Source organism: Leucopleurus acutus, assembly GCF_964270905.1.
Source record: "Leucopleurus acutus genome assembly, chromosome: 14".
NCBI lineage: Eukaryota > Metazoa > Chordata > Mammalia > Artiodactyla > Delphinidae > Leucopleurus > Leucopleurus acutus.
This window is the reverse complement of record NC_139156.1, coordinates 26,878,314-27,166,671: the sequence shown is the minus strand read 5'-3', so window position 1 is coordinate 27,166,671 and position 288,358 is coordinate 26,878,314. Positions and strand designations below refer to the sequence as shown.

General features: G+C 42.6%; 3 protein-coding genes across 8 annotated transcripts; 2 read left to right on the top strand and 1 right to left on the bottom strand.

Annotated features, from left to right (window-relative positions):
- Nucleotides 1–1,931: 1,931 nt before the first annotated feature.
- Nucleotides 1,932–3,472, bottom strand: LBX1 (ladybird homeobox 1; the record flags this gene model as incomplete). Its single annotated transcript, XM_082854086.1, has 2 exons — nucleotides 1,932–2,452; nucleotides 3,148–3,472. The coding sequence occupies 2 exons, from the start codon at nucleotides 3,470–3,472 to the stop codon at nucleotides 1,932–1,934; spliced, it is 846 nt and encodes a 281-aa protein (XP_082710212.1).
- Nucleotides 3,473–106,305: 102,833 nt separating this feature from the next.
- On the top strand, nucleotides 106,306–287,872 carry BTRC (beta-transducin repeat containing E3 ubiquitin protein ligase). Of its 6 annotated transcripts, none has more exons than XM_082854901.1 (16): nucleotides 106,308–106,383; nucleotides 162,344–162,451; nucleotides 186,554–186,640; nucleotides 204,685–204,762; nucleotides 221,591–221,680; nucleotides 261,510–261,741; nucleotides 265,026–265,212; nucleotides 270,169–270,265; nucleotides 270,917–271,054; nucleotides 271,526–271,644; nucleotides 273,474–273,723; nucleotides 274,220–274,338; nucleotides 275,546–275,656; nucleotides 277,311–277,389; nucleotides 283,393–283,585; nucleotides 285,544–287,872. In XM_082854901.1, the coding sequence occupies exons 1-15, from the start codon at nucleotides 106,336–106,338 to the stop codon at nucleotides 283,552–283,554; spliced, it is 1,905 nt and encodes a 634-aa protein (XP_082711027.1). In that variant the 5' UTR covers nucleotides 106,308–106,335; the 3' UTR covers nucleotides 283,555–283,585; nucleotides 285,544–287,872. The 6 variants fall into 6 exon arrangements, with proteins under 6 accessions (XP_082711032.1, XP_082711027.1, XP_082711030.1 ...); XM_082854902.1 differs by lacking the exon at nucleotides 106,308–106,383 and adding an exon at nucleotides 106,625–106,779; XM_082854903.1 differs by lacking the exon at nucleotides 106,308–106,383 and adding an exon at nucleotides 106,791–106,798.
- LOC309971638 (BTB/POZ domain-containing adapter for CUL3-mediated RhoA degradation protein 3-like) lies at nucleotides 130,021–132,623 on the top strand (the record flags this gene model as incomplete). The annotated part of the gene is made up of 1 exon (XM_082854910.1): nucleotides 130,021–132,623. The coding sequence occupies exon 1, from the start codon at nucleotides 131,622–131,624 to the stop codon at nucleotides 132,621–132,623; it is 1,002 nt and encodes a 333-aa protein (XP_082711036.1). The 5' UTR covers nucleotides 130,021–131,621.
- Nucleotides 287,873–288,358: the final 486 nt, after the last annotated feature.

Here is a 288,358-nt window from a genome sequence, read left to right as displayed (position 1 = left end):
AGAAAGAGAGCCCAGTGGCCTGGAGGCGGGACCCTCCTCTAGTGACAGCGGCCACTCGCCAGCCCAGCGACAACAAAAGCCCAGAAAGAAACCCGCTCCGTTCGGAAAAGTAAAAGCTGCCTGTGTTCCTGCCCCAGCCGCCCTCGGGGTGCGGGGACTCCCCCAGAGTCCTTGGGAGATTGATGTCTCTGTCCCCAGCCGGGTTCGGGGCCCAGAATTTGTGAACGTTACCAGAAATCCACCCCAACTCTCAGATGCTTCGGGCTCGCATCTTCCAGTGCCCGTGTGAGTAATTCAGCCTGCCCTTGGTACCTTTGGCCTCATTTTCCTCCCTCACCCAAGGGTGAGGCCCTCTGGCGAACCGAAGCTTGGGGAGCTCTCAGGCTCCAGTCCGCTGCCCGACTGAGCTATATACCACACCCAAGGCTTAGCCGGTGTCCCGGGGAGCGCAGGAAGAATGCCCTTGGGTCCCGGCTGGGATGCACGAACCCCACGGCAAGTCCCCCCCCCCACCTAGCCTTTGCCCCATACAAATTAATTTTGCACCCGTGGCGCCCTCAAAGTACGCACACGTTTTCTCCCAGCATTGTACGCCTCTCTTTTTACCCGGACCTGGCGAAGCCCGCTTCTCTCGCCCCCGCACCATTTGGTAGCTGCCACGTGTTTGTGGGCAAGAAGCGCCTCCTCCCTCTCACTAATTCCCCCTCACCCCTCATTCTCACGCCTGCCCTGAAACTCCTCCAAATCTCCAAGGCCTGGGCAGCCGGCGACCAGCAGCGGCGAGACACCGAGCCTGACGCGGCTTCACTGAATAAGGTCCACTCGTTCAGACACGGTCACCGCCGGTTCTAGTAAAATGGCAAAGACTTTATTTATCGGAGAAAGAGGCCTTGGGTACAGTCCGGGGAGGAGAGGGCAGGGCAGGAGCAGGGGAGTGGCACGCGGGACCCACCCTCATCCAGGCACCCTCGTCTGGCCAAGTCGAGCTAGGAGCAGGGCGTTGGATACCGCAAGACAGACCCAGAGCTGTGGAAGAGGTGGCGCGAGGGCTTAGGTCGGCCTCGTCTCAGTCTCTGTCACATGCAAAAAAATTCTAAAAAGAGTAAAAAATAATTCTTGGACTTTGGGTTCTGTTTTCGTTGGTTGGTTGGTTGTTGGATTTCCCCCTGCTTTGTCCCTAAGACCCGGACCCCAATAGTCAGTCCCAGGCAACCGGGAGAGGGTGGGGAGGAATCTTAAAAATAGCATTACTGGGCATTAGGAGGCAGAAATGGCATCGAAAACAGACTTCTCTCGCTGGGGGGGGAGGGGGAAACATCGATTTGAAACTCGCAAGTCAAGACCCGGTTGCCCCCCTCAGCCCCTTCCCAGGTGTGTGTGGGGGAATAAAGGCAGAAGGAAATAAAAGAAATCAACTGCAATAGGCCTAGGGAGGTGAGGAGGGAGAGGGCCGGTGCATTCGCCACATGCAGAGAAAAATCAAAAAGTCGGGGCGGCCCCTCCTCCAGACCTCGAGGTTAAGTGTTCATTACCCTCGATTCTATCTCGCCCTCAGCAAACCCGGCAGCCTGAGCTTTGAAAACATGGAAACTCCGAGATTTTAAAAAATAAAAGAAAGAAAGAAAAAAGTCAGGCTGCGGTGGGAAGAACCCAGTATATAGGTTTAAATATTTATACAGAAGCCATACAGAATTGCACGGCGAGGGCTCCCGGGGCAGCGGAGGCCACGCGCGGCGGCCGGCTTGGCCGACCATCCCAGGTTTATTGCTTCGAGAGGAAAGAGGCGGCTGCTGGGAGCCGAGTCCAGGCCAGGGACAGGGGAGAAGGCGGGAGTTGCAGAGGAGGTCCCAGCTCCCCTTGGCTGTCCTGTCCGGGAGGTGGCGGGCAAAGAGCGCTAGGAGCCCGGGGCTGCGGAAGATGCTGGGCGCCACTCAATCGTCCACGTCGATCTCTTCGTCTTCCTCGTCCTCCGAGCAGTCCTGGCTGCTGGCCGGCTGGTCCGTGAGCGGGGAGGCGGGCGAGAGCTGCAGGGGCCCGGCGCCCGGGGCCTGCGGGGCGCCTGGGGGGAGTGCCGGAGAGCCAGGCCTTGACTTAGCCCTGCCGCAGCCGCCGCCGCCGCCGCCCGCAGCCTCCGAGTTCTGCTCGAGTTCGGCCAGCGCCACGATGTCCATCTGCCCGCTGGGGCCCAGTTTCTTGGCGGACTCCACGTCGGCCTTCATCTCCTCCAGGTCCCGTTTGAGCTTGGCACGCCGATTCTGGAACCAGGTGATGACCTGAGCATTGGTGAGGCCCAGCTGCTGCGCAATTTGGTCGCGATCGGCGGGGGACAGGTACTTCTGGTAGAGGAAGCGCTTCTCCAGCTCGTAAATCTGGTGGTTGGTGAAGGCCGTGCGCGACTTTCGCCGCTTCTTGGGGGTCTGCCGCTGCCCAAAGATGGTCATCCCGTCGCGGCCTGAGAGGAAACCAAAGTATAGGCTTGCGCCAGAGGAGAGGAGACCCCACCCCGGTCCTTACTCACTCCACCTAGACCCATCCGGCCTGCAGTCTGCCGCTGTTCCCTTCTAGGATTAGATTCAGCCACCCGGACTAGGCCAAGCCTAGGCTATGGCAAGCCCCCTTCCCCCATCTCTCATCTACCGGAAGTCCCTAGGAAAAATTGTTTTGGTCTCTGCCGCTTCACCTGAGAGTTGGTTTGAAAGACCCGAGGTCGCTAGAACATGAGAGCCAGAGAGGGACGCCCTGCCTGGGAGTGAATGTTGGCTCTCCACCTCGTCGCAATCAGCCCTGCTCTACCCCTACCCAAAAGGTCCCAGCAAAGGCTCTCCATTCCCCACCCCAGGAACAGGGCTAGCAGTACCCAGGCCACCGAGAACGGGAGGGAGTTAAGCAGAGCAGGCAGACTGCAGAGAGATCTTGGGTTCCTGCCTCCCCTCCGCGGTCACTCGACTCTAGCCTATCCAGAGGCCCTTGGAAATAGGGTTTGGGTCCTGTCCCACGCATCTCCACTCCCAGCGGCAGCGGCTTGGGCTGGAGGGCCCAGACAGCCGGCGCGGGAGGGGGCGGCCAGAGGCAGAGAGCACTAAGCGTGGGACACATTGAGCCGGGAGCCTGGTGCTGGGCGCCGGGGAACCCAGTGGCGGCGCCTACCTTCGGCTGCCTGCAGGACGCTGACCTCCAGCCCCTTAAAAGTCTTGCTGGCGAGCTCCTCCAGCGCGCACAGCGGCGAGGTCTGCGAGAGCAGCGCGCGGCCCGCCAGGGGCAAGCCGCCCGGAGCGTGCTTGTCCGCGGCCGCCAGCAGGTGCGCCGCCCCGCACAGCGAGTAACTTCTCCGCACAGACGGCTTGTTGAGGATGTCCTCGATGCTGAACGGCGTCAGCGGTTTGTTGGAGTTGGCGGGAGGCGGCAGGTGGTCCAGCGGGCTGCGCCGCCTCTCCTCCCCCGGCGCCGCCTTGCTGTCCTCCTTGGAAGTCATCTCGGTCTCGTTTGGGGGCCCGGCCGGGGCGGCTCGGGCCTCGGGGACCCAGCCCGCGGGCAGCTCGGGCGCCGGGAGGCGCGGGCGGGCGGCAGGCGGGAAGGAGGCCGCGCCCGGCAGCGCGCGGGCCGGGCTCGGGGCCGATTAGCGCAGCGGCAGAGGCGAGCACAGCCGCACGGGGCCCCAGGAGGAGGGCGCTGACGCGGGCGCTACCGCCGCCGGGGCTTCCAGCAATCCGGGGCGCGAGCCGGGGCGCGCCGCGCGGGGCTCCAGTTTCGCCAGCCCCGGTGCTATTTAAAGGTGTCAGGTGGCTCCGCGGCGGCTCCTGGCCCCGGGTCCTGGCGGCGGCAGTTGGAAGAGCCGAGGCGAGGGCGCCGATCCCGTACTGCGAGGGGAGGCGGAGAGATGGGGCAATTGACTATTGCTAACAAGTTAGCCTTGATCGAGGAGTAATCAATTATCTGCAGCGGCACTTCTCTCTCTCTTTCTCTCTTTCTCTCTGTCTTTCTCCTCTCTTCTTTCTCTCTGTTCTCTCTCCTCTTCTCTCTCTCCCTCTCTCTTCCTCTCTCCCTCCCTCTCTCCCTCTCTCTCCCTCTCTCTCTCCCTCTCTCTCTCCCTCCCTCTCTCTTCTCTGCTCCCCCCGTCTCTCTCCTTCTCTCCCTCTCCCTCGTCCTCTCTTTCACTCTCTGTCTGTCCAATGCAGGCAGCTCTAAGTTGGGAAGCTCATTAATTAGCGGGCCTGGGGTAGGAGGAGCCGGCTGGAATTAGCCTGCCTAATGCGCCTGTCAGTCCCGGCGCTGCGCCGCGCTCGGCCCGAGCTGTTTGTAAATTACATTAGCGGCTCCTTTATTGCACCCGAACCACCGGCGACTGAAAAGCCGCCGCCCCCACCCCAAACTGTGAGTCGCGCTCCCGGCGTACCCGCCTCCCGCCGGCCTGGCTGTGATGGCAGCGCTGGCCCGGAGGTCTCAGGCTCTCCAACCCGGGATTTGACGCCGGAGAAGCGCGGCAGGAGCCCATCCGGGGAGGTATGCAGCCGCCGCGCGGGCCAGGTAAGACCAGGAGCCTGGGTGGGCCCCGTCGCCGCCCAGAGCGGACTTTGCCGGGCTGAGATCAAGGACCCAGCGCCCCTACCCCTAGATCCACTTGCCCCTCACCCACGGCCTTGGGCAACGCGCCTGGGGAGAAGGAATCTGCAGCCCTCGGGTTGGCCCGCGGGAGGTCCAAGGAGGCTCTGCAGCCCTGGGTGAGGCGACACAGGACACAGGGGTGGGGGATCCCAGGGGTTGGGAGAGGAGGCCAGTCAGAGGACACAGCCTTCCCCAACCGAGAGGTGGAGGGGGGGAGTTGCTGGTGGCCCTAGGCACCTCTTCCCCCGCCTGAGCCTGAAGCGACAGCCTTACCTCCTCCGGCAATCTTGCACACTCTTCTCAGGCCGCGGCTCTCCGGGCCAGCTGGGGCCACGGCCCGCCTGGTGACCGGCGTCCGACCGTGGTAGCCGGACCGGGTGCCGGGGCTAACGGGGCAGGCTCAGGGCCTCCCCGCTGAGCTCTGCCCGGCCCCGGCCGGGGCCCCGCTGCCGGCCCCGCCCAGCCCAGCGCCCGGCTTGAGTGCACCGCCAGGCCGACTCCAGCTGTTCCGGATGCGTGGCGGGGGCCCGGAGGGGGCCGGGCCACGGATGGGGCTGCGATCTCAGGAACCCGCAGGGAGAGGCATTCGAGTCCGACTGGGCACTGGGAACCCTACGGCCCGAACTCTGTGCATATCAGGCGAGCATTTATGTGTGTATTTGAATGTGTTTATGTTTTTGAATATGTATATTTGTGTGTGGTTCTCCATGTGTTTATTTGTGTAAACGTATGTGAACCTGTGGGTATTTTGGTGGCTTGAACCCCTACCTATGTCTTTCATTCCCCTGAGGCACCCAAGGGGGCTATGTCCCCAGTTTTTGATGTTTTTTTTCTCTTGAGTCCCTCCTTTGGTTTGTGTGGGGCCACCTGCCCTGCCACCCTAATTTTCCATTTCCACCCCTGTAGGAAGGAGGGGAGGAGGAGGGAGGTTGTAGCCAAGGGAGGAAGAGCTGTTCCCTCCCCACATACAGCCCCAGCCCTTTCCCTTGCTTTGTTTGTAAACTCCTGGGCAGGCAGTGCAGTCTGGCAGCCCTGCTTGGTCTAGAGAAGACCCTAGAGAGGCCAGTGCAGAGGACTGTGGCCCAGCGCAGAGGTTGGGGTGGGAAGAATAGGACCTCTTGGACTTCTTGCCCCTTCATACCTGCTCCAGAGAGCAAACCAAGCTGGGCTGTGGGGCAGGGGACAAGTTCTCTTCCTTGATGCCTCTAGCATAGGGTCCTCTGAGCATCAGAGATCAGTTTCTTTATCTCCTGGTTAGTTATTCATTTGGAACAAGGCTTGCAGCTCTCCAGAGTAAAAGGGGACAGTGTAGGGAGAGAGGATTCTTATTTGGGACCTCAGTGCCTGCCCCAGGCCTGCTTGGCAGTGTTGGGAAGATCTACTTATCCTCTTCCGCATCTTTGTCCTGCATTTTGGGGGGGAGGACAGGTGCTTTAGAAGCAGGAACGGTGAGAATGTTCCCCCAGAGCTGCAGAACTATCCCCAAGGCAGGCTTGTCTCTGATGCATCAGTGCTGCTCTGGAAGCCATGAGGTGAGACTGGGCCTGGAGTCGGAGTCCAGAGATGGTGGAGAGGGATCTGAAGAAGAGGGCTCCAGGGAGCTGAACCCTGCTAGGTTGGAAGCTCTGGGACCAAAAGGGGTCTGCTCTCTCCTCTCACTTCCTGCTCTCAGGATCTCACCTCAGCCTCTGGCCCACAGCCCTTTCCTGCCATAACCCCCAAAGCCCTGACCCAGAACCTCAGGCAAGCCATATCCCCCATGCTAGCAGAGGAGGCCCTTCCAGATCAGGAAATAGGGACTCTTTGGTCCCCATCCTCCTGAGGAGCTCCCATAATACCCCTCCTCCCCCATTTTTCCAGTCTGTTCCTGTCTCCACACCTGATATTGGTCGGCAAGACAGGATCTTAAGGACAACCCTGCTGTTACCCATCTCCCAGTCCCTCAGGAACAGCAGAGCTCAGGATTATTGTGAGGCTGCCAGGAAGGTGAGGAAAGTGAATTGGGGAGCAGAGGGGTGGTAGCATAGAATTCCTCCACTGGAGCCCTGTTTCCCTGGACCTTTAGTCTCTGGCCACATTGTGTCAAAGTGGACAGGACAGTCCACAATCATCTGCTACATTACCCCTTCCACCCATCATTGTCAAATCTCTCCTTCTCTTCCTAGCAGGCACCTGCCGCCCAATCCCAAGGTTTTGGGTATTTTGGTCTATTTGGTTGTGCTCTCCGCTGGCCAAACAGCTCTGGCCAGCATAGTTGGGGAATCAGGGGGCACATGGTGTCACCTGCCTGTTTTGTTGTTTAGGACCCCCTACCTCCATCACCCCATCCAGATTATCTTTAAAAACCAGACCAGCTGCCACACTGATTTTTTTCCCCCAACCCTGTGGTTTTCCCCCAACTCCAGACCTCAGTGTGTGGGAGGTTGGCTGGGATCCCTCCTAGTGTGGGGGAGGTTCTGGGATCCTGGGAGCCCAAACCCACCGCCTCCTTCTGCAGAGCTAGGAGCTGTGTTTTGGGTTTGCCCTTAGCCTCACTCCCTCTCCTGCCATAATGGGAGATGCTTAAGGGCAGGGTCCTTGATATGGGGATTCCATCCACTTCAGACATTCACAGGCCAGGCAAGAACCTGGGTACTCTCAATTATTGGTTGAATGAGTTTTTGTCAAGCAAATAGAGGATAAACAATTATGTATTGTGGAGGGGCAAGGCTTGGGCTTTGGTGGTCCCACGTCAGAGGATTTTTGGAGATAGTAAGATTTTTGAAAGGGGAGTAACTCAGAGGCAGGTGGGGTGAGTGTTGGTGGGAAGGAACTCTGCCATTGCTCCAGGATCTCACCTTCTACTCAGCCCCCTTCTTGGGATTCAGTGCTGGTTCAGGAAGACTTTCTGGGGTCTCCCAACCCTGGTCAACTGGGCCAGTGTCTTCTCCCCTGGAGGTGGAAGCAGCTGGTCCCTGGAGTCTGCTCCATAGAGGGAATGCCTGTCTTCAAAGCCTGGTCTATACTGTATCCTGACTCCCGAATTCCTGCTTGCTGCCTATACCACCAGGGCCCAGCCTTCTTCGGTCTCCAGTGGAAGGGGAAGGGATTATTCTGCCCCAAATCTGCTTTCCCCCTAGTTCAGTGAATATTCCGGACAAAGAGGAGGGAAAGAAAATTGCATGAATTGTGAGGGTAAGAGGACCCTGTAGACTCAGACAAAATGAGTTATTCCTTAGCATGAGAGAATATTCAAGTAAACCCTCAAAGGCTCCATCGGCTTTAATCCAGATTGTTTTGGTAGCCCCATTCATGTCCCGATTATTTGTGTAAGCACCAGCATTGGCCTTCACGCCAGCGCTTCCTTCAGAAAAAACGTTCTGACATTGCTTGAAATTAGTTAACTTGACCACAAATCAGGATCATTTTTGTCCCCCAGGGACCTGCTACTGTGACACTCCTTGTGGAATTCAGAGAGTGTTTCTTCTGCTGTAGAAGTAGACTCCGATAGATGGCTTCCTGCCACCCTGGCTGAACCAGGACTGCCTGCTTGGTTTTTATATTCTGCCCTGGGCCACCTTCTGTAGTAACAACAACGGTAACCATGACAATAAACACCATAAGCTCTTACCATGTGCTTGGCTACCATGTGCTTGGCTTCCGGCTAAGAGTTTTTATTGATTTTATTTATTACTCACAACCCTGTGAGGTAGCTACTGCTATTACCCCGATTTTACATACAAGGAAAATGAGGCCCAGAGAAGTTAAGTAACACTTCCAAAGTCACACAGCCTGTTTGGGAGTAATTAGGATTTGAAGAATGTTTTTTCTGACTCAGGTCTTAATCCTGGAACCACAAAGTATCTAACCAGAGCCCAAAGTTTCCTTGAATGGGCTTTAGGGGCTCTGCAGATCCCAGAAATTGTATGTAAAATTATGTATGTGAGCCCAAGTGTGCACGTTTTTTCAGGGGCAATATTACATAACACATTGGATTCTCAAAAGGGATTGGAGACCCAGAAAAGGTTAAAGCCAGAAGCAGGCCAATAGGGGAAGGGGGAGGGAAGTTGCCTCTCTGCAGGCCTGGGGAACAGGGAGCCAGCTGCTCCAAAATTCAGACCAGGCTCCAAGCCTGCTTCTGGACCTGCCCTGCTGTCTCTGGCCAGGCCCAGCTCTCAGGACCTCTTCTGGCAAAGAGAGATGGGGGCAGGGTCTATGACCAGGGCACTTTTTAGGAGAGCGCCCTTCCCTGCTTCTCTCCACCCACCTCCCCAACTTCTTTTGTGAACTGAACTTCAGAGCCCAGCCTCTTCCTGGCCCTTCAGCCCTGCATGGGGGAATTGACTGCCCTTTGGAAGTGTGAGGGGCATAGACAGACCACTGAGTGATAGATATGGACAGGTAGAGATGGGGAGAGATGCTCAAGGCCCAGGTGATCATATTCTGCAGCCTCCAGGGCAGCCCTCTTTTTGGTCCCAAGCCTTTGCTTCCGCAGGAAAGGTCTCTGTTGCTTCCTTTCCTGGCACCTCTCTCTCTCTCTATTTATTTATTTTTTGGCTGCACTGCACGGCTTATGGGATTTTAGTTCCCTGACCAGAACTCAAATCCGGGACCCGGTAGTAGGTAGTGAGGGCACTGAGTCCTAACCACTACACAGTCAGGGAATTCCCGCCTGGCACCTCTTGCTGTTTTTAGTGCTCACCTTATCTTGGGGTGCCCAAGATGAATGACTGAATGCCCTATTCAGTCCTCTGTGCTCCTTAGCATACCCCCCTTGGAGTCAGTGTCAGATTGCCAGGAACTGCTGGTTTGTCATCTGCCCTTCTGCCTCCCTCTCCGCCTGGCTGTGAACTTGGGGAACTGAAATTCCTCTCCATGACCTATGCGAGCCTGGCATATACCAAGAGCTCTCCATGCCTTTGTCAAATGAATACGAATAATAAGAGACAAAAGGGAGAGCCAGGTAGGGGCCTCTGCCTGTGCCCCAGGGAGAGGAAGAGAGGTGTAAGGGAAGGGTAGTATCGTTTTGCCAGGTTTGTGCAGATGTGTGACGCACTCTTGCTGCTCATACCTCCAACATACAAAAGGGGCCGAGAGACCTCATTCTTTCATGCTTTTTGGCTATGGAGAGGGGGGTCCTTGGTTCTCGACCCAGCTGTGGTATGGCCTGACTCAGGAATGGAGTTTGTTCACCCTCTCCCTCTTTTTTTAAAAAAACAGGATTGAGTCCCCATTGTATTTTGGGCTCAGAAGCAGAGAGGAAGATCAGACAGAAGAAGGAGAGAGATGGGCAGGCAGGAGTGGCAGGAAACACACCCCTACCCCGGTAGCCCAGGGGACTATGAGGAGGGTAAATGATAGTGGGGGGAGTCTGGTTCTGTCCCAATGGAGGTGGCATTTGACATGAGCCTCAAAAATCCAGGAGCATTGGGGTAGGTGCAGAAATGAGGACCACTTTCTTGGCAAGGGGAACAGCTAAGCAGGAGGCCAGAAATGCCAGCCCAGAGCAGGAGACAGGGCGCCCCATACTTCTTCCCTCCCTGGCCTGGGCATCGAGCTGCTGAGGTTGGGATGAAATCCCTGGTCCCTTGTGCAGCCCCATCAGGTTCTGCAGCCTGAGGCAAGGGCTGGTGGGCTCCTGGGATGGCTGTTTGGGGCTGAAGGTCGGGGAAGTTGGGGAGAGGCTGCACCCCAGCCCTTGCTGCTCCTGGGTCCACGGTGCGGGTGGGGGGGCGGGTTCCATTCTCTTTGCCATCTAGGGAAGCTCCAAGAACTGACCTCTCTCTTACTAAACAAACTCCTGGGTCTGAGCAAAACCACTAACGGTGGTCAGGCTACCCATTCCACAGCCTCTGCCTGTGGGAGGGTGCCAGGCTGCAGGCCAGGCAGAGGAGCCTGGGCTAGACGAGGTGGATAGGCCAAGGAACCTAGGCGGGGAGAGGTGAGGAGACCTAGGAGCTGGCCAGCGTGGCTAGGCGGTCGTGGGAAAGGCCTGAGTCAGGCTTCTCGTAATAAACTGCACGTAAATAATTCAGCAGCCGCGCGGGGGCTCATTGCATTAGCGCCGCCGCCTGTGCCTCCCCTCGAGTTCCAGCTGAGGGGAGGGCGGGTCACTATCGCGCTTGAGGAGGGGAGCCAGATAGAAGACTCCTGCCTGCTCGCATCCTGGATTCCGCCCGGCCCAATCCCAGGAGACCCTCTGGTCCCCGATCCCCTCGGGCCCCACCGGTCAGAGGGCCGCCTACTGTGCAGGGCTGTCCCAGCTTAGCCGCTCTTAAGACCCCGGGCAAGAGAAAACGGGCGGTGGGACCTGGGCCAAAATAGGTAACGAGGGGGCCCTACCTGCGGGAAACCGAGCTGTGGAAGTGCCCAACCGCACAGAGAACGCGGGAGGCATGGCTCTGAGCAAAGTGGGGAAGGCAGGCTCCTGTGCTCAGAGCTCAGTGCCCAGGAGCTGCTTTGTCCGGGCCGGGATTTTCCTTGTGGTCAGAGTGTATGTCCAGGGAAGGCACGGAACTTTTCACCCACTGTGATCCCCAGGTTCTGCCTCTGCCCCCCGCCTCTCCCGTACCCATATATCCAGTTCCCGCCGCGCCAGCCAACGGTGTCGGCTGGGGTCCCCAAGCTTGCCCTGGGTGGAAGGGAGCCCCAGGCTGCTGGGCCTGAGAGGCTAAGTGCATACTGCCCACAGCCTTATTTCGTTTGAGTGGAACCAGGCTCCTCTGGCTTTTCCACTCCTCACAAGTCCCTGGGTTCCTGATCTTGAGGGATCACACTCATTCCATCAAACATCCACCAACGCTTAATTCCTCCAGCTCTTTCCCAGGCCCCTTCAGTTCCATTAGGTGGACCACGCCCTCTCTTCAGCAGCCTCCCTACTCCTACGTAGTGAACCTCGGGCCGAGACCCTCCCACTGGCCCCGATGACCCTCCCGGGGCCGGCGCGAACAAGACCCCCGGCCTGGTCTCCACCAGTGTTGCGGGCAGCCAGACCCGGGGGAAGGCAGCTTGCGTCCCCCCCTTCCCTACTCCGCTCTCCCCCCATCAGAATCTTCATTGTTTGCCGCTGCCTCCTCCTCTTCCTCTTCTCTCAGCCTCTACGCATTTGTTTTTCTTCGTTTGGTGCCGTGCCGTCGGCCTGTGGAGGCCTGGACATACTCTGCCCGTCTTGAGGCCTCAGCCGGGCCGCTGGGTACGAGGCCAAATTTCAAACGGCTTCTGCAGCAGACCGGCTCGGGTGTCTTTGCAGAGGCAGGTGAGATGGACTGACGGCACCTTGACCTCAGACGGCTCCACCGCCGGCCGGCTGTGTGATATTGGGTAAGTCTCTTAACTTCTCTGAGCCTTGACGAGGCAAAGGTCAAGAGATTTAAGGAGAGTGATGGAAGACTAAGTCTTTTGATTCGTTTGGGAGAAGGGGTTGCCTGCTTTGGGGCCTGAGGAGGAAATGAGGTTCGGGAGAACACTAGGTCTGAAATGACCATTTATTTTAACGAATATTTCGAGAGCAGCTGGTAGCTGCTTTTTATTTTATTATTACTATTTTTTTTTTTACAGCTGATGGGTTGCCAGGCGTTAGAAACTTCTCCATTCCTCACCACATCTTGGTTTTACCGAAGAGGAAACTGAGTTTAAGATTGCCTCCCGCTGGTCAACAGCACAGGTGGGATTCGAACCTATATCCGGTTCCGAGTCGCTCGTGTGAGTTTACGTCACGCAGCTTCGCTTGGACTGGCGATTCGAGCCCTCGCAGGGCCGGCCACCACCTGAGCGGAGAGGGGTTGGGCTGAATCGCCAAACGTTCCCTTTTTTCCGTGCCGGGAAAGCTTTGAAATTCTTATTTTCAGGTAAACGATTTTGACGGCTCCCGGAGAAGGACGGAAGCCAGACCCAGTGTGGGACTTCCGGCTTGTTACGGGAGAGCCCCTGGGGCGGGACGGGGAGGGCAACTTTTCCCCCCGAGCCCGGGGAGGCGGCGGTGGCAGAGCCGAGGCAGAAGCCGTCGCTCTTCGATTTTTCCTCTTTGGAGTTTATTCATCTGCTCAGTCTGTCCTGTGGGGCCCACGTCTTCGGAAGTCCTGGTCGGAGTGGGAGGAGCGCCGGGGAGAAGACACACGGCCCTGCCCAGGGAAGAGGTATGGCCACATATCCCCCCAACTCTTTCACCCTCTCTAGGGGCGCCTCTCTGAGGTAGGGTCCTCTTAGCGGCTTGGGGGGAGCGGAGTGAGGCAGGCTGGAAGCTGGGGCCTGGGGACCCCTGGCTGGGCAGGGAAGGGCTGGCATCTCCCTGGCGACCCCGTCCCGAGCTCCCGCCGCAAGGTCACCCTGTGGAAGCCCCGACAGGCCACTAGCCCCTCGACACAGGTCCCATTACATTGTATCTATGTTTCATTTTTCCCTCTCTCTTATTATTGTCTCGCTCTGGGGGAGGCAAAGGATATAATATATTCATCTTTATTATACCAAATCTGTGTGAAGCATTTAATAAGACGCTGTTTCCACACAGCCAGGGATTAGTGTGAGCTATTCTTAAATTAATGCTCGGGAAGGGAGGGCGCCTCCGCCACAGCGCCTGCTGCTGGCGGCCCGGGGGAAGCGCAGGCCCTGGCCGGCGCGCCCGCGCCCACCCCCAGCACACGATGCCCTCCTCAGCCCGCGCGCCCGTCCTAGCGTCTCTCAGTGGCCCTTAGGGCCCCAGCCTGGGGGGAGGGGCTCGGAAGAGCCGAGTTCAAGCTCCCTCCTGCGTTTCTAACCTGCTGCGGGCCTTGGTTTGTGCTTATGAAAATGGGAAGAGCAATCCTATAGCCGCTTGCGTCTCAGGGCTCTTTCTCGGGAGGCTGAAGAAGCCGCGGGTGTAAACAGGACTTTATAAACCGCAAAGGAAAAAGCGAGGATTTGTTGGGACCGAGTTGGTGGGGGCCAGAGAGAAACAAGGAGGCCACAAAAGTGGTTCTAGGAGAAAGAGACCCCCAGTCTGGATCCCAGTCCCGGCTGCGGAGCAGAGTGCAACTCCACTTTGAGCGGAGCCCAACGGTTTCGGCATGCCTGGACCTCACCCCCAGCCTGATGAACGTGACCGAACCGAGTAAGGATCTTGGCCTGTCACAGTAGGTGACATGGTCCTCCCTGTGGGTAGGCAACAGTCTTTGTAGTTCAATTTACAGCTAGCAAATTGTGACTCAGAAGTTCAAGTGGCTTGTTTGAGGTGACCCAGCTGAAAAGTAGCACAGCAGATCATCCTGTCTTTAGATTCCACTCTTCTCCTTCCCCCAGCCCTCCTGCTCTCTATTTCTCCCCTCACTACTCCCCAATCCCAATCCTCCATAAGCCTTACATTCTGCTTTCTACACACACACACACCCTACCTGGGGATGCCCATGAGAAGGAGAAACAGTCACATGACTTTCCATATCCAGGCCCACTGCTCAATGTCCTTTAGAACCCACTTGCCTGTGTTCGTTTTCAGGCCCAGATTTGGGCACACCAGCCTTACTTAGTCCCTTGTTCCAGTGCTGTGGGGAAGGGTTGGGGGCCACTAAGCCAGGCCAGAAGGAGGTGTTGTGCAGGAAGGGATTGGAGTGGGCAGGTAAGTCCCCCTAGTTAGAACTAAAACCCTCCCATAATTCTCAGTCTGCTTCTGTCCCCATCTCCCCATCCTTGGGGCCATACCAGGTAACCCCACGTCTTGTAGGCTGCTGGTAGGAGCGTCTTTGGAGGCTAAGGGGACTTGAGAAATCTGACAGCTCCCACCTGGGGCTGGCTAGGGATGGGTACAGACTCACTGTGTGGTAGGGCTGGGACTAGGTGAGGAAAATAAGGTGCCTAGGGCACAAAATTTAAGGAGGTACTTGTTCTCAGTGTTGTGTACGACCCCTGAAATTTTGTGCTTGGGCATCTCACTTGCCTCACCCTAGTCCCAGCCTGCTGTGTGGTCCCAGAGGTGGAATTACCACAGTTGCCAAGTGGGGACAGAGAGGATGATTTCACCTTACTATTGTGAATGAATAGCTTTCCGAAAGGTAGAAGTGTAAACAATGGAATGAGCTGCCTTGTGTGGGAGTGAGCGGTCCCAACAGGTGGAGTATGCTTTGAACCAGCTGGGAAGGCTAATAATCAATCTTATTGCCATCATCATCATCTTCATCATTTTACTATCGCTTATTTTGTGCCAAGTAAGAGCTTTACCCACATTGTCTCAGGCAATGTATATAAATGTCTTTTGGCTGAGGATGGATATTAAAGTCTCTGATCTTCTGGGTCCTTTCCAGCTCTGAGAGTCTATTGTTGGGTAAGACAAAGGACACTTCTGTTGATTTTGGTTAGTTCATTGCATTATAGTTATTATTTGAACTTGTCTTGTGGCCTTTACTAATGGATAAGCTCTTTGAGGTCAGGGACTGTGTCTAATCTCTTTTTTTTTTTTTTTTTTTTTTACCGTTCCTTCTCTTCCATGCTCCACACAGGACTAAGCACATAGCACGTGTTTAATAAATATGTACTAAACAAACACATGAGTAATCAAAAGCTGTCTGTCTACCTGGCCATCTGCTTTCTATGCTGTGACCATCAGAGCTTTGAGGGTGGCCCCTGGGAGAGCCAGTACCACCTCTGCAGTCATTATGCCCCTTCCCCAACAGCTGAGCTGAGTTCAGGCCAACACTTATAAAGCGTCCTTCTTCCTCATGCTCCCAGCTCTATTCTAGTCTGTGGGCAAGATAAAGTCCAGCCCAGGTTCCACCTGTGCAGAGGCGCTCCAGTCTCATACTGGACAAGCCTCATAAGAAACCATTCAGGTGGGGGAGGGGGCCTGTGGGAGATCAGAGCAGGCAGGAGCCCTGTAGCCGGAGAAGTCTGCCTGGCAGAGCTGGAACTAGAGCTAGGACTCGAAAGATGGGAAGGATTGAGAGGCTGGAGGGAAGAAATAGAGAATTCCAGGTTGGAGAGAGAGGGGGCAGCAAGAGTAAAAGGACAGAGGCAGGCAGAACTGCTCACAACAGTTTTGGGAGAGAGCAGACTGGCCTGGCTAGAGCAACAGAGGACTATAAATGGGAAAAGATGGTTGTGGAGTGCCTTGAGTGTCCAGGCCCAAAGCCAGAGACCAGAAATTGGGGTTCAGAAATCAGGGTCCACATCCCAGAGCCCAGAAATCAGAGTCTAGAAATCCAAGCCCAAGGCCTTATCCAAAACTGTCCTCTGGGTTGGTGTAAGATGCCACCATGGGGCTCTAAACTCAAGGGGCATGAGCTTACTGGGTAACAAGATGGACCCTTCTGATTGGCTTGGCCTAGGAAACCCAAGGCCTGGTGTGAGCCCAGAGTCAGCCTGGGCCTACCTGAAGCCACGTTGCCTAGGACTGGCATGAGCAACTGTACTGGGTTCCCCCAAATCGGAACTAAAGTCTAGCCCCATCTGCAGCCCAGGAGACCTGAGCTGGAGCAAGAGTTGCCCACCAGTATACACCCTCCCACCCATCCTCTTTCCTTCCTTCCACCCTCTGATACAGGTGGAATCTAGGGCTTCTAGGCTGGACCCAGCTGGGCTAGGCCGCTAGGGGGTGGAGCCGTAGTGCCAATGAGTGTGTAGGCCTTGCTGTGCCGGCCTGTCACGGAGCGCGAGCCTGCCAAGGAGCCGGAGCGCTGTGCCGTGTGGAGGGTGTCAGGGGTGGTATTGTCGGCGCACAAATGCTCAACTTTATGTACTTTTAACTAGAGGTGTAACAGATGGCCCCGTTTCTGTCCAAGCCAGGGAGACTGGTGCCCATTCCGGCTGCAGCCAATCAATCCCGCCACTCTGGGGGGAGCTACAAGCTGGGCTGGGAGGCCTGGAGCCAGCAATCGCGCAAGGCTGTCTGCTTGGGCTGGCCCAGTACTGCCTCTGCCAGCCACTCAGCCGTGGGCCCGGGAAGGTAGGAGGGTAGGCAAGTGGCAGCCATGCCCGGCAGCCCAGTCAGAGGCCTGTCTGGAAGAGAGAGCCTGGACCCACCCATCGGGACCCAAATGGCCAGTGAAGACATTCAAGTCCCCAACCTGCACCACTTTGTCCTCATTCTCTTGTGGTCCCTGCTTCGTACCTAAGCCCCAAATATCTAGCCTCAAAACTCTCTAGACCCATAACCCTGCAGTGTCCTGCATTGTAGACACCAGATGTCGCTTGGGACTGGGGGTGGATAGTAGTGCCTTTGGGAGAAATAGTTCATGGGACTGCAGAAGACTTCAAGAAATGCCCAAGACAGCCAGGGAAGAAGAGAAAACAAGAGGATCCAGGGATCCTGGAGCTGGAAGAAACTGTTAATCTGTTCATACATTCATTCATTCAGTCCACAAACACTCAGTGAAAGCCTACTATGTGCTAGATCCTTTGCTAGGTGCTGGGGACACAGTGATGAATAGGACAGAATTCCTGTCCTTGAGACCTTCTCAGGGAAAGACAGACAAGTACACTGGTAATTGGAGTGATGAGCTTTGGCTCATAAAAATCTCCACAAGGACCATAGAAGCACAGAGCAGGAGCATTTAACCCTATCTGGGAGATCCAGGGAAGATTCCAGCAGGAGGCCAGCTCTGAATTGAGTTTTAAAAGACCAGAAGTTTTCTTTGGAGGTGAAGGTAGGGAAGGGCATCTGAGGGGGAAGGAATAGCACATACAATGACATAGTAAGAAAGGGCACGGTGAAGGTAAGGGCCGGAAAAGATGTGAGTGTGGTTGGAGTTGAGTACGGGGTTGGGAGGAGGGGAGGAGATGAGGCAGCTAGGCGATGCCTTGGCCCTGTTTCAGCAGACTGGCAACCTGACCCAGCAGCTCTCTTCCTTCAGTTGCCCCTCCTGTGACCCTACAGCCCCTCCTCCTGGGGCCAGAGGGAGTGAGGAAAGAAAGAGGCAAGGCCTAGCAGCATGTGGGCAAGGCCAGAACTCAGGGGACCCCGCAGCATCAGTCCTCCAGAGTGGTCCTGGCCCTGGCCTGCCTTCTTCCCTAATTTGAGGGATGAGGCCATGAACCAGGGGGCTGATTCTCCCCCAGACATGTACCCCTGGCATTTCTGAGTCCCCTAAAAATGGCCTTTCTGTAGGCTCCTCAGAGACGACCTGGAAACTTATTCATTTGTTCACCAAGCATTAAACATGAGCTATGTTCAAGGCCCAGGCAGGAGACAGAGTATCATCCAGGACCGTGAGGGGCTCAAGTCCAGACCCAAGAGGAAGACAGGAGTCTGGGCAGGGGTCCTTCTGCTTACAAGAAACAGAGGTTCCCTTGAGTAACCACAAGAAAAAGGAGAGCCTTTATATGGAAGCACATGGACCCAGGCAGCTCTGGGCACTAACTTCTCTCTCATGGTAAGGTGAAAAGGCACCCTACAGGGTCTTCTTTTCTCTGTGTGTCTCTCCTCATTAATATTAATGAAACTGTTGTTGTTGTTGTTATAGGGGGAGAAGGAATGATAGCTAACAAGTTCTGAGCACTTAATGAAAGCCAGACAGTTTGGTTTCCGTGCTTGCTTCAGTTAATCCTCTTAAGAACACTGTGAGTTAGCTAATCTCATTATCCCCATTTTACATGTGAGAACACTGAGGCTCGAGGAGGTTAGGTACTCTGCCCCAGGTTCAAGCCAGGAAGTGGAGGAGTCAGAATTCTCACTCAGGTTGGCCTCCAGGGCCCCAACTCATAACTGCTTCTGACCCCCGTGCAGCTTCAAGAGCTTCCTGGATTTCCTCATAATTTCTCATAACTGTGACTTACATTTGACCAGCCGGCCTCTCTGAGTCTCTCTCTACATCACCTCCGCTAACTGCTCTAGTCTCTCTGTATTTCATAGTTCAAATTCCCAGGAGAGGAAATCAGATGGCCCAGCTCATCTTTTAATGCCAGGCCACACTGTAAGCAGCTGCCCAGCAAAAGAGCTGGTTGGGAGTGGAGCTGTGTACAGCCACTGATCAGCATTTCTGATAGAGCCAAGAGTAGAAATAATATTCTACTAAGGAGGAAATGCAAAGTGCTACAAGAGAGGTGCAAGAAAAGGATGAGGGGAGACTTCATGTAGGGTCATTTGTGGTCCCACTCTTGAAACAAGAATAGGATTTGGAGGCCAGAGTTGAAGACAAGGATTTCCAGAAGAAAGGAAGAACATGAACACAGGCGTGGGACTGGTATAGCGTGAGTCATGTTCAAGGGCCAGTGAGTAGTTCTTATTAGGAGAGTGGGGTGCATGAGACAGAGGCTGGAAAAGTAGGACTTTTGAATGCTAGCCTGAATCTAAACTTACTTCGATGGGAGTTATGGAAGGTCTTTGAGCAAGAAAGGAATGTGATCAGATGGGTGCTTTAAGTAAGATGACCATATGCTCAGGGCAGTTCCAGTTTACGCCTGTTGTCCCGCTATAACTATTATTATTTTTATTCTTAAGTTTCATTGTTGTTGCCATTATTATTATTATTATTTTACAGAGACCCCTTTGACTCTTAAAAGCATCCTAGTTTGGATAATACAGTCTATGGTTGCCCCAGCTTTAGGGACCGTGGGCTGTTGCTCTGCTAGGATTATGGTGAATGGGGCAGGATGAAAGTCAGGATGGTCCTGGATGAGGATATTGCCATAGTCCAGGTAAGGAAGGCCAGAACCAGATGAGGGCGGAGAAGACAGAACACAAAAGGCTGTGAGCAAGAGACAGGGCTAGCATAGAATTTTCCAGACCTGACCAGTGAATGGATTTGGAGGATAAGGAAAGGGGAGTGTAGAGTCCAGGTGACTCCTAGGTGTTCAGCTTGTTTGAAAGAATGGTGGAAATTTGAAGGCAAGGCTTGTGGGGGGTAGGGGATGGAGATAATGATTGTAGTTATAGTGAGTTTGAGGTGCTCTGGAACATCCACTCAGAGATGCTCAGCAGGAAGTTGGACATTCCAGATGGGAACACAGAAGCTGTTAGTTAGGGATTCTTCCAAAGAGATGGCTAGTGGAAGCCAGGGGAATGGTGAGCTTGCCTGCGATGGGGCAGGGGGTAGAGTAAAATGAGATGGAAACTAAATCCCGGGAGATTCCTGTACTTAGAAAGCTGGAGGAGAGGAAGGAGTCAGAAAAGACTAAAAAGGAGTAGTCGGAAAGTTAGGAGGAAAACAAAAGGAGTAAGTGGCCTGGAGATGATGGAAGTTTTTAGGGAGGAACTGGTATTGAATCCTGCAGCGTGATCAGTGAGGCAGACAGAGTCAATGGCCACTGGATTTGGTTATTCTCAGGTCACAGTAAACCGCAAGTGACTGTAGGGTGGTGGGTATATTGCAGGGAGAATGAATGACAAAGAACTAGAGGTGATGAGAGTGATTTCTCATTCATAAAGTTTATCCAGGAGAAAGAGGAAAGAGGGAGAGCTGAAATGGACAAGACATAGAAGATGCTCCATGGAGAAAATTCTGGGAAGAGGCAGGAGCAGTTGGGTCCTTGGCAAGTAGAAGGAACTCTTCTTCCTCAGAGACAGGAGGGAAGGAAAAGGGTGAGTGATGATCCAGGGAACTTCTGGGGTGGACAGGTGGGTTTAGGGACAGGTGGAGAGGGGAATATTATTTGAGGAATGGGCTTCATATTCTTGATCAAGTTAGAGTGGAAGGCTTGCAGAGAAAGTTTGTAATGGTTGTGGAATTGTAATGAGTTAATTATAGATGAAGAGAAAGTTTTTGTTTTGCTTTGTTTTGTTTTGAATATACTGGTGTAGGATGAGTTGAGGCTGCATGAATGGGCCAGTTTTTTTCACCTGCTCCAGGGTGTCCAGGAGTAGGAGCCAGAAAAGTGGATGGCAGTGTTGCTTAAGGCTGGAGATTGGTAAGCAGGATGGCAGGAAGCACGTCATTGAAATAACTGATACGGAGCCAGGGTAGGAAAGGAGGAAGAAAAGCCAGACTGGGAGTGATGGAGTGGGAGAAGATGGAGGGTTTAAGGGACCAGAGAACGAGCCAGTAGGAATGAGGGAATGAGTCAGGTTAAAGGATAGGAGATTGGGATCAAAGAAGAGAATTTCAGATCCTGAAATTCTGGAGTTTCCAGGGGTGAGGGGTGGTCATGCCAATTAGAATTAGAAGTAAAAGAAACTGTCCATAATGGCTGGGTTCAAGACCTTCAAGGGACTAAGGAGGCTGGGTGGGGTGACTGGGAATTAAGCTGCTCTCAGCATCCCCAGTGACATTTCAGGTTTGTTTTTTTTTTTTTTTTTTTTTTTTGATTTCACAAGTTGGTGCATGTTCCTTTATTTAAAAAAAAAAAAAGATCTGGGGATCTAATGCATAGCATGGTGATTATATTGGGTTGGCCCAAAAGTTCGTTCAGGTCTCTCCACATTACATCTTATGGAAAAACTCGAACGAACTTTTTGGCCAACGCCAATCATTAACAGTATATTGTATACTTGAAAATTGCTAAGAGAGTAGATCTTAAATGTGAGAACAAAAAGGAAATGGTAATTATGTGATGTGATGGAGGTGAATTTGCATTATATGCATGTGTCAAATCAATGCATTGCACACCTTATATGATGTTATATGTCAATATAACCTCAATAAAGCTGAAAAAAAGAACATTCAAATGATCAAAATTAAATTAAAAGTGCTCATAATCCCACCCCTCAGATATTACTAAAGTTAACATGTTGATGCTTATTCTCCTAGACTTTGATGTATATAGTATGTTTTTATTGGAGTGTAGTTGATTTACAATATTGTGTTAGTTTCAGATGTACAGCAAAGTGATTGTTATATATTTTTTCAGATTATTTTCTATTATAGGTTATTACATAACCTATAATATTGAAGATATTGAATATAGCTTCCTGTGCTTTACAGTAAATCCTTGTTGCTTATCTATTTTATTGATGTATATTTTTTTTATGTATATGTTTTTAAAAAATGAAATAGGGGATCACAGTATATATACCTGATGGTTTCTTAAATAAGCTTTTAATTTTGCAATAATTTTAGATTTACAGAAAACTTGCAAAGATAGTACAGAGAGTTTGAATATGCCCCTTACCCAGTTTCCCCTAATGCTAACATCTCACATTACCATGGTACATTTGTCAGAACTAGGAAACCAGCTCTGGTCTGTTATTATTAACTAAACTCCAGACTTTATTTGGCTTTTACTAGTTTTCCCACTAATGTCTTTTTCTTACTGCAGGATCCCATCCAGGCTCCCACATCGCATTTAGTTCACATACTGTTTTGCAACCTGCTTGTTTTACTCAACATTATGTGTGAATACCTTTCAATGATGCTAAACGTTCTTCTACACCATCATTTTAATGGCTGCGTGGTTTTCTGTTGATGGCTGTGCTTTTGCCAATCCCTACTGTGGGATGTTTAGGTTGTTTCCAATTTTTTACTCTTATAAACAAGGCTGGGATAAGCCCCTTGAAGCTAAAGTGTCTGGACTATCCCACATTTCCTTATGATACATTCATAAACATGCCATTGCTGTGGCAAAAAGGATACACTCTGTAGAGGCCGTGGATACATCATACCCAACTGGCCTCCTGAATGGTTGTACCAGTTTACCCTCACACCAGCATCACTCAGCCTTTTTTTTTTTAAGTTTATGACGGGGAGGGGGGCAGATGCAGAAGACCTTTAAGAAGGGGTGTCCCTCAATGCCATATCCCTCTCTATGCCCAACTCTTCTCTAGACCACAGGGTCTACACTGGCCCTGAAGGCAGCTAGCAGCTGGGATGGGGGTGGGGTGTGGCCAGACTATGGCCCCTGGGCTCTAGGGACACCTCCCGTGTAGGGAGCTGGGGAGGGGGCCTGGGCGGCCGCCTGGGCTTTGTTCTTTTGCCAAGAGCTGAGCTGGCGGGAAGGGAAAGGATGAGGAGAGGCTGTAAGGGGAGAGGGAGCCCTCCCCCACTCCCATGAAAGCTGAGAGGCAGGAGGGCAGCTCCCTGAGCCAGCCAGGGGGGCAGCAGACGGATTGGGAAAACGTAACCTCCTCGAGACGCATGCTCCAGTTCAAGCAGGAGGCATTAAGGATGAAATATCTCCTGAGCAACAATTCATCTCTAACTGGGAGGAGAGGGACTCGCTGACATTTAGCTGTGATCAGGGGCTGCACACGCCTGTCTCCAGAAGCCTAACAGGAGCGTGGCCGCCTGTGTGTGCGAGAGAGAGAGTGTGTGTGCGAGAGAGGGCGGGTGGTGAGGGACCATGTGCAACTATAGTAAACCAGTGGGTGTATGGATGACGGTGTGAGAGAAACCGTGTGTGTAATAGGATGTGAACGTTGATGTGTGACTGTAGTGAGACTGTGTCTGCACATGTGACAGTTCATGTGTGAGAATCTGTGTGTGATTGTGAGGACTCTTTAAGTGTCAAAGTCAAGTCTGTAATGAGGTGTTCAGCCAGTGTGAGCCTGTGTGTGATGGTGCAAGTGTATGCTAGGGTATTGTGCACTCTGCGTATGTGACATTGAGATTGACCCTGAAATTGGCCTTGAGGCATCATGAGATTGGAAATGAGATAGTTGATGTGAAGCTGACCCCAAGATTAAGCTAGATCTCAGGCCACTGCCAACCCCTGAGGTGTCTTTGTGAGAATTAGAAGAAGGTACTTCCTCCTCCACGAAGACGCAGCCCCCGGCCGTGCTGCTGTGCAGCTCTCCTGAGCAGGGCACAGTCTGCAGAACTCCAAGTGGTGGCCCTGGGTGGGCACCCTACTCTCTTTTCTTATAGTCCAATGGAATTTTCTCTTATTTCACTTATTACGATTTAATGTCTTTACCACCTTTGTGTAAGTGTGCCTCTACTATCTGTCTCCCCTGCTAGGCTGTAAGCTCTGTGCAGGTGAGGACCACTTGTCTAGGTCTGTCTTGTTTGTTGTCGTAATGCCAGCTCCTGGCCCAGTGCCTGGGGCAGAGGAGTTGCTCCATAAATGTTTGCTGGATGATTAAAGGAATGACCAGGACAGGGGTGTGTGTGTGTGTGTTCACACGTGTGTATCTGTCTGCAGAAGTGTGGGCCTGAGCCAGGTGTTGGTGTACATCTGCTGGGTGAGTGTCATTGTCATCCCCAGAAGGCTCTTCTCTCCTGTCTCCTAAATCCTCACTCCCAAATAGGCCAAGGACAGGAGTGGCCTGGAGACAGGAGGACAGTTGAGGAGGAGGAGGCCAGCTTCACCTCTGCACTGTGCTTGGCCAGGGTGGAGGGAGCAGCGGGACTGGGCTCATTGTCTAGAGGGACAGCAAGGGGCCAAACCTATCCCACCCACCTGCATGCTCCCCTGCCTCATCTACAAGGCCCGTTTGAGGCTCTGGGAAGATTTCTGTGAGTCGGACCACAGGTACCCAGGACTCGCCGGGCCCTGGCAGCCCTTCTCAGAGCTGGACTCAGGAGAAACTCCTACCCAGGCTGTGCAGGCCCCAGTCCCCAGTCAGCCCGTGACACACCATACAGCCCACCCTCGGGTTCAGACCACCAATGCTGCTTTGGTTCCCACGTGACTTACTCAGGCAGACATAGGATTCCTCTGCCTTCCTGAAAGCAACAGAGTTGCCAGTGTCACATTAGCCCCATTCCCGAGGCCCATGGCTCCGGATTTTGAGGGAGGTACGCATGGGAGTGGGTAGAGAGATGAAAAGGGCCCAAGGGGATGGATTTGGGGCAGCTGGAAGAAGAACAGACAGAAAATGAGCTCAGAAGGCATGAAGGGGAGAGAAACGTGAAAGTTCTAGTGGGCTGAACAGGTTGGGGCTGAGAGGAGGTAAATGGCTCAGGACAGAGGTCCAGCTGTGCCCTTGAGGGGGGCCAAGGGGCAGAGGATGGGAGGAGTCTAGAGTTCACCAGAGTCCAAGTGGCCATCAACACAGCTAGCCCCACCCCTGCCCCTAAAATCTGAAATGGTCCCCAAGATCCACTCACACTGGTACCCTAGGGACTGAGGAGGGAGCTTGCTTAGCTGGGGACTTGTGCTCAGAGAGTCCCTTGGAGGAGAGGTGCTCTGTGTCAGAGTACAGAAGAGACCCGAGCTGGTGGTCGTCCTTATGTGACCAGAGCCTTAAATTTCCCCTCTAAATTAGGGAGTAAGACCATATGCTCCGCCAGGTTTCCTCCACCTCAGACTGTGCTAATGGGACTCTCACTGTGAAGCCAGACCTGAGGGCTGTACTCACTTGGTGGCTGCCTCTGACCTCAACTTTCCCAACAAAGCCTAAGACACAGTGTCCCAGGGTGCCCCTCAGGCCCTGGAGGCCCATCCTCTAGCCCATGAGGACCCTAACTTTTTACTCTCCTTTCCTGCCCCATGTCCAACCTTTCAGAGTCTAGAAAGGCAGGTACCTTGCTGTTTGCTCTGGAATTGGACCTCAGGAGCAGGCCATCCCCTGCCTCTGGCCTCTGCCCTCTCTCCTAGGACCCTCAGTGCTTCTTCCACTGGGAGTGGTTTCCAACCTGTGCAGAGACCAGGCTAGCCAGGAGAAGAGGTAAAAAATATTTTCTCTGCTCTGGCCCTAGGAGACCATACCCTGCTTCTCCTCGGAGTGGGATCAGAACAGATTAGGGATGGAAGGGTGGGGCCTGCTCTCCCCTGACACCATCCTCTCCCAATTTTCAAAGCTGCTCCAGGCTCCATGGATGACTGGAACCAATTGCAGGTAATATCCCTGTCAGGGCATAGCTACACTCATCCATTACCTGCCGGAATCTCACCCACTGCCCTCTCAAGGGGACTGGCTCAGGCATGTGTTTGACCCTTGACAAGCTGGAAAGGCCAGGGGCATTTTTTGCTTCCTCTCTTTTCAGTGATGACTGTGGGTTCCTTAAGGTTAAGAACCAAGTCTTATTCATTTTTGTGTCTGCAAGGCCCCACTCAGTGTTCAGCACACAGTAATTGGTCAATAAAAAGGTAGAACAAATGAATGAATGAGAGAGTGGGGAAGGAATTACCCCTTTTCCCTGTCGATGGAAATGGAGAGGAGGTTGTGTTTATTATTTGGTGATGTCTATCACCAAAGGGTGTACTTGTCATGGCAAAGGGTGACCGCTTCTTTCCCTCCCACTTGGCCACCTCCCTGAGTCACTTCACAATCCATTTCCCCAGTATCTGGGGAGGGAGGATGTCACTTTAATGAGCATTTAGACTGTCCTCAAAGTGTAGGTGGCCTTGCTCACATGTCTTGGAGCCACCGACCCATCCTCTTTGCAGACAGGCAGTAAATCAATCCATTTTGCCTTGGGCAGAGCCCTATGCCAGGCAATGGGGAAGGGTCTGGCCTCAAAATATACAAAACAAGGATCTAGTTCCCTTCTTCCTACCTCAAACCCTCTGGTAAATGTCATTCAGATCTAGAGATTGGAGTTCCATTCCTTTTGGATATATGATCAGATCAAGAGTTGCACTTTGGGGGCTTCTCTCAACAGTGGTTGAGAGTCCACCTGCCAATGCAGGGGACACGGGTTCGTGCCCCGGTCCAGGAAGGTCCCACTTGCCATGGAGCGGCTGGACCCGTGAGCCATGGCCGCTGAGCCTGTGTGTCCGGAGCTTGTGCCCCGCAATGGGAGAGGCCACAACAGTGAGAGGCCCGCGTACCGCAAAAAAAAAAAAAAAAGAAAGAAAAGAGTTGCACTTTGGGATCAGAACTCAATCCAGATGCACATCCTTTCTATCCGCATGAATCCCATGTGACTGGAGGGGTTGTCTACTTGCAGAAAACCTGGGTACCTGTGGATCCCTGGGAGGGTAAGAGGGTAACTGGAGTGACTGTAGCCAGAGTGCACAGGTGGGGAGAGGTGAGAGCTCCTGCTGCCTCTGACATGGCCACTGCCATTACTAATACCAGAGGAGACCCCTCTCCCAAAATGCTTCAGACCCAAGATCTCTGTGTCCATGGAATAGGTGTGGGATGTCCAGGGTCTTTATCTACAGCAAGTTTTTTATAGAAGAGCAGTGTTCCTGTTATTTCTGGGGTCAACCAGAGAAATATATGAGGACAATGGTCTTATTGTGCTCTCCATTGGACAAACCAGGGAGAGCAAAGAGCTTGTCCCCCCCCCCCCAATGTTTTCTCTTTCCTCTGACTTTTTCTATATACCAGGTTTCTCTGTTGGTACATCCTGCCAGGAAATACCTTTTCTCAGCTTCCTGTGGGCTTGGGAGTCACCAAACCAGCCTTGGGGGACCAACTCTACAAATCCAGCCTGTTTTCACTCAGCAAAAATCCAAGAAAATGTATTGGCAAGATGTGGGTCCCCTGAGAGCATGGCAATGCCAAACTCCCCAGGCCTAGCCAGAAGACCTCTGTAACTGATGGCAGAATGCCCAGGGTTAAGTGGCCATGAGTTAGAGATAAACCAAGGGACCAAAAGTCAGAGAATCCAAGCAGGCAGAAAGGGATATCAGGTTTCAATGGACAGGGCAGGGCAGGCAAGAGTCCAGAATCCGAAAAATCAAATAGAGCAATGAAAACTTGACCCTGAGGCAAGAATGGTTGAGTGAGGGGGATGCTGGGGCACAATGGGTACAAGAGGTTATTTTGACCATGTAGAAATTTGGGGTACACTCTGAGGATTTCTAGGTAGGAAAAGGAGAGCCTGGGGGTGACCTTACAAGAAGAGGTGAAGGAGATGCTGGAGGTTCTCATACTTATTGTGGTGATGGTGGCAGTGGTTGTCAGTGAGGATGAGGATTATAGTGGTTGTATGATTATGGTAATAGCAGGAATGTGGTGATGAATGGTCATAATGTTATTATGATTTGTTAATGATCACTGCTATGGTGATAAAGGGAGTAAGTGGTGTTAATTGTCATGGTGAAGGAAGTGGTGATATTGAAGCTCACAGTAACAGGAGCAATCATTTGGGGGGTGATGGTAGTTATCAGTGGTGATGGTGACAATAATTATGGTCACAAGTGAAGAAGGCTGCGACAACACTAAGGATGTTGAATTGTTGTCCAGACGAGAGAGTTGGTAGCAAGGATTACATTGGTAAATATGGACTCTTCATGTGGTATTGTTCTTTCCTTAATTGCTGTAAGTGTATGAGGTAAGCCTGACCCTGTAGGCAAGCTCAGGAGGGACACGTCATGGCCCAGGGTCTCCTTGAGCCAGGAGGGAGAACCCCCTTCTCCTAATGCCTCTGTAATCAGACCTGCACTGTCTTTCCTGTTCCACTGTGTTCTGATTACAAAGTAGAGGTTGGAGGGTAACCCATATTCCACCTTTCCCTTCCCTTTCTTATCTTCCTAGGGGTCTACTTGTTTCCTAAGATAGCCCTTCTCCAGGGTCCAATATAGAAAACTAAGGCATAGAGGTTTTTCCTTGTGGGCTGGAGCCAAAGCGTGATGGGTGTGCCAGACATCTGGCTGGAAATGGGATAACTGCCAAAAGGCGCTCCTTGCAGCAGTAGGAGCAGTGGTTACTGCAACTGCTGTATTTGACTCAGGGCTGGTCCTCAGTCCCTGACTGGTTCGGCCTCTGGCAGCTCCCTTGGACCTGTACTGGTCAATCCTGTCGCTGCTACCGCATGCGGCTGTTGAGCACTTGACAAGCAGCTAGTCAGATTGAGATGGGAGTGTAAATACACATTGGATTTTGAAAACTTAGCATGAGAAAAAGAATGGAAACTATCTCTTTAATAATTGTTTATATTGATCACAAGTTGAAATAACGTTTTGGAAATACTGGGTTAAATAAAAGATAATATTAATTTCACCCGTTTCTTTTAATTTTTTACATGTGTCTACTAGAAATTTTTAAATAACATATATGGTTCACATTGTGTTGGACAGTGCTGCCTTAGATCCTTTGCTTTTCCTTTGTTCAGGGAAGCAAAAGGAAAGAAACGAAGCAAATTACAAGATAACAGTGGGTTAGGCACATAATGAGTTTGTCTCTCTCTCTCCCATAAAGTCTAAGCAGAAGCACTCCAGAGCAGATATGGCAACTCCATCCCAAGTGTCAAGGCCCCAGTCTCCTCCTTTATTATTGCTTCACCGTCCTCAACACATAGCTTCCATCTTGAGCTCTAAGATGAATGCTCTAGTTCCCATGTCCATTTCACACCCAGTGAAATGGGGAGAAGGGGATGTGGAGGGTCAGCTCCTTCTTTTTAAGGGCAGAGCCCAGAAGGTATAACATTACTTCTGCTTGCCTCTCATTGGCCAGAATCAAGTTAACGGGACACACCTAGCTGCAAGGGAGTCTGAGGAATGTAGTCCTAAACTGGGTGGCTAGGTTCCAGCTAAAACTTGAGGGTTTTATTATTTTTTAAGTGGAGAGTGGATATTGGAGGACCACCAGCAGTCTCTGCTACACCCATAGTAGGGTCATACTCCCAGGTTCACACATTCTACAGGTCTGAGGAGTGGCTAGTACCACTGAACTAGAGCCTTGGGCAGCAGGAGAGTGGAGCAGATAACTTCCAAGAAAAACCTGCTCCTTTTAAAGAAATGCTTTTAATAAAGGCAGCCCAAGTCCCAGCATATTGCCAGACATTCCTTGGTCAGAAAGGTTTTAAGAGAGGGAAGAAAGAGGACAGTTTGACAAGAATGAGAAAGAGGGAGAGGGCGTACTCTGTGTGGCTGACAATGATTATTTGAATTCTAAGCTCTCTTGCCTGGGACGGTGACTGTGATTCCAATAATTTGCATATTTATACTCAAGGTCTTCACTGGTCATACGACATAGGAACAATGGTTGCAAACATTTGTTAAGGTGGTTCTGTTTATTCAAAGCCTGCTCGTCTTCCTTCTTTCCTTTCACGTATGACCATTTCCACCTCTATCAGGTGCAGGGCTGGCAGGGAGGTAGACACAGGAGATACACAAGACCTGTGTTTAAGGGAGGTCTGAATGGGGAGTCAGAGAACCACCAAGGACCACCGTCCAAACAACCAAGGAGTGAGCAAAGGCTAGGATGGGACACTGGGCATGGCTTTGACTTTCCCTTTTATCCAAGTCTTCTCAGTAAAAAGATACTCAAGAAGAGTAAACTAGGTCTCCAGGAAGGTAGGATCTAGGTCTCTCCTGGCAGCTGATGTAGTCCTGTTGCTTGGCACGTAGTAAGGTTTTGATGAGCATGGTGTTACATGGATGAACGCTGGGGTTGAGTTTAGCCTGGAGTCAGGTTCAGAGTTGAGCTGTGAGGAGAGCCTGGGAGGATATTTGGGTTTTGAGGTTGGGGACTCCACAGCTGCCCCCTACCCTGGACACATACCTGTCTTTCTCAGTGGCCCTGTCTCTGGCCCTGCAATGCCATCCTTCCCAGGATCTTCCCTTTGTGACTATTGAACTGATGGCTGAAGCTCAGCGTAGGCTGCTCACTGGGAACTGGACGTGTTGGGCAGAGAGACGGGGCTGGTGTGGGAAGTTCCTAGGACGCCTGCTCTGCTTCAGAACCCACCTCGCTGGCAGACCTACCTTTGTTCTTGGCCTTAGACAGGGCTTCCATGACTGCTGCTTCCTCTGTGCAGCTACCTTCTCACTCACCAAGGGTCAGATAAGGAGACCACAGTCAGCTCTAGGAGAAGGCCTGGCTGGATGGAGGGGCCCATACTCTGGACTTCCCCCTCCTCCCATACATCTTGGTGTCAAATACATTTTATTTCCTCACGTCTGGGGACTCAGGGGCTTCCCCTCCAGGATTACTTCCTCCTCTGGTTTGTTTTCCAGCTGGAGACTCTAGGAGCCCCACGGCAGGGGGGCGGCTTCTCTGCTGTGGCCCAGGAGGCTTCAAAGGGCCCAGAGTGGAATGCCAGCTGGGGAGACTGCTGGCCTGGGAGGAGGGGCCCAAGGTAAGGGGCTCTGGATGGGGCCCCCCACTCATTTTCAAATCCCCCTACCACTGAGGGGCTGTATCTATGGGCAGAAGGTAACTTCAAAGGTTGGGGATGGAGGACTCCTGCCACCCCCTCCCCTGGGGCTCAGAGAGGGGCAGGAAACACCCCTCCCCCCATGATGGATTAGGTGCCTAAGAGCCATGGCGAGCTTATGGCTGGGGAGACCTTCTCCCTTTTCATGGGGCTCAGATTTCACGATTTTGGGAGGGAGAAGGGGGTGAAATAATTAGTAATTTGTGATTAAGTCTTTTCATGGATATTTTGTTTCTTTGTTCTGTGATGTCGCCCGGAGCCATTTAAAAAATGACTTAATGACAAAAAAAAATAATTGCTCTTTGTAACTAATGACTGTGTCAGAACTTAGAAGTCACCAAAGCCTCAGAAAGTAGAAACCGAGACAGAGACAGGGCTGGGGGTGCCGTCCTCCAGGGAATCCGATCAGTATCGTAAAGCGGCCAAGGATCTGTTTGGAGCTGGGCGTCCCCCTTCTCTCAAGCTGGCCAGCACCCCACGCTCACCCTCAGCTCAAGGGCTTCAGGCCTAGGATTCCCCAGGAGCCTCTGCTCCTGGGTCCAGAGGAACAAGCAGAATGCCTGACGTCAGCTTAGACTGTCCCAGCTGGCCTAGCCTTGGAGTCACTCCCTCCTCCATAAAACCCTCTAGGAGGGACCCCCACTGGGTGGGAGATGGAGAGGTAGTCATGCCCTCTCCGCTCCACCCCAGCAGCCCAAATGGAGCCCCACCATGGCCCTGGGATTCTGGACTCAGGTCTTGTCTTTGGGATGGATATATGCTAACCGACAGCTCTTCCTTGGGCTGGGGCCCTGCAGAGCTCCGGCCACCTGAGCAGGGATGTGCCAGGGCCTAAGCCCCGAGGACTCAGCTCAGCTTCCGTCTGCCGCCCCCAGCCGCCTCCCGCGGCCTCTGGGGAGTGGGCTGGAGACGGGGAATTGCTCACGCAGCAGATTCCGCTCCTGTTCCCTTCCCGGCCCTCGCTCCAATCTCTCCCAGGGGAAATGCTGGGGGGGAGAAACCCGTTAACTTGTGCCTTCTATTTGGTTTTCCTCTGGTTATTGTTTAAAATGCAGAGATTATGAGGTCAAACTCTCCCAGCCAATATTTTTCTAATGAAAAATGTAGTAAGGCACGACTGAGTAATCTAATCTATAAGTTAAGCGTTCCACACAGCAGCGATTTTCACCGACAGAACTTCAATAAATCTTGTTTTGAGAAAAATGATATGAGGCTGATGTTCTATTTTTGTCAATTTGAATGGACTCCCCTGAGCCCCACCCCCAGTCCCCAGAAACACTGCATTGCACCCAGCCAATCTCCTTCCCTCCCTCAGAGCTGGCTGGATGAAAAGGGGGACAAGAATGCTCGGGTGAGAGGCTTGAGTTCTGGTCCAGCCCGGCTCCGGGGGTCTGGGGCCAGAAGCATCTGCTTCAGCCCACCTGGCCTCTGTGGCTCTCCTCCTGGTCAGCGGGTTGGTGAAGGGGCTGGGGGTCTTGAAGGAAGAGGTAGCCCACAGTCTAGGAGACTGTGTCTTCCCTAGCCACAGGGTCAGGTTCACCCAGGTAAGCCTGTCTCCCCCAGCTGCCTCAAAGCTGAGCAAAGAGCAAACAGCAGGCCTCACACCTTTCCTCAACCCCCAACAAGCCATTGATAGATTGGGCAAGAAAGGCCTCACGTCAGGCAGAATTCTTTAGATCCATCCTTGAAGCTGCTGCTCCGCCATAGTCTGACTTGAACAGAGTGGGTGAAGCAGAATGTGGTGAACACCCCCCCAGTGTGTGTGTGTGCACCTGTGTGCACCTGTGTACATGCTCCGGGAGGCAGGCTCTCCTGATGGACGTGTGAGTCATAAGCATGTCATGGATGATGGCTGCCAAGAAAAAAATCGAGAGAGGTATTTCGAGCCCAGGGAATATGTGGGAGGCCAGGAGAACGGGTACGGAGAGGCTGTTTCAAGAAACTGGAGAAGCAGTAAGGGCAGCCAGAAAGGATTACGGCACCTCATCAGAGAGAAATCAATTAGGAGAGGTTTCAAAATGAGGAGCTCCTCCCTCCTTCCTCCCAACAACAATCAACTGAGGGGAATGTACTGAGAAAAACAAATGCCGGGACAGAGAAATTGTTTCTGAGTGAAGACCCGGCAGCATTTAGGTTTGAAAGAGCCAGAGGCTGCCTCCGTCTGAAATCTGCAGGCATGGAAAGCCAAAACAGAGGAACTTGATCTCTCAGTGTCCCGGGGAGCTGAGTATCCAAGAAGGAGGCCGGGGGGTGGGGGGGCTCCACAGATCAGAGGGCCTAAGTTGTGATATTCCCAACAGTCTGACCTCAGGCCTCAGTTTTTTCATCTGTAAACGAGGAAAATAAGACCAGTCCTACTTACCTGATAGCAGTGTAAGCAGATCAAATGAGAAGATGTATTTGAACGTGCACTGTTTAAAGTACTGTACAAAGTGAGCTATTGATAGAATTGTTACTGCACTGGGCCGGGGGAGAAGACCGGGGACAACTCTCAAAGCCTCGTTATTTCCCTGAGCCAGGTTAGATTAAACATGAGGCTGGGTATCTGTCACTGGACCTGCCTCTAGAGTTTGGGCTTAGCGATTTCCTCATGGGGTGGGAAAGTTCTCATTGGTTCATCACTGCCGAGTGTGCCAAGGCTCTAAAACATGGAGATGATCCTGGGAGAGACTTTGGGCTGGTGCGGATGCAATCAGGATGGGGACCTGGGAGGCTGGGAGGAGGGCCTGGGAGAGGAGTCGTCGCTGAGGAGGAGGGGAAGGGCAGGGACCCCTTGTCTCTGCTGGATCAAGTTCAGGCACCAAGAGCGGGCCCCTTTCTCCCAGGGCCTTACCCATCCTTGTGCCCCCTGGTGTCATTCTGAGGCTCCCGGACACTTTCCAGGTAGGGAGGTGTGGGGGGCAGGTAACTCCAAACGTCAAATGTTGGCTCCAGGTCCTCTTTTGTCTTCTGACCCCGCCGCCGGTTGTTCTCAGGAAAAGGGAGCCCAAGCCCAGGGCCGCCTGAACCAAGGGGAGCTGGGGAGGCGCTTTGGGATGGCTGAGGCTGCTCAGAGTGGCCAGGAGCTGCCTGCAGCCTCAGAAACCGTGGACACCCATTTCTAAGGAACATGGGAGGGGAGGGGAGACAGAATACTGACTTCATGCATGACTAGGGTGGGGACAGCCCACCCTAGGAAAGCAAAATTTCCTCTCCAGTTTCTCTGTGCCTAAGGGGGGGGGGGGGTGGGAACGGCAGGGTCCAGAGCTGAAGGGATCTGCCCCCAGAATGGGTCTGGGAGTCCCCGTGGCAGAGCCTAGTCTCCTCTTGCCCTCTGAGAGGTCCCAAGCCCCTGACTGGAAAAGTTACCACAGTTACAGCTCCACAGACCATGTATTAGGACCTCTTGAAAACTGGGGGATGGAGGGGGGCATTGTGTTTGGGGGAGAGGGGAGCTTGTGGACTTTATGCTAACTTATACCCACTAAAACTCAGATTTTCAAGGAACTTGTAATCACACAGAGAACATTCTCTGGAGATGATGATAAGCAAAAAAAATAGGATACAAAGCATTAGGTATAGAATGATCTCATTTATGAAGCAAAAATGAATTTATAGATTAAACAAAAGACTAGACTAAAACCAGTAAAAGTATAGACAGTGATGGCTTCTAGATGGTAAGAATATGTGTGATTTTATTTTCTTTATATTTCTCTATAGTTCCCAAATTTCTACCATCAACATATACATTTATAACTTAGAAGTTATGAAAAAGATTAAGATGACGACTCTGGAGTCAAGCTGGCACCCCAAAGTCATACCCAGAACTTTCACAGACCCCAGGCCCTCTGCCTACTCCCCAGGTCTGCTTTGGTGATCCTGGGCCGGCTTCCTTTAGTGCAGCCCATGGGGGAGGGGCTGAGGCCCAGCAGCTGTGAGTCAGCTGTGCCCGGAGACAATCCCGTGTCCAATGGGAGGCGGGGGGCTCATTTCCGAGCTGGACAGGGGCCAGGTTTTAGGGACCAAGTCTGCCAAGCAGCTACCTGAGGCACCAGTATTCATAACTCCTTTTCAGCCTCTGCCCAAGGGTCTCCATCCCCTACCCCAGTGACTGGTTCTGGCTTTCAGATACAGGAGAAGGGTGAAGGCGGCCTCATCCCTAGTTCTGAGGTTCAGTGAGAACCCGGATTTATGGAGATACATTCAGGCCTATATTCACCCCTTTCCCTTGCTTCAGATCCCTCCTGCCCCTGGACTCACAAGGCCATGGACTCTGTCAGGGGAAGAGAATGGCTGGTTAAATCTGGGAGGGGGCCCCACAGAATCTGGTCAAGGGGTTTTGGACCAAGGAGTCTCAGTTAATCCAAGCCCAGGGAATTAGTAAAAATATGGCTAAGAAATTCTAGCCCACCTTCCTTCAAGTATTCAGTTGTGTTAAAGAAAAAAACCCCAACACATTAAAAAAGGCTTTTTAGACCATTTATTTACGAGCATGTGTCAAAGTTTTACTTCAGTCTTGCTGCAAGTGAAGAGCCCTCTAAGAGGCCAATTTAAGGATTACCTCTTGGTGGACACATCTAGAGGAAGAAGAGTGGTTAGAATCATTGTTAAACTGGACATACAAAAATAATGTCTGGATAAAATGCATCCCACTCTCACAGCTGCAGAGGTAGATGGAAAACTGAGAAGAAGATTGAATCCACTTAAAAGTTTATCAGCAAATTGCTTAAGTGTTTTTATTAAGAATGCTGTTTTCTTCCCCCAAAATGGATTATATTGAGCAAAAAGGCTCTCTTTCAGAAAGGTTTGGGATTCTTTTGTCTTACAGTTGGAAACATTGGCTTGGCTCCTTCTCCAAGGCTGGAGGCTTAAGCATGAAGCAACTGATATGAAAACTCTGGGTTCCTATGTGCCCAAGCCTGTGCCAGGCACCAAGGCAAGAACAAGACAGTGGGCAGGATTGCAGGGAGGATGAGTTCTCTCCATGCCAGGGAATATTTCCTGACAAAAGGATCTGTCCAGGTAAGTATCTCCAGAAGTCCATGAAGTTCCCTCATGTGGGAGGTAAGCAAAATGGCGGAGGAAGCAGGCAGCCTCATGACAGAGATATTTTAGAGCTGTTTCCCCAAGTGTAGAAATTGGACCTCTGGCAGAATGCCAGATGATTTTTGATGGTACGTTGACAAGACATTAAATCACACTGAATCCCATAGTGAGAAAGTTATTTTCTTGTCCACTTCTTTTCTTTTTTCCATTGGGTTCACAGAACTGGATTAATCATATTCCTCTGTTCATGACACAATCTCATCTTGGTCCTTGTATGGACCACTTTATATATATAGTTAGTTAGTTTTTTAAATTAGTCGCTTTTAAATAATACTATAAGCACCCCATGAATTTATCACCGAAAACAAAATCTCAGACCTTGACAATATTAACAACTAACCAAATGGTCCCTGTGTTCCCTTCCATGCTTCTGATTGAGGCAGTTAACATCCTAAATCCCATATTCATCATTCTCTTGCTTTCCTTTTAATATAGTTCATATAGTTTAATATATTTGTACCTAAATGTATTCCTAAAAAGTATATTTAAAATTTTAACTTTTTAATTTTATTTAAAAATGGTATCAGGCTGTATATAATTTTCTTGGACTGTTTCACATATTATATTGAGTCATCCATATTGTTTCATGTCACTTAAGTTCCTTTGTTTTTTTTTTTGCGGTATGTGGGCCTCTCACTGTTGTGGCCTCTCCCGTTGCGGAGCACAGGCTCCGGACGCGCAGGCTCAGTAGCCATGGCTCATGGGCCCAGCCGCTCCGCGGCATGTGGGATCTTCCCGGACTGGGACACGAACCCGTGTCCCCTGCATTGGCAGGCAGACTCTCAACCACTGCGCCACCAGGGAAGCCCAAGTTCCTTTGTTTTGACTACAGTATAATATTCCACATGTGAGGGAATTCCCTGGCGGTCCAGGGGTTAAGAATCGGCACTTTCACTGCCGTGGGCCCGGGTTCGATCCCGGGGAACTAAGATCCCACAAGCCACACAGCACGGCCAAGAAAATAAAAAATAAAATAATAATATTCCACTGTGTGAGGATACCACAGACTGTTGTAAAAGATATCACTTTCCTTACACCCATATTCTTAGCAGCATTTTTCCCGAGAGCCAAAGTTGGAAGCAACCCTTTGGGTCTTGTGAATAACGCTGCTAAGAACTGTCCATCGACAGGTGAATAAACACAATGTGGTATATACATACAATGGAATATTATTCAGCTTTTAAAAGGAAGGAAATTCTGACACATACTATGACATGCATGAACTTTGAAGAAATGATGCCAAGTGAAATAAGCCAGGCACAAAATGACAAATACTGTATGATTATACTTACATGGGGCACCTAGAGTAGCCAACTTCATGGAGACAGAAAGTAGAATGGTGGTCAAATCGCTGGGGCAAGGAAGGGAATAGGGAGTTAGTGTTTAATGGGTACAGAATTTCAGTTTGAGAAGATAAAAATAATTTGGAAGACAATGGCAGCGATGATTGCACAATAATGTGAATGTAACACCACTGGACTGAACTATACACTTAAAAATGGTTAAAGTGGTAATGTTTTAAAATTTTATTTAATTAATTTTTTAATATATATATATATTTTGGCTGTGTTAGGTCTTCGTTGCTGCGTGTGGCCTTTCTCTAGTTGAGGGGAGCAGGGGCTACTCTTTGTTGTGGTGCGTGGGCTTCTCATTGCAGTGGCTTCTCTTTTTGCAGAGTGCTAGGTGTGTGGGCTTCAGTAGTTGTAGCACGTGGGCTCAGGAGTTGCAGCTCGCGGGCTCTAGAGCACAGGCTCAGTAGTTGTGGCGCATGGGCTTAGTTGCTCCACGGCATGTGGGATCTTCCTGGTGAAGGGCTCAAACCCATGTCCCCTGCATTGGCAGGCGGATTCTTAACCACTGCACCACCAGGGAAGTCCTAAAATGGTAACGTTTTACGTTTTGTATATTTTGCCCCCCCTACCCCCAACACACACACAAAGATATTACTTTTCCATTGACGGACATTTGGGTTATTTGATTTGTCCAGTTTTTTCAAAGAGAAAGTCTCAGTTTGGTGCTTGTGTATCTTCAACACCTCTGTGACACATGTTTCTCTTCTCTCCTTTTTTAACAAAGAGAGAGGAGACCTTAGGCTCAAGAGTTCTGGCAGGCAGTGGTATCCAGCTAGAATGGAATTTCATTGGTTTTTTTATTTTACTTTTTTATAATGACTTTCTATTTTTGGCAACTGATGGTTGGTTTTCCAGTTACTATAGTGCTGTAGGGTTTGTTCTTTTTTTAAATAATAAACATAGTCAAGTAAAAAATAGGAAGTTGATTTGAAGAAAAATATCAAATAAGTAACATTATTGGTGGTATATGGATATGGCATGAATTATGAAGCTGGTACTTGAATGCTGAAGCTTGGAAAATATGATTTTAGAGGTTGATCAGACTTTGGTTGAACCTGTGGTCTCTGTGGTCCTTCCAAGGTTGACAGTCTCTGATATTCTGGGTGTACGGAGAGTACAGGCCATGGGAGCTCAGTGAGTGCTGGAATGGTCAGGGAAGGCTTTGTGTAAGAACTGGGATGTGATCTTGGCCTTAAAGGATGAGTAAGATTTAAGTGAAGATAAAGAAGAGAGTCCTTCCAAGCAGAGAGAATGGTGTGAATGAAGATATGAAGGTGAGACTAAACAAGGAATTTTTATGGGCTACTGAGTTTGCTTGGTGGAAGCAAAGAGTAGTGATAGAAAATAAATTTGGATTGAGTGGAGGAAGCTAGATTATCAAAGCCTGAAAAATCCAGGGAGGACTTTAGACTTAGTTTGTGAGGTAATAGGGAACCACAGAAAGTTCTTGAGAAGGTAAGTAACATGATGAAAGGACTCAAAGCAAGTACTATCTGATAACTATTTGAGGTATGAATGAATTAATCAGCAGTCTCAGGCTGGACAAAGAGAGAAGTTTCACCAAAAATCAAAGACCTCCCATGTACCAGATACTGCCCTGTGGATTCAATGATGCACAAAAACATACTCTTTATTCTCCAGAGCTCTAGTGGGTGAGTCAGACATTGAAGAAATAATCACATAAATAAATGTAAAATTATAAAAGTAGTTAGTCCAACCAAGCAGGTGTTCCTGATGCTATGAACACATGTAGTTTAGGAGGCAAGGCAAAGCAAGGCTGTTCTGAGGAAGTAACATCTGAGTTGATGTTGGAAGGATGATAAGGAGTTGAATAGGTGAAAAGAAAAGAGAAAAGCATTTCAGACAGAGCAAGCAATATGCCCGAAGCCCTGTGGCTTGCAGAGGAGGCCTGGAGAGTCCCAGGAGTAGAACGATCCTTAGGAAAGTCGTTGTGGCTGGGTCTCAGGGCGTGCAGAGAACGTAATAGGAGGATGGGAGGTCAACAGAGGCCAGGCTATGCCAGAGCCCACCAGGCTTTAGGAAGATTTGGGGCCTTTATCCTAGAAGAGTGGGGAGCCATTGACAGAGCTGTGACATGATCGGATCAGTGTTTTTTTTAAAAAAGAAAAAAGAAAATCAAGCATTCTGGTACATGTGAGGAGGACAGGCTGATTGTGAGTGGCTCTCTCTGAGGCAGACCCAGAACCCTCCAGAACCTAGGTGATTGGGAGGCTTATCTAAGGAGAGCTGCAGGAGGCTGAGGCAGGCCTGGGGTGGTGGTGGAGGAGCAGCAAGGGGGAGGCAGTGACCATAAGGATCAAACAGAGGATAAGTCCAGGAGGGGCCAAAGGACGCCTGCATGACTGGGGGCAGGGCGACATGGAGAGGACCCAGGAGCCGGGTCCTGCAGGTCAGTGAGGAGAGGAGAGAGGCCAGAGCTTGGCTGAAGTCACCCTCAGAGGCAGAAAGCTGCTGCAGTGACTAAGTTTGCCCAGCAGAGGGCTCCACCTTGGGAAAATGGCTGAGTCTCCATGACTCGGAGGTTCTCTGAGGTTCCCTAAAGAAAAGCCGTCCAAGGGCAGGGCCGTGCGGGACGCCTGCCACAGGTGAGGAAAGGGAGCCAGGGACGGTGGTTGGGAGCTGGCTAGCCGGATGGTGATAGTCAAGCAAAGACACCAGGTTAGAGTCAAGAAGGGGACCGGGAAGAGCACAGAGCCACAGAGGCCAGGATTCATGAGTGGAGACAGAGAGGTGGCCCCAGGCAGTGTGGGCGATCAGCAAGCCTGGGGGCCTCTGGGAGCCTCGGGCTTTCTAGTCCTCAGAGGGCAGAGGCTGTTGTGTTTGGGTTCTGCTTTCTCCTAGATGTGAATGGGGGCAGGAAGTGGTGGTAGAGGGCAGGTGGAAGCAGGGAGAACATTGACCAGGACCATAGGAGTAGAGCTGACCTGAAGTGAGACTTCCTCATCTTACCCACCCCCCCACCCCTCTTTCCTTCCGAAGGCTCCCTGGGCTGCAGAAAAACAGGGAAACTGAGGAGAAAATTTCTCTCTAAAAGGAGCCAGACTTTAGGTGGGGGGAGGAAGAAAAGGAAACCTGAACAAGAACCACATGATTCTTGTCAAGATTTTTAAGAAGATGCGGAGTAAGCTAAGTATGGGGAATCCAAAGCCTGGGTGCCCGTGCATGCATGTACACACATACATACGCTCGCTCAGACACTCGCACACTCATCACACATACTCACCCATGCTCAAATACACATTCCCTCCCCCTATTTCCCTGCCACACACACAGGAGGATCCCAGGCAGCTGAGGTGTGTGTCACGAGCACCCCCCTAGCACAAGTGAATGCCTCCATAGTGTGTGGTGTGTGTGTTGTTGTAAGTGAAAGATACAGTCAGACGGGTGATGGGGGGCAGGTAGGGATGGGGGATATCCCAAGATGTAATGTGTGTTTCTCAGGAGATGACTGTAGTGATGTGTGCATTCACTCATTTCTTCATTCATTCAGTCATTCACTCAACAAGGTTATGAGGGAGCCACCATGTTCCCCACGCAGTGTGCTTGCTTAATATTGAACCACAGCTGCTATTCCTGCTCATAGTCTAATGGGCTTCAGAGAAGACAGGCCTCAGGACACAGGCAGTAAATGCCATGATGAGGGTGTGCAGCGTGTTATGGGAACCAGGAAGAGGAGAGCTGACCCAGAACATTTCCAGAGAATGTACCTTAGTGGGGTGAATATAGACGCTGGTCAGGGGAGTGTCACCAGGATGTGAGCTGCATGTCCACAGGTCGGAATGTGTTTTGGTGGGTATGTGGATTGGGAGGTGTAGGGTATAATATGAGCATGTATATATGGCAATGTGTGTGTGTGGGAAGGTGTGAGGTGTGTATCATTATCAGAATTATCAGAGCAAACCAGCTCTTTATTACATATATAATTTCCCTACGTCCCATTGGGTCCCTCTGTGCAGGGGGAGGTGGAGTGGAACTAAACCAAACAGGGGATTTAGCAACTTCGAGGGGCTGCAGCAGAGCTTCAAGTGCTGCTGATGGATGGTGTTGGCAGGCAGGGGAGGGGAGTGGGTGTCCAGCGATGAAGAGAGAATGGAGGAGGGGGTGGAGGGGAGTTCTAGCGGAGAAGAGGGTGTTGGGGGACAGGGAGTCAGCCATCTAGGAGGGTGGGAGACTGAGGCAATGTTGACTGGATTGGGGACAGGGACCAGTGCCTGGTGCCTGCCTTTAGGGAGGAGGTCTGACAAGTCCAGGGACTGCTTGGGGAGGGGGGATCCCGGCCTTAGAGCCTGGCTGCCCAGCATCCTCCCTTTTAGAGGAATTTCCTGCACCTTATATGTGGAATATGGCCTGGAGAGTTAGTGGAAAGAAGAAGTCATTCAACACTGGGTTAAAAATCTCAGCTTTGTGGTAGGACCTTGGGTAAGTTATTTCTCAGAGTGGTGTAACAATTGGGGTAATAATATTTACCTTGTAGTGTAGTGGCAATGATTAGTATAATATATAAAAACTCTGGCACCTAGTAAGCACTCAATGAATGATGGCTTTTTAAAAAAATATTTCTTGTTTTATTCGGCTGTGCTGGGTCTTAGTTGCCACACACAAGATCTTTAGTTATGGAATGTGGGATCTAGTTCCCTGACCAGGGATCAAACCCAGGCCCCCTGAATTGCGAGCGTGGAGTCTTAGCCACTGGACCACCAGGGAAGTCCCAATGATGTTTTTTTATTAAAGATGTTGGGTTTGTAGAGCTGAGTCATCTACATGCCAATCAATGTAAACCTCTCTTACTCTTTAAGGTTCAAACACAAGCGCCTTCTGTACTCAAGCCTCTGAGCTGAGCCAGGCATATGGGGACAGCCCCTTCTCCCTGCTCTGGGGCTGAGTGCTTCTGAGTAAGAGTGTCCATTTCTCTGGCTGCCCCTTCAAGCATGTTTCTATCACCAGTTTTTTCTTCCCTCTTTTACTTAATTTTTTCCCTGCTTAGCCAAGTAATCCATGCTTATTGCAGAAAGTAAGTGTAAAGAAACAAGAGAAAGAAAACTTTTAATCCCACCATTGGAAGCAATTATACAAATCACTAATGTTTCTCCGGAGCTACTATATATCAGGCCTTATTCCAGTTGCTTTGGACGCTTTGTTTCATTTCATCTTCACAATAACTCTGGGAAACAGGCACTATTATTATCCCCACAGACCTAGAAGGAGTCAAGGCACAGAAAGTAACTTGCTCAAGATCACACAGCTGGTGAGTGATATATGCAAACTCAGGCAAACTACACTTTCCTTCTATTCTTTTCAGTTTTCTGAGGACTTTCCTGCTGTCTTAGTTGAGCCAGACTCAACTAAGACTTCACTTTACAAATGTTTCTTCCTCATCTTCTCCATCCCTGGCACAGTGCTGGGCTCTGCTGGAAGGCAGGAGACAGGCACAGAAGAGCACTTTTCCAGGCCCAGCTTCCAGTAGTCCCGCGGGGCAAAAACCAGAGCTCAGTGTTCTGGGCCCAGTGGTGAAGGAATGCAGAAGCAGCAGCAGCAGATGCCCCAATGGGGGCTTGGGGAGGAACCTGTCTCCCTGAGGACTCCACCCTCAGCTGAGCCATCTCCTCATGCCTGCTTCTCCTGACTCCCATCACTGCACCTTGGCTCCTCCTGGGGCATGGCCCTGCCACCCAAAGGGACTGGGGCCCAGGATCCCACAGCCCTTGGGTCTGCAGCAGGCCCACAGGCTGCCTCACAGGGACACCCTGCCTCTTTCCCCTCCATTCAGCCAATCCACTTGCGGCCAGATGAATCTTATTTAAGCACACTCCATTAAGCCCCTGTACCGCTCAAACACTCTGGCGCCCATTTAGGTACAAACTTCTCAGCTGGCACTCAGGGAGGGTCTCGCTGATCTAATCTCAAACTGCCTCTGCAGGCTTCTTCCTCCTCCCCACCCTTCACACAAGAGCATCCCAACTGGAAAATGCCTTTTTTGTCAACAGCTCTTTCCTTCTCTACCTACCAATGTTCCATCTTTTCTTCAAGTCCCATAATAAATGCCTCTTCTTACAAAACCTTTCCTGATCGCCTCCCTAAGCATGATGACCACCGGGTATACCTCTTCCTTTGAGTTCCATAGTCCTTTTTACTCCTCTCAAGACATCAATCTTAGGCTGCCTCATAGCATAATTATTTTTAATTGAAGTATAACTTATATACAGCCAAGTGTAGTAATCTTAAGTGAATTTTAAATGAATTTTTACATACACACGCCCAAGCAAATACACACACGCATAACCTCTAAGATCAAGATATAGCACATTTCTAGCACTCCACAGGGATCCTTTGTGCCCCATTCCCCAGTACCTCCTATTCTAACTTCTATCATCCTAGAATAATTTTCCTTGTTATGAAACCTTATTTAACTGAATCATACAGTATAAACTCTTTGTGTCCAGCTTATTTCGTGCAACATTATATCTGTGAGGTTCATCTACATCCGTGCATATTTCAGTAGTCTAATCTTTTTCCTTGCTTTGTAGTATTCCATTGTGTGACTATGTCAAATTTATTTACCTGTTCTCTTGTGGATGGACATTTGTGTTGTCCCCATTCAGGACTATTATAAAATCAGCTGCTGTGAACATTCTTGTACATGACTTTGGGTGGGCGTATTTATTTCTCATGGGCATATACCCAGGAGTAGATTTGCAGAGTTGTAGGCTATACGTAGTCTCAGTAGGTACTGCCAGACATTAATCCAAAGTGATTTTACCAACTTACACTCCCAACAATGTGTGAGTTCTAGTTGCTCCAGCATTGTCAACCTTTTTAATTATAGCCATTCAGGCAGGTGTTATAGTTCTTTATATTTCAAATAATAGTAATCATATTTACCATCTATTGATCAGATGTGACACTAGGAACAACTCTAGAAAGCTGGTATTATTATCTCCATTTTACAAGTGAGGCTCTGAGCTGCTTATAAGTTGAACAAAATGACATGGATGATATATAGTAGAACAAGAATACAAATGCAAAACTACCTGACACCAAAGTCCCTGTTTGTCCAAATGCATCACGTTGCTTCTCTCCTGCCACATAGTAGAGAGCAAGACTCTTGTCTTATTCCTCTTGAGATGTTCTATATTGCCTAAGTAAGAGCTTAATAAGGGATTGTTAAATAAAAGGAATTGATATCCAGGAAGAGGCTGAGCTTGGAAGCAGACATCACAAAGGAGGGAGCTCTTTCATCAGGGCAGACCCATCTAGGTGTTCTAAATTCCAATGACTGACTAGATTCTGTTGGAACCTGACAAGCTGCCCTTGGAGTCAGGAGACCTGGTTCTTTAATAAAAAAAGAAAGAGAGATGGGACTTCCCTGGTGGTCCAGTGGCTAAGACTCTGTGGTCCCAATGCAGGGGACCCAGCTTCGATCCCTGGTCAGGGAACTAGATCCTACATGCATGCTGCAACTGAGAGCCCGCATGCCACCACGAAGATCCCTGTGGCACGGCTGAGACCCAGCGCAGCCAAAATAAATGAATAAATAAATAAATATGTTAAAAAAGAAAGAGAGGGAGGAAGGAAGGAAGGAAGGGAGGAAGGGAAAACCACTACCTTTAATCAGCTTGGGCCACAGTTTCCTCATCTGTAAAATGGAGATAATAATACTGCTCTGGCCTAATGAGAGAACAAGAGGCAGTGCTTTGTCATTTGTAAATTGCAATGTTAAAAACTGATAGAATTTTTAAACCATAGCCAACATTTATGGGGCTTTATAAAATATATGGATTCCAGGGACCCAACCGTGGAGATACAGATTGACTTGATCCAGGGTGGAGCCTGGGCATGTACATTTTTTAAGAGCCCTTCTGTGTGACTCCAAGGCTTGACTAAGGATGAAAACTGCTAGGGTAAATATATGTATTATTATCATTATCGTTAAAGTATTATCCTCATTGTTATCTTTTGGGGGTGGAAATGGGGAGATGCCTTTCAGAGGAGTCTTCTGTAAAGCACGGAGATCCTTTGTAAGTCCTTAGATGAGGAACACTGCCAATGTCTTTATACCCTGGCCATCTCCAGCCTGGAGTCTTAGAGGCAGGTTTGTGAGTAGGTGTGTGTGTATATATAGTTGTGTGTGTGTTTTCAAGAATATGTGCCTGGAAAGGGCAGTGAGGAGAAAGTGAATCGTGGGGTTTCTATATTGAGAGGAGGGCACTGGGGGCAGGAAGAACAAGCAGTCGAGTTCTGGGGGGCTCAGGCCCATGGACTTTTATCCTTAAGAAACAAGCAAAAATGACCCCTGGCTTGGCTCCTGGAGGAGCATGGCTGTTCCTGTCACGCTGATTTGGCCACAGATGGGGTCTGAGTTCACCACAGTGTCAGCCCTGCCTGCCCCTGACTGCTGAGCTAGGGTGGCCTGGAATCTGGCCTGGAATACAGCAGCCATCCCTTTTCCTGTTAGACGTCTGCATATCCTGGGCACCCAGGATATTGTCCATCCCTGAGAGGTCAGGGAGGGTCAGAGCAGGGTGAAGACACCTCACCTATTCCCCTCCTGCCCAGGGCCCTTAGTCCCACTGAGCAGCTCCCTGTCCAAGGTCAGGAGTCCATGTTCTGGTTCTCTTCCACTATTTATACTCAGGAGAGGGACCCTGGGAACCCTATGGGCTCAAGTTACTGCCCCTGCTTGTCCTGGGGTGGGAGGGAGCAGAGGTCCTGCTAAAGCTCAGATAAGGATGTGGGAGAGAAAAGAGGAAATAAAACAGAGGGCAGGATTAATGAAGTGGCTTCAAGAACTAATAGTGCATTTACCAACATCTCCTCCTCTGACTCCCATCCAGAGGGAACCTGGCCACAGCCCTGAGGCAGGCTGTCCAGCTCCCAGCCACCTCTTAGGGATCCCAAGGCTGGAAAGAGGCAGGTGGTCTCTCAGATGATGGAGACAACCCCTCTTCTCTTACACCCCAATCTCTGGAAATGAAACCCCATATCTCAGCCCCTCCTGTGCAGTGCAGGCCCTTCCCCAGAGCTACCCAGCTTCCAAGTAGCAAGTGGGAGGTACAGTATTAGGCGGTGTTTTGGGATCCTGCCCCCACCCCGGCTTCCAGCCACGGGGACAGCCCTGGCCACCTTCAGTAGTTTCTTTCAGCCTGTCCCCATCCCATGCCCTCCTATCTCCCAGGCCTCCTCCCCAGAAGCTGACCTGGAGCTGGATTCCCAAATAAACAGTAACTAATTGGATTAGGAGCTGATAATATTGTTGAACTTTCTTAATGTCTGTTGGCTGTCTTTCCACCACACTGAGGCTTAATTGTATGGGGTGGGGGGAGGGGGAGGGACTTCCAGGAGTGAAATGTGACCCCTGTTAACCTCAGATAAAATGGGCTCAGTGTCTTCCCAACTGCCTGTCATCCCCCATGGAGCAGGAACACACATGCTCCCACTCTCATCAAATAATTACACAGATGATACACACATGCATAGGCATGCATGCAGAGATGCAAACACACCCAGAGCCACATAGGCATCTCACCCAAATACACACACGATTTTGAACATGGATCATACATGTACACAAGTCATACTCAACTGCTACACATGCAACATCACATATATGATAGACAAGTATATGCCCATACACAGATACACAGTCACAGAATGCAAGCACAGAGATACATCTAGGCAAATATAATTACATACCTGATGCAAATGCATAATAGATTAGTAGATGTACTCGTGAATGCACACAGATACACACGCATACACTGACGTGTACATATACACACGATGCTGAAATGAGCATGCACGATACATGACACGTGTCCACATATGTGCATACCGTGCACATACCTTGCCCTGGACAAGACAGCCCCTGCCCCGCTCCGCACAGGTAGTCTGGCGCACCCCACACACCCATCTCTTTCACAATCTCTGCTGCTTCCACTTTCTACTTGTTCCTGGCAGTGTTTCTGGGGCCCTGAGTTTATGCGTCTCTTGGAGCCCGGCCCCGCCTATCTGAGTGTCTCCATCTCTCCGTACCTCTGGGGCCCTGCCTCTACAGTGGATCTCTCATTCTGGGATGCTGAAGTTGAAAAGGGCCTGGCTGGCAGAGTGGCGGGGAGGGCATGAATAGAGAAGAGATTAGAAGAGGAGGGTAGGAGCTGGGGGTCAGAGACGGTGGAGAAGAGGGTCGGGGGAGAGGACCCAGAAAGAGGGGAGCGGCGAGGGAAGGGGGGCGAGAGGCGGGGGAGGGGCGCCTGCCTGCGCACAGCAGATGTTGCCGCTCCTCGGAAGGAGCTGTTAATGTAAGTGGAGTTTGTGCGATGGTAATTAGGAGGGCCCTCATTACCCTGGCGGAGACGGCTGAGAGCCGATAAAGCCGAGGGGGAGAGGGGCCGACATCAGGGTAATGGGGGAGCAGGGCCATTGAGGAGCTGGAGCCGAGCCGGGACCGCTCCGTGCGCAGCTGGAGCCCGGCAAGGCGGGGCGCGGCCCCGGCCTGCAGCCCCGGGAAGAGAAGGGGTGAGAGCGGCGAGGGGTGCGAGCGGGAGGCTCTGCGCCGGCCTTCGTGCCGCCGCGCGGGAGAGGGTGCCCCCGAGCGCGAGGTGCGAGGGCTGGAGCTGCCTGTCTGCAAGGGGAAGGTGGCGAGGAGGGTTCCAGGCCGGCGTGCCCGCCTCGAGTGCAGCCCTGGGTGGCAACATCCCCAGAGGCCTCTGCGCCTATATTCAGAGACCCCTGGTGGCCAGACAGCGGTGGGGCTCGAAAGTGGAGATATGAAAGGTCACCATCCTCCTCCTCTAGTGCCTCCCCTCCCCCTGCCCCAGTGCCTGGGGATTTAGGACACTAATCCAGAGTGCCCAAGACATGGACTCTAGAATAGAATAGCCAGGACGATAGTTAACGCCCATATGGAAGGTTCCAGAATGTTAGGTCACAGGCTGGAGGAGACCAGCACTCAGGAGTGGAGTATAAACCCTAACTCTTGCCTCCTTGGGGTAGGGGGAGGCCAGTCCCCCTTCTTCCCCTCAGAGATCCTCTTTCCCTCCCTCCCATCCTCCCGCAACCCTAGGGGAGGGACCCAAGCCGTGAGAATGCTGAAAGCCGAGTCCTAGCATCTCCGAGCACCTTGCTTCCCTTCCTGGCTTTGCAGGAAGGGGAAGGGAGACAGGGAGACCAGTGAAAGCCGGGCACCTGCAGCTCTGCTCCCCAGCCAGGAACCCAGGAGACCCTCCCAGACCTCCAGATTGGGGTCCAGGGTGGTGAGCCCATTTTGCTATTTACCCTCCTCATCCTGGGTTTCCAGGATGAGCCCCCAGTGCTTTTCAGACTAAGGAGTGAGCAAGCCAGTCTTCTCAGCTGACTGAGAGCCATCTCTACAGAACAGGCCAAGTCCCCCTCTCCTCCTGCTCCCCTGGCCCTAGGCCAGACAACCCTGGGAAGACGTCCAGGAGGCAAGGAATCTGCCGCCATGGTAGGGAGAAGGGACTTGTGGGGATCTTTGCAACCTCACTTCCTCCGTTGGAGGGCCCATCATCCCCTTTTTAAATCCCTTCTTCACACAGCCCCTACCTGCAGCTGCTTTCAGAAGCCCTAGGTCACTGACTCCTGCCATTCTGGTTTGCCGACTTCCCAAGGACTACATAAAGTCCGCCCCCGCCACGCGCCCCCATTATGGAAAGCGTGGAACAGAGAGGGGGCTTCATTTCCTTCAGGCTTTGAGGAAGGGAAAGGAAAGTCCTGCCACTACCGACCCCAGACGTAACCACATCTCCCAGAGAACTAACGGGGATGTGGTATCTCTGAATAGACCAGGGCTGAGGGGAGATTCCCCGGATGCTCCTCCCTTCTTCAGCAGCGTGGCAGAGCAGAGGTTAACAGGGAGAGGCTGCAAGGCTGGAGCAGGCGGTGGCTCCCGCCTCCCGCCCCCCCCCCCGCCCCGCCCCGCCCCGCCCCGCCTCGCCTCAGAGTTGCTGACTCTTCCTTTTTGTTCGTGCTGACAGCGAGCACCTGGTGTGCTCGCGCAACAATATTGTTCCTGCCTCCCTCCCCCCAGGCCCCAGGCTCCCCTCTCTCCCCTCCCCACCCGCAGGCAGCCTTCCCCTCCATCTCCTCTTCCCCCAGCCCCCTCCTGCCTGTGGCCTCCTAGGAGCCCCCCTCCCCACCACAAGCACGGACCCTGCGGTGTCAATAAACACAACATATGCTGCCATTAATGTGAAAATCGTGCCCTCTACTCCATTCACCCCCTCAGCCTGCCCGCCCGCTGGGGGCAAGTGTTGGGGGTGGGGGAGAAAGGTCAAGTGGGAAACATTAACTACCCTCTTTTTTGATCTGCTCAGCCCCCACCCCCCCTCCAGCCTTGGGAGAGGGAGAGGAATTGGAGGAGCACGGATGGGAAAGGGATAGGGGTGTTGTGAGACCCGGGTTCTCCCCAGAGCCTCCCAGATGGAAACAGGTGAGCACCCTCCTCCAGCCCACGCACCTCTTGAGCTTCAGGGGGACACGAGTAAGGCCCTGTCGGCCCTCCCACAGACGGCCATGTTGCTGACAGGTTTCTCCTGGGGGCAGGGGTAGTCATGGGGGTCCCAATCTATGGCAAGTCCAGCGATCATCTCAGCTCCTGGCAACTTTCTATCTGCCTGGATTAAAAAATACAAACCAGAAGGGTTCTCCAAGGGGACTGGGCTTCAGAAAGCCCTTGTGAAAGGAGCCAGGTACCTCAGATGGCTAAGGGAGTGGCCTGGCCTCAGTCTCCTCAACTAAATCACCAGTTCCAAGGCAGCAGGGAATAATAAAGATAAAAATAATATAATAACAACAGCTAACATGTATTGAGGGCTTATTTATGTACTAGACATTGTGCTAAGCACTTTACAGGCTTTATCTAATTTGTTCCCCATAAGACCCCTATGGGGAAGTTACAACCGATATCCCCATTTTACAGCTGAGGAAAACAGGCTTGCTAAGGATAGCTAGCAGGTACTGAGTGCTCACTGCACTCCAGGCCCTGGTTGGAGTTCTCTATGTATAATGTCAATGACCCTCTGAGGTTAGCAACACTATTGGTGCCATTTTACAGACGACGAAACTCAGGCTCAGAGAGGTTCAGTAACTTGCCAAAGTTGCACAGTCAGTAAGCAGAACTTGGCCTGTTATTCAGGTCTGTCTGACAACAAAGCTTATGATCTTAACCCCTACACTTTTCTGCCTCCTTTCTCTATTTTTCTGCATCTCCAGTAGCCCCACAGCACATAGACACACCCCCACCCAAGCCCACCCTCAAGATTAGACACATAGTAGGACAATGGGAAGAGGAAAGCCAGAGAGTGGACAGAGCATGAGACAGAGTTGAGACTCTCCTTCTCTGCCCAGGTCCTTGCTCGTTCCACTGTCACTCCCTGCAGCCGCTGAGCTGTACCCCGCCCAGCCTGTATGCTCACTGTCCCCCCACCCCCATGCCCAGCCTCATTCTGGGGAGTCACTGTGGACAGGCAAAGTGCCCCTTTAGGCTCAGAGCACAAAGACATTGTGCTTGGCTCTGCAGGTCCTCACTTCTGAGACTCCAGTTGTTTTATTGATATTAACTTAACACATCCTCCACTTCCCCACCCACCCAGGCCCAATCTGACGGGCAGAAATCTGCTGCCTGGGCACCACCCTGACCTCTCTTTTCCTCTTTCATTATCCACTCCGGGCACCAGGGAGCCAGCACCAAAATTAAAACAATAACTAAGCCCGAAGTGGACCCAGCAGCCCCCACTCGCACCCAAGGGAGGGAAAAAGGCCACAAAAACACCTGGAGAGGAGAATAATCAATGGAAGGGGAGGGGGTGACCCACTCCCACGCCAGCACCCCCCACGCGCCTTAACCCTTTCTCCCCTGCACAGTACCAGGACTCCCAGACCCCATCCTATAAAGAAGCGGCAGCTTCTGTCAGCTGTTCAGCCATTTAGTGCTTTGGGGTTTGAATAAACAAATCTGGTACAGTGAGGTTCCCCAGAAGCCCACCGTTAAGGGCTAAGACCCCTAAAGGAAGCCAGTGTTACCATAAGCAGGAAGTTCCTCCTTGGGCAAATTCCTGGAGAATGGGTTGATCACTTAGTGGTGTGTGCTAAACACTATATAAAGTGCACTACCTTATTTGATCCTCACAACAACCTAACCCGTAGGCATTCTTGTTCCCATTTTTCAGATGAGGAAACTGAGACTAAACAAATGAAATGACTTGCCCAAGTTCGTCTTAGCTAATAAGTGGCAGAATCAGACTTCAAACTTAGACTCAGGACTCTGTTTTCAGAGCCTACAACTTAACCATCTTGCTGAGCTTTCTGCCTGGACCTTTCCCCAGTGTTACTGGAGACTGGGTAGACAAGTAGGCTCAGTTCAGGGATCTTCCGGCCCTCAATCTCCCAGGCTATAGAATGGGCCTGCTGTGACATCTCATCTCAATTCCAAACTGTCTGGAAGGGAGATCAGCGGAGATCAGGTCTGGCCCTGCTGAGGCCAGCAGAGGGGGCTGCTGTAGCTGAGGTCAAGTGTGGGAAAGGGAAGCTGGATGGGCCTGTCCCAGGAAAGCAAAGGTGTTCGGCAAGGCTTCTCATGCACCTCGCCCCTGCAACGTCTATGGGCTAGCTGCTTCAGCAGGGGTGCCCTTCCAGGGGGAGGGGGCAGACTTAGCGCCGTTGAACTGTCCTAACTGTGGTGGGCTCTGCACAGAAGACCTCTCTCCCCTCCTCGTCTTTCTGCCCTAGGCCTCCTCTAGAAAGAGTGTCTCAGCTACGCCATCCACCCCACCCCAAGATCCCACGTACCCCAGCAGGCCCCATCACTGCCCCCAACCCAACACACTCCAGCCTCTCAGCGTATTCCAACTGCCCCATTACCTTGTCCTTTTTCACCTTAATTCTGCTGACACAAGAATGGGACTTTTCCAAAGGCACTATACCAGAAAACTGAAGGAAAGATGAGAAAAGCCAATGCTTATGTCCAGGCACTGTTCTAAGGGCTTTGCCTAAAATTTGCACAACAATCCTAAGAGGTAGGTACCCCTATTCTACAGACGGAGGAAAGGAGGGCCTGAGAACTCATAAACTGAAGCTGGGAAATGACACAGCTGGGGGTTTGAATCCAGGCAGTTTGCCCTTATGCAACACTACTTTTTTCCAGAAAGAAAGAAAGAGAGAGAGAGAGAGAAAGAAAGAAAATCTTGGGCTTCTCTGGTGGTGCAGTGGTTAAGAATCCGCCTGCCAATGCAGGGGATACGGGTTCGAGCCTTAGTCTGGGAAGATACCACATGCCATGGAACAACTAAGTCCGTGCGCTACAACTACTGAGCCTGCGCTCTAGAGCCTGGGCTCTAGAGCCTGCGCTCCGCAACAAGAGAAGCCACCGCAATGAGAAGCCAGTGCACCGCAGCAAAGAGTAGCCCCCGCTTGCCTCAACTAGAGAAAAGCCCGGGTGCAGCAACAAAGACCCAGTGCGGCCAAAAATAAAATAAAAATTTAAAAAAACCATTCACTTTATAGCAGTACACCACATATACTCAATAAATATTTGTTAATCAATAAATATTATTTATTTATTTTTTAACTCATTTATTTGATTTATTTTTGGTTGTGTTGGGTCTTCATTGCTGCGCACGGGCTTTCTCTAGTTGTGGGGAGCGGGGGCTACTCTTCGTTGCAGTATGTGGGCTTCTCATTGCAGTGGCTTCTCTTGTTGTGGAGCACAGGCTCTAGGCGCGCAGGCTCAGTAGTTGTGGCTCACGGGTTCTAGAGCGCAGGCTCAGTAGTTGTGGCCCATGGGCTTAGTGCTCCGCCGCATGTGGGATCTTCCCGGACCAGTAGTTGAACCCATGTTCCCTGCATTGGCAGATGGATTCTTAACCACTGTGCACCAGGGAAGTCCAATAAATATTATTTATTTAAAAAGAAAATCTTCAAATTCTTTATTCTGTATTAGACTGTAATCTCCCTAAGGGCATTCTTGCCCATCTTTGCATTCCTATAGGGTAAAACAAGAGTGAGACCTCCACAAAAGTGCACCAAAGGAATTCTAAGACAATGAAAGGCCACAGAGGACTGCTTGTCACACCCCACAGGGAGATGGCATGATGCTTCCCCTTGCCTCAACCTTGGCTCACTTGCGTGCTAGACCCAGCCACACTGACTCCCAGCCAGAGGTAAGCTCAGCCAGGCCTGATGAGGTCCTCAGGCCTTTCCATAACTCTTCCCATCATCTCATTGGTCTCCCTTGACCCTGTAGGTACCGACCTCGTCTTGGCTTCTAAGTCCTTACAGTCTCCCAAATTCCTGCCTCTACTTCCCTCTAAAGCCTAGTCATGAGGGCCCCTCATGGCCCTGCCCTTCAGAGGTCCCGGCTCCCCTAGCCCAATTCTGTCTCCTCTCTTATCCTGGAGCATATCTGTGGTTAGGGCTGGCCCTGCCCATCAGAAGCTCAGTTCCCTCACTCCACAGCCTGGTTTCAAGTTGTCTTGAGGAAAGATGCCCTGGTCCCAGGAGCCCATCCGCTGCACACCTGCCCCCTGCCCACAGCTGACCAAAGACTTTCCTTTGCCACCCCTCAACACAGCCATCTCTTGCTCTGTTCCTGACAAGAGAGTTTACTCCAAATCCCCACACTGCCTCCCATGACCCACTTAGAATCCTAACTCTCCAGACTTAAAATAGAAAACACTCAACACAAGCTTTTATACTTCCTGCTACCAGCTGAATGAAGATTGTGTCATTAGCAAAAACAATAACCACCTATTATGAATAATAGTTGCCCACCAATTCAGACCGGTGGCCATTCATTTGCTCAGCTCTCCCCAACAGGCACTTCCTACCTGTACTCAGACTGTGTAAGTGCCTGGGGGGTCTCTCTGGGTGTGGGACTTGTGTGTGGCAGTGTGTTGTGAACGACTGTTGTGTACTGTGTGTTTTCTTCTCCTTGGGAAAAACTCCGAAGTGGCTGCAGGCCCTGGGCTCATCTGTAATCTGGGGCATTGATCAGGGTTCATTGATAGCTGATTGTTTTCACACGTGACTCGGTCACATTCCTCTAATCTCCATCCTTCTGCTCAGTTTGCATGACAAGAAGCGGCCTCAGTGGGGAGAGGTCGCTCACCTCTGACCAGGATATAATTGGAAAAAGAAGGTCATTGCTGCCTTTGCTTCTGGGGCAGATCAGCTTCGTTCCATTTGTGTCATGAGCTCTTGCCAGCACACACTCTCAATGACATGGAGACAATGGCTGTGCCCCACAATGGAGCCCACAGAGATGTGCTCGACACAAACCACGAGACCTACACTTGCTCTCATCAGGACAGGCATGTACGACAATACACACACAATAGGTGCTCTCAACGCTGAGGATAATACCAGTGACACACAGGACAACATGTGTGACATCTACACAGAGGACGCACAAAGAGATGCATAAAAACAATGCTTACCCGATGACATAGGTACCCAGTGACATATATACACAGTGAAACACATATAGACATTTCCATGAGGGCAAAGAGCCCAGGCTAAGCTACCATACCCAACACGAAAAAATGTTCAATAGTCATACCTTTCTTCAGACAATGCCCATATGGGAATATATCAGAATTACCTGGGGAGCTTTGACAAAGTGCATGTTTCCAGGAATCCCTGCCAGCCCATACACACCCCTTACAATACGAGTGCATGTGGGTCGACACGTTTACATTGAAGAGCTCCCTCAAGTAATTCTGATATGCCCCCTGCTTGAGACCCATTGAACCAGGCTCCCCTCTACTGGGTGGCAGAATTTGCCAGCAGGGGTGTTGGGCTGTATTTTATTTTCTCTCTCAGTTTGGGAAGGGACAGGCAGGAGCTGAGAAAAGGATCCGCCTATAGCCAGAAGATTAGGGGCCAGATAATGGCCAGGAACCGAAAGAGTTAAAACTGGGCATTGATCCCAGCAACCTTGGCTGCCCTCCTTAGCGCCCGCACAGCACACGCAGAAGGACCCTTCGCGCGGGGACTGTCCCAGAGACTCGCCTGCGCTCCGCCGCCACGTTGCGAAGGCCCAAATCCCACACCGCCTCCGAAGCCGTGTCTGCTCAGCCTTGGATATCTTTGCTTTGGGGGGCACGGGTCAGCCCCAGGCCCGGTGATCCAGTCCCTGAGACACTTCCCCGCCCCAGGGTCCCAGGGTGCCATGCTGGGCACTACGAAAGCCAGAAGGTTCCCTCTATTCGCGGTGCGGGGAGGGGGCGAGCTGCCCTACCCCCAACCCTGCCACGCAGGGAGGCCCCCGGGAAAGGGCAGAGGGCACCGCGCGGGGACCGGGCGTTGGAGGCGGCGGGTCACTTAAGTCCCAGAGAGGTGGCGCGGAGATCCGTGGGAACAGCACAGGGTCGCGCCGCCCCCTGGCGGCTCAGTGGCAGAGTGGAGGCAGGGGGTGGGCGGCAGCGGGGTCTAGCAGCTCCCAGACAGGTTCCCTGTTTCCAGCGTTAAGCGGGAGAAGGATGTTGAAGAGACGCCCCCACAAAGACTGTCCTGTCCTGTCCCCTCCCTTCCGCTCTCCCTCTGTCCCTTTCTCCGTTTTTTCTCTCTTCCTCCTCCCCCCATCTCGCCCACTCTTCCTGCCCTTCCCCCTCCCCTGTCCTCACTCCCTCTCCTACCCCTCTTCCTTTCTCTCGTCCTTCGCCCGCCCCCTCCCGCCCCCGCGGGGCAACGCCTCGGTGCGCCCGCTTGGCAGTTAGCCCGTTAGATCTCGTACTATTGATCCGCTTCTGAGCTGGAGCTGACAGCCCCCCTTCCCGGTCTCTCCTCGTCCCCATTCCCGGCGCCCCCCACGCCGCCCTCCCCAGCTCCAGGCGGTCCAGGCCTGCGCCTTGCCCCCACCTAAAGCCCCACGCGGCCGCGCCGAAGTCCCCCTCACGAAGGGCAAGAACAAATGTAATTAAAGCGACCGGCGAGGGGGGTGCGCCCCTACCGGCACGGGCTAGAGCCGGAGTCCCAGCGGCCCGCCCTCTGCTCGCTGCCTCCCTCCAGCCCCCGCGCTCCCCGCCCCCCGGAGCGGGAGCATTTGGGTTGAGCTGCGCCTGTCCTATAAATCCACATATAATTCTCGCCTTTCCTGTTCAGCTAAGGAAAATAAACGTGTAAGGCTGTTTCTGGGAGCCCAGCTCAGGGACCGCTCTAAATTCTCCTCTTATTGAGTCCGGGCTGGAAATCACTCAGGTCGGCGGCGCGCTCCCCGCCCCCCGCCTCGTCCCCAGCCTGCGCCCGCCGCGCACACGCACGCGCGCACACGGAAGGCAGGAGCCGGATATATAAATATCTCCAGCTCTCCCCATAGCCGGGCAGATTTATTCCGCTGCCAAGCCTGCAGAAAATTGACTTGTTCATGGAGGCGGCTATTGACACATCACCGGGGGGAGGGTTAGGGGAGAAAGCAGTGGAGCCGGCGCCCCTCCATTATACGTTAATGTAATCAGCAGTGTGCGAAATGACTGCGCGGAAAATAGCATCACTGACATTTATATTAGAGGATATTGATGGCAGGAGCTGTGACCGCATCACTCTGCCTCCCGTTTCCACGGATTGACACAGGAGCCTCTTGTTGGCTTCATCCACGCTCGCCTCCCCTCCCCCTCTCCCCCTCCCGCGTCCTCTCTCCTTCTCTCAACCCACTGTCTCTCCTCGCCTCACCCCCACACTCCCAATTCACTCTTCCAGTCAATTATTTTCCAAATAATTCTTGAGCACCTACTGGGCGCCACGTGCAGGGTCTCTCCCGCGTGCCTCTCCCTAGGTTTCTCCCTCTCCTTCTCCCCCACCTTGTCCTTGCCCTCTCTCTCCCTTCTCCCTAGCTCTGCCTCCCGCTCCCCCTCCCCCTTCCTTGGCTCCGTGGCTGGACCGCTGCTGTCGCAGCAGATAGATAATTGAAAAATGGGCCTCACCTCTGTAGCCAGCAGGAGTGGTTCTGGCAGTTACGGCCGGGGTTACCTACTCCATCTCAGGCCGAGGCTCCAAAAGATATTCTGAGGAAATTGGATTTTACATGGATGTTTTATTCGGGCAGAGGCTTTAGTGTATATAAATACAGGCGAGGAGGCCTTGGCGGCAAGGATGAGTGAGGCGAGACAATCCCGCCCGGGGCCTGGAGGCTCAGGGGAGGCAGGCAGGCCATGTGCTCAGCTCTAAGTCCCAGACCTGGACATCAGTGCATTTCCTCCTCAGCATCTGAGACTAAAAGAGGTTAATGCCTATGAACAGCTCCTCAAAAGCTGCCTTGGGAATTTTAAAAGTGTGTGATTGTTGGCAGGACGATATACTGAGAAAAGAAGGAAATATACTGAAGAAGTTTGAGGACTGATTCTTTCAGTAAATATTTATTGAACCCTTAAATTGCGGGGTATTGTATTTGGGGCACAGGAGTAAGGTAGACATGCTGCTGCTTTCAGGGACAGTTTGGAGAATGACAACCTGGGGTTTCAGATTAGGGACAAGGAAGGGGAAAGGTGGGAAAGTGGGTACAGAGATCACTTCTCTGATCATCTGATCATCTAAGAAGGCTGGATGAAGAAGCAGAAGGGAAGTGTGTCAAGTTGGAGGATGGGGGGTCCTACCAACTCTCCAGTCTCTCTCCTGGGGCTGGTTAGCAGAGCTTCTAGGAACATTTTAGACAACTGTGGTCACCAAATCTATAGGCAAGTTCACATCCAAGATGTTCACAAGGAATCTGGTGAAAGTCTCTGGAGGGTTAACATGATAGATCGAGGACCAAGGTGAGGCCTTCCAGGTACAAGGTGTGAAGAGGGCCTGAGTGAGAAACCCTTTGGGAGAGGCCTAAATTGAAGGCACATGAGCAAGTGAGAGGCATCAGAAGACCAGGGAGGTGGCATGTGGGTGTAGGAAGGAGGGAGTAGATGCTTGGGGGCCTAGAATAAGGAATCCTCTGGTGTCTGAATGCCTGTCTTCACAGGAAGGCCTCCATTTCAGTCATGGGCAGGGTCTTTTCTGTGGCCTGTCTGATCTCTGATTAGAGTCTATGTGGTTGACAGCTATAGCCTGAATCATTTTTGTTTCTTGGAAGGAGAGCTCATGAGCCACCCATGATTGAAGGACTGGTATTAAGGTGAGTATAACCAAGCTGAGTGCTCACCGAAGGGGCTGGGCCTCCTTCTGGGCTCACAGCAGAGACGACAGCTGCCTTATCCCAGGCACATCACTGGGAACTGGACCAGTCCTCCCCCAGATTCCAAAGCCCCCCTTCTCCTCTGCCACATTGTTCTACTGTTACATCATAAGCCTGCAGGGGCAGGACAGGTGCTGGATAGATCATGGCCATCCCTCCAGCTGCCCCACACACATCCCAGGCACTTCCAGATGGCATCTGGGAGCTCCAATCCAGCTATAGGATGGGAGTACTCTGGGGTAACTGGACTTCCTGTCTGACCTCCATCAGCATCTTCCCTCTCTCCTACGGATTACATTCACTCTGACAGCCCAGTGGGGACAGACACCCTTCCCAGCTATCAGGGAGCCAGGCCACTCCCAGTCACCTTAGTTACCTCCTCCTCACTTCTGCCCTCAGAGAACCACAGGAACTCATGTCTCCACTCCCCCAGATCTGTTCCTGGATTTGTCTTCCTTTCCCTGTGACTCATTTGACATGAGATTCTGTGACCTGAGATTCTGGTCTCACTGTAATCTAGGAACCCTTGAACAGGTTGGTGATGAGAACATGAGTATATGTGTGTGTGTGCATGCACCTGTGCTCAGTTGGGTGTTGCATGCCCAGGACACAGGGGACATCATTCATGGAGCAGGACTTGGTCCCACTTTGCTTTCCAAATTAGGGAATTGACATCCAGAAGAAAAATGAAGCAGCAGCCAGGGAAGTAACTTCCCATAGCAGGAAGGATGGCTCTCAGTCCTCCATGCCTTATCAAACTGGGATTCTGGAAAGTCATTCCTCCAGGATCATCTGCTCAGTAAGCCTTCAGAGAGGACCCAGTGAAATGGGAGGCAGGGGATGAAGGTACTGGAAACAGCCATGTAAGGTTCAACCATTCATCGTGATTCAGAGCCTGTCCATTCCTTCTCCCTATGTGATAAATCAGCTGGAGATAGGGCTCAAAGGAGAATGGACGTTTGAAAGATAGAAAGCCTGTTTCTGGGGGGCAAAGGAAGCCATTAGGAGTTAGAAGAAGGAGGTCTGGCTGGAGAAGCCAGGTTTTACAGACGAGCACTTCCAGCCTTAGCAAGAAAGCCAGTGTTAGCTGTGTGACTATGGTGAGAGTCCCCTAACCCCTCCAGAATTCAGACCTCTCATTGGTTAAGAAAAAGGGGGGTGTCTTTTCCAGCTCTAATTTCTGTGATTCTAAACTGTTGAGTGGGGACTTCCCTGGTGGTCCAATGGGTAAGACTCTGCGCTTCCAATGCAGGGGCCCCAGGTTCATTCCCTGGTCGGGGAAGTAGATCCCAGATGCATGCCGCAACTATGAGCTGGCGTGCTGCAACTAAAAGATCCCGCGTGCCGCAATGAAGACCCGGCACAGCCAAAACTAACTAAATAAATAAAATATTTTAACATTAAATAAATAAATAAACTGGTGAGTGAATATGTTTGGAGAGCCCAATCTGGGATGAAAGAAGGAATTTCACAGTTTAAGATTCAGAGTCTTCCAAATGGGATGAAGAAAGGTAATTGTGGGCCAGTGGGGTCTGAAATTGTTCTGAGAGCTCTCTGGAGGCTGGGAACCTGCTGGGGCCAGGACAAGCACAGAGCTGGAAAGCAGACCAGGCTGAGGCAGAGGGAGGGCAGGGATAGATCCAGAAGGCAGTGCCCCCTAAATTATCTCAAGCTCAGACTCTCTGCTTAGAATCTGGCTGGTACAGCCCAGAGATGGTTTTTTTTTTTTTTTTTTTGGCTGTGTCGGGTTTTAGTGGTGGCAGGCATTGTTGGGCGCGGGGGCTCCAGAGAACACAGGCTCAGTAGCTGCTGCACGTGGGCTCAGTTGCCCCGCGGCATGTGGGATCTTAGTTTCCTGACCAGGGATGGAACCCGCATCCCCGGCATTGGAAGGCAGAATCTTAAACCTTGGGCCACCAGGGGAGTCCCCAGCCCAGAGACCTTGGGGAGAAAACCCAAGTGCCCTGGAAGCTATCAATCAATCCAAATGACAGGAATCTGTGCACTCTTATGTTCTGTACTTTGGAAGGGAATGGGTTACTTTGTTTCTCCGGAGTTTCTTATAAAGTTTCCTAGTTGAGAAATGTTAGCATCACCTGAGTTATTAGGATGGCGAAGGGATCGGGGCGCCCCTAGTGGCAGAGCCTGGTGGTTGGCAACAGCAGCACCTCTTCAAGATGCTGCAGAGTGTGAAGCAACGGGAGAGAAGCAGTGGGGGGCACTGTGAATAAAGGAGACACCACCACCCCCTCCCACCTTGACTGGGAAGAAACAAGACAGGTGACCCGGGAAGCTTTGCAGCAGAAAGCCGCCTTGGAGGATAATCCCCAGAGGTAAAAGACTAGAAGCCCAGACACAGGAAGCTAGAAGCCCGCGGGCAGGGGAGGAGAGAGGAGGAGAGCAGAGGGAAGATATCCCTTTCCACCGATGTGCCTTGGCCCCTGCCCAGGCAAAGAGGGGCAGATTTTCTGTCTTGTCCAAGCCCCTGCATCTGCCACCTTGTTTACTTCATGCCTATTTATAGTTGCAGGCTCCAAGCCTGGCATTGGACTCTGCGATTTATATGACTATAAACCTCCAAAGGGCACTGAAAGCTGACCGGGCATGCATAAAGACAGGGGCAGGTTTCCCAAGGTCAAAATGGTCACCCTCCCACCCCTGCTGACCTCACACCCCACTAAAGGGCAAGAGGTCATAAGGCCAGGCTCAGGCAAAGACATGGGCGGAAAGCCATAGTCACCTCTTTGACTCTTCCTACCCTGAGCTGGTTCAGTTTAGGACTGCAAGCAAGTTAGAGAGGACCTGTTTGGTTTGACTTGGTTTTCTCTTTGGGAGGGGGTAGGGAAGCTCACTGTGGGAGGGTGGATCTCATCAGGGGATGATTGAATTTGGAGAGAGTGGATGAATCTAGCCTTCTGTGGGAGGAGAGAAAGGAGCCCACCTGCCCATCCTCTTAACGGCAGAAAGGAAGAAAAACCTGTACCTGGAGCACTCCTGGCCCCTGGCTGCCTTCTGGGGTTGCCTTTGGAGGCCTGGGCCAGCCCGCCTCTCACTTAGGACAGGGTATGCTGGTGTACCCAGAGCCTGGGCCTCCGATCACCGTGGGATTCTGCTAGAGCAGCTCATTGCCCAAAGCCTTCCCTTGAGAGGCAACCCCTCCTTACCCTCTGGCTGACCCTCTACTTCTTGTCCCTTTCTATTGCCTCATACCCTCCAGCCCCCCATTCTCACCCCATTGCTTCCCCCCAAAGTACCCCACACTGTGCCTGCCAGCCCTGCTCCCTCTGCTGACTATCCCAGTCTCCTGCTGTGCCCTCCCCCTCAAACCCTTTGCACTAGTCCCTACCCCATGATTTATCACATGAGCGTTAGGGTAAGTGGACCGTCATAGATCACAGGCCAAATGGGTGTGAACATGAAGGAGAGGAGAAACTCAGAAACCTTCTCCTTGACTATTTTTCTCATCAACCTCTAGTCTGCTGGACTAAATCTGAGGGCTTTTAGAGGGGAAGTGCCTCTCTTAGAGCCCATGTGACCCATTGGCCACTTCTGGCCCTCCTTTGGCCTTCCCCGTGCCCCCCATCTTGGGTCTCAGCCCCCTCAGGACTGGAGTAAGCAGAGCTGGGGGCCAGGGGATGCCCAGCTGGGATCAATCTACCAGTGGTGGGAGGGGCACTGAAGGGCAATGAACCATCAGTTAACATGGATTCCCTCCTGCCTGGGCCTGGTCTTGGTTTTGGCCTCAGAGAAGGATTGGGCTCTGGGTTAAGTAATACTTCAGGGAAAAGAAGAGGTCTCAGGGGGATGGGCCAATCCTCAGGCCCACTCCTCCCTCACCCTTTCCCACTGCAGCCCACAGGGGATGCAAATGAGTGAGCCAGGTCAAAGCCCCTTCCTCCTCTGAGGAGGGGAGGCAGGGAATGGAAAAGATTCCAGATTCCAGAGTCCCTTTCTTCTCATCTATTAGTCCACTTTTTCTCTCATGCCTTCTGTGGGGTGAGGGCGGGGGATCTGGGGGATGGAGTTCGGGGGAGAGGACGGTGTCTGAGGCCCAAAGGAGAAACCAGGGACCTAGGTAGGGGTGGGGTTCAGTCAAGAGGAGTCGGGAGGAGGGGCTGGGAAGAGGACAGGGCTGGTCCTCTTGCCCTCCCCCAGAGGGAGGCAGCAGAGGACCATGGGAGTTACTCCATCCAGCGATCAGCAGTTCAGTTTCTTTTGTGTCTCCTGTCCATCATGGACCCTATTCCAAGGGACTCACTTGGATGGAGTTTGTACACCTCCAGCCCCTGCCCCTCTGCTGGAGAGTGACTTGGGGAAGTCAGCCTGTTCTTGATTTGGCCCCCACAAGCCCCTCGATTCATTCGTGAGCAGGGACTCCTCTCCTTCATGTCTAGAGCTTAGAAAACATACTTTTGTCTGTTCCTCCAACTCCTCAACCTCCCCAGTCCCTACCTCCCCTTGGAGGCCGTGATCCAGCCCTGAGCACCACCCTGAAGAGGCCCAGTCTATCTGAGGGAACTGCTCTGAGCCTCCTGGGCCATGACCAGCTGTTGGAGTCTGAGCCCATCTTCCCTAGGGAGTTTTGAATGAGGGTCAGGCCCACATACTCCTGAAGTCTCTTTTCTCCTACCCACATGTAGGTACTCACCAGGCCCACTTACCTGGGTATGAGGACCAAGTCTGGACCTGGAGATGCACAAGGGCAGCAGCTAGGTGGAGGAGATCTGAGGTGTGGCCTTGAGTGAGATGAAAGACCAAAGCCTCCTAGGCTGGAAACATTCCACTTCCTGCCAGCATGGCACCTTGTAGCCTGGTTGGAAGTGGGGGTGTGGGTGTGGGTAGGCAGAGCATAGGCAGGTGGGGAGGGTGCACAGTAGGGGCAAGGGGAGGGCGCTGATCAAGGAAACCAACATCTCATCTTTGAGTTGCTGGCAGCTCAAAGTTAGGAAACTAGAAGGAACCCAGAGGCCTCAAAGTTATACCCTGGGGCAGAGAGAACATCTCCTGAGGGGCCACCTAGGCATGCAGTAGAAGGAGCTAGAGAGAGAATGGCCTTGGTTTGAGGATGATCTTATCCAAAAGGAAGGTAAGACTGACCAGGTTTTCCAAGAAGAAAGAGGGCCAAAGAGTTCCCTTTGAACCCTTACTGAGGTATGAGTGGCTGAGAGAACTGAAGATCTGGACTCTGGGAAGCAGAGCTGGGATCCCAACAGAAAGGAGCCCACGTGCTTGTAAACTAGTACAGCTACAGAGAGGCAGGTAGTGGAATGGCAGGATGGCTCTTGTCTCTCTCACCTAGTTTCCTGTTGTTGGTTTTAAGAAACCTGGGGCTCAGATGTAAGGCAGCAGGCACCTTACAGATGATCTAACCTACGCCCATTTTACAGATAGGGAAAGAGAGACTCAGGGAAAAGGGAGGCCCTAGCTCTGACTGTACCGCCATCTTCAGTCCTGCTTGGCCATCTTCCAGCTTAGTTCTCAGACCCCAAATAAACTTATCCTATGGAACCCCAGGCTGTTCTGCCTCTCCATAGATTTGTTCCCAGATTAAGTGCCCCCTGCCCCACCCACCCTATTGCTGCTCTAGGTTTCGATCCCTCTGGGTCTGGCTGAGCAGGGAGCCCAGGTTGGGAAATCTCCCCTCTCTTTCCTATTCCAGACTGGGGTTTCTTCGGGGCTCCCTTTGCAACTTGACCTGTCACTGTCTTTCTATTAAAATCTCTTTCCCACTCTGCCTCTGCCTCTGCCTCTCCCTCTTTCTCTCTTCTCCAACCCTCCCCCACCCACCACCTGTCCCTCCTCTAGATAGAGCCCCTGAACTGCTGAGATGAATCTCTGAAGCTCGTGGTTCTGGCCTGTGTTCCTGGTAATTGAGTTGTGCTCCCTGGTCATGACAGGGGAGGGGGGGAGTGGCTGCCTGTGGTCCAGGCCTCCGCCCTGCCCGCCTGGCGGGCCATCTTAGCCCACCCCACTGTAATCCAGCGGAGAGGGTGAGCAGGAGAGAGGTGGTGATGCTTCCTCTTCCCTAGTCCGCCTTCTCCAGCTCTCTGTCTCCCCCTCTCCCCCTCCCTGCTTCATCTCCGGCACAAATCACATGGTGACAGCCCCATCCAACCTTTGGGGAAGGGTTTGTAAATGTGTCTTCCTTAGCTCTGATCTCCAAATTGTTCCTTTTATTGCATTTGTCACGGTGAAGATTAAAGTCCCTGGGTGGCCTGTACCACAAATCACAGAGTCTGCTCAGGGAGCAACCGGGAACCAATGGAGGGGTCTGAGCCCTGTTACCGTGTGTGTGTGTGTGTGTGTGTGTGTGTGTGTGTGTGTGTGTGTGTGTGTACACATGCACTCACAAGCACACACTCCTATCTGTGCTGTGGACTTGTACCCAGGAATAGGAAGATGTGCCCTTGTTATTGTCATTCTGAGCTGTTGGCCCCCTTTATAGCACAGTTTGTTACCTCTTCCTCCAGGCTGTCTTCCGGGATCACTCTGCCCATTCCATGGTGGGCATTGCTGTCTCCACTGATCTCTCCTTTATCTTCCATTAGGCAGGAGGAGAAGCTGTGTTCACATCACAGATATTTCAGAATATCGCTCTGGATCTCTGGCTGCATCAATCGCTAGATCCTCTCCTGGGAACACTCTGAATGGGTCACGGGCAGCTCTGCCCAAAGCCCTCAAACAACCCGCATCCAGGCCTCCGAAAAACAGCTGACCTTACCCTGCCCTAGCACCCCTAGACTCTGACTTTTTTCTCATCCTGGAACATAACTTGGTACAGAGGGGGCACAGCTGAGATGGAGGAGACACAGCTGAGGGACCCAGAGGACAAAAGCTCCCTTGTACACATGCACTGAAAAACAGTCCGTTTCCTTCCCCCTTACGAGGTAGGCTTCCTGCCTGTCCCTCATGCACATTCATAACATTCAAATTTATGCCGTAATCTCCGCCACTCCATATGTATGAGCCTTTGATGGGTGTTTGGGTTTATGGGATGCACCCAGCCCTCCGTTCCATCGCCCGCCCACCGCCTCCAACCACTGCAAAGACACTTGTACATAATTGACATCGGCAGATTCTTTCATTATACAAGATTTAGCATCTGCTTGGGGATTGCTCGCTCCTCACTCACTATAGATGACTTTTCCCTGCCTTTCCTATTATCAATTCAAATTAGCCCCATTTCCACACCAACCATTGCAGCGTTTACACTTGACAGTGAGGAAACAGGGAGGCTGTAATGGGCTCCTCAATTATTTAGGCCCAGTTAGGCCAGGACCCAGAAAGCCTCAATAAGGGGGTGTGTGGAGGTGTGGTCATCATAGCGGGGAGGATAGGGTTGCCACTACTTGGTCTTTGTTTGGCCTTTTTACAGCCCTGCACCCTCACTTTCCACCCTGGGGAACCCTTCCTCTCCCATCTGGGTTTCTAAGGGGTGGGGTAGTCCCTTCCTGCCCCTGCACTCAGCAGCAGCTTTTCGCCCTCCACCCCAACTTCCCCATCCCCCCACCCGCATCCTGTATTTGCTCCACATGTGTACCTAATGGGCTACCAGCATAAACCAAAGAAGAGGTCATTAGCAGCGGCCAAGCTGACCCCCTCCCCTTAGGATGTTTGTCTTCAACTGAATTTCTGGGAAGATTTGAGGTGATGGGCTAGGAGTTCAGAGATAGTGGCCGAAAAAAGAGACAGACATCAGGGAAAGACATTGAAATCCTGCTGTGGAGCCCTAAGAAGAGAGAGGAACACAGACCCAGAAATGGAGAGACGTGTGAGAGCCTAATGGAGCTGACAGAGATGCCGCTGGAGCTTGGAGAGAAGTCACAGGGAAGCAAAAGGCTTGGGCGAGGCCCTTTCTCAGATCACGCTGGCTGTGCAGAGCTGTAATTAGGTCAGTGCTGCCCCCGCACTGGCCTGACTAGTCCAGGCCCGGTCTCCTGTAATAACTCTTGGGCCATTCAGGTGGCTATTCAGGAATCATGGGCCCCCCTGAGCCCACTAAATGTCCCAAGTACAAGGCAGAATCTCCAAGTCAGCGTGGCGCTGGGCCTAGGTCCCGATTCCAGTCAACCCATCTCAAGGGGGGCCCTCCCTCACCCCTCTCCTTGGTCCCTCCCCTTTCCTCTCTAGCCCTCCAGCCCCTCCGCTTCCCCAGCCCAGATCGGTTTCCTAGTGCAGTCGTGGGGGGAGGTGGCAGGCAGGGTCTGAGAGGCTCTGGGATTAGAGGTGTCTTTTCCATGCTCGGCTTCTTCGGAATCAAAGAATTCCTCTGTCTGATTGGATTTACCCTAAGTCACGGGCGTGTGGGACCTTCTTTCCCTCAGCAACAGCTGGAAACAGCCCTAAATATGATTAATTAACGCTGTAAAAAGCTCTGGACACAATTAAGATTTATGTGTGTGTGTGTGTTGAGTGGGGACAGGAGTTGGGGGAGACGGGTGGATTACCAACTACCTCTAGGGCCCTCCAAGGAGAATAGAGTGACATTTCCTCAGAGACATTCCTTTGACATCCATTTCAGAGGTCATTTTATCCAGCCTCCAGCTTTTGAGCAGATTAGCCCTGTCCTCTGTCTCAGGGATACTGGGTGATTTCTGCTTTATTCCTTGATAAGGGGTGCAGTTTCTGGGGCAGGTGCCTCATCTCTCTTTCCTTTATCACAAGCAGAATGTTCTCTGCCAAACCTCAGTTCCTCTTGCTGGGTCATTCTAGGGATCAGGGACATATGCACAAATCCCAACATAGCTGCACAGACACAAGCCCAAAGGGATGTAAAATGGGAACCTCAGAGGAAGCTGAATAAATGAGCTGCCAACCAAGCTTCCTGCCCTTGGAGGTATCTTGCTTTCATCCTCAAAGACTCATGCCTCCAAGACAGGATAGAGGTCATCTCTTTGGACTTCCCCCTGCATCTCTAAGATGACAAAACCTTATTCGATGGGTCCTCTCCTGCCTCCTGTGTGATTTGGGTAATCATTCCCTAAGATGTGGACATCCCAGCTTTGATAAGATGCTGGTGATGATCAATGTTATTTATAATCCTGAAAGGGAAGGAGACAGGAGCACAGACAATTCCCAACAGTGAATCATGTGAAAATCAGTTCTCAAGAATCTTTGAAAGAGCCCTTGATTTTAATTTATTTTCTTTATTACAACTGATTGATCTTCTGTTTTTCTGAGATGACTGAGCCTAGGAAGAGGTAGCCTAGGTTCTAGCACTAATGGCCAAAGATGGAATGGACCAGAGGAGCTTGGAAAATTCTCAGGCTTCGCATCCCCTCTCAGGATCCTTCTAGAGTTAACGGCCTGAGCGCCTGAGGCCTCTGCTTTATGGCTTAGTCCCCAGGGGAGGGACCCAGGCAGGCTTAGGGCTGCTGAATGGTCCTTGGGAGAGGGCCATAACACATCCTGATGGAGTTTATGACAGGCAGGGACCTAAACCACTGGGACTGTAGTTTGACTTCCTGATACCAATGCCAAGGAGTATGTGGATACTGCTTGTCAATCCCCTACCCCAGTACAGGCTTGTTGTGAGGGTCAAAAGCAAGAGGGGCATTCCAGGGGCCCCAGATGCATGTGTGTTGGCTCTACCATATGGGTCAACTGTGTGGAATGCTCCCCTACCATTTCCATTTACACTCTTTGGGCTCTACCCTGGGTATCACCACCAGGGAGAGAGGGGAGTGGGTGTGACGACATGAGCAGCAGACTTGGGTCCCAGTGGGCAAACAAGGAAGAGGAGGCAGGGGGTGGGAGGTTGGTAAGAGGTGGGCAGGAAGGCAAGCTGGGGATGAGCAGCTCCTCTGTGGGTGTCCTATGCTCTGCTCCTTTGGGTCTGATATTGGTGTAGACACAGATTGCTCCATGCATCTTTGTAGGTCAGTGTGTCTTTGCACGTGTTATATCTCTACTCTGTGTCAGTACTTTGTGACCCTGTGGCTAGGGATAGGTGTGCCACCAGAAAGATCAAGAAACTAGGGAGTTACCCAGTAGACCCAAATCAGGCCCACCTGGGTCTTTGGTTTGCTGAGCACAGTATTTAAAATAAGCAAACAAACATGAAATTGAATGCCTTTAGGAGAAGCAGTGCTTTTGAGCCGCAGACCCCACCACTCCCTATTGCCTTTCACTGGTGGTGTCACATTTTTATAATCTGCCTGGTACTGCAGTCTTGAGTCTGTGACCTCTTGAAAAGAAGGAGATATGCTACTGTTTCCCCATGAATTGTCTCCTGAATAATTAGTTTCCTTCAGAGACAAAGGCTGGAGTCCAACCACCAGACTCCCTGGGAATGAGGGGTACTGGGAACCACTTTTTTTTTTTTTTTTGCAGATTCAGGAACACCTGTTTTGAGGGAAGGAAACAAGTCCCATCTTTCTATGAGAGAGAGGTTCAAGATCATACAGATGCAACTGGAACCCAGGCTGCCTCAGTGGGACTCTTTGCACACTGCCTCTTCCCTTTACTAAGTCAGTTCTGAGCTGAGGATGAGATATGAGAGAGGCAGAGGGAGAACAAACTCAGAGACACTGAGGGATTCACTGATTTCAAGCTGGTGTGTCCTGGACATGGGCCCCTGCCAGAGGATGGAGAGGGGTTTGGGCTGACACCCTGATGGGATGGCTATTGGGCAGACTGGTTGCTCAAACAGCCCATTCTGTAGCCACACAAGAAGGCAGAGCCCTTCCTGTCCAGTTTCATATCACTACCCTGCTCCGTCGTCCATCTTCCTGGGAGAAAGGGAAACTTGGGAGCCCAAAGGAAGGCAGACTCTATTTTGTTCTCAAAGCTTAGAAGAGGTACCTGGGAATATGTGAGGCTTGATTTGGGGCTTGGGTTAGGACTTGTTCTTTGTTCCTGCTCCACCTTTGCAATCAGCCTTTCAGAACTCTCAATGGATCCTGTAGGGTAAGGCCCCTGGGGGGACCATAGTAGGATCAGATCCTCCATTCAGCCAGCAGCTTCCAGAGTAGGAATCCTGATACAAGCCTTTAATTTGACTTCCAAGAAGCCTAGGATAGAGATGAGAAGGCACTAAAGGGTGCTTATGTAAGGGGGCTGGTATTTTGTAGCTATCATTTATTGAGTGTTTACTTTGTGCCAGACAGTGGACTGGATAGTATTTTACATACTATATCTCATGAATTTTACCTACTATATCTCAATCATCCTCTGAGGAAGGTACTACTTACTATATCCTAGTGCTCAGATAAAGGAAATTGAAGGTCTAGGAAGTTAAAAGCCACACAGTTTTTTAAAAAATTTATTATTTTTTTGTTTTTGGCTGTGTTGGGTTTTCGTTGCTGCACGTGAGCTTTCTCTAATTCCGGCGAGTGGGCGCTACTCTTCCTTGCGGCGCGCGGGTTTCTCATTGCAGTGGCGTCTCTTGTGGAGCGCGGGCTTCAGTAGTTGTGGCACGCGGGCTCAGTAGTTAAGGCTCGCAGGCTCTAGGGCGCAGGCTCAGTAGTTGTGGCACATGGGCTTTGTTGCTCCGCGTCATGTGAGATATTCCTGGACCAGGGCTCAAACCGCTGTCTCCTGCATTGGCGGCAGATTCTTAACCACTGCGCCACCAGGCTAGTCCCCACACAGCTATTACGTGGTGAATCTGATTAAATATGAATTTCAAAGAAACAATAGTTTATTTTAGCATAAGTATGTCCCAAATATCCCAAATACCCAAAAAAGCATGGGTATACTTATGCTAAATGTGTTGTGTACCTGAATTCAGATTTAACTGAGCATCCTGCATTTTCTCTGGCAGCTCTAGGGTGGGGCCCTGCTTTCTGTCCCAGAAAGCCCTGAGGGAAATAGGCCTCAAGTAATGTCTGTTGAGTCTGAGCTCAACAGACTGCTCAGGCTGCAGTGACATCCCTTTTCTCTCTTCCTGATCGTGGCTGAAGCCTCCCAGAGCAGTCGGGGCTTGGAGTCCGGGCTCACCTACCCCCTCCCCCCTCCCCCCGGCTCTGCGCTGGAGGAGTCACAGGTCCCACCCCTTCACCAATCAGTAGGGATGGGCTGCTCAATAGGCAGCGGCAGGCCACAGGTGGGGCGCAAGCACAGCAGGGATCCCTGAAAGAAATTTAAAATTAAAGAAAAAATTTTCAAGAAATGTGAGATGGCAACAAAGCGACTAAGCAGTCATCGTGGGAAAAATTAAAACTTCCTGACATTAGTTGTGCGGTTTAGCACTGCATTTGGTTTTTTTTTTTTTTCCGGTACACGGGCCTCTCACCGCTATGGCCTCTCCCGCTGCGGAGCACAGGCTCCGGACGCACAGGCCCAGCGGCCATGGCTCACGGGCCCAACCGCTCCGCGGCATGTGGGATCCTCCCGGACCGGGGCACGAACCCGCGTCCCATGCTTCGGCAGGCGGACTTCCAACCACTGCGCCACCAGGGAAGCCCAGCACTGAATTTTATACATTGGGGGTGGGGTGGGGTGGAGTCAGTTGGAGAATCCGTCAAGGTTTCCGGCCTCTGAAGGTCTAGCCCAGCCCGCCCTCCAGGGCGGGCCTAGCTCTGGGCCGGCCTGGAGGGTGGAAGATGGTGGGAACTACTCGTTGCCCCCATCCCCAGGTTCTCGCGCCCGCTCTCCCCCAGCCAAACGTCAGGCCTCGGTCTCGGCCCAGGCCTTGGTCCTGCTCGAGCTGCCACTCCCTCCTCTGCAGCTCCGCGCGGCTCCACCCCGGGCTCCATCGCCTGCTCCAGCGCTTGCTCAGGCGTCAGTTCGCTTTCGGGCTCGGTTCCCACTCCCGGCACAGCTTGCTCAGCTTGCTCGGGGCGTCTCCCTACTGAAGAATTATGTTGCATGGAGCAGCCGCCACCATCTTGAACTGGCAGTGAACTTTGCTTTCTACATATAAATACAGATAGCAATCACACCCCAATCAGCTCTGAGGCTTCAGGGCATCATCTCAGCAACTCTAACTTTCCCATTACGATAATGTGATTTTCACTCAGTCTATAATATCACCAGCCATGAATAAAGCAACTGGCTCTTTCTGTCTCTCTCCTCCCTCCCCTCTTTTACTGCCTCTCTCCCACCCTCCTCGGTCTCTTTTCTTTTCCTCCTTCACTCCCTCCTCTTCTGTCTCTCTCTGCAACCCCTCCTGGGGTCAGCCTCCATCTCTATCTCTGCATCTCTGAGCATCTCAGCCTTCCTCTCCCAGTCTCTCTCTCTCCCTCCCTCCTCCTCTGGGACTCACCTTCCCTAAATACTAAAGACAGGGATTTGCAGTGCCCCGAGGGCTCAGTTAAGTTCTGTTCCCCAGCTCTGCCCTCATCTGCCTTTGCCTGAAGGTGAGAAACTCTGTGGGGTTGGAGGTGGCAGGGCAGCCTGCAAGGTTTTGGGGAGGGTGAAGAGATGGGGAGGGGAGGCCAGGAGTTGGCTGTTTGCCTCCCCTCTTTCTCTTTCCTTAGGTAACAGGATGGCTCTCTGCAAGGATTCCCATCAGGAACTTAAGGATCCAGCAAGGAGAGCTGAAAACTGCCTTCTTAGGAGAGGTCCTGGAGGTTTTCTGGATATTGGAGGCCCCAAACCCAATCAGATTCCAAGTGCCAGACTATTGTGAGTAGATACAACTGGGGAGAGGGTGCTCTGGAGAGACCTGGGGAAAAGGAGGAGCTGGCCCAACCTTCTAGGGCTACTTCTGAGTACACTGGGTTGTGAACTTGGCAGAGCTATCCAGGCTGGAGCTGCCTTTGCCAAGACATGGCTTAAAAGTCCACTGACAGCCTTTATCAAGGTGTCAGCCCCCATGTCAGAGCTCCTTGAAAGGCCTTCTCTTGCCTTCGTGGGTATTCTCTAAGATGGTGGTGGTGCTGGTGGAGAGATTGTCTATGCTGGTTGTTCATTTATCCATCCCCCTGGGTTTGTATTCCAGTTCTTTCACCTACTAGCTTTGAGGCTGTGGACAATGCTCTTAACTTCTCTAAGCTTCAGGGACCTCATCTATAAAATGGGAATAATAATAGTACCTATCTAGTGAACAAAATAATGTATATAAAGTGCTTAACACCGTGTTTGGCACATTGTTCAATAAATGTTAGCCATTATTATTACTATCGGCAAATATTGAATAATCACCTGCCATATATATTAAGCAGTACACCATGGAGATTATGAGCCTGGGTTTTTGGAGTCAGATTGAGTTTGGGTCCTAGCTTAGCCACCTTTCCAAGGCTTAATGACCTTGGAAAAGTCACTTAGCCTCTCTGAGACTCAGTTTCCTCATCTGTAAGAGCAATAATAATTATCCTTACTTATAGTATTGTTGTGGGGGTTACTCAGGCTAAGATAGTGCTGGCACAGTGCTGACGTATGGCAAGGGCTCTAGAAATATTAGCAATTAAGGGTCGGGCATGGCAGATCCAGCCATGAACGAAGCACACAGTGCCCTGGGTGTCCTGGGGTTATTCCCTGGGCTCTGACTCTTTCTATTGTTCTGGACCACTGATGGCCTTGACCTTTCACTTCTGTCTAGGGTGGGGGCTTGCTTTAATTTCTCTGGCTGTAAAACGTGGGCTTGCACCTTTTCAGCTGCCCACCTAGCTGAAAAGGGGTGGGACTAGGATTCCTGCTTAGCCCCTTCCCTGGGTAAGAGTGGTGAGAGAAGCTGGCTTTTGAATGCGCTGTCTTAGGCAAAGGTGACAGTGTCCAGAAGGTGACTCTCGAATGTGCTCCCTAAGGCAGGGGTGACAAATTAGAATCAGACATCTGCATCCTGTCCATTGCTGTGTTTCTAAGCGCTTATGGGTTGGTCTGTTCGTTTGCTTGCTTGCTTTTAGTTTTCCTTGGTTTCTCTCTGAAGATTCCTTTGGAGGTATTTCCAACCTAATCTCAGATGAAAGAAGGGAAAGAAGACTCTACTAACCTCAGTTGGGCCATGAAGGCCAGACAATCAGAGCTTCCAGCTCTGGGGCCTGGAGAGGCAGACCCAGAGGAGGAACCTAGGGGCACGGTTTCTGGCCAGTGGTTTATTTGGGTCTCTTTGCTCATACCTAGCCTCTCTGCTTGGCTCCAGGAGAGAGGAAGCTACCCTTCAAAATCCAGAGCCATAAGCCAAAGCACTCTTAACTAAGTGCTTTAGCGCGTGGAACTTAGAGTCTGCTCTCCTCCCTCCTCACGCCTCTTCTCAAAGGCAAATAAGACATGGTCCGATTCTTCCAGATGCCACAGTCCAGTGGGGAAGTCAGGCATGAAAACAAAGAAGTAAAATAGAGTGAGAGACAACATAATAGAGACAATTACAGGGTGCAGTGAAGACAAAAAAAAAACAGTGGTCAGTTCAACCTGAGGTAACATTCAGGTAACACTTCCTAGAGGAACTGGTGCTTCAGCTAGTTTGTAAATGTGGGCAAAATGGGAGGGGGAAGAGAAGGAAGGGCATGTAAGGTGGGGGAACAGCATATGCAAAAGCCTTGAGGCATCAAACAGCCTGGCACATTTGGAGAACTGCTGTACAGAAGGTGAGGTAGAGAGGTCACTTTGGGGGAGGCCAGGGGAAGGGGACAGATAGTAAAGGGCCTATGCGAAGTTGTGCTTTTATCTGGAAGGGCATTAGCAGTGGAATGATTTGCATTTCAGAAAGATAGCTCTGAGGATGATGAAGAGAAGGGGAGAAGGATGCAGCCAAAAATGCTGGAGGCTGGGAGACCAGTGAGGAGGCCCTTACAATTGTGCAGTCAAGAGACAAAGAGGACCTGAGCTGTGACAGTCGTGGTGGGGGTCCTGAGGAGTGAGACTGGGGAGAGCCTAACAAGGCAATTGACAGGATTTTGTACCTGGTTGGATAAGGGAGGTGATGAGGGAGAGGATTCCTGGATAACCGCCTTGGGTGAATGGTTGGAAGTGACAGAGATGGGGAACAGAAGGAGTGGAATGGGTTTGGGGAGAGTGCAGAATACTGAGTTCTGATTGGGACTTGTACTTGGGAAACCTAGAGTACGTCTCAGTAAAGATACCCAGGAGGTTAAGAGACTATTAAGAACAATTTTACCTCCATACATTCGGAAACTAAGATGTCTAGTAGGGAGTTGGAAATATGTGCGTGTGAGAGAAGTCTTGTCAGGGTATATGGATTTGAGGGTCACCAGCATATGAATGGTAATTACAGCCATGGGAAGGAGGTCAATTACTTGGGAAAGACACATGAGGAGAGGGACTTCCCTGGTGGTCCAGTGGTTAAAAATCCACCTTCCACTGCAGGGGACGCGGGTTTGATCCCTGGCTAGGGAACTAAGATCCCACATGCCGCGGGGCAACTAAGCCCGTGCGCTGCAACTACTGAGCCCGCACGCTCTGCTGCAACTAGAGAGAAGCCTGTGCACCGCAACAAAGAGCCTGCACGCAGCAACTAAGACCCAGTGCAGCCAAATTAATTAATTAGTTAATTTTTTTAAAAAGCTGTGATGTTAAACAATTGCAGGTGATTATTAAAAAAAAGAAAGACACGTGAGGAGAGAAGAAGGCCAAGAATAGAGTCCTAGGGGGTATCAACACTTAGAGGAGTGGTTTTCAGCCTTGGCAGCACATTTCGATGAGCCAGGGAACTTGAAAAACACTAGTGTCTGAGCCCCACCCCAGACCAACTAGATCTGAATCTCTGGAAATGAGCTGTAAAAGTTCCTCAGGTGATTCTAAAATGAAGTTGGGGCTGAGAACCAATGACTCAGAGGGAGGGCAGAGGAACAGGGCTAGCAAAGAAGGCCGAGAAGGAATGTTCAGGAAGATAGGAAGAGTTTCAAGGAGGGAGAATTCCAAAGCATCAAATGATGCAGAATAGCAACGGTTGAACCCTACCCAGTACTTATGCTGTGTTGGGGACTTTACATGAGCTCACTGAATCCTCCCAGAGACTCGATGAGGCAGGTCCTATTATTATCATTGCCATTTTAAAGATAAGTAAACCGAGGCACAGGGATATTAAGTACTTGCCCAAAGTCACATAACTAGTAACCAGAAACCAGGATTCAAGCCCAGGCAGGTGACTACCTGAGTCTGTGCTCCTAACTGCTCTGCTAGACCACCTCTTTTGCAGAGGGCTGAGTGAGGTGAGCACTGCCCGTGACTTTAGCAGTTTGCTGGTCCGTACAGCCTTCAAAGGGGGCCAGCTGTTATCTTCTCTCTTCCCTTCTTTCTGTCTCTTTCCCTTTTTTCTCTCGTCCTTTGTTACTAAGGCAGCTGCCTCTCACCTCTCTGGCCTTCCTCTGGCTGATGGGCCAGGTGGAGCTGGTTCTCCTCCCTCTTGGTGAGACCACATGTTCTGCCCCTTACCGGGTGGCCACAACTGTGAGCACATGGCCGGTAGCCTCTTCATTCATCAGGCTGAATTGAGCATCCTTTTAAGTCTCCACAGTCCGGAAGGGAGTGGGGAGTTGGGGTGATGCAGAAGAAATAGAGGCTCTTATCATCCTGGGAAGTAAGTCTTCCTGGGAAGTTGATGCCAAGATAGACCCTGAGGAGGAAAGAGACTGGAATCCACGTTCACATGGAGGGGATGTGAGCCTAATTAGACACCTGGGACGCCCCTGTGCGCAGCCCCTGCCTGACTTCACCAGGCCCGGAAGCAGTGGTTCTCAACCAGTCTGCATGTTAGAATTTTAAAATATACCACAAGGACCACCTTCAGAACAACTGGATCAGAATCTCCGGGGGTAGGGCTCAGGCACTGATGGGTTTTAAAAGCTCCCCAGGGGATTTTAAAGTAGCCAGAGTTGAGAAACACAACCTCAAGAAAAGAGGTCTGGATAAGTATGAAAAGACTCTGTTTCTAACCTTCACTTTATCATTTCCTAGCTGGTGGGCTTGGGCAGCCCATCGAACCTCTTTGAGCCTCAGTTTTCTTATATCTGTAAAATGGGGATAGTAACCTTGACCCTGCCTACTTTATACAGGTAGACTGTTAAATGTGGTATATTTTGTTAATTATATAGGGCACTATATAAAAGTGAGGTGGAATTAACCTATACAGACACTAAAATACAAATAAGCAAACAAGGGACTTCCCTGGTGGCACAGTGGTTAAGAATCTGCCTGCCAACACAGGGGACATGGGTTCGAGCCCTGGTCCAGGAAGATCCCACATGCCGCAGAGCAACTAAGCCCGTGCGCCACAACCACTGAAGCCCACGCGCCTAGAGCCCATACTCCGCAACAAGAGAAGCCACCGCAATGAGAAGCCCGCACACCACAACGAAGACTAGCCCCCGCTCGCTGCAACTAGAGAAAGCCCACACACAGCAATGAAGACCCAATGCAGCCAAAAATAAATAAATAAATAAAAAACAAAAACAATGGGTATCCCTGGTGGCGCCTGCCAATGCAGGGGACATGGGTTCAAGCCCTGGTCCAGGAAGATACCACATGACGCAGAGCAACTAAGCCCATGCGCCACAACTACTGAGCTTGCGCTCTAGAGCCCACGAGCCACAACTACTGAAGCCCGCATGCCTAGAGCCCATGCTCCGCAACAAGAGAAGCCATCGCAATGAGAAGCCCACGCACTGCAACGAATAGACCCCACTCGCCACAACTAGAGCAAGCCTGCACGCAGCAACGAAGACCCAACGCAGCCAAAAATAATAAATAACTAAAAATAGTAAATTTATTTTAAAAAGACCCCGAAACAAATAAGCACATGTGTTCACTTGGCACAGTAGGTGCACTTGAGTGAGTACACACACACACACACACACAAGACCAGACAGCTGCTGGCTGGGTTCTGAAAGCAGAGCCTTGGTTCTCTAGACTTGGCCTTTTATGTTTTTAGCCTTCAGAATATGCTGTTAAAATATGGAGAGATGATCTCTGTGTGTGTGTGTGTGTGTGTGTGTGTGTGTGTGTGTGTGTGTGTATGAGTGTATGTGTTTAAATGATTGCTAAAGTGTGGCATCATTTGAGTCCGCCTGTCAGCCTATCAGAAACGTCATCTATAACCTTCACTGTTTGCAGTTTAATCTCCCCTGCCTCCCTGAGGGCCCTGTTCTGACATTTTAAACCCCATAAATGACAGTAGTGCTCTTAGCGATTTTGAAAAAAGCCAAGCATTTGGAAAAAACACACATAGACACATACCCCTAAATTCCCCTTCCCTGAACACATGCTCACTCACGCTCATAAGTGGAATCACAGACCTGCTCACACCCTTGTACTGGCCAATTTAGAAGTCACAGATATTGGCCAACATAAGTGCACACGCGTGATGGCAGGACACAGATGTATGAAGGCCCAGCCGTGCATCTGGTGCCTGTGTATATGCTCCAGTAGACACACAGCAGACACACCTTTCTGCTCTCATTCTCAAGTCCTATGTATTCCTCTGCTCCTTGGCCTTGAAAGAGAATGGAAGAATCCAAGGTCCTTGGAAGGCTGGTGCTGGGAGCAATGGGGTGACATGGGAGGCTGAGGGGCCCCAAATCTTGGTTTAGTGTTAGGCAAGGTTGTATATTAATAGGCTCAAAGTCTCCACTCTTGGAAAGCCCATGGGTAGAGGGGATAAAAAGCAAATTGTACCCCGCCCTACCAGCAACCAGAGAGCTCACCACATTTGGGGAACTGGAATGAAAAAAGAAAACCCAGAGATGCATATTAAAGGGTTGAGCATGTGAGTATAGCAGGACATGGTATAAGATGTTGACAGTGAGCTCCATAAGGCAGGGCCCTGTCAGCTCCTGACTGTATCCTTAGGGTTTACAATACACCAGCGGCTCATCAGTACTTGTTGAATGAATGATTGAAAGAATGTGTAAGCTCTAGGGTGAGTAAGTAGTAAGGGGAATGTGTGTGTCCATGTGTGTGTGTTGTGTGTGTGTGTGAGCGAGAGAGAGAGAGAGAGAGAGAGAGAGAGAGAGAGAGAGAGAGAGAGAGAGAGAGATGGAGATGGGGATGGGAGATTAGATAGTTAAGGACAGTTTCTTAGAAGAGATGACTTCTGATCTAAGACTGAAATAGAGGTGTTCACATCATATGTGATATCCATTTATTCCAGGGTAAGTGGCTGGTTTTTCTTGCTCTGGACTATCTCTGACTTTGCAGCAAGATCTCCCTACTCAAAGACAAGACAGACTTTTCTCCTTATATGTGAGGCAAATGTACCAGCAGAGGATAGGGACTCTGGGCAGCCCTGCTTGATTCTGAGGGGCTCTGTGGATTCTTCGTGGCAGAGCTTGCTCTTATGGCTCTCCCTGTCACCACCTCAAGTCATCATGCACTTTAATGAACTTGTTTCCATGGCAACCAATTAGTGTCAGAAAATGAGGTCTGTGACATCAGGATGAGAGTGGGGTGAGAAACCTCCATCTTCCATATTCCTGGCTCCCTGCGCAGTGTCTGCAACCTTGTGGGAGGACGCAGGGAAAGCTCCAGAAGAGAGATGCAGGACGTTGTACTCCTGAGGAGCACAGATTCGGGGTAAGGCAGGGCCCAGGAATAGGGACTGGGTTGGAGATCTGATTCACCTGGCAGTGTCCCTACCTGCCATTCCACTCCAAAACGCTGACAAGGCTGTGGGCCCAGTAGTGAGACAGTGTGGGAATACTTAGAAGGGTAACAATAATCTGGGACCATTGCCTGTTCCCTAAGAGAGAGGGATCCCAGGCTTTCTTTATTTGGGGGGCTGTAAACGTGGCCCAGAAGGAAGGAAATTTTAGCTCTAGGAGAGGAGACCCTCCCCTTAGGCCTCACTTAAGACCTGTTGCCACCCGCTAGGGATGGATGCTTTGGTCTACAGGAGGAAAGTACATGCTTTAAATAAATAGTGGGAAGCGCAGCTAGAAAGGCATCTGGAGATTGTAGGAGAGAGAATCCAATGGGCACTTAGCTCACTGATTCTTGGTGCAGAGAATGAGTTGTGGGTAACAGAACTGCACCAATCTGAACCCCTAGATCCTTAGGACCACAGCTGGCTTTCTGAGGGAGTCTGGCCAATTTGGGAAGGTCATTCTAATCAGAAGATAAAAGGAAGAATGCAAAGGACCTTGTCCTTAGGAGAAAAAAGAAGGCTGGGTGTTCATTTACTGGACTTCCAAAGTATGTGAACCTCATCACACCAGCTGGGCAGGCTCTGCTGTGAAGATGATGGAGAGGACAATGATGATGATGAAGGTAAACGGCAGCAGCTGTGTTTCTCATGGCACTTTACAAAACACTTTCATCCTTGTAGTAGCCCAGTCAGCAGGTAGACAGGAATTGAATTGCCTGCAGGTTGGGTCTGGAAGCAGACTCTGGGGTGGAGATTACTGTGCGGGAGCTTCACTGGGGAGTGCCCTTGGGATCGTCACAAGTGCAAGGGATGGAACTGGAAAGAAGCAGGACTGAACAGAATGAGAAGTTGAGCTGTGCTGCAGTCTCAAAGAAGGCCTTAGTGGACCACAGGGAGGGCTCTGAGGCTGGAATGGCCCTTCAGGACTGTCCCAGGTCGGGGAGAGGGGGCTGGGCCTTCATATGCTGGGGATGACCAGGCATTGGATGCAGGCTGCCCAGGGGAAGGGCATGACCTTAAGTGAGGCAGCTCCCTTTTGACAGAGACAGCTCCAAGGAAAGCTGCCAAGCCAGGGCAGCACCTGGAGACCATCCTTGAGTACTGAGGGAAGCAGGGCATTGCAGCGCGGCCTCCACAACAGCAGTTACCACTTTCCCTTTGAAGATGAGGAGACTGAAGTTCAGAGAGATGCAATGACCTGCCTCGTCATACAACTGTCGTACAGGTAGGGTTGGAGTTTAGTTTCAGCATCGAAGTCTTAAGCCTTGGCTTCATGGAGAAGGGATTTCAGTGTAAAATTCTTCAGTGTGACTGCATGAGTAATTCATTAAGGGAACCCTCTCGCTGGGCTCCATGGAGGACAGGCCACTGGAGCTGAGGGTGCCTGGGGTGGGAGGCCGCAGGGAAAGCTCCGTGCGCTGTACCCGGGCAGAAAGAGTCAGGGTGCAGCGACCCTGTGCCAGGCCTCCTGAGAGCCTGCTCAGCTCTGCCGAGGTCCAGGGAGCCTCCTCCCCCTCTGGAAAGGGGAGACTGTGGCTTTAATCCTTCCCAGCGCTGAGGTCACAGAGCTGGCTGGTCTGGGCCATAAGAGAAACTTTCAGGGGTCCGGCCAATGGTCAACCTCCCTGGCCAGCCCCAGGGGCCACCAGCTGCCTCAGGAAGGCCTGGCAGAAGACTTTTGTTTGCTGAGGGATTGACAGAGGTGAGGGAAGGAGTGGGCAAGGTGGCAGAAGGTGAGAGATACCAAGGCGGAGGCCAAGAGAACAGAGAGGGGGCTGATGCTCTCAGAACCGGCCACCCCACAGAAACAAGCTGAAGGAAGGCAGTCCCTCGGCTGGGCCATCTATGCCCTGTTGAGGATTCCGGAAGTCTCCGAAGAGTGTTATGAATACGTGTGGTAGGGTGGGGGTGGGGCTGTGACAGGATCAGGTGAGCGTGGGAAATGGAAGGCCACCTGCAAGTTGGAATTGCTGGGTCCGCAGGCTGGGAGTGACAACGGTTCTTGCTCTTGTTTCTTACAAGTGTCCCTGGCTAGGAGGTGGGAAAGAGCCCTGAGCCACTAAGGGGGAAAGACCCAGAGATGCAAGAGGCAAAGGGACAGGAACCTGATGGCAGCTTGGGAGGCTCTGCCAGGGAGACTCACAAGGATCTGCCAGCCTCTACCCAGTTGCCCTTTTGCCCTGAGGGCCATGGGCATGTGCCCCAGGGACCCGGTCCTTCTTGCTCTTTTCTGGGAGGCAAGAGTGAGTGGCTGGGGCTTCCTTGGTGGCGTAGTGGTTAAAGAATCCGCCTGCCAATGCAGGGCACATGGGTTCGAGCCCTGGTCCGGGAAGATCCCACGTGCCGGGGAGCAACTAAGCCCATGAGCCACAACTACTGAGCCTGAGTGCCACAACTACTGAAGCCCACGTGCCACAACTACTGAAGCCTATGCGCCTAGAGCCCGTGCTCCGCAACAAGAGAAGCCACCGCAATGAGAAGCCCGCATACCACAACGAAGACCCAACACAGCCAAAAATAAAATTTAAAAAAAAAAAAAAGAGTGAGTGGCCACAGCTTCTGTCCAGGAGACTCAGATCAGAAAAGGGATTGTTGATTTTTGTTTTTTTTAACTCTGTCACCTTGCCCTTCCCCCATACATTTCCCTTCATGACCTTGTGACTCCTCCATTAGGTCTCCTTTCTTCTTGCTTCAAGAAAAAGCCAAGCGCGAGGGCTGGGGGCCAGGGAGGGAGGCGAGGCGGCAGAGAGGCTGAGCCAATCGCGGGTCTGCAAGGTGCAAAGCAATCAGCGGAGCCGCTGGTGAGCGGGTCACTCAGTAGTGTGCACATCAGGGTGAAATCCTTTCAGCTCTTCGCCAAACCCCTAGTGAAAGACAATCAGGCTCGCTGTCACCGAGCTAATTCTGTCTATATAAAAGCAGTAATGAAATTCACGGCAGGATTACCCTCTCCATCCAATGGGCCAGCGTCACGGTGACATATCTCTCTTATTGCCCGAATGTAACACACCATCTAATTTACGTCGTGTAGCGAGCAGGAATGAAATGTTCATAAAGAATTGCTGCATCTCGTCACCTTAACTGCGGCCCGGGGCTCTGAGGCATCTGTCAGGGAGAGGAGCAGGAGGGAGGGCGGGCGGGGCTCAGGGAGCAGCAGCCGGGGGCAGGGGTTCTGGGGGTGGTTGTTTCTCAGTAGGGTGAAGTGGAGGCAGAGGGAAATGGGGGCTGGGTCGAGGTAGGGAGAAGAGTGGGAAAGGGGGCCACGGAGGGCTTTGGGGAGGCAGGGATAAATAAGGGTAGGATGGAGTGGTCTGTAGGGAGTGATTGGAAGTCTGTGTAAGTCTGGGGAGCCAGAGAGTTTGAGAGAGTGTGTGTGTTTGGGTGAGTTTGGGAGGATAAATGACTGCCTGGTTCATTGGGGAAATGACCCTCTAGGTGCCTCCCAAATACTGCGTGGCCCCTGGTAGTCTCTCTCATTCTCTGGAAGTGGAAATCCATCCACCTCTGAAGCCTATCAGAACCAAACTCGAGGGTTTGTGAGAAAGAAGGCCTTTAACAGAGGTGAGCAAGGAGCAGACAGACACTGGGAGCAAGTTTACAAACTAGGGGCCCCCTTGGCTCCTCTGGCTCCTCCTCCGCCCTTCAGGACCTGACCATCGGCTAGCCCTTTCACCTCCCCTCTCAAGTGTTTTACTCATCCAGCCTTTTTCTTCTGTCTCCACCACCGCAGTCCAAGGCCACTGCCATCTGTTGCCTACCTAACTCCACACCCCGCTGACTGGTCTCCCCCCTGCCCTCTTGCCCCCTCAACTCAGCCAGGTGGTGATCATCGGACTACCATCATCCCTCGACTTGAAACCCCGTTATGGTGTCCCTTGCTCTTCGGACAAAGGCGAGAACCCACACCTCCGACTTCTTTGCCCTACGCTCTCAGTCTCACGTTGTGCTCCAGCCATATTGGCCTTTTCCTGTTGCCTGAACGGGCCACGTTCTAACCAGCCACTGGGACTGTGCACAGGTTTCCTCTCCTTGGAAGATGCCTATCGGCGGAAGCAGCAACACCCCCGCGTGGCTTTAACACCCACTCTCACTTCTGATGTCAGCTGAAGTGTTGCGGCCTGGAGGAAGCCTCCTGTGAGTACCCACACTTTGTTACCTTGCTCTTTGATATGCTTTCCTGTCGTCATTTACTTCCTTTACAACAAAGACCACATATTGTAAGGAGATGTTTCCTTTTGTGACTATCTGATTACAGCCTGTATTTTCCCACTGGACTCCGAGCTCCATGAGGGCAGGGACCCTTGTGTCTCCAACACCTGGTACAGTATTCAGGGGCATTGTAGCCGCTTGATAAATATTTGTGGAATGAAGGAATGAGGAGCCTGCACAACAACTACAGGGCTAGAAACCCTGCTCCTTCCTTCTTCCATTCATTCAACAAACATCTACTGAGTGCCTTCTGTGTGCCAGGCACTGTCAGAGGCACTGTGGTCACAATGCTAAACAAGTGAAGACACAGTCCCTGCCCCTGAGGAGCTCACAGTCCAGGCAGGGGGACAGGCAAGCACCAAAAACAACCAGGGCACTAAACATGTCCTGTGCTGCTTTACTCCGGAGACGAGCCACATCCCACTGTCAGAGCCCCTATGAGGAGGGGCTGATCTTCTGGGGCTATACAAAATTCCCCTAGACGCTGGTCAGACACCTTTGGGGGGAAAAACTAGCAAAAGAAAGCAATTATATATATATATATATATATATATATATATATTTTTTTTTTTTTTTTTTCGGTACGTGGGCCTCTCACTGCCGTGGCCTCTCCCGTTACGGAGCACAGGCTCCAGACGCGCAGGCTCAGCGGCCATGGCTCACGGGCCCATCCGCTCCGCGGCATGTGGGATCTTCCTGGACCGGGGCACAAACCCGTGTCCCCTGCATCGGCAGGCGGACTCTCAACCACTGCGCCACCAGGGAAGCCCAAGAAAGCAACTATATTAAAGAGACATAATTGGGCTTCTCTTACTAGTGCTAACAACAGCGAGAAGCATTTACTGAGACTCAGCTATGGGCCAAGCACCTCACAACGACTGTGACGCCTATGGATTATTCTCCCTGGTTTATAGATGAGGAAACTGAAGCCAACTGAGTTATACAGCTTACCCCCAAAGGTCACACACCTGGCACATGCTTAATAAATATTTATTGAGTGAATGAATGAATGAGAAGCTGATAAGTAGTAGAAAGGGCAGGCATTAAACATAGGCTTCTGGCTCCAAAGCCCCTGGGCTTTCTGTTATTCATTTCAGGTAACTATTTTTGGACTCTCAGGGGCTTCAGTATTAGAGAAATAACCTGAGGTTGGACTCTGGATCTATGCTTCCTTCCAACCCAGACCCTAGTCTGAACATCCATAGCCTTCCCGCAGATACACATGATACCTCAGATACCAGAGAAGATCAGACCTTAATCCCTTTGGGGAAACACCTATCACGTGAACTCTTTCCAATCCTGTCCCGTCTTTGTCCAACACCCCAGGCTTAGGTTAGCTTATCAAGAAACCTAGGAAGGGGGCGTTCCCTGGTGGCCTAATGGTTAGGATTCAGGGCCCCAGGTTCAATCCCTGGTTGGGGAACTGAGATCCCATAAGCTGCCCAGCGCAGCCAAAAAAAAAAAAAAAGCCTAGGAAGGGATCTTTTTGGGAGATAGAACATCATTCTCATGTGTCTATAATCAACCACATCTTACACTATGTCTCTTGAGCCTAAGCTATGTGGTCTTTTCTTATTGATTCAGACGTATTACTCACCAGATGATCCATATCTATGTGGGATGTTGTGTGTGGACATGTGTTCATGTATGTATATATACACATGTATCAGTAAAGCCATCATTTCATTAGCTCTCTCGTATCCCAGTGGTATCTATTCTCTGTGTGTGGAGACACCTGAGTCTGTACCCTGAAGTTCCCTTCCCCACAGACGTCTGGGGATATGTGTCCCTGAAGCTGTCTTTCCCTCTTGCTTCTACCCTCCACTCCTAAAAACTATGCATGACCTTCCAGCTAATGCTGGCAGGACACAGAGTGGGATTATGTGCCATGTGTTTCCTCTTATTTTGAGGAAAGTTCTGCTCCCTGGCAGTGGGTAAATTTCTCTTTATCAAAGAGCTAATGCATGGATGTATCATCAAAGAGATAATATATGCCTGGCACACAGTAATCTCCCAATTCATGCTAGCTATTAACATTATTATAGCTCATTTGTCCTCCCTGACCAGAGGGCGTCCCTCCTTCTCCCCACAGCCCTCCTTGGGCTGGAAGTACAAGTAACCGTATCCATTCCTGCCAGGGAGCTGTGTGAGGCTTGGTGAACTTACAAGGATCTCCTGGGGTGAGAGGCTCCGGGCCATTGTCATCTATATCTCTCAGTAGGTTAAAAATCTCACACACCCTTGGCAGGCAGGACTCCCTCATATTTTTTTAAAGTTTCCATAAAATAAGTCTCAGGAGTATCCTTAGACATCGCATCCAAAACCTTAAACTTCTAAGACACAGATTGTTTCCTAAACCCATCCTCTTGCAGCTGATATCTTTCCTTCTAGACCAGTGGGCCCACTGGCCAACGCCCACCAGAGAAGAGCAGTTGCAGTCATGACACCTGATAATCCTAACTCTTTTCCTTTGGCCCAGGCAGCCTATCCTTCCAGCTAGTGATCTGTTTTGTGGCTCTGCCAGGAGCTGACATTCTAAACCAGACCCACTTCTTCAGGTGAAGCGAGATATCATTCAAGTTGGATACAGAGCATTCAGTAGCAGAAGCAGGGGAGGGTGGGAATGAGAGAGAGAACAGCTATTGAAAAGAATCAGGATTCTCTGGACAATATCAATCCTTAAATTGACATCAGGCATTCTTTTCAGGGTCTCTGGAAACCCAGGGGTCTGTACCTAGAGGTGTATTCAGATAAAGATTTGTTTGATTGTTTTTGGACAGGCAAAACAGGGGGAAGGAAGATTCTATGGAACAGATAATCTAGAGGAGGTTGGTGATGGATTGAAAATTGAAAGTCAACCCTGTCAATGTGTTTATTTGATTTCTACATTTTCCTCCCCCCTTTATTCCCACTCCTCCTCCCCTTCCCCCAGACTGACATAAATGAAACCCTGATGGCTATTTCAACTGCAACCTTTCATATCCAGGGAAGCCTAAGCTTCCCAGCTGCCGGCCAGCTCTGATCCTCTAAACCCAGAGAGACCAGTTGGTCAGAGTTCTCAGGGATGGCAGACCCCAAGTGCAAATTTGGCTTCTGCTACCAACAAACTCTGATCATGGCAGATCACTTAACTTCTCTGGGTATTGGCCTTAATATTAACTTCCTCCTCCCACCTCCACACACACCACCCCAGGTGAGAGTAAGAAGCATCCTGAATTTCACGAAAAATGATTCTAGAAATTCACCTTTCCATTTCCCAGTATAATCACCAGATCAGAATGTAATCCCCACGAGGATTAGCTTGGTCTTGTGTGGGCCAGTCCTCTTCACTGTTGGCCCGGGCAGCTGTTCAGTCATCAGCCAGCAGAGAGAGTGCGAGTGGGTGGGTGCCGCTTAGCCCTGCTGCTGAGTGCACGACCCATTGTGATAACAGCAAAGATAATTTTCCAGCTTCATTGCTTGTCTGAGGGCTTTGTGTGTACCTCCAGATACCACATGGTTTAAAACTGTGTCAGTCCAGGGAGTTCCCTGGTGGGCCAGTGCTTAGGACTCTGCACTTTCACTGCTGAGGCCCTGGGTTCAATCCCTGGTCAGGGAATCCCACAAGCCAAGTGGCACAGCCAAAAAATAAAAATAAAGCCGTGTCAGCCCAAAGGAACTGCATCCAACCTGCTTAGAGTTCAGTATGATGGCGAAGGGATGTCTAGCATGTAGATAAAACTCAAAGGCCCTCAAAGTGGAGACTAATTGATGACTTGAAGGAAAAGGCATAAATTCCTGTTAAGTATGGCTCAACTCCCTTGCTCTCCAGGTCCTCCCAAAGCCAGAAATTTGGTTTTGGTGGTCATTACCTGCTCAGTGTCATTAAATTCTCTGGTAATCTGCAGGGATATGTAATTATGCTATAGTTAGTGATTGTTCACTAAGTAAACCCTTGGTGTAGTTACCATGTAAGTCAAAGGTATTTACAGGGTATTTTTTCTGCCTGTAACTCAAAGCCTTACCGAAACAAATTGGAATTGCCTTCTGGAGGCCGTTGTTATAAATTACAGACCCAACATCTGTCCACATCTGCAATGTCTAGACAGCCTGTCTCAGCTACAAGAGAGGGGAGAGATGAACGAGGAAAAGCAAGGGAGACATGAGGAGTGGCAGAGGAAATCTCAGATTCGCACAATTTTTCTCTGCAGAGGTTTACCCAGGTGATTCCTGTGCTGGCTTCTGAAATGGGTCTGAATCTTCAGAAGCCTAACATCAAGCTCTGGAGGGTTCAGGACCTGACCATCACCCCTGAGTGGGTTGGCAATGCAGCCACTTCCTTTGGGCCACATCTCTGACCCGACAGGCTCTCAGGTCACAGTGGAGTCTGGAAGTTACAAACACAGGGACTGATGACGTTCAGGTCAGGAGAGTTGCCTGGTTCTCCAAATTCCCTCCATCCCCCCACCTGCTCCTCCCTGCCTCTCACCCCCACCTGGCTTAGCTTTTGGGGGGTGAGGCATTCATTTGCCTGCCTTTCCTGTGGTCCCTCTCCTGCACCCCCATAAGGAGCCTGCCCATCAGCTGAGTGATTGTATTTTTTTACAGTTCCTAGCACAAACCTTCTCATTTATATGTAAAGCAGCCATTAGTCATAGCTCCGTTCCCACACACTGCCTGATGTACAATCACATTTTGCAGCGGATGAATCTTTCCACACAGCTGCTCTGCTATGAATAATCCGTCTCCGGGCCCATAAATCAGAAAAAAATCATGCACCTCGTTCGCCTGATCCTTACACAAAGTCATATATTTTACATGAGGACGAGCTAAATATTCATGAGTCTTAAAGGCTTTTTTCATAGGCACTTGTTGGGGTTGTTTTCTACTATTGGGGGGATACCAAGGTTGTATTTAGGAGAACCAGGGGTTTTAGAGAAGAGAGAAGAAGAGGGGAAGGAGAGAGAGAATCTCTGTGTTTGAGTGTGTATATGTGTGTGTGTGTGTGTGTGTGTGTGTGTGTGTGAGAGAGAGAGAGAGAGAGAGAGGGAGAGAGAGGGGGGTAGAGAGAGAGAGAGAGAGAGAGAGAGAGAGATGAGAGAGAGAGAGGTTGAGATTCCAAGCTTATCTCTTAGTCTAGGAGTCATGCGGGACAAAGGATGCTCATGTGAGGTCTTAAAAACATGATATATACTTGTTCACCTGAGCTTCTATCCTGCTCAGAGCCATGAATATTGCCTCCCTGACCTTCAAGTTCATTTCATAACCTTTGCCCTCTGACCTGTGCAGCAGTGACTTTGGCCCTTCTAGGTGTAGGGAGGTGCCTGGGAGCCCCACCCTGATTTGATAAAAGCAGAATTCAGGGTGAGGGAGGAGAGACGTGGGAAATGAGCAGATACAAAGAAAACCATTCTGATGCTAACAAAGCCTCTGGACCCACACACAACTTCAGGCCTCCAGAAGCTTCCTGGGGTTTTTGTTTATACCCCATTCTGGTTCCAGAGAGCATTTAAGGTAGTTTTCTTCAGCCTCTGCTTTATCTCCATCCCCTGGTCTATTTCCCTCCACTCACCCTCTTAGCCCCCCAGGCCCTGATCCCTGCAGTCTGCTCAGAGGGCCCACGTGCTCTGCCAGGATTACTCTCCCTGCACAGCCCTTCAAACTCCCCCTCTTTTCTGAAATGCAAATTTTGACCCCTCCAAGAAGCCTCCTTCCACTATACAGAGGAGAAGGAGTTACTTGCCTTGCCATGCAAGACCCGCTTGCTTTCCCTAGCTAAACCACTTATCACACCAACTCGTCTGCTGGCAGGTACTTTTTCATTTTATTCTGGCATTCGCTCAACATTTGTCTGTGTGTTCAGTGACGCTGTCTGTCTGACTCATTAATGCTGTGGTCTGCAATGGAGATGATGATGTGTCCTCACTTCCCTTGAAAGGGTAGAAAATTCTTCATCCTGGATTTCACTGACTAGATGAAGAACATATTGCTATTTCTAGGTAGATTTCTTGGATTTAGCTTTAGATTTAGCAACATATATAAGCTTCTCAGACCCTTTCAGCCTTCAGCGGATGATGATGACTTGTGTTCCAGTAGCTGTCCTCAGATGAAGAACTGTCCCCAAACTGTAGTGGCACCTCTGTGGAGAAAATCACTTCTCTGTTTAATCACTTCCATGCCTCAGATGGGCAAACTGAGGCATAACCTTGGCAAACTACTTTCTCAAGACAAATCAAGAGGAGATGACAGGAAGTTGCAATTGCAGGCTAGTTAACTTGTATGATTTTGACTCAGGGCATCAAGTTTTTCCCACCAACCCCCAGGGTGAAAGGCCAGGCATCAAAGCCTTTTCCCATTTCTCCAAGTTCCACGGGTTTACCCTCTCTGCTACCCTTTGCTTCTCTGGCTCTCAACACACTTGCTAACGTTCAGAAAGAATTAAGTAAAAAACCTGCCAGAGAGGAGGAAAAAGTCCAAACTATCACAGATGGTCGGCTCGCAAATTTAATTTAAAATCATTCTTTATTATCCAAAATATTAAAATTAAAGCTATAATGCCCAAAGGAAAACACAGATTAAAACCCCCTATGTTTCACAGCCTCTTCCTCAGGGGGTCCCCAAAACACTGAGTAAGAATGCTTTGAAAAGAAAGCAGGCATGCAGGAGCAAAGAGCCAGCTGTAGATCATTGAGCCAAACTCTCAATGAGTGACCCAATCAGCTTCCCTTAAAGCCAAACACCAACTGTTTCATATGCAATTAATGATTGCCCTGGCAAATGAAAGTGCATCAAGTCATCACAGGCATCATTGAATGAGAAGACACACAGCAGTCACAGGTAGCTCATCCCTGGCATCTACATAATGATATTACCAGGCTAATCTAGGCTCAGAGATTTAATTCTGCAAAACACCATGCACTAAATATTTATATTCATAAAAGGGCTAAGGGGGGGAAAAAGCCCACGTGCTGCCTCTAGGCTCCCCATTTGTCTAGAATAGGCTGCTGGCTCATTTGCTGGGGTGTATGGTTGGGGTCAAGGGCATCAGTCATGTGTCAGTAGAATTCCAGTGTTTCTGGCCCCAACTTCACCCTTTGAAAAGGTTCATTGCTGGATTGGGTATTTAGAGGTACCCAAGAGAAGGCAAAGCAGAAAAGGAGGCCCCCTCATATATCAGCTGAAAAAGGGGCAGTAGAATGGATGAGAACGTCTGTTCTCCTTTCTCTGGTGCAAAAAAAAAAAAAAAATGTCCAGAGAAAGATCAGAGACTGTTAGACTCATTCCTTACAAATTTCAAAATTTCAATTGCAGATATAGTTCCAATTTTTGGTACTACCACACTTGAACTGTAAAACTGAAGAAGAGAGTCTTTCCAAATAGTCATAAATAAACCAATGCTGATGGAAAGAACAAGTGTTTTCTTTGGCTTTTTGGATTTGTCTCCGTTTCCTCTGCTGGAGCCTAATTCTGAACTATGGCCCTTATTCAAATGTTCTTTGCAGTGCGCTCCTGGGCCTGACACCTCCAGCATACAAGGCACAGGACCTAATGTGGCCTGGCGTCAGGGGTTGCCAGGATCATTTCTGGGTCCATCCTGGAGACTCCTCCTCTCCTCTCCCCACTCCCATCTCAAACCCAATTCTTTTTTTTTTTTAATTGAAATACAGTTGATTTACAATGTTGTGTTAATTACTGCTATACAGCAAAGTGACTCAGTTATACATATATATATTCTTTGCTATATTCTTTTCCATTATGGTTTATCACAGGTTATTGAATATAGTTCCTGACATTGTTGTTTTAGCCATTCTATATATACCAGTTTGCATCTGCTAATCCAAAACTCCCAATCCATCCCTCTCCCACCCCTCTTCCCCTTGGCAACCACCAGTCTATTCTCAATGTCCGTGATTAATTTCTGTTTCATAGATAGTTTCATTTCTGTCACGTTTTAGATTCCACATATAAGTGATATCATATGGTATTTGTCTTTTTCTGACTTACTTCACTTAGTGTGATAATCTCTAGTTGCATCCATATTGCTGCAAATGGCACTATTTTGTTCTTTTTTATGGCTGAGTAGTATTCCATGGTATATATGTACCACATCTTATTTATCCATTCATCTGTTGATGGACATTTAGGTTGTTTCCATGTCTTGGCTCTCGTGAATAGTGCTGCTATGAACATAGGGATGCATGTATCTTTTTGAATTATAGTTTTGTCTGGATGTATGCCCAGAATTGGGATTGCTGGATCATATGGTAATTTTATTTTTAGTTTTCTGAGGAAACGCCATACTGTTTTCCACAGTGGCTGCATCAACTTACATTCCCACCAAGAGTGTAGGAGGGTTCCTTTTTCTCCACACCCTCTTTAGCACTTGTTATTTGTAGACTTTTTAATGATGGCCATTCTGACCTGTGTGAGGTGGTACTTCATTGTAGTTTTGATTTGCATTTCTCTAATAATTAGCAACGTTGAGCATCTTTTCATGTGCCTATTGGCCATCTATATTTCTTCTTTGGAGAAATGTCTCTTTAGGTCTTCTGCCCATTTTTCAATTGTGTTGTTTGCTTTTTTGTTATTGAGTTCAAACCCAGTGCTTTTAATCCAGCCCCCTCTGCCCTTCTTTCTCCTTGGCAGAAAATGCAGATGATGGAGCCTGTCGGTTCCCTGTGCACACCATGACTTGGAGCCTTCAGCAACTTTTCCAGTGCTCTGCATATTATAATCGAGATGAGATCAGCTAATAAAAATGACTTTGGTTACAATCCAAAAAGATTAACCAGCCTTAAGGGTTTCAGGGCTATGCATTACACTTTTCAATTTTCCTACAGTTAAGCTAACGACAAATACTATTGACAAATAAACTGCCAGATCTGCTAGCTGAAGCCCTGCCATGGCAAGAGTGTGTTGTTCTGCTGCTGAGTGATTGTCTAGTCACTGCCTGCTTGTAAGGTCCAGCCTGTGAGTTCTAACACGCTGGGGCACTGGCACTCTGGCTGCCTGGCTGAAGGGGCTACGAGGAATGGTTGTTGGCTTTGCTTTTAAAAAATAATTTTAAAAAAGGTGATAGGGCTTCCCTGGTGGCGCAGTGGTTGAGAGTCCGCCTGCCGATGCAGGGGACACGGGTTCGTGTCCCGGGCCGGGAAGATCCCACTTGCCGCGGAGCGGCTGGGCCCGTGAGCCATGGCGGCTGAGCCTGTGCGTCCGGAGCCTGTGCTCCGCAACGGGAGAGGCCACGGCAGTGAGCGGCCTGTGTACCACAAAAAAAAAAAAAAAAAGGTGATAATTCTGACTCTTGCCCTCCTGCCACCTCTGAAGAATATTCCTGGTTTCCACTGATTTATTGACCTCCTGCTAGAGAAAATCCAAGGTGAGGAGACCTATATTTTCGTGAGGCACAACTACAACTCATTAACTAATTTGGAGTCACAAATCCAGGGCCCAATATAACTAGACCTAGCACTAATAAAATCTGGGGATGCACCCAAGTGTCTCAGTGAAAAACCCCTCCCACACAGATGCTGCTAGAGGTCTATGGAGGTCAGACTTCACCCTGCCTGACTGCCCTGGCATTGGGAAGAATAGAAGGCTGCAAGATGTTTTGGATCCTGTCTACAAAGCTAAGGTCCAATTACTTCTCCAGATATTTCTATTACGCAGTGTTGGAGAAGAAGACAGCAGGAGAAAGGGCTAGGAGAGGAGAACTACAAAGGGAATAAAGATCATTGTTACCATTTAATGAGAGTTTACCATGTGCCAAGCACTGTGGTAAGTGCTTTCACTCAGTAATTTACTTAATCCTCATAATAATCTTATGAAGTAGACCTGCATTTTACAGCTGAAGAAACCAAGGCTTGGAGAAGTTAAATAGCAGTTCCAAGAATTGCACGCAGGTTTTGGTTGCAGAGCCTGTGCTCTTTACCACAAAACCAATGAAAACTGCCAAATGATTATAAGTATAGAAAGTATCTTTCTATAACAGAATCTAAATTCTGATCTAGGGATTTCCCTAGTGGACCAGTGGTTAGGATTCTGTGCTTCCACTGCAGGGGGCATGGATTTGTCCCCTGGTTGAGGAAATAAGATCCCACATGCCACGCAGTGCGGCTAAAAAATAAAATAAAATAAAATGTAAAATAAATAAATAAATAAATTCTGATCTAGGTTAGAAACAGGACATCTAGCCTCAGTCATGCTCACTTTGATACAATGTTTGATCTTCATCAAAATCAAGAAATATCTGACAAGAACCCAGGCTCCTGGGCCAAATGGAAGAGTAAGAGAGTGCTGTTTCTCCAATTATGAGAAACAGAGGACAGTCTTTAAATCATTGGAGAAGCTTGTTAAAAATGCATTTAAAAATGTTAAATTCATGGGCCCCACGCAATCTTCTTGATCAAAATCTCTGAGTAGGAGGCTCATGAGTCTACTGTTTAACAAGCTCTCCAGATGACTGTGCATCCCCCAAAGGAAAACTGAAACCATGCACCTCAGATTGGGACTTGAATCCACGTGTCAGGACTTGAAACTGGCCAAAACCCACAGTCTTCCAACTGAGATCACACACCTGGTTTCAGGACTTAATGAAGCTCAGGTTCTTGATGTCTCACTGCAGAAAGAATTCAGTGAGAGACAAAGTGATAGGTAAGAAGTGGATTTATTTAGAGAGAAACACGCTCCACTGAGTGTGGGCCATCTCAGAAGGTGAGAAAGGCACCAGGGTATGGGGTTGTCAGTTTTTATACGAGTGGATAATTTCATAGGCTAATTAGTGGGAGGAGTATTCCAGCTATTTCAGGAAGGGGTGAGGATTTCCAGGAATTGGGCCACTTCCCAATTTTTGATCCTTCTGGTTGGTCTTGGAACTGTCAGGGTGCCTGTGGGTGTGTCATTTAGCTTGCTGATGTGAGTGTATACTGAGGTTCAAGGTCTAGTGGAAGTCGACTTGTCCACCATCTTGGACCCATATGGTTCTAATCAGTTTATGTCATGTACTCGGCTATGTCATTCTTTCAAAGGTTGTGCCCTGCCCCTTTCCCTCCTGTTTCAAAACCATTGACATGAACTATGAACACTGCCCTCAAATAGTTTCTAATCAAACCCAAGTCCCCTGCCCTGGCATCCAGGCCACTAATCTGACCCTAGGCAGCCCTCACCTCCTTCACTGTCCCCCTCCCTTCAGTCTTTCATATGTACCAACTGCATTTCTTCCTCCTGTCTGTCTTTGTTCTGTTTCACGCTGGTCCCCCACCTGTGCTCGCCCCTCAATCTGTGTTTGGGTTTTATACACCGTGGCCTGCTATGACCTCTTTTTCTCTCCTCTCTACCTTTTTAAAATGTAATTTTTGTTTAAGTATAACATACATACAGAAAAGTACACGGACTAATAAGGTTACAGCTCAATGAATTTTTTCAAAGTGTATATACCCATGTAGCCAGCATGAAGTCTCTCTCTTTTTTTAAAATACAAATTTGACTCTAAATAGCACTGAAGAGTAATTTAAGTCTTTAGTCTCTTAAAGGGGCAGCAAGAAAGGGAAATTCCACCGTACATCACTCTTTAAAGACCTCTCCTTATAGAAGCTTCTCCCCACCGAAATCTCTCTCCCTTCTTCCCTTCCTTTCTTTCCTCTCACGTATTTATTAGGCACCTACCATATTATGTGCTGGGTTGATAATGATGAACAAGATATACCTGGGTCCTGCTTTCATGACACTTACAGTCTCGTGAGGGAAACAAATGAAACACAGGAAGGAAACAATAATTATAAATAGTGACAGTTGCTCTGAAGGGATTAACCGGGTGCTCTGATGCCTGGAGGGTGAGGAGGTGAGGGGAGAGTCTGAATAGCAAGGGCAAAGGCCCTGAGGTGGGTGGGACACACCTTGGCTCAAAGCAGGAATTCTTTCCTTTCTCCTCTGACTTTGGTGGCCTCTCTTCAGCCCTCTCCTCCCATCTTCACAACCTCTTCTTTTCCACCAGAAGCTTTCTACCTTGTCTGCCTCTTTTTATAGGAACGATTCACCATTTTCTCTCTTACAGCATAATAAAGGTTCATCAACACAAACCCTGACTGTTTAGTGAGTCAGGGAAGGGGGAAGAATGTGAACTTGCACTTTCTTTTTTTTTTTTTGGTTGCATTGGGTCTTCGTTGCTGCACGCAGGCTTTCTCCAGTTGCAGCAAGTGGGGGCTACTCTTTGTTGCGGTGTGCAAGCTTCTCATTGTGGTGGCTTCTCTTGTTGTGGAACATGGGCTCCAGGCAAGCAGGCTTCAGTAGTTGCAGCACACAGCCTCAGTAGTTGCGGCACACGTGCCCTAGAGTTCACGGGCTTAGTTGCTCTGTGGCATGGGGGATCTTCCCGGACCAGGGATCCAAACCGTGTCCCTCCACTGACAGGCGGATTCTTAACCACTGCGCCACCAGGTAAGTCCCCGAACTTGCACTTTAATTTCTTCGTTTCTTCCTTTGTTTCTTTCCCCGCTTCCGTCCTTCCTTCTGAAACCGTGCACCTTAGATTGGGACTTGAACCCATGTGCCAGGACTTGAACCCAGCCAAAACTCAGACTGGGACTTGAACCCATGAGGCTGGGACTCGAACCTGGCCAAAACCCAGTCTTCCAACTGAGATCACACACCTGGTTTCAGGACTTAATGAAGCTCAGGTTCTTGATGTCTCATTACAGAAAGAACTCAGTGAGAGACAAAGTGATAGGTAAGAAGTGGATTTATTTAGAGAGAAACATGCTCCACTTAGTGTGGGCCATCTCAGAAGGTGAGTAAGGCACCAGGGTATGGGGTTGTCAGTTTTTATAGGAGTGGGTAATTTCATAGGCTAATGAGTGGGAAGAGTATTCCAGCTATTTCAGGAAGGGGTGGGGATTTCCAGGAATTGGGCCACTTCACACTTTTTGATCCTTCTGGTTGGTCTTGGAACTGTCATGGCGCCTGTGGGTGTGTCATTTAGCTTGCTGATGTGAGTGTATACTGAGGTTCAAGGTCTAGTGGAAGTCGACTTGTCCACCATGTTGGACCCATTTGGTTCTAATCAGTTTATGTCATGCCCTCAGGCTATGTCATTCTTTCAAAGTTTGTGCCCTGCCTCCTTCCCTCCTGTTTCACTTCCTCCCTCCCTCCCTCCTCTTTCATTTTTTCTTTCTTTCTTTTTCTTTCTTTCTTTCTTTCTTTCTTTTTTCCTTCCTTCCTTCCTTCCTTCCTTCCTTTCTCCCTTCCTCCCTTCCTCCCTCCCTCCCCCACCTTCTTTCTCTCTTTCTCCCTTTCTTCCTTTTTTATTTTTTCCCCAGAAATGTTTGAACAGGATTTATCTACCTACTCATTGGAATCAACACTCAGTCCATCCTCAATGGAGTTGTCCCTGATCTAAGTCTACAGGAAGCCTCTGAGTTGCCTCCTTTTTCTGGTTTCTCACAGTTGTCACTGAGACTTACAGAGGTGTTCTGTTCAGGAACTCAGAGGTTTAGAATCAAGAGGTCTCATCAGTGGATTTAGCAGCTCCACTGCTTTGTTCCCAAGCTAACACTGTTACCACCTGGCATTAAAGGGAGGGGACAGCACAGTCTGTGCCCAAAAGGGTTCGGCTGTGAGCCATTCAGATTCTCACCTACCAACAATGACTTGATTTGTTACAAGCACAAACAGAACTGAGCACTCAAGTGTGGCCCTCTGTCATCTGGCTTTCTTCCCCCCAACATCAGTGTGGGCCCTTTGTGCCCTCTGACCCTAGAGGGAGGCAGAGCAAGTCCTTCTACTAGTCTCTTCTCTCCCTTTCCACCTCCACCACACAGCATATCCTCAGATCCTGTTTCAATTCTGTCTGCCATGGTCTGGCCTCTTCTCTGAAGAACTGCCTCAGTCAGACTCCCTGACAGGTGACTGAAGTAGAGAGAATGTTGGGAGGTGAGCCCTAACAAAATAATTAGATCTTCCAAAAGCCCAGCTTTACAACCCTTTGCACTTTTCCAATATTATGTGATATAGCATCTAATTCTGTTAAATTCCATGTTCTAGAGAAGGTGAATAAAACAAATTGAAAAAAAAAAAACAAATAGGGCTTCCCTGGTGGCGCAGTGGTTGAGAGTCCGCCTGCCGATGCAGGGGACACGGGTTCGTGCCCCGGTCCGGGAAGATCCCACTTGCCGCGGAGCGGCTGGGCCCGTGAGCCATGGCCGCTGAGCCTGCGCGTCTGGAGCCTGTGCTCCGCAACGGGAGAGACCACAACAGTGAGAGGCCCGTGTACCGCAAAAAACCAAAAAACAAAACCCAAGAAACAAATAAACTACTCTTCCATACTGAGATTCAAGTTAAGGCCTCAAAGCCAAATCTTGGTATATGAATCTTTTTATGTCTTCTCTCTGTCCCAGTCCTTGACAAAATTCTGTCCAGTCCTTATCATCATCATCACCACCATCTAACATTTACTGAGTCCCTACCATGAGCTAGGGCCTGGGCAAAGTGCTTTATGTGCATCTTTTCATCCTGGTCCAGCTAAACCTGGACTGCTAAGCCTGATCCAGGACAGTGGTTCTGCAGGTCGATCTCCAGGGCTGTGCTATGAATGAGGCAGACCCTCAGGCCAGCACTGGAGCCAGCAGGGAGAACCCAGGGACTGGGGATAAAGTTTAGATACGTTGCTCTCTGACAGTTGGGACATGGTTGGGATAATTCTCTGACAGAGACTAGAGAGTAGAATTTGGTCATGTGTCCACTTAATAACTAGGAGAATGATACTAGCTTAGGATAGGGGAAGTCTGAGCTCAGGGAAACCTTTTTTTTTTTTTTCTGGTCTTGAAATCTTTTGCATGTTTAATTTTTATTTATTTTTATTTTTTGGCTGTGCTACGCATCATGCACAATCTCAGTTCCCCGACCAGGGATCGAACTCTCGCACCCTGCAGTGGAAGCGTGGAGTCTTAACCACTGGAGCGCCAGGGATGTCCCCTTATTGAAGTATAATTGATTTACAATGTCATGTTAGTTTCAGGTGTAGAGCACAGTGATTCAGTTATATATATATATATATATATATATATATATACACACACACACATATAGGTATACACACAAACACATATATATATATGTATATATATATTCTTTTTCAGATGGTTCCCTGTGCTATGAGGTAGGTTCAGGAAAGCTTTGAGATCAGAAGTCAGTAAGGAGCCTTATGACCTTATATACTGCAAGCTACCCACATATTCATAGCTGAAATTATATGAGATTTATATCAATATAATCCAAAGGATGGGGGAAAGAAGTTGGTGGTGGTACAAATGAAATATAAGTGGCCATAAGTCAATATTTTTGAAGCTGAGTAATTGTTACAGGAGAATGGGGAGCAAGAGAATGGTCATGTCCCAGGTCTCGGACTAGTTCCTGGGATGGGCCACTAAGTGAGGGTCCTTGGCATTGTGCAGGGAAGAACTCAAGAGTGAGCCATAGTAAAGTGAAAGCGAGTTTATTCAGAGTTTATAGTAAAGTTCATAGTAAAGTGAAAGTGAGTTTATTCAGAGACCACATTCCATGTGGTCCATCTTAGAAGGTGAGAGCAGGGACTTCCCTGGTGTCCCAGTGGTTAAGACTCTGTGCTTCCACTGCAGGGGGTATGGGTTCCCCCAAGCCACACAGAGCAGCCAAAAAAAAAAAGGTGAGAGCACCCCTGGGGTATGGGGTTAGTTTTTATGGGCTGGGTAATTTCGTATGCTGACCAAGTTGGAGGATTACTCCAACTATTTAGGAGAAGGGTTGGGGATTTCCAGGAATTGGGCCACCGCCCACTTTTGGGCCTTTTATGGTTAGCCTTGGAACTGCCATGGTGCCTGTAGATGTGTCAGTTAGCATGCTGATATATTACAATGAGCATATAACGAGGCTCAACATCTAATGGAAGTCTAATCTTCCAACATCATGGGCCCAGTTGGTTCTAACCAGTTTTTGTAGTATTCTGTTTTTCTTAATGGCTGTGTCATTCTTTTTTTTTTTTTTAAATTATTTATTTATTTATTTTTTGCTGTGTTGGGTCTTTGTTTCAGTGCGAGGGCTTTCTCTAGTTGCGGCAAGCGGGGGACACTCTTCATCGTGGTGCGCGGGCCCTCTCACTATCGCAGCCTCTCTTGTTGCGGAGCACAGGCTCCAGATGGGCAGGCTCAGTAGTTGTGGCTCATGGGCCTAGTTGCTCCACGGCATGTGGGATCTTCCCAGACCAGGGCTCGAACCCGTATCCCCTGCATTGGCAGGCAGATTCTCAACCACTGTGCCACCAGGGAAGCCCCTGTGTCATTCTTTTAATGGTTGTTCCCTGTCCCCTTCCCTCCTGTCTCCTAATGAGTAGAAGGAAGTTCACTATATTCTTCTCTTTATCTTTCTATGTGTTTGAAAGTTTACATAATCGAAAGTTACACACACACACACACACACACACACACACACAGTGCCCTTTCTTTGTGCGCATGTTTACTTCCAGGTGTTTTCTTTTCCTCCCTCCTTCCCTTCCTTTCTTCTCTTCTCTTCTCTTCTCTTTCTCTATTTCTTCCTTCTCTTATTGTTAGTTGTTTTGTTATTGTTTCTCAGGTAAGGTGCCTTTATTTATTTTTTAAATGGCAGCCTGTTTTGGCTGTGGTAAGGACAAACCAAGTCAAATGGGGCCACTGAGAAAACGGTTCCTTGGACCCTAGGGGCAGTAGTGGTAGAAGGGACAATCATCAGACAACCCCAAGAAGACAAATATTCTGGGATAGGGAGCTCAGACCTCTGTGAAATAGGAGAGAAGGGGGAAGGGCACAAACTTTAAAAGAATGACATAGCCCAAGGACATGACATAAACTGATTAGAACCAAATAGGTCCAAGATGGCGGATGAGTCGACTTCCACTAGACCTTGAACCTCAGTATATGCCATTGTAACACATCAGCAAGCTAAATGACACACCCACCAGCACCATGACGTTCTGAGACTGACCATCAAAGATTAAAAGGTGGGTGGTGACCCAGTTCCTGGAAATCTCTTCCCCAAAATAGCTAGAATACTCCTCCCACTCATTAGCCTATGAAATTACCCGCCTCTATAAAAACTGACAACCCCATACCCTGGTGCCCTTCTCACCTTCTGAGATGGCCCACACTCTGTCTGTGGAGTGTGTTTCTCTCTAAATAAATCTGCCTCTTACCACTTTGTCCCTCACTGAATTCTTTCTGCGATGAGACATCAAGAACCTGAGCTTCATTAAGTCCTGAAACCAGGTGTGTGATCTCAGTTGGAAGACTGTGGGTTTTGGCCGGTTTCAAGTCCTGGCACATAGGTTCAAGTCCCAATCTGAGGAACATAGTTTCATTTGTATAGCTGTCCTGGCGCCCTCCTCTAAACTGCTGCCCCTCAGAATTGTTCCCCTCAAAAATTGTCTCTTGGGACTTCCCTCATGGTGCAGTGGTTAAGAATCCACCTGCCAATGCAAGGGACATGGGTTCGAGCCCTAGTCCGGGAAGATCCCACATGCTGCGGAGCAACTAAGCCTGTGCGCCACAACTACTGAGCCTGCACGCCACAAATACTGAAGCCCCTGCACCTAGAGCCTGTGCTCTGCACCAAGAAAAGCCACCGCAATGAGAAGCCCATGCACCGCGATGAAGAGTAGCCCCCACTTGTCACAACTAGAGAAGGCCTGTGTGCAGCAACGAAGACCCAACACAGCCAAAAAAAAAAAAAAAAAAAAAATTATTAAAAAAAAAAGTTGTCTCTTGCTATATGGAGGAGATTGCATTTGATTTAAGGGGTTATTCTTCAACATCAAAGTTCTGACTCTACCTCCCCCACAGCCACCCCCCAGTCTGTTCCCAGACCTCTCTTGGGCTGACAGCCTGGCTGTCTGGATTACTCTCTGTTTATCTACTGATTAATGTGCCTCATATGGAAGCTTCTTCCAGCTGCAAGGCCCCAGGGATTTCCCCCTCCCTGAATGACCTGCCCTGCCCTGCAGGGCTGTCTACATTCCACATCTCATCTTCCCCCACACCCCCATACTGTTGCCAAGAGAGCCCTGAAGTTAGTATATATTTTATGTTTTGTTTCCCTTACAAATAGAAAGCTTCCTAAAGGCAGGTCCTATCTCTTGAGATTCATTTCTTTTTCTTTAATATTTTATTTTTGGCTGTGTTGGGTCTTCGTTGCTCTGCGTGGGCTTTCTCTAATTGCGGCAAGTGGGGGCTACTCTTCATTGCAGTGCACGGCTTCTCATTGCAGTGGCTTCTTTTGTGGAGCACGGGCTCTAGGGCACTTGGGCTTCAGTAGTTGCAGCACGTGGGCTAAGTAGTTGCAGCACGCAGGCTCAGTAGTTGCAGCATGCGGGCTCAGTAGTTGTGGCACATGGGCCCTAGAGCATGCGGGCTCAGTAGTTGCAGCACGTGGGCTCTAGGGCACGCAGGCTTCAATAGTTGTGGTGCGCAGGCTTAGTTGCTCCACGGCATGTGGGATCTTACCGGACCAGGGATCGAACCCATGTCCCCTGCAATGGCAGGCAGCTTCTTAACCACTGCACCACCAGAGAAGTCCCGATACTATTGTTAATAAATGCATTTAGGCTCTGGGGTTAGACTACTTACAAGAGAATCTGTATTAATTATCTATTGCCACATGACAAATAACCCTCCAACTTAACAGCTTAAAATAACAACAAACAGTTATTATCTCATATGGGTCAGGAATTCAGGAACAGTTTAGCTGAGTGTTCTACCCAGTGTCTCATGAGGTTGTGTTCAAGATGTTGGCTGGGTTTGTAGTCACCTGAAAGCTTAACTGTGGCTGTTGGATCTGCTCCAAGATGCTTCACTCATGTTATTGGCTATTTGGTGCTGACTATTGGCAGAAGGCTTCAGTTCCTTGCTCTGCGGACCTCTCCACAGGGCTGCTTGGGGTTCCTCATAACTAAGTACCTTGTTTCCCCCAGAGCAAGTACTCCAAGTTGGTAAGGCAGAAACCACAATACTTTTTATAACCTAGCCTTGGGAGTCACCCTCCATCATTTCTGCAGTATCTCATTGGTTAAACAAATCAGCCCTATTCAGTATAGGAGGGATGTGAATACCAGGAGGCAAGAATTATTGGGTGTCATCTTGGAGGTAGACACCACCACGTCTTTGTTCTTCTTACTGCATTATATCAGGGGCACACAATTTCAATTTGCCCCATTCCTGATGATGTCCACCTTACTTTTTTTTTTGGCCGCTCCGCGTGGCATGCAGGATCTTAGTTCCCCAACCAGGGATCAAAACTGTGCCCCCTGCAGTGAAAGTGTGGAGTCCCAACCACTGAACTGCCAGGGAATTCCTGATGGTGTTCACCTTGATTGCTTGTTTAAAGTTATATCTACCAGGCTTCCCCACTGTGAAGTTACTCTTTTCTTTTTCGAATCATTAAGTATTTTGGGAGACACATCTCCATTATTCTTTGAGTACTTCTTTGTGTTCTGGCACAAAATGTTCTAGGCTCATCTTGTATTTTCCTTGTCCTAGCTCTGGAATCAGTTATTTCCCCAAGGAACACTGATTTCTTTTAGTGGAGACTGGTACTTAGAAGCTAAGATCTGGACGCTAAGTGTACTTATTGTCACTGGGTATTGCTGCTCCAAGACCCTCACAGTGGGCAGAGCTAGAGAATGTATGTATGTAACCAATCTCCCATTGCTGCTGCTAGCTCCTTCCGCCACATGGATGCCCTTACCACACCAGTTGGGCTCCAACACCCCATGCCAGATCACCTCTCAGCATGGACACCAACTTTGTTCTGCCCTATGTAATAGTTTTAAGACTAAATTATTCAGGAAGGAGAAGGTCCAAACTGAGCCCATCTTGATTGTATATGCAAATTATACGAAATTTAGAGCTATTAATTGTTAACATTTATTGAGTAGTTACTGTGTGCCAGGTAATGGTCTAAGAATTTTCCATGAACCTTCACACCAGCCCAATGAGATAGGAACTATTGTGGTCCCTGTTTTGCTCATGAGGCATAAAGAGGTTAAGTAACTTGCCCAAGGTCACACAGTTACCAGTGAGACATAGCAGAACTGTTTTATTGGACTTTTAGAACATATCCTTCAAAAGGAGGAGGTATCCTGTGTCCTCCACAGCATTTTTCTGCCGTAGGCCTGGAACACAGATATTGCTAAATGTCCTCTAGGGACAAACTGCCCCCAGCTGAGAACCACTGGTCTAGAACAACATTAATCGAACCTAAGGAAAGTTACTTCTTGATTGTTTGTGCTAAGAATGAAAGAAAGGGGATAAACATAATACAGAAGGGCAGAACATGCAAAACTCTCATTTCTTTGTGCAGCAGAGATTGCTGTTTGCCTATTCCAACACCCATTAGAAGTGCATTTCTTTAACCTTTCTCCTCCAGCTCTATATCCCACCTGCCTTTGCACCCATACTCTCTCCCTCCATTTCTGTCACTGGAGGCTAATCCTTCCATCTGGATTTCATTCTGTTTTTTCTCAGGACCTGACTCCATCATTATGCCCTCCTCTTTCTTTTATCTTCAACCTTTCTCTAATGGATCCTTTCTATCACCATTTAAATATGCTCAAGTCTCTCACTTCTTTTTATTCCCCAAGTTTTAATTTTGGAAATTTTATTTAATTAATTTATTTTTAAATTTTTTATTTTTAATGTTTTTTGGCTGCACTGCATAGTTTGCAGGATCTTAGCTCCCTGACCAGGGATTGAACCGGGGCCCTCTGCAGTGAAAGCACAGAGTCCCAACCACTGGACTGCCAGGGAATTCCCCATATTTAGTATTTTATTTTATTATTATTAGCTGTGTTGGATCTTCGTTGCTGCACGTGGGCTTTCTCTAGTTGCAGTGAGCTGGGGCTACTCTTTGTTGCAGTGTGTGGGCTTCTCATTGCGGTGGCTTCTCTTGTGGAGCATGGGCTCTAGGTGTGCGGGCTTCAGTAGTGGTGGCTTGTGGGTTCTAGAGCACAGGTTCAGTAGTTGTGGTGCACGGGCTTAGTTGCTCCACGGCATGTGGGATCTTCCTGGACCAGGTCTCAAACCCGTCCTCTGCATTGGCAGGTGGATTCTTAACCACTGTGCCACCAGGGAAGTCCCCAGAGCAGAATTTTAGAGTTTAAAAGATCTTAACCTCCCACCCAAACTGAACCCTCCTAGACAATCCTGCCTCTATGTTTTCAGACAATATGGTCATCCTGCCTCTATGTTTCCTTTGTCAGGACAGCTCTGATTACTAGAAAACTCTGAGTCTATGTTATTACAGTGTGGTTCAGGGAAAATAGCACAGTCCTTGGAGTCAAGCAGAGTTGGGTTTCAATCCTGATGATGTAATTTGCTGCATGACTTGAGTAAGTTATCTCCTCTCAGTCTCACTTACTTCATCTGTAAATTAGGGATAATAGTACTTGTTTTTACAAAGTTACTCTATATTAGAGATTATGATTGTAAAATACCTAGTGTAGTGCCTGGCATAAAGAGCTGATAAAGTGACAGCTGTTATCATCATCATCATAATTATTATCCCACCCAGTGGTCCTAGTTTGCCCTATAGAGCTATATACATATGCATTTCAGTACTTTCAAATACTTGAATTTAGCTGCCATGTTATTCCTAAGCGCTCTTTTTTCAGAGTAAGCATCCATCAATATTTTTTCTTTCAGTTATCTTGTCCTTGGCTACGCTCCTGCATATGATGTTTATAGAACATGGTGCCCATAACTGAATAAAGTACTCCAGGTGTGAGGACTTCCCTGGTGGCGCAGTGGTTAAGAATCTGCCTGCCAATGCAGGGGACACAGGTTTGAGCCCTGGTCCAGGAAGATCCCACATGCCTCGGAGCAACTAAGTCTGTGCGCCACAGCTACTGAGCCTGTGCTTTAGAGCCCGCAAGCCACAACTACTGAGCCCACGTGCCACAACCACTGAACCTGTGTGGGTAGGGCCCATGCTCTGCAACAAGAGAAACCACCGCAATGAGAAGCCCGGGCACTGCAACAGAGTAGACCCCACTCGCCGCAAATAGAGAACGCCTGCACGCAGCAATGAAGACCCGATGCAGCCACAAATAAATTTATATAAAAAATTAAATTAAAACAAAGCAAAAACCCCACAAAGTACTCCAGGTATGGTCTTAGTGCTTTAAAACAGAGTAAAACCATAAAACTCTATTCCCCAGACACTAGTCTCTTCAAGCTGCCTAGGATTGCTTTAGCTTTTTTGGCAACCATGTCACATACTGCCTTAGTCCTATGAGAAGTTGCAGGTAGTTTTCATATGAATGAGTTTTGAGTCTTCATTTTGCAGTAGTGTAAAACTTTTTTTTTTAATTCAAGAGTAAAACTTTTTATTAACTTAAAGTCTATTATGTATTAGGTATTGTGCTGAGTTCTGAGGATGTAGGGATGAGTAGGACAAAGTATCAACATACTAGAAATGTAAGCTCCATAAGACTGGGTCTATTGCGTTCACTACTGAATCCCCCCCATCTCTTGGCACAATGTCTGCACACGGTTATATGCTGTTTGTTGAATGAAAGAATGAATAAAATAGTTTACAATGGAAAATTTCCTTATAACCGAAAAGGTATTTCCCTAATTCACTTATTTTATAAACTCAGATATTTTGTACAGCGTATCACTTTTAGCCCAACCCTAGTGTTTTTTCCACTTAGGTTAAACCCAATTTCCAAAATAAATTCGTACTGTCCCTTTTAAGGCCAAACTAAATACTTACATGCTTTATTTATTGGATGGCCATTATATTCCACCATTAAAGGCCTTTTGCAAGTACCCATTTAACCCTTAACGCAGGGCTTACATCTCAGGGTTAGCAGTAGAGGCCATGGTTTCTGAGTGCTAAACACCCGAGAATTTCCTGAGCCGAGTTCTATTCGGCCCTGATTTACTGTGGATTAGAATAAGGTGACAGGCAGAAATGTGCGGCGATGACTTAGGAGGACCTTGAAATTCTGCATTAGTCTATAAGGTGCTGCTAGGTGCCCATAGGCCAAACGCCTCTAGGTTGAAATCCGTCCCGCAGACGCCAGACATATGAATTTTGGGGGCGTCCAGTTTTCTACAACCACAGTTAGGGAGGCCCTAGGGCCTTTGTCCTCTCACAGTTTTTTCCAGTACTTGGGCTACAGGTGAGGCACTGGTCGCCATCTTGATATCAATTGCCAGGCAAGACGCCACTGGCGTCGCTCGGTAACCACGGAGACACCGATGCCCCTCCCATTTCCCAGCCCTAGAAGCTGTAAACTACGATTCCCATACGCTGATTCTCTACTTGACTGCCCGTTGTCTAGATGAGGCTTGTCAGCCACCGCGACCCTACCGCAGTGAACCGCGGGAGTTGCAGTTCGCGGTGTGGCCTCATTTTTTCCGGCGGGAAGTCCCAGAACTACAAATCCCGTGAGCCAGGGGGCTCACGCACGCGCACGGAACAGCTGATCCTCCCTGGCCCCCCTGCGGGTGCCTGAGAGGTAAGAGGGCGGGGAGAAGGAAGAGGAGGCGGGATCCGGGCTCTGCGTTGGTTGCGGCCTGGCACCAAGGGGGCGGCCCCGGCGGAGTGCGGACTCGGTGGCCGTTGACGAGCATGGACCCGGCCGAGGCGGTGCTGCAGGAAAAAGCGCTCAAGTTTATGGTGAGGAGAATGTGCAGGCCGGGGAACGGTGGAGGCGGTGGCGTTGGCGGCGTCGCTCAGGCTCGGGTCTGGGCCGCCATCCCGCTGGAGGAGGGGGCAGCGGGACCCTGGGCCGAGGCCGGGGCCGAGGGCGGAGGCGGCTGAAGGGACGGGACGGGAGTTCCTGGGAGGTAGGAGGGGTTGCGGAGAGGACCCGGAGGTGGGGGGCAGCAGCTCCGCCATCTTGTGGATGAGAGGCCAAGTTACAGCAGGAGCTTAATCGGGGAGGGGGCTCTGGGCGGCGCGCAGGGCCCTGGAGGGAAAGGGGCGTAGGGACAGTTACTGAAGAGCGGAGGAAGCCAGGAGGAGAGACGCCGTGAGGCCGCTGGCAGGGCCTTCCTTGTGTGAGGGTTACGGGTGAGGCCCGGGAGAAGAGGTGCATTCAGGAGTGGGGAAGGGGAGCGCGGGATAGTGGGAGGAGAGATATTGGGAGTGGGAGGTGGGTGGGAAACGGGCAGCGCTGGATGCAGCTGGATCCAAGGTTAGAGGAGAGAAAGACAGGGCTGGTGGGAGACAGATTTGTAGAGTTAGGTGGGAGAGATAGCCTTTGCCTTCAGGGTACAATTCCAGGTTGGCCAAACTAATGTTGACAAACTCTGGAAAGGACTAGGCCTTACTTAGGAAGAAAAGGACTGGGGATGGGGATCTAGCGCTATGATGACAGTCTCTGAGAATGGAAGGGGGTTGACTAGGAACCAGAATTACAAATATCAGGAAAGGGGCTACATCCTCTAGTTTGAAAGGAGAAGACAGGAGAGGTTCATTGGCTGGGGAAACCTAGGTACAGGAGATTAGGGGCAAAATTAATAACTAATAGGGTAAAACAAAACTTAGTGCTAAATTGTAGAGATAGTAAAATGAGGGGACCGGATGCTGTGCTACTTTCTGGGAAAGGAAAGGCCATGGAGAATCCAAAGACCCATAAGAAGTGATAAGATCAATGGAGAAATTCAGGAGATAAAAGGGGAATGCAGGTAGTGAGGAATGGCTGATGTCAGGATTGGTAGTTTTGAGTTTTAGGTTGAAGCACAATATGAACTTGGACTGGATTTTGTGGGTGTGTTTAAATCCTTTGGAATCTAGTTCTTTAACTTTGAATCATGCTTTTCTGTTTTTGATATGTGTATGTTTGGCAAATTTGTGGAGTCTGATATTTGATGCTTTTAATCTGATGCTTCATTTGTATATCCTAGTTGTAAAACCAGACTTTGTGGTTACAGAATGATGGGATGCATAGACTTACTTCTGTCTTAGCAGGTGGACATAGAGACGTTGATATTACTTGCAGTCTAGTTTTGCTTTTTCCAGAAGTAATTGTAACCTGTCACTCCAAATCTTATTTCTTTTGTCAGTTATTTTGTGTCTTTGCCTGAGATACCCAAATTTAAACAAACATGGACATTAACCTAATTGAATTTAGGCTTTAAACTGCCCCATTTACAAGAATACTGGTCAAATTTACTATGACTTTACTTACTTTGTATTAGTACTTTCAGAAACACCTAACTAAAGTTCAAGTGTATCTTTAATAAAATTCTGTTAGGCCTGAAGAAGGTTCTTGAGTTTCTACCAAATGTTGAAATTCTAAAATATTAAGAAGAGGCTTTGAAATTTTTTTGGACTATAGAAGTGAGAGGAAGTTGCTTTGTATCTACAGCCAGCTTCTAGATTTGAGTCAGAAAAGTGGCAGTTGCTTATTTTTGTTTTCCTGCTTAGAGATTGACTCAATCCTAATCTTGACATGTATCAGGTTTATGGAATAATGTGGTTTAAAGATCATAAAGAGACATTATGAGATCATCTTCTTTACTCCCCATTAGACGTCAGCCTAGGAACATTTTCAACCAATTGATCTCTGCTTGGCACCAGTGAGTTGTTTTGATAATGGTCTCCTGATTGAGTTAAAGTTGAGCTAGAGATGGCCATGTAGTAGTTTACAGCTTTTGGGACGCCACACATTATTAAATGTTGAGTCAGTTTCCATAGGGAGAAACCAATTCTTCTTCAGTTTTACAATAGTTACTTTCATTTTTGACCTTGCCTGCTATTGTGGCTGCTGTTTGAGCAAAGGCCAACTGGAAGAGGGTCACCAAGAATGACACCTTAGGGCTTCCCTGGTGGCACGGTGGTTGAGAGTACGCCTGCCGATGCAGGGGACACGGGTTCGTGCCCCGGTCCGGGAAGATCCCACATGCCGCAGAGCGGCTAGGCCCGTGAGCCATGGCCGCTGAGCCTGCACGTCCGGAGCCTGTGCTCCGCAACGGGAGAGGCCACAACAGTGAGAGGCCCGCGTACCGCAAAAAAAGAAAAAAAAAAAAGAATGACACCTTAATAACTGAAACAGAACAGAGAGTTAGAGATTTTGTATTCCTTTTTAGCTCAGTAACAGTCTTATTATGAATCTAAGTCACAACTTGCCTTTGGTCCCATTTACCCTGTTATAACATGTCTGTTTCCTTAGTCAGTTGAGATAGGAAGATATTTTATTTGTGTTTGCACCTAGTAATTAGTGCACAGTACACATGCAAGGATTATCCTTTTAATAAAATTGAAGTTGTTGATAGTATTTGGCTTTATTTTGTCCTTATCCCTTCCTTCAGTTGTGAGTTGTGAATGATAATTTTTATACCGATGCCTGATTTCCACTGTTTAAGAAAATGTAGGGCTTCCCTGGTGGCGCAGTGGTTGAGAGTCCACCTGCCAATGCAGGGTACACGGGTTCGTGCCCTGGTCCAGGAAGATCCCACATGCTGTGGAGCAACTGGGCCTGTGAGCCATGGCCGCTGAGCCTGCATGTACGGAGCCTGTGCTCCGCAACAGGAGAGGCCACAACAGTGAGAGGCCCGCGTACCGCTAAAAAAAAAAAAAAAGAAAATGTAAAATTTGTTTAAAAAAGCAACATGAAATGATATTCTCTTTCATGAATTTTGTTCATTATTATATTGACATAGTACTTTGATTAGAAATTTTATAATAAAATCTTATCAATGAGACTGGTAATTCAGATTTGACCATAATTCACACATGGTCTAGACTTAAAGTTTACCTTTGGATTTTTGAGATATATCTATCTGTCTATCCTTCTGTATCCTACCTGTCTATATGACAAGTTGAGGGATGAATTTGAAGATTTTTTGTTTGTTTTGTTTTTATTTTTGGCTGCATTGCGTCTTCGTTGCTGCACGCGGGCTTTCCCTAGTTGTGGCGAGTGGGGGCTACTCTTCGTTGTGGTGCATGGGCTTCTCATTGTGGTGGCTTCTCGTTGTGGAACATGGGCTCTGGGTACACGGGCTTCAGTAGTTGTGACACACAGGCTCAGTAGTTGTGGCTCGTGGGCTCTAGAGCACAGGCTTAGTAGTTGTGGCGCACGGGCGTAGTTGCTCCGCGGCATGTGGGATCTTCCCGGGGCAGGGCTCGAACCCGTGTCTCCTGCATTGGCAGGCAGATTCTTAACCACTGCACCACCAGGGAAGTCCTTGAAGTTTATTTTTAAATGGACAGGATAAACCAATCCCAGGATCTTAGAACTGGGAAAATTTGACGCATGCATGAAATAATTTTAGGACATATAAAATAGTTTTTTAAAGAATTGAAAGATAAGTGAAAGTGTAAAGGGTAACTTGCTGTGTAACAAAGATAAATCTGTGGTTGACTGATGCATTTTCTGTTTCACTTGGTGTTGGCTGGGGTGCCAGCGTTTCTGGAATGTTCAAAATGGCCACCTTCTGTCATGGCTGGCCACTGGATGAAAGTTCAGCTAGCAGTAATGCCTTCTGTCCTACTTTATGTGGGCCTCCTTTCTCTAAATGGCCTTTCAATTTCCTTAAAGCATGATGCCTGGTGTCTAAGAAGGAGCATTCCAGGAGATAGGAAATAGAAACCAGTCAGCCAATTCTCCTAAGTCCTAGGTTTGGGAGTCGAGAATGCTGCCATTGGTCAAAGACAGTCAAGGCCAGCCCAGAGTCAGAGGGAGGGAAAATAATCTCTACCTGTAGACAAGAAGAGAGGTATGCATAAACAGAGAGAAACTGCTGGGGGCCATGCCCTTTTGAGACTGGCTACCACAGATGCTATTCTAGTTGGATGCTCAGGATAAAAATACAAATGGGATCAGCCAGATTTGTGGGTAATAACGCTAGGAATGCTTTGGAGGCATCTCTTTTTTGAGGTTAACTTCTTAAGGAGCTAACATGATCTCCTGCATGACTTGTCTTAATAATGTTACTGTAGAGATAATACTGGATGAATTGATAGGATTCAGGAACTTTTCTTTTTTGCCTGAGAACCATATGTATCTAAAAGCAAGAAACTGCATTTTAAAATAAGTATTCAGATTTCTCACTATGTTGGGCTTTTCTTTAAAAAGTGAGATTGATTACCAGCTGGTTGGATGGACATTTGAAACTAGTTCTTAGTTTGTCAGAATTTCTATATATCTGTTACCTGTTCTCAATTTAAATTAGCCTTCAGTTTCTTTTCTGAATACTCATATAGGTATTGGGGTATGGAATTACAAATTAATGATAATTCTCTGCATTCATTTTCTTGATTCATGTTTGTAATGTACATAATAAATTATTGGAAGTGAATTATTAGATTGGAGTAAAAATTCTTCTACTTTGATTGCCAGAAATTTTTTTTTTTTTTTTTGCGCCACGTGGGCCTGTCACTGTTGTGGCCTCTCCCGTTGCGGAGCACAGGCTCCGGACGCGCAGGCTCAGCGGCCATGGCTCATGGGCCCAGCCGCTCCGCAGCATGTGGGATCCTCCCAGACCGGGGCATGAACCCGTGTCCCCTGCATCAGCAGGCGGACTCTCAACCACTGAACCACCAGGGAAGCCCTGCCAGAAATTTTTTATTGCTAAATTAGAAAATGAACTTTCAAAGGAGACTACTTGTTATTCTATATTTTTTGTGTATTGTTTAAATCCTAAAAGAAAATAACCGGTTAAGAATTTTTTTCCCTTTCTAAAGGGAGATGGTACATTATGCAAGATCTTGATCATGTATAGATAAAATTATTTGTGGTAAATGGCATTACAATTAAAAAACGAATGAGAATGAAGAAAGAAAAAAGGATCTTTGTGGTATTAAAATATTTTAAAATACCATGTGCTTTCTAGCAATATTTTAATACAGCATGAAGGTGCTTTCTAAATGTATATAATAAAAACTCACTGTGGATAAAGTAGAAAATATTTACCAATGTTTAACAACTTGGTCACTATAAAGAAAACTGCTTTCTTCCTTAATAAATCAATCCCAGCATCCTAACATTGGCAGTGGAGGAGGGGAAAATCTCTATGGGAAAGGTCCACCTGATCTTACCATTTCAACTAGTATTCCGTAAGATTCACCTTGTCCTGGGGAATCTCTGGATAATTCCCTTTAGATTTCTGAAGCCTGATTGAAAACAGAGCTAGAACATTTTACAGAAGACTCAGAGATAACAACAGAAGAATAGATACTGAGAGTAATTTTGAACTAAGAATATGATTTGTTCTCTGGGGCACTACAATCATAGTTCCTGGATTGCCTTTGTATGTGGCCAGGGTGAGGATGGGGAGCAGGGGAGCAAAAGCCACAGAGCTGGGAGAGAATTCCTGCCTGCTTAAGGTGAACGCTTTGAGTTGGAACTTCCTTCTGAGGTCTTGCTCCTTTCTGAGATTTGGCTCTCCCTTCAGGGTATACTTGCCTTCCTATTCCTAGGCTTGTGGCTGACCTGACCTGACTCTGTCTGTGTCAATAATAGGATAACCACAGTAGAAATGGGAGGGTTGTGTTTATTTATTTTTCTTTGTTTTTTTTAAAAATATGATCAGCCATGAATAGCTAATATGTATTTACTTAGTGTTTACTGTTTGCTATTCTAAATTCTTTACATATACTATTATTTCATTTAATCTTCCCAATAATCCTGTAAGATAGATTCAGTACTATTGTTACTCCCATTTTCAGATGAGGAAACTGATTCCAGGGAGGTTAAGTAACTTGCACAAAGTCTCTCTGCTTAGCAAGAAGCCTGAGATCAAACCCAGGCAGTCTGACTTGAAACCCTCATTTGCACTGTGTTTCATCCTTGAAGAGCAGAGAAACAATGGAATATGATGGCACATTTCTTTGCTGGTCCGATGGGCCAGAGTGGAGAGTTACCGTCCAGACTTATATATAGATTTATTTTATTTTATTTTACCTTTTTTTTTTTTTTTTTTTGCGGTACGCGGGCCTCTCACTGCTGTGGCCTCTCCCGTTGTGGCGCACAGGCTCCGGACGCACAGGCTCAGTGGCCATGGCTCATGGGTCCAGCCGCTCCGCGGCATCTGGGATCTTCCCGGACCGGGGCACGAACCCGTGTCCCCTGCATCGGCAGGCGGACTCTCAACCACTGCGTCACCAGGGAAGCCCTATATATAGATTTCTGATCATTTGAATTACTGAGGAAACGGAGTTGTCACGGTATCATTGTATCAATTGGCTATTGCTGAGTAATAAAGACCCACAAAATGTCATGGCAATACGATGATAGTTATTTATTCTCATGAATATGTGGATTTGCTGAATATTGGATGACATAGACTGAATTTTGTTGGGTCACTCTGGATTTGGCTGCTCACTCAGGACTGTTCCACATGTTATTCTGGGACTCAGACTGTAGAGGCAGTGACTTCCCAGGCAGAGCTGTCCTCATAGCTATAGTAGAGGCACAAAAGAGCAAGCCCAGTTGTTCAAGTGCCTTTCAATCATTGGTTGTATTATACCAGTTGATATTCCATTAACCAAAGTAAATCACATGGTCAAGTCAAGAGATGGGAAAGTATACTCTGCCCATAGAAGGAGTGGAAGAGAGAGCAACTTGCACAATAATTTACTATAGTAATAATAACCTAGTATACTTGATTTATAGAAGAATGATAAAATGCTTACTATTACAACTATTGTGCTTTCTTTCTGCTCTCCCTTGTTGGCACTATTCTGACTAGCACTTTCACATTTTGGTTACTGAACAACACCTATTGGTTGGATACTTCCAGAATCACAATTTAATACAGCAGGTGTCTTTGTATTATGTCATGTAGAAAAAAAAAAGTGTAAAGAAATAATCAGAATCTTGACTTTAATCCACAGTGATGCCCTGGAAAGTTCATCAGTATCACAATTCTTTTTTTCTGTACTTGGGAAGGGTAAGGTTGATGTCACTCGAGTAGCATTTGTAACAGAATTTGAACTGTAACAGAATTTGAATCAAGGTCATACATAATGCCCTTGGTATTACGTTCAGCACTCTTAAACTCCTTCTCTGAACGTAAACTTAAGGCTGCAACGATATTTTCTGATGTCTGGGGGACTTTCAGGCTTTCACTGAAAAGTCATGGAAACAGAATTGTAGCATGTGGATAATGTTTTTGCAGCATGGATATGTAAATCCTTGTACTTCTTAGCAAGTACTACACTAAACTGTTAATGTGCTTTTTGTGAAATGCTAGATTATGGGTAATATTTCAAAATATTTGGCATCTGAAGATGTATTAGGAAACACACAAAAAAAGCATCACTTAGGTGATTTTTCTTTTCTTTTTCTTTTCTTTTTTTTTTTTTTAAGAAGATGTTGGGGGTAGGAGTTTATTAATTAATTAATTTATTTTTGCTGTGTCGGGTCTTCGTTTCTGTGCGAGGGCTTTCTCTAGCTGCGGCAGGCGGAGGCCACTCTTCATCACGGTGCGTGGGCCTCTCACTATTCACGGCCTCTCTTGTTGCGGAGCGCAGGCTCCAGATGCGCGAGCTCAGTAGTTGTGGCTCACGGGCCTAGTTGCTCCGCGGCATGTGGGATCCTCCCAGACCAGGGCTCGAACCTGTGTCCCCTGCATTAACAGGCAGATTCTCAACCACTGCACCACCAGGGAAGCCCCGACTTTTCTATATATTCCTTAATGTTTTCTACATTTTTGATGGTGAATATGTATTGTTTTTAATCAGAAAAATTAAAGTTTAATATATTTAATGTATACTTTATAAAAGAAGTACCCCAAATGAAGACCTGCACTTGATCATGGACTACAGTGTAGCAAGTGTACTGGCCAGTGGACTGACAGTGGTGGCTTGAATAGACAACTGACTCTGAGCTCATTTTCTTAACTGAAAAGTCTTAATTGTTAGTCTTACCTAGTTAAGAAGGGTCTCTCTTTCTCTCTTTCTCCCCCCCCTCCATTTTAAATTGTAAATTGCCATGTATAATGTGTTAATTGATAAATTATGCTACTTAAACTCCTATATGTATCCAAGTTTTCATTGGAAATTTAGAACTCTATGGTCCTAAATTGTGCTGGAGCACTGCATTTTCCTGTTAAGTAGTACTTGACAAAACGAGTGAGTTGACAACTGAAAACGAGGCATGCCGTGTGATTTGATAAAAATATAAACATAAACCGAGTGCAAAACATTATGTTACACGTGGAGGGAACTGGTTATGGGGGCAGGAGGGGATGAAGACACAAAGTTAAGTATTATAAAACTGCTGTCTTCTCTAGAACTTCACAGTCTGTTGAGAAGATAGGCATTTATAAATATCTCTTAAGGCACACTTTGGTAAGTGCCAAAATAGAGGCACAAAGTGCTATAGAAGTTAAGGGAGGGGAAATTAGTTTTAACTGGAAAGATCTTTGGAAGGTTTGAAGAAGAGAGCTTCATATTGGACTTGTGGAATAGATAGATTTTGACAGACTTGTTTCTGAAGTGGGAAGTTCCAGGAAGAGGGCGTAGTTTAGGTAGAGGCCAGAAGATCAGGAGACGGCCAGCACAGTGTGAGTAGATGTGTATGATTTGAACATAAGGTGAATAGCAGACAAGAAGGAAAAGATAGATTGGGAGCCTAGGGAGTTTGGACTGAATCCAGTTTGTATTTAAGAATAATATTATAGTGTACTTGGTATGTGTCTATATAAGCTTTTATTGAAGTAAAATAAGTATACTTTTAAAAGAAATCATAAGTATACAGCTCATTGAATGTTTACCCAGTGGTCACTTCTGTGTAACTATTATCTTATATTTGTAGATTAGTTTTTGCCTTTACTGGTATTTAACTTCACATAAATGGAATCACTCCAGTATATATTCTCTAGTGTCTGGCATCTTTTGTCCCACATAAGAAGATTCATTCAGGTTGCTGTGTTAGGTGTAGTATGTTCATTTTTATTGCTATGCAGTATTCCACTGTGTGAATATACTTCAAATTTTTAGCCATTTTATTGTTGATGGATGTTTGGGTTATTTCCAGTTTTGGGTTACTGTGAATTGTGCTATTATGAATAATCTTGTACGTGTCTTTTCTTGTACGTATGTACATATTTCTGTTGGGTATATACCTAGGAGTGGAATTGCTGGGTCATAGGGTATGAAAAATGTTTAGCTTTAGTAGAGTCTATGAATTTTTTCCATTTCATACTTTCTACAGCACCATATGAGTTCCAGTTGCTGTACATTCTTGTAACATTTACTTGCTACTGTCTTTTTTCACTTCAGCCATACTAGTGGGTGAATGGTATTATTTGACTGTTTTAATTTGCATTTCCCTAATGACTGCTGTAATCAAGCACCTAAAAAGATTATTGAGGTTTTTGGCTTTTTTAGGTTTACTGGCTGTTTAGATATCCTCTTTTTTGAAGTGTCTGTTCATGCCTTGGTCATTTTTTTTTTTTAAATTGGATTGTCTGCCTTTTTCTTGTTGATCTATTCCCTATATTCTGAAAAATACAATACAAATCTTTCAACAAATATATGGTTCTTTTGTAGGAATGTGTGTTTGTTTTCAGATTTTTTTCATTTAAGAGATCAGTAAAAAAGTCACAAGATTTTGAGACTACAAAATACCTACACAGGATTTACAGGGTTAACGTTTTTTTTTCTTACACAACCAATACTTGAAGAAGAAGCACCACTGTCAGCACCATTTTATAAATGAACGAAGGAGATTTTTAATGCCACAGAAGTAGAAAACACATACTCTCAGAATAAAGGAAACTCTTTGAGGTAGGCAAAATAATGCCTTCCCCCCACCCCCCACCCAAGATAGACAGTCTAATCCCAAGAACCTGTGAATATGTTAAATTACAGGGCAAAGGGGAGTTAAGGTAACAGATGGAATTTGGTTGCTAATCAGCTGACTTTATTTTTAATTTTTTACCATACCACGCAGCGTGTGGGATCTTAGTTCCCTGACCAGGGATTGAACCCGTGCCCCCTGCAGTGGAAGTGTAGAGTCTTAACCACTGGACCGCCAGGGAAGTCCCTCAGCTGACTTTAAAATAGGGAGATTGTCCTGGATAATCCAGGTTGGGCTCATTGTAATCACAAGGGACCCTAAATGTGTAAGAGGGAGGCTGAAGAGGAGGTCATAGTGATGACGTGTGAGAACTCAATCCACTGTTGCTGATTTTGAAGATGCCGTAAGAGAGCCCTGAGCCAAGGAATGTGAGCAGCTTCTAGAAGCAGGAAAGGAAAAGCTAAGCCTCCAGAAAAGAACATATCCCCGCTGAGGCCTTGATTTTCGGCTCAGTGAGACCCATTTCAGACTTCAGAACTACAGGACTGTCAAATAATAAATTAATGTTGCTTTAAGCCACTAAGTATGTGGTACTTTTTTAAAGTAGCCATGGCAAATTAATAGTCTCTCTTAAGATAGTTAACCTAATTGGGGTGTCTGTTTGTGGATAAAATACACATACATATAACATCACTATATTTATTTTTAGTGTTTGGTAACTACCAGTGCAATTCTTTCTCTTTCTCTTAATATTTTATTTTGAATCAACTCAGAATTACAGAAAAGTTTCAAGTACAACACAAATGATACTTTTTCCTGAATCATTTGAGAGTAAGTTGTCACATCATCACCAAATGCTTTAGTGTATATTTTCTGCAAACAAGGACATTCTATATAAGACAACCATCAAAATTCAGAAATTAACATACAGTACAATTACAGATCTAACCCCTTAGACCCCATTCAAACTTTGCCAGTTGTTCTAATAATGTTCTTTTTTTAAAAAATATTTATTTATTTGCTTACACAGGGTCTTCGTTTCGGCAGGCGGGCTCCTTAGTTGCAGCTCTCCAGCTCCTTAGCTGCAGCACATGGGCTCCTTAGTTGTGGCAGAGGGCTCCTTAGTTGCAGTACACAGGCTCCTTAGTTGTGGCATGCAAACTCTTAGTTGTGGCATGCATATGGGATCTAGTTCCCTGACCAGGGATGGAACCTGGGCCCCCGGCATTGGGAGTGCGAAGTCTTATCCACTGCGCCACCAGGGAAGTCCCTCTAGTAATGTTCTTTATAACAAAAGAGTCTAATTCAGAATCACGTACTGAAATTAGTTGTCATGTCTCCTTAGTCTCCTTCAGTCTGGAACGGTTCCTGTCTTTAACTTTCATGACTATGGCACTTTTGAAGATTATAGGCTAGTTATTTTGTAGATGATTCCTCAATTTGGGTTTATCTGATGATGTTTCCTCATGATTAGATTTGGTCCTGTATTTTTGGCAGAAATACCACAGAAGTGTTGCTTTATTTTACTTATTGCCTCCTGTTGGGTGACACATAATTTTTGTTTGTCTTACAACTTTTTTTACTTGATTAAAGTGGCACCTGCCAGTTTCTTCTTTAAAGCTAATGTTTTTGTAGTAAGTATCTTGTGGGAAGGTACTTTGAAACCATGTAACTATCTTATTCTTCATTAGATTTTCAATCTATTTTTAACAGAATGAGTTTATGAATTCCTGTTTTATTTGATGGGTTATAATACTATCTTTTACTTATTGCCTACTACTCTTTTTTTTTAATTTCTTTTTTTTTTTGGCTGTGTTGGGTCTTCGTTGCTGCACGCGGGCTTTCTCTAGTTGCGGCAAGTGGGGGCTACTCTTCGTTTAGGTGCGTGGGCTTCTCATTGTGGCGGCTTCTCTTGTTGTGGAGCACGGGCTCTTGGCATGTGGGCTTCAGTAGTTGCAGCACGTGGGCTCAGTAGTTGTGGCTCGCGGGCTCTAGAGCGTAGGCTCAGTAGTTGTGGTGCACGGGCTTTGTTGCTCCGCAGCATGCGGGATCTTCCCGGACCAGGGCTTGAACCTGTGTCCATTGCATTGGCAGGCAGATTCTTAACCACTGTGCCACCAGGGAAGCCCAATCATTATTTCTTTTGACACTTAAATTGTTCCCTGTTTGGCCAGTGAGAGTGCTTTCAAACTGCTTTCTTTGTCTTTGTTATGTATTTCTGTCATTCTTTGAACATTGTACTTTTTTCCCCCAGCCCTGGAATCAGTGATTTCTCTTTTTTTTTCCGGTTTCTTTTAGTAGAGAATGATATATAGAAGTCAATATCTGGGTGTTAGGTATACACATTGCTATTGGGTGTCACTGCTCCCAAGTCCTCTCACTGGACAGAGATAGGGAATATATGTATGTGTAAATGTGCATACACACACGTGTGCACACACGTATTGCTATTTTAATTTTATCTACATATTTATTTGAAACCATGAGTTCACACAGGTATCTCCAATTCTAGTCTAACACAACAGGGTTTATCCAATAATTTGCTTTCCATAATTGTAACTCCCTTTTCTGTTAGTAAGTTGGCTCTCATTATCCTCAACATAATTTCTTTTTTTTTTCAACATAATTTCTTAATCAATCCCCCCTGTATGTGACCAGTCTCTCCTGTTGCTGCTGTTCCTGACACCCATCATGTGGATGCCATCCTCACCTTATCAGTCTCCAAAATCCCATATTAGGCTGCTGCCCCTAGCCCCCGTTAGAAGACCCTTCTCATTTCAGGCTCTGATACTGTGCACTAGGTTGCTCTCCTCACTCCATTTGGACTTGAGCACCTTGTGCAGGGCTACTAAGGCTGCCGTATTCCTGTATAGACATTCTCTTTATCCTGCTAGGGTTCTGACATCCTGCTGTAGGTCACTGCAGATCCCTCCATCCCATCTCATGTACACACTTGTTTTCCTTGACCCTCACTAAACTGAATACAGATTTTTCACTTTGTAAAACTGAAACTCTGTACCCATTAAACAGTCCCTGGCAATTGCCATTCAGTTGCCTTCAGTCCCTGGCAACTGCCATTCTACTTTGTTTCTATGAATGTGACTACTCTAGATACCTCATAAATGTGGCACCATACAGTATTTGTCTTTTTGTGACTGGCTTATTTTTCTTAGCATAATGTTCTCAAGGTTCATCCATGTTAAGGCATGTGTCAGAATTTCCTTCTTTTTTTTTTTTTTTTGCCGTACGCGGGCCTCTCACTGCCGTGGCCTCTCCCGTTGCGGAGCACAGGCTCCGGACGCACAGGCTCAGCAGCCATGGCTCACGGGCCTTTCCACTCCACAGCATGTGGGATCTTCCCGGACCAGGGCACAAACCTGTGTCCCCTGCGTCGGCAGGCGGACTCTCAACCACTGCGCCACCAGGGAAGCCCAGAATTTCCTTCTTTTTTAAGGCTGAATAATATTCCGTTGTATGTATACATCACATTTTGTTTGTCCATTCATCTCTTGCCAGACACTTGGGATACTTTTACCTTTTGGCTATCGTGAATAATGCTGCTATGAACATGGGTCTACAAGTATCTCTTCAAGACCCCAAAACGCTTAATTTTTTTTTATCTTGATCTTTTGTTAGCACTTTTATGAATTCATCAGTTTTCCATCAGAGTTCTGAAAATGCTTATTCATTCAGTTCAGCAGTATAGTCAGTTACCAGAAACCTGTACTTGTCAGAGTCTTTTCCATGAATATTTTACCTTTTACATTTAGATGTACAGTCTGTCTGGAATTTTTATGTTTGATGTGAGGTAGAGGACAGAATTCAGTTTTGTTTTGTTTTTCATCTGTTGCGTTGCATGGTCACTTTTGTCATATACCACCTGTCTATATATGTGTGTGGGCTTGTTTACAGGACTTTTCTGTTCCAGTGGTCTATTTATCCTTGTGCCAATATCATACTTTCTTAATTACTATATTTTTATACCAATTCTTGATATTGGATACTGAATGTCCCTCAGCTTTTGCATGTCCGTATATATTGGAATCAGCTTAATTTCCACAAAACATCCTCCTATAACTTTTATTGGAATTGCATTGAATCTATATATAAGTTTGGGGAGAACTGAGATCTTAACACTATTGAATTTTATAATCTATGAAAATGGTATATCTTTCCATTTTTGGGGTCTGTAATTTCTCTGTGTAGGGGCCTTTATATATCTTTTGTTAGATTTATTCCAGGTATTTGGTGTTTTTAGATGCTATTTTTAAAATTTAATTTTCTGTTGTTGAGTGTAAAGGTTTTTTAAACCCGAGCTCCATGACCTCCATTCAGTATAAACACATGGGAGTACTTTTTTCTGAAAGGTCTATAATTTATGTCTGAATCTGATTCCCACTGGGGGCAATAACAACAAAGAAGATTAGAATACCACTTTAGTTATTTGACTTTGAGTGGATTGGACTAGGGAAGGGGGGGGGAACAGACAGGCAGGGAGGCTGCTTAAAGACTATGTAATAGTCTAAGCAAGAAGCCACGTGGGCTTGAGCTAGGGCAGTTGGTATGGAAAGAAGGAAAGATATTCAAGGAATATTCTGGAGATACAGTGAGTAAGGTTTGCCTGGAGTAGGCTAGGAGAAAAGAAAAAGAGAAAGGAGAAGAGTAAAATATGGCTGGTGTCAGGCGTGTTCAGGGCGATTAGTTAAAGGGAAGGTTGCCATAGCAGTAGGTATGGCAAAACAAGTATTTGGTGGGTAAAGATATTGGAATAGTCCCTAACTTTAATAAGGAGACTAAATTTAAGATATACATATAGGGTTTCCCTGGTGGGGAACCAAGCAGATGAATATCCAAGCAGATTTGGGGACTCAGAGAAGTTTAGAAGGGCAGGATATAATTTCAGAGGGGAAAATAGTGACAAGGAGTCTGGGTGCAGATATTCTGGGGAGATTCAGTAGGCAGACAACATCAGTGAGTACTGAAAAGAGGCAGCAAATCTGTTTCAAGTTTGGGCTCAAAAACAGAACTGGAATACCCAGCAAGGAACTAAAGAATTCAGTCTACTCATTAGTGCCCACTGCAGTAGTACTATACTTTATTATTTGGAGAGCATGTTAACATGTAGTGCAGATTCTCAGCTCCTCTTCCCTCCACTTAATTTAGTAGACCTCAAGAATCTGCATGTTTAACAGGCATCTCAGTGTTTCTGATAGAGATATTTTTCAGATCACACTTTGACAAAATATCTAGACTGCTGTGTCCTGGCCAGTGTACCAACACAGAGGGAGTGGGGGAAATATTGTGGCTAGAGCCAGAGTAAAAGGTGAAGCCTTGTACATGGGGAACATAGCAGGAAGCAGCTGGATTCAAGAGTGGAGGCAGGTGGTAATCATTTTGTAGTATGTAAATATATTAAATCAACATGTTGTACACCTTACACTTGCACAGTGTTATGTCAGTTATATCTCAGTAAAGCTGGAAAAAAACAGTGAAGGCAGAATGAGACAAACTTCATGGCAGAGGCTTAGAATCGCTTTGAGTTCCAACCGATTAGTAATAAGTTGGTTTCTAAAAACAATTTACTTCTGGGTGCTGTTTGCAGCTGGAGGATTTGGTGAACCATAGGGGCAGAAAAATTAACACGATAATGCCATTTATAAGAGATATATCTAGTAGAAGAGCAATAGCAACACCCCCAAATGTGGCCACTCTAGGTATGTTAAAATCACGTCACAATAAACTGGTAGTCCCTGCTGGTGCTATGAAGAAGTTGTGGATAGTTCTAACATTACTTTTATTGTTAATATTCCATGACCCTATTACATACATGAAGATAAATGACAACAGACTACCTCAACAGTTGTTTCATAGTGCTCTTAAGGTAATGTCTTGAGGTAATGTCAAGGAATGAAGGGAGAAGTTTGAGGAATCATTGAAGTGTTGCTTAAAGCAATAGGCATAACTGAATGGTAAGGAAATTTATGATGAAAGATTCGTCTTTTGTACAATTACATAGACTAGAGTTGTTCTTTTGAGCAGGGTCCTCAAGCTGACCTCAAGTGAGAGGCACAAAGCCACAGGCTTTCTGGTGAGTGAGAAATTGTCTGAAAAGGTCTTTTTATCTTCATCCCTTAGATTAAAAGCAGCATCAGCCACAGCATCAGAGGGAGATGTAATTGATACAATTAAATGAGGTAAAGTGTGAAGCAGCTTTCTAGTCCATAAGGATATAGTGGTGGTAATACTTTTACAACAATACTCTAGTTCAGGGCTTCCCTGGTGGCGCAGTGGTTGGGAGTCCGCCTGCCAATGCAGGGGACACAGGTTCGTGCCCCAGTCCGGGAAGATCCCACATGCCACGGAGGGTGGGGCCTGTGAGCCATGGCCTCTGAGCCTGCGCGTCCACAGGCTCCACAGCAGGAGAGGCCACAACAGTGAGAGGCCCGCCTACCGCAAAAACAAAAACAAACAAACAAAAAAACTCTAGTTCAAAATAATTCACACAGATTTCCAAGGTTTATTGAATAGACATTCCACCCCTATTCCATTTTACTGTTTAAACGTGTATTTATTCATGTCTGCTGTGTGCATGTTTTTGGTCTTGGTTTTTTCTTTAAAAAATTAACGTTTAGTAAAATTGACTTTTTTTTAGTGTACAGGTCTCAGAATTCATGTAACCACCACCACTATCAGGATACACAACAGTTCCATCATCCCCCAAAAAACTACCTTGTACTATCTCCCCATCTTCCTAACTCCTGGGAGCTGTGATCTATTCTCCCTCACTTTAGTTTTATCTTTTTGAGAAAGTCATTTAATGGAATCATACAATATATAATCTTTTCGTACTGACTTCTTTCTCTCAGCATAATGCCTTTTAGATGATTCATCCAAGTTGTTGCATGTATCAATAGTTCATTCCTTTTTATTGCTTGGTAGTATTCCATTGTATGGAATACGGCCAGAGTGGCCGTAACATTTCGCATTACCACAGCAGTGTATGAGAGTTCTAGTTCTCCATCCTTGTCAGAACTTGGGATTGTTAGTATTTTTTATTTTAGCCATTCCAATAGGTATATAGTAGTATTTTATCGTGGTTTTAATTTGCATTTCCCTAGTGAATACCTCAGTTCTTGATGACTTTATCTGTTGGGCTCAAACACAAAAGCTAGTCATCCTAAGAAGAATCAGAAGAATGGTCATTAGAGTGATGTAACGTTCTGTGAAACATTCCATGAAAGACTTTTGTAACATTAGCATTCTATGAAAGACTTTTTGTAGATATTTTAGAAAGGAGTTTGTGCTAATGAATGTTGATGGCTTTTCAATGAAGTGAGGGGTACTTTGAAACCTAGTTACAAAGTTTCAAGTAAGCCCTGTGACAGAATGAGAGAGTGACTTAAGAGTGTTTTTTTCTGGTGGCATTTGGTCTTATGTAGAGCACTTGTGGCTTTTAAACTGAGGAGATAGGCAAATGAAAAAGAAAAATATCTGATTACCTGATAGTTTTGTTTTGTTGGCACCGCGTAGCATGCGGGATCTTAGTTCCCCAACCAGGGATTGAACCTGCGCCCCCTGCAGTGGAAGTGCGGAGTCTTAACCACTGGACTACCAGGGAAGTCCCTACTTACAGTTTTTAGAAACAAAGCAAAATAAGTGAGAAATACTCATGGTCATCATGATCATTATCAACATTTACTGATCTCCTATTCTTGGTATAATTTTGAAAAACTTACTTATTCAGGGAAATAATTTAGATAGAGGAAAGGAGGCATTCCCTTGAGTAATATGTTTGGCCCCCTTCTATTTCTTCCTTCTTCATAAATCATCCCAAGCAGAAGGCTGTATTATAAGAAGCAAACCAGATGATTGCTAACTAAATGTTTAGTGTTTTAGTTGGTTATTAGCTTAAGGTCAAATTTGTTTAATGAGTAAATGTGGAAGAGTTACTTTTTTTTTTAACACTTTCAACACACACTTAATGATCATTGGTATGTCATTCCCATTTTATGAAGGTGGAGTGTAATTTCTTTATTTTTAATAACGATAGAGGTTTATAATTATTGAATCTTTGTTTTGATGTTATTAGGCGTGTCAGTACTTTTCTTTGATACCAAGTCCTCAGTTAGGAAATAGCCTCCTGATTAGAACTTGTTTCCCTGGGAAAATATAGTCCACTTAAAGCAGTTTCCAGGAATATATTGGTGCAGAAATAGACAGTCAAGTAGTGACTCATGTGTAGCATTCAGTGTAATTTAGAAAAAATGACTTAAGTAGAGGAATATTGATGCATCTGTTTTTCAAATTGCAGTTAATTATAGTGACAGCTTATAAGATCTACTTCATTCTCTCTTGGAATCTTGCCTAACTTAACAAATTTAGGTTAGAAACGGACAATTTAAAAGTCAAATAGGGCTTCCCTGGTGGCGCTGTGGTAGAGAGTCCGCCTGCCGATGCAGGGGACCACGGGTTCGTGCCCCGGTCCGGGAAGATCCCACATGCTGCGGAGCGGCTGGGCCCGTGAGCCATGGCTGCTGAGCCCGCGCGCGTCCCGGAATGGGAGAGGCCACAACAGTGAGAGGCCCGTGAACCGCAAAAAAAAAAAAAAAAAAAAGTCAAATAAATTAATCGAAAAGAATCCTGCCTTATCAAATCATGCTTCCAAAGGTTTTTCACACCCTCCAGTCTTATCCAGGTGTGATGTTTTGAAAATAAGAATGATTATTTCAGTTTTTATCGGAGTTTGAGAATAGAAACTCCTTTTATGCAGGTATGTATCATCTTTGATTATACGGTAGTCCACTGGATATAGTCCCTCTACTTGACATATACCTACTGCATCAATAAACTGTGTGACCCTAGATATGTTTATATGTGGTCATGTTAAAAAGTGTTTAAGTATTCTTAAATGTGTTTTATCAATATCTTATGGAAAAATACTCATAATCTTTTGAAAGCATTCATGTTAAAAAGAATTAGAAATGTTTATCTCATTTGGAACTCTTTCTCTTTCAATGTATCATTAAAGTGTAGGGACAGTATATAAGAATTCATACAGGGCTTCCCTGGTGGCGCAGTGGTTGGGAGTCCACCTGCTGATGCAGGGGATGCGGGTTCGTGCCCCGGTCTGGGAGGATCCCATGTGCCGCCGAGCGGCTGCGCCCGTGAACCATGGCCGCTGAGCCTGCGTGTCCGGAGCCTGTTGCTCCGCGGCGGGAGAGGCCGCAGCGGTGAGAGGCCTGCGTACCGCAAAAAAAAAAAAAAAAAAAAAAAAGAATTCATACCATAGGATCAACTGAGACTTTGGTTTAAATATATTACAAATTATACACGGAAGCCTGCATAAGATCCTACATATTTTTTTTTCCCAAAGAAGCTTCTTTAAATGGTTCTGTTAAGTGTAGGAATGTTCTGATGATTATCTTTTTAATTAAAATAAGAAATCTTTGTTTAAAGTGGCATTCTTTTTTTACGGCCTGTTACAGTCTCTGTAACAATCATTCCTTAAGTCTGAACATTTTATTTCCAGGAATCCATTTATATAAAGCTATGTTTAGACCTAATTAAGGAACAATTCTTACAAAGCTTGTAAATAGCCAGGAAAAAAGGGACCGAAGATAAAACTGACATTCACGTTTAACAAAATGATTGTTACAAGGTATGTAATAAGCTATAAAAATACAATAAATCTCTTTTTATAAGAGTTCATATTTTTTGGTCCTTGTTTTCACGGGTATTTAAGGAGAATATCAAAGCTCTGGAAAGTGACATCTGTTTTGCTGAATGGACTAGTGATAACTTCTTTTGTCTCTTACTGACAGTATCAGGAGTTCTACATGTCTTCTTGGTGTGCTTTCTTTGAAAATACCTACTAATCAGTTAAGATTGTGATGTAAATTTTATATTGTGCCATAGTGAAAACAAGACCTAGTTCTCATCTCACTTATACTGCTTTCTAGAAGTTAGAAAACTTTGGGCAAGTTGCTTAACCTCCGAGTCTCATTTTCCTCATCTGGAAAGGTGATAATTGTTTCGATAATAATTCGATAATAATTATAATTATTATTTTTTATAATTATTTATAATAATTATATAATCACTTATAATATAGTTATTTATATTATATTAAATATAATATAATTATTTATATTATAGCAAATGTAATATAATTATTTATATTATATTAAATATAATATAGTTATTTATAATTATAACTATTAGAATTTTTATTATAATTATTAAATAATTATTATAATTTTGATAATAATTCTCTTCCTACTTCAAAGAGTTGTTGTGAGGACTAGGTGAAATTATAAATAGTGAAAATATTTTGGAAGTTATATATAGGACTGTGAGTATCCAAGCTATATTTCTTTGTCTCTCTAACCTTGGGTTGTGGTAGCAGTAGTAATAATAAAATAACAGCAATAATGGCAGAAAACACTTATAGCTCAGTATGTACAGTGTAGGATTCTAGGCACTCAACATATATTAACTCATTTGATCCTCTCACCTTATTAGGTATGTATTGTTATTATCCCTGATTTACAGGCATGGAAACTGAGGCACAGAGAGGTTAAGTTACTTCCTTAAGATCATACAGTTGGAGGGACCCCTGGTGGTCCAGTGGTTAAGACTCCACACTCCCAGAGCAGGGGGCCCAGGTTGGATCCCTGGTCAGGGAACTAGATCCTGCATGCCACAAGACCCGGTGCAGTCAAATAAATAAATAAATAAATAATTAAAAAAAAATCATACAGTTGGAGAAATATGGATTTGAAGAGGGGAATGGGTGGTATCAATTATTTTTCAAATCTATAGAAAAATTGAGAAAAGCATTCATATATCCCTCACCTGGATTGGCCAAGTGTTAACATTTTGCCATATTTGATTTTTTTCCTCTCTGTATAGCTATACTTTCCTTTCTAAATCATTTGAAAGTTGTAGACATCATGATATTTCACCTCTACTAAAGCATGTATTTCCTAACATGGGCACTGTCTTTCATAACTACAATGCAGGATCCCACTCAGGAGATTTAACAGTGATAACATTTTACTATTCAATATATAGTTTATATTCAGGTTTCCCCAATGGTTCCAGTAGTGTCCTTTATAGCCTCCTTTTTTAAAATTCATGATCCAGTCACATGTTACACATAGTTATGTCTCTTTAGTCTCCTTTAATTTACAATAGTTCCCTAGTCTTTTTATTCTTGAAATTGAAGTTTTTGAAGAGTCCAGGCAAGTTTTACAGAATGTATCTCATTTGGATTTGTCTGATTGTTGTCCATGGTTAGATTCAGGTTAAAAAATTTGGCAGGAATATATGTTGTAGTTTCTCAGTGCATTACATCAGAAAGTACACGATGTTATTTTGTTCCTTTATCGGTGATGCTAAGTTTGATCATTTTATTAAGGCTGTATTCACCAGATTTCTCCATTGTAAAGGTATATTTGGAATTAATAAGTGCTCAGTGGAGTGAAACTTGGAAACTGTGTAAATAACTTGTTTCCCAGCATTGTTTCTCCCTATAGTTTTGGCATCCACTGATGATTGTTGTGTAGAAATGGTAAAATCAGCCCATTTATTTTTAGGCAGTTCTAAGTGTTTTTTTTTTTTTCCTTCTTGACTTTGAAGTGGTGACTGTTTCCTATTTTGGGAAGATAATATGTAAACTTTGTCATTTTAATTTTATTTTTTATAAATTTATTTGTTAATTTATTTAATTTTTGGCTGAGTTGGGTCTTTGTTGCTGTTCTCGGGCTTTCTCTAGTTGTAGCAAGCGGGGGCTACTCTTCGTTGCGGTGTGTGGGCTTCTCATTGCGGTGGCTTCTCTTGTTGCGGAGCATGGGCTCTAGGTGCGCGGGCTTCAGTAGTTGCAGCACACGGGCTCAGTAGTTGTGGCTCGCGGGCTCTAGAGCGCAGGCTCAGTAGTTGTGGCATACGGGCTTAGTTGTTCCGCGGCATGTGGGATCTTCCTGGGCCAGGGCTCGAACCCATGTCTCCTGCATTGGCAGGCGGATTCTTAACCACTGCACCACCAGGGAAGTCCCTTTATTTTTGTTTTTGAACTTAGCCTAATTAAAATGTACTTTTTACATTCTAATTTATAGGTTATATGCTTTATAATTTTTATCCTCGGTGGGAAACACTGCTAAAGCTGCTTAAATAATTGGGTTTAGTTTTTAAAGGCTTGTGGTACTAAAAGCTGCAACAGAAGTTCCTGGAGGGCTTGTGTTTTCCATTCCATAGGCCTGGGGTGGAGCCTGAAAATCTGCATTTCTAACTAGTTTCCAGATGATGCCACTGGTTCTGGGATCACACTTTGAGACTCACTGTGGCTTTTCTAGGCCTTTCAAGGCAATTTGCTCATAATTATTTGGGCTTTTTTTTTTTTTTTCTACTTATTTGCTTTCTCTGGTAGACATGAGAGTAGTGTGGTTATAGTATAGTGGAATAAGTTGAAGTTTGTATTAGTTGATTTTGATAAATGTTGGAAAAATTATGGGAATTGGCTAAATTACTGAATAGTATCTCATTAATCTAATTCACAATTGTGTTGTAATGAAAATGGCTGTAGGCTGTTTTAAAACTTACTGTGGCATTTATATTTGTTGGGATTTTCTTTACTTCACTTAAACACTGATCCCTTAGTTTTGACCGAATGAGATGTCCATTGTGGTCATTTGGGGCTTTCAGGATTTAAGTGATCCCTGCATACATTTCAACAACTTGGTTCTGTTAGGTCTGTGCAATTAGTAAAGCAAGTGGCACATTTGTTATGTCATAGAGATATTTTTGCTTCTATGGAATTTGGCCAGATTGTCCTCCTCCCTTGCTTCCCCTATTAGAAATGCTGTAAACATCAGAAAGAAAAGGATGACCTTACTATTTGTTTCCCAGACTAAATCACAGCCTTGAAGCAGCTCTTTACTTCCGAATAAAAAGTTTAATTTCACGCCCTGACTAGTGCTTGTACGTGCAGGTAGATATTTATTTTATGCAGCTAAACTGGTCTGCTTTTGCAAATTACTTGCCAGTCAGCAGAGCTATAATTTCTTATGAGTAGTTGGTGGTAAATTATAGTTCTTATTAGTAAGTTTTGTGTGTGTGTGTTTTCAATATGTACTTATGAAGCAGGAGTGGGAATCAGTCAGCAAACTTTGACCAGACTAGGATTTGACTAGTAGCTTTTTTCAGGGCTCAGGGATTGGGACTCCCCTGGTGGCTCAGTGGTTGAGAATCCGCCTGCCAATGCAGGGGACATGGGTTCGAGTTCTGGTCCAGGAAGATCCCACATGCTGCGGAGCAACTAAGCCCTTGCACCACAACTACTGAGCCTGCGCTCTAGAGCCCATGAGCCACAACTACTGAGCCCACGTGCTACAACTACTGAGCCCGCGTGCCTAGAGCCTGTGCTCCACAACAAGAGAAGCCACTGCAATGAGAAGCCCACGCACCGCAATGAAGAGTAGCCCCCCGCTCACTGCAACTAGAGAAAGCCCGCGCGCAGCAATGAAGACCTAACACAGCCAAAAATAAATAAATAAATAAAAAAGGCTCAGGGATTGATGAGTTTGGACTAACAATTCCAATTAATTATGTAAACCAGTAAGAAAGAGTGAGATCTTGTTTTCAATTGATGTGAAAATGTACCCAGAACCTAGAAAGAATGATGCCTGGTAGAAAGGATTAAAGAAGAGATTCTCTTTCTTATTGAGAAATAGAATATATTGTAGTTAAAATTTGAGTTTTGAAATTGGAGGGCACTATTTTTTTATTTTTGGCTGCATTGGGTCTTCATTGATGCATGCGGGCTTTCTCTAGTTGCAGCAAGCGGGGGCTACTCTGTGTTGCGGTGCGCCTGCTTCTCATTGCGGTGGCTTTTCTTGTTGCCTAGCATGAGCTCTAGGCGTGCGGGCTTCAATAGTTGTGGCGCACGGGCGTAGTTTCTCCGCGGCATGTGGGATCTTCCCGGACCAGGGCTCGAACCCGTGTCCCCTGCATTGGCAGGCGGATTCTTAACCACTGCGCCACCACGGAAACCCTGGAGGGCACTATTGGGCTGAAGTTTTAATTGCTTAATTGAAGCCATGAAGTTTAAAAAATTTTTATTTTAAAGTGAGACTGACTTTTATTGAACTTGGATTAAGAGAAAATGCGATGAATCAGAAGGAGACAAAGTTCTACTTCCTTAATAAGTGGGTCAGTTATTTGCTTTGACTGAGATGTCACTAATTTTGTGTGGGCTTTGAGTCTAGAGGGGTTATCTAACTCAAAGCTTCATAAACATTTTTGTTCATGGACCTCACTGAAAATCTTTTGTATGTCATGAGATACTCTCCCCAGACATGCACATGAGTATACCTTTTGTACATGATTTCAAGAGGTTCAGAGATCCTTGAATCCTATCCATGGGTCCCGATCTAGCCTTATTTTAGTGTTGTTACATAATGTATTTTAATTTAAAATTTGTTGTTGATAATTACCATTTCAACATAAGTAATTGTGACTTTAATAAGGGTATGACTATCAGGTCTGAGCTTCATCATAAAATGGCATTTTGAGAAGCTAATGAAATATTATGTTATTTGGTAGTATCAGGAAAAAGGGTACAGACTTGACTGGTGGGTATCAAACATCCTACTGGAATGTCCTGTTCTTAATTTTCTAATCCCCCTAGCCACCCAGGCAAGCAGCCACAATTTATCCCTATCTGTGATGATAGAATTTTACTTGTCAGGGATATATGGATAGTTACACTTAATACTTTATTTGCTATCTACTGATATTTCCATGCTGTTTCTACTTTTATCAGTTTTATTAAAGAAAGAGTATGACCAAGCAAATGCCCAGCAACGTCAATTTACCCTAATAAGTGCACTTTACATCTAGGAGATTTGGAATACACTCTTTTGTGTCACGGTGAGCCTTAAACACTGTCAGCATATTCAGTTATTTATACTCTTCAGCTCTGGGAGGGCTGGGAAACATCGTTTTCCCTTTTTCTTCATCCTCTTAAGGTATCAACACTGGGAATCTGTCCACCTGCTTAGCTCATTCAAAAAACAGTGGTTTATGGTCATTTTAGATCAGTAGTAGTACACTTTGGGCAAAAGGCCTTGTTTGAATCATAGACTATGACTTCTTCCTTTTAAAAATGAGCGAAGGCCTCGCCTCCGCCCCAGGCTCATGCGAGCTGGGTGTTTCCTGTGTCTCTCAGTCCGGGTTTGGAGACTGCAGTGTCTTCCAGCTTTTCATGGAAGAGATATCAGGAGAAAGTGTGGTGAGCTCAGCAGTACCAGTGGCTGCGACCCACACCACTTCGTTCAAGGGCACGAGCCCCAGCTCCAAGTACATGAAGCTGAACATGGGCGGAGCCCTGTACTACACCACCATGCAGACGCTGACCAAGCAGGACACTAGGCTGAAGGCCGTGTTCAGCAGGTGCATAGAGATGCTCACGGAGAGTGAAGGCTGGATCCTCATTGACGAGTGTGAGAAGCTCTATGGTACGATACTCAATTACCTTTGTGACGGGGCGGTCCCCTTGCCCGAGAGCCACCGGGAGACTGAGGAGCTGCAGGAAGAAGCCAAGTACTACCTGGTCCAGGGCCTGGTGGAAGAGTTCCAGGCAGCCCTGCAAAACAAAGATACTTATGAGCCTTTCTGCAGAGTTCCTGTTATCACCTCATCCAAGGAAGAACAGAAACTTATAGTGACTTCAAATAAGCCAGCCGTGAAGTTGCCCTACAACAGAAGTAACAACAAATACTCGTATACCAGCAATTCTGACGACAATATGTTGAAGAACATCGAACTGTTTGAAAAGCTGTCTCTGTGCTTTGATGGAAGGGTCCTGTTCATAAAGGATGTCATTGGGGATGAAATCTGCTGCTGGTCCTTCTACAGCCAGGGCCACAAGATCGCTGAAGTCTGCTGTACCTCTATCGTCTACACCACGGAGAAGAAACAGACCAAGGTGGAGTTCCCCGAAGCCCGGATCTATGAGGAGACCCTGAATATTTTGCTTTATGAGGCCCAGGATGACCGGGGACCTGACAGCGCGCTTCTGGAGGCCACAGGTGGGGTGGCCGGTTGCTCCCACCACCTGGACGAGGATGACGAACGGGAGCGGATCTACATTGCCCAGATCTGTTGAAGGGGCAGGCCTGTTGTCCCTTCGGCTGATATGTGGTCTGGTGCTTGTTGGGACCCCGCAGGGTCTGACCAAGGGCAAAGCTGCCCCTTCCCCTGCCCTCCTTGTTGACCCACTCCATCCTGGGAAGGCCGCCTGGCCTGCTCACAGGCATAGTGCACAAACCACTGCCCGGTGGGCTCCATTCCTTCCTCCTCGGCCTTCTGCCCCGTTAAGCGGGGCTTACTGCCCCCAGCGGATGCCCTGCCCTTTGCTTAGAAGAAATTAAACACAGCCCCAGACTCTGTTCTGGCGTTCAGACAGGACCACCGCTCGCACCAGCAGCCTCAGGATGGCTCGCCTGCTGTCAATGTAGCTGTCACCTGGAAATCTCTTCCTGTCTCTGCCTCTGATTCTTACACAGTGTGGAGCGGCCTTCAGCGAGTAGACCAAGAGGACATGCAGATCCCTTTGGGTCCAGTCAGTGTGTGTGTTCATGTTAGTTTAAGGGACGTGTGCGACTGTGGATGAGGATGTGTGCCCGTGGGGCCTGGGTGGCCCGCACTGGATCCCTGCTGTCTGCACGGCGCTTGTGTGGGACGGACGTTCTCGGTTACCTACCTCCCTGTCTCCTCTGTGTCCATGACGCACAGGGGGAGTGGTGACGAATGTGGGTGGTTGAGACTAGGCTGGTAGAGTAGTTCCAAGGAGATTCGGTTGTGTGTTAAAGTATGGGTGGGCTTTTTTTTAAAATATAAATTTATTTGTTCATTTTTGGCTGTGTTGAGTCTTCATTGCTGTGCACGGGCTTTCTCTAGTTGCGGCAAGCAGGGGCTGCTCTTCGTTGTGGTGTGCAGGCTTCTCATTGCAGTGGCTTCTCTTGTTGCGGAGCACAGGCTCTAGGCGTGCGGGCTTCAGTAGCTGTGGCACACAGGCTCAGTAGTTGTGGCTCGCGGCTCTAGAGCGCAGGCTTAGTAGTTGTGGCACATGTGCTTCATTGCTCCGCGGCATGTGGGATCTTCCTGGACCAGGGCTTGAACCCGTGTGCCCTGCATTGGCAGGCGGATTCTTAACCACTGTGCCACCAGGGAAGCCCAGGATGGGTTTTGTCTGCTCTTTGAGGGAAACATTACTGTTTTATGCCAAAAGTATTAATACAGGCAGCCTTTGATAGAGTGTGTTCCAAAAAAACGAGTTTATATTTAGAAATGGTTTTTACTGCTCATACTTTGTACATCCTGCCTTACTTGTGACAGTTGTATGCCTTTATTTTGTATCCAGCAACAAAGCCTACAAGAAAACTTTAAAACAATCATGACCGAACCTAAAAATCATGTATCAGGTAGATGCTTTTTAAACTGTTGTGTGGGAAACTTTCATATTAGGCCATTTGGATTTTATTAAGTGCTAAGGATGGGACTTAAATAATGTTATATAAATATTTTATACAGTTTAAGTTTTAAACACCAACCCTGCTGTTTGGGTTGAACTTTTTTAGAAAATTAATGTGAATGTCTGTTGTGATGTTTTCTGTAGGAATGGAAAAGCCATCATGTAATTTCTTTTTTTTAAATGTTTATGTGAAGAATAACTTTGTGGAACAGTCTGATTAGCTGGGGCTTCTACACCTTATGACCAAATGTTTCTGGCTGTCTCTCTACTTTTACATTTCCTCCAACTTTGCACTTGTAGTTTATAGTCTTTGCTTCCCTGGGATATGAACAAGTTCTTGAAACATTCCATGGTGAGTGATACTGTTAGTTGCATACAGCCGTGAGCTGACAATGACAAAGTGTGGGCTGGTCCAAGCTCTGTTATCAGACATATTTTACAAGGAACTGATTTCTTATGTGAGCACTAAGGGCAAACAAAAGTCAATATTTGTATTTAAGAACCATCCAAGTAAAACACTGGCCTAAGATTTGGTAAAGAGTAAAGTTTTATTACACTGTAATAACTTAAAATGGAAAAAGCAGAACAGCTTTGGGTCCCTCGTAATGAGGTTTTTTTCAAATAAGTCATCTGATTGTGGTGACTGGGTGCCTCTGCCCACAATGGTTCCGGGCCTCGCCTCTCCATTGTCCTCCTGCAGTGGTTTAGTGGGACAGTAGCTGTGCAGGTACCACGGCCCTCCCTCTGGAATGTGTGCTCTCTAGGTCTCCACCCAGAGTCATTGTAACATGTGTGTGTCACTAACCTTTCTGTCTCTTTGTGCCATGGAAAAAAACACTATGAGCTTCAGAAGTAGTCATTGTATGTTATACAAGCATCTGTGGACATATATAAAATAAAAGTTATATAACGCTTCTACTTAAAAAAAATGAGCAAACTGAGACCCAAAGAGGTCATGTGACTTGTTCAAGGTTACAGTTGATGACAGCCTGAATTAGAGCCCACATTTCCCTAATCAGAGCCTAGTTGGTTAACTTTTGACTCTTTTTGTTTTGTTTGTGGTTGAGCTTGTGTTTCTTCCACTGGATGTGATTGATAGATGAATTGAAGGGTGTGTGTGTGGATGTTTAATTAGTGCTTCTATGACTTCTTTAAGAAAGCCTTTTCTACCCTAAGGTTATGAAAATAGTCTCATATTTTCCACTAGAAGCTTGATAGTTTTGCCTTTTACATTTAGAATGTTAGTCTCTCTAGAATTGATCTTTGCGTTTGTAAGGAATTTCATTTCATTTTTTTCCATATGGATTTCCAGTGTCCCAAGCATCATCTGCTGGAAGAATATGTATTCTCCACTGATCTGCAGAGCTACCTCCATCATAAATCATGTCCTTACATGCATTGGTTTGATTTTGGATTCATTATTCTGTATACTTTTCTATTTATTTATCCCTGTATCAGTACCATGCAGCTTTATTCACATTGCTTTATAATAAGCCTTGATATATAGAAGTTAACTATTGATAGAAATCAAAATATGGAGTTATAAAAATATTTGTTTTTGAATATGTAAAACATGCAACACAGTACAAAATTCAAAAAATACAAAAGGGTATATATCAGAAAATCTCTTTACTCATCTTTGTAGCATTTATTTTCCCTCTCCGGAGGCCACCACTTTTTCTTGTTTCTTGGAGATTAGTTTAAATTAGATTCTATAAGGAGTTTTCTAGAACTCACCTAGAAGACACCTACCATGGATTAAATACTAAAATTTGAAAACCTTTGGTAGGGAAGATGGCTTTTTTGTTTGTTTGTTTTGTTTTTTAAATGTTAAGAGGCAATGGTGTATAATGAAAGAGCACTCTCTTGAGCCAGATGGTTTAATAACCATTTGACCCTTAGACAAATGCTGGAGTTCCTTAGCCCTTGGTTCTGTTTCCTGTCTGTACTTTCTTCCTATTTCTCATCTTGTAAAACAGGGATAATGATAAACCACACATCCTACCTCATGAAGTCATTGTAGGAAGTAAATCTAACAACACTATTTTTCAGTTTTGATGTCCATATGATAATTTTTCATAAATGAGCTTTTTTTTTTTTTTTTTAATTTGGCTGTGCCAGGTCTTAGTTGCGGCACGTGGGATGTTCGTTGCTGAGTGCAGGATCTTTGTTGCAACAGGCAGGATCTTTTTCTTTTAGTTGCGGTATGTGAACTCTTGGTTGTGGCATGTGGGATCTAGTTCCCTGACCAGGGATTGACCCTGGGCCCCCTGCACTGGGAGCACAGAGTCTTAGCCACTGTACCACCAGGGACGTCCCTAAGTGAGTTTGTTTTTGTTTTTTTTAATTAGAACAAATTTGAAAAGTAGAAAAAATAATCAAAAAAAAATGAACGAATGAGGGGCCATAACTGCCAACCCCTTTGTATTATGGAACTCCCAGTCTGCCAGTGGAACAGTTGGTTCGTAGGTGACACATTTGACTGTCTAATATCAGGTCAAATGATGGAACCATTTTTTGTGTATGGTGTTAAAGAATGTTCTAGCTTCATTTTTTTTTTTTTTTTTTTTTTGCGGTACGTGGGCCTCTCACTGTTGTGGCCTCTCCCGTTGCGGAGCACAGGCTCCGGACGCACAGGCTTAGCGGCCATGGCTCATGGGCCCAGCCGCTCCGCGGCATGTGGGATCTTCCCGGAGCGGGGCACGAACCCGTGTCTCCTGCATTGGCAGGCGGACTCTCAACCACTGTGCCACCAGGGAAGCCCTCTCGCTTCATTTTTTTACATGTAGCTGTCCAGTTTTCCCATCACCATTTATTGAAGAGACTGTCTTTTCTGCATTGTATAGTCTTGCCTCCTTTGTTGTAGATTAATTGACCATAGGTGCATTGGTTTCTTTCTGGGCTTTCTGACCTGTTCCATTTCTGTTTTTGTGCCAGTACCACACTTTTGATGACTGTAGCTTTGTAGTATAGTCTGAAGACAGGGAGCCTGATTCCTCCAGCTCCGTTTTTCTTTCTCAAGATTGCTTTAGCTATTTGGGGTCTTTTTTGTGTCTCCATACAAATTAAAAATTTTTTTTGATCTAGTTCTGTGAAAAATGCCATTGGTAATTTGATAGGGATTGCATTGAATCTATAGATTGCCTTGGGTAGTATAGTCATTTTCACAATATTGATTCTTCCAATCCAAGCATATGGTATATCTTTCCATCTGTTTGTGTTGTCTTCGATTTCTTTCATCAGCATCTTACAGTTTTCACAGTACAGGTCTTTTACCTCCTTAGGTAGGTTTATTCCTAGGTATTTTATTCTTTTTGTTGCAGTGGTGAATGGAGTTGTTTCCTTAATTTCTCTTTCTGATCTTTCGTTGTTAGTGTATAGAAATGCAAGAGATTTCTGTGCATTAATTTTGTATCTTGCAACTTTACCAAATTCATTGATTAGCTCTAGTAGTTTTCTGGTGGCATCTTTAGTATTCTCTATGTATAGTATCATGTCATCTGCAAACAGTGACAGTTTTACTTCTTCTTTTCCAGTTTGGATTGCTTTTCTTTTTCTTATATGAAGGAATGAAATTCTCTAATTCCTGTAGCGATGTGGATGGATCTAGAGACTGTCATACAGAGTGAAGTAAGTCAGAAAGAGAAAAACAAATATCGTATATTAATGCATATATGTGGAACCTAGAAAAATGGTACAGATTAACCGGTTTGCAAGGCAGAAATAGAGACACAGGTGTAGAGAACAAACGTATGGACACCAAGGGGGGAAAGTGGTGGGCGGGGCAGTGGGATGAACTGGGAGATTGGGATTGACATATATACACTAATATGTATAAAATAGATAACTAATATGAACCTGCTGTGTAAAAAATAAATAAAATAAAATTCAAAAAAAAATTCCAAAGGAAGCATTTGGACAAGGTAGTGAACCATGCCTATATCCTGAACTTGCTCTATTCCTAGTTACCTGATGTTTGTACTCATTCTTTGAACTACCTCACATTCTTCTAATAAATTATGGTTTTGCTCTTAAAAAAAAACAAAAAACAAAAAACCTCCCAACAAATGTACGTCCAGGACCAGATGGCTTCACAGGCTAATTCTATCAAACATTTAGAGAAGAGTTAACACCTATCCTTCTGAAACTATTCCAAAAAAGTGCAGAGGAAGGAATACTCCCAAACTCATTCTATGAGGCCACCATCACTCTGATGATCATCATTCCTTTCATCAGCCACCATCATTCCTTTCTGTGGCTGAGTAATATTCCATTGTATATATGTACCACATCTTCTTTATCCATTCATCTGTTGATGGGCATTTAGGTTGCTTCCATGACCTGGCTATTGTAAATAGTGCTGCAGTGAACATTGGGGTGCATGTGTCTTTTTAAATTACAGATTTCTCTGGGTATATGCCCAGCAGTGGGATTGCTGGGTCATATAGTAATTCTATTTTTAGTTTTTTAAGGAACCTCCATACTGTTCTCCATCGTAGCTGTATCAATTCACCAACAGTGCAAGAGGGTTCTCTTCTCCACACCCTCTCCAGCATTTGTAGATTTTCTGATGATGCCCATTCTAACCGGTGTGAGGTAATACCTCATTGTAGTTTTGATTTGCATTTCTCTAATAATTAGTGATGTTGAGCATCCTGTCATGTGTTTGTTGGCAACTGTATATCTTCTTTGGAGAAATGTCTATTTAGGTCTTCTACCCATTTTTGGATTGGGTTGTTCTTTTGATATTGAGCTGCATGAGCTGCTTATATATTTTGGAGATTAATCCTTTGTTAGTTGCTTCGTTTGCATATATTTTCTCCCATTCTGAGGGCTGTCTTTTCGTCTTATTTATGGCTTCCTTTGTTGTGCAAAAGCTTTTAAGTTTCATTAGGTCCCATTTGTTTATTTTTGGTTTTATTTCCATTACTCTAGGAGGTGGATCAAAAAAGATCTTGCTGTGATGTATGTCAAAGAGTGTTCTTCCTATGTTTTCCTCTAAGAGTTTTATAGTGTCCGGTCTTACATTTAGGTCTTTAATCCATTTTGAGTTTATTTTTGTGTATGGTGTTAGGGAGTGTTCTAAGTTCAATCTTTTACATGTAGCTGTCCAGTTTTCCCAGCACCACTTATTGAAGAGACTGTCTTTTCTCCATTGTATATCCTTGCCTCCTTTGTCATAGATTAGTTGATCAGAGATGCGTGGGTTTATCTCTGGGCTTTCTATCCTGTTCCACTGATCTATATTTCTGTTTTTGTGCCACTACCATATTGTCTTGATTACTGTAGCTTTGTAGTATAGTCTGAAGTCAGGGAGTCTGATTCCTCCAGTTCTGTTTTTTTCCCTCAAGACTGCTTTGGCTATTTGGGATCTTTTGTGTCTCAATACAAATTTTAAGGGTTTTTGTTCCAGTTCTGTGAAAAATGCCACTGGTAATTTGATAGGGATTGCATTGAATCTGTAGATTGCTTTGGGTAGTATAGTCATTTTCACAATATTGATTCTTCCAATCCAAGAACATGGTATATCTCTCCATCTGTTTGTGTCGTCTTCGGTTTCTTTCATCAGCACCTTATAGTTTTCTGAGTACAGGTCTTTTACCTCCTTAGGTTTATTCCTAGGTATTCTATTTTTTTGTTGCAATGGTGTATAGGATTGTTTCATTAATTTCTTTTTCTGATCTTTCGTTGTTAGTGTATAGGAATGCAAGAGATTTCTGTGCATTAATTTTGTATCTTGCAACTTTACCAAATTCATTGATTAGCTCTAGTAGTTTTCTGGTGGCATCTTTAGGATTCTTTATGTATAGTATTATGTCATCTGTAAACGGTGACAGTTTTACTTCTTCTTTTCCAATTTGGATTCCTTTTATTTCTTTTTCTTCTCTGATTGTCGTGGCTAGGACTTCCAAAACTATGTTGAATAATAGTGGTGAGCGTGGACATCCTTGTCTTTTTCCTGATCTTAGAGGAAATGCTTTCAGTTTTTCACCACTGAGAATGATGTTTACTGTGGGTTTGTCATAAATGGCCTTTATTATGTTGAGGTAGGTTCCCTCTATGCCCACTTTCTGGAGAGTTTTTATCATAAATGGGTGTTGAATTTTGTCAAAAGCTTTTTCTGCATCTATTGAGATGATCATATGGTTTTTCTTCTTTAATTTGTTAATATGGTGTATCACACTGATTGATTTGTGAATATTGAAAAAATCCTTGTAGTCCTGGGATAAATTCCACATGATTGTGGTGTATGATCCTTTTAATGTGTTGTTGGATTCTGTTTGGTAGTATTTTGTTGAGGATTTTTGCGTCTATGTTCATCAGTGTTACTGGCCTGTAATTTTCTTTTTTTGTAGTATCTGTCTGGTTTTGGTATCAGGGTGACGGTGGCCTCATAGAATGAGTTTGGGAGTGTTTCTTCCTCTGCAGTTTTTTGGGAGAGTTTGAGAAGGATGGGTGTTAGCTCTTCTCTAAATGTTTGATAGAATTCACCTGTGAAGCCATCTGGTCCTGGACTTTTGTTTGTTGGAAGAGTTTTAATCACAGTTTCAATTTCAGGACTTATGATTGGTCTGTTCATATTTTCTGTTTCGTCCTGGTTCAGTCTTGGGAGTCATTCTTAAACACCACCACAAAAATGAACTGAAAATGGATTAAAGACCTATATGTAAGACCGGGTACTATAAAACTCTTAGAGGAAAACATAGGCAGAACACTCTTTGACATAAATTGCAGCAGTATCTTTTTCAATTCATCTCCCAGAGTAATGGAAATAATAACAAAAATAAACAAATGGGACATAATTAAACTCAAAAGCTTTTGTACAGCAAAGGAAACCATAAACAGGATGAAAAGACAACCCACAGAATGGGAGAAAATAGTCTCAAACGATGCGACTGACAAGGAATTAGTCTCTAAAATTTACAAACAGCTCATGCGGCTCAATATCCAAAAAACAAACAACCCAATAAAAAAATGGGCAGAAGACCTGAATGGACATTTCTCCAAAGAAGACATACAGATGGTCAGTAGACACATGAAAAAGATGCTTGACATCTCTAATTATTGGAGAGATACAAATTAAAACTAAAATGAAATATCACCTCACACCAGTCAGAATGGCCATCATCAAAAATCTATTATATAAACAATAAATGATGGAGAGGGTGTAGAGAAAAGGAAACCCTCCTACAGTGTTGGTGGGAATGTAAATTGGTACAGCCACTATGGAGAACAATATGGAGGTTCCTTAAAAAACTAAAAATAAAAAAAAAATTAAAAAAACTAAAAATAGAGTTACCATATGATCCAGCAGTCCCACTTCTGGGCATATATCTGGAGAAAAACATGGTCCAAAAGGATACATGCACCCCAGTGTTCATTGTAGTACTGTTTACAGATGTGGAAGCAACCTAAATGTCCATTGACCGATGAATGGATAAAAATGTGGTACATATATACAATGGAATATTACTTAGCCATTAAAAAGAATGAAATAATGCCATTTGCAGCAACATGGATAGACCTGGAGATTATCATACTAAGTGAAGTAAGTCAGAGAAAGACAAATATCATATGATAGCACTTATATGCAGAATCTAAAAGAAAGATGACACAGATGAACTTATTTTTTTTTTTAAATGAGGGAACAAGTGTCAGTCTATATTATAAAAATCAGAAAACATTAATTTCTTTTTAATATCAAATTAATTTTAATAGAAGTTTAATTTTTTTCCCCCTGTACACCAAAGGATCATCCTGCCTACCTCCTGGCATGTGCACTTTGGAAACCAACTGGTCTAACACATAGGAGGAAGATGCCTTATGGTAGAATTGAGTTCTTTGCTTTTCACATTCTCTTCAAATTTCATACATCATTGAAAAGCATTTGAGTGAGAAAACTAATCTTTAAAACAAGCATAGCAGTATAATGCAGACTTCTTGTACTGTATGTTGTGCCCTTCTAAAACTAAGTATATGCTTTGGAATCCATACCTAGGTCTTCCTTTATTCTAATGTTATAGTAAATAAATTAAAGATTTTACAGAATATGGACATTGTTTAGCTGGACAAAAAGATGTTTCCATTTCAATTCTCTTTGGAAGATTAATATTCTTGTAGGGCTAGGGGTGGAGATTGATGACTAAAGGTACATTATAATTTCTTATTAAAGAAGATGACTCTTTGATAACTTATTTTTTTATGATAATTATTCTTTCAATTTGGAAAAGTTATTCAGAATGGTTCAAATAGCAATAAAATTATTTTTAAGTTTTGGAAATTGGACCTTTCCAGATCCAATTGCCAGTGACTGATATAATTAAGCTTTATAAATCACTACATCATACCTTGGAATGTAGAAGTACATTTAGATCTCTTGTGTATATATAGAATTCTTACCTCTTAAAATCACAGGAAAAGTACCATTTTGAAGTATTCAGTTCGCCTGGCTTGTGGACTTCACTTTGCTTATATTGGGGACACTAGTTTATTCATGAGATAAGGGTTTTTGGTCCTTTTAAATACTCAATTATATATCTGAACGAACTCTTTGACCAGCGCAGTAGTATCAAAAGTAAAGCTAAAAGCAGGTTCTTCCCCCACTCTCCTCCTCTCTACAAAACACACAGAGATCACAGACTCACTAATTATGAGTAGAGCATAACTACTTATCTTAGGAACAGAGAAGAGAAATAAGGAAGGCCCTAACCTGGAGAGAGTAAGGGTTAAAATTCTTACCACTTTGGACAGGATATAGCACACTCTTGAGAAGAGTTGGTAGGGGCATGTCCCAGTAGCCTGCAAGTCCCTATGGAGTGAGTGGCTAGACATGTCAGATTAGGGCAGGAATAGCAGTTCCACCAGTGAGTTCCAGCAGGTGTGATAGCAATAGCATAGATCTGAATGCGTGTTGGTTCGCAGCAGACTGTCCTGGTGATGAGGCCAGAGCCTGCCTTGAGAGGTATTCTGGATGAGTCGTGGCTGTTACCAAGAATGCCAAGCCACACATGCACAGATAATTCACCAATCCTATCAAAGTGCATCACAAAAATCCAGTCTTGAGACTCCAATTTCAACAGCATTAGCACCTAAATTCACATTATTGCACTATAATAAAATTACATCATTTTGCTTATAGCCTAGGACCTACTGGCTTCAGCTAATTTATTAAGTCATTGCAAGGTTAACAGTTACTTGGGAGTTTAAGCCTTAGAAAGGATTTTCTTGAGGTTCCCTACCAGTACTATGGAAAGAAGAAAGCAGGGTTAAAGAGAGATGGGCTTTTGTGTACGATTTTAGCCCAGTTTGTTGGTTTCATTTTCATGTGAGAGTCTATCCAGGTTGCCCAGGATTGGAATCCATTTGGTGCTAGTTTCTCTCCTTTTCTGTCAGTACCCTCTGTGCTGCCATTCCCCCTCTCTCAACCAATCCTTTAAGTAGTGTAACTATCCATTTGCTCTAGCTGCCTTTTTTTTTTTTTTTTAATTATCATTGTTTTGGAGTTCTCATTTTCTTGTATGGAAAAGATTCTGAAGAAAAGATCTTGGACTTCCCTGGTGGTGCAGTGGTTAAGAATCCGCTGTCAGGGTTCATTCAGCCTTGGTCTGGGAAGATCCCACATGCTGTGGAGCAACTAAGCCCGTACGCCACAACTACTGAGCCTGCGCTCTAGATCCTGCAAACCACAACTACTGAGCCCCCATGCCGCAACTACTGAGCCCCCGTGCCGCAACTACTGGAGCCCGCACGCCTAGAGCCCATGCTCCACAACAAGAGAAGCCACCCTGGTGAGAAGCCCTCACACCGCAACGAAGAGTAGCCACTGCTTGCCATAACTAGAGAAAGCCCACGCGTAGCAATGAAGACCCAACTCAGCCAAAACTAAATAAGTAAATAAATTAATTAAAAAAAACAAAAACAGATCTTGATCCAGTCATTATTTTTGCTGTTTACATTTGCCAACCCTCTCCTCTTTAGTCTTTAAAAAAAACTGGCTAGAAACCAAATTGTTAAATTGTTATTTCAGAGGTTGGAAGAGTAGTGGAATTTTTCTTTAAAAAATGAACTTAAGAAAATGATCCTGCTATGATCCTCAGGTTTGGTTAAATAAATCATCTTTTTCAGTTCACTGCAAACTACAAAATTTATTAAATTATCTCAGCTGTGATTAAAATTAAAATGTGTCTTGTTACATTAATATGTGAAAATTAGTTCAATCCTATAAAAATACTACATATTATAAATAGTCTTTTAGATGCCTTAGGGAACTAAGGGGGATCTTAGTAACATTAGTAACATTTGCATATTTTCTCCTCAAATAGTAATATTTCCATGTTTTGTTTATAAGCAATAAATATATATACATATTCATGGATATTTATACTATGGGAGAATTTTTTTTTTGGGCTGTGCTGCTCGGCTTGCAGGATTTTAGGTCGCCAACCAGGGATCAAACCCGTGCCCTTTGCAGTGGAAACGTGGAGTCCTAACCACTGGACCGCCATAGAATTCCCACTATGGGAGAGATTTTACTGTATCTTGGTCAGCTGATCAAAGGGCTTAAAAGATCTGAATTTAATGATTTAAGCTATTAAATTAAAATAACCTTTTGCATATACGGAGTCCTGTTATAGCAAATACTGGTACAAGAAAGGGTTGTAACAATTGATAGTTGTTTTTTTTTTTTAAAAAAACACACTTTTATGTACTGACATGATGGTCCTAGTAATGGATATGGTGATCTAGTAGCCAAAATATTTTTAAAAATTTGTGTTGCCGATTTAGAACAATAAATGCTTTTCCTTGATCTTTTCTATAAATAGGAGTTTTTATAAATACTCAATTTATACTATAAAAGAATTTGAAGTGTATGAACTTCTTCAGGATTCTACTACCATGGAAAGCTTTGAATTGAAGGTAAAGATTTTAAAATGGAGTTTACCTAGTATAAAGCCCACTACTTAGAGCTCTGGTATTCCTAACAAATGATGTTGGATTACCACAGCAAAGTATGCAGTATAGAACTGTATTCATTCTTGATTTTTCTACCTGGGACAGGTATTAATGAACAGTTTGCCACAGCTCATAATCATGATGATATTGCTATCTTTTGCTTGGGGAAGTCTGTGTAAAAGTAAGTCACTGCTAATGGTAGATAGTCTTTAGGTTTCAGGTTTCAGGTATCAGGTTTTTAAAAAATTTTTTTTTTTTATGATGAAAGTTCCTATCAAATTAACTCTTCCCTCAAAAGATTTTAAAATGGATTTTTTATTACTTAAATAAAATTCTTATGTAAATTTTGTTACTTTCTTCATGGGGAAGTCCAGTGTCCTTAAGAATACGATCCTAAGAGAAAGTTGTTACATATTGGAGAAAGGCAGGATGATTGTGTTGTTATGGCAACTCAAATGGAGAAAATGAAAACAGCACAGATAAGCTGCATCCTGTTGTCATAGCAACCATAGTTGTGAAAATGATTAAAGCTGGTCTAGAAAGGATGTACTGCAGCCTTAGTCAATCAGAAGTATGTAATGTAAGAAAGGACAGGGAGAATTGGTTTTAGACAGAAGTTAAATCCCTCTGGTGCCACAAGTTGCTAGTATCATTGCATATAGACAGATCTCTGTCCTTTCTAATTATATTTCAACTCAGTTTTATTGCCTCAGATCATAATAATGGTAGGAAGGAAAGATAAATACAATAACTATATGAAAAGCTTGTGAATAAAGCTTTTTTGGTAGCACATTTAGAAAGAAATTGAAGTCACAAAATTTTAACTGAAAGTGGCTTTAAAAGAACAGTAAAATGTTTTCATTTCCTCCTCTTTCCCTTCTCTTTTCCCTCATTTCTTACCCAATGCTTTATTTTCATTCTTTTCTGTAATCTCTTTTCTGTATCATTTTAGTCTTAAGTGTTGAACTGCAACATAAACGCCTAATGTCATGGCAATATGTAAAGCATCAAATGAAGCATTGTGACTGCAGATGAACAGATGGGTTTGGTGATAAACGATAAGCATCTTGTAGGTGAAATTTGTTTTAGCTATGTCCTTCAAACTTTAGCTATAATCAAAGCTTCTTAATTATTTTAAATGCCATTATTTCTTTCCCAACTTCTATTTGCCCACCATAGCAAAATATTTCTTCCCAGTGGAGTGGAGACATGTTAGGAATGAAAGCTGTGCTCTTTGTTCAGCATCTGGCTGTTTGCACAGGTTTTTGTGGTAATAGAATCGGAAGCTCTGTGTAAGAGTATTGATCTGCTGCTTGGTAGGTACTGTGTAAAAGAAGTATCTCAGTAACAATGTGTTAAAGTGGTTTAAGAGCAGTTTCTATTACAAATGGGGTGGAGGAAGATGGAGTTCTGCGAGACTGGACACATGCTATAAATATCCATAAAACTGAGGGGTTGATCTAAAAACTGTGGTGTTGAAATTCCCATATTTCTTCCACATTTAATTGCAAATAATTGAACACTACCTGAGCATGAGTACATGAATGCCGTTGCCCTTTTGCCCTTTAGTAGAGGTTTTTATATTTAATGTTCTTGTGTTGTAGTTGGAAACTGCGGTGTGAATGTCAGTTATGAGAGATAGTATCGACTGACCATAAAAACAGTGTTTTAAAGTAATCCATTGAATATTTTCAGTCAAAATCCAAATATTAATGTTGACTTGCTTAAATATAAGTTAATTTTCATAAATAGGCTCTTTAAACAATGCTTGATTTTGCCTGACTAGAATCTGTCCTTTGGTATAGGCATAGGGAAGAAAGTTCTTACGCGCCGGCTCAGCGGCCATGGCTCACGGGCCCAGCCGCTCTGCGGCATGTGGGATGTGGGATCCTCGCAGACCGGGGCATGAACCCGTGTCCCCTGCACCGGCAGGCGGACTCCCAACCACTGCGCCACCAGGGAAGCCCAGAAACTTCTTTTTAAAAAAGAGAAGATGGGGAAAGAGAAGAGAGAACTAGAGTTTTTTGGTTTGTTTTGAAAGATTTGTAAAATACTCGTCCCTTTTTTTTTCTTTTTTTTTTTGCGGTATGCGGGCCTCTCACTGCTGTGGCCTCTCCCGTTGGGGAGCACCGGCTCCGGACGCACAGGCTCAGCGGCCATGGCGCACGGGCCCAGCCGCTCCGCGGCATGTGGGATCTTCCCGGACCAGGGCACGAACCCGTGTCCCCTGCATCAGCAGGCGGACTCTCAACCACTGTGCCACCAGGGAAGCCCTACTCATCCCCTTTATGCTGTTATTTAGTAGTAGTAGGTCATATGTGACTCACGTGACTTAGATCAGACAGCTTAGGCTAATAAATGGTTCAGATACCCAGCAAACACGTCAAAGATTCCTTCAACAAGTTAGCTAACATTTTGTAAAGGAGTTAGAAAATGAAAGCCTACCATATGTGCCTGTATACTGTTATGCCTAGATATTGTAGTGCACTGGGATATAACAGTGCATGAATTTGAATCTCCCTTTCTCTTAGCTTATCTTGGAACAGAAATTTTTGAGGCTAGTTTGTAAATCTGTAAAAACGTTTTATATTAGAATCTGATGTGCTGATTTTAAGATTGGTGTCTAAAAGTGGACAGTGTCATCATCACATCAAATGTCAATGTGCATTTGAGATTTACTAGTTTGCATCTTGGCTTGTGCTAAGTTAGATTGTAAGATCAGGTAGTTAATTTTCTTGGAAGAAAAAAAAAATTAGCTATACTCATCACTCCCCAGTTCACAATTTCTTGTCACATTTCACTTGCTCCAGAAATATTAGTTTTGGAACCTTCTTGTGAATATGTAACTCTTAATACTGATGTCCTGAGAGAAAGGGGAAGAATTTCTTATCTAACCTAAATAATAACCACACCATCACAGAATATGTCCTCACAAACGCATCAAGCAATCAGATAGCCAGTAAACCTATTCTCCTAAATTCCATAAACTGAATGGGGAGGGTAGATTATGTTCATTTTTGTTTCTTACTAGGGAACATGACACCTGATCTTTGAAATGGTTATTTATTTCATATATTGTAGCTGCCAGTCAGCCAGCCATTTGCAAATAGTGAAATAAACACACTGCTGGAAAGGAGTTTCTTCTCTATGGGTCTGTGGTGCCCAGGAAGTCAGATGTAATGTGGTTCCATTTATTTATGTAGGCATTTATTCTCTTTCTAATGAGCAAGTAGTTTTCTTTTCTCTATTCCTACACAAAAGTTAAATAAAGGAGTACCCAAGGAGGGCTGGGATACTTGGTTTGTAGTAGTTGAAATACCGTTTGATATCAGGGGATCTTTTCATAAAGAGAGTTTCCCTCTCAGTTAAGAAGAAAGCTCCAGAGAGCGCTCCCTTTTGATCTCATTGTTAGAGCAAACATATCTGTAGAGAGGGGGATGTTCCAGAAGTCCAGTGTGAGGATTTGTCTCATCCTCCTCCACCTCCCAATCAAAGGATTTTACTCTGTGGCTTCTTTTGCTCTTTTTGCCTGTGAAGTGAGGGATAAGAGCTAATTGCTCATATGGCAGCCAGCCTGCCTTAATATGTGGATTATTAACATGATACTGTCCTCTGCTGAGTCATAGCAACTGCTGTGAACAAATGTGTAAATCCATACTGGAAAAAAACCGTTGCAAATGCCTTTCATCAAAATGGAAGACTGCTTCAACTTCTGTTTACTCCTCTAGTTGCAATCAAGCTTTCTTTTTCTTTTTCCTCTCTTTTCCCTTTCTCTCCTCCCTCTCTCTTTCAGAAATACATAAAGCCTAATCCTCCCAATGAGTACTGTGATCATTTGAAGTTTGTGTATAGGCCAACCCCATATCATCAAAAATCGTTGTGTAACCCCATAATTCCCAGGCCTCAGCTGGTGGCCTAGTTATTTCAAACAATATTTAATGCAATAAATTCTAGTGCAATAAAAGAATTTGGACAGTCCCTTAGAGCTTATTGCAGTGGGATTTGACTTGATTTTAATAAAATGAAATGCCAGTATAACCAAATAATTTCTTTGTGGCATGATTTAAAAGGCCTTTAAGTACAGGTATAGGAGATTGAGTTTATAAAACCTAATCTGAATAATTGCAGTTTTATTCTTACCGAGTAAATGAACACTTCAAAAATATAGGAATCCTCCTTACTTAGCATAAGGTGATTTTTAATAATTAGCAAAAGAAATGTAAGTGAACAACCTTACTTTTTGTACTGTTATGGGGAGAATAAAAATACCACCTGGCTGTATGCATAAATTTGTGTACTAAGTTGGTTGATTACTGTAGATGGGTCTTAAAAATGACTTTTTGGTACAGAAAACATGTGGCATCTAGGTATTATGATGCCATGCTGCCTGCTAATGTTGAATATTTTGTGTGATTTTTTTTTTTTTAAAGAAAATTGTTCTTACTCATTCAAATTCAACAGTCTTACAGTAAAGTCAGCCATAGACCAAATATTCAGGACTTATGTTGATACAAATGAAAGAAAAATACAACACAAGTATTTGGTAATTAAGAAAACCAGAATGTCAATGTTAGAAAAATTTGGTCATAGTCTTGTACTCTGGAGTCCTTATCTTAAGCCAATAATTTTTAAGATCTTTTGTTTTCTGTACTGAAACAGAATAGTGAAAATGTTTTTATAGAAAGTTATGAAAAAGAAGTATGTATTAATTTGCTTTGGGTCATTCTAATCTCTCTGGTAAATTCATAATTAGGAAGGCCTTTTTAAGACTGTGTTCTAGTCTCACAGGTACACAGCTTCTCCATATCTGGTAAATTTAAATTCATATGTGAGGAGGTTATGTTTTTTTAAAGCATATTATTTACACAATTCACTGGAATGGCTCCTTTGGAAGTTGGGTGGCTCTCTTATGTAATTATGTACTTAGTAACCCTGCGTTACACAGCAGTAGGAATTCAAGTAAGAATAATTTACTGCTTATGCATAGTTATTAGAATTTTAAAGCATTTGCGCAAAATTCTAGTTTATCAGAGTGTTATATTTGACTAATTGCATACTTAATAAATAATAATGAATAAAATTTATTTTAGAAAGCAGCCAGGTTTGAATCCTAACAGTTCTAAATAAGCATCAGGAGCTGCTTCCTCCTCTCCCCCTTCACCTTATTGTTTAAAGGGATTTCCATCCCTTTAGGCCAGATTTTGTAGTGAAACTAATAATTACTGTTAAAAAAAATCCATATTAGATGTGTTAAAGATAGACTTAAATCATAGAATTATGGAATTTTATTGCTGCAGGTGTTGTTAGAAATATTTTAATCTACTCCATTTTACCAGTGGAGAAGCTGAGGCACATGGAAATTAAGTGAACTGCTCAAGATCTTACAGTTGGTTTGAGTATGAGTCTGCACCTTGTCCTGGATTAGTGTCTTAACTCCTGGATTAGTGTCACACCTATTCTCAGTTGTTATGATAATTAAACAGTTCACTTCACCAGGGATTTCTTGAACACTTCTGCTGGACTAGGCAGTGGACTAGGCATCCAAAGATTATAAGAAAAGTGTGAGTTTATGTGGGCTAACAATAATGATATCAAACTAGTAATATTTAAATTCTAATTTATCTAGTGTTTTTCAATGTTTATAAATGTTATAAATGTTTAAAGTTGGCTGAGCCTTTAAATCTAAATTTCCTACTAGATTATAATTTCCTTTAAGGCAGGGACTCACTTGCTTTTCATAACGTTAATCCAGTTTCATTTTGGAATGCTTAAATTAAAAAAATTCTTTTTTGGAGCATTGATGACATTGTTGGAATAAGTGTAGCTTCCCATGGTATCTACTCTGGGGATAATACTCATTTCAGAATTACACTTTTTTCTTAATTGAATACTTTTGATTTCAAGTTAAAAATTGTCTCATTTCCGCCTTAAGCAAGAAGGAGCACCTATTTTAAGGGTACAGAGATAGCTCATGGAACTAAAGGGGAAGATGTCAGGCACCACAAAGACATGGAGCCAGGCATTGGAACACCTTTAGTGCTCAAGGCAGCCACCTTGTATACCTGGGATAAATCCCACTTGGTCATGTTTTATAATCCTTTTTATATGTTGCTGGGTTTTATTTGCTAGTATTTAGTTTAGGACTTTTGCTTATATATTCATGAGGAATGTTGGTCTGCTTATCTCCATTCTGCTACTGAGACTGTCCAATGAGTTTAAAAATTTCAGTTATTTTCAGTTCTTATATTTCCACTTGGTTCTTATATATATCCGTTATTTCTTTGCTAATACTTTCTATCTTTCCATTTCTTTCAAGAATGTTTGCCCTGAGTTATTGGAACGTTTTTATACTATTTATTTATTTTTAAATTAATAAATTTATTTATTTCTGGCTGCGTTGGGTCTTCATTGCTGCATGCGGGCTTTCTCTAGTTGCGATGAGCGGGGGCTACTCTTTGTTGCAGTATGCGTGCTTCTCATTGTGGTGGCTTCACTTGTTGCGGAGCGCAGCCTCTAGGCACGTGGGCTTCAGTAGTGGCTCTCGGGCTCTAGAGTGCAGGCTCACTAGTTGTGCATGGGCTTAATTGCTCCGAGGCATGTGGGATCTTCCTGGACCAGGGCTCGAACCCATGTCTGCTGCATTGGCAGGTGGATTCTTAACCACTGCACCATCAGGGAAGTCCTGGATTATTTATTTTTTGTATTCCATTTTATCTCCTCCGTTGGCTTAATAGGTACTTTTGTTTTGTTTTAGTGGTTGCTCTAGAGAGCACAATATGCATTTAGAAATATTTACTGAGGGAAATCCCTGGCAGTTCAGTGGTTAGGACTCGGTGCTTTCACTGCCAGGGCCCAGGTTTGATCCCTGGTCAAGGAACTAAGATCCCGCAAGTTGCATGGCATGGCCAAAATAAAAATTATTGAGGTGAAATTCACATAACGTAAAATTAACCGTTTAAAAGCAAACAGTATAGGGTCATTTAGTACATTCACAATGTTATGCAATCATCACCTCTATCTAGTTCCAAAACGTTTCCGTCAGTCCAAGTAAAACTTATTCATTAAGCAGTTTCTGTCCATTTCCCCCTTCCTCCAGGCCCTGGCAATCACTAATCTGCATTCACCTATTCGGGATATTTCATATAAATGGAATCATACAATATGTGATCTTTTGTATATAGCTTCTTTTAATGAGCATAATGTTTTTGAGGTTCACCTTGTATCAGTACTTCATTTTTAGGGCTGAATAATATCCCATTGTGTGTATATTCATTTATCTGTTCATTTGTTGGTGAACATATAGGCTGTTTCTACCTTTTGGTTATTGTGAATAAGGTTGCTGTGAACATGTCTGTACATATATTTGTTTGAGTATTTTCACTTCTTTGGGGAATATACCCAGGAGTGGAACTGCTAGAAGTGGTCACATGGTAATTCTATGTTTAACTTTTTGAGGAACTGCCAAGCTGCTTTCTACAGTGGCTGAACTTTTCATATTCCCACTAGCAGTGTATGAGGGTTTCAGTTTCTCCACACCCTCACCATAACTTGTTATTTTCTGGTCTTGTTTTGTTTTGTTTTAATTGTAGCTTCAAAAGCTTTTGAGACTGGGTAGGACTTCGATGATAAAGATACTTCCAGTCTATCTGGATCTCCTGGCATGCTTTTTTCCTGAGGTATCTAGATAGCTCTGGGGTTTTTTTGTTTCTGTTTTTTCTGTTGCCATCCTAGCGGGTGTGAAGGGCATCTTGTGGTTTTGACTTTTATTTTCCTAATGACTAATGATGTTGAGTCAATGTTTTTTTTTTTTGTCAATTTGTGTATTTTCTTTGGAGAAATGTCTATTCAAGTCCTTTGTCCTTTTTTTTTTTTTGCAGTACGTGGGCCTCTCACTGTTGTGGCCTCTCCCGTTGCGGAGCACAGGCTCCAGACGTGCAGGCTCAGCGGCCATGGCTCATGGGCCCAGCCGCTTCACGGCATGTGAGATCTTCCCGGACCGGGGCACGAACCAGTGTCCCCTGCACCGGCAGGCGGACTCTCAACCACTGTGCCACCAGGGAAGCCCTAAAATTTTTTTTAAATGAGAAAGATTTAAAGATATTTACCCACATATTTGTATTTCTGGAACTTTTAATATTTTTGTGTGGGGGACTTCCCTGGTGGTGCAGTGGATGAGACTCTGCTCTCCCAATGCAGGGGGCCCAGGTTTGATCCGTCGTCAGGGAACTAGATCCCACCTGCATGCAGCAACTAAGAGTTTGCATGCCACAACTAAGGAGCTGGTGAACTGCAACTAAGGAACCTGTCTGCCACAACTAAGACCCGGTGCAACCAAATAAATAAATAAATAAATATTAAAAAAAATTTTTTGTGTGGATTGTATCTGTTATTTCCAAATATATTTGGAAAATATATGCTTTCTCCCCACTCACTCTCCTGGTTTTCTTAATGGGATACCAAATTATACATTTGTTGGACCACTTGCTTATTTTTCATGGGTCACTGAGGCATGATTCAATTTTCCAGTCCTTTTTCTCGTAGTGCATTATTTTGCATATTGCTATTTCTTCAGATTTACTGATCTATTCTTCTACATTGTTGTAGTTAGCTGTTAATCCCGTCTCATGAAATTACTATTTCAGACATTGTATTTTCCTTTTCTGGAAGTTTTATTTCATTCCTTTTTTGTATCCTACGATTCTAGAATCATAGAATAGCTGTTGTTAGACTAGCTAATGTTAGAATAGCTATTTTAATGTTTTGGCCTGCTAATTTCATTTTTTTAAAGTTTAAAAAAATTTTAAAAATTTAAAAAAATTTTTATTTATTTATTTTTGGCTGCATTGGGTCTTTGTTGCTGCGCGCAGGCTTTCTCTAGTTTCAGTGAGCGGGGGCTACTTTTTTTTTTTCCGCAGGCAGAAATGAGTTTATTGCATTAGAAAAAATACCAAAGAAAAGCAGCAAACACCTCCGTACTCCAAACAATTATTAGTTTGACTTCAAGGGTGAAAAGGAATCTCAAAGGTACAAACTTTATTTCTGGGAGGGGGTGACAGTCTCATCCCTCCTCCTCCTTCCTTGTCCCTTTAAACCAATGGACCTCGATAGAGGTGTCCACCTGTGTGATATAATCACACACGTCTTTCTCATCCTGCTTGCCTGCCCACGCCCGTGTGGAGCTAGCTGGTCACAGTGAGCAGGCTTCTGAGGTTCTGGGATAGACAGAGAAATGTGAGGATGGGGCTGGGGGGGTTCCTAGCCTGAGACCAGGTTTCCAGTTAGTGATGGTGGGACTAGGGTCGGGGAGGGAGGGCTTGCCTTCCTGCAGAGCTGAGAAGACGGCTTATTGATCCCTCCTTCTTGCCGGGGGCTACTCTTCATTGTGGTGAGCAGGCTTCTCATTGTGGTGGCTTCTCTTGTTGCGGAGCACGGGCTCTAGGTGTGCAGGCTTCAGTAGTTGTGGCACGCAGGCTCAGTAGTTGTGGCTCATGGGCTCTAGAGCGCAGGCTCAGTAGTTGTGGTGCACGGGCTTAGTTGGTCCGCGGCATGTGGGATCTTCCCGGACCAGGGCTCGAACCCATGTCCCCTGCATTGGCAGGTGGGTTCTTAACCACTGCGCCACCAGGGAAGCCCGGCCTGCTAATTTCATTATCTCTGTCATTTCTCGATCTGCTTCTATTGACTGATATTCCTCCTGATTATGGGACACATTTTAATGCTTCTTGTCTCATCTAGTAATTTTATTTTATTTTATTTTACTTATTATTTTTATTTTTTATTTGTGTGTGTGTGTGTGGTACGCGGGCCTCTCACTGTTGTGGCCTCTCCCGTTGCGGAGCACAGGCTCCGGACGCACAGACTCAGCGGCCATGGCTCACGGGCCTCGCCACTCTGCGGCATGTGGGATCTTCCCAGACCGGGGCACGAACCCGTGTCCCCTGCATCGGCAGGCGGACTCTCAACCACTGTGCCACCAGGGAAGCCCTATTTTTTTATTATTATTATTATTTTTTGGCCACGCTGTGAGGCTTGAAGGATCTTAGTTCCCCAGCCAGGGATTGAACCCAGGCCCATGGTGGAAACACCCGAGTCCTACCCATTGGACCGCCAGGGAATTCCCTCATCTAGTAATTTTAGATTAGACATTATGAATGCTACATGATTCAGTGTTTGTATTTTGTTGTCTTTTTAAAAGAATGTGTTGAGTTTATTTTGGCCAGTAGTTAAGCTTCTTGCAGTTTGATGCTGCTGTGACTTGATTTTAAGCTTTATTAGGATAGGTTTAGTGTAACCTTTATACTAGTGTAGTTTATCCCTACAAGTGAGGTGTGAGCTTTCTGGGGCTCCTACTCAATGTCCCACATGTTCAGTTAGGCTTCTGCAATCTGGCTGGTCAGAACAGAAAAGTTTCCCAGCTCTGTGTGGGTTCTAGGAGTTGTTGAGCTTATAGCTCCTTCATGGTTTTTTGCCTGGCCTTATGGAGTTTCACCTTATGCAAACAGGACTTAGTGTTTAGGAATAGACTTAAGGAGTCCCCTGTTCAGTTATCTAGAGCTTTTTTCTGCATAATTCTTTCTCCAATACTCTGACTCACCAATTCTGTTCTCTGTTTCCTCAATAAATGGTCCTATTTTGCTCTTCTTGGAGTCCCCTTTCTCATGCCACAGACTAGAAAGTGCTTTGAGGTTTAAGACTTGGACAGTTTTAAGGATCACCTCATTTATTTCCTGTCTTTCAGGGATTACAGTCTGGTACTGCCTGTTGTCCAATGTTTTCGAATATACGTTTCACGTATTTTGTCCCTTTTTCTTTCAGTCTATGATGGTAGGGTAAGTTTGATACCACTACTTCCTTATTGTAGTAGCTGAGGTCTAATGTTGTTTTACTTAGAGTTTCTATTTTATTTAAATTTAATGTACTGGAAGTCCTCACTTTGCATGGTTCTGATATGCACAAATTTCAGTTACTACAGTTTAGTTAAATAACACCAGTACCCCAAAACATGGTTCAAATTTCAGTTATCAGAGTTTATTAACTGTAATTTTTGTAAAGTGCAAACTTCCTTGATAGCTCTCCAGTCCACAGATCACTATGTGGAAAACAGATGCACATCATGATCAGTCAGTCGCTTTCAGTCTGTTGATTAGTCACATACATACTGCACAGTGTGCACTTGTGGGCACGCCTGACCTGGGTCCTCTTTAAGATCTCCTACAAGACTATAATGAAGGTACTGGCCAGGGCTGAGGTCTCATTTGAAGGCTTGATTGGGGAAAGATCCACTTCAAGTTTACGTGGTTTTTGGCAGAATTCCTTTCCTCAAGGGTTATTGGAGACTCAGTTCCTAGCTGACTGTTGACTGGAGGCCACCCTCATTTCTTGCCATGTGAAACTCTCCAGTATGACTACTTGCTTCATCAAAGCATGCAAGCCAAGAAGGCAGTAGAGTCTATTAGCAAGATAGAAGTTTCAATCTTATATAGCCTAGAAGCAAGGTATTAGGCTATCCCACACTCAAGGGGACAGGATTACTTATAAGTGTTATGAGGAGGTGGGGATGACTGGGGGCATGTTAGAGTTTGACTGCCAGTATTATAATCCATTATCATCATTATTTATTCTGATGTTCAATTTGTCACAGAATTAGCCTGTGAGAACCTTTTGCACTGGCCCCTGGCCATGTCTTCACCATTTTTGAGTACCACAAGATGATACTCTGAGGTCATCTTAAACTTTACTTGCCCAAGTCCTGGAATTAGCCATGTTCTAAGGAGCTCTGGTTCCTTTTAGTGGAGAGTGATATTTGTAATCATTAACTGTACTCATTGCTATTAAGGTGTTACTGTTACCAGACCCTCCCAGTTGATAGAGCCAGGGGGTGTGTTTGTGTATGTATGTGTACACACACATATACATACATCACTTACCTAGAAGTGTCTGTCTCTGTTATGAAGCTTTGCATTCATAACATCTTCAGTTGTAGTTCAGCAGCATAGTATTCACTCTGGCTTTCTTCCTTTCTATATTTGTAACTCTTCTCTGATGAGAATCCTTGCTCTTATTATCCTCAATATTTGATCTACCCACCTAATTTTTTTAAAAATAAATTTATTTATTTTATTTATTTATTTTTGGCTGCGTTTGGTCTTTGTTGCTGTGTGCGGGCTTTCTCTAGTTGTGGCAAGTGGGGGCTACTCTTCGTTGCGGTGTGCAGGCTTCTCATTGCAGTGGCTTCTCATTGCAGAGCATGAGCTCTAGGCATGCGGGCTTCAGAAGTTGTGTCACGTGGGCTCAGTATTTGTGTCTCATGGGCTCTAGAGCACAGTCTCAGTAGTTGTGGCACACGGGCTTAGTTGCTCCATGGCATGTGGGATCTTCCCAGACCAGGGCTCAAACCCGTGTCCCCTGCATTGGCAGGCGGATTCTTAACCACTGTACCACCAGGGAAGCCCTTCCCCACCCCTCATTTGATGGATCTTCCTGTATAACTCACCTCCCATTGCCAACATAGCTCTCTCTCCATTTCCCACCCCATACTCTTTATGGATGTCTTCCTTACCCTTTTGGGATCTATTTGCACTGGGCTAACCCTTCCACCCTTCTCTCCCTACTGAGTCTGAAACTCTTTGCTGGGCCACTGCCCCTCACCCCACTGGGTCAGAATTCAGTGCTGTCCACTACCCCTCCACTCTATGAATGTCTTTTTCTGCCCACTTTGGAAACCCTCACTGCCCTGCCCTTCCCGGACACGTGGACATGCTCATCATCCTGCTCACGGCCACTTCAGTCCCCCATGTAGAAGCTCTCCTCACTCCACTAGGGCTGTTGAACCCCATGCCAGGCCACCCTCTTGTAAAGGTTTTTTTCTGTCACCCTACTTGGGCTCTGAAACTCTATGCCAGGGCTTTTACCCCTCAGGGACACCTTTCTCACACCAGTTGGACTCCAAAAGCCTGTACTGGGCCATCGTTGCCACTTATACCACTCAGTTTGATGCCCACTTAGCTTGTACTCACTTAATGGCTGTTGAAGTTCATTTTTCAGTTAGGAAAGGAGATGAGGGAGAAGAGGAATCGAATTTTATTTTTCATATTAAAAAAAATCTCGCTAGTATTTTTACAGCAAATGCTTTTAACCTAGTGCATTGTAGTTTATACAGAAGCCAGTGTTTCCCACATCTATGTAATGCTTACAGGTTTATACCCATGCTTTCATGCCATATTTTTACTCACATACTAGAGGTTTATTATCCTGTTATGTTTATGATTTCTGAGCTTATCTACTCCACCCCCACCCCAACACCCCGAAACCCACAGGTGGTTTTCAATTTACATGTGTCTGTCAGTGCTACCACCATTCTTCCAGTCATTCATTTGAAATCTTGGGTTATTTCTGACTCATCTTTCTTTGTTCCTTTCGTCAGTCAGTAAGTCCTGTTGATCTTTCTCTTTATGTAAGTTTGTCTTCTCTTTGCCCATTACTTTGATGATTAACATGGCCACTTGGGTGGGACTCCTTTTCTTTAGTTTCTGAGTCAGTCCAGTGCCCCTAAACCACCTTTGGCTCCACATTTTTTAATAAATGAACGAACTCCATGTGTGACTTTTTAAGTGCCTTTTTTTTTTGGCCATACCGTGGCGACATGCAGAACTTCCCCAAGCAGGGATTGAACCCATGTTCCCTGCAGTGGAAGCACAGAGTCTTAACCACTGGACCACCAGGGAAATCCTTAAGTGCCATTTTTACGTGGCAGTATTCTAGGTAGTCAGATATCTAGTTTGAATCCCATATTTACCACTTGCGTGGTACCCATTCACTTTTGGTAATTTATTTAACCTCTCTGGATCTTTTTTATTTACTAGATTGTTTTACAGGTGAGTAAGATAAAGAGTCGCGAAAGAGATTTATCCAAAACGCATACCTTTCAAACTGGTAAGATCAGTCTCAGTAAAATAAACAGTGTTATTTTATCAGTATTCTCACTGTTCTATAAGCAAAAACTGTTTCCTTACTTCTCTTTGATATGTAGCTTTCAATGATCACTTGCTATTAAGAGCACATTTATTGACCATCTACTATGACCACATACTGGAGATTAAAAAAAAAAAGACATGACTCATATCTGAGAAATACATTATGATAGAGGAGGCAAACATATAATTAATTTACGTACAGTAACAAGTGCTACAATAAAATTAAAGACTGTGTCTGAACTTTTTAAAAATTAGAAATTTTAACTAAACTTATATAGCAGCTATTGTCTAACACAGTTTAGTATGTTATTGTATTTTTCCTTGTAGTTACTGTTTGTGTTAATTTATCTCCCTCAAATAGAGTGTAAACTACTTGAGAATAGGTCTTTATAGTGGTAAGTGTGGATTTGGGGAGACAAACACATTGTGGTCTTACTTCTGCCACTGACAGTCACTGTAACTTCTCTGAACTTGAGTTTACTCTCCTGTTAAAGTGAAAATACTAATAATTCTTTGACAGGATTGTAATGATTAAGTGAAATAATGTTTTTAAGGATCTAGCACAATGACTGGCAAACAATTTATGCCTGATAAATTTTGTTTCTCCTCTCCTTCTACTCCACTTGTGTCTGTTCTGCTAATGAACACTAAATATTTGATTAATGGATGAATTTATTGATTCAATGATCTGCAGTTCATAATGGCTTCCCAGAACATTTTGAAATGCAAGTGGCATTCATGGAAGCCTGTTCTTGGTAATGATGGCACTTTATATTTTTTTCTTTTGTACTTGAAGTTTTTTTCTTTAATATTTATTTATTTGGCTGCACTGGGTCTTAGTTGTGGCATGCAGGATCTTCATTTGTGGCATGCGGGATCTTTAGTTGCAGCATGCAGTTCTCTTAGTTGCAGCATATGGAATCTAGTTCCCTGATCAGGGATTGAACCCAGGCCCCCTGCATTGGAAGTGTGGAGTCTTAGCCAGTGGAGCACCAGGCAAGTCCCTGTACTTGAAATTTTTAGATCCCTTATTTTAATTTTACCAAAACCTTGTGCAGTAAGGGTAGGCAGATATGATTATCCTATGTGACAGTGGGAGTTTCATTTTTGAAGTGAGTGAACTAAATTGGGATTCTTTTTTTTAAATTTATTTATTGGCTGCATCAGGTCTTAGTTGTGGCATGGGGGATCTTCCTTTGCAGCACGCAGGCTTCTCTGTAGTTGTGGTGCACGGGCTCAGTTGCCCCACAGCATGTGGGATCTTAGTTCCCTGACCAGGGATCGAACTGGCGTCCCCTGCATTGCAAGACAGATTCTTAACCACTGGACCACCAGGGAAGTCCTTAAATTGGAATTCTTAAGAGCCAGTCATTGAATTTGTATAGGTAGAGTGTGAATGTATTACATGGCCTGTGGAATACTATAGTTCTCTTGGCCTGAATTTTTTAGTTGATATAGTAGTGAAAAGGGAATTCTTCTATTCCATGGCTTAAGGATACATAAAGTCTCAATGCAGCAATCTTTTTATTGTTCATTATTATAGCTTCTTTTACTCTTAGAAGTTGACCAACAGGGACCTGAGTTTAGGAGATTTTGTCTTTCAGCTTTCATATAGTAAATGCTAAGGCCAGCCCTTTGCCTGCAGGGCCTTCTATCAGTGAAGAGGAACTGTGGCTTTTCCCATGCAGCCAAATAGGGGGAGGAGTCAAGATTTTCAGTGTTCTTTGTGAAAATGAATTTGTGCTGTTGAACCTCATGGGCATTAGATACTATATTCTCCTTAAAGCACTGCAGGCCCCTTGTTGCAACATTTCAGTCTCTTTTTCTGATTCTTTCAGGTAGTAGAAAACATGTTTCAGGCATTTAAAAACATGCTGTGTATGCTTTTTAAAAGCTGGTAAACTCATTCAATTGATTAACAGACTTCAGTTGTAATAAATTATTGGCCCACCGTTTTTTGGAGTACTTTGCAGCATACTGTCCTTATATCAGTTATAGATAGTGTGAACAATGAATACCATATTTTGTTTCCTTAATATTTCTCCAACTAAAGTGTTTTAAGAAGAAAAAAAGTCCCACGATGATAGTAAATATTTCAAAGCTTATAAAGTTTAGTATTATGTGTACTGACTGTTATATTTCAAAATATTTTTCTGTTTTTATATGTGCTGTGATCAGGTATTTAGTTTTTTAGTATTATTAGACTGTAATAGCACCCAAGTTGATGGACAGAGCTTCAGCCTGGGATACATTGAGGGAAACCTAAAGATTGTAAAAATTCTTCTAAAAGATACAGTGTTTCATAAAGCTACAGGAGGAGTACCACTAATATTGTTTAATTAGTACTACTAGAACTCATAATTTCTACCTTGTTTTTTGTTTGCTACTGAATACACTATATGTATATTCACACTTACACATTTGTTTTTGTTTTTTTAGAAGGTTTTAGGACCAGCAGCTTTTTGGGGTTCTCTTTTTTTCCTCTTTTTCTGTCCCTGTCTCTGCTTCTTTCTTTCTTGTTGTTTTCCCTTCTGTTTGGATTGCTTCCTGCCTCCTCCCTCCAATATTCCCACCCCCCTTAATCCATCTGGAAAGATGAAGAGGCAGCTGCTATGGTAACTATGCATTTTGGTTAATAGCAGACTGACAAGACACATAAAACATATGCAAACTGTGCAGTTAGTTGCTGTCAAAGCGGTAGGGGTATAATACTTTTTCTTTTCCTTCTCCCCACCTTCTAAAAAAAAACTTTAACTTTCCTGTTATATTTTGTCTTCTAAGTTACCATTTCTAATATTGAAATGCTACCGTGAATAATTCCTTTTTTCTGCTTAGTCTGCACAATATTTCACTCTGTGGTGAGTTTATGGGAGATGAGTTGAGGTGTGTAGAGGAAAAGAGTTGATTAATTGGGTTAAGAAGTAGATTTCCTGGGCTTCCCTGGTGGTGCAGTTGTTGAGAGTCCGCCTGCCGATGCAGGGGACACGGGTTCGTGCCCCGATCTGGGAAGATCCCACATGCCGCGGAGCGGCTGGGCCCGTGAGCCATGGCCGCTGAGCCTGCGCGTCTGGAGCCTGTGCTCTGCAACGGTAGAGGCCACAACAGTGAGAGGCCCACGTACCGCAAAAAAAAAAAGAAATAGATTTCCTTTAGATTCATACATAGAAGGCAAACAGGGATAAAAAATTTTATTAAATATTTGGCTTCTTGACCTATAACTTTTTTTTCTTGCTTTTTGGCCACTAGTGTCCCTTTTGAGTTTCCCTCTGGGGTTAGAACTAGTTAGTAGTATGTTTCTTGAAGATGTGTCTATCATAAAGGCAAGCTGCAACTGGAATATTGTATTTAGCCAAGCCTTGAAAATTCCTGTAATCTGTGCCATCCTGTCTCATACTGTCCCATCTCATAGTTGTCCTCTCTCTGCAGTGCTCTATGCCCAGGTCTCTGTGGCTGGGCTGCTCCAGCCTGGCGGACAGCATGCCTTCGCTGCGATGCCTGTATAACCCAGGGACTGGCGCACTCACAGCTTTCCAGGTACTTTCTCTGTCTCTGTGGGTTATTTGTGGTCATTAGTATGTGTGTCTAATTAATTGGTGTGTCTCTCCTTCTTTCCCATCCTTTACTTACGTTCACTTTTCTCCTTCATGTTGCCTATATTTCACATCACTCAGTTCTCTAATTTATAATGTAGATCCAGATCCATCCACTCTTGAGACATTTTTATTATCGTGATTGGTTTGCCAAAATTGACATAGCGCAACTTGACTTGTTGGTTTTCATACCTAGTAGAAGTATGATAGTGAATAAATAATAATAATAAATAGCATTTATTAATAATATTAATAATTAATTAATAGCATTCAATATGTAATGTTTGCTCTGGACCTACATAAAGCCAATTAATCAATCAATTAATTACAACCAGTTGCCTGGGCACCTTCTTGTGTTTTTCTTGTGATTACTAAAAATATAAAGTGCTCAATTCAGAGTGTCTCCTCGCTACTATACTATTATATATGTATGTGTTTGTATATGTTCTTTTGGTTTTTTTTAAATAAATTTATTTATTTATTATGGCTGCGGTGGGTCTTCGTTGCTGCACGCAGGCGTTTTCTAGTTGTGGTGAGCGGGGGCTACTCTTCTTTGTGGTGTGCAGGCTTCTCATTGCAGTGGCTTCTCTTGTTGCAGAGCACAGGCTCTAGGCACACGGGCTTCAGTAGTTGTGGCGCGCGGGCTTCAGTAGTTGTGGCACGTGGGCTCTAGAGCACAGGCTCAGTAGTTGTGGTGCATGGGCTTAGTTGCTCCATGCCATGTGGGATTTTCCCAGACCAGAGCTTGAACCCGTGTCCTCTGCATTGACAGGTAGATTCTTAACCACTGCATCACCAGGGAAGTCCCCAGTTACTTGGCTTTAATGAAAATACTTACTTTAATGTAAGTATTTTAGTGATGATGCTGCTGGATATTTGTCCTTTGCAAAACTTCCTTTGCTTGTCTTATGAGATACAATATGGTGAAGGGCATAGGCTTTAAAATTAGTTAAATCAGAGCTTATATACTGTCTGTCACTAGTGGTATGATCTTGAGCAAGTCATTTTCACCCTAAATTCATCTGTAAGTGGAGACTATAGTAAGGGCATGCAGTAAATAGTTGCTGTTATCATCCTTATCTTCATTGTCATTAATATTATTGCTGTTAATGTTAGAGAATATTGATATCCTGAGAGTATCAATTTATTTCAAACATAGTATTTTTGTTTGTTTGTTTGTTTTTTACTATATATCATATTGATAAAGTTTTGGCTCTCAAGGAACTCAGTCTAGCTTTTTGGTTTTTTAAAATCTTATTGGGGTTGCAATGAGTTTCACCAGACTGCAGTCTGAGATAACAGTCCCTATAAAACTTCCCTCCTTCAGATACCAGTTGTAAGGAGGGCCCCCCCGCCCAGCCCTGCCTCAGGTTTGGTAACTCACTGGAAAGGACTCACAGAACTCACTGAAAGCTGTTATATTCACAGTTTATTACAGGCAGAGGATACAGGTTAAAATTAGCAAAAAAAGAGACATACAGGATAGAATCTGGAGGGAACCAAATGTAGAAATTCCTGTCATCCTCTCCCCATGGAATCATGGATGGCATTACTTCCTCTGTGCCACTGTATGTGACAGTACACACAGAATATTGCGAATCAGGGAAACTCACCCAAGCTTTTTGTGTACAGAGTTTTTATTGCGGCTCAATTACAGGCTGCTCACATGGCTGACTTTTAGTCTCTAGCCCCTCCTGTAGGTTACACTAATGCTTTTAGTCTCTGTTCCTTCTTAGGATTGGAACTGAGTGTGGCTCAAAGCCCCCATCATGAATCACATTTGTCCTGTGGCCAAAGCCCCCAGTCAAAGTTCTGTTAGGTAAGAAGTTCCAGGGGGATACCACCTGCCAGTAACCAAGGGGAAAGACCAGGCCTGTCTTTGGATAAGATTAATTCTTCAGTACACAGGGGTCATGTACTCCTTTGAGAATCTGATGAGAACTACTGAACTTAGAAAAGTACTCATGACATATAGGCAAAGTTTTATTTATAAGTTTTACATATTATGATTATTATATTTATATTATCTTAAGCTATTAAATTACTGTTTATTTTTTAACATCTTTATTGGAGTATAATTGCTTTACATTGTTGTGTTAGTTTCTGCTGTATAACAAAGTGAATCAGCTCTACATATACTTATATCCCCATATCCCCTCGCTCTTGCGTCTCCCTCCCACCCTCCCTATCCCACCCCTCTAGGTGGTCTCAGAGCACTGAGCTGACCTCCCTGTGCTATGAGGCTGCTTCCCACTAACTATCTGTTTTACATTTGGTAGTGTATATATGTCAATGCCACTCTCTCACTTCGTCCCAGCTTACCCTACCCACTCCCCGCGCCCTCAAGTCCATTCTTTACGTCTGCGTCTTTATTCCTGTCCTGCTTCTAGGTTCTTCAGAACCTTTTTTTTTTAGAGTCCATATATATGTGTTAGCACACAGTATTTGTTTTTCTCTTTCTAACTTACTTCACTCTGTATGACAGTCTCTAGGTCCATCCACCTCACTACAAATAACTCAATTTCGTTTCTTTTTATGGCTGAGTAATATTCCATTGTATATACATGCCACATCTTCTTTATCCATTCTCCATTCATCTGTTGATGGACACTTAGGTTGCTTCCATGTCCTGGCTGTTGTAAATAGTGCTGCAATGAACATTGTGGTATGTGACTCTTTTTGTTATGGTTTTCTCAGGGTATATGCCCAGTAGTGGGATTGCTGGGTCATATGGTAGTTCTATTTTTAGTTTTTTAAAGAACCTCCATACTGTTCTCCATAGTGGCTGTATCAATTTACATTCCCACCAACAGTGCAAGAAGGTTCCCTTTTCTCCACACCCTCTCCAGCATTTATTGTTTGTAGGTTTTTTGATGATGGCCATTCTGACCGGTATGAGGTGATACCTCATTGTAGTTTTGATTTGCATTTCTCTAATGGTTAGTGATGTTGAGCATTCTTTCATGTGTTTGTTGGCAATCTGTATATCTTCTTTGGAGAAATGTCTGTTTAGGTCTTCTGCCCATTTTTGGATTGGGTTGTTTGTTTTTTTGATATTGAGCTGCATGAGCTGCTTATATAGTTTGGAGATTAATCCTTTGTTAGTTGCTTCGTTGGCAAATATTTTCTCCCATTCTGAGGGTTGTCTTTTCGTCTTGTTTATGGTTTCCTTTGCTGTGCAAAAGCTTTTAAGTTTCATTAGGTCCCATTTGTTTATTTTTGTTTTTATTTCCATTTCTCTAGGAGGTGGGTTAAAAGGATCTTGCTGTGATTTATGTCGTAGAGTGTTCTTTGTTTTCCTCTAAGAGTTTTATGGTGTCTGGCCTTACATTAAATTACTATTTAAATTACATAACCCCCAAATCCCCCAAACTAATAAGTTCTATTAAGGAAATGTTGCAGGAAGGGGGACCCCTTCTAGGGCCTGAGAGTGGGCTCTTGTCTAACACTTGGAAATGAATTGTCTGAGGAGACACACGTGCTGACAAAGCAAGAGACTTTTTGGGAAGGGGTGCCCGGGCAGAGAGCAGCAGGGTAAGGGAACCCAGGAGAACTGCTCTGCCACATGGCTTGCAGTCTCAGGTTTTATGGTAATGGGGTTAGTTTCCGGGTTGTCTCTGGCCAATCATTCTGACTCAGGGTGCTTCCTGGTGGCGCGCGCATCACGCAGCCAAGATGGATTCCAGTAGGAAGGATTCTGGGAGGTTGGTAGGACATATGGACTGGCATCTCCTCTCTCCTTTTGACCTTTCCCTAATTCTTACGGTTGTTGATAGCTTGTCAGTTTCTGCATTCTTTACCAGGATCTCCTGTTGTAAGGTACCTCATGCAAGTGGTTACTATCCGGCCTGGCCAGGGCAGGCAGTTTCGGTCAGTGGTTACCCTAACAGAAATGTGCAGGGAGCCATAAGAATATATAAAAGAGGAACCTGATTTAACCTGAGGGTGGGGGTAAGGAAGATCAGGTAATCAAGGTTTGAGTTAAGAACTGAATGATGAGTAGGGATTAGGCAAAAAGGGAGGTGGGGGAGAACATTTCAGGTCAGTTCAAAGGCCCTGAGGACAGGTGGGGTTCTGTGCATTTAAGGACTCTGCTGGGAAAAAAAAAAAAGAAAAAGAAACCTATCATTTCAGAGAATGAGGAGAATAGAGTTAGGGAAGACTGGGGAAGCTTGATCATGGCAGGATTTGTCAGCCATTGAATGTTTCATCTTGATGCTAAGAGTACTAAGCTGTTGAAAGTATTTTTTTAAATAAATTTATTTATTTTATTTATTTTTGGCTGCATTGGGTCTTTGTTGCTGTACGTGGGCTTTCTCTAGTTGCGGCAGGCAGGGGCTGTTCTTCCTTGCGGTGCGTGGGCTTCTCATTGTGGTGGCTTCTCTTGTTGCGGAGCCTGGGCTCTAGGCACATGGGCTTCAGTAGTTGTGGCTCGTGGGCTCTAGGGTGCAGGCTCAGTAGTTGTGGCGCTAAGACTTAGTTGCTCTGCGGCATGTGGGATCTTCCCGGACCAGGGCTCGAACCCGTGTCCCCTGCATTGGCTGGCGGCTTCTTAACCACTGTGCCACCAGAGAATTTCCTGTTGAAAGTATTTAAACACAAGTTTGACCTGATCAGATTTGCATTTAGTTGTATTACTCTAGCTATCATAAAGATAATTTCAGTAATTGAGGGAAGAGATGTGGGCAGTTTGGTTTTGATGTCAGGACTCCTTTGCACTGTTAAAAATTATTGAGGACTCCAAAGTGGTTTTGTTTATATGGGATATATCTATTTATATTTATTATATTTGAAATTAGAACTGAGAAAAAATTAAATATTAATTTATTCATTAAAAATAACTGACTAAAATAGCTACAATAAATCCATTATATGTTAATGCATGTGAATGTTTTTATTTAAAAAAACCTATTTTCTAAAACAAAAATTTAAGACTAGCATTGTATTACATTTTTACAGTCTCTTTAATGTCTGGATTAATAAGAGAGCTGGATTCTCATGTCTGCTTCTGCATTCAGTAAGTTGTGATGTGGTGTTTTGCTTGTAATACATGTAGAATTCCAGCCTCACACAGATACATAGTTTGAAAACATAGAAGTGTTTTAATATCCTTTTCAGGTAGTTGTGATTTCTTAAAGATTAGTTGTATAGAATCTGAAAGATATCAATGAACTTCTTGTGCTCTATTATATTAAAAGCATTGGTCTCAGTGTTTTTAACAAATCATGCTGGAACAGTTGGACATCTATATGCAAAATAATGAACCTTGACTAGATATATTGCACCATATTCAAAAATTAACTCAAACTGGATTGTAGACCTAAATATGAGCTAAAAGTATAAAACTACTAGAAGAAAATGAGCGAGAAAAAAATTCATTGTGACTTCACATTAGAAAATATTTTTTCGAGAAGACAAAAAACATGAACCATAAAAAAAAATAAGTTGGACTTAATCACAGTTTAAAACGTCTGATTTTTAAAAAGATACTGTTTAGAAAATGAACAAGTAAGGCACTGACTGGAAGAAAATATTTATAAAATACATATTTGATGAAAGACTTGAATTCAGAACTCTTACAAAACAATAAATAATAAGATAAACTACCCAATAAAAAAGGGCGATTAATGAGCAAAAAATTTGAATGGATATAATACCAAAAAAAGATACACAGACAGCAAATAAGCACATGAAAAGATCCTCTATATGTTTAGACATTGGGGAAATGCAAATTCAAACAATAGGAAGACACTACATTGCCACCCACATGCTTCTTCCCACCCTGGAATGTGGGGCTGGGAATTCAATAGATCCTAGTAGTTATTGTATCCTAGCTTAATATGAGAAATGTTAGGCTAGAAAATTCTTTGAAAGCAGAAGCAATCTCTTACACTTATCCATTGACCTCCTTTTTAGTAGTTGGGGCTCAATAAAAGCTGATGATTTGAACTATGTTAGATAAGTGGTAAAGATAATCATGTGCAACTAAAAATTGTACAAGTCAAAATCATCTGACTTGGACACTAAGATATGAAGAACAATTCCAAATTTCTTTCAGCCTAAAACAATTTTGAATCTAAGGCCAGTAGGAAAGATTTGTGAACAAAATTACCATCACTGTCAGGGCTTTATTTAGTCTTAATCAAAAAAATCAACAAATATCTATTTTTTAAAATATTGAGTCCCCTTATAAATTACTGTACTTCTGGAGTATATTGGAGACAAATTGATTTGGAGATTTTTGCTGAAAAATTCAGAATAAATTGGTGTGTGGGCCTTGAATTGTATTGCAGGAGTGAAATTGTGTGACATAGGCAGAAAAGAGATGCTTAAAAAACATCTTAGAAAAGAAGCCCAGAGGCCAGTATATGGTGTGGTGGTTAAGAGCCCTTGTCAAACCCAAGTTCTTGTGTCTTACGCACAGTAAGGCCAAACAAACTGAACTGTCAGAATTTGGAGCAGAAAAAGGTTTATTACAAGGGCAAAGCAAGGAGAATGGGCAGCTCTTGCTCAAAATTTGGTGGGGAGGACTGCAGGGTGTGTGACCTTTCTCAGATTGGTTGGTAGTGTGATAACAGGGTGGTGTTTCAGGAATCTCAGTCATTAGCCTTCTGGTTCCAACCAGTCTTGGGTCCATGTGGTAGTTGCTTAGCTTGAAGTTACCATCTTCCCCCTGGGTGGGGGGGCCTTAGTTCCTGTAGATGAAACTCAGAGATGTGTATCAGATTGTTATGTATATCCCTTGAAGAGGAACAGGGACCCTGCCCCATTGGTGCACTATTGTTTCTTGACTCCTTTCCTTTGTTTCTTCATTTCCTCATTTAATTAGTAACTGTTTGAATCTGCCCATTGGAACTCAGGGAAGGTCTAGGAAGCTGAAGCCTTTTTTTCCTGCAAACAAGAAAAAGGCTTTTGTACCAGGGAGGGCCCTGTAGGGTTCTGCTCAGTTTCACCCCGGCACCAGACTGCTTGAGATTTGAGCCTGGCTCTGTCTACGTGTAACGTTACTTGACTTCTTTATACCTCAGTTTCCTTATCAGTTAAGTAGGGATGATAATAGTATCTATCTCATAGGGTTGTTGTTAGGGTATGAGTTGACTTTTATTAAGTCCTTATGAAACCATGCAACTCAGATAGAGACTTAAACCCACTGTCTTTTAATTGAGATTACACACCTGGTCTCAGGACTTAATGAAGCTCAGGTTCTTTATGTCTCATCACAGAAAGAATTCAATGAGAGGCAAAGTGATAGGTAAGAAGTGGATTTATTTATAGGGAAGACACACTCCACAGAGTGTGGGGCATCTCAGAAGATGAGAGGCCCTGAAATATGGCTTGATTAGTTTTTATGGGCTGGTTAACTTCATAGGCTAATGTGTGGGAGGATTATTCCAACTACTTCAGGTGAAGGGGCAGGGATTTCCAGGAGTTGGGCTACTGCCCACTTTTTGGTCTTTTATGGTTAGCTTCAGAACTGTCATGGCACTGGTGGGTGTGTCATTTAGCATGCTGATGTAGTACAATGAGTGTATAATGAAGCTCAAGGTCTATGGGTAGTTGACTCTTCCACCATCTTGGATCTAGTTAGTTCTAACCATTTTTTGTCATATCCTGTGGCTATGTCATTCTTTTAAAGGTTGTGCCCTGCCTGCTTCCTTCCTGTTTCACATAGAACAGGGTCTGGAAGAGAAATGGGTTCTATATTATCAGAAAACTGCACAGAGGACTAGGTTTGGAAGCTTTCAGCAAATAATGTTTCACCTTGGTATAAAACAGTACACTGTTGAATTAAATCTTTTTTTTTTTTTTCATACCTTACAGCCCAGTTCTGTATCATAGCAAAGCCTACATTTGGTTCAGGTATTGAGAAAATTTTGCTTTCCCCAACATTGCTATAAGTATGAATGTTTATTTTTCTTTTCTTATCTTCGGAGAAATCATTAAGTTCTCTGTAGCAAAAATGGAAGAAATGGGCTTATATGCTGGTTTTATTCTATTAATTCAACAGTTTGTTCTATGTCAGGTTCATTGTGCACAGGTGCTCAATATTGCTGATTGACTAATTGGCAGATGTAGACTTAAGTCTAGTCTTCCCTGTTTCCACTACTAGAATTAAAACAATCTTAGTACATTTGTATCTTTCTTGCTTGAGTTTTGCCTTATTTAGATTTTTGTTTATGTAAAAATTACATACAGTAAAATATACACACCTTGTGTACCCGTAGATGAATTTGACAAATGTATACATTTGTGTAATCTCACTCTCAAGATATAGAGCATTTCCATAATCTGAGAAAGTTCCTTTGTATCCCCTTCCAGTTAGTACCCATATCCCATATGCAATTACTGTTCTGATTTGTCTCTGAAGATTAGATTTGCCTGTACCTGAACCTTATATAAATGCAGTCACAGAGTATACATTCTTTCGTGTCTGTTTTTTTTTTTTTTCTGGCCGTGCCACATGGCATGCAGGATCTTAGTTCCCTGACCAGGGATCATACCCCTGCCCCCTGCAGTGGAAGCACAGAGTCCTAACCACTGGACTGCCAGGGAATTCCCTGTGTCCTCTTGATTAGCATAATGTTTTTGAGATTTATCCATTTTGTTATGTTTGTCTGTAACTTATTCTTTTTTATTGCTAAATAAATTCCATTGCATTAATATACTACAATTTGTTTTTCCATTCATCTATTGGTAGACATTTGGATTGTTCCTGTTTTTGTCTACTATGAATAAAGCTACAGTATACAGTTTGTATGTCTTTTTGTGGACATGGATTTTTATTTCTCTTGGCTTAATGCCTAAGAGTGGAATTGCTGGGTCATAGAGAAAGTGTATTTTTAACTTTAAAAGATATAGTTCAAGTAATTCTTCAAAGTGGTTGTCCCAGTAGGAATACTCATTTCTACTAATATTGCTGAACATGTTTAAGGAAGTGACTTAGTAATAGTTTCATAGTATTTTTTCTTTGAAATTATCGCAAATGTTTAGTGAATTTGAAGCACCTCCGAAGTAAAAATTCTGTGACAATAGAAAAGGAAGAGCCATAGAGTTGTTGCTGAATATGTTGTATTATCCTCAGTAACTCACATGGAAATGGCAACATTGGGATGGTTTGATTATTGACATTACAAACCACACATTTTAAACTTCCCTGATGGTCCAGTGGTTAAGCCACCACGCTCCCAGTGGAAGGGACATGGGTTCAATCCCTGGTCAGGGAGCTAGATCCCACATGCTGCAACTAAGAATTCACATGCCACAACTAAAAGATCCTGCATGCTGCAACTGAAGATCCTGTGTGCTGCAACTAAGACCCAGTGCAGCCAAATAAATAAATAAATATTAAAAAAAAAAACTAGTGGTAAAGAAGATGCTATAAATATTATTTAAATAGATTCTTTGAGGACCTGTTTAGTTTGAACGTATTTTCATTTCCATCATTCCATTGTTTTGTCCTGGAAAGTCAATAGGTGATTAAGAGGATTTCTGTTGATTAACAGTGGGTGTATTTTGTGTAATCATTTGTTTATCCTCAGCAAATGGCAGTCGTAATCTGTACTATTAAATGAGACTGAGCAATAGAAAGTGCTTAAAAATAGCTGAGTAATTCAGATCCTTTATTTTCTTTAGACATTAAAGAAGAAGAGAAATTCTAACAATAAGAATATAGGTTGGGACTTCCCTGGTGGTGCAGTGGTTAAGACTCTGCGCTCCCAACGCAGGGGGCCCAGGTTCGATCCCTGGTCAGGGAACTAGATCCCAGAAGCATGCCACAACTAAGAGTTTGCATACCACAGCTAAGGAGCCAGCAAGCCACAACTTAGGAGCCTGTGAGCTGCAACTAAGGAGCCCACGAGCCGCGACTAAGGAGCCTGTGAGGCGCAACTAAGGAGCCTGCTGGCCGCAACTAAGGAGCACATGTGCTGCAACTAAGGAGCCTGTGAGCTGCAACTAAGACCCAGCACAACCAAATAAATAAATAAATATTTTTTAAAAATGTACTAGTCAGTGCCTTAAAAAAAAAAGAATATAGGTGGATTTATATGGCCTTAGAATATTTTAGGTGTCAAGTGTAGCTAGTAATTTTAAGGAATTTTTGAGCTTGAATCATATAGTATTTTAATATTAGCTAGGGTCCCTTGTCAAAGGTTGAAATTGTTGAGGATTGACTTCAGGAGAGATTATGTAATATATTTTACTGTTTAAGAATACTTAGATTTCGGGGAACTATATTCAGTATGTGATAAACAATAATGGAAAAGAATATGAAAAAGCATATGTATATGTATAACTGAGTCACTTTGCTGTACAGCAGAAATTAACACAACATTGTAAATCAACTATACTTCAATAAAATTAAGAAAGAAAAATACTTAGAAGTCTACTAAATCTTACCATCTACTACATGAAATGTTAATGTGGAGCAATACTAGGAAAATTAAGCATTATTCAGAATATACGTATATATACATGTATGGAAGCCTTATTTTACTTTTGAGGTTTTAGGGGAATATGGAGTATCACACTGAATGTAAATGAACATGTAAAACTTATTACAAAACAACACTGTAAGGAACATTACCCCATGACAAAAATGCTTACTTACCAAAGTCCTAATTGACCGCCCTCCCACTGTATATAAATCATCTCAGTACTGCATAATTTCTATTTAATAAAAACTTCAGCTCCGGGCTTCCCTGGTGGCGCAGTGGTTGAGAGTCCGCCTGCCGATGCAGGGGACGCGGGTTCGTGCTCTGGTTTGGGAAGATCCCATATGCCGCGGAGCGGCTGGGCCCGTGAGCCATGGCCGCTGAGCCTGCGCGTCCGGAGCCTGTGCTCCGCAACGGGAGAGGCCACAACAGTGAGAGGCCCACGTACCGGAAAAAAAAAAAAAAACTTCAGCTCCTTTTGAACGCTCCCAAAGACATTCTGTGAAGCCACCATCACCCGTATACCAAAACCAGATGAAGACACTACCAAAAAAGAAAATTACAGGCCAGTATCTTTGATGAATGTAGACACAAAAATTCTCAGCAAAATATTAGCAAACCGAAACCAGCAACACATAAAGCCATGACCAAGTTGTATTCATCCCAGGGTCACAAGGATGGTTCAACAGTGTCATACTAATCAATCAGTGTCATACACCACATCAACAAACGAAAGGACAGGGACTTCCCTGGTGGTCCAGTGGTTAAGACTCCGTGCTCCCAATGCAGGGGGCCCGGGTCTGATCCCTGGTCAGGGAGCTAGGTCCCACATGCTGCAACTAAGACCTGGCACAGCCAAATAAATAAATATTAAAAAAAAAAAAAAGAAGAAAGGACAAAGACCACATGATCATCTCAATAGACACAGAAAAAGCATTTGATAAAATGCAACATCCATTCATGATAAAAACCCTTACGAAAATGGGTGTAGAGGGAACATATCTCAACATAATAAAAGCTATTTATGACAAACCCACAGCCAATATAATACTCAATGGTGAAAAGCTGAAAGCCTTCCTGCTAAAATCTGGAACAAGACAAGGGTGCCCATTCTCACCACTTTTCTTCAACACAGTATTGGAAGTCTTAGCCACAGCCATCAGACAAGAAAAAAAAAAAGTATTCAAATAGGTAAAGAAGAGGTAAAATTGTCATTATATGCAGATGACATGATACTATATATAGAAAACCCTAAAGACTCCACAAAAAAACTACTACAACTGATAAACAAATTCAGCAAGGTAGCAGGATACAAGATTAGCACACAGAAATTGGTTGCATTTCTTTACACTAAAAATATCAGAAATGTAAGCAAACAGTCCCTTTTGAAATTACATCAGAAAACAAAACAAAAAAACCTTAGGAATAAACCTCACCAAGGAGGTGAAAAACTTATATGCTGAGAACTACAAAACATTGATAAAAGATATTAAAGATGATTCAAAGAAATGGAAAGTTATCTCATACTCTTGGATTAGAAGAATTAATATTTTTAAAATGGCAACACTGCCCAAAGCAATCTACAGATTTAATGTGATCCCTATCAAATTACCCATGATATTTTTCACAGAACTAGAACAACTAATCCTAAAATTTATATGGAACTATAAAAGACCCAGAACTGCCAAAGCAATCCTGAGGAAAAAGAACAAAGTAGGAGGCATAACCCTCCCAGACTTCAGACAATACTACAAAGCTACAGTAATCAAAACAGTGTGGTATTGGCATAAAAACAGGCATATGGATTAATGGAACAGAATAGAGAGCCCAGAAAAAAACCGATACATCTATGGTCAATTAATCTTCAACAAAGGAGTCAAGAATATAAAATGGGAAAAAGAAAGTCTCTTCAGCAAGTGGTGCTGCATGTAAATCAAAGAAGTTAGAATATACTCTCACAACTTGCACAAAAATAAACTCAAAATGGCTTAAAGACTTAAACATGGGACTTTCCAGGTGGCCCAGTGGTTAAGAATCTGCCTTCCAAAGCAGGGGACACGGGTTCGATCCCTGGTCAGGGAATTAAGATCCCTGGTCAGGGAATTAAGATCCCACATGCCTCGGGGCAACTAAGCCTGCGCACCACAACTAGAGAACCCGTGTGCCGCAACTACAGAGCCCACATGTTCTGGACCCCACGTGCTGTAACTACTGAGCCCGCACGCTCTGGAGCCCATGCACCACAACTAGAGAGTCCGCGCACCACAATTACTAAGGCCACGCACTCTGGAGCCCACACGCCACAACTAGAGAGAATCCCACGTGCAGCACTGAAAGATCCCGTATGCTGCAACTAAGACCTGATGCAGCCAAAAAATAAATAAATAAATAAGTAAATAAATAAATAAACGTCTTAAATGTAAGATATGACACCATACGACTCCTAGAAGTGATCATAGGCAAAACATTCTTTGACATAAATCTTATCTACCAATGTTTTCTTAGGTCAGTCTTCCAATGCAATAGAAATAAAAACAAAAATAAACAAATGGGACCTAATCAAACTTACAAATTTTTGCACAGCGAAGGAAACCGTAAACAAAATGAAAAGACAACCTGTGGAATGGGAGAAAATATTTGCAAATGATGCAACTGACAAGGGCTTAATTTCCAAAATATACAAACATCTCATATAACTCAACAACAAAAAACAAACAACCCAACTGAAAAAGGGCAGAAGACCTAAATAGACATTTCTTCAAAGAAGACATACAGATGGCCAATAGGCACCTGAAAAGATGCTCAACAGCGCTATTAGAGAAATGCAAATCAAAACTACAATGAGGTACCACCTCACGCCAGTCAGAATGGCCATCATTAAAAAGTCTACAAATAACAAATGCTAAAGAGGGTGTGGAGAAAAGGGAATGCTCTTACACTGTTGGTGGGAGTGTATTGGTGCAGCCACTATGGAAAACAGTATGTAGGTTCCTCCAAAAACTAAAAATGGAGTTGCCATATGATCCAGCAATCCCATTCCTGGGCATATACCCAGACAAAGCTATAATTTGGAAAGATACATGCACCCCTGTGTTCATAGGAGCACTATTTACGATAGCCAAGACATGGAAGCAACCTAAATGTCCATTGAGAGATGAATGGATTAAGAAGATGTGGTATATATATATACAATGGAATATTAGCCATCAAAAAAAATGAGATAATACCATTTGCAGCAACATGGATGGACCTAGAGATTATCATACTAAAGGAAGTAAGTCAGAAAGAGGAAGACAAATACCATAAGATATCACTTACATGTGGAATCTAAAATATGATACCAATCAACATATCTACGAAACAAAAACAGATTCACAGATATAGAGAACAGACTTGTGGTTGCCAAGGGTATGGGAGGGAAGGAATGGGAGTTTGGGATTTAGCAGAGGCAAACTATGTATATGGGATGGATAAACTACAAGGTCCTACTGTATAGCACAGGGAACTATAGTCAATATCTTGTGACAAATGATAATGGAAAAGAATATGAAAAAATATATATATATGCATAACTGAGTCATTTTGCTGTACAGAAGAAATTAACACAACATTGTAAATCGAGTACAATAAAATTAAAAAAGAAATTCAGTTCTTTTTTGTGCATATGTTGACATTTGACCTATGTTTATCCTAGCTATACTCCTTACATTAGGAGTTTGCATATAGTGAGAAGTCAAAAATGTTTTTGTTTTGTGTGTGGGGAAACCCTACATTTTCATCTGTTTATAAAACTAACTTATTGTTTATAGTAGAATATGCAAACTATTTGGTAAATATGTAAACAAGAAAGTATCACTCATACTCCTTCTACTTTAAGATAATCATCAATCAATATGCTAGTTTCCTTCAGTCTAGAATGACTTATCCATTTATGCATGCATGTACACACACAGGCATGCCCAGGCAAATATAATTTTGTTTTAAAATATATTTATTATTACCATTTTATTATAAAATTATAAAGCAAAATAAAAATTTAATAATTATAGAAAATACAGAGAAGTAGAAAAAAGGAAATATTTTAATGTCCTCCCAGATATTACTATTTTATTGATAGTAGTACTTTCTGATTTTCAACTTTATTCTGTACTTAATTAAATTCTATGTTTGTCACCTGGTTACATTGATTTTGGTCACTCTATCCCATGTAAGTTTTAGCCATTTCAAATTCATAGTTCTCCAAAGGTTCTGTGTTCTCCCATGCTCTGTGTCTTTGCATATCCTGTTTTCCCTACCTGGAGAACGCTACTGAAAACACTTATCTTCCCTTACCCCCTGCCTCCCACTTTTATCTACCTGGCTAATTAAATTCCACAGTTCGCTCAAGTTGTTTCACCTCTAGGATAAAGGCCCTCACTGATCTTTTCACTCACCTGCCTTAACGTAGTCAGAGCATCTGTACCAACAGCATGCAGTAGATACCTCTGTCATAAGCACGGATATGCTTATTGTGATTGCTCAGTTCCTTGAGAGTAGGACTATATTTTGTTTATATTTCCAATGTCAAGCACAGTATAAGTGCTTGATACAGAGTATGTGCTTTATGAATTTTTGCTGAATGAATGAATGGACTTAGATAATTTGAAGAAAATTATTAAATAACATATATAGGGTGGGAAGAGAGAAAGCATTGAATTGCTGGGGGTACCTGCACATACATACACACAAGTATTCTTTATTCAGAAAGAAGTCATGATAATTAAACAATCATTCCAAAGACTACACATTTACATGGAAAAAAGGAAAACATGCTGAGTCTGATTTATGGGCAGATTTATACCTTTGGCTTTCATACAACTCACACTACGATAATCCCTTCTGAATTGGATTTTGTATGTTGAATTTGGACTCTTGTTGATGAACAAATGCACATTTCAAGCTATTAAATAGTGGCCCTGCCAGCCAGCTAACAGTTCAGTTTCAATGATGTCAACGTCTTTATCGTCACAGCAGTGTGTTTGTACAATTATTTGACTTTTATTGCACTTTACCCTTATTCTATACAAGAATAGACACCGGGAGAATTAAAATGATCATAGTGATAAACTACAGTCTACAGAAAGGATGGAGATCATTAGGGACACTGAAAGTGACCCTTTAGCCTTGATTGAGAACAAAATTAAAGTATATGTGCAAAATGTTGGAAATATATTATTGAAGATCATTTATTAAAAAGAAAGTATAATTATGGATTTTAAAACATTTTAGCTAAAATTGAAACTTATTGTTCAGCTTCTACCCTTTCAACTTTTATGTATATTTAACTAAGAAAAGTTAGAGATGACCTGAATTTGGTGTATTTTACTTTATGCTAGAAATTGTCTTGGAAGAATGACACCATTAGGACTGATTTGTCTTTCAGGATGCCTACTTGGTTGTTCTAAATACTCTGTTTTAAGTTTGGTAATAATAGATTCCTCCATTGCTAAGTATTTTGACGTGTTTGTGATGCAGGTAATGTTCATTTACAGTCTAATTTGCAACATTACCTAATATCTAGATTAAACAAGATCATCTTATTGTGAGATGATCAGATTTCCTTAAAAATTTTTTTTTGTTATATTTCCTGATGGATCTGAAAAATTAAACTTTTCACTCCACAAAGAGGGCTTATTGCTTTTATGTTGAATAATGTCAGATTTTACCTAACTGCCCTAACTTAACATGACCCCTAATGGCAGAATAGAGAGTATAGGTACCCCAGGGCGCCTGGAGTTGCCCCAATATAAGAAGCACAGACCGGAAAAATCAAATTGATGAAAACTTTAAGGGTGATGGGATCCTCTGTAGATGTACTGTCCTTACCAGAGAAATTCTTCCTGTGGGCAGTTAAGGCTCACCTGTATCCTCTGGAGAGGTACATATTACTTTCTTTATATTCCAAGATTACCTTCTTGTTATTGCCATCTGTGTGCTGAGTAGAGGCCAAAGTACCACAGGAGTTCCTTATGTGCTATTCAGGAATCATTGTTGGTTGTTTTGTGACTGCCTGCCACAGCCATTTGTACCTTCTTTCACTATTGTGCTGTTTTATGTGGTAGTGTTTTATTGTCTTGCTGTCCTTCCTTGTGTTAGTTTTTAGACTTGGTATTTTATGTGGACTGTCAGGATATGGAATCTTGGTAGACAGGCAGCATTTAGGAAACTGTCATTTTTCATGATGAGAGAAATCCAGGTTATTTATGTAGGCCTCATTGGGGGAAAAAAAAAGACCAATCTCTTGACTGTTTAGCTGCTTAGGCCTCTGAGAATTGCAGTACTTTACCATTGTGGGGTGATACCCATGAGTTCTGTTTTTCCTAAGAGTGATGTTGAATAGCTGTGAGCTTTTCTGTATTCTCTGGCCCAGTCCTCTGAAAACCAAGTCTATATTTTGAAATAGTTATTTGGGCCTAAGATGTAGTACATCATCATGAAACGGGATTTTGCAGTGTACTTTTCCCTGCTGGGTTGTCTGTCACCTGCATTTTAAAGTTCTCAGGTGTACCATTCAAATTCTCGAGACCTTTGTCGCAAACCTAGTATCTATGGCTTGGTATGAATTAAATTGGAATTCTGTACCCAGTAAAATTGACATAAAAAGAGTAAATTCATTTTTATATATGATCCTTTAGCAAAAAGTTCACATCTTAACCTGATTTGATCTAATTTTTTTGTGTTAAAGATCATAAACAGAAGAGAAGGTATACAGGGATAAGTACTCGTTTTATCTTTTTGTGTTTCACACACACAAATATATATTGCAGTATTTAAAACTAGTTTATGCACAGCTTTTGTATATGAACATGAGAAGTTTTATATTTGAAAGAAAGCACATGATTAGTTTTACTAAAATATAGTTGCTATTGTTCATTCCAGTGTCTGCCCTTTGCATGAGCTGTGTTTTGGGGAGTGCCTGTTTCTTTACTGGTAATAAAACATAAGGGAAATTTCTAGTATAATATTAGTATATTTCCCCTAGATTTTTACATTGTCAGGTCATTAATTTTTTTTAAGCATTTCAGTTGTAGCATAGTGCAGTCCTTTGGGGAGAATTGGTAAAATGAGGATAAAATGGGTACAGGATTCCAACAGCTTGAAGATAACACAATATTTGACCAAAATCTCTTTTGTATTCCCTACTCTGGTTCTATTCCAGTAGTCTTGGAAATGTGCCTACAGACTATTTACAGTGAGATTATAAAACTGAATCATGATTTTGGTGAATAGAAGCCAGAGCATGTGGCTCCAGCACCCTAGCTGGCAGTAAGCTCTCCGTAGGTTTATGAATGTAGTTAGATGGCCCCCAACTGTTTACAAGACAGCAGAGGTGAGATCTTTGATTGACAAGTCAGAAATGCATTAGATCATTCTCTCTGCCAGTCTCTGGTTCATGCTGTTTAAAATGTCAGCCTCCAAGTTTGAATGGCAGCCTGAGGGCCTTAGAAGCTTTTTGTTTTCAGAGATGGAAACACAAATTGGATGTGTGCCTGAGCGCTTCATCCTGGGCTGTAATTTCATCTTTTAGCTAAGAACCACAAGGTACATGAGCAAAGCACCCTGTAAACAATAATACTGTGGAAAAAAAATAAACAAGGTCGTGTTTCTGGTACGTTGATCCGATGGTGTCCTGACCTCTATCACGTTGAACATCTCCACTCTGATTGCTGTTCCCTTTGGCATTACAATGAGAGAAAGAGAGACTGACATAGGAGGAAAAGATTTAAAGTTGCAGTGTTGTTGCACATTCCTTGTATTGGCTATGAAATATTGAACTGTCAGAATGTGACACTTGGTTTTTTAAGCAACCTTTCTTGTTTGAGGTGTTTGCAGTTCATTCCTTTATCCCCCATTTGTCTGCTTTCATTGATAGGGTTGGAAGTAGTTGCCTTAAATGCATGAAAAGGGACAATGTTAAAGAGAAGTGGTGCTGATGGAGCCAACAAATAAACGTAATACTGGAACATAAATGCAGGCTGTGAGGTGTGGGCAAAAGGAGACTAAAGCTGGGTTAGTAAACTAATATTGGGGTTTACGGAATACATTCTATTCGAAGGAGGAATCAGCTTAGGTCCTGGTTCTGTTTTTGTGGAGGCAGGAAGTTGGGAAGGTGGTAGTGGGTAAATATAGGAAATGGAGTGACATAGTTTGTTAAACTGATAGCCTTCCATATGGCAGTATTGCCAGTCAAATAAAAATTAACCCAGCTATGTTATTTATTCCTCTGATTATTCACAGTTTTGGCAAGTGGTTCATTATTGAAAGCCTTAAACGTTTGGCAAGAAAAAAATATCTTTTTTTAAAAAAAAAGTGCCGAATTCATATTTTTAGTAAGAAGGTTGATGAATAGATAATATGTAAGAACCATTGTGTTTGTATTAGTACAGCTTAATGGCACATGAATAGAAAATTTTTGTTGAGAAAGCCAAATCATAGATTTCTTGGAAAATATATTCTAGTAATAGAATGAGTTTTCTATTGCTATTTAAGTTGCAGAATATCTTAAAACAACATATTTTATAGAAAAAAGTTTTCTTTCTTTCTAAGAAAACAGCTCTATTGTCAGATATGTGCTTTTATCTTAATTCATTTTGGGGGCCTAGACCTTACAAGTAAAGTTTTGAGTGAGAATGACCTTTTGGAATTCTTCTGGAGTATGAAAAAGGAGTTTGTGTTGAAAGTACTTGAATTAACTCTTATTGATGCTTTTAAAGCACAGCTGTTTAGCTTAGTCTTCTCCCTCTGCAAATGTGAAAGGCAGAAGCTATTCTCTATCATGAATACATAGTGAAATGCACTGGAAAAATGGTGGTAATCATTCCTGACATTTCTTAATTCCCTGCTTTGAGGGCATGCTAGAAAGAGGAGATGGTATTTGTAAAATAGTGTCCTGCTCCCTTGTACCCAGAATTATGTCCTCACTTACCAAGTACAGCACAGAGAAAGCAAGGCAAAAGGGAGGGATATTGAGAATTACTTACTGTTGTTTTAAGTATTGCTCTATATTTTTAAAGCATAAATATTGATGTAGATTTGCATTTAAGGTGTGAGAACTCAGTGTCTTGACTCAATGGGGGAGTTTTCAAAAACCATTCTTTTAGAAATTGATTTCTCATTGGCTGATATCCTGAGGATAAGTAAAAACAAACCATTCTTTTCAATCTTGGAAGAACAAGAGGAGTGCAAGTGCTTATCTAAGAAATAAGACTAGAAATATCTACATTTATGGGACCTCCTAAATCTTAAAACAGAGAAACTGTACAAATTTTCTTCTTCCTTGGTGTATTATCATGCAGCAATCACTATGAAAATGCCTCACAGCCCATGGGCTTTTATACAGCCACTCCTCCATAATAATGATTAGGTTTATTACTTAAAGTCCAGGCTTGCATTATAAGCAAAAATTAGTATATTCATAGAACCATAGAATTTCAGTGTTGGAAATGATGTCAGAAGGCCATCTAGTTATATATAGGAATCCTTTATGAAGTGTTTTTGGCAAGGGACCATCTAATCTCTGCCAGATCACTGCCATTATTGGCAAGCTGAACTTCTTGAGGCATCTTGCTTTCTTCTTCACTGTTGGTTCTGTTAGAAAATTTTCTCTCAAGGAGTCAGACTTCTTACTCACCTACCATTTGTGGTAATACAAAGTAATTGTTTTCTTTTTCATGTATTTATATGTTTGAGGATAGCTATCATGTTGCTTATATTTGCTGTGCCCAGAGTGAATATTCCTGGTTCTGTTAGTATTTCTTTGGAAAATGCTAATAATCATTCCTGTCATTTTCATAACCCTGTATTTTGATGGAGAGTGTTAATCATTCTGATTGTCCCTCCTTATGAATGCATTCCATCTTGGCAGTGTCCTTGTTACAATGTGGCATGCATAACTAGAGGCAGTGCTGCAAAAGTGTAGAATACAGTGACGCATCTTGTTTTGAACATAATTTGGGTTATATAATTTAATTACTGCAGCCTAAAATTGAGTATATTTCTTTGGTGTAGATGATGGAAAAATCTCTAGGAACTTAGCCTGAGTGTGTTTCTTCACCTTTTCTTTGAAGTCAGAAAAGCATACGTAAGTACTTTGATAAATGACATAATGTAGTGGCATATTTGAGTGGTACAGGTATTTTAAACCTAGCTCCAGTTCTTGAAGATGGTGAACATCTGCTTAGAGGTATTGTAGAGCTCCACAATGCACTAATTGAATTACTCTTTTCTGGAGTTGCTGACTGCACTAATTGAATTAGAATCAGAGTGTGTGTGTGTGTGTGTGTGTGTGTGTGTGTGTGTGTGTGTGTGTGTGTAACTGAGATAATTCCAACCTTAACAGGAGAGACTGGGGGAGATATGAATGATGGCGTGTACTGTGCTGCTATCTAATGGCAGCGCATGGAAGTACTGCCTGGTCTCCAGGGAAGACAGAATGTAGTCATCTGATCTAGCGTGACCTTAGTCTAACCCCATCCAGTTTAGTTCAAAAGGTCTCAGGATGTATTTTTGTAGTTCTAAATCTAAGAAGAAAGAATGTGATTAATTTACCTATTAAGAATTAAGATATGTTTTATTAGGCATAAAGTTTTTTACAAAGTATTAAGTCTCAAATATTCAACTGAATTAAAAACTTCTAACTTCTAATATCAGTATAATTGGTGAAAACAAATCCAAATGTACTGAGTCAATGGGTCGTGTTCTTTTTCATTTTGCCTTTCATATGACATAAATGTAAAACAGAATTACCTTTTAAAAATTCTTAGCATAACAGAAAGTAATGATATAGGGCTTGTGTTCTTAAATAACATTTCTTTCTGATTGTCAAAATACTGAAAGTCAGTCAGTCAATTTAAGGGTGTTATCAAATTTTACTACACATAATTATGCTTATATAAAATTTTTAAATTATTATAGGAAATATTTTAATTATAGCAGTCTCAGAGCAAGTTTTACAAATTTCTGCTGCTCTAGTTAATTGTTTAAAATTTAACTTTATCACAAATTTGGTCAAGTTTGCAATTCTCTGAAGTGAAATAGGTAATTCTTCCTTTTCTAAAAAAAAAAGAACCAATTAATCACAATTTAATGATTTTTGTAAAACATCATGAAAATATAATTCTGTACAACTTTAAAAGCAAATACACTGAGGACAACTCAGCAAGCATGAACTGTATTTTGATTCAGTATAACTCTAGGCATTCTAACTTATAAAATAACCCTTAACAGAAAAATACACATGTATAATCACTTGATTTATAGAGTGTGTATGTGGACCTGTAATACCACTTTAACAGTAGAAAAGTGCTACTGGATACCTTTCTTGTATAAGTTTCAATCTCTTATATATGGTCTTCATTATTAAAATAAAAAGTAAGTTTTAATGTTCCAATATTTTATAGGCTAATTTGGTTTTTATTGTAGGATTGAGCTACTTAGGTTTCTGAGCTATACAAATAGCATTGATTAATAGGACTAAAACAGGGGCTTCCCTGGTGCTGCAGTGGTTAAGAATCCACCTGCCAATGCAGGAGACACGGGTTCAAGCCCTGGTCCGGGAAGATCCCACAAGCTGTGGAGCAACTATGCCCATGCGCCACAACTACTGAGCTTGCGCTCTACAGCCTGCGAGCCACAACTACTGAGCCCGAATGCCACAACTACTGAAGCCTGCACACCTAGAGCCTTTGCTTCGCAACAAGAGAAGACACTGCAATGAGAAGCCCGCGTACCGCAACAAAGAGTAGCTCCTGCTCACTGCAACTAGAGAAAGCCCTTGTGCAGCAATGAATACCCAATGCAGCCAAAAATAAAATAGATAAAATAAATTTAAAAATTTAAAATGACTAAAATATATGATATGCACTCTTTATATCTGCTTTCAAGGGCATTTTACTGATTTAGAAAATGTATTTTAATACCATGTAGATTTAAGGCTTTACAAATAACATTGCCATTCACAACTAGCCACAACTCAGTTTAATTCATGTATAGAGTACCTTCTGTGTGCCAGGTACTGTACAAAGTACTGGGCATAAATTAAGATTCAGACCCTGTCCTCGAGGAGATTATAGTTATTTATTAGACATTTATTAAGAACTTATGTACCAGGCACTATGTAGATAATTTGAGGGACTACTGCTGTGAATAACCATTAGTTTCATGTATTTTTCCCATTCATTGAGCTAGAGGTCTGGCTTAGTAGCCGGTCTAAGGAAGCAGTATACTTATTTTCGTATCAGATATAGCTCATCTCAGCAAAAAGAGTGATCTTAAATGGTTTTCCCTTCTGCCTTTACATACCTTCTAAGGGAGCAGTGATGTTTTTGATAGCTTTACATGTAGCTTTAAAAAGAGATGGGTAACATTTATTACAGTGCCTCCTGCTGGTAAATCATAGATTTTCAACCCTGTTGTCTCCAGAATTTGTAGTGCCCACTTGTGGTTTGGTAGTTACTTCAGGGTTTCTTCTAAGGCTATGAGTGGGAAGGAGTCTACTGCATACAAGGTATAAAGTACTTCTTTAAACCATCTATTTCTAGAACTTAAATTGTCCTGGGACCAGCTCTTGATATAAAAATTCATAGAAACCTGTTTTTCACAGAGTGTGGTAACTCCTTGCCATAGTGCTGTAGTGTTAAAATTCACATTGGCCAGGTTGTTCTGTAAATTAAACACTGACAGCTGCCCTCAGGGGAACAGCCAATGTATTTATGATGATGTGCTGATTACACAAAATACACTGCAAGCAGAAAACAGCTGCAGAGAACAAACCTCTTAAAAAGAATACAATTACAAATAGCACCCTCAGTATTTCTAGTGGTGAGTGTAGAATACAGCATGCTAATGCAGGTTTCTTACTTAGTCTGCCTGAAAACAAAAAATCTGAAGGAGATAAGTTAAATTATGGTTGGTTGCACGTGTGCCCACATTAGCAATGAACAAATTTTGTTTCTGAAGAGCACAGCTATGAGTGCACAAATATAAGGTGTGGAGTAATTTTAACCCCCCCCCCTTTTCTTGTTAGTAGGCTTTATTGGTGCCTTTCTCATATATAGTAGGGCATGGCCTTGAGTCGATAAGGGTTTGGACATTTGAAGGATATTACACAATTGACCAGGAGAGTATCAAAAATTGTGTTTTAAAAAATTCAATAGGAATTCCATATGTTAGGGCTTGGATATCAACATTTTGTTTGGGACTTCCCTGGTGGCGCAGTGGTTAAGAATCTGCCTGCCAACGCAGGGGACACAGGTTCGAGCCCTGGTCCGGGAAGATCCCACATGCCGTGGAGCAACTGAGCCCGTGTGTCATAACTACTGAGCCTGTGCTCTAGAGCCCGTGAGCCACAACTACTGAACCCACGTGACACAACTACTGAAGCCCACACACCTAGAGCCTGTGCTCCACAACAGGAGAAGCCACCACAATGAGAAAACCATGCACCACAAAGAAGAGTAGCCCCGCTCACGGCAACTAGAGAAAGCCCACGTGCAGCAACAAAAGACCCAACGCAGCTAAAAGTAAATAAATTAATTAATTAAATTTTTAAAAAAGACAAAACATTTTGTTTGCAGATACACCTCTATACATTCATTGTTATAATGGCTTTGAAGACGTTTGCCCTTGGAATTAATAAAAGGAGTCACAACTCTGTATCTGTGGTAAGGTCTCTGATTTCTTAGATTCTGTTTTTCAAGAATTTGGTGTTTTAGGACACTGTAATAGCTGGGTGATAACATATTTTTAGGAGAATCATTTCTCAGGTATGTCCCCTTTCATCCCTGTATGTTCGTGGTCATGTGCAGACAGGTGAGATCAGAAAAAAATTTAGTTGTCCTTGTTTGAAATTCTCTGTTACAGTTTAGGGTCTGTATTTATAAAATATTTCAACCGCTGAGCATGCTAGCTTCTGTTTAAATCAGTGGAAAATATGTTGATCTTCCAAGACATGGATTTACTCAAGCCAGTGCTAAGGTGTAGCAGGGGGATATAGTTATTGGAAACAGTTCACTTCACCCGCCTGAAACTAAGAATCAACTCTTCAGTATATGGATCACTGGTATGTAATAATCGACTATTATTGGTCTGTCTGTTGGTCTCTTTTTAAATCAGTTTGGAACCTCCTGGAGTTATTTTCTTGCTCTGCTGACATCAATCCCATGTGGCAGAGGAGTTGTGTATAACCACTTTGGTTTAATCAATAGAATAATTGATAAACCAGATAAGATTTAAACTGATTATAGCCCCAACAGAATTCCCCAGAGGCCTTGGACTCTCTTAATTTTGACATGTGTGTTTTGTACCCTGAGGATGAAGTGCAGTTTGAATTATCTGTTTTTATTTGCTTAATGATGGGGAGGGTGTTAAAGTCAAATGTTTAATTAACCCAGCAATGGGCTGCGTTGTCACTTACACACAGCTGATTGAGATATCTCATGGAGAATAGTGAATAGGAATGATAATGTGGCACTGGGACGGAAGATTGCTTTTTCAATCTATTTGCTGGGTCACTGCTTTGAATGTCTTATTGGATGAAAGGCATTCAGCCTGGAGAAAAAATTCAGCATTTAAGTACATTTTGTTCTCTTCTCCCCCTCTAACCCCCCCTGCCCAGAAGTTAACTAAAACAGATATGTTCTAGGTTTAATAAGCCATTCATGTACTAGTAAGAGACCAGGGTAGTCAGTAGCCTCAAGCTACATAATTTCCTGTGGAACAGAAAAATTGTAGTAGCCTCCAAGGTATTCTAAATGTGAGCTCTTTTGTCCCTCACATCCCTTGTCCCTTGCCATTATTGTGGAGTTGTCTTTGGTTACTTGTCTCTTGCCTCTTTCTGCAGTGTTTGCTTGATATGCCCCTACCTCTAGGGCCACAGGCAGACCTTTTTCTCCTACAGAAGCATATTCTCCAGTACATTTTTGCCATTTCATGCAGCTGGCTTCTATTTGGTTGTATTTCTAATCAAATATTATAGTGAGATTGTCGAACTATTTAAAGAGATGAAAATGTGAAGCATATAGATTCTTGCTCCCTTTGCTACTGCTATTATAAAACAGTTGGTTCCATGTATATTTTATTTTGTTCAGAAGCAGTTTGCTTTCTGTATGAACTAAAATCTAGTCCAGGAAAGATTCTAATAGCCCACATATCAAAAATGCAATTCAGGCAACTGGAGTTTTAATGACTTGCTACCCACAAAACATTCCTTACTAGCTTTATAATCAATGTAAAATTCTTTGGAGGCATATGAGCAAAACTTAAAAAAATTTTTGTCATGACTTTCCTTTTTTGTAGTTCTATGCTTCTTCCTTTTATCCCCCAAAGATCTAAGCCAGGAATTTACTAATTTTTTTTCTTTGCTTTAGTCATTTGTATTCCAGAGAGCACAATAGGGAGAAGGATACAAGATTGATTTTTGTGTGTGTGTCCTCTTGAAAGCATAGTCTGGGGCATGACTACTTGTGTGTGTGGATTTACAAAGCAACAGAAGCATGTAGCTAGTTTTCAGGTGCATTTTGGACTTTTGCAGGTCAAGGCAGACCAGAGAAGTAGCTTATCTTGAGGGACACAAGTAATAGACGAAATATAGAGCAGCTATTTCAGGAATCATGTAGGTCATTTAATTATCCATTATGATTGAGTGGCTAATGCTCTTTTGGCAATTACATGACCTCTGTTATTCTTGAAAGCTTTCCAGGCCCCCGTGGGTCGAATGACCCACCAGTCAGTGCTTGCAGACTTTATTCCACTCAAAAGGAAAGGAGATGCTGGGCGCTACTGGCATTTAGAAATGGCTGTGCTTTCTTTACCAACCACTACCCAGAATATCCTTTGTACAGCAGTCAGTGATAGGCAGCTGGTTTTGAAGTCTACCGTTCCTTCCTTGTATGCAGAATCACGAGGTATATCGGTTTCCACAAGAGGGAATTGTGGCAAACAAACTTTAATACCAAAGTTGGCCATTATGGTATTCACAGGTTCTGTACTGCAAAGAACAAGTACTGTGGTATTAAAACTAATGTTTGATATCTCTCAAACCAATCATTCATTATCAAACTCTGAAGTTAGTGATTTTTTTCATTCCATAACTCAACAAAATAGCATTGACAATACTAATAACAGATTTTTTTAAAGAGATCATTGATTAAATCAGCCCAATCTGAATTGGTTAATCATTATTTATTCAACTAAATAAACTTAAATAATCATGCTTATATGTGGAATCTAAAAAAAATGGTGCAGATGAACTTATTTACAAAACAGAAGTAGACTCACAGATATAGAAAGCAAACTTACAGTTACCAAAGCAGAAAGGGCGTGTGATAAATTAGGAGTTTGGGATTAACAGATACATACTACTATATATAAAATAGACAAGGATCTACTGTATAGCACAGGGAACTATAATATCTTATAATAACCTATAATGGAAAATAATCTGAAAAAGAATATATATATATATGTAGCTATATCTGCATAACTTACATGTGAAACTAACACATTGTAACTCAACTACACTTCAATAAAAAAAAATCATGCTTAAATGATTATCTAATTAAAAACAGCCACTCTAAAATTGAGATGCTGATCCAAGATGGAATAATTCTGCAACATTTAGATGAATGTTTCTGACCTTTTTTCTTTAATCAATAAAGGATCATTAATATTTCTAAAGAAAATTCTTTACTCCTGCTAAATGATAGTGAAACTTTTGCTTTTTATAATTATAGTGACTTATCGAGTAATTCTGAGAAAAGAAAATAATGTGGGTTTCTTGTGATTCTTTAGATTAAGAACAGTTATGGCGTGAAAAGTAATGACATCACAATCAAACTATTTATAGGGTTTGTTGGAAATGTACAAACAAAATTCTATATACTTAGCAAAATGGAAGATTACCATATTCTCTAGTGGTCCAATAATTTAAAACCACAGGCTTAAGAGAAATAATTTTGTTAGAATAATGTACAAACATATTCTTTAAGTAGAGACCATTTGCATTGTTATAGAAAAAATAATCTATTGGAGAAAAAAATCTTTTTAAATTTGTTACTTACACATCAAAGAGCATTGTTAACAACAACAACCCTACAAGGTTGTTTGTCCCTGGGGTAGTAAAATTAGCTATCTTTCCAAATAAATTTATCAGACCACTCTTGGTAGAACTCAAAGTTGATCTGTTTTTCTTTTTTTAAAAATTTTGTTGTTTGGTACAAATGAAAAACTGACGACATGAATTGATGTTTATAACCTTTGACCCTTCAGAAATGGAAGCCTTCTCACTTAAATTTTAAATCCTTTAGGCCAGTACTACCTTGGTATCTGGCTACTTAGAGACCTGTGAGAATGTAGTCAGTGTGAATTATATTAGTTGTTTTCTGTTTAAAAACATATTTTCCCTCATTATATATAAATACATATATTTTTTATTTTTTTTTTGCGGTACGCGGGCCTCTCACCGCCGTGGCCTCTCCCGTTGTGGAGCACAGGCTCCGGACGCGCAGGCTCAGTGGCCATGGCTCACGGGCCCAGCCGCTCCGCGGCATGTGGGATCCTCCCAGACTGGGGCACGAACACGCGTCCCCTGCATCGGCAGGCAGACTCTCAACCACTGTGCCACCAGGGAAGCCCTGTATATATGTATTTTAAAATATCTGTAGTGGAGATGAGCAGAAAATGAGAAAGCAGAATTTACACTAAAAGCAAAAGTTAGAGCTTAAACTCAAGTATCCTGAATAAGGAGTATAATTTGTCTAGTTGGCACTTTAAGAGGAAAGCAAGGACCATAAAGCAAAGTGTGATGTTTGATTTCTTATCGGTAAGTTGCTATTCTTTAAGGCATACCCTTCAAGACCTGTGTTGGACTGTGTTATTCACCCTTGGAAACCAAAAATCTATATAAGTAAATGAGTGGAGATGGTATTTGTAATTTTAAAGACCTGAAAATTCATTAAGACTTCGTATAATTAGTGGAAATGTCCACAGGATAATAAGCCCACAGAAGAATAATTTCTTAATAATAATAAGGAAGAAGGAGAGTGATTAAATAAGGGATAGTGCATAATAGAAATATACACCGAAATACAAATCTTAACCTAACCCAATCCGATTTCCACAAATTTACTTATTTACTTGAGATGGTTTTATTTTCATTCCAAATGGATAGATTTGGGGATAAGTTTATCAACTGTAAAGGAGCCCTAAATTTCTTCCTCAATATTGTTGAATTGTAATAAAATGGGAGCACTAAAGCAGGGAAGATATCCAAGGTGTGATGAAAGTCATTTAGCAGAAAAAATTCAGGAACAGGAATGACAGAAATAACTATTCTGCAGAGAGAACGGATTTTGGCATACCTCCTAAGGGTTCTATAGTTCTCAACCCCATTTTGAGAAATCAAAAAGATCTACTGAAAGCAGATGTCTCTGAGTTACAAAAATAACCAGATGTCCTTATTAGTAGAAGCAAATGTTTGCCTCTTAATTCACATAGAACTATATGCATAGGATCACTGGATGAAATATTGTGTAAATATGGCAGCAAAGAAAATTGTGGCATGAAAGGGTCTGTCCTAAACATGTAAGCATAAAGGTTCTATCTTGAAAAGGAAAAAAAATTATTTTAGATTCATGTAGATTTAAAGGTAAGAGAATTAAATTAAACTATTTATACTTTTGTTCACTGTGATAAGTGAGATTGGTTTTTTTTATTATGTATGTCTTTCTATCCCAAATCCTCCTGGTGAACCTTTATTCATTTTACTGTGCTTGTTTAGCTACTCTGTGCATTTTCATTGTATTTTAAACAGTGAAAGCATACGTATGAAACACATTTTTTTCTGAATGAATGATAGTCATCTTGGTTCTGTCAAGAAAAAACAAACAACCCGCAGTAGTATATAAATGCCCTCTTTGCAAGCCTACTGGGATTTAAAAAATATTAAGCCACATTGTTATAAATAGATGTAGTTTGGTGACTGCATTGGGTTGTTAAGCAGAATAAAAGGAAAAAAAAAGGCAAGGTATGAAGTTTTTCTGTTTGTTTTTAAATCAGGCCTTAAGAGTCAAAAAAACCTTTAGAATTAAATTGGACTCTCACTTCTGATGTGGAGCATCTTAACATAATTACAAGCTCTTTTATATAGTACTTATAGTCATTGCTAAGTTAATGTTCAAACCTTTGATTAAGAAGTCACAAAGCTGAATGTGTTCAGACAGCTGTGTAATAATACCTCTCCTCTTCACAGAACAGAGCACTATTTTAGTTTTTTTTCCTGTTCCGCATATTTATTGATAGAAATCTCTCCTCCTATGCTAGCTATGTTTTTAATAGTGAAATATTAAAATGCTGTATTATGATACATTCTATAACTTGAAAGTTAACAAAAGCAGCTCTGCTCCTTCATGTCCTTGCCTTGTCACTCCCTGGTGCTGTTCGACTCTTCCATCCTTCTTATCAGAGTATCTCAGTGCTTAGTTGAGCTTGTTTATCTTAAAAGAGCAGGAGGCAGGCTTTTAGGGAGTAAGCTGCATGTTCCAGTATAACAGGAACCAATGCTGTTTGACTTGAAAAACATTTGATCTCTTACATTAACAGCCCATGTCACTGTAATAGGACTACAGCCGGGCTGTTGTTCAGTTTTCTATTATTTTAGCTTTGAAAGAACTGTTAGAGCTGCTCCAAAATCTCCGTGTTTAAAATTGTATATTGGCAGTCCCCCCAGGACTCGTAAGTAAACAAGGTGATGTGTGTGGCCAGAGGGAACATATTTTGTTAGCTTTGTTTTAAATAAGAACCTTCTCTATCTAAAGATGGTTTTTGTCTGATCCCTGATAGTGTGCTGCATGACTTTGCTTTTGTAAATTTGCACATCTTAAAACATATTTTTGTTTGTTATTAATGTGTGTGCTCAGTAACTATTCATTATGAACTTTAATATTTTTTCTCAAATAATGAAGCATTTAGTTTTCTCGTGAAGCTTAACTTCAAATATTCTGCACAATTTCCCTAAGTACAGCAGTTTGTGCAGCAGTTGTTGGAAACTGGCAAGCAAGAATCTAAGGGGAATGTTTGTTAGACTTAAGTATTATTTAGTTTTATTTTAAAATATTCAGTTATTGGTAATTTCTATGCCAGAAATAGTTTGACGTTGGAATCAGGTAGCAGTATCTAAAGAATAGAAAATAAAATTTGTAAAATCAGGTGGTTCTCTTCCTTTTTAAGAGTACCTCTTATTGTAATAGTGATAGAATGGCAGCTTATTGTAGTAGTGGTGGAATGGCAGCAATTTTACTCCTTCCTTTCTTCCTTCCTCTACCTATTTTTAGGTTTGTTTTCCTGTTCTGATTCTTTTCTGATGTAATACAGCATTACTAGGCCACCCAGCACTTTCCTTGCATTTAACCTAAAATACATACATCAGCCAACACAAGCATAATTGGTTGAAAGGCAGCCATCTATCTGGGGAGTTCTTCTAAATACTGAATGTGTCATGCACTTTGACATGACATATCTGTAATATCTGAATACAGAAAGCACTTTTTGCATTAGCTATAGGTGTTAAAGCAGTAGTGTGTTTTAAGAATGTCTGCTGTGCAAATTCTGGCTTGTGGGGTAATGACAAGTGTTTGCCTGCATAGACAATATATTTTTCCTCTTGAGGTCCCCACACACCTAGTTTCCCTCAAGCTCATCATCTCTGTCAGGTTAATCAATAGGCACCGTATGGCAGAGGGTCAGTAATCAGTGTCATCGTGCCTTTAAATCGTGTTGAAAATTTGCTTAAAGCCTGGGCCAATTAACATCGAGATGATGAATGGATGGGAAGATGGAAAGAGCCTGACGCTCAGGGGCTTTGTGAGGAGGAGATGCTCAGCTGTTGAGCAGCAGACACCAGCGAATAAAATCAGCCATTCATGTGAGCTCAGTCCACCCACTCTTAATGATAATGTCAATCTAGCAAAATATATACACATTGGAGTTGTCACAAGTTCATAAATCAAAGGAGTTTGTCAAAGGCATTCAGATTAACGAGGCAGCAGCAATAACAAGTCAAATTTGCATAGAGAATTGCTCGAATCTCAGTAAATTATGATCCTGTTTTTCATTTGATTATTTGCTAATGTCTCAAGAGGGAGAATGATTATATTAGCATGCAAAATCTACTCCAGAAGTAGAAATCTGAGGTATAGAAGACCAGCACACTATGACAATTAATCAGCTTCTGCATACTAGCATAAATGTACAAGGCCCAGAAATCAACTTCTTTTTATTATTATTTCTCCTTGCCACTGATCCAAATGGTTCAGCTTGACAGAGACTTTATATTGCTTTAACAGTGTTTTGAATTGTGCCTGCAGGCAAGACATAGTTATGCAGCTATAACCAACCTATCCATCTGCCAACCAGATTGGAATTCTCCTATCCAAGGCTTCCATTAACCCCCACTGACAGCTCCAAACAGGATTAAGAATTTGCAAGCATAAAAAATAGTTGTTCTTTGCAAATATACACAATCCCTTTGCATCTTGAGAAAGGCTGCATCTGTGTTTTGTAATTAGTGTTGGACAGTGTAGCAGAGGGAAAAACCTACTTGGCGTTTTTTGGACTTTTGTTATAAGGGAGTAAGGCAGTACTAATGGAAGTTCTGTGTTTGGTTGTCCCAGAGAGTGCTTTCCATTCTCTCCAGTTCCTAGCACTGTGCTTGAATTGGTGTTATTACTAGAAAATATCACTTCTTGAAAGGTTTAACTAGTGGATCTTGTTGAAGGTGAGCAGTATAGGGAGGCTTTGATGTGGCTGTGGTTTAATAGAATATGTCAAATGATAAAACATGCTGGAGAAGCAATGTGCATGAAAACATGCTAGAGAATATTATCTTATGAGGACACTTGAGGCCCTCCCTAAAATAAAACTGGTACTTGAATAGGATTCTTCAGTCAGCTTCTGAACTTAAATGACCTAAGTTTTCTCCATTGTACCCTAGAAGAATTAATTAAAATTTGCTTAAACACACAATGCATACACTACCCCCCTGCCACACACAGTGTTTTGTCATTTTCATTGAAGAGTTTGAATGATTTTTATTTATGTAGCTAAATCATCTTTTAACCTTGTAGAAGAATAATTGGACGTGTTTGTTTTTTTGCGGTACGCGGGCCTCTCACTGTTGTGGCCTCTCCCGTTGTGGAGCACAGGCTCTGGACGCGCAGGCTCAGCGGCCATGGCTCACGGGCCCAGCCGCTCTGCAGCATGTGGGATCTTCCCGGACCGGGGCATGAACCCGTGTCCCCTGCAACAGCAGGCGGACTCTCAACCATTGTGCCACAAGGGAAGCCCTGGTCTTGTTTTTGAAAATTATAAATCATACATATTTTGAGGATATAATTAGCTCCAAATCATGTAATAAGGTAATGGGAAAAATATTAATCCAATTAGTAATTTACAGGTCAAGCCCATGTTATGATGTTTGCAACTAGCTATGGAAATTGGTCTCAAGATTTTTCTCTTCACATGGGTTGTCATTTTACATGATGATGAACAAGTAATTCAAAATCATAATTTTAATTCACCACGATTTACCTGCTTTGCTAAAATGATACAATTTTCCTGTTACAGAGACCATTGAATTCTCCCAGTGAAGAATGTGGCATAGGTGGAAAATGTTACTTCTAGTTTTAGAGCTGGTAATTTTATTTTTAACAGATGTCTATTCAAACAGGCTCAGGCTCTGTTGCACCATCCAACCTTGAGCAAGATGCTTACTCAAAGATTATTATAAGTCATTATGAGTGGCTTGACTTTTCATCACTGTGTAAATTAGTTTAGTTTTTTATTTGATTATATAATCAACTCTTAATTATCCATGTCACCAGGAGTTGTGTGTTCGAATAGATAACTGAAAACAGTAAATAAGCCACTTACTAGGTTGTGGAGAATATTGCTCCCGCCATAAACATCTGAAAAGTTAGGAGTGCTTTGCTTATCAACAGAAGAACATTTCCTTGTTAATGAAGGGTTGGCAAACTTTATTTGTAAAGGACCAGATAATAAACATTTGAGGTTTTGTGGGCCATAGGACCTCTGTCCTGACTACTCACCTCTGCCATTGTAGTGTGAAAGCAGCCACAGACAAGATAATGAACAAGGGTGGCTAACTTTCAATAAAACATTATTTGTAGAAACTTTATTTAGAGCAGGAGCTGGCAAACTCCTCCTGTAAATTATACAGGCATTAAAGTTTTGGGATGGGGACTTCCCTGGTGGTCCAGTGGTTAGGACTCCACGCTCTCAATGCAGGGGGCACAGGTTTGATCCCTGGTCAGGGAACCAGGATCCCACGTGCCCACGTGGCATGGCCAAATAAATAAATAAATGAATAAGTAAAGTGGTGGGATGATAGGACTGTAGTTGGGCTATCACTGAAGTTTCTCTGCTATGAAAACCTTTTTTTTTTTTAATTTATTTATTTTATTTATTTTTGGCTGCTTTGGTTCTTCATTGCGGTGTGTGGGCTTCTCATTGCGGTGACTTCTCTTGTTGCAGAGCATGGGTTCTAGGCACGTGGGCTTCAGTAGTTGTGGCACGTGGGCTCAGTAGTTGTGGCTCACGGGCTCTAGAGCACAGGCTCAGTAGTTATGGCACACGGGCTTAGTTGCTCTGCAGCATGTGGGATCTTCCTGGACCAGGGCTCGAACCCTTGTCCCCTGCATTGGCAGGCAGATTCTGTGTGTATGTGTGCGGTACGCAGGCCTCTCACTGTTGTGGCCTCTCCCGTCGTGGAGCACAGGCTCCGGACGCGCAGGCTCAGTGGCCATGGCTCACGGGCCCAGCCACTCCACGGCATGTGGGATCTTCCCGGACCGGGGCACGAACCCGTGTCCCCTGCATCGGCAGGCGGACTCTCAACCACTGCGCCACCAGGGAAGCCCTGGCAGGCAGATTCTTAACCACTGCGCCACCAGGGAAGCCCCATGAAAACCATTTTTAAAGCTAGCTGGATGGTGTGGGTGTAAGGTTCCAATTATTTATTAAGCCCTTATTATCTGTATATTATGTAATGTGTTGGGAGGTAGAGGGAGCCACAAAGACTGCCCAATAAGCTTACAGTCTTATTGGGTAGTTGAGAGTAACATGCAAAACATTCATCTATTTAAGTGCCAAATTGTGTGGACCAAATAAAAATGTTAGGGCATTTCCAGTAAAATAAGGTGGAGTAGTTGTATGGTTTCTTAGAGAAGACAGTTGAAACATTTTAAGAATGGGTAGGACTCAAATCGATTAAATAATTGGTTTATAATTCTAGACTAGCATTAAGGACCCTTCTAGCATGGAAATTTCAAGACCAAATCACATGTTTATAAGACTGTGAAGAGACTTGCTTAACTAGGGCAGAAAAATGTACATTGAGGGAAGTAACTTGATATAATGTAGCAGAAATTCTGGAAGGTCTTGAAAACCAGGCCTAGAACTTCATATTTAATTTCATAGAAACAAAGAGCCACTAAAAATTTTTGAGGAAAAAAGACCACCACGGCAGTAGTGGTGATTAAGAAAGATTAATCTGGGCTTCCCTGGTGGCACAGTGGTTAAGAATCTGCCTGCCAGTGCAGGGGACACGGGTTCGAGCCCTGGTCCGGGAAGATCCCGCGTGCAGCGGAGCAACTAAGCCCGTGTGCCACACTACTACCGAGCCTGTGCTCTGGAGCCCACGAGCCACAACTACTGAGCCCACATGCCACAACTACTGAAGCCTGTGCACCTAGAGCCTGTGTTCCACAACAAGAGAAACCACTGCAATGAGAAGCCACTCGCCGCAACTAGAGACAGACTGCAGCAACGAAGACCCAACTCAGCCAAAAATAAATAAATTCATTAATTTTAAAAAATTGACTCTGAGGATTTAGGTCTGGGATAGAAAGAAAAGTTGAGAAGGCAAGAGCTAGCCTAGAATGGGTGGGAATGGTAAAGAGTGCTTTAAATTTGGATATGTTGGACTTCCCTGGTGGTCCAGTGGTTAAGTGGTCCAGTGGTCCAGGGGGTGCAGGTTTGATCCCTGGTCTGGAAAGTTCTGCATGCCGTGCGGTGCGGCCAAAAAAAAAAAAAAAACCCACAACAACAAAAAATAAATTTGAATGTGTTGATTTTGAGACAGTTTAAGTTTTTTTAAAAAAAATGTGATTCCTTTTTTTTTTATTCACCCCCAGGTTACTTCCGGAAACATTTTAGGCAAAATACATCCCTGAGATCTAATGCATGGGCTTTAGCGGTATTTCACTTTGACTTTTTCCTACCCAAATTTCTGTTACCATATCTGCATGTCTGCAGATGTTATAACTCTAATGCTTCCAGTTTGAAGTTAAATTCAAAGTTGTCAGTGAGGCTTTTATTCTGCCCTTTAAAGTTCTAACCTAGTGAATGCTGAGTTAAGAGATAAACATTCAAGTTAATATAAAAGGTAACAAGTTATATAGTATCTTTTACAGAAATATTTTCATGTAATGCTAATATTTATACACTGTTGTTAACTGCAGGACTTACAGACACATTCTGCAAATGATTTACTATAATGAAATGTTCCATCTGAGTGTTGTGAATGAGTTGTTCTGGGCAGTCAGGTTTTTCTAGTTGGCTCAGGGTTAAGAGGTAGAATATAACTTTTATTTTTATTGAAGGAATTTTTTCCCTCAAGTTATTTTTCATTTATCTAACTTCTGTTTTTCCATTTCTTAACATATTTTCTTCTAGGTTTCATCTGTTTGGTTAATTTTTATTTTGACAGATTTACAGAAAAGTTGAAAGAATAGTACAAAAATCCCCTTATACTTTTTTTTTTTGCAAAAATATTTATTTATTTGGCTGCATCGGGTCTTAGTTGTGGCATGTGGGCTCTTTGTTGACGTGTGCGGGCTTCTCTCTAGTTGTGGCGTATGGGCTCAGTAGTTGTAGCACACAGGCTCTCTAGTTGTGGCATGAGGGCTCTGGAGCGCATGGGCTTAGTTGCCCTGCAGCATGTGGGATCTTAGTTCCTTGACCAGGGATTGAACCCATGTCCCCTGCATTGGAAGGCAGATTCTTAACCACTGGACCACCAGGGAATCCCTTTATACTCTTCACACAGATTCTCCATATGTTAACATGTTACCGTGTTTGCTTTATCTCTATACATACACACATATATATACTAACATCCATTTACTTATATTTTCTGAGTTCTTTGAAAGTTAGTTACAGACATATGTCCTTTTACCTCTAAATGTTTCTGTTGTATGTTTTCTGAAACCAAGGACAGTTCTTTTAAGTAACCACAGTACAAATGATACAAATGAACTTATTTACAAAACAGAAATAGACTCACAGACATAGAAAAGAAACTTATGGTTACCAAAGCAGAAAGGTGTGGGGGGTGCTGGGGGGGATAACTTTGGAATTTGGGATTAACACTACTACTTTATATAAAATAGATAAACAGTAAGCACCTACTGTATAGCACAGGGAATTATATTGAATATCTTGTAATAACCTATAATAGAAAAGAATCTGAAAAAAGAGTAGATATAAATGTATCACTGAATTGCTTTGCTGTACACCTGAAACATTGTAAATCAACTGCTTCAATTAAAAAAAAAATGACAGTACAAATTGTCAAAATCAGGAAGTTGAATGTCTAAACAAACTTTGGTACATCCATACAGTGATACTACTTGCCAATGAAAAGGAAAGAACTGCTGATATATGCAAGAACACAATGAACAAATGAATCTCACAAATGAATGTATTATGTTAGGTGAAAAAAGACTCAAAAAATTACATACTATATGATTCATTTTATGACATTTTAGAAAAGACAAAATTATTGAGACAAATCAGTGATCACTGGGGAAAGGGGGGTTTGGGAGGTGATGGGACTGCTTTACATCTTGATTGTGGTGGTTAACACAGCTTTATGCTTTTGTCAAAACTCAGAACTATACAACAAAAAATAATAAATTTTTCCATATGTAAATTTTAAAAGCGGGGAAACAATCAGGAAATTAACATTGATACAGTGTTATTAGTTCATCCATCCATAGACTTGTTTCATATTTTCCAATAATGTCCTTTATACAAACCTTATGTCATTATACTCACTCAGTGATATCCACTTAATAATTACCCATCAAGAACAGTTAAAGGGTGGGGAGGAAAAAAATTGTGGATATAGGCTAGATAGTTATTACTCATCCTGTTAGGCTCAGCTCACTTATTTTTCACTGTATAATTCAGTGCAGAGGAGTTTACCATCAATTTTGTTTCAGCCCCTCCCCCCCAGTAACCTCAGATCACAAACTGCATTCAGTTACATCTCTTTAGTTTTCTTTAATCTGAAAGCAGTTCCTTATGACCTTGACATTTTTTAAAGTACAGACTAGTAATTTTATAGGATGCCCGTCAATTTGGGCTAGTCTGTTGTTTTCTCATGATCAGATTGAGGTTATGTGTATTGAGCAGGATGACCTCAGAAGTAATAATATCAATAATATCAATGACCTCAGTATATCATATCAAGAGGCACATAAGGTTAAGGTGGTATCTACCAGATCTCTCCACTGTGAGGCTACTGTTCTTTTCTTTTGTAATTATTAAGTATATTATGGAGAAATATTTTGAGATTATGTAACTCTCCTGTTATTTGTCACCCACTAATTTGTGTGATAAGTCTTACTTGCACCTTTTAGTTACCCTTAAATAGAACTTACTGGACATAATGTAGCTTGATGACCCAGGACAGTTGTGAACATTGCTTATTGGGATGCATCATAGTTAAAAGATACAAGGAATATCTGTGCTACTGAGCTCTCCTGGGTGATGTTGGAGATCACAGGCTTTGAGAGCCAGTTGAGGTGACTGTTCGGTATACACAGCTATTTCATCATTCCCGGCCACCCTCGACTGTAGAGCTATTACTTTCTTATTCACTGGCTTTCTGGCTCTCCTCTTCACTATTAGTAGGGTACCTTACTCCTTGCTCCTGATATCATGACTGTTTAATGTCCCTGCTCCTATTTTATGCAAGAGGGTTGAATTTTTTGTATTGATTTGTTTCTCATGGTGGATGGTCCAGTAAAAGTAAAAAATGAGTAGAAAGAAGTTGGGAAAAAAGTAAAAAATGCTGGGTTAATCTGTCAAAACAGAACTAGTTATAACAATGTTTTTCTCTTTTTCCTTTTTGTTAATGTTGAGTTACTTTAAAAAAAAAAAGAAACAACACAATATATAATATATATATCCTTTGCCCTGATGGGGTGGAGAAGGGAAAGAGGAGCTCCTCTACAGCTCTATGTTCTGCTCTCAGGTAGTAATTATCCTTTAGCTCCCTTCATCTTTTAATACCTTAGACATTCTTATAATACCCACTCAATAGTTTACTATCTAAATCAGATAAAATAGAGGGTCAGAAGGAAAAAAATTATTGATGTGGGCTAGATAGCCACTACTCATCCTCTTAGGTTCAGATCACTGTTTTTCACTATGTAATTTAGTATAGAGAGTTTGCCGTCAATTTTGTTCCATCCGAAGCACCTGTAGAGTAAAAATGTGATTTATAATGTGTTCAGTATAAAAAACTTCCACCAAAAAGTAATTAGGCTTCCAACTTTATTATAATGACATTTTCAAAAAACAATTAATTTTGAAATATAGGACCTTACATTTAATTAAACAGGTTTAGGTGATCTGAAATGGTATTTTATTTAAAGGAGGGTGTAGAACTTCATGGTCTGGGAAATAGTTACTTGCAAATTATAAGTTTAAAATTGAATACTGGCTTAATTGGATACAGTTAAAATTGAATATTGGCTTAAGTTTTTATTATATAAGACATTTAATTTTAGCATTTAAAACATTTGATCTGTACTTTTTTTTTTTTTAAGAAAAGTTAAATATACAATTGATTTTATGGGTTTAATGTTGACCTTTCCCTTCCTTTGAGTCTCTTATAATGGCGTATATTGCTAGTTTCCTTATCTGGAATGCTTTATTTTATTTTACTTTAGTTTATTTTTATTTTTAAAGTTTTTTGGCCACACCACATGGCTTCCTAATTCCCCTACCGGGGATGGAACCTGGGCCCTCAGCAGTGAAAGCATGGCGTCCCAACCACTGGACCGCCAGGGAATTCCCTGGGATGCTTTATAGTCATTAACTCAACTATATCTCTCCTTCATTTTTTTGTAGATAGTCTACGTTCCTTTTTTCCCCAAAACAGAGAGTAAAAGCAGAATTCTAAAGTTATTGAGCCTCTATCCCTTGCTTGTAACATAGCATTTTTTCTTCTTCTTTGTCCCTAAAATTGACCTTTAAAGTGATCATTACAAATGTAAAATTATCAAGTTAAACCTCATAAAAAATTTCTGCCCAAAAGGACCTTAATGTACTGGCCTGTCAAGGTGACACACAAGGCACACAGATGTTAGCCACAGAGGGCCTTTTGATACTATATGTATGCTATTTATCCTTTAATATCTTTCAAAATATAATATTTGATACAAAGCAAAAAATTCATAATACCTAAATTTAAAACACTGTTATGATCCTATATTCTAATAATGATTTCATACTTGGATGAAGTTTTTCAGATAAACTCATATGTTGGATATAATTTCTGGATCTAAAAGTAACTCCTCAGTTAGAATGTGATGAATATATGTAATGTAATGAGTAAATCAGCTGCAAATTCTAAAATGTTAACATTACACATGTAATTGTGGAAAATAGAGCCCAAATAATGTGTACTTGGATTTTCTGTATTTTATCTTGCAGAGAGTGATTTACATGGGTTACCAGATTTTTTAAAATTATTTTTTAATGTGATAAAATACACATAACATAAAATTTATCACCTTTAACATTTTAAATTGTATAGTTCAGTGGTATTAAATACATTCATAATGTTGTGCAACCATCACCCCCATCCATCTCCATAACTCTTTTCATCTCGTAAAACTGCAACACTCTACCCATTAAACAATAACTCCCCATTCCTCCCTTTTCCCAGCCCCTGGTAACCAACATTCTACTTTCTGTCTCTATGATTTTGACCACTCTAAGTGTCTTATATAAGTGGAATCATAATGCATTTATCTTTTTGTGACTGGCTTATTTCACTTAGCATAATGTCTTCAAGGTTCATCCATGTCGTGGTTTGTGTCAGAATATCCTTCCTTTTTAAGGCTGAAGATTATTCCATTGTATGTATATACCACATTTTGCCTATCCATTCATCCCTCAGTGTACACTTGGGTTGCTTACACGTTTTCGCTGTTGTGGCTAATGCTGCTATGAACACAGACATAAAAATATCTCTTTGAGGGCTTCCCTGGTGGCACAGAGGTTGAGAGTCCGCCTGCCGATGCAGGGGACGCGGGTTTGTGCCCCGGTCCGGGAAGATCCCACATGCCACGGAATGGCTAGGCCTGTGAGCCATGGCCGCTGAGCCTGCGCGTCCGGAGCCTGTGCTCCGCAACGGGAGAGGCCACAACAGTGAGAGGCCCGCGTATCGCAAAAAGAAAAAAAAATCTCTTTGAAACTCTGCTTTCAGTTTTTTTGAGTATGTACCCAGAATTGGAATTGTTGGATCATATAGTAATTCCTTTTTTAATTCTTTGAGGAATCATACTGTTTCCCATAGCTGATGTACCATTTTACATTCCCGCCAAAGGTGCACAAGGGTTACAATTTCTCAGCATCCTCATCAATGCCTGTTATTTTCTGTTTTTTGTTTTTGATAGTAGCCTACCTAATGAATGTGAAGTACCTTGTAGTTCTGCTGTTCATTTCTGAAATGATTAGTGATGTTGACCATCCTTTCATGTGCTTGGTGGTCATTTGTATATCTTCTTGGATAAATGTCTATTCAAGTCCTTTGCCCATTTTTTAATCAGGTTCTGTTTTTTTGTTGCTGAGTTTTTACAACTTCTCTCTATATTCTGGATGTTAATCCTTTATCAGTAAATGATTTGCAAACTTTTTTCCCATTTTGTGGGTTGGCTTTTACTCTGTTGATATTTAGAACTCTGAACTCGCTTGCAGTTGAATTGTTTATTTCCCTCTTTTTAAGTATTTAAAAATCTCACTGATGTTTTAGGGCCTTCTAGCTGCTATTTGAAGTGATAATGGCAAGAGTGGACTCTAATCTTAAACTACTGATAAATTTTATTGCTTTGAGCTAACTAAGCACTATGCTCTTTTTAATAAAGAAAAGAAAATCAAATCAGAGAAAAGAGGAAGAGAAATAACTAATTGTTTTTAGGATCCAGACATAAGAACTTGGACCAAACATTTAGTATGGTTTAAAACTAATTATTTAAAAGAGAAGGCAATAATCCTGGTTTAAGTTGTTATCAGCTAAGTATAGACTGGAGCTTTCTTGTGTCCAGTGCCAAAGAACAATAAACTGGACTTATAATGAACATGATCTGCTAGGCAGTGCTTAAATATAGATGAAATACTTTTCCATCTAGATCCCTACATATATTTATTTATATACATGGGCATATGTTTTCCTTTACATAAGTGTATGTCTGTATGTATATAAATCTTCAAATGAACAAATGCATAAATATACACGGAATTCTAGCTTACAGAATTAAAAATGTAATTCAGTTTACTCCCACAGAATAAGATTGAAGATAATGAGAACTGAATTAAAGCTTACTTTCTTTCACAGAATTCCTCAGAGAGAGAAGACTGTAATAATGGCGAACCCCCTAGGAAGATAATACCAGAGAAGAATTCACTTAGACAGGTATGAAATTCAGTCTTACTTAAAAAGCTACCAACAACAAAATAAAAGACAGGAAACCCTCAATTTGCCATTCGTTAAGTACTGGAGCTTAAATTAAGAGTACTCTGAAGTTGGTCTGGCTCTAGCCATCAATTTCAGTCAGTTACATTGTTTTCCCAATCATTTAAAAAATATCCTAGGTATACAAGTACAGGGCAGTCAATTGTTTATGTGTAGTGAAAACAAAATCAAAGAAAAAGTTTCTTGTTTAGGAAAAATAACCTGAAGTGCATCTTAAGCGCAGGTAGTAGAATAGTTCTCTTTAAACCTTACTTTTCTATTAAGATTTTTCATACACTAAAAAAAAATAATAATCAAAAGGGATCTACCTATGATGAAGTTAGCTCCTCTTAGTCTAAGCAATATTTGTTTGCTTTTTCTAGAAGTAAAGGCCGTTATTAATGACAACTTTAAAATAATTTTTACTCACCACGGTGCCCCCACTCCTCAAACTTTTTCTTTGAAAGTTCAATTCCATGGTGCTCTGTTTTTAAAAATTAAAATGTTCAAAAACATTTGGTCAAAATATTGGCTCTTCTCACTGCCTGTAGCAACCTCTAACATCTTCCATCCCTCACTGGCAACAAAAACAAGTTCTTACAGTATTGCCAGCAGTAGTAAAAATTATTTTACTTGCATTTATGGCATTATTCTAAGAAAAAGGAGAATAGATTAAATATTTGTTGAGCACCTACCATGAACCTGATACTTATTTTACTTCACTCTCACAATAACCCCGTAAAGTTGCTAGGTATGATTTCCATTTTATAGATGAAGAAAATGGAGGCTGAGAGAGATTCAGTGACTTGTTTATTTAGCAAGTCAGTGATTTGAAACCCAGATTTCAGTGTTGCCAAAGCATTTCTACTTCTGCCTTCTAACTCTGTAGGTTGTAGACAGTGTTAATTTAGGGGAAAAGTAGTTGAAATTGTGACACTCATTTTTTATTTACTTTTTTATTTACTATATGTTAAAACATTTTTGGATGGGCAAAATTTCTTTTATAAAAATAATTGTGTGGTAAGTAGAATTGAATCAGTTCAGGAAGCTTTGTTAAATAGCCAAAAGATCAGGGATTGATATTGTTCAGTTAGAGCTTTAACTATTTGGAGATAAACACCTGATCTATAAATCTAAATATATAGGACAAAATTGAATTAAGATAAATTTGGAGGTGGAAACACTCTGCCCCACTATACAGAAACAACTGTCAGAAAACAATGACATGACAAAAAGTTTTGGCAACTTTATTTAAGCTAACAAACGAATTTTCACTCTGCAAAGTTATCAATTAATTTTAATAGGCTGATCCAGATGGTCCATTTGGAAAATGGATAGGCTGATCTGTTGAAAATTAAACTAAATTTATCTCTCTCATACTTCAAACCGAAGCAAGAGAGAGAATCGTGCCTATTAAGTCCAGCACATACAGATGGACCAGCAGGTCACACATGGGACTAATCTGATTCATTTAAAAAATAAATGCATACATTATTGAATCATTTTATACTTGCAAGATCTGTTGTGTGCAGTATTTGCAATAATGTTGTTTTTTTCATTGCTTTTTTAGCAGGTTCTCTTTGCCCCCTCTGCTTTAATATAACAACCGTTTTGGGGTTTGTTTTGTTTGTCCTCCTAGTGCTCCAAACTGATTTTTCTAATATCTGTCATTCAGTGTTGAGATCCAAGCTCTGGAGATTAATTAGGTCATGAGGCTTTTCCCCCTCCTTTCTTTGTAAAGGGTTTTATCTCCATTCTCTTTGTGAAGAGCATGAACTCAATGTTCTTGGAAAGAGAAATGGCCTTTAGAAATGGGGAAGTAGGAGATCCTCCTGGGGCACTCGGAGTCTTTTAGCTTCTGGGTGTTTTAACAGCCCCATGAATGCAGATTTGTAAATTTATTGCAGTGCCATCTGGTTTTTTGCTCGAACCAGATTACTGTTGGCTTGTGTCTGTCTATTGTGGTGGTCACTCCCTAGGAGCTTGCCCTCTCAGTCTTAGGGATGAGTGATGAATAGCAGGGGTCAATAGAAGCGGGTCACAGGGCAGCTGTCCAGGATTGCCCTGAACTTGATTACGCCACCGCCAAGTTTTTTAATGTAGGATGTAGTATATAAGCTGTCTAAACTCCCTCTTTTCACTAATGCATATGACAATAATGAAGTGCCATTTGCTCCCCCCACCCCACCTTTAGTCAAGTTATTATAATTTATAATGATAAAAAGATGTCAAAGCTGCCTTTTACCTAGTGTTGATGTAAGTAGGATTTTTATCATGTGGGCCAGTCCCTTGAGATTCTTTTGCAGACTATTTCTAATGGGGTTTCAGGAACTCTTTCACCACTGATTTTAAAATGCTAAGTTATGTTCTAATAAATTTAGTGTTGTTTTAAACTAATTTTAGAGCTTATATATATTATTCTAAAGTATAGTTTTACCATTGTTGATAGGATATGACCACTGCCTGTTAAAACTTGGAGTTATTTAACTACTGGAGGAGCTGAAAGAAGTATTATCATTACAGTTCTTACAGACATTAAAAGGGTAAAAGGGAATATTACAAATAACTTTAAGCCAAAAATTTGGCTTCTTCCATGATAAGGACGAATTCCTTGAAAAACACAACTTATTGAAACCAAAACAAGGTGAAACAAAATTTGAATAGCCATATGTCTATTAAAAAAATTGAATTATCAAAAGGCCCATATGGTTTCCTGGTGAACTCTATCAAACGTTTAAGGAGTAAATAACACCAAAATAGAAAATAGAGAAGGAAAGAACACTCCCTGACTTGTATTATGAGGTTACCATAACCATAATTCCAAAACTTGACAAAGACCTTAGCAGAAAAAGAAACTATTGAAGGAGAAAGTCACGAGACATTACTCCCTGTGTCACCAAGTCATTTTGTATACCTGCTTTTCCATTTCATTTCCAACATCAGAAGGCAGTAGAGTTCAGGGCAGGGGAAAGAAATGCAATGTATTCTTTAAATTTTCTAAGCTTTTGAATAATCTTCTGACATCTTGGCATTAAGTGTAAACATTTATTTAAAGGACGTACAAAGTAGCTACAGTTTTCTTTTTACTTTTATTCCTAGAATGTGAAGCCAAGAAAACCATAGCAAATGTGTTCATAGCTTTTATTCATATCTGCAAACAAGGGCAAAGGCCTGGGAGGATACATGAAAGTACTCATTACTTTTTGAAAACATAACCTTACAACATGCAACTCCTTCTTTGCTTCACATTGGTGCTAATAGGATCTGTCAACCCTGCCTTTCTCTGTAATTGAGTAAATTGTGACCTCTGTCTAATCCTTCTCCCATCCCCCATTCCCTTTGTGTATGTGTCCACTTACCATCCTGAGAACTTGGGTAATGATAAATAAAGCATTGAGTAGTGCTCTCTCAACTCTTTGAAAGCAGCATGATGCCAGCCCTCTAGTTATATTTCTTTAAGTGTTTACGTTTTTCTGTATTCTTTCTCTTGTGTAGCTGGAACCCTGGGGATGCAAAGCCATGAGAGAGGCCAAGAAGCTAACAAAGTAGCTGTCTCCCTTGTTAGCTTGTTCCTTTATTCTTTAAAAACAAGATAAAAACCATCTGGCTCAGGGCATTACATTTTCCTCCCCCATGCACCCCTATAGATGGAGACTTCACCTGCAGTGAGGGTTTACATTGATTAGGGAGGGAGCAGTAATTCAAGCTTCCATCCTCTTCAAGGATACTTTGCAGTCTTTAAAGGTGCTGACCCACTGAGTTAAACTGTCAAGGGAGGATAAAAAAGTATCTTCATCCCAGGAGGTAACAGCTGCTAGGTTTTCAACACCTTGCATGCTGCTGGAAAAATGTCACAATTGTCAGCTGAAAGAAAAATGACTCTGTTGTCATCTTCTGTTAATGACTGGGCCTTATAAAAGGAACTACATAAGCCTTTTAGAAGGAATAAGTAGCTGTTTTCCTTTCCTACCACCTTCCCCTACCTCTCCCCCAAATTCCTATGTTGTTCTAAACATTACCTTAGAGTAGATGCACAGAAAACAGCGGTGAAGAACGTAAAGTTAAAACAACCCAGCGTAAGCATGGAGGTCTGATTGGCATAGCTCCTTTATACAGTTGGCTGAGTAGGAGGAACAACCACATCACTGACACAGAAAATGACATTATCGTGTGTATTAACAAAACAACAACAACAAAAAGTCATTCATAAGCCAGTGAACTGAGAGAAAACGTACTGTATTTGTGCTCTTTGGAGGACAATTTGTTTTCAAGCAGCATCCAGATGGGTAAATACCACGACATTTCTTTTTTCAAGAGAGCCACTTCTTTTCTTCCTTTAAAAAAAAAAAAGGGAGAGAAACTCACTGAATTTTACTTCCTTTGATAGCTCTGTAATGTTTGTATATAATGGCATTCCCTTCTTTCTGATTTGATTGATGAGGGGGGAAGGTTTAATGAAGTCCCTGATATCAGGCAGACAGGTTTTTTTCCTATTTGTTTTAGGTTAGTCATTTTAATTGTATTGAGTAATTAGAAGGTACACACAGCCAAGGGAGCTTTGTTCTGATAATTGCTCAAGAAAATCCATTCCCTATCTGCCTTTGCTTTGTGTTAAGACATTTCTCCCCCTAGTGGCAATAGTAAGCACTTTGTCTTGGCAGTAGGCAAGGTGTAATTGCAATATGACAAACTATGCTTCAGGGACTATCTTGTAAATACTTTAGTTTGGGATTTGGCATTATTTCATTATATATGTGTGTGTTTTCCCCCTAAGAAACTTCCTACCTCTTTTTTTTTTCCTGAAGTGCTTTGGGCTTTGGATGGAAAAAAATTGCCTGAAATGTTTATTAAAAAAAAACAAACTGTAGTGCATCGTGGATAATGTTTTGCAGCTTGACTTAATTTTAGTCATCTGTTTTAATTACCTATTTATAAAAATGCTTTTGCATTTGTAGACATTATTTAATACTTTGGAAGAAGCACCTCATTTGAAATAAATAAATAAATTGTACTTATTTTAAATAGTCCATAAAAAAGACCTTGAAGGTAATTAATGTAGGTCCCTTAAGTAAGACAAAATGATCTTTCCAAGTCTGATGAAGTGATTTGTTTATTTAACTTCCCATTTTGGCTGAATCCTTCAGAGTCTAATAACTTTTTTTAAAAAAATGGTTTTTGCAATTTGTGTCTAGCTACAAAAACCCTTCTTCAAAAACAAGCAATTTAATAACCAGCTTTCTTAAAATTACTTTGAGGAAGGAAGACTGTATAGGGGGTTGGTGTTTTGTTTTATTTTTATTTCAGTGTAATCATTCTTTGATAAATTGTGTAATCGCTGACTTAGTAGAAAAAATATTATTGAACTCCTGGGTTGTAATGACCATAAAAAGTGTATTTTCATATAGAGACTTGAGATATTGTGAATAAATTATAAAGGAAACAGCTCATATGTTGGTTGAAGTCCATATGGGCCTAATTTATTTTGTGTTCAGTGCTTAATCTGGTTGTACCGTTAAAAAGGTGGGAGGGGCTATTGTATCCAGTTGTGTGAATCCTTAAAAAATCTGCCCTATGAGCAACATGGAATGAGATCAGATACAACTTTGCATCTACTGAATGAGATTTGGTAGCATCATTGTGGCATTTTTTAAAGCCCAGTTCCACCTTCCCTAGATGTCACTTTTTAGTTTGCTTTTTCTATCCCACATTCCTACTGGGGACTTGATTTGATGTTTTTATTTTATATATATATATATATATATATAAAATCTGAAGGTCCCTGTGTACCCCTCCCCACCCCCTAATTACTAACCATTTTCATTATAACTGTATCTTGTTTTGCTATACGGCTGCTGAACAGATTTCTTAAGCAGCTTTTTGCAAGGTTAAAAGAATGCAGCCTGGTAACAAGTTTGTGTCATTTTAAATATATACCTTCTAGTAAATAAGGAGAAGTCTGGCAATCAATCCCTTTTAGTGTGTTATATGTTTCACCTGACAACTAAACCTTCTATTGATTAGCCATTACTTTGTTAGATAATCCTATGTCATTGAATCCATTGTAAAAAATTAAACTCTTTAAAATGTTTTACCCTAGCAGCAGTGTGAAAATTGAAAACTTGTTCAGAATTACAGCCTGCTTTCACAAAGAAGGTAGTTTTCAGCAAGGCATCTTACTGGTTTATGCTTATGTGCTTTATATGCAATATAAAAACATATTAAAGTACTCTAACACAAAACTCTCTGTCTCTGGTTTAGCAATGAAGCTACCTTTTCAGATGTTGCCTGGGTACAGAACCTATCTTGCCTGTGGCTCTTATACTCACTAGTTTATTTAGCTGGAAGGAGTCTTATAATAGTAAAATACTGAATGTAAAATATTTGATTCTTTAGAAAGCTTTTTTATTTCAGAGTGGTCTAAGGACTGTGATCAGTTTTGGTTTACTAATCTAGGTGACTTCCTTTGGGGAAAAAGAAGATCATATACCCATTTTACAGATGGAATGTCTAGAAAATAAAAACCTATATATATCCTTACTCTAGAAACTCCTGCAGGTTCCCTAATGTTCCCCTGAGTGTGTTATACTCATTTCTGAGGGGAAAAGGAATTTTGGAGGAAAAATTAGTTTTCTACCTGCCATGACTATTTTATTCAGAAAAATAAAATAACATTTTTATTAATTAACTGGACAGACCTCTAATACTTTATCCCCTAAATATTAACTGCAGACTTTTATATTTTCATTGAAATAAAGTTTTCATACAGTGAATTATATAGATATTAATTGCATAATCAATAAATTCTTGATGTCTTTACAATTGTGTAACCACCACCCCAATCAGGCTATAGGACATTTTCATTACCCAAGAAAGTTCCCTTGTTCTCCTTCCCAGTTTCCCCACCCACAATGAATCAAACATTGATCAGCTTCCTGTCATAGACTAGTTTCGCCTTTCTTGAATTTTATGTAATAGAATCATCCATGTTGGGGGTCTCACTGTCACTCAGCATAATGCTTATGAGGTTCATCTATACTTTTGTGTTTATCAGTGGTTTATTCTCTTTTATTGTACAGTAAATTCCACTGAATAAATATACTACAGTTTGTTTTCCATTCTTTTGATGGACACTTGAGCTATTTCCGTTTTTATAAATGAAGTTGCTATGAATGCTCTTTAAGCTTTTTTGGTGAGCATGTGTTAAATACTTTTTCATGTGCTTTTTGACTATTCACATATTTTCTTTTGCGAAGTATCTGGTTTTTTGCCATTAAAAAATTGCATTGTCTTCTTTATTATTGATTTCTAGATAGTCCTCTGTCAGATATGTGTTCTCACAGTCTGTATCTTGCCTGTTTATTCATGGTGTGTTTTGATGAAAAGTTTCTAATTTTTGAATGAAGTCCAGTCAATCAACCCTTACCCCATGATTATGAAGATATTCTAGGTTTTGTTCTAGTGATAGAAGCTTTATAAGTTTTAGCTTTTACCTTGAAGTCTGATCCATTTCAAATTAATTCTTAAGTGTACTGTGAAGTAGAGTTTGGGGCTCATTATTTTCCCCATGCTTTTTTTTGACTGAAAATTTTTAAGATAGTTTATTTATTTTTTCCTGCAGTTTATTGTTAACATTTTATTGTGCTTATTTTCTGATTGTTTGGTTGGCTAGTATTTGTTTGCTCATTTATTATTTATATTTTTTATTGAAGTATAGTTGATGTATCATATGTTACAGGTGTACAGTATAGTGATTCACAGTTTCTAAAGGTTATACTACATTTATAGTTATTTTAAAATATTGGCTATCTTCTCTGTGTTGTACAATCCCCATACTTTTTTATTCAGTTGTTTTGGAACCATCGTTGAAAAGGCTTTCCTTTCCTCCATTGAATTACATGGGTGCCTTTGTCAAAAATCAGTTGGCTGTACAAGTGTAGTCTATTTCTGAACCTCCTGGAAAAGAGGCTGCTTGCTGCTGTATGCAGAGCAAAGGGTAACAGTGTCTGAGGCACTGACCAACTACTTCATGTCCCTGCATGACATAGAAGATGAGCTCAAAGTCCTCTATTTTTTTTAGAGGTGTCTATCCTTGCACCAAATATTACACTGTCTTGATTGTTGTAATTTTAATAATTCTTGAAATCAGGTAATGTGAGTCCTCCACATTTTAATTTTTAATATTGTTTTGGCTATTCTAGGTACTTTTACACTTCTATGTAAATTTTAGAATCAAGTTAGAATTTCTATTAGAAGTCTGTGGGGTGTTGATTTGGATTTTTTTGAAACTATATATTCATTTGAGTAGAATTAACCTCTCAATAATGTTGAGTCGGGCTTCCCTGGTGGCGCAGTGGTTGAGAGTGCGCCTGCCGATGCAGGGGACACGGGTTCGTGCCCCGGTCCGGGAAGATCCCACATGCCGCGGAGTGGCTGGGCCCGTGAGCCATGGACGCTGAGCCTGTGCGTCCGGAGCCTGTTGCTCCGCAATGGGAGAGGCCACAGCAGTGAGAGGCCCGCATATCGCAAAAAATAAAAATAATAATAATAATAATATTGAGTCTTCCAGTGTGCAGACAGGGTCTGTATCTCCGTTTGTCTTTTTAAATTTTTCTAAGCAATGTTTTTTAGTTTTCAGTGTACATTTCTTACACATAGTTTGTTAGATTTATTCCTAAGTATTTAATGTTTGTCAATGCTATTGTAAACCTTTCTCATTCCCTGTTGCTATATTATATAAATGCAATTGGTGTTTGACTGTTGACCTTGTTTACTATCATTTGTGAATAAAGAAAATTTTATTTTTTCTTTTCCAACCTATTTGCCTTTTGTTCTTTTTCTTGCTTTATTTGAATGGCTAAGGCCTCCCTATAATGTTAAATAAATGTGGTAAGAGGACATCTTCACCTTGTTCCCAGTTGAGAGGGAGTATTACGTCTTTTGCCATTAAATATGATGTTAGTTGAAAATTTTTAGATGCCCTTTATGGGATTGAAGAAGTTCCCTTTTATTCCTACCTTGCTGAGGTCTTTTTTTTTTAAAATCATGAATGGGTGTTTAATTTTGTCAAATTCACCTCCCCATTCTATTAATATGGAGAATTACATTAATTGACTTTATTAAGAAGTTTTGTGTCTGTGTTCATGAGGGGTATTGGTCTGTAGTTTTTTTTCAAATGTCTTTGTCATGTTTTGGTGTCAGGGTTATGCTGGCCTTATAAAATGAGTTGGGAAGTCTTTCCTTTCTCCTCCATTTTCTAAAAGTGTTTGTATATGATCCTGATGTTCTTCTTCCTTAATATTTAATAGAATTCACCAGTGAAACTGTCTGGGCCAGAAGTTTTCTTTGTGCGAAGATTTTTTAAAAATTTATGTGGAGTGGTTTTTAATAATTTCGACTTCTTTAATAGATATAGAGCCGTCTAGATTTTCTATTTCTTATTGTGTCAGTTTTGGTAATTTGTGTCTTTCAAGAAATGTGTCTTATTCAACAGATTGTGAACTATTAATATATTTTATTTTATTTTAATACTCTTCCATTTTGGGCCAGTGAGAGAGCCCATTTAGGCTGCATCTATGCTCCTCTGATGTATGTCCAACATTCCTTCAGTGTTTCCAGGTTTATCTTGTATTTACCCTGTCCAATCCTTGAATCAACCATTTCTCCAGGGAACTCTGGTTCCTTTTAGTGAAGAATGATATTTAGAAGCCAAGATTTAAGCATTAACTTTTATTTTACATCTATATTATATGTTTTGAAAACCATGAGTTCACACTGATACCTCCAGTTCCAATACAGTGACACAGAGTTTGTTTTAGATTTCTCCCTCTACATATTTGTAATTCTTTTTTCTAATGGTAAGAAACCTGGTTTGAGTGTTTTCCTTCTAGCACTTAAAAAAATCATGTTCCCCAGGGAATTCCGTGGTGGTGCAGTGGTTAGGACTTGGCACTTTCACTGCCAAGGGCCCAGTTCAGTTCCTGGTCGGAGAACTAAGATCCCACAAGCTGCGAGGTGCAGCCAAAAAAAAAAAATAGTGTTCCCTTGTCTTCTAACCTTCATTGTTTATGGTGAAAAACCTGCCATTATTTATATTGTTACTCCCATGTATGCAGCATCCCTTTTTTCTTTGGCTGCATTTAAAGTTTTGTCTTGGTTATTGGTTTTCAGCAGTTTTGACTGTGTTGGGCCTAGGTCTTGTTTTCTGATTTTGGGGTTTTTTGTATTAATCTTCTGGGGTTTGCTTATTTTAGATCAGTAAGCCAATGGTTTTCACCAAATTTTAGAAATATTTGGTCACTATTTTTATAACCTTTTTGTGCCTCATTCTTGCCTCTCTTCTGGGTCTCCAATTACACAATGTTAGAGCATTGAAAATTGTCCCACAGGTGGCTGAGACTCTGTTCTTTTTTCTTTTACTCTTTCTGTTCTTCAGATTATTTCAGTTGAATCTGTCTCTGAAGTTCATTGGCCTTTTCTTCTGGCATCTCCAACCTGCTTTTAAGTCCATCCCGTAAATTTTTAATTTCTAGAATTTGTTTGGTTCATTTTAGTTTTTTATTTTAAGGGTGAAAATTTCCATCTGTTTACTCATTGTGATTGTATCTTTCTTTAAGTTGTTGAACATATTTGTTATAGCTTCTATAGAGCCTTTATGTACTGATTCCCATAACTAGATCATCTTGGGGTCATTTTCTATTGATTTCTTTTTCTCTTTACTATGGGTCCCATTTATTTTCTTCTCATGTCTAGTGTTTTTGATTGTATAGTGAACATTATAAACAATACATTGTGGAGACTGGTTTCTTTTATCTTCCTCTGATTATCTTACTGGCTGACCACTGTGACTTCATACAGTCTTGGTTTATGTTTGTTAGGGCAGGTGTGTTTTGGTTTTGACCTTAGTCCTGAGGCACATCCCTTAGTCCTGAAGACTTACTCTTTAGTCTAAATGCAGGGTCTTTCTAAGTTTTCACTGGAAAGTTTGAGACACTTATTAAGCCCCTCTAGTTTAGTAGGAATCAAATTCAAAACCTGTCTCCCCTCATGGGCAGTAGCTGGAGTCTCTGCTCAGATCTTTCAGTCTTCTAACTTTTACTTTCCATTGGAATATTTGGAATCTCCCATTTATGTAAGTAGTTTGAGGGTTAGCCATGGATTTGAGGGAAATTTATATGCATGTTTTGATGCTTCATCCCTGCCCTGTCTTTTTCTATTTTTCTTCTCAATTTCTAGCCACTATGGCTGCCCTGAACTCCATCTTCTGACATCTCAAGCTGATAGGCTGTGGCTTTCTAACTGAATTTTAGTCACCCTGCACCAAATAGCCTAGTGAGTACCCTCAGGGAAAAAGCACGTAAACATGGATCTTACCCAGTGTGATTCTCCTTTTTCAAAGTCAGTCCAAATCTCCCGCCAATTTCTGCCTACTTTGGGTCAACCTCTAGTGCCTTTGTTATTTTAAAATATTTTTTCCATAGTTTGTCATTGTTATCTGAGACGGGGTTAATCTAATACAAACATCTCTGCCATTATTGGAACCAGAACTCTTTGACTTAAAGTTTTATTTTATTTAGTATATATCAATTGCTTCATAAATGTCTTAAAAACACATTAAGTTTCATTTTTTAAAAATTGTGTTGTCAGAGGCTTCCCTGGTGGCGCAGTGGTTGAGAGTCCGCCTGCTGATGCAGGGGACATGGGTTCGTGCCCCATGTGAGTCCGGGAGGATCCCACATGCCGCGGAGTGGCTGGGCCCGTGAGCCATGGCCGCTGAGCCTGCGCGTCCGGAGCCAGTGCTCTGCAATGGGAGAGGCCACAGCAGTGAGGGGCCCGCGTACTGCAAAAAAAAAAAAAAAAAAAAAAAATTGTGTTGTCAGATGACATAAATCACAGCAAGATCCTTTTTGACCCACCTCCTAGAGAAATGGAAATAAAAACAAAAATAAACAAATGGGACCTAATGAAACTTAAAAGCTTTTGCACAGCAAAGGAAACCATAAACAAGATGAAAAGACAACCCTCAGAATGGAAGAAAATATTTGCAAATGAAGCAACTGACAAAGGATTAATCTCCAGAATTTATAAGCAGCACATGCAGCTCAATATCAAAAAAACAAACACCCCAATCCAAAAATGGGCAGAAGACCTAAAGAGACATTTCTCCAAAGAAGATATGCGGATTGCCAACAAACACATGAAAGGATGCTCAGCATCACTAATCATTAGAGAAATGCAAATGAAAACTACAATGAGATGTCACCTCACACCAGTCAGAGTGACCATCATCAAAAAATCTACAAACAGTAAATTCTGGAGAGGGTGTGGAGAAAAGGAAACCTTCTTGCACTGTTGGTGGGAATATAAATTGATAGAGCCACTCTGGAGAACAGTATGGAGGTTCCTTAAAAACTAAAAATACAACTATCATATGACCCAGCAATCCCACTACTGGGCATATACCCAAAGAAAACCATAATTCAAAAAGAGTCATGTATCACAATGTTCATTGCAGCACTATTTACAACAGCCAGGACATGGAAGCAACCTAAGTGTCCATCAACAGATGAATGGATAAAGAAAATGTGACACATATATGCAGTGGAATATTACTCAGCCATAAAAAGAAATGAAATTGAGTTATTTTAGTGAGGTGGATGGACCTAGAGTTTGTCATACAGAGTGAAATAAGCCAGAAAGAGAAAAACAAATACTGTATGCTAACACATATATATGGAATCTTAAAAAAAAAAAAAAGGTTCTGAAGAACCTGGGGTCAGGACAGGAATAAGACGCAGACGTAGAGAATGGACTTGAGGACATGAAGAGGGGGAAGGGTAAGCTGGAACAAAGTGAGAGAGTGGCATGGACTTATATATACTACCAAATGTAAAATAGATAGCTAGTGGGAAACAGCTGCATAGCACAGGGAGATCAGCTCGGTGCTTTGTGACCACCTGGAGGGGTGGGATAGAGAGGGTGGGAGGGAGTCACAAGAGGGAGGAGATATGGGGATATATGTATATGTATAGCTGATTCACTTCATTATAAAACAGAAACTAACACACCATTGTAAAGCAATTATACTCCAGTAAAGATGTTAAAAAAAAAATTGTGTTGTCGGGACTTCCCTGGTGGTCTCGTGGTAGAGAATCTGCCTTCCAATGCAGGGGATGCGGGTTTGATCCCTGGTCCAGGAACTAAGATCCCACATGCCGTGGGGCAACTAAGCCCGCACGCCACCACTACTGAGCTCGCGCGCCTCAGCTAGAGCCCCTGTGCCGTAAACTACAGAGCCCACGCACTCTGGAACCCGTGTGCCACAACTACAGAGCCCACTTGCCCTGGAGCCTGCATGCCACAGCTAGAGAAGAAATAAAACCCACACGCCACAACTAGAGAGAAGCCCACACGCCGCAGTGAAGAGCCTGCATGCCACAACGAAAGATCCCACATGCCTCAACGAAGATCCTGTGTGCCACAACTAAGACACAACACAGCCAAAAATAAATTAAATAAATCTTTTTTTTTAAATTGTGTTGTCTGTACATGAATAGTGTTTGTGGTATTAGCAGTTGCAAAAGAAGTACTGAACCTGAGTCCAGAATGTATTAGTACATGTCCCAGTAGTGCCTGTACACTAATGTCAAATGATCGTTTATTCTTTTAAAATATGTGTTTGAAATAATTTCAACTTAAACAATATAAGAATAAAACAAATGGATAAATTTTTAAAAGTTTAACTTGTTTAAATGGAAAACCAAATTTATAATGTTATTTTTCTCTATTTTCTTAAATTTTCTTGTCTATTTACTCTTTTCCAAAGAATGATAATTGACCAAAAATGAATTACTTAAAATATCTATGCATCCATTGCTAATATAAATAAATACATAAATGAATAAGTAAACAGACGGGAAGAACTATAGCGCTTCCTTAAGAAGAATTCCAATTAATAGATGTAGATGGAAAGAGAAATTTAAGTCACCATTAGAACACCACAGTAAAAATTACAACAGGCAAGATCCACCAGTATGCTACAATTAGCAGGCAAAAGTTGAAGCAGAAGCAAAATATTTGCATAGTCTTCAAGTATTTCCCACAATATATTTAGTAATTTCTAAAGGAAAAATAATAAGCTTATAATAGAGAATCTTGGCAGGCACAACCTTAGGCAAGTGGTCAAGGTTAATATCACCAGAAACACTCAGCAACATACCTCTTGACTTGATGCATTGAGAAGGGCATATCACCTCTGTTGTATCCTTCCCAATAATGTATAACCTCAGTCTGATCATGAGAAAACATGAGACAAACCCAAACAAAGGGACATTCTGTAGATTAATCAGTACTCTTCAGAAGTGTCAGAATCGTGAAAGACAAGCAAAGACTGAGGAATTGTCACAGGTTAGAGGAAACTAAGGATACACAGCAACTAAATGCAATGTGGGATCTTGGATTAGATCCTGAACAGAGAAAGGATGTTAGTGGAAAAACTGGTGAAACTCAAATAAGTTCTTAACTTTATATTGTACCAAAGTTAATTCCTTAGTTTTGATAAATGTTCTGTGGTTGTGTAAGACATCAACATAAAGGGAAGCTGGGGGATTTCCCTGGTGGTCCAGTGGTTAAGAGTCCAGCTTCCAATGCAAGGGACGCGGGTTCGATCCCTGGTGGGGGAACTAAGATCCCACATGCTGCAGGGCAACTAAGCCCATGCACTGCAACTATTGAGCAAGCCCACGTCCTGTAACTAGAGAGCCCACGCGCTGCAACTACAGAGCCCGTGTGCCACAACTAGAGAGGAGCCCATGCGCCACAACTAGAGAGGAGCCTGTGCACTGCAACAAAAGATCCCGTGTGCCACAGCTAAGACCTGATGCAGACAAAAATAATAAACAAATAAATATTTTTAAAAACATAAAGGAAAGCTGGGGAAGGGTATACAGGAACTCATATCTATTTTTGCAACTATTCTGTAAATCTAGAATTTTAAAAACTTGATTCTTTCCTATTATTGGTTATAAGAGATCGCCCACATCTTAAGATTTTTCTCTTTAATTTCAACACACATATTTATAAAAATAGTTCTCAAAGAGTGTTCTTAGACCAGCATCATTAACATCAGCTGGGGACTTGTTAAAAATGCAGATTCTCAGAAGCTCTGGGGGTGGGACCCAGCGATCTGTGTTTTAACAAGCCCAGATGATTCTGACATGCACTATTGTTTGAGAGCTGTTACATGTACTATCAGTAAAAACTTAAGACTAAAAGGAAACATTTTAATTAATATATTGGCAAGTTTGATTACAATAAATTATAACCAGTGTTTTTTTTTAATTGTGGTAAAATACCTGTAACATAACATTTACCATCTTAACTATTCTTAAACATACAATTCATGATATTAAATACATTCACATTGTTGTGTAATAGTCACCACCATTCATCCGCATAACTGTTTTTAAAAAAATTTTTTTAATTTTATTTTTGGCTGCATTGGGTCTTTGTTGCTGCGCGCGGGCTTTTCTCTAGTTGCCGCGAGCCGCGGCTACTGTGTTGTGGTGCGTGGGCTTCTCATTGCAGTGCCTTCTCTTGTTGCCAAGCACAGGCTCTAGGCACGTGGGCTTCAGTAGTTGTGGCTCACGGGCTCTAGAGCGCAGGCTCAGTAGTTGTGGCGCACTGGCTTAGTTGCTCCACGGCATGTGGGATTTTCCCGGACCAGGGCTCGAACCCATGTCCCCTACATTGGCAGGCGGATTCTTAACCACTGCGCCACCAGGGAAGTCCTATCCACATAACTCTTAACGTCTTGTAAAACTGAAACTCTGTACTCATTAAACAGTAACTCCCTATTCCCCACTTCTCCCAGCCCCTGGCAGCCACCATTCTATTTTATGTTTTGACTGTCTAAGTGGAATCATACAGTGTTTGTCTTTTTGTGACTGGCTTATTTCACATAGCATACCGTCCTTAGGTTTCATCCATGTTGCAGTATATGTTAGAACTTCTTTCCTTTTTAAGGCTGAATACCATTCTACTGTATGTATATACCACATTCAGATGAATGCTTATCCATTCATCCGTCAGGGGACACTTGGGTTGCTTCCACATTTTAGCTACTGTGGATAATGCTGCTATGAACATGGATGTACAAGTATCTCATCAAGACTCTGTTTTCAGTTCTTTTGGGTATATACCCAGAACTGGAATTGCTGGATCATATGGTAATTCTATTTTTAATTCTTTTGAGGAACCGCCACTATACTGTTTTCCACAATGGCTGTACCATTTTACATTCCCACTAACAGTGCACAAGGGTTCAAATTTCTCCACATTTTCACCAACACTTGTTTTCTGGTTTTGTTTTGTTTTTTTAATAGTAACCATCCTAATGGGTGTAAGGTGGTATCTTATGGTAGTTTTGATTTGCATTCCTCTCATGATTAGTCATGTTGAGCATCTTTTCATGTGCTTTTTAGCCATTTGCATATCTTCTTGGATAATCTCTGTTCAAGTCCTTTGCCCATTTTTGAATAACTGACACCCCTACCTTTCGTATATACAGTAAAGTCACTGCTGCTCACATACTTGTTCATGGGCACATCAGTGGCACTTCTGGGCTCTCACTTTCTTTACTTCCCCCTGTCTACCTTGTCCCGCAGCTCCCATAAATCTGGTATTTACACATAGGATCTATTTGTGTGCTGATTTTGAGAAATAAGGCAGAATTTGAAAACTACACGACAGTATTTCAGTATTTAAACCTATTTCCAAAAAATTCTCTTTACAGACCTACAACAGCTGTGCCAGACTCTGCTTAAATCAAGAGACAGTATGTCTAGCAAGCACTGCTATGAAGACTGAAAATTGTGTGGCCAAAGTAAGTAATATTACACATCAATATATATTATACCACATGATAATAATGGTTTATCTATAGACATCTTTACTCAGTATTGCTATTAAAGACTATTATAGGATTTTAAAATATTTATTTTATTTTTATTTATTTGGCTGCGCTGGGTCTTAGTTGCGGCATGTGGGATCTTTGTTTTGTTTTTTTTTGTTTGTTGTTTTTTTTGCTGTACGCGGGCCTCTCACTGTTGTGGCCTCTCCCGTTGGCGGAGCACAGGCTCGGGACGCGCAGGCTTAGCGGCCATGGCTCACGGGCCTAGCCACTCCACAGCATGTGGGATCTTCCCGGACCAGGGCACGAACCTGTGTCCCCTGCATCGGCAGGCAGACTCGACCACTGCACCACCAGGGAAGCCCCATACAAGCTTTTTATCTTTAGTTGGGCATGCAGGATCTAGTCCCCTAACCAGGGATTGAACCCAGGGCCCCTGCATTGGGAGCACAGAGTCTTAACGGCTGGACCACCAGGGAAGTTCCTATTATAGGATTTTTAAAAAGAATGTAGGAGGCATCATTTTATCCAAAGCAGATTGCAAGTTGGAGTTTCTTTCTCTTCAGTTGCAGCAGAATTTTTTGATTATGTGTTCTGGTCACACTTTAGTCTAATCCACATTTGTTGCTTGACACTAGTTATGGATTATTACAGATAAGATTTGTGTGGGACTTCCCTGGCTGTCCAGTGGTTAAGACTCCTTGCTTCCACTGCAGGGGACACGGGTTCGATCCCCGGTCGGGGAACTAAAGATCCTGTGTGGCGCGGCCCAAAAAAAAAGATTTGTATAAAAAAATATACAGTTATTCTCATAAGTTTGGTGGTGGTTTTAAAATGTAACAAGTATAGAGTACACCATTGTAGGATTGTGAAATATGCTATAGAAAATCCAATTATTATATCACTATTATTTATTGAGCGGCTATTGATAAAAATACCGCTTTTGGTGATCTTGATCTAACTGGACAAGTATGTTTAATCACGTATATGGAGCTTCTTGTTTCTTATATATAAATGTGTGCCATATCTATAGCCTAAATACAAAAATAATCTTATGTATTAGAGATCTTACAATCTAATAATTGTATCAACTATGCCTCACGTTTTCCATCTCTAATTACTCAGGAACTTTGACCGAAATTTAGATTTCAGCCATTTAAATTATTCCAGGAGTAAGTAAGAGTACAGTACGGGCTCTGTTTCTAGACTTCTACTCTGCATATCTGCAAAATTACTGCCTTTTATAACTATTCAGGGATTTGTCACTTTTACAACATTCCCAACTTTAACTAGTTTAATCTATTGTCTAATCTAGTGTTTAATCTATACACTCAGGGTCTCTGTTACTGTTATTATTAGAGCCAGGCCGGTATCATGTGTTTACAAAAATCAAGGAACAGCAATTTTTTTTTTTTTTTTTTTTTTTTTTTTTTGCGGTATGCGGGCCTCTCACTGTTGTGGCCTCTCCTGTTGCGGAGCACAGGCTCTGGACGCGCAGGCTCAGCGGCCATGGCTCATGGGCCCAGCCGCTCCACGGCATGTGGGATCTTCCTGGACCGGGGCACGAACCTGTGTCCCCTGCATTGGCAGGTGGACTGTCAACCACTGCGCCACCAGGGGAGCCCCAGCAGCAATATTTTTTATTTTGTTTTATTTCTTAAAACATGAAGTAGTTTCAGTTGATAAAGGACATACTTTATCAACTGAAAATATATCATACAAAATAGAACCATTGGAAATGATCCATGTAAGAAATGTCAGAATTTATTAAAAGTTATAGTGAAAAAAGGTAGAGTTAATCAGTTCAGTTCTTAAATTAGAATGTCTTAATAATTTACTGCAAAATATGAATATTATAAATTAACGTGTATTTATTTTTCAGTCATACAGTCACAACTAGCCAAGTGCTGATTGACCCTACTTTTTATCTAGCATTTGTACATTGAGGAGACCAATAATTTGGGCCTTTGAAAATAATCTTTTTCCTTTTTGGCCATGCTGTTCTCAGTTTCATCACAAGTGGGTGACTTCTGGCTAAACAAGGTAAAATCTTAGCATGAGCACCGATCCAAGGACAGGGTGACGATTTTAATGAGTTACATTAAGAGCTGGCCAAGTGAGCATCTGTTCCTTTTGTTTCTCAATACTTTGTAAGCCAGGATTTCTAAGCTACATAGCTATGTTGGTGTATGTCTGTATGATGGTTTTATATTTTCCTCTACCTTCTACTTTAGCAGTGCATAGTTAGAAATCTTGTGGCATCTGGCACAATGGTATAATTTCTTCTATGCTCTTGAGTGAGGAAATAAATTTGCTCATTGCTGCTGTTTCCGTTGCTCTCAAATGGTGACCCTCTCATCCCATTCTTGCTTATTTTAGCATTATTCTGCCACCTATATCCTTTCATCATCTCCTTAAACACCCTAATTTAATAATGATTTCTATCATTTCCTAGTTTAGGAACCCACCTAACTTTCTGATTCCTTTTATTGGCCCATCTTCATCTTCTGGTTCATTGCTTCAGATCTGAGCCAAATAATCAGTTGGTCAATGGCAAATAAAAACATGTAGCTGAAAATTCTCTTTCTTGCAGCAGTCTCCAGTGAAGTGCCAATAACGTAGGAATAGGAAGAATTTTCCCTTTTTTATTTACATATGTTATGTGTATCTCATGATTCTGTGCTGCTTCTACTGGCCTCATTTATTGCTTGCCCTTTGAAAAGTAATGACTTGCCATTATTTTTGTAGGTCTGTAAGCTTGTCCCTATTTCATGCTCTTCACCTTTAGCCCTTAACTGGATAGTTTCACCTACTATACTTGATATGGCTGCATTGGTTTTTAACTTGGTACAAGTATGTGTTGTTGATTCAGATTGTGCTCCAAAGTGGCCTTGAATGTCCACCTCCATGGAGAGCCGCTATAATATGGTGATATCAACCATTTTGGTCCTCTAGTTCAAAACAACTAATTCTGATAGGTGTGACTTTGGTTTGGGTAGAGATGGTAATTAAAGTCTAAGACCTTATTATTGAAAACTGTTTATATAAGACATTAATACCAGTTAGTCCCTTTAAAAACAGCAATCCTGTTATGTTTGGACCCCTATAATATATTGTATGTGACTTCTTTGCCAGAGATATCTTAAAATAAATGTTTTATAATAGGTGTATGAAAAGAGACCCTTAGTCCTCTTTAGAATACAAGAAGACAAAGTTGTAAGGCAAACTACAGCCACCCTCGGTTAATAATCTTCTGAATCTCTGACTTGAAGAATGAGTCTTAAGAAAATATTTTAAAATAAAAATGGAGGAAGGGTCATTTTATAGTATAACTTAATCCAAGTAATATTTGGAGGCATTGAGATGTTTTTTATTTCTTCCAAAGCCTTCCTTCTTACTAATTATAGCCCTGTAGTTCATGAGGTTTGTGTTTGGAACATGATAAGCTCTGTGTTTATTGTAGCTTTAAATGGACAGTCATTATTGACCTCCAACTTAATCTTTAAAATCAATAATCATGTTGTACCTAATTGTCAACCTTCATGATGTTTTTTAATTAGTAAAGAAAGCTTACTGGAAAAATAAAGAGCATTAATTTTTGTTATATTTTTATTGACTTCAAGTATTATTGAAAATTTTTGTTTTCAGGATTTTCCCTAATTTACCCTGACACACACACATACACATACAGTTAAAACTGAGTTGTTTTTGAACACATCTGCCTGGATTCCTGCCTAGGTCGGAGAAGTTCTGCCTCTTTATATTTAGAAAATAAACCCCTTCCATAGTCCTTTGTAGATGTGTTCTGTATTGTAGTTGTTGTTGTTTGTTGTTATTGTTTTTTACTTTAGACTAATAATCTTTTTGCAACTGAGACAGAAAAATGTGATGTTCCTTTCCACTCACTCCAGATTTTGATAGAAGACTTGTTTTATTTATTTCCAAAATTATATCCGCAGGAAACAAGCTGTTTAAATTCAGATTATGCTGAAGCAAAATGGTCCTGGTATGAGAAGCAACGTGCTGTTTTACGAGCACAGAGTCCCCTTTCTCATAACTGATTGATAGTAAATATTTTCCTGAAGAATTATTGCCAACCATGAACAGTGCAACTGTTTCACTTTTTTCCTGTGCTACTTGCTGTACCAGCCATTGTCGGTAATTAAGATCTACAATTCACAATGCAGACGTTTGCACTTCCTCTGGGTCTGTGCTATTTATAAGGCATTTCAGCTGTTCAGAGTTTCTTTTGAGTTTTAAACTACGTGTTAACAGACTTCTTTAATATACTGTTCCACAAGTAGCATGTCAGATGGTCCATTCTGCACACAAGCTTCTCTGTTGGTTCTAAAGAATAGCTTTGTGGAGAATATATTAAGATTTAACCATATCATTGAGGCTGATGTGGTTGGAAAAACTGAAGTATAATGTTTTATACATTAGGCTTATTGCTGTATTAAAGAGGCAGGAATTAACTTCAGAAGTAATGTTTTTTCTTCCATCTTTAAATATTTATATTAATTAGTGAATGTTAATGGGGGTTACAGAGAGGTTCTGAGAAATACTAGTACAGTGACTTTTCCAAGCTCACTTTGAAGTAATAATAGAATCAAGAATCCTCATTATAGACAACAGTTTGTGTGTTTGTCAGATTAAGGATATGAGAATACATAACCTTCTAGATGTGCATGATATTTAAGAATACAAACATGGGGCACCAAAATGGATCAGCAGATTGACTGCACATTTGTTGTGTAATCAGCTTCAGGAACCCTAAGTAGCATATGCCACTGGAGGGGAAAGTGTAAATAGGAATCCTGGTCTGTATTAAAATTGGTAAAATTCAAAGTCATTTTCAACCATTTCAGCAAAGTTAATTAAAAAAAAAAGTTAGGACCCCAGTGAGAATCTTCATGAATTATAGTCTAGATTCACAGTAAATACTTGAACAGTCTCCTTGCTACTGCTCTCATTGTTAAACATACAAGAAAAAGAAACAAGAAACTGAAAGCTGTTAACAAAATATGTTAAACTTTTGCCCTGAATGGGGATCAGACTGACTGTTTTTAAGTCTGAAGTCAGAGGCATTGATTCTGCACATTGGCCGCCAGCATCTTCCAGCAGAGCAGATCTGTGGAGAAAGGCAGGACACAGGTTCGGTGCTGATTTCTTGATGGCTCCTTGAATAGACAGAGCTTATAACAAAGACTTTCCAAGGCAGTTTTATTTGCCAAAACCTAAAACTTTCTGTAGTTCTTTTGAACTACGGTGTTTTTTGTAAACTTTTTCCCTTCAGTGAACTCTTTATGAGCCTTTTTTTAGATAGCAGCAGTGGTTCAACTGTTGGGAACCACTGATATATCTAACTGAGGTGCTTCAAGATGCTAGAACCTATTCACATTTCTATCTAGCCAGGGAGCTAATAAGATTGAGTTTGTCTTTGTGGGTTGATCTAGATTAGCATGAGATGAGGCCAGTCATTGTCTCCCTCAGTGAAAAAGGAAAGGTTGGGAGAGAGTGGGATGAAGGAAGAAAGTTTTTCATGAAGAACTGACTGCAGTATTGCCTGCTGATGCATGTCGGATAACCCGCACCAAGAGATCACATGGCTTCTCCAAAAGTCAAACGATCAATTCGCCTCGTTTTGGCTCTGTACTTAATGCACAAACAGTGCGATCTGCGGGGCTGTAATTGCATTGTTAGGGCCAAGGAACAAGCCTGTGCCTTTTCAGCAGACAGCTGGCAGGGAGAGAGGCATGTTGTTAGGAAAGAGAGAGGCAAGGCAAATAAAATTACTGCTAACGCTCAGAGATCGGCAGGAGTCCTACTTGCCTAATCTTACCGGTGGGAGCAAGCGGCTGTTGTAATCCAATTATAGCAGCATAAGCAATTTGTTAGACACTCCGCATAATGTAACAATTTCCCAATAAACTCTGACTTGTAATAACGTCGGCAAGAGTCCGCATAAATCTGCCCGAATGGTGGGGGCTGGAGCGTTAGGCTGGGGGCTTGTAATTGGCGCCATCAGCACGTTTTGCGGAGTGCAGTATGGTGCAGTCTTTAGTGCAGGAATTTTAAGGAGAAAAGCGTGGCACACGTTTCTTAGAAAAAGAAAAGTGGTCATTAAAGGGGGAGCAGCAAGAAGGGCATACTCTTGCCTTCACATTACCTAGGAATCTTAGTATAGAAAGAAAACAGGAGGAAGCCATGTTTCCTTCTAATACTAAAAAGGGGAATGGAGGTAGAATGTGTGGATTAAATTCCTTTATTTAAAAGGCATCAGTTTCCATTATTTATACCCTCCTTCTCCAGCCCCCCAAAATGCTGTTCAGGCAGCATTTAGCTAACATTTTTACAAAATGTTCTCAGCTAGGCAAGCCTAGAAATGCCAAATTAACATATATTTTCTTCTAGAGTTTAGCATTTTCTTTACAACAGGAAAATATATTTTCTTTGTGCCCAGGACAAATCTTTTAAAGATATTATCTCATCGACTATCAAACCTTTGTGTAGAATTCTGTCTTCTGCTTTAAGAAACCGTCTCTTACTGAAGGGTTTAAAACCCAGATTGTTGTTTGCTTAGCTGGCTTTATTATGCTTCTTATTTTCCAATTCTGAAATATATTGTGAATTTCTGTGATACTAGGATTAATAATCCTTCTTGTTGATCACTTACATTGTATAAGAATACAGTTTTGGGGCTTCCCTGGTGGCGCAGTGGTTGAGAGTCCACCTGCCGACGCAGGGGACACGGGTTTGTGCCCCGGTCTGGGAAGATCCCACATGCCGCGGAGTGGCTGGGCCCATGAGCCATGGCCGCTGAGCCTGCGCGTCCGGAGCCTGTGCTCCACAACGGGAGAGGCCACAACAGTGAGAGGCCCACGTACCGCCAAAAAAAAAAAAAAAAAAAGGCTACAGTTTTTATTATTTAAACCTATACCTATATAATCATTATAGAAACCATTTTGATTCCTAAGTCATAAAATTGCTGCTTTAGAAAAATATTTGTTGTTGTGTTGTGCAAAATAGAACCTCCACTATTTATTGATTGATTAGCATTTGTAGTCACAGAATAGAGTTTCTTATTATATAGGGTATAGGAGGTGAAGAGTGCTCACATATTTGAGTTAATAGACAGATTTTCATGCTACTGTGTGTGTATTAAATGTTATCTACTTATGCCAACCCAACTGTTCATTGTTGTTAATTTGTGTCAAAACCAAGCTTATAAAATAAGGACAGGATTCTTCAAGATACCGTGTTGCTGTGGGTATTATTACAATAAATATTTACTTTCAGTATAAACATTTCCTTCTACTGAAGCAAATGCTGCCTTGTTTGACTGGAGCTACATCAATAAACTGCAGTGCCTCTAATAAAGCCACTCAGTGTCTGGGTTTAACTAATGGCTGATTTTCATGGCTTTGACAGTGAGCTGTGTGCGTTATTTTCTCCTGATATTGTAAAAATAATGAGAGCAAATTAGAACAATCAGTTTACACAGATAGCTCCTGATTGGAGGCGATGGGCAATATGGTAGCAGGTAATCCATCTTCGGGCTCCTGTCACATTAACTTCAGCTGTGTGAAAAGATCAGGTGGGGTAAGCAGGGATCCTGCCCAATCGGAACACTGAAATTAATGAGAAGAGCATTGTTCTGTGATCAACCTTTTAATTAGCAAGACTGGAAATGTTGGGAGTGATGAAGGCAACACCACAGCTGCACAATGCCAGGCACAGTTCCTTAAAGGGGAATGAAAAAGAAAAATCTTTGGGTTTCACATCATACTTTGTTGCTGTATACAGGCATTTTGTTTCCACTCTAGAGCTGGTTTATAGACTTTAAGAAGTACTGCCTATACACTTGAAACTAATATAGTGTTATATGCCAATTTTACTTCAATTGAAAGAAAGAAATACTACCTACTTTCCAAAGTATTGTCACAAATATGGTTGATGTATTAATGATCTGTAGACGGTAATTCTATCAAGGGTCATTTAGAACTTTACAGTTTCTTTGGCACTGCCCTCTGGGTTTTAACCTTTGATTTTTTAAAAATCAGGTAACCAGAGAAATTAAAATTTTAAAAGGTCTGCCTTCTCAGCCTCCTACCACCCCACCCCTCCAATATAGAGTTTTCCTTGCAAGTAGCATGCGAGTTTTCTGGTTTGGAGGACTTCTGTCACTTTGAATTATTCAAAAGAGGACCCTAATGCAGGCAGTAAGCTATGGCATATTTAAGTTCTGTTCCTTTCCTGATTCTGTTTATTAGGAAATTCACTATTTGGTTTTTTTTCTGTATGTCATTGACTTCTGTATGTGGGGGACTGTGCTATTTCAGTTTATATAATTGAGAATTGACTATCAATGAATGGTGTTTATAGGAGGAAGAGGGGGGGAAATCTATGCAGTAGCTGAGACTAAGGGCTGGTTCATCCACTTAAAGCTCAGTTATACTAAAATTGTAACCATGTTAATCATCCCTGAAATATTGGAAAATATGGTATTAGGCTGTGGAAGACATCAATGAGCCAAATTTTCTCCACCAAATCAGTGCCTGTTTTCTTGGCCACCTTTGACAGGCTTTGACTATGGGAAGGTATATGAGACCACCAGGATTTGCAGTATTTTAGAGTTTATATCTTAAGTTTAGTGGCTTACTGTAAAAGCAAGTAATATAGGCTATGTAGATGAATCCAGATATTTTCCAAAGACATATAAAATAAATTTGTTTTCTTAATATTAACAGTCAGTTGTCTTAGGCACTTATTTAAAGTATTAATACATAAAAGCCAGTTTATCAGGTACCCATCTGAGTATAGAATTAACAGGAAAGAGCCTAAAGTATAGTATGAAATATTCAGGTTAGGTGTAAGCTAATCTTTTCTCATCATAGTTAATAGGACTTTTAAAATAATATATATAACTAACAGAAATTCTTTATTGCAGCCCTAAGCTACTGTATTTGCAGAATATAAGTCCCTGATATTCTACTTCTTTGCAGAACTCACAGAACAAAGGCTCTTCACTTCCTCCTAGTACCTATCTCCCTACCTTCCTTTCCCCTCTAAAAATATTTAGTATAGCTCTAGCAATTCTGTCAGAAACCTGATTTTTTGTTTTGTTTTGTTTTTTGACTAATAGCTTTTCCTGAAAATATTCATTAAGACTTAAATGTATCAGTATTTTAAGATTAGTGACTTAATACTAAATAGTCTCTAGGACTTCCCCCCTACACTCTATAAGAGAATGGTGCTACTGTGCATGTTAGTATTTTAAAGCCCACTTGTTAGAATTTTGCGTGATAACTTTTCTGCATTTCTTAATCTGGAAGAGATCTTTAGTCTTACTGCTTTTATGGATTTTTGTGGCTTTTCGTTCTCTTCTCTCTTAGTGACAGTTCCAGAAGCCTGGGCTCATAAGCTCTCCATAAATAAGTATGTTCTTAGTCATATGGTATAAATAGATCACTTACAAAGCTTGTGAAACCTGAGCTTTCCTTTTGAACCTTTCAGTACCCATGAGCTCAGGATTCATACATGTAAAATTTTATTCTTGTGTCGTGAGTTCAGCTTCTTGTAAGGCAAATGAGCTATGAATTTAAATGTTCTCTATACCAAGTTTCTACAAAAATAAAATTGTGTTTTTCCATTTTCCTATGATTCTGGAATTCCATCTGACTTAATTATCTTGCCAATATTTGTTCTTGTTGTTAGAGCTCTTTTCCAGTAAGATTTGTTTCTTAAGATGAGTGTTAAAATAGATGTTTCTTTTTTTGAGGGCATCTTTTTTGTTTGTTTATAATAGTAATAACAAATGTCTAACTGGCTGAATGACCAAGAAACTCCCTTTTAATTTCCTAACAGAGCTAGAGTTGCCAAGTCACCTTAAATTCTACTAATCCAAAATCTCATCAGTAGGGTTCACTTTAGAGAAATTTTCATTAGTCTAGTCCTTTGGATCTCACCTAACACACCCTTATTTAAAGTTCTTATGTATGGAACCAGTTTTATCTCTGAGGATGTGATAATCTTTTCTAAGTTCCTCATCCTCCTCATTTATTAGTTTGGGGTATATTCCTATACAAGGAATTTTTAAAGGTCCATTTTCTTTCTCTTGTAACTTCAGGATGGAAGATATTTATTTTTACTTTTGTACTACTCAAAAGTTTGAGGGGGAGAGAGAGAATATGTTAATATTTATTAAGCCCCTGTGTTTAGGCACTTTTGTGCTAGCTATGTTGTCTGTTTCAACCTGATGAGATGGATGATACTATCCCTATTTTACAGATAAGGAACCTGAAGCTTAGAGAAATTAAAACTTTTCACATATCTAAGCTATAGAGTTTTGAGTCATCTCTCTGACTTCAGAGTCCTTGCTCTACTGCATACGGGTTGATTTTTAAGTAGTATTTGGAGGCCCTGTGTATCTCTTCTGTTATACTTGGCCTCACACTACAAAGCACCTATAGCTTTTCAACATTTGATTTATATAGAACATTTGACATCTAGCAAATATTATTTCTTCATCTCCCCATCCCCCAACCCCTTACTGCTTGTAAAATATCTTGTTCTGCCTGAACTGTGGCAAGACTGTTTCCAGAAAATTTAACTAACTGCGTTAAATACTCTGGGTTACCTAGTCAATAATTCTATGCAATTTTAAATGCTTACTCAATAATAATCACCTACCTTGTAAACATAGATCTTTAAAGGATTGAAGATGACCTCATGTCATTGGACTTATTATGAGTATGGTAACACCTTAGTATGAGTCCAGTACAATTCGTTCAAGGTGGTAACCTTACCTTAGTAATTGTTTTAGAAATTGTTTTGGAATACAAATCTCATTTGAATTGCTGTATCAGGATTTACAGTGTAAGCATATATTGGCAGTCCTTTTATACCAAAAATTTATTTTTCCTGGTTAAACTTGGTAATTAGTTTTATCAGTTAAAACAAAAAAATGTCCCTTAGGGCTTCAAAGCCCAGGCTCTGTCTGATTACACTTTAGTAAATATTTTTTGTAAGTATGCATGCTTTTAGATAGTTTGGTGATTGTAAAGACATGATGAGGGTATCAGAATTAATAGATGGACCTTGAATCCCCTGTTTCAGACAGGAAAGAGGAGGATTGGGACAGGAGTGAGTATTTAAGAAACAGGTTGATCAAAAGCAAATGAAAACAAAAAGCAAATAAACATAAATATTATTCTGTGGTGTGTGTGTGTGTGTGTGTGTGTGTGTGTGTGTGTGTGTAAAATCTCCCTGGATATTCTCTAATGGAAAGAATAGAAATTTTTGATAGTCACAGTTGACATATAAATATATGTAAGAAGCACTTGGTCACATGGAGCACTAAGACCACGACAAACAGAAAATTTTAAGTATTTCTAGAAGAATGACCATAAATTTAATTATGCTTTATACCTCAGACATCACTTCTTTAACTTTAGCCACATTTCCTTGGAATATCTAATAGCATAAGAAATTTAATTATAAAGATTAAAAAAACAAAAAACAAAAAACTTTGGAGCAAGCCTAAAGGGAAATACAGAGAGAAAACCATGTTTAAAAAGAGATGGTTCCTACAGTGTTAACTATGGAGTGTGTAGCGTGACTCTGTAATGGAATATCATGGCAGGGGGTATAATACTGTAAATAAGATGAATATGCCACTTGTGGATTAATGGGCAACCTAAAGAGTGGCTTTATTTACATCTATGTGTGAGGTTCATTTCCAGTTTGTGTATTTTTTCTTATTCTTGTAATTGGAGTACTTAAAACCTGATGGTTTAATTAGGAGACTTAAAATCAGTTTCCTTGAATCTTAATATGTGTGGGGTTTTGTTTTGGTTTGGGGTTTTTTTGGGGGGAAGGGGGTAGGATTAGTATAATGTCATTTTTGACTTTAAAATTGATCGGTTGAAGGAGTTTTCTTTTTTTCCTCTAGGTAATACTTAAGGAGAAGAGGTGGGTTCTGAATATAAGTCCAAGAAATACAACTACTTTTTATATTTTACATTTTGATAGGGAACAGGTGTAGACATCACATTATAGATTATAGTAGATTCCATTTGCAGTGATAAAAGGATATGGGATGCTTTTCAAAGGTTTGAGTACTGAGTAATGTAAATTTGAATACTTCTAGCCTGGGACACTGTAGGAGCCACTATCTCAACATTATAACATGAGAACATGCAATAAGAGTAGATTCTAAGTGAGAGTTTTATATAACTTATTTTTTTTAATTTATTGAAGTATAGTTGATTTACTATTTTGTGTTAATTTCTGCTGTATAGCAAAGTGTTTCAGTTATACATAAATATACATTCTTTTTCATATTCTTTTCCATTATGGTTTATCACAAGATATTGAATACAGTTCCCTGTGCTATACAGTAGGACCTTGTTGTTTATCCAATTCTATATATAATAGTTTGCTTATATAACTAATTTTTTACTCAGCTGTTTAGGTTGCTGTTGGTTTCCATTTAATGCTATTATTTAGTGCTCTTGAAACTTCAAATTTTGAGATTTAGACTATTTTTTACTCCCTGTTTTCTCCCTCAATTGAAAATGTGTGGTAAAAGTTACCTATAAAGGGCAAATTATATGCAAAAGTAAATTGCCTTCATTGTAGAGTCTGAATAGGACTGATTTTCACTTGCAGAAGGTAGATTCTCAAATTATATTTGTTGAGTCTGATATATATTATTTAAAGTATTAAAATCCAGAGATTGTGTCATCAAATTTTACAGCATTTGTGCACCATTATTTATTGAATGTTTACAATGTGCCAGACACTAAGGGTTAAGGGTTTTATATACATTCTCACTTAAATCCCCACAACAATCTCATTAAGCATACAACCCCATTTTATATATAGATTAACCAGAACTCAGAGATATCAAGCAATTTGCCCAAGGTATGTTGCAGAACTAGAATTTGAACCCAGACTGTCTGACCCCATGGCCATGTGCTTTCAATCATTGTGTTTTGTGAATTTTAGTACATAGAAATTAGGGCAGATGTAGCAAATGTGAGGGGATTATCTAAAAAGTTCTCTATGGTGCCTATTAAGTGTTAATAATTTATTAACAAATAGCCATGATTTGGAAAACACAGAAGTATGCAAATTGGTTATATAAAATCATGATACAGTAATACATTTTAGGTTTGTGTTCTCCTCTTACACTTTTAGTATTTTCCTTTTCAGCATTCTATATGAGATGATAAAAATTAAAAATACCTCAATTAGCAACCACAAAAAAGTAAAACTGTTAATTGAACCTTGTAATCTCCTCTTACTGTCTGTTAGGCTTTTCTTTTCAGGCTTTGATTGTGTGTAATAAAACTGTTGCTTAATTAATGCCAGGATTCTGAAGCCTTTGGATGCCACAAAAGAGAGTGAAGTGGAGAAACCAAGAAGCAGCATCGAATAGCTTTTCTGTTGTGTTAATTTAGATCTGTCATTCTTGTTCTAGTTCATGATACATGGCTCCCAGCAGATACTAGGTGAATTAAAAGAGAAGCAAGTAGTGGATCCTGTCTCAGGAAAAACACAAATGATTGAAGCTCTCAGTAGCTTAATGAATAATTGTTTTCAGATAATATTTCACCCCTAGTTTGAGCTGCCCTTGGAATGAATGTGGCTGTGTTAATGTGACCAGCAGACCTAATGAAAAACCAAACTAATTGGTAACTTGGCATTATGGCTTTGTGGTATGTGCAGGAACGATCCAGTACTAATGTCCATGCCGTACTGTCTTTGGCAGAGTGGTGCTTGTGTGTAACCAGAACATGAGAGAGGAAGTCATCCTGACTTGTATTAATCTCCATTTAGAATGCTAAAAAAAAGAATTTCCCTCGGAAATTGTTAAAGTTTCCTATAATTGTGGACACACTTTTTGAGGGATCTATATGCTAAGAAAAGGTTGATAGGAAATGTTTGTTCCTTATAATAGTTCAAAAAATGTTTCTTTAGAATGCAGAATAATGAAGAACACATAATAGTCTTAGCTAAAATGAATTTATTTTTTAAGGTGGTTCTTTATATTCTCTTCTTTTTCATTCTCCTTGATTCAAGGGACTTATTAATTAGCTGGCTTTATATTTGTATTTTAACAAGAGTGTTGAAAAGCAGTGTTTCTTTCAGAGAGGGGAAGATTTGAAACCCAACAATGAAAAACGAAGCCCCTTTTATTTCTGGCTGCATTCTCAGATAGTGTGTATTATAATCATTGAACTTTTAGAGACTGCTCAAATGCTGCCTGAAATGTGTAGGATTACAACATTATAACTAAATTATACTTTCTGGCATATCCAAATGTGAAACAGACGTTGCTGAGTGGAAGCACTGATAACATAATTTCCATTGGTTAAGGTGTCAGTGGAGAAGGGAGTTTACAAGCATGGGCAAAGAATACAGGCTAATTTGAATAGGTCGCTATTGTCCCGGGGGTTATTTAATGCTAATAAATACTTGTTTTAGAATGGATGGAACTAGGTTAAGTGTTACAGCCAAACCTTCCTCTTCTCCTCCACGGAAGAGCAAGGTTCTCCTAACACTGACCTACTTTGCTCTTGTGTGGTACTATAGGTACAGTATATAGGTATGAAGCCATGAAGAGAAAAATTGATGAAGATCAGAAGAATTTTTAGTAGGAAGTGCTTGGTAGCATGCTTCTTTGTTGGTGAGACATAATGTTGCCACAAATCATGAATAAATGTTCCGAATTCTCTAATATTATAGCAGTTATAACCATTTTTAAGCCTCCTTTCTAAGTAGATATTTCTCTCCTGGCTTTCTGTATTGTGAACTTCACAAAACTGGCTTAGGCAGCCTATTAATTATTCATATCATAGCAACAATTAAAGCAAATTAAAAATAAAAATCACCATATTGCATTTAACCGTGGGCAGCACCAAACTGTGTCAGCTCTGTAAAGCCCTGTGATGTTTCCTTAGTTAAAAGTGCTAGAGGGAGCTCTAACCTTGTTCAGAGTAGTGGCATATGGGAACAGTTATCTGTATGTGGCCAAAGGGTTGTAAGTGAAGATAGAGGCTAAGGCTGTGCCATGGCAAAATTTAAATCTTTTTTATAGAACTCCCTGTTTCATTTATATCAGAAAATAAGGGTTAGGACTATGTATCTGTAACCAAACAGGACTTTATTCACCCTTATTTCTCTTTTTATGAATATAATAATGTGTTCCTAATACAGTATTTGGGAGACCCTGAGTTTGGCTCAGTGAATTTTCACAAAGTGAACAACACATCTGAGTAACCACCAGCAAGATTTTTTTTTTTTTAAGCAAAGGAAAGGAAAAGAACCTGACCAGAAACCCACTCCTGCCCTCTTTGTCATTCCCCTCCCAAGGGTAGCCGTTATTCTCTCTGCTAACATCATGTGTTAGTTTTGCCTGGTTTTGAACTTTGTGTAAATGGAATCATATAGTATACATTCTGTACTGTTTGACTTATTTCACTCAACATAGTTTTTTGAAAGTCATATTATTACATATACCTGTAATTTGTTTATTCTCAATGATGTGTAGTATTTCATTATGTAAATATACCAAATTTATGTATCCACTTTACTGTAGATGAACATTTGGGTTGCTTTCAGATTTTGATAACTACAAAATTTTTTCGGTATATATTTACAATGAATACACATATTCTATTGTGTATGTAACTAGGAGGGGAATTAGAATGTCCTGACAGTGGTACCCATTTATACTCTTTCCAGCAGTTAATGAGAGTTCCATTGTTCCTTTTCCTCACTACACAACACTTGTTGTCTGGCTTTTTCATTGAAGCATTCTGGTGGTGTGTAGCAGTATCCCATTGTGGGTTTTTGTATTTTTTCTTAATTGTGGTAAAAAAAAATTTATATAACATAAAATTTACTATCTTAACCATTTTTAAAGTGTACAGTTCAATAGTGTTAAGTATATTCACATTGTTGTCACGTGTTTTTAAATTTAACTTTCCCTTAACACTTAAAATTGAGCGTTTCTTTATATGTTGATTGACCACTTAGATGTGAAGTGCCTGTTCAAGTCTTTTGCCCATTTTTCTATTGTGTTTTATATATTTTTCCTAATGATTTGTAGGAGTTCTTTATGAATTCTGGATATAAGTCCTTTGATACATGTGTTACGAATATTTTCTCCTACTCTGTGACTTGCCTTTGCACTTTTAAAATGATGTCTATTGATGAACAGAGGTTCTTAATTTTAATATAGTCCAATTTATCAATCTTTGCCTCACATAGTTCTACCTAAGAAATCTATGCCTACTCCAGTGTCATGAAGATATTCTCTTATTTTTTTTTTCTAAAATTTTTATCGTTTTTTACCTTTAACGTTTAGATCTGCACTCCATTTGATTTTTGTGTGTTGTGTTAGGTAGAGGTGAGAGTGCTTTTTTAAAAAAATGTGATATTCGGTTGACCTAGCACCATTTATTAAAACATGTATTTCCCACTGTACTGCATTGTTTTCTTTGTCATAAATTACATGACCATATATGTATAGGTCTTTGTCAAATCTTGAACTCTGATAGTAAGCCCTCTAGCTTTGTTGTTATTCTTCAATATTACCTTGGTTATTCTTGGCCATTTGTATTCTCATATAAATTTTAGAATCAACTTATCAGTATTTACCATCTATGTGACCTTTGCATCACCTAATATAGTATTGGCACATAGGAAGTCCTCAATATATTTGTTTAAATGAGATAACTCAGTACACACAAAAATTCCCTAAGTTGTAGTTTCCTCTGATTTCACCCAGAGCCTTTGAGCCTGGCTCTGCTAAGCTTCTCTTACAGTCTAATCACATCTTAAATTTTCTTTTTTTCTTCACAATTCTATCCCCAATCACATCAGCTAATGGTGGCTAGACAAGTTAGCATATTTTAAAATATTCCAAATCATAATTCCCCTTCCTGGGGAATTTTGTATGGAGTTTCAGTTAAAACTACTTTCAGAGTTTGGTGGGCAGGTCCTGATACAGGCCGAATTGCTCTGATGGTTTCTACATACTAGCAAATGAAAACAACTACCTTTATTAGGCATTTATGTGCCAGACCCTGTGCTTAGCATTTTATACATAATCTCCTGTTGTTTCTTTTAACAACCCTGGGAAATATGTGGTATTATTCCCCTTTGCATGTGAAGAAATTTGAGGCTTAAGGAGGGTAACTAGCTTGCGCAAGCCTACATAGTTTGTACATTGCAGACATAGGGCTTGAACCTAGGCTTGTCTGGTACTATGTAGTACTGCCTCTAAAATCACAGTTCCTTTTACTTCATCTACAAGGAGCCCAGGCTCCTTGCTATTATCCCTAGAAATATATCCTCCCAAATGTCTTGATTCTGTCTTCTTCCCAACCCTACCCAACATAGTCACTGCTACTGTCTTAGTCCATGTCCATTCTGCTATCAGCCTACTCTTCCATCTTTATTTATTTACAATGTAGACCCATTAGATTGCTCAGTATTGAAAAATACTATCACCATGGCAGATGGTGCCACAAATTATGTTTGTAACTTCCAGTGAAATTTAATCTTTCAAATGGAAATTAAGGCCCAGTTCTTTTTCATATATCTTTATTTAATACAGTAGCTGATGTATCACCTTGGCCTTGAGGACACTTGATAGCCTTTGGAATTGACAGAAAAAGGTCTCTAAGATACAGCAGGCTATGGGCTATCGTGCTGAAAATTAAACTGGCCGAGAACAGCAGAACCTTGATAAAGCATTAAGAGGATCCCAGTAGGTTTTTCATATCTATTTGCAGACTCTTCATGTAGCCCTGCTACTTTGATTTGGCCCTAAATAAGACAAGTTGGTATATTAAATTGATACAATATTTTATCTCCATGAAAAATAAAGGAATTTTTAATAGAGATACATTCATTTATTAACAGTTTTCTTGAAAACCTTCCCTTAAATACTGGGAACTATGGAGAAGGTGGGTGGGGAAATGAGAGTAAATTATGAAAGAAATGAGGCACATTGAGACACAAAACCTCAAGACATCATTAGGTCTTCAGGTCCTCGAGTCAGCCCTGAGAAAGGTTAACACCGTAAAGTTTTAAATTCTTAATTATGGAATATTTTAGCATGTAGAAAACTAAGAGAATAATAATGTTACCTGTGTACCTGTCACACTCAGAATGATAACATTTCTTTGCATTAAAAACTCAGTTGTTGCAGAAAAGTTTGACTTATTCTTGGGATTTTGGAATATATTGCCTGTCCAAATAATATTATGAAAAATATTTCTTTTTACTTGAGATGTGTACTTAAACTCTAATATGTTAGTTTTTTAGTAAGAAAATGTGAAGAATGATTCTTTTTAAATGTATTCCCTCAACTATTTTAATTTACCATGGAACTGAACCGTAAACTCAAAATATAAAAGCCAGACTGAGCCTGAGATTATTCCATCCACCCACTCATTTTACAGATGAGATCTCAAACAGTAGAGACTTATCTAAGATCACATAGCTAATAAGTGATGGGACTAGGCCATCATGCTGTCTTACTTTTGCTGTGGGGCTGTTCACATGTGAATCAACTATAAGAAAACTTTTCATAATGGTTTGTTTCCAAAGCATCAAATTTCCAAAGCCTCTGTTTATTCCTTAAACAGAAAATGGAAATAGAGTAACTTCAAAACATTTGGCACATAGGAAAACTTCATTGGAAAAAGTTGTTACCCTTGCATTTCATATTTATAGTGCTCCATGTGAGCTTAAGCCACACCCAGGTGAGGTAAAAAGTTGGGTAGTAAAGCAGGAAATGTCTTTATAGAAACTATTTCATCCTTTAAGAAAAGCCAAGTTCTGCAAAGAAAAGATACAAGTCCTATTTCTAAATTAAGCACATAAACAGTATGGAATTAACTATCTTCCTGATTTTCATTTTCTCATCCCACCTTCACTCCCAACAAACACACACAGAATCCCTGGTAGGGGTTTGTCCCATTTTGAAAAAGAAAATTTTTGTGACACCCAAGATTCAGTATTTCCTCCAAAACACCAAAAATCTGCAGTCTCTGGCCCACGAAACCCCATAAAAATAGTGCCCATGTGGGGGAAATGTAAATAACGTTCAGACAAAATCACAAAGTAATCATTTTTCTGCTAATTTTTGAGAAAAAGAAGGGTGGATGCTGATGACAGCTGGAATTTCAGTCTGACTTCTGCCCTAGCTATGTCTTTGCTGTTTACTAAAATGAAGTACAAAGTCTGAAGGAAGCAAAATGTACTCTGTACCCTACAGGATGTAGGAATCATCCTGTATTTACTGTAGAAATCAGTAAAGTGGATTTTCAAAATTAGGGTACTGTATTGAGAATCTTGTTACCATTCTAATAATTTCCTTATGGTTCTTCCCTCACTAAATTTGAGTGTTATGGGAATATGTTTTGGCAGTTGCTCTGAAAGATTGAAAATGAAAAATAATTGATGTTCAAATGTCTTTTATTTCACATCATAAAACATATTTCGAGGTCTTCCTTTTGCTCTTTCCTGTCTTCACCAGTTGTTAAATGTCACTCATCATTAGTTCAGTTTTACCCTCATTCTTAAATTTTTACATAGTAATATTTTATATATTTTATTACATTAAAATGTTGAAACTAATCTTAGAAAACAGTGTCCTAGAGTACTTAGGGACAAGCATCAATGTAGTGATAGTAGCATCCTTGTTGGTACGAGAAGGGGACTCCAAATATGTTTATAACCACAAAGCAATTTACCACTACTCCCCAAAAGCAATATCCACTCCTTACATTAGCTTGGATTGAAATTTCAATTTACCTGATATTTTTGAGCTGCTGCTACATATCTATATAGTCACGGTATATATCTAAATGGCTTATGTCGATCTCTGTCCTTCAGAGTTTAAAATCTAGTTTGAAAGTGAAGGTTGCTGGGCATATATTATTGTAAAAGTGAAGAAGATTGTATTTAATAAAATTATTAAGCTTATAAAAATCAGCAACTATGTACATTGCAGTGTTCTCTAGTTAAAAGCATAATGAGAGCTAATGCCCTTACTATGTGCTCGGTACTGTTCTAAATGCTTTTTCATATGTATTATTTATATCCTAACATCAACCCTTCCAATTAAGTACTGTGAGAATCGCCATTTTACAGATGAGGTATTTGAGGCACAGAGAGGTTAAGTAACTTAGCCAAGAACACATGGTAGTGCTCAGATAGAATCAGTGCAAAATCATGGTATTATTTTTTTACGATATTCTATTACATAAATATGAACTCCTTCAGAAGGACATTTGAACTGGCTTCGGTGTAACACTTGTGGTCTTGGTGTTCATGTAAACTTCTTTTGGCTATAGAAAATGTCTTTATCCTTTTATACAAAATAGTCCTAGTGTTTTGTATTTAGCCTTAGTCATTGACTTGGAGCTTCATTGTTATTAGAAAGCCAAAGGTCCAGAATTTCATTTTAGAAAAACTGTACACTTGTAACAACTGCATTTTGAAATTTAGTCTGAACTCTACTAACTTACGTGAATTTGAGCAAGTTATTTTGATCACCTCTGCTAAAAAAAAACAGATGCTGCATCCAAACTAAGCTTTTCCTGGATAAATTAAGAAGACAATTACCCATGTATTCCAGAGAGAAATGTCTTTTGTCCCTTGATGCTCCAAGGGTTATTAAAGTTTTACCTGCAGATAACCAAGACTTCCAGAAGTTACAAGTCATTTACTTCATTCACTGCAGCTAAGAGAGGCCTGTGCTGCTGCCTCATAGGATTATTTCTTGCTGCATTTAACATGCATTAACAAGCGTTTGGAAAGAGTTGAATTTCTTCTAGAAAGCCGAGTTGGCTTCTTGAGATCCTAACCAAAAAACCTTGTATTTTCCTAATCCAGGTTTTAGATATAGCTTCTCAAAGGCTTTCTTCAGGAGCAAGTTTTACCAAGTCATTGAGACCTTTTATTGGACCAAAAAATGTAAGGATTAGAACACAAAGAGGAGGAGGGTAGTTTTTTCTTCTTTATTTAAAACTGACTATATTTTTTCCCATGTCCTTTTTTTTTTTAAACATCTTTATTGGGGTATAATTGCTTTAATTGGTGTGTTAGTTTCTGCTTTATAACAAAGTGAATCAGTTATACATATACATATGTTCCAATATCTCTTCCCTCTTGCGTCTCCCTCCCTCCCACCCTCCCTATCCCACCCCTCCAGGCGGTCACAAAGCACCGAGCTGATCTCCCTGTGCTATGTGGCTGCTTCCCACTAGCTATCTAACTTATGTTTGGTAGTGTATATATGTCCATGCCTCTCTCTCCTTTTTAATTGCGTTTTAAGTGTGTCTCTGTGTTTTCCTCTGGCAGCCAGTGCCTCTATCATTCCCTGTTATTTATTGGTAGAACTTAGCTTTCTGATGCTAAAATTAAGGGAAGATGTGAGGGAGAAGTCAGGGAGAAGTGTCTTAGTTAAAACTTTCTCCATCACAGAAATTTTATTTTGGTAATATTAATATTATTTAACATCCAGGTGAGCAACCTCTATCTGAGGAAGTTTACAGAAAGAACAACAAGATTCCAGACAATTAAACTTTATTACTCTGCCCGAAACATTAAGTAGTGGTTTAGAAGAGTAGTTTTTCATCCCCTCTCCCTCTTGATGTTTACTGTATGGGAGAGGCCCTTTTCATCCAACAGGCATATTGCTTTTCTTGGGGTAGGTGAGCTTGGTAATGTTATGTCCCTTTTGCATTTGGTTATATTTATTCCTTTCCCTCTCATCTCTCTCCACCTCATCCCTACTCTCTCCCTCCATATCTCCCTCCATCTATTTCCTTGCCCCTCATCTCTTTTCCCTTTGCCATTTCTTCCTATCCATGCTATCCTTCCCATCTTTTTCCCGTCTCTCTCCTACCCACTCTCTCCTGTTCCCCATCTTCAGTCACTTTCATTCCTCTCCCTTCTCACCTCTCCTCTCCTCCTTGCTCTCTCCTTTCTCCCTGCCTCCCTTCCCTTTCTTCCCGCTCTTCCCCTTCCTTCTCCCTCCTCCTCACTCCTTCCCTCCTCTCTCTGCGTCTTCCTCCTCTCCTCTCCCCTCCTTTCCACACTCACAATCACTTATAATTCTATATCCTATAGGATCAGATCTTGACTTCTCTGAGGTGTTCAGCAAAGGAGATAAATTTTGCCTGCTCTGATTAATTTGATGTTATAGACAAAGAATTCTCTAGATGACACAGAAACACTCTCCCACATATCAAATAATTGACTAATAATTTTTTTTTAGACCAGAAAGATATATAGCCACCAAAATGTGAACACTGTTTATTTGTTGATGGTGGAAATTATGGGCAATTTTTATGTTCTTTGTGTTTCTGTATTTTTCATATTTTCTAAAGTTTGTCTATTATAAATGCTGTTTTTTTAAAAAATCAATTGATCTTTCTTTGCTTGACCCCAATAATCCTGATTTAAAGAAAGAAAACCAAAAAAAATGAGGAATCAAATTTGATCCTCTAGTGAATATGAACTTGATTTGCCATTTTTTGTTTGTTTGTTTTTTGCGGTACGCGGGCCTCTCACTGTTGTGGCCTCTCCCCTTGCGGAGCACAGAGTCCGGACGCACAGGCTCAGTGGACATGGCTCATGGGCCCAGTCGCACCGCGGCATGTAGGATCTTCACAGACCAGGGCACGAACCCATGTCCCCTGCATCGGCAGGCAGACTCTCAACCACTGTGCCACCAGGGAAGCCCCTGATTTGCCATTTTGCTATTCAGTTTTCCACATCCTTTCAACTTTCAAAATGGTGGCCCCTTGATTGCAACAGGAAGCCTTCAGCTGTTGGCGCAAACATAGCAGATAATGGATGTTAAAAACAGTCTCACAAGTTAGGCTTAAACTCTAAGTCCTACAAGACCTTTTCTGCCTTCCTCTACCTTTCCCAAAATTTAGTTCATATTTTGTTGTTTGTAATATTACTATACTATGAGGGTGGTCAGTTTAACAGACTTAGCAGTTTATATAGAGATTAGTTTTGTTTTGGGGGATAGAGGGGACCGACACTGGTGAGCAGCCATTTGTTATACCTTGTCTATTGTCTTTGCTACCGTTGGTTATAAAAGGCTTAAAATTCATACTGTACTAGGCCATGGTACCAATTCGCTTGCAGTTAAACGTTAAAATTCCAAGTTCAGATTCAAGTTTGACCAAAAGAAAAAAATTCCAGACTGTTTCCTTCGCAGTTGGCTAGATTAGGTGTGGAAGGTGAATGTAAGACTAGATGAAATGTTCTACACAAAGTTATGCATTTCCTAGCTATAGTGTACTTGTTTCAGAAAGGGTTAAATGGTGTAGTTAGTAAATGATTTTCTAGCTGCAGGGGTTTTTGAAAAGAGATCTAGGAATTCTGCAGTTAATTGGATTCTGCAGGCATGGACTTACAGTCGTTGAAAAAATTTGAGTGAGTGAAATTCTCTTGCTTTGCTCCTAGGTATAGTTCATACCGTGTCTTAGAAGTCCAGAATTATTATTTTTTTTAAGGATCTTATGCCTGTTTGTGCTGGTTGGACATTTTATATGATGAACATGACATTTTGAAAGATTTTACACAATATATTCCCTTGCTTTGCTCTTCTGCCTGTTTTTTTTTCCTTCTTCCCTCATTTCCCCAAGTCTGCATCACTGGTGCTTTTCCTCATTTTTCCCCATCTTGTGAGCAAAGTCTTAACAGTATGTAGAAAGTTAACTGCCTGGAGTCTTTTAAATATAAGTAACACGCAACCAGTAATAAGCTGTCGGTTGTTTTTTTGCTGCCTGCAAAGAAACATAAACACAGCGCTCATTTCTGGCAGGTTTTTACTGTCAGAGTTTCTCCTATTATATTTATCTTACAATTTGCCAGGGGGTGAAGTTATTAAGTTTTAGCAGCAGCCATCGATCAAGTTCACAAGTTAACACGATAAAGGCTCTATGCCGCTCCGATCCGGGGAAATGATGATCCTCACTCGGTAATTAACTAAATGAGAAAGTTAAATCTTACTTGAGAGCTGGGAGAGATGAAAGAGAGATGTTTGTCAGTTTCTCAGTGGAAATTAGAAGCAGTTTTCTGCAATTCCCTAAGCTGCTGCTCTGTCATATTTTACATAAGCACTGGGAAAACGTCTTGTAATTAGTGCTGTCATGGAGGATTTTTTTTTTTTTTTTGCTGAAGGATGTTGGAATAATTCATTAGATTATCAAGAAAGGCTTGTGTCCTGAAATGATTAGCACAGTGAAATTTAAACCATTAACAATAACAAGTTTAGAGCTTGCTGCAGTGCAGAGGCACCCGGGGTATGTCTGTGCCTATTTCAATCATTTCTTATAATTAAACATTATGTCCTTTTTTTTCCCCCCATCACTAAGACCCATCCAAAAATCCTTTTAAGGTGGCACTGTCTACATCAGTGCGTTTACCAGCCTTGGAGGTGTGCGTGGTTAGTAGCTATCATAATGCAGCAGTAAATTAAACTGCTGTGAGCTTCTTGGTTTAGAACAAAAGAACCTATCACCCTGGAAGCTATGAAATTGCATGAGGGAACCCACTACAGAAACAAGAGCCCCCATTTGAAACCTAAATATGTTAAGTGACTATCCTATCCCTCAAAAATCCAGAAGTAATAAAAATGGCTTTATTGTGATTTTGGTGAATTTTTTTATATGGTTTTTCCTATAATTAGTAAATAGAAAAAAAGATTGCCAAGTGTCCAGTCTTTAAATAATCATTTATACCCGGGCATTTGTGAGTTCATTTCCTGGTAAGTTTTATTTAAAAGAATTGGAGTGATTGCAAGCTTTTTCTTGTTGGTTATTAGAAACCAGTCAAATTCATAATGTGAACTTTCCTTCTGCTGACAAGTCTGCCCCTTCCTGTCTTCCACGTTCACTAATCAGATCTGACATATTTATGAGTTCACCTAATATATAATCATATTTAGTAGAAGCTGTTAAAATATTAATACAATAATTCCACTGAGAAATGTGATGCTTACTCCTGTTGAAATGTTTGTCCTGTTCTATACATGCAGCCACCATTTTCTTTTCATTTGCACTCTTACCTGAGGCGCTCCCCCAAAGATAAGGGACTACTTCTTTGGTCACTGAAAGTTATAGAGATTTTTTTAAAACGGAAAACTGGAAATGTTCAAAGTTATGGTTCCACTTTTGAGCATTCATTACCTTTTACTCTGCATGTTCAATTTATGGCCAGATTCTTTCAGTTTCTCTTGAAACTCACTTGTTAAAAGATGCTTAAGTGCCAGTGGACTCTATTGAACCTTCTGGGTCCCTTTTTCTTTTCTACCCTAGCTCTTTGTAAGTTCTAGAGCTGTTCTGGATCTCCCTGCTATCACCATCTCCATCCTTAGGTGTGCTTACTTATTTCTTTCAGTCCTAATCAAAATGTAGACAATATCATTTCCTCTTAATTTAATGAAGACAATGTTGACTTTTTTTTTTAAGAGATATTTTTACAAAGAAATCAAGGGAAAACAGTAGGAAAACGCTTTGAAATCAAAGTTTTTGTATTCTTATTTAGCTGAAGCCTGGCAATAACCAATAGAGAATAGTATAGACCTAAAAACTCCTCCTCTTTCCCATGCAAAAATCTTGAATGTTTTACCTTGTTTCTCCTGGCCACAAGGAGCAAGAACCCTGGTTTTATCCCTATCCAGGTTAATGTACCAGATTAAATATTTGAAGGATCGGCCCTACTGAAGAAGTAAATCACTATACTGAAATAAATGTGTATTATAACCTAGATTTATAATTCTCAACAGGGCTTTTCTCCTCCTTCCTCTCCTGTGAGGGTAAAATACCTTTCTTCTAAGCACTTCCTAATCTACCTCTTCTAACCTTAGCCATGATCACTTCTTACCTGGATTATTTTATCAGCTCTAATTGGTCTTCCTTCCTCTGCTCTTTCAACTAGCCCTTGTTATCCCCTCCCCACTGCCCCAGATGCCCCCCACTCCCCTTTCTCTGTGTGGTACCTAGTATAAGTATTTCTAAAGCATAAATTAGATGATGCCATATTTAACTATCTCTAAACCTCCAGGGGCTCTCCTTTACACTTAACAAGAAATCCAGACTTCTTACTGTGACCTGGAAGGCCTTACGTGATCTGGCCCTGCGTCACCTTACTAACCTCGTTTCCCACCACTTTCCCCCTCATTCATTTTGCCCCACCCATACCAGTCACCTTTCTTTCTTTCACTTGAATATACCTTTGACTTGTTCTTCCTTCTGTCTGGGAGGCTTTTCCCCCAGATCTTCACAAGGCTTGACTCTCATCTTTCAGATCTCAGCTCAAATGTTACCTGCTTCAGCGTCATTTCATAACCACCTCAGTTAGAGTAGGTTGTACTATTCACTTCCTGTTTTTTGTTACCTTATTTTGTTTTCTTCACAATACTTACTGGTTTCTGAGATTAAAATATTTATTACATATTCTCCCTCTACTCCTCACCAGAGAAAGAAACTTTGTCTACCTGTTCACCAGTTTCCCTAGCACCTAGAAGAATGCCTAGCACAGACTAGTCGCTCAGTAAATGGTTGTTAAAATTATGGTTACCGCGGGTAAGGGGGGAGGGATAAATTGGGAGATCGGGATTGACACATACATACTACTATATATAAAATAGACAACTAATAAGGACCTACTGTATAGCACAGGGAACTCTACTCAATACTCTGTAATGGCCTATATGGGGAAAGAATCTAAAAAAGAGTGGATATATGTATAACAGATTCACTTTGCTGTACACCTGAAACTAACACAGCATTGTAAATCAACTATAACCCAATAAAAATTAAAAAAAAAAAAAAAGTAACACAGGGAGGCCCAGGGCAGGCCAGCTCAGGCCAAGACATCACTCTGATCCCACCCCGGTAGCCCTGTGTCCCCTCCCTGTATGTGTGAAGGTGGGGGTTTATGTGGGATCGGTCTTCCTCAAGCAAGAGCAGGCTGATGAGGGGTTAGAAGTCTGATGGGCCAATTATGTCCACACCCCAGGTCAAAGCTGGCTGGGCTGGATGTAGAGAGCCCAGGCAGTGCCCTTCTACCTGAGGTTTATCACAAGCCCTCTAGATGTATATCCTTTCTCCTAAGTGTATATCGGAGCAGACACAGGTCTGTGCCTGATCTGGGAGCAGAAGGTCAAATGGGCAGAAGAAGCAGTGATAAGATACTGGCCAGGCAGGGCTCTGATACCTCCGGGCCAGGCCAGATGCTGGTCACTGTCATTGCAGAGCCCCACCCCAGAGACTGGCGAGGAGCTGCTTGATGGGGACATCCAATTCATCTGCCCAAGTGAGGGGCCAGTGCACCACACTGCCAGGGAGGGCCAGTGCAGGCTCCCGGTGAGTGTGGCCACTGAGGGCTCATCAGAACCAGGGCCCAGAGGTGAACAGGAAAGGCCTTGGCCTCGAACACCACCCAGGCTACTCCCCAGGATCCTGTCCTGGGCTCACAGGGAGCTTATTAGCACATCCGGCTCCAACATGGAGCACCGTGTCAACCTTCCCTTGAGTCAGCTGTAGGACCTGGAGTCCACCGTGGCAGAGTCTGAAGCTCCAGCAGGAGACCCAGCCCCAGATGATGATTCACCACCTGGGCAGGGAGAACCCGCCGCTGCTCCTGCAGGAGACCCAGAGCCAGGTCAAAATTCACCACCCCTCCAGGGAGAACCTGCACTAGCTCCTGCAGGAAATCCCCACCCGCCCCCGCGGGCAAATGAGGCTCTTCACCACCACCATTGTCAGCTCCTGATCTACACCATCAACCTGCTACCCCAACCCGAAATTTACTTTCTTTCCTCAGTCTTTGTGTTTGAGTGATTTGTAATTTTATCTTTTTCTTCCCTGTTATTTACGGCATTCTGTACTTTATGTTTTAAGTGTAAAGTAATAAAATTTAAACATTTTCTATTTTTTTAAAAAAAATGGTTGTTGGTTGATTGATAACACTGAAGTTCCAGCCTTAGTCAGAATTCTTGTCCTATCCCTCTTAGGCTGCAGCCTTATCCCGAGTACAACTTTTACCCATTTTATTCTTACATTCATTCATCATCGTAATCATTATATCACTTTCCCCCCCACCCCCCATGGGTTTCAATGCCAGAGTCTTTCCTCAGAGTCCTTCTTAAGGCCAAACAGAATTCTTAAATATCATTTGCATCTCTCTAGTCATCAATATTATTCTCTGTATCTAGTCCTTGCACCCCCAATTCCAAATGTTGTCCTATATCTGGAACATTTTCCTTTCTCTACTTAACTTACCCTTCCTTGTGATTAACGCAGGGTTTACATGCAAACTAGAAACATCTGTCATCTTACTATCAAGTTCAGCCAGTCCATGCTGTATCTTCCAGCCTACACACAGTACCGTTAGCAAAGTCAGCACACTTAACGTTGCCGTGGTGGTGGTTAGGCTAGTTGGTGTCTGCAAGTATATATTTTTCCCTCCTGGCCCAGGCAGCAGCTTCAGAGAAATTCATGGTAATTTTGAAAGTGATGCTTTAATATATTTTCAGGGAGGGAAATGTTAGCCCTTGGCCTTTGAGGACTAAGCTGAGGACAGTCATATAAATACTTAAGTCCTTTCATTTTGTGTGTTTGTCACCTGACGGCTTCTTTCTTTCTTTCTTTTGGAGATAACTGTTCATTGTAAACAGAAAAGCAGAACAGATGTGCAGGGGTGGCAGAAAGTTAGTGTTACCATTAAACTGAGGTTGTTTGTCAGCTTTCCTAGACATTTGAACAGTAGTGGTTGAGTCATCAGGCTTTTGCTGGGAAAGCCAAATCAATTCTACTGCCACAAGTAACCATTACCGTCACTTCCATACACTCTAATATACAACCTTTTGATTTTTTAATACTTGAACTTTTTCACTGTACCCCTGTGGATTTTCTGAGATTCCCAAATTGAAATTTTGCTGCATTTACTTTAGACATTAGTAGAAAATCCGTAAGGGAGAAGGATAGAGGGAAGAGGCTTGATAACAAAGACCTTTATCTCCAGAGTTCTTTACAAATATAATATCTTAGTTATGAATGAAATTAATATTACGGTGGTATTTATCCTTAGGAATATGCTATCCTTAGACGTTCTTAAAATCTATTTTATTAAGATATAATTTACATACAATAAAATACACCCATTTTAAGTATCCAGTTCGATGAATTTTGGCAAATGTATATACCTGTGTAACAGTCAACATATAGAGCATTTTCATTACCCCCAAAACTTCACTGGTGCCCTTACCCAGTCAGTCCCATCCCCATATCCAGCCCCAGGCAACGACTGTTCTGTTTTTATCACTATAAATTAGGTTTGTTATTCCTAGAGTTTTATATAAGTAGAATCATAAAGTAATATATTCTTTTTGTGCCTGGCTTCTTTCATTCAGCATGTTTTTGAGATTCATCCTTGTCATTTTGTGTATCTGTAGTTTGTTCTTTTATTGCTGAGTACTATTCCTTTGTACAGATATATCACAATTTGTTTATCAGTTAAACTCTTGATGGGCATTAGGATTCTTTCAGTTTGGGACTATTATGAAGCAGCTATGAACATTCATGTACAAGTTTTTGTGTGGAAATTTTTTTTTTCCATTGGGAAGGGGTAAACACCTAGGAGTGAAATTCCTGGGTCACATGGTAAATAGATATATAACTTCGTAAGAAACTGTCAGCCTGTTTGTAAAATGGTTGTGCTATTAAACATTACTGGCAGCAATGTATGGAAGACCCAGTTGCTCATCGTTGTTGCCACTACCTAGTATGGTCAGTCTTTTTAATTTTAGCCATTTTAATAACTGTGTAGTCGTGTCTCGTGATTTTAACTTGCATTTCCCAAGTGACTCATGATATTGAACATCTTTTCATGTGTTTATTGGTCATCCCGTATATGGATCCTTTTTTGTGAAGTGTCTGTTCAGGTCTTTTGCCCTTTCAAAAAACAAAACAAAACAAAATAGGGTTACTTGTTTTCTTTTCTTATCGAGTTCTAAGAGTTTTTTAAAAATATATGTTTGTTCTTTCTTGTTCTTTTATGCCTTATCTATGAAATGTTTGCCTATCCCAGTAACACCAAGATTTTCTGTTTTCTCCTAGAAGTTTTGTTTTCTTCTAGAAGTTCAGCTCCTATGGATAAGTCCAGCATCCACTTATGTTAACTTTTTTTTTTTAGATTTTTTAAATTTATTTATTTATTGGCTGTGTTGGGTCATCGTTGCTGTGCATGGGCTTTCTCTAGTTGCATCGAGTGGGAGCTACTCTTCGTTGCGGTGTGCAGGCTTCTCATTGCAGTGGCTTCTCTTGTTCTGGAGTAGGGCTCTACGTGCACGGGCTCAGTAGTTGTGGCTCACAGGCTCCGGATGCGCAGGCTCAGCGGCCATGGCTTATGGGCCCAGCCACTCCGCGGCATGTGGGATCCTCCCGGACCGGGGCACGAACCCGTGTCCCCTGCATTGGCCGGCGGACTCTCAACCACTGCGCCACCAGGGAGGCCCGCCCCTGATTTTTTAATAAGATCTAAACTAGAGAACAAGGTTCATTTTTTCTATATGGATATCCAGTTATTTCAGCATAATTTGTTGAAAAACACTATCCTTTACCTATTAAATTATCTTGGCACCTTTCTCAAAACTCAACTGGCTGTATATGTGAAATTGTTTGTGAATTTGCTATTCTGTTCCATTGATCTACATGTTTGTCCTTACACCAGAGCCATGCTATCTTGATTACTATTACTTTTTTTTTTATAGATTATACTACAGAGTTCCATCCATCAAGTTACCACATGCTGTAGTTTAAGGGTGTGATTCTTTTTTTTTTTTTTAAATAAATGTATTTATTTATTTTTAGCTGTGTTGGGTCTTCGTTGCTGCACACAGGCTTTCTCTAGTTGCGGCAAGCAGGGGCTACTCTTCACTGCAGTGAGCAGGCCTCTTATTGCCATGGCCTCTCTTGCTGTGGAACACAGGCACATGGGCTCAGTCATTGTAACTCGCGGGCTGTAGAGCACAGGCTCAGTAGTTGTGGCGCATGGGCTTGGTTGCTCTGAGGCACGTGGGAGCTTCCCGGCCCAGGGCTCAAACCCGTGTCCCCTGCATTGGCAGGTAGATTCCTAACCACTGCACCACCAGGGAAGCCCGATTACTATTACTTTATTGTAAGTCTTGAAATTCATTAGTGTGAGTCCATCTTTGTTTTTATTTTTCAAGATTGTCTCAGCTAAAGTTTAGGTCTTTTGCACTTCTGTCTAAATTTTAGAATCAGTTTGTCAGTTTGCTTGCTAGATTGATTGATATTGCATTGATGGTGTAGATCAACTGGAAAGAATGAACATCTTAACAATATTGAGTCTAATTTGTGAACATATATTTCTCCATTTATTTAAGTATTTTAAGTTTTCCCTCAGCAATGTTTTGTAGTTTTCAGGTGTTACACATATGTTGTTAAACTTATTCCTAAGTATTACATTTTTTAATGCTACTGTAAATTGTATAGGCAGTTTTTTAAAAAATACATATTTTAAAAAATGAAATAAAGAGACCTTCAAGATGGCGGAGGAGTAAGACGTAGAGATCACCTTCCTCCCCACAAATACATTAGAAATACATCTACATGTGGAACAACTCCTACAGAACACCTATTGAACCCTGGCAGAAGACCTCAGCCTTCCCAAAAGATATATATTTTTTCTTCCTTTTTCTCTTTTTGTTACTGTGTATGTGTATGCTTCTTTGTGTGATTTTGTCTGTATAGCTTTGCTTTTACCATTTGTGCTAGGGTTCTGTCTGTCCGTTTTGTTTGTTTGTTTGTTTGTTTGGGTTTTTTTAGTACAGTTTTTAGTGCTGGTTTTCGTTGGTGGATTTGTTTTTTGGTTTGGTTGCTCTCTTCTTTCTTTTCTTATTACTTTTTATTTTTAATAATTATTTTTTTAATAACTTTATTCTATTTTACTTTATTTTTTCTTTCTTTCTTTTTTTCTCCCTTTTCTTCTGAGCTGTATGGCTGACAGGGTCTTGGTGCTCCAGCCAGGTGTTAGGTCTGTGCCTCTGAGTTGGGAGAGCCGAGTTCAGGACATTGGTCCACCAGAGACCTCCCGGCTCCATGTAATATCAAACGGCGAAAGCTCTCCCAGAGATCTCCATCTCAACGCTAAGACCCAGCTCCGCTCAATGATCAGCAAGCTACAGTGCTGGACACCCTATGCCAAACAACTAGCAAGACAGGAACACAACCCCACCCATTAGCAGAGAGGCTGCCTAAAATCATAATAAGGTCACAGACACCCCAAAACACACCACCAGAGGCGGTCCTGCCCACCAGAAAGACAAGATCCAGCCTCATCCACCAGAACAGAGGCACTAGTCCCCTCCACCAGGAAGCCTACACAACCCACTGAACCAACCTTAGCCACTGGGGGCAGGCACCAAAAACAAGGGGAACTACAAACCTGCAGCCAGCAAAAAGGAGACCCCAAACACAGTAAGTTAAACAAAAAGAGAAGACAGAGGAACACACAGCAGATGAAGGAGCAAGGTAAAAACCCACCAGACCAAACAGATGAAGAGGAAATAGGCAGTCTACCTGAAAAAGAATTCAGAGTAATGATAGTAAAGATGATCCAAAATCTTGGAAATAGAATGGAGAAAATACAAGAAACGTTTAACAAGGACCTAGAAGAACTAAAGAGCAAACAAACACAGATGAACAACACAATAAATGAAATTAAAAATTCTTTAGAAGAAATCAATAGCAGAATAACTGAGGCAGAAGAACGGATAAGTGACCTAGAAGATAAAATAGTGGAAATAACTACCACAGAGCAGAATAAAGAAAAAAGAACTGAGGACAGTCTCAGAGACCTCTGGGACAACATTAAATGCACCAACATTCGAATTATAGGGGTCCCAGAAGAAGAAGAGAAAAAGGGAATGAGAAAATATTTGAAGAGATTATAGTTGAAAACTTCCCTAATATGGGAAAGGAAATAATCAAGTCCAGGAAGCGCAGAGAGTCCCATACAGGATAAATCCAAGGAGAAACATGCCAAGACACATATTAATCAAACTATCAAAAATTAAATACAAAGAAAAAATCTTAAAAGCAGCAAGGGAAAAACAACAAATAACATACAAGGGAATCCCCATAAGGTTAACAGCTGATCTTTCAGCAGAAACTCTGCAAGCCAGAAGGGAGTGGCAGGATATATTTAAAGTGATGAAAGGGAAAAACCTACAACCAAGATTACTCTACCCAGCAAGGCTCTCATTCAGATTCGACGGAGAAATTAAAACCTTTACAGACAAGCAAAAGCTAAGAGAATTCAGCACCACCAAACCAGCTTTACAACAAATGCTAAAGGAACTTCTCTAGTCAGGAAACACAAGAGAAGGAAAAGACCTACAATAACAAACCCAAAACAAGGAAAATGGTAATAGCAACATACATATCGATAACTACCTTAAATGTAAATGGATTAAATGCTCCAACCAGAAGACGTAGACTGGCTGAATGGATACAAAAACAAGAGCCGTATATATGCTGTCTACAAGACACCCACTTCAGACCTAGGCACACATACAGAGTGAAAGTGAGGGGATGGAAAACGATATTCCATGTAAATGGAAATCAAAAGAAAGATGGAGTAACAATTCTCATATCAGACAAAACAGATTTTAAAATAAAGACTATTACAGGAGACAAAGAAGGACACTGCATAATGATCAAGGGATCAATCCAAGAAAAAGATGTAACAATTGTAAGTATTTATGCACCCAACATAGGAGCACCTCAATACATAAGGCAGATGCTAACAGCCATAAAAGGGGAAATCGACAGTAACACAGTCATAGTAGGGGACATTAACACCCCACTTTCACCAATGGACAGATCATCCAAAATGAAAATAAATAAGGAAACACAACCTTTAAATGATACATTAAACAAGATGGACTTAATTGATATTTATAGGACATTCCATCCAAAAACAACAGATTACACTTTCGTCTCAAGTGCTCATGGAACATTCTCCAGGATAGATCATATCTTGGGTCACAAATCAAGCCTTGGTAAATTTAAGAAAATTGAAATTGTATCAAGTATCTTTTCCGACCTCAGTGCTATGAGACTAGATATCAGTTACAAGAAAAAAATCTGTAAAAGATACAAACACATGGAGGCTAAACAATACACTACTAAATAAGCAAGAGATCACTGAAGAAATCAAAGAGGAAATCAAAAAATGCCTAGAAACAAATGACAATGAAAACATGACGACCCAAAACCTATGTGATGCAGCAAAAGCATTTCTAAGAGGGAAGTTTATAGCAATGCAATCCTACCTCAAGAAACAAGAAACATCTCGAATAAACAACCTAACCTTACACCTAAAGCAATTGGAGAAAGAAGAACAAAAAAAACCCCAAGTTAGCAGAAGGAAAGAAATCATAAAGATCAGATCAGAAATAGATGAAAAAGAAATGAAGGGAACAATAGCAAATATCAATAAAACTAAAAGCTGGTTCTTTGAGAAGATAAACAGAATTGATAAGCCATTAGCCAGACTCATCAAGAAAAAAAGGGAGAAGACTCAAATCAATAGAATTAGAAATGAAAAAGGAGAAGTAACAAATGACACTGCAGAAATACAAAGTATCATGAGAGATTACTACAAGCAACTACATGCCAATAAAATGGACAACGTGGAGGAACTGGACAAATTCTTAGAAAAGCACAACCTTCCGAGACTGAACCAGGAAAAAATAGAAAATATAAACAGACCAATCACAAGACCTGAAATTGAGACTGTGATTAAAAATCTTCCAACAAACAAAAGCCCAGGACCAGATGGCTTCACGGGCAAATTCTATCAAACATTTAGAGAAGAGCTAACACCTATCCTTCTCAAACTCTTCCAAAATATAGCAGAGTGAGGAACACTCCCAAACTCATTCTACGAGGCCACCATCACCCTGATACCAAAACCAGACAAACATGTCACAAAGAAAGAAAACTACAGGCCAATATCACTGACGAACATAGATGCAAAAATCCTCAACAAAATACTAGCAAAGAGGGCTTCCCTGGTGGCGCAGTGATTGTGAGTCCGCCTGCCGATGCAGGGGACACGGGTTCGTGCCCTGGTCCGAGAGGCAAAAAAAAAAAAAAAAAAAAGATTATGTACTTTTACGTATATTATACTTCAATGAAAATTAAAATAGAAAAAATATATTACATAATGAGAACGAAGGATATATTTAAAGAGAGAGAGAAGGCCTAGCTCCGGCAGTGTCATAAATTCATTGACTGTTGATTTACTGAGCACTTTACTGTATGCCAGGTGGTGAACCAATTAAGCATGGCTTTTCTTAGATTATTTTATTTGATCTTCACAAAAACCCAATATAATAGATTCTATTATTAGCCCCATTTTACAGACAAGGGGAACAGAGACTCAAAAAAAAAATCAAGTTATTTATTCCATGTCACACAGCTGCTAAATTGAGGAGTTAAAATTTAAAACCAGGTCTTTCTACTGTAGGGCCAACGCTCTTAAAAGAGTGCGGTATGGTGTAGTGATTAAGAGTACTCATGTAAAGTGATGATGGATCTGAGGTGTATGTCTTTCTACCTACAAGGAAATACTCTGTTTTGAGGGGTGGTGACTAGAATGTAGTACCAGCAGACAGTTGGCAAACACATGAACTCTCAGGTTATACTTCATTTCTAATATACAGTGTTTTAGGTCCCATTTATGACTGGATCATTGAAAGTATGACAAAGTCTTGACTGAACTTTAGCTCCTGCGGTGGGATAATCAATATGTGAAATCCTTAGGCATTTTTATCTGTTAATGGTCTGATAGCCACTGATTCCATTTTTATAGAAACATCTGGTTCATTTAAAGTATAAACAGAATAATTTCATTACTTTGCTGATTATTGTTTTCTGTTACTGGCGTTTCTGGTCTTTAGCCAGAATACAGTACTCTGGTGGCATCCAACTCCAGTCTGTTTCCACCTTTTAAAAGATAAAAGACAAATATATAAGAGATGATGGAGTGAGAGGTTTTGGATGTTGGGATCAGAAGTGGCGTTTGGTCAAGCTTCTAAACCCACCTATTTATTAGCTCTCAAAATCTTACTCCATATTTCACAAGTTTTCATTTTCTGAGATACAAACAAATAACCTGCATAAAACAGCCCGGAAGTCCCCCAAGGCCCGTGTCCAACAAGGTTCTTATTAATCATTTTTGGTCTTATAGACAACCGTGGCATTTATGCTAAAAAACATCCAACTCTGTGTACACCAAGGTTTGCTGTTTATGGTGTCCACTCCTTCTGTGTCAATAGAATGGCTTGGGATTTCCCTGGTGGTGCAGTGGTTAAGAATCTGCCTGCCAGTGCGCCAATGCAGGGGACAATGGTTCAATCCCTGGTCCAGGAAGATCCCACATGCCGCGGAGCAACTAAGCCTGTGCACCGCAACTACCGAGCCTGCGCTCTAGAGCCCGCAAGCCACAGCTACTGAGCCCGCGTGCCACAACTACTGAAGCCCTTGCACCTAGAGCCTGTGTTCCGCAACAAGAGAAGCCACCACAATGAGAAGCCGGTGCACCACAACAAAGAGTAGCCCCCGCTCGCCACAACTAGAGAAAAGCCCGTGCGCAACAGTGAAGACCCAATGCAGCCAAAAATAAATAAAATTTTTTTAAAAAAAATAAAAAGAATGGCTAATGCCATTCTTGGAAATATACTTTCAGCTGTGTATCTGGAATCATTTGTAAAGAGGCCTACAGGTAGGAGTTAACCTTTAGAAATTAAGGCAAGTCTGTGCCTTTAATAGCAGAAGTTGATTATCCAAATCTGATACAGTTTTATGGCACATTCAATATGTCTAGGCAGGTATGAACTCCACAGTAGCATGGGTCTCCTTGCCACACTGGGTTTGCCTCAGTCAAATATGCCAAAGATCCATCAAGTTACTTTGAAAAGTACAGTGCAGGGGACACGGGTTCAATCCCTGGTTGGGGAACTAAGATCCCACATGCCACGGGGCAACTAAGCTCACATGCTGCAACTACTGATCCCACGTGCCACAACTAGAGAGAAACCCATGCTCCACAACTAGAGAGAAACCTGCACGCTGCAACGAAAGATCCTGTGTGCCGCAACTAAGACCTGATGCAGCCAACAAAAAAAAAAAGTACAAGTACCTAGTTGTACCTACCACGTTGTGGTTATCCTCTAAAGAAAATCAACTTTTAGAGTAGCAAAAAGTTCAGTTAATTTCTGAATCTTACCCTAGTGTTCCCCAGCTTCAGACTTGAGTATGGTCATTGTCTCCTTTTTCCCCCTCATACCTCGTATTCAGCCTATCAGCTAATTCAGTTGGCTCTGCCTTCAAAGTGTATGTTGAATCCCAATTATTTCTCACCACGCAGGTAGCTACCTTACTAGTCCAAAAGATTGTTGTCTCTTCCATGGACTACTGTGAAGTAATCTGTTAATTAGTCTCCTAATTTCCATTCATGTCCCCTGCAGCCTATTCTCCACATAGCAGTGATCCTTTATAAGGTCTCAGATTGTCATGCTCAGGCTATGTGCTTCTCCATGTGACCTCTCTCTGCATAGCTTCTCATCCTCCAGACTTCCCTCTCCAGCAGGGTACTCTGAATTTCTTACATGGTGGCTCAAGGTTCTAAGATGGAGTAAGCAGAAGTTGCCTGGACTCAGAAGTCCCAGAATGTCACTTTCTCCACATTCTGTTAGTCAAAGGCCAGATTCAAAGGCTAGGACAAACTACTTCTTGATGGGAGGAACAGAATTCATGTTCAGGAAGGGATGGAATTGTTTGGGGCCATCTTTGGAGATAGCTACTACCACCCAAATGACCTGGATCATCTGGCTTGGACTACTTCTTCAACTGTATTTCTTCTTGCTTTGCTCACTTGGTTCTAGCCACCCTGGGCCCTCCTGTTGTTCCTTGAACATGCCATTTAGACTACCACCCAGGACCTTTGCTCTCAAAATGCCCATTGCCTGGACCATTCTTCCCCCGTGTAACAAAATGTCTAGTTTCCTCATTTTCTTCATGTGTCAGTTCAAATGTCATATCTTTAGGGAAACTGTCTCTGACCCCTTAGACTTAAATAATTGTTAGGTTGTTTATTAATTGCTACATAACAAATTACTACAAACTTAGCAAGTTAATATAACACCCATTCATTAGCTCACTGATGTCTAGGTCAGAAGTCTGATATAGCATGACTGGGTCCTCTGCTCAAAGTATCACAAGGCTGAAATCAAGGTGTCGGCTGGGCTGAGTTCTCATCTGGGGAAAAATCTTCTCAGCTCATTGTTGTTATTGTTGTTGGCAAATTCACCTCCTTGCCTTTGTAGGATTGAGGTCCCCATTTCCTTACTGGCTGTCTGCTGGGAGCTGCTCTCAGCTCCTAAGGATGACTGAATTCCTAGTCAGGTGATCCCCTTCTCTTCTGCAACCAATTGGAGAAAACTCTCTGCTTTTAAAGGGCTCATGTCATTAGATCACACCCACTGGAGTAATCTCCCTATCTCATGGTCCTGATTTGGGACCTTAATTAAGTCACGGCAGTACCTACATGTTTGTTTGAATAACTGAGAGAGATGCTTGTACACCAGGGGTCAAGAATTTCTTGGGGGACCATCTTAGATTTTTGCCCGTCACAATAGCATATATTAATTTTTCTATCCCTTTATCCTGCTTTATTTTTCTTCAAAATACTATCTACATTATATTTTCTGTTTGTATGGTAATGTTTTTAGCTTGCTGTACCTACTAAAATGTAAGTTACTGATGGTAGAGACTGTATTATTTTTGTTCAGTGCTGTATTCCTAGCATCTAGGACAGTGTTTGGCACATTATAGATGCTCAATTAATATTTATTGAATGAATCAATTAATATAGAAGACTTTATGGCATATAATTTTGAAGACAGCAGAGATAGGATTTTGGGGTGGTTGGGGGGAGGAAAAGGGTATATTGAGCATTGATGTTATTTAAGCTTTATCTCCAAAGGTACCAGGGTCTCAAATTATTCATTGGCTTTTCTTTGCTTGGAGGATTTCTTACTTGACTATTAAAAAATAAGCTGTGGGCTTCCCTGGTGGCGCAGTGGTTGGGAGTCCGCCTGCCGATGCAGGGGAACGCGGGTTCGTGCCCCGTTCTGGGAGGATCCCACATGCCGCGGAGTGGCTGGGCCCGTGAGCCATGGCCGCTGGGCCTGCGTGTCTGGAGCCTGTGCTCCGCGACGGGAGAGGCCACAGCGGTGAGAGGCCCGCATACCGCAAAAAAAAAAAAAAAAAAAAAAAAAAGTTGTGAGTAAGTAATTGTATAAATGCCCAGTAACTGGTGTATACAAGAAAAAGCAAATTAGCTTTTTTGCTTGCTAGTAATAACATGCTTTCATCGTTTTTCATCTATATATCTCCAAATAATGCTTTCCTACGAACTTTTGGAAATGGATACCTTGTCATCCAGCAGTATTCCAGATTTACCAACTTGCTGTGGTATTTCTGTGGCTTTTTCCATATAACTGCTGTTTGCAAACATCCAATTACTAATAGAGTAACAGAGTGAGCTCCATCATATAGACATACATAACATAGCATGCCAGACTGGAAAATTATATAATTTCTCTTATTGTCAGTACTTATATGTTTCTTTCAATTCACCTCTTCTACAGACAAAACTTGCCAATGGCACTTCCAGTATGATTGTGCCCAAGCAACGGAAGCTCTCGGCAAGCTATGAGAAGGAAAAGGAACTGTGTGTCAAATATTTTGAGCAGTGGTCAGAGTCCGATCAAGTGGAATTTGTGGAACATCTTATATCCCAAATGTGTCATTACCAACATGGGCACATAAACTCGTATCTTAAACCTATGTTGCAGAGGGATTTCATAACTGCTCTGCCAGGTATGTCTACAGATGTTTGTAAGCCATTAATTTGCCTGGAAGATATGTTACAATGGTAATCATACTAAATCTACAACTCTATTATCTCTCTATTTAAAAAAAAATCTTTGTTGGCTTGATTTTTACAAACTGAGCATTTAAATTGTACCTTCTTGGGATATAAATACAAAAAATCAAACTCTGTAAATAATAGACTCCTCTTTCCCCTCTCTTCTCCCTGTCTCTATTCACCCTATTTTTACTCACATGTAGGTTTAAATAAAATCTTTTCTGAGGTGTTGTCTGGTTTGAGATGTGTCTTTTATAATGTGTCTTAGTTTTAAGGTATATTAACTAATGTATTTGAATTTGGATTTCTATGTGAATTTATCAACCGAATATTTACATTATAGGAATGAATAAGAAACATTTTTAATTGAATATTTTAGAAAGGGTATCTCAGGAGCCTTGTGATATTAAATATGTAAATGCCAGGGTTTACAATCTCACTGCTCAGGAACTAAATAGCTATTATAAACTATATATTTTTAAATATATATATATTTGTACAGACACACACAGACACACATATACACACACAGACTTAAAATACTTTGGAGAGTGCTGTGGTTGTTTCACTGAATGCTTGATGGTGATCTAGGATACTATGTAGGCATCAGTATTTGGGGGAAATGCTGTCTCAGGAAAATACAAGTTTCTCACCTGTGTTAATAGCTTATTTTAAAAGAAAAATAGTACAGAAGTGAGTGAATCTCTAAAATAGCTTATCTTGTTTTTATTTTTTTTCAGTTGTTTCCTGATTATAGCACTTATGGGAAATTTAGAAAATTCAAAACAGTTTAAAATATAAAAATAAAATTTACCAGAACCCTACCATTCAGAGAGAACTACTAATATGCTATTAATATTTTTCCTAGGTGTGTATATTTCCCTCATAAGTGTTTGTAACATTTTTTTCTTACTGTATTCTCTTAATGTGTTTTTCTAAGTGTTGGTTCTTTTAAAAAATAATTTTTTATAGTATTTGTATTACTTACGGTGATTGAAGCACACATTATTTAAACACTTTATTGAACATTTAGGTAGTTTAAAATGTTTTTTGCATTATAAACTGTGTTGTGGTGGACATTCTTATTCATCTTTTGGGCATCCTAGGGAAAAAAATACCAGAAGTGGGATTTCTATATTAATGAATTATGAACATATTTTAAGGCTTCTAATACATATGCCAAACTATCCTCTAAGAAAAATATACCAACTTATACCTTCCCCCCAAACTGCATGTTACCACTCTGCTTAACCTTTGCCAATTATATCTTTTTAAAAATTTGTTTTTCCAAAATTGGAATTTAAATTGCCCTTTAAAATAAAAGAAATGCCTATTTATATCTTAGAAATAACCATTTTCAAGCTGAAATTGTTCCTATATCTTTTGTTAAGTAGAATAGATTTCTGCCCCTTCTTCACTCATTGGATTTTATTTTAGCCATAGGCAAACAGTTTTCTTTGTGCGAACAATCTGTGTGTACCTCATTACTGTGCTCTTCCCAGTCACTGAGACATGTTACAATCTCAAGCATATACCACTAAGAATTGAACAGGAGATGATTAGACTTGTGTGTCCTTTGCCTAATAACAATCTCTGATGTATATCTGCTGACCAGTTCATAAGACACTAAATCATCAGTCTAATGCTTTATGGCCGCTTTAACTTATGAACCTACACCATCTGGCTACATTTAGTAAACCAGACTACTTCAAAAAATGCCTGTAATCCATTAATGTAATGGGTTTGTTTGGAGTGTTAGGTGAAATTACTTCCAAAGACTTATTATAGGGACATAGTGAAAGATCAGGAGCAATTTCATGCCAGCCATTAAAAACAGGAATGCATTTTGGGAACTTCTGATGGTGTAGAAAGTTTCAATATAAAGATGCAGAAATTGTGCCATTACTGTGTTTTGTATGATGAACTAATTATTATATCTTTAATTGGCTTATAGTCATGTTTCTTTAATAAGAATTAGGTGATGAATGCCTCCATCTGCTTGTGCTTAAATATGAACATGTGATGCCAGCCAAACAAGATCCATTTAATGCTTTCTTTTCCAAATCTGCTGAAAAATGTGACTGATATCCATACAATTTTTATAATTAAAATAACGTTTAAGCACATTTGGATTTTTGCTAATGGCATCCAAATGTGTCTTTGTATGATTCAGGGGAAAGACACAAAATGAAATGTGGTATTCTCTCTCCTGTTTGTTAAGTTTGTGCCTAAGGGAATCAGAGTATGAAGGAATCTTTCTGCACTATTTAAGTCTTTAGCAAACCTCTGATATGTAACCTGTAAAGAGAAGTAACTTTGAATGTTTTTGTCTCACTTGTGAGTTAGAACAGCAGCCAAAAGTTAGTGCAAATATCCTATTTTTCAGGATTTGTTCCTCTGAGGCCCCAGTACAGATTTGGGTAGTAGAGAATTGTAATTGAGAAGCCCACCCAGTTAACACAGTCCAAGATCTATTTCCACTGTTTTTCTCTGTATATCCTACAAAAATAGCCTCTGAAATTATAAGTTTTCTATTGGTCTGGGATTTTTTTTTTCCTTTTTTGGCCAACTGTCATTTAGGCTTTGTAGCAGCAACTGTTCTCGAATATATTTTTTAAACATCTAGAATTAAACTCGAACTTAAACATACCTCTCGGTCATTCCTCTTGGAATGTTTCTATATCAATCTGTATTTCCTTCTTCTCTCCTTTCTGCATGCCCAGAATTCTATAATCCAGAACATTCTGACTTAGTGCCTCTCCCCCAGTACATTTAAAGGATATTTCTTTTACTGAACAGCTTAGGAACTGCAGCAGTAATAGAAACAGAATGAGAAATGGACCTAATATAGAGAATTGGGGTGTGGGGTGTCTGAACCACAGAGTTTGAGATGCCATCCATAGAACATCCCCTAGTGCCGAAATCCATATAGATAGATGTGAATTGTTTCCTGGAATCCTTTTTATTTTTAATGTCTTGGGGGGTTTGCTGGTTGTTAGTTTTCACTTCCTTATCTAAAGGAAGATGGAAAATACTGTTCATTTCTGTAACCTTATAGAAAAATTATTGACACTCATTTTACCCCAGTCTGTTTGAAAAAGAAACTGGACCACACTAGGGACAGTAATGTGCCTTCATAGCAGAATAAATGCTGTTCTGATTTAAAGGACCTTTTGTAAAAAATCATTCACCACTATCTATGTTCTTTTTCTTTGCCTCCTCCCCCCACCGAAAGCTCGGGGTTTAGATCACATCGCTGAGAACATTCTGTCATACCTGGATGCCAAATCACTATGTGCTGCTGAACTTGTGTGCAAGGAATGGTACCGAGTGACATCTGATGGCATGTTATGGAAGAAGCTCATCGAGAGAATGGTCAGGACAGATTCTCTGTGGAGAGGCCTGGCAGAACGAAGAGGGTGGTGAGGCTTTTAACGTTCTTACTGTTACAGAGCTTCAGGACCTGGCCTTTCAGTCTCTGGAATACAGTATTATTGGGAGCCATGAGACCACTTATCTTTTGATACAGTGATTTTGCTGTTTTATAGCAAAAAATGTTAAATAGTTGTTCGTGTACTTGACAGTTTTTCTTCTGACCAGTCACTCATAAGTGACATAATAATGTGTTAATACTGCTTTGCAAAAAATCATAAAAAAACTGGCCAGCCATTCTATTTGAAGCGTTCTGTTCTCTGGGCAGAGATTGGTATCCTGAAAAAGGGCTGATGGGCAATTTATAAGGCAAGTAGATGGCTTTGAATCACACAGAAGCCATCAGATCTAGCTTTCCCCTAAAATAATCCAGAACAAATAATTATTTTCTTTTTCAGATTTCTTGCCTTCAGCCCTTGCCTGTGGTGTTTTATCACCTTTGTAATCAAAATTATTTTTATGCCCAACTAGAATAAGAACTCAAGCCATCAGAAAGAGGGAAGATTGGAATTTAGTATAAATCATTGTTTCTTTTTAAGACTCTTATATTTTCTCAAGATTTTACTGCTTAATCCTGAATCCCTTAAGGCATTATATAGTTAGCAGCCCAAGAGATAGTCACCAATTTTGTTGTTCTCTTAATGTAATGGTACCATTTCATTAGAACTTCTGGAAGATGTCTTCTATATATAATTTTCTCTCGGAGGATGTCTCTATAATGTCACTATAAGAAAGTTGGGTGTGAATATTTCATAAATAAAATAAAGGTGACATATTAAATGTTTTAGTTGGGAGATATGCACCAGCAGGCATATGTATGCTCAGTGATATCCTGAGCAATTAATTTTATGAATTGTTTATCGTGGATCATAAAGAGATACAGAACAGTTAAGAATGGAGGATCAGCTTTTCTTAGCAATTTTCATAAAAATATAGTCAGCTCCCTTACTTTTTTTGCATCTTTGAAATTCATTAAAGAATAATAAACATAATGACCTCTAAACATTATACCAAGTGCTTCAAGAGATTTCTGTCGTTCTGGCTATTAGGAAGACTTTAAAATTTCTCCCAAATTCAATTAAATTAGGAAGCAAACGCCAGGCAGTTTGGGGCTATGTAAAAATTGCATAAGTGAAAGTTATTATTTCTCCTTCCCGAATATGTTTTCTTTATTCTCATTTATTTCACTATATAGAAAACTAGAAATCTTACCTTTCATAACTTATTTCATAATTTGGAAATAAACTCTTTATATTGTATAAAAAAACAAAAAAGTATATAGTTGCATGGCATTCGAAGTCCATCATTTTGCTAAGCATGCCAGGATGAGCCTTAGAAATAGAGGAGGCAGTTGCTTACATGGGAAAATTTTAGGGCAGCTAGGAATATTCGTCCACCCCTCAGGGGAAGAAAAAAAAAATGAAAAGAAACTCCCCTCCAAATAAGTCCTGACCTGAAATTTCAGTTGTAGAGACTTATTCCCATAGCTATAAAGGTTTTGTTCCCTGTTAGAATGTACTTTGTTCCCATTTGGACTGTAAATGACAATAAGCCGTTATCACACCTTGAGACTTTACAAAGTCTCTTTTTTTGAAGGCAGGGAGAACAAGAAGTAGATGGACAGGTCTTGACACATACGTGTGAAAATGCCAAAGATAAATGTAGGCTCCACAGTTTTGCTTAGGGTTGGCACTAAAGATCTATTATGTTAGTTACACAGAAGAAAAAACCAAGTAAGATCATTGAACCAGACGGCTTTTTGGCCTTTTAAAAGGGTGTGTGAAGGTATAGCTGAGAAATAATTCAGGATTCAGCACCAATTATCACTTTTCCCTCTATCTCTTCAACCACAGAAACCCATTCCTGCTCTTTTGAGGATCCTTCAGAGTTCTGACTGTATTCCTTTGTCTTTGGCCATATTTATCAGCTTGATACAGACCCATGAAATTTCAAATATTTGTTCACCCCATGAAGATCGCCTCCAGTATCCCCTTCACATTCTGTGGCTGCTTATTTTTACATGTTGCCTTTCTTCCTGTGTTAGTTGTCCTTCCCCACTTAAAAAAAAAAATTAATCTATGATCACTTTTTCATTTTTTTCTTGCAGGTTGTCTTAACCAAGCCTCCTTTGTCAATAAAGTCTGTTATACTACCTTTCCCCAAATACTGTCTTTGAAAGTTTCTTCCATTTCTTCCAACCAAAAATAAATAAATACAGTTTTCTAAAAAAGCTTTGGGTTTAATTTCCACTCTACTGTTGTATTTTATATCTAGATGAATTTGACACTCTGCCCCTAGGACATGAACTCTTATTTTCTCTCTTGAATAATACTGAATATTCTCTCTGCTCAGTAATGGTAACTCTTAAAAGTATAATAAAAGACCACTTGGGAAAAGTCCATTTTCTTAATCAGCAGATCACATTTTATGATAACATTCTGAATTTAATATTTAGCATTTATCATGTCCTCACACTCTCAGAAGTACTAGGCATTTCAATAGAAGTGGTCCCTGTTGTCAAAGAGCTTCCATCATAAAAGGTTTTGACTTACAAAATAAATATAGACTGAGAAACCAGTTTTCAACACTTAGCCACCCTTTTTTGTAGCACCTTTGATTCAAAGAAACTCAAATACTTTAGCAAGGTGTGATAAATACAGTGGGGTAGAAAATGAGATCAGAGGTTTGTATGATTTCTTTTTCCTTAGGGTATAGTTTCATTACATATGAAGAAAATCCTGGGGTGCCTGTATACGATTGCCAGAGATTAAAAGGAGGACAGGAATCTCTGAGAAATGGTGGGCATTGAGAGACAATAAAGTAGTTAGGGCTTCCCTGGTGGCGCAGTGGTTAAGAATCCGCCTGCCAATGCAGGGGTCATGGGTTTGAGCCCTGGTCCGGGAAGATCCCAATGCTGTGGAGCAGCTAAGCCTGCGAGCCACAACTACTGAGCCCACGTGCCACAACTACTGAAGCCTGCACGCCTAGAGCCTGTGCTCTGCAACTAGAGAAACCACCACAACGAGAAGCCCACACACTGCAACAAAGAGTTAGCCCCCACTCGCTGCAACTAGAGAAAGCTCGCGCACAGCAGCGAAGACCCAACGCAGCCAAAAATAAATAAATAAGTAAAAATTTAAAAAACAAACAAAAAAACCCACCAGAGATATAAAGTAATTAAGAGTGTGGCCTCTGAAGTCAGACTTAGATTCAAATCCCAGGTCTTCTCACTAGCTGTGTGACCTTGGGCAAGTTGCTTAACCTCCCTGACATTTGATTTCTTCATCTGCCAAATGAATATAGTGATTCTTACCTCATTAAAGGATGTTGACGTTGAAACTATTAAATTGTAATTATTGACCAGATTTTTTTTTTTTTTTTTTGCTGAGCTGTGCAGCTTGCGTGATCTTAGTTCCCCCACTAGGGGTTGAACTCGGGCCCCCAGCAGTGGAAGTGCCGGGTCCTAACCACTGGACCGCCAGAGAAATTCCCTATTAACCAGATTAGAACCTCTTCATTCAAAATCTGTTTGCCTGCAATATGTTTATAGAATAATATTGTTCAGAGAAGTGTATCTTGAAGCCCAAATTATTTCATAATGTGTCTTGTTTGCCCCTTATGTTGATATATCATGTTTCTTGTTCCTATTAGTCCCTTTAAAAAAAAAAAACTATTGTTTTAGCTTCTTTGTTGCAGATTACCCTTTTTGTATCAACACAGAAGTCAGAGCCAGCTACCTTCCTGATAGGAAATTTTCTCAACTAATTTTCAAGGTGTATAATAGGAAGAGGGCAGGAGAGAAGTGCTCCTAGAGACACTGAACAATTAATTATTTTGTAATGGAGCTATAGAGGGAGGAGTGGATGACTGGCCCAGAGAAAACATGATTTCTCTGGTGCCAGGATTACACTCAGAGGCATTTCTGCCTATCTCCACTTTGCAAGGCACAGTGCCAATGAGAACAGCAGTTAGTACACCCATAGTGGGGTTTACTAGCTTGCACACCGTGTTTGGTGGGTTCTTAACTTCAGGATGAGGAATTAAATTTTTTACCCAGCAGGAAGTGATTGCCATTTACTGATTTTTTTTTTGTAGCAAAGATCTAGCTTGGGATATGAGTATTCCAGAGATGTTCTGTCATAAGGAAGGAGATGCTAACAAATGTTGCTCACTGGAATCAAGGAAAGGCAATAAAATCCATGTATGTACGTACATAGCCAGGAACACACCTGTGAAAGTCAATTTTGTGCCTTAGACTGGACAGCACAGTGCTCTTAGGCATTTCTTTTTTAATCTGCTTTCATAATTGCTGCTGGACACTCCTGTGGTCCCTTTGTTTTCTGTCGAAATTGCTCCTTTTAAAGCATAGCTACACTGATCACCAGCAGCCTGGGTGCCTGAGCCGCCAACACACCTTACTCCATATAACTGGAGACTAGAAAAAGTGATCTCTGTGACAGAGCCATTCCTGCTGCCCACAATGCTAGGCTCCACTGACACTGGCACAGCTTTACTCAGTGAAAAAAAAGTCTTTGGGGCATGTGCCTAGTTCAAAGGTGGTAGTTATTATCACTAACAAAATTTTCAAAAGATAAGGCCAATGAATCTGTCTGTACAGTGGTCTGCTAGTCAATAGATGAATTCTGAATGTGTGCATTCCATTTGTCTATTGACATAATATTCCTGAAGGCCTGACACTCTGATGTTCTATACTAGAAATCATCATGTTTTACCCAAAAGCAAATCAATGTTGGCAGAGTTCCTTTGAGCCCAGAAAGTTCCTCCTTGACATGGACTCTTGAAATTGAGCTTAACTTCACACCTCTCCAGGCTAGTTATGGAGATTATATGGAATGGTAACTGTGAAAACACTTTGAAGAAATAGGAAGTTCCTTGTAAATGTATAATATTATGATTTTTATTGGGAAATATTTGTTGTTTTTTAGGGGACAGTATTTATTCAAAAACAAACCTCCTGATGGGAATGCTCCTCCCAACTCTTTTTATAGAGCACTTTATCCTAAAATCATACAAGATATTGAGGTAAGAATCTATATATTTCGGTATTTGCCAAATACTAGAGAATCATCAACATTCTTCAGTAACAGCATTGTTACAGCAAACCCATTAGGGTTTATTGTGTGGGTTAAAAATCAATTTCTTTACAAGTGAGTAGGATAGATTAAATATAGTAAATTCCCAGGCAAAAAAAATTTTAAGCTTTTAAAAACTGTTTACTGATAGATAAATAGATGAGAGAATACCATAACAGCAGTGAAACTGCTAAAGTTGCACTTATAAGCCATTATTCAAATATCTTCTGAATTGAGCCTCTGTGGAAGTTCACTGGTAGAAATGGCCACCACAAATGAAAGATGAGCACTGAATAGGTAACCTCATGTGGTTCATAGCTTGCCTTCTGTTGGTGAACAGTCTCTTCTTTCTAGCAGGTTTATTATTTAGTTCAACGAGTTATATACAGGAGAGTTCTAGAAAATAAATCTTTAATTACTTTGCACATGGAAAAATGTTTGACAGCGTTAAAGAGTGGCTTTTTAAAAAAAATGCCTTAAGTTTTATATATCCAGTAGAGTAAAGCATTGAGCATTTGTCATTGGTTACCATGAAAGTCAGATAAGAGCTTAGTTCTGGTCCTCTCCTAATTATTGCTTCTTTACCATTCCTTCTTCTCAGACAATAGAATCTAATTGGAGATGTGGAAGACATAGCTTACAGAGAATCCACTGCCGCAGTGAAACAAGCAAAGGAGTTTATTGTTTACAGTATGATGATCAGAAGATAGTAAGCGGCCTTCGAGATAACACAATCAAGGTGAGGTCTCTTCAGTTATGGGAAGGTAGCAGAAGGGGTGAGGACGACCACAGTATAAAGCAATCAAGCATAAACTCTAAGCAGTATTTCCAGAAAGTAAGAGTTTTAGATTGTTTCCAGTCCAAAAGCCAAAATTTCCTTAAAGGAAAAATGCCTGCTTCCCTCCAGAAATGCATGCAAGTGGATAGGGCTAGGGTTAAATTCTCTTCTTGAAGTGCACTGAATGGGCTATTACTCTTTTGGCCTTCACATAATTATAGGCTACCGCTGTTCCTTAATGAAAAGGATAAAGTCTGCATTAGTACTGAAGCCACATATATATAGGTGCTTAGCTATACGTATAGGAAAGAATGCATTCCACACTACTCCGGGCTTTGATTCTTTTGGGGAATCAAACACATAATAGAGCCAGCAAGTCTCTGCAGCACCCCATTATCATAATGATCAAAAGGATCTTGTTTGCCATCCTAGATCTGGGATAAAAGCACATTGGAATGCAAGCGAATTCTCACAGGCCACACAGGTTCTGTCCTGTGTCTCCAGTATGACGAGAGGGTGATCATAACTGGATCATCGGATTCCACAGTCAGGTAGAAAATTTCAAATGATCTTTTGAACTCTGAAATATCAGATTCACTCTGTTCTGTCTTAGATAGTAATTTTGTATGTATTTGCATGAATACAGTTAAGAAACTTCATAACCAAAAAAGAATAAACCACCAGCTCTCCCCATCATTGTGTCAGTCTAAAACTAGAAAACTTGATTTAGGAATGGTTACGGTAAGTTTACATTTTTGTACATTTAAGAAACTACAGGGACTTCCCTTGTGGTGCAGTGGTTAAGACTTTGTTTGCAGTGCCAATCCAGGCGGCCTTGGTTCTATCCCTGGTCAGGGAACTAGATCCCACGTGCCGCAACTAAGACCAGGCACAGCCTAAATAAATAAATAAATATTTAAAAATAAAAAAAAAATTTAATTACAAAAAAAAAGAAACTACATATTCTATTTTGATTTGGGGGAATCATCTATTACAGAAACTTGGTATACCTTGCATTTCTTACAAAAGCCACCTCATGGGGGAATGACATGAATGGAATGAAGCCTTCCTTTCAAGTGGTTATAACTGTAGTACAGGCATGCGTATCTCCTTTAAAATGTGTACAGGTGAGCAAAGCTCTCTCTTTGTCAACCCCTCCCCTGCTGTCCCTGCAGTTTTTAATTGCAAGCTTCACTCAGGGAGGGACCTTCAATTTCCAGAGGCATTAGTGATTTGATGACACAGCCATTATGCTGCTGGAGTCCACTGTAGCTTGAGTTCTGGGTACTAGCAGCACTACTAGAAACCTCTGTTAGGAATTTTGCCTTGAGCTAAAGGATTTAGCAAACATAATGCATCAAAAGTAACTTTAAAAAAATAGGGAAAAAAGCAGTTAACTGCATTGTTAGATTCTCTGAAGCTAAATGTTTACCATTCCAAGTTATCCTCTGTGAATAGAAAAGGCCATTCCTGTTTCTTGTCTTTTGACTTAAAGGCACAGCAAATTCTGTTCTTAGAGTTCTCAACATTTAACATTTATTGGTGCTTGTGGAGTGCCTCAAGGAAGCTGAAAGATTGTAAAGGCTAACATCATTTATAGGACAAGGGAAAAAATGATTTTCTAAAAGAGGGTTAAACTGAAAAAAGAAATAAAATGTGTTGTAAAAAACAAAGTAAATATACAAAAATAGAGTGATCAAAGTAAAATATACCTTCACAAAAAATTCTCAAGCTATCCAAGGGTCACACACTCTGCTGTGAAGCCCATATTGATATTGGGATGGCTGTTCTTGATCCCTACACTCATTTAAAGCACAGAAATGGTGTCTTACATTTAGAGTCTAGATAATTTTAGGCCTTGATCTATGTGGTGAAAAGGTCCAGCATCATCAAACTCAAATCCATAGTACTAAGTCAGTCTGTTAGGGAAGCTTCTTGGCCTATGTCAGTCTAGGACCTGAGGGCTGTCTGTGGGACCACCAGTGCTGTAGTTATTATTAATCAGATTCCCAGTTTAAAATGTAACAGATTGAATGTTAGAAGGTATATGATAATCTTGAAGTCTGTGGCCAATTCTCTGGTGATGGTCGCTGCAACCTCATTCCAGCCCCCTGAAACTAGCCCAGATTTCACATTGACAGCATCCCATCCCCTTCCTCTTCCTTCTCTCCCAGTCCAGCCCTCTGTCTACCACTTCCCCATGATCCATCAGTACACTTTAACTCAGCTCAACTTCAGAGCTGCAGAAGGAAAGTAGGGTGTAACACTAACTATGAGAATAGGGTGGGAAGGGTGGGGAGTGAGGTGGTCCAATACTTGTAATAGATTGTAGCATGAGCTCCTCCTCAATCTCGGATAACCTTAATGTTGTTTGTTCCAGGGTGTGGGATGTAAATACAGGTGAAATGCTAAACACATTGATTCACCATTGTGAAGCAGTTCTGCACTTGCGTTTCAATAATGGCATGATGGTGACCTGTTCCAAAGACCGTTCCATTGCGGTGTGGGATATGGCCTCCCCAACTGACATCACCCTCAGGAGGGTGCTTGTTGGACACCGAGCTGCAGTCAATGTCGTGGACTTTGATGACAAGTACATCGTTTCTGCATCTGGGGATAGGACTATAAAGGTAAAAAGGCATTTTTCAGTAAGTCCCCAACTTAGAAAAGGGAAGTTCATGTGGAAATCTGCTCAAGGGCAGTTTCATACTTAACCCTCACTGTAGAATACTTAATATTTAAATCAACTACTAGTTTATGCGTAAAAAGGTAATGAGTGAGATAGGTTGTGTGACAATTTGAATTAGGTTTTTATTCCTATAAATAATGGTGAGTATGAAAAGGGCAGGGGTAAATTTAGGTTCAAGAAAATTTGTCTGCAAGACCAGACTAACCCCATAAGAGTACATCAGTTTGAGGATTCTCATGTGATAGCAGCCAGCTACAAATTAGCCGTATATTACTATGAATTAAACTTGTCATTTTTTGGTTTGATTTGGATTGGTTTGAAAAGTTGAATTCCCCCTATTAGTTCAGTCCTATTTTCTGCTTCCCAAAAACTCCAGTTGCCATAGATTTTACTAGTAAAAGCACCAGATCAACTGCCAAATGCTATTTTTATTTCAGGTATGGAATACAAGTACTTGTGAATTTGTAAGGACCTTAAATGGACACAAACGCGGAATTGCCTGTTTGCAGTACAGAGACAGGCTGGTCGTGAGTGGCTCATCTGACAACACTATCAGGTGAGCAGCAGGTGCCCTTGCCCAGAAGGGATCACTGTTATCCTGCCATTCATTGTTTGTGCACAGATCAAACCGATTTTCAACTGTGTTAAGTTTATAATAAAACATTTTTCAGTTTCTGTAGCTTCTTACAGATCAAAAGTTTGCCCCAAGCAGAGAGGCAGCATAGCAAAGCCTTTTGTTGATGTGTTTCCTTCCTGTAATAGTTTTATCACCATATAGACCTATTTAAAAATAACTGCTTGAAAGAGGAAGTGAGCAAGAGAGATAAAAATGGAGGCTGAAGGCCCTTCTCTTTAAATTTCTCCTGTCTGCAGTTGAAAAGTGCTAATAAATAGCTAAAGGCCTTTTCTCTTTGCCACTGTTCTAAAAAAAGAAAAGAGATTTGTTTCCCTGCTAGAAATTGTGCATTTTGTTTTCTTAGCATTACATAATTAGCCAGGGAGTTACCAGTCTTTGAAATTATGAAAAAATTATGAAGAATCCACAAATTGAAGTACTTTTTGGTATTTATCCTTCATGAAGATGAATGACACTCATATGAATAGAATTTGGAAGATTTATCAACCCTCTCCCCCTCCTTCAAAGAAGTACTAAGGAATGAAAAGGCTATTGAAAAAACAACAGATAGATATTGTTATATCTAAGGAAATTATCATTCCTAGAAATCCTTTGGATTGGTCAGAAAGCATACATAATTTAAATTAGTATATAAAAGTTTTTGAGAACTTACTTTGCATTTCCATTATATGAGAAAAACTGTCCTGGACAGTGGGGTGACAGCAGAGAGTGTCCTCAGTGACAAAGGTGGACATACTTTGTGAGGGCAGGATGTCACTGATACTGCGTCTCATTCTTAGTAATTGTGATTTTAGGAAACATTATTTTTCTTGGCTTGGTCATTTCCTTCATAGGCAACTGTGTACATTGAATTCATCTTTTATATTCCTTGGTGACCCTGATAACAGAATTATATGAAGGTTGGTGCTTTGAAACTATATACTGCATATTTGAACTTAAATCGTACATTTTTCTGCTTATACGGCAGAAAAGAAATAAATTACACTGAAAGTAATACATTTGTGTATGAGTGTTGATTGATTTTATTTTTTGGATATTTTAAAAGACGTATGAAGTATGTTATTATAACATTCCAAGCTTAGAAAAGAATACCTGAAAATTCACTTGACTCAATTTTCTCTTTTAGATTATGGGACATAGAATGTGGTGCATGCTTACGAGTGTTAGAAGGCCATGAGGAATTGGTGCGCTGTATTCGATTCGATAACAAGAGGATAGTCAGTGGAGCCTATGATGGGTGAGTTTGCTAACAGCGTTTTTTAAAAATCTACCTGTTAATCCCTCCTGCCTTAGAATGTTAAATATAACCTTTCCTTGTCTCTAAAAGATTATAGATATCACAGAAAAAATCTGATACAATATTTCTTGTGTCTAATCCATATATTCACCTCTCCTTTGTTTACTCTTTTCTAAAATATGCTTCCCAATCATTTAATTGTACTTGTTTGCTCATGAATTATATTAATATTTTGGCTTTTTGGTTATATATTTATCCATTTTGCCGTATAAAGCAAAGAACTGGGTAAACCCACTATATCAGGATATGAATATAAAATAGTGACTTATTAATAAAGCTGAAACGTTGGAGGGCAATATCTTGAGGGTGGGGTGGCGCTTAGTATGGTACAGTCTTGAATTTTTATCCCTCTTAGTGATTCCTAAAAGTACAGCCCTCTTGTCCTCACTTCTAGCATTTCAGTCACAATGAGTTAAGTAATCTTTACTTTCCTTTAGTCTGATTTCGAATGGTCATAGAGTCCATTCATGTTGTGGATAGATCCCATGTCCAGCAATGCTAATAAGCACATAGTAAATTCTTACAAAAGTGTATTCACTTATGAAGTGCTCTCTATCATTTCTCCTCATCAAGGTGCCTGATTTGGGGAAGTAGAAGGTCACAGTTCAAATATTGGCAGCTTTTTATTTTATTTTATTTTATTTTTATATTTATTTATTTAGCTCCGCCGGGTCTTAGTTGCAGCACGTGGGATCTTTTTAGTTGTGGCATGTGGGATCTAGTTCCCTAACCAGGGATCGAACCCAGGCCCCCTGCCTTGGGAGTACAGAGTCTTAATCACTGGACCACCAAGGAGGTCCCTGGCAGCTTTTGTAAATATCAGAAACTAACTTACAACATTATCTTAGTTTATGAGCTGGCTATACTGATATATTAAGACAACTCAAGCAGCAGCAGTAAGTGTTAAGAGACCCACTTCCTCTGCTTTGAGTCAGCCATCACTGTTCTACCCTTGGGAAATTGTTCAGGGTATGATGACATGTTCCAGATAAGTCCAAGGTTGTATTTTCTCATTGCCCTGGTTTTGATCTATACCCCCTTTTCTTGGGTTTTTTCTGTTGTTAATACTTACCTTGAGGAGACATGACCTATACTTGATTTATAGAAGGGCTATACTTTTCTTATTTAAATCAAAATATGAGGATTTGCTTATATCAACTCCAGAGCTCTTAAATGGACCCCAGTCCTCTGATATGTGTGACGTGAGCCATTCTTAGAATTGACCAGAAAGACGATGCCTTAGAGTTATAGGTTTCTAGGTCTAAGTGATCTCTTCTATCATTAAGAGTTCTAATGTATCAATATAAGAACTCCTTTTGGCCCAAAGTATGGTGTAACTTTACCATTCACTCTCTTCAGTTTGGTTAAAGCTAACCTGTTTCTCGTTTTTAGGTTAATCACGTACATTTTCCACTTTTAAGAATGAATGCAAGGACTGAGTCTCCAAAACAAAAAAGTTTTTGTATATTTCTGTGAGCTGCACTTATAAACTATCTTCGTCGTACATATTTATTGCCGTGACTTTTTACTGTTCTTCCTGTGTTCCCTTAATTTTGCTTTTAACTAAGATTTTTGTCCCCTTTTTGATCTTTAGAAAAATTAAGGTGTGGGATCTTGTAGCTGCTTTGGACCCCCGTGCTCCTGCAGGAACTCTCTGTCTACGGACCCTTGTGGTAAGAGCCTTATTGTTTAGAGGGGTTTGGGGAGCAGGAAGGGAAAAAAATTAACATTGATGTGCTGTGGAATACAGAGCTGGATTTGATAGGTAGAACTTCACAAAGCCTACTACTAAGTGGAAAGGCAACCAATACATGACAATAAAATATGTTTATATAGCTGCCTTTCATCCAAAAGTGCTTTAGAGACTGTATATGGAGAAGAATGTGGCAGCTGTTCAACAGCTGCACGGCAGCTCTACACACAGTTTAGTACAGGAAGTGAATAAGAATTCTCTATCTGCCAGAAACAGTAGGGGGTACTTAGGGAGAGAGAACATAATTACTCAATTGGAACCTGTCCAGAATCTGAGGACCTGCACACCTGTGCCTGCAAAAAGTGCCAGGGGAGTCTGTGTGAACCCCCTGGTCAGCCCCTGAGTTACGCTTCCTGTTTAAGGCATGCCGCCTGCAGCAATTTAAATCTCGTCTCTTTTATACTAATATACCCCCTTGCCCAAACATCTTGATATTTGGGCAAAGAAGTGACATAGAAGGAAGAATGTCACCTCAAAAGCACCAAGTTCTTTATCGTGGTGTTAGCCAAAGGCCCAGATCAGAAAATGGCTTAAGGTTTGAAAGCTGCTTCCACTAGAAAAAGATTAGGTGGGGCACCAGGGAGGACAAATCTTTTGCACAATTCAGGGAAAAGATGAGAGCAAGCATTTGAAGCCCAGTGTTCTGAATCCTACTCTCAACATTTAGGCAGCCTCTGCTTTGGAGAAGAGGGAGATGCATTTCTTTGTCTCCCTTGTTGGATTTAAAGCTCATTCTTATAGCACCAGACCTGCTTTACCTGCATGTTTCACACATGGTTTTTTAAAGTGTGTACTTTAATTCATTTGACTTTTGAAGTATAATTTACATACAGCAAAATTTGTCCCTTTTTTAGTGTACTTCTATGAATTTTGCAATTGTGTAAACACCACAGTCAAGATATAGAACATTTCCATCACCCCAAAAATGATACCCCTTCATATTAATCCCCTCTCCTCAATCCCTAGCAACTGTCCCTATAGTTTTGCTATGAGTGTCATATAAATTAAATCATATTTATGTAGCTTTTTGCATTTGGCTTTTTTCACTTCTTTTGAGATTCATCCACATTGTTGCATGTGTTAATACTTTGTTCCTTTTTATTGCTGAGTGGTATTCCATTGTATGGATGAACTAATTTCTTTATTCATTCACCAGTTGAAGGACATGTGGAATGTTTTCAGTCTTTGGTGATACTGAAAACATTCCCATACAGGCTTTTGTATATACATTTTTTTCTTTCATTTCTCTTGGGTAAATACCTAGGAGTATGATTTCTGAATATATATTTAAATTTAAAAGAAACTACCAACCTGTTTCCCAAAGTAGCATTTTGGGAGTTTGCAAATGCAAACCATTTTACATTTCCACTAAACAATGTGTGAATGTCCAATTTTTCCACATCCTTGACAGGACTTGGTGTTGTCAGTTTTTAAAAACATTACAGCCATTTGAGTAGGTGGGTAGTGGTTGTAGTTTTAATTTACATTTCTGTGATAGCTAATGGTATAGAACATCTTTTCATGTGCTTCTTTTGAAGTGTCTTCACATCTCATCCTCATTTATTTATTGAGTTGTCTTACTAAGTTTTTAAAAACATTTATTGTGGTATAATAGACATACAATAACATGAGCATATTTAAGTATACAACTTGCTAAATTTTGACGTATGTACAAAACAGTGAAAACATCACTTCAGCCAAATAATGAACATATCCTTATGCCCCCTATTACATAGTAATCCCTCCTTCCCATCCCACCCCACTTTTCCTTGCTCCTATCCCCAGGCAGCCACGGATCTTCTTTCTGTCAGTATTGATTAGTTTACATTTTCTAGTGTTTTATAAATGTAATCATAACAGTATGTACTCTTTTTTGCCTGTTTCATTTCACAAAGCATAATTATTTTGAGATTCACCCATGTTGTTCATATAGAGCAATTTTCCTTTTTGAAAATTGCTGAGGAGTATCCCATTGTATGGTTATACCAAAATTTATTTATCCATTTGCTAATTGATGAAAATTTAGGTTATTTCCAGTTTGGGCCTATTACAAATAAAGTTTCTATAAACATTTATGTACAAGTCTTTGTATGAACATATATTTTCATTTCTCCGGGATAAATCCTAGAAACAGAATGGCTAGGTCACATGGTAAGTATATTATTAATATTTTTAGCAACTGCCAAACTGTTTTCCAAAGCATTGTACAGTTTAACATGGTAGTACAACTGTGCATGAGAGTTCCAGTTACTCCATATCCTCACCAATACTTAGTACAGTCTTTTTTGAATCCTTCTAATAAGTGTGTCATTGTACTGCATTGTGATCTTAATTTTATATCCCTAATGTTAATAATGTTGAGCATCTTTTTTTTTTTTTTTAAAGGGGGACTTTTAAAAAAAATTTATTTATGTTTGGCTGCATTGGGTTTTCATTGCTACGTGCAGGCTTTCTCTGGTTGCAGCAAGTGGGGGCTACTCTTCGTTGCCATGTGCAGGCTTCTCATTGAGGTGGCTTCTCTTGTCGGAGGGCACGGGCTCTAGGCGCGCGGGCTTCAGTCGTTGTGGCACACAGGCTCAGTAGTTGTGGCTCACAGGCTCTAGAGCACAGGCTCAGTAATTGCGGTACACGGGCTTAGTTGGTACACAGGCTTAGTTGCTCCACGCCATGTGGGATCTTTCCAGACCAGGGATTGAACCTGTGTCCCCTACATTGGCAGGCAGATTCTTAACCACTGCACCACCAGGGAAGCCCCAGTGTTGAGCATCTTTTCATATGTTTATATGCCATCCATATATCTACTTTGCTGAAGTGTTTGAATGTTTTGCCCATTTTAAAAATTGAGTGGCTTTCTGATTATTGAGTTTTAAGATTCTTTTGCATATTCAGCATACAAGTCCTTTGTTAGGTATGTGATTTGCAAATATTTTTTTTCCAGTCCATGGTTTGTTTTTTTATTCCCTTTAAAGTATCTTTTGAAAAGCAGAAATTAATTTTGATTAAGTCCAGTGTGTCAATTTTTCTGTTAGGGATTATGTTATTAGCTATTATATCTTAAAAAAAAAATTTATTTGCCTAATCCAAAGTCACAAAGATTTTCCCCTCTATTTTCTTCGAGAAGTTTTATACTTTGAGGTTTTACATTTTAGTCAGTGATTCATTTTGAGTTAGTTTTTGCGGATGGTACAAGGTATGGATCAAAGTTCATATGGATATCTGATTGTTCCACCTCCATTTATTCAGAAGACTCTCCTTTTTCGTCTTCGTCGTTGTCTTTTTTTTTTTTTTTTTTTAGATTTTTATGTTTTATTTATTGCTGTAGAACAACTGCCTGACATAGAGAAGATACCATTAATGGCTTTGGAGATTTGTTTCCCCTTTTTCTTCTTAATAGCAGCTTTGTCAAAAACAAATTGACCATATATGTGTGGGTCTACTTACGGACCTACTCAGTTCCATTGCTGTTTTTGTCTATCTTGATGCCAATATTATACTATCTTGGTTACTGCAGCTTTTTAATAACCCTTTAAGTCAAGTAGCGTTAAGTCATTCAACTGTGTTCTTTTTCAAAGTATTTTGGATTCTTTGAATTTTCATGTGAATTTTAGAATCTGCCAATTTCAACAACAAAAAGTCTGCTGAGATTTTCATTGGGATCATGTTGAATCTAGATCGATTTGGCAAGAATTGACTTCTTAACAATATTAAATTTTCTTCTAAATAAAGACCATTTATTTAGGTCTTTTAAAATTTCTCAGCAATGTTTTATAGCTTTCAACGTAAAGGTCTTATACATCTTTTGTCATATTTATCCTTAAGTATTTGTTATTTTTAATGCTATTATAAATGGTATTTAAAATTTTTGATTTCTGGATTGTTCACTGCAAATATGTACAAATACCTTCTTTTCCAATCTGTGTACCTTCCATTTTTCTTTTTTGTTTTATTGTACTGACCATCAGTACAGTGCTCAAAAGAAATGGTAAGAGTGGATGTCCTTATCTTTGGGAAAAGGCATTTGGTCTTTTTACCATTTTATATATACTTTTATATAGATATATGTTAGCTATAGGTTTTTCATAGATACATTATCAGGGGATTAGGAGGTTCCCTTCAGTTCCCAGATTGCTGAGAGCTTTTATTAGGAATGGATGTTGGGTTTTTTTTGTTGTTTTTTTTTTTGCGGTATGTGGGCCTCTCACTGTTGTGGCCTCTCTCGTTGCGGAACACAGGCTCCAGACACGCAGGCTCAGAGGCCATGGCTCATGGGCCCAGCCGCTCCGCGGCATGTGGGATCTTCCCGGACCAGGGCACGAACCCGCAACCCCTGCATCGGCAGGCGGACTCTCAACCACTGTGCCACCGGGGAAGCCCTGGATGTTGGTTTTTGTTAAATGCTTTTATCTGCATCCGTTGAGGTGACCATATGGTTTTCACCTTTATTCTGTTAATTGCTGTATTACATTGATTTTTGATATTAAACTTTGCATCACTACAGATCCCATGGACATTAAAAGAATTCTAATAAAGGAATACTGTGAACAACTCTATGCCCCCAGAATTGATAACCCAGATGAAATGGACCAATCCCTTGAAAGATACAATCTTCTACAACTTAGGAAGAAATAGACATTCTGAACAGACCTATACCTATTAAAGAAATTTAATAAATAATTAATAACCTTCCAAAACAGAAAGCACCAAGCCCAGATGGGTTCACTGGTGAATTCTATTAAATGTTGAGGGAAGAAGTTATACCAATTCTCTATAATTTCCTCCAGAAGATAGAAGCAGAGTGAATACTTGCTACCTAATTCTGTGAGGCCGGCATTACCCTAATACTGAAACCAAACAAAGATATAACAAGAAAAGAAAACTACAGACCAGTATGTCTTATGAACACAGATGCTCATCTATCTGATGAGCTAATTTACATCTTGTAAAGAATATAAAATAGTGCAGTCTCTATGGAAAACAGTATGGTGGCTCCTCAGAAAATTAATGATAGAATTACTGTGTGATCCAGCACTCCCACTTCTGGGTATATATCCAAAAAAATTAAAAGCAGAATCTCAAAGAGATCTTTGCATACTCATGTTCATAGCAGTATTACTCATAATAGCCAAGAGATTGAAGCAACCCAAGTATCCATTGATAGATGAATGTATACACAAAATGTGGTGTGTTTGTGTGAATATATATATATATATATATATATATATATACACACACACACATACATACACAGAGAGAGAGAGAGAGAGAGAGAGAATGGAATAGAATAGAATATTATTCAGCCATAGAAAGGAAATACTGTCACATGCTACAACATGGATGAAACTTGAGGACATTATTCTAAGTGAAACAGGCTTATACCTGCTTATGAGAGCCAATTGTTAGACGTTCATGAATTTTGCAAGCTGGTTGAACTCAGATGGGTAGCTTGAAATTAGCCAGGATAGAAATTTTTAGACCATAAAATGTGCAAATGCTTTTACAAATTGGGGAGAGTTAATTGATAACTATATACCAGCACACTAGTTATTATTGCTCATCGGTCCTTGGCCTCTGATTGTAAAAGAATCCTAGAAATACAGGGAAGAGGATAAACCCAGGGAGGTACTGAGGAATGTTCTCATTCAGCCTGAGTCTAGGAGAGTTAGTAATGAGAAACTAGTGTACTATTTGACATGTATCAGCTCTAGCAAATATTACTTTGATTGTATATGAAATCAACTACCCAATATTTGACTTTTCCATCCTGCCTTTAATCCAAGTTAAGGTTTTTCTCTGTATTCTTGAAACAGCTAAATGGTAGAGAAAACTATCAGCATAGCCTTTCCATAGACTCCTTTTGACAAGTTGCTGAATTTGTGTCCTTTTGATTTCGAGTAGTTCAAAAGTTTTGTTTCTGCTTCTTTAGGAGCATTCTGGAAGAGTTTTCCGACTCCAGTTTGATGAATTCCAGATTGTCAGTAGTTCACATGATGACACAATCCTCATCTGGGACTTCCTAAATGATCCAGCTGCCCAAGCTGAACCCCCCCGCTCCCCTTCTCGAACATACACTTATATCTCCAGATAAATAATCATACACTGACCTCAGACTTGCCCAGGTATGAAAAAGAATTGTGTACATAGCACTGTGGGTAGGAAATGGAACATTGGCTGTAAGGTATTGTGAGTTCATGGAGGCTTCTCATGCCCTTTATATCTCCAAGTCCTGTAAAGCAGGAGCTGACACCATGAGACAGGGCTGGGGGCTGCACATTGGACACTGCCTTTGGTTGAGGTAGCCAGCCTCAGTTCTTAGATGATTCTTGAACTAGATCTAGATGATCCTTGTGTAGTAGAACTAATATTCCTGCCTCAGTAATCTAGTAGGATTTTTAAGAAAATAAAATGAGATTTGAATCAGTTTCAAAACTAAGAGTATTGACCCCAAAGCCTATGGCTTTGTAATTCCCAGATTAAACTAGCACCTTTAATGGAGACCCTTTAACCCAAGTAGATAATCTAATGTGTGAAAGGAAAAATTTCTTGGTGAAATATCGGGCTGCCTTCTCACAGCTCTGCCTTGTCAGTATCATTTGATTGTAAAAGGTAGCTTTTCTTTTATCCTTATCCGCATTCCCTACTGCCTCCAAAAAAGAAAAGAACTATTTTTTGACCTTGGAAGTAGCTCTGGAGTTGGTGAGAACTCCATATAATCTCCCACTCAAGTCTCCATCCTGTCTCTGGGGCAGGAAAAGATCCTAACATTCATCTTAATCTATAGCCATGGTATATTTAGGTCATACTTGGTGCCCTAACCAGTTCAAATATAGGTAATCACTGGTTTGGGAAAACTGTACTAGCTACTGGGGAGGATTGCCATTATTGTGATTTCTTGTTTCCCATACTTGCCTCCGTTCTTGTGCCAGAAGTACACATTTAGTACACTTTTCTGCACATCTTTCTATAGTGGTTCTTCTGACCAGGGTGTTTCATGCCCTGCTGGGCTCGCTTCAGTGCTCACTTCTCTCACAGAGGATGCACTGCTTCCTCAACCAAGGCACACAGACAGGCCTAGGTGAGAATCCTAGCTGCATGCCCTTGGGCAAATAACTTCCCAGAGCCTTAGTTTCCTTATTAGTAAAATGAGAGTTGCAATACCTACCACACAGAGCTGTTGTGAGGATCCCCTTGAAATGTTATATGTAAAATTCTTAGTGCTTAGCACAGTGTCTAGCACATAACAGGCCCTCACTAAAAAGCCATTAATTAGAATTAATATTGTAGTCGTCATGTACCTACCCCCTCCTTTTGCCAAAATTTTCTCCTCCTTAGATTTTGATGGCATTTTGTCATTTTTAATATTCTTCCTGGCTCTCTGATTATTTATGTCTCCTTCTTTCTCTCACCCCTAAAACATAGACATCCACTAAGAGTCTGTCTCGGGCTTTTCTTCCTTATCTGAGTTCCCTGCTTTGGCTGCCTTATCTCTTCCCGAGGCTTCAGCTCTCATCTCTAATTTGTATCTGTAGTCCCAACCTCTGCCTAATCTCCAGGCCACATTTCCAGACACCACCTACACACCTGTCCTTGAAGGTACTAGGAGCACTTCTAGAGCACACATCTAACAATCAGGCTCTCCCCTCATCTACACTGCCAGTCCCCTCCAGCCAAGCAACCAGATGGCCTCACCTCACTCCCCCACTTTTGTTAGTGGCACATTGCGTTCATGGCTGCTAAGGGCTGGAGCCTCAGAGCTGTCCTCACCCGCTCTACCATTATAGGGAGCAGCTGAAAGCTTGATGCTACACCCACCATAGTCATTCTTAATCTCTAGATATCAGAGTCACTCTGCATGAGCACTACAGCCCTGACCATGTCAGTGAGCCCTGCCGAGTCCCCAAACAGGCCATGTAGCCTTTGACAGAAGCTCCTGCATGGCATGGACAGAAAGCGGGCATTAGGAAGGACCCCTGAGCCTTTCCCCCAATTGACAGCTAGTTTAATATTCTTTTCCTCTTAGAGAAAGTGAGAAATATAGGAAAAGGGATTAATGACTATGTGCTCTGTTTTCGCACAGGACTCATTAAAGTTGCGGTGTTTAACGTATCTGCCAATACCAGGATGAGCAACAACAGTAACAATCAAACTACCACCCGCTTTCCCCGGACTAGCTGAGGAGCAGGGCTTTAAGACTCCTGTTGGGACACAGCTGGTCTGCAGTCGACCCAGGATGGTTTACTCAGCACAGCTGACCGCTTCCGTGCTGCTATCAGAAGATGTCTTCTATCTTTTGTGAATGATTGGAACTTTTAAACCCCACCTCCCCTCCTTCTTTCCTCCTGCTCCTGTTTTTTCCTCATTTGGTTCCAGACAGAGATGACATAAATATATTTAGTGTTTTGCCAGAATCTCTCTTGCTTTGCCGTTAAGCAGAAGAACTAGTTTCCTATGGAGCCTACTGGGAGAGAGCCGCTTCTAAGGGACAGGGGATACAACTTCAAGCCAGACGGCACCCAGTGTCTCCCTGTAAACTGCAAGAATACCCAGCACCTGGCAAGATCTGCCCAGCCCCACTGTGCTTAGGAGGAAACAGCTGTCTGTGTAGCCTCTGGGGCAAGAAAGAAAGAAAACAAGAATGTACACCCTGGAAGATCTGGGCCTCTTTCCTTCCATCTCTTTCTCTGTTTCTGTCCCTCTTGGCCCTTCTCCCACTCCCCTTCAACATGTTTATCTGCTCCACCTGAGAAGAAAGAGTATGAAGAAAGTATCCTCAGTTATCATGAGGCAAATGAGAAAATGCAATACTTAGAAGAGTTAAGTACCCTTCAGTCAAAATTTCAAACCCAGGCTTTTGCTGCAAGTGACCCTATGTGGCGACGATGGATTCTCAGACATGGTACTGTCGTCGTATTTGCACCTCTTCTCTCTTCTCCTTGTAACACCCACCCACGCACCCAAAACAAAAGGGGGGAGGGGCAGAAATTTCCTGGGCTCCTTCAATGGCCACATCTTTTCTGGACTCAGCAGTCTCCTCGATTCCATGTAGAGTGTGGAAAGGAGTTGCTGATTGCATTTCCTCTCATTAACGATTAGATGTGTAATAAAAAGCGTACTTCATCTTAAATCACTGCTAAGGCTCAGCCTACAGAAGGGGTTGAAATGGCCAGAGCCATTCTGCATAATGGTTCGCATCTCTGATTTCCTCATCAGGGCCTGCAAGTACCCAGGTGTGCCTGTATCTTTGCCGAGACCATGATCAGACTAGCTTACCAGGTGGTCAAGACTAAAAGGTGATGTCTTTTTCATTTAAGCCAGTAAATATTGTCTCTCAAAAATCAAGCTAATCATCTCAACCTTGCTCTGCAGAACCTTCCTTCTGCTTTTCCAAACCTGGTATTTATAAAAGGCAAAACTGCCAGAGAGAGAATCAGGGTGAAGTTTGGCACACAGGGTTTATTAATGGCACAGAAATGCCTTCTCTTTCCTTTTCTTCCTTCTCTTGGCCTTATTTTACTCTCCACTCTCCCCAATAAAATTCCTCTGGCAGTTGGTGAGCAACATAAATAAATGGACTTCAGGAAGAGCCAAGGCTTACTGGCCACTTCAAAATCAGCTATAGAGGCTTCAGGTGCAGGGCACGTGTGACCCCCAGCCTGGGGGCACAGGGAGTACTATCAGTATGTGCCCGGCTTGTTTCCCTGGGCAGGAATGGGCCTTCACCAGCCATATTGTGTGGCACAGACACACCCATCAATGGGCACAGGGCAGTCTCCAAGTCTTCCCTTGGAAGCTGAGCAGACAGGCCCATTGTTTCCGTTATATCAAAGCAGTTGAGTAAAAGAAAGGCCCCTTTTAACCAGCTGCTGTAAAAACTTCAGAATGGGATCCTGTTGCAGGCGACCTCAAAGCCAGGCCACCTTTAGTTGGGGGCGGGGTGGGGGGGAGTCATCCTCACTCTTTCCTCTGCTTTGCCAGAAGGAATCCTCTTCCCAAAATATGCCCAGACTGAATCTTGTTACGTACTGAGAGGCAGATTGTGCATATGCATTTTCCCTTTCCTGCTTTATGAGTGCTTTTAAGCTTTTAGTTCCAGGTTATAGTCAGAAAACATTTCCCAGTGAAATGATTGTCATTGCTTGGGAAATTCTGGTTTGGCCAAAAAGTTCGTTCGGATTTTTCCACACATCTTACAGAAAAACCCAAAGGAACTTTTTGGCCAACCCAGTATTTTCTGAATATAATTTCCTTACCAAATACCCACATGCTAGATGTATGTCTTCTATTTAGCCACTATCAGGGTTCCTTGTCTATTGTCTTGACTTTGTGTGTGTGTGTGTGTGTGTGTGTGTGTTGACTGTTAATGGCTTTTTGATTGGTTAAGGATTTTGCTATAGATGAGGCAGAGGGCCATCCCAGGTCAGGCATTAAAGAGGCATGGATTTTGAGCTATTTCAAAATATTGTCCAATAGCCATAACTTTACCAGTCCTTCTCTTATATGCTGCTATTCGGAAGTGGAACCATGGGATATTCATTGGTCCCCAGGGTTTTGCTCTCTCATCTAGGTTCAGTTGAAGGTATGTTGACGGGAGCTTGTCCAGTACATCATAAATGAGATTAAGGGTGAACCCTGCAGTCTGGAGCCATTAGCTCTATGGAGGATATTCTCCAGGTTGTCCTCTGCTGCTCACGGAAATGGGAATGAAGTTAAGTGGTCTGAAAAACTTGTCGGTCACATTTCTCAGCTCCTGGGGGTCATTTACCAGTTCATTGTAGAAGAAATAATCAGGTAAGTAGAAGTTTGTTTCCAGAGAAGGTAAATGCCACTTACCATCTCTGCATGATTTCAGTGGGAATCGATTATCACTAATCCCCAACTGGGCTAGAATAAAA

What these genes read in the sequence shown, in the direction of transcription:
- BTRC (XM_082854901.1), top strand. Translation starts at nt 106,336, where the DNA reads ATGGACCCGGCCGAGGCGGTGCTGCAGGAAAAAGCGCTCAAGTTTATG. An exon ending in GTCACAACTCTGTATCTGTG is followed by an intron (nt 186,641 to 204,684) that starts GTAAGGTCTCTG and finishes TTTCTTTCACAG; the next exon opens with AATTCCTCAGAGAGAGAAGA. An exon ending in CTGGCAGAACGAAGAGGGTG is followed by an intron (nt 265,213 to 270,168) that starts GTGAGGCTTTTA and finishes GTTGTTTTTTAG; the next exon opens with GGGACAGTATTTATTCAAAA.